The following is a 273,275-nucleotide window of genomic DNA, read 5'->3' as shown; positions in this document are numbered from 1 at the left end:
GCATGTTTTTGCTCCTTTTCACTGTACTGAAATATAAATACTTATGTTAAATTAAAAGTCATTTTGCCTTTTTTCACCAGTGAAAAAAGTGCAGCCATGGGTTCCCATACTTCCAAACATGCTTCCAAACATGCTTCCAGGGAAATAAGTACATTCTTAGTAAGTTTCAGTATTGAGGCCACAACTAGTCATTTCCATCACTTCATCGTTCTTTTACCATACCTGCCCTTGGAGAAGTCCATGCTCTCTAACTGGACAATTACATTCTGACAGTGATTATGAAAGGCCTCTTGGTTGTTAAGACAGCCCCAAAAAAGAATAAGTTCCCTTCAACTGCCAAATTTCCCTCTTAACTAGTTTCTTTAACAACTTGCAATCTCTACCCCCTCTAAACATAAAATTTCTTATTATGTGCACTTATTATTATTATTAATAATAATAATAACAGGATTCTAAATTTAGACACCACCTAGTCAGGGCATCTTATTTTTAAGACTTGCTCAAAGTCACAGTTTGTTGAGCAACAGTGCTGTGCCTAGAATACAGGTCTTCTGACTTAGATTAAGCTCTTTTCGTTGGCCATACTCCGAATTTCAACACCAACAAGCAAACCCTTTCTTTCCTGCAAATAGTCCACCCTAGATTGTGAACCAGCTTTGCTGATTGCCATGACCAGTTGTCACCACTGCTGCTAGATGCAATTGTGTTGAAATAACACAGATACCAACCTGATTCTGATTTATTTTCTTAAACTTTAGCTGATTGTTCTCTTTAAAAACTCCAGAGAGGCAAAAGTCATCATGTTACACAAAATGCTCCTAAACTCTAGAAATTCAAAGTCAAGAACCAATCATGTGAGCCTTACTATACTGGAAAGGACAGCAATTCCCAAAAGATAAAGTCTATTACTTACGATCCAGATGTAGCTGTCTGCGTGGGGGAATTTTGAGAACAACCATGGTGTAGAGGGATCGAAGCTAACACTCCCCTGGTTCAGAAGCTGGGCCAAAAAGCTTACAGAGTCCTTCCTTCCATAGGATTAGTGTAAAGTAAGGAGCTAATGTAAAGATTACTGCCATTCCTTGACATATTCATTAGGTGATTTTTGAAGGAACAACAATGAACATCATCACCTGGAATAAGATAAAATGCCTCATTTTATTAACAACTCAGGCCTCAGTGGGGCTTTCAGTCCTTTCACAGTATGTTTAAGTAAAAAATGGTAAAAAGTAGGGTTTTTGGATTGTAATTTTAAAATATAGATATCGAAGGGTAGAAATCAGCTGGAAACCGATCCCCACATCTAATAAATATAGTCATCTCTACCACTTTGCCTCTACAAGGGAGATGTTTTAATGAATCCAAATAATGGAAATAGAAAGATTGTTCAGTATCCTAAGACCACCTGAAAACAGCCCAGTGGGATTATTATTTTTGGGGAAGCTTCACAAATAGAAGTTTATTGTTGAATCCTGTTTCCATGACTCCAAGCAGTTGCTTATGTTTTGAATAGCCGTGTATGCTTCTAACTTTCTAACTCTTCTTTTAAAATACAGAACAGCTGCTGGTCTGCTCATATGGTATGCATAAGAAGCCCACAAGGGACAAAACCTTCCATTAATATGTCGAATTATTTTTAACAGACTTATATTTCTATCCTGAATCATCATCTCAGAAAGATGGCACATTTCCATCCTCCCAGCTGGGGGGAGCACCTGCAAAATACAAACCCAAACTGTGACACATCTGGTACCAAAAAACCAATCTTGTTTCATCTGGCCAGCAGACTAAAATATCAAGATCGTTGAACAGAAACAAGGCAAAAAGTTAACTGCCTCTTATATGTAGTCAACACAGATGTCTAGTTAAGCTGTTTATATTGTAAGCGCATGTGTACTTTAACGGAGCACAGACCCCTTTAATAAGCCAGAGTTGGAATACAAACGCAAGAGAATTTTAAAGACCTGAATGCAGTAATTCAGTTCTTTTTTATCCTCCCATAGAAATGAAATTAGTTTCTGCAGAATCACAGCATTATTTTTAAAGAGATGCATATAACACAAATAAATAATTTTGTTGAGTTTCCTTAGTATCTTCAAATTATTTCCTTTAAAAACTGTATTCCACATTTTTGTATTTTAATATTTAGATTACATTTCTTTAAGTGGTAAATTACTTGCCTGTGACTTAAACCAGGTGTCCTAGTGTGTGTTGCCCCAAAAGCAGACCCTGACACAAGAATTGAGTGTGGATAGTTTGAGGGGTTAACTCAGAAAGAACAGGCAAGGAAGTGGGGGGGGCGGGGAATGAGTCAGGGAGAGGAGAGATGCAAACAAATGAGTGAGTTAATGAGTAGATCACTTCTATGGGCAACTGGTAGGCATTTCCTCTAGGGAGCCTCTGAGAAATCTTGTGGAACTCACCTCAAAAGCATCCCACCAGAAGCTGCCTAAACCGGGCCATTTATCTACAACTTCCAACTCTGTTGTGAGGGTTGCCCCCAAGGACACTAACACCACACCCATTTATAACTGCCTGCAGAAGAGGGTGCTCCCTAGCACTGGAGAAAGCCCTCAGGCAGATGGGAAGAGAGACAGAGGCTTGATATAGGATGCTTTCAGTGAGCTAGAAATTTCTACTGCCGCCCCAGTAAACTCAGGTGCTGCAGGGAGTTAGGGGAGGCATGAAAATCGGCTGACCAAGGTCAGCGCATTGTGTGATGAGTCTGACACCTGAAGAACGTGTACCTGGCCTGATGGCTTCAAATCACATGAACTTCTTCCTTGACTTTTTCCTGTTGGTTCTCCATCTTTTTTTCCTTTCTTAACCTTTCTCTTCTTCTAGTCTAGTTTTCTTCTCCTCCAAGTATCACTTACCTCACAAATTAAGCAACAACCATACCCAAAATGCAATTAGATGCAAAGACACATAAGATGTCATGTAAAATAGTATTATATAGTTAACACCATGAACCTGTGTGATTTCAGAGCACATCACAAGTCCAGTTACAGAATACTGTATAAAACTAGTTGCCCTTCAAAGGTCAATTTTCAGAGAAGCTAATGAAATTGTATCTCAAGACCCTTCCCCCCCAAAAAAAGAAAAAGAAAAAAAAGAAACCCTTCCCATGCACCAGTCTCTTCCAAGGTCCTAAAGGGACCCTAGCAATGTGTTCACATGGTCATATTTTTGTAAAATTTGCAAAAGTAATATACTTTAGCTGACTTGATTAGGACTGCTCTTTCTGCTTAATGCCTCCCCCCTTTCATCACATCATATTTCTCTTCGTGTTGGATGGCATTGGAGTGGTCACAAGCATTTTTGGGAATCCAGCCTGAGAAAATTAAGTTAGGAGGGTATATTTAGTTTGAGTTTGGTGAGATATAGCTAAACAATTCATAGTCACTTCTGTATATGGTTAATTTCAGTTCCTGTCTGGTTCTAGAAATATTCCTACAACCCTCTGTGTTGACAACGTGTACAAAGGTTCAAGGCAAGGATACTACCACAACACAATGTGTCCCACAGCATTCAGTACCAGAGTAAGTAGTAGAAGAAAAATAAGTTTTGATAGACTGGCAGAGGGCCAAAATGGATACAGATTAGAAAGTTATTCCAGCAGCCCAAGAAAAGATGTGTTCACTTGAATCAAGTGTTAGTGGAGAACATGAAGAGAAGTGAACACATTCAATCCACATAGGAGACAAAATAAAGAATTCAATGATGGCTTGGATATGACAGTGACAGAGAAGGACATGTCAGGAATGAGCCTAGGTTTCTGGCTCCCATAATCTGATAGGCAGGCAATTGTTTTCAAGCAAAGATTCAGAAATCTATACTTCTTTCATTTTGGGGCTCTATCATCTTCAGAAGGTTTCCAAGGCCCTGTGCTCATCTACATCAAAAGATGGATCAATGACAGATGGAAAGTGAGAACTTTTTATGGGGCAGGCCTGGAAGTGGCTTCCATCACCATGCTCACCTTCCTCTGGAAGGCTGGGAAATAGAGTCTAGCTGTGTGTCCAGGAAGATAAGAAAATGGGTTTGGACACTAGCTAGCAGTTTTTGCCTAAATGAGGAAGCTAGCAAATGAGTATATTCTTTAGGAATGGAAGTGTTCCACTGGAGCAGAGAATAATTTTCTTTTCTTTTTCTTCCTCCTCCTCCTCCTCCTCCTCCTCCTCCTCCTCCTCCTCTTCCTCTTCTTTCTTCTTCTTCTTCTTTTTCTTCTTCTTCTTCTTCTTCTTCTTCTTCTTCTTCTTCTTCTTCTTCTTCTTCTTCTTCTTTCTCCTCCTCCTCCTCCTCCTCCTCCTCCTCCTCCTCCTTGGAGAGAAAGAGTGTGTGTGCTAGTGGGGCGGGGGTGCACAGAGAGATAGGGAGAGACAGAATCTCCATGTTTAGTGTAGAACCCAATGCAGTGCTCAATCCCATGATCCTGAGATCATGACCTGAGCCAAAATAAGAGTCAGATGCTGAGTCAACTGAGCCACTCAAGCACCAGAATAATTTTCTGTCAGATTTATATTTTAGCTCTAATTCTTCAGTTAGAGCTTCACTTATTTTTCTCTGTATTCCTTCTCTCTTTTTTGTTTCTTCATTTCTTTTTTTTTACTTTTAACAGCTTTACTGATATAATTCACTGATCATACAAGTCATCTGTTTAAAGTATACAATTCAATGGCTTTTAGTATATTCACAGATATGTGCAACCATCATCACAGTCAATTTTACATTTTCACCTGCTCAAATAGAAACCTTACATCCTTTCCCTATTATCTTCCTATCTTCTACTTTACCCCAACCCCCAGCTCTAAATGATCACTAAGCTACTTTATATCTCTATGAATTTCCCTATTCTGGACAGTTAATATGAATGGAATTATATAATTTTTCAAGATTCATCCATGTTGTAGCATTTGTCAGTTTTCCATTCTTTTTATGTCCAAATAATATTCCGTCCTGTGCCTACACCTCATTTTGTTTATCCATTCTTCAGTTGATGAACTTTCCGCTTGTTTCCACTTTTTGATTATTATGTATAATGCCACTATAAGCATTTGTGTACAGTTTTTGTGTACAAAACTGACATGTTTTCAAAACTGACATGTGTCAGTTTGTGTTCAAAACTGACATGTACAAAACAGACATGTTTTCATGTCTCCTGGATGTAGTGTCTCCGTTAACCCTTTTAGTACTCCTATGACCTGTTGTTCCCCCTTTTTTTCCGAGAGACAGAAAGAGACAGCATGAGCAGGGGAAGGGGCAGAGGTATAGGAAGAGAGAATATCCCAAGCAGACTCATGCTAGTGCAGGAATCGAGCCACAACTCTAAGATCATTACCTGAACAAAACCAAGAGTCAGACTAGACTGAGACACTTAGGCATCCCTGTTATCCCCTTTTGCACAAGTGGAAACAGAATTGCAAAGTAGGTTACTTGTCATGTGATCTGTACAAAGCAGAGCCAGGCCATAAATTCAGGCAGGCTGACTTGAATTTGCCATGCTACTTCTCTCTAGATCAGTTCTTCTCAGACGGGTTTCTAAGCTTTCCTTTTAAGGAATCTAAGAAATTGTACAAAAGTAATGACTACCGTTTAAATATGCCCACCCCCCAGCCATTTATCTGTCATCTCACTAAATGCTACACATATTTCCTAAAGTGTATCCAGAAAACATAATTCTTAAAAATGTAATAGCTGCATGAAATTACCACCACTTGCATATTTTACATCATTTTAAGTCACATTTTTCTTGCTTTGCCCCAAATTACACTTATCTTTTTTTTTTCTTCAAATTTTTATTTAAATTCTACCTAGTTAACATATAGTGTAATACTGGTTTTAGGAGTAGAATTTAGTGATTCACATTTATCTTTCTAATACACGGTGTAAGCAGACGTTTGGAATGGCAAAGACCATTCCCAGACTACCTATTAACTAATCCTCTTAGATACCCTCTCACCTTAAATTTTCTTTGGAATAAATCAGTATTACATGTTAGTACCTTCCTTCCCATACTTACTCTAGGTTAAAACTATATTCTTTGAGATCAAGGTTTTTTTGTGTGTGACTTTAACATTAGCTTCACATGCCCTTACATAAGCCCAGCAATTGCTTTGACCCATTTTAACCTCTTTTGAGTGTCATCTGCAAGGTGTACTGTCCTTGACAATGAAAGAGACCTCCCTTTTGTCCGTCTAGGCAATCTTTAGCATGAAGCTAAATGCCTTTCAGGTGGAAGAGTTGACCAGATGAAGGAGACAAAGGAAGCTCTTGCTCCTGAGTGACTTTGATTCCTCTTTCTCTTAGAATGGTACATTTCTATACAAGATGATGGACATTTGGACATTTTGATAGGTGCAGTGTGCTTTGAACTGTTGTGTCTAATAATTCTTTCGTCTTGGTTTTTCCTAGCAGAGGATGCTGATATGCATATTGTTTGCTTTTCATTTAATGTGGTGAAGCCAGGGATCCCTGGGTGGCGCAGCGGTTTAGCGCCTGTCTTTGGCCCAGGGCGTGATCCTGGAGACCCCGCATCGAATCCCCCATCGGGCTCCCAGTGCATGGAGCCTGCTTCTCCCTCTGCCTGTGTCTCTGCCCCTCTCTCTCTCTCTGTAATTATCATAAATTTAAAAAAATGTGGTGAAGCCTTCCTTCTTGTTTTCCCTCCACCTTGCTCTTTAAAATGCATGTCACTGGGATCCCTGGGTGGCGCAGCGGTTTGGCGCCTGCCTTTGGCCCAGGGCGCGATCCTGGAGACCCTGGATCTAATCCCACGTCGGGCTCCCGGTGCATGGAGCCTGCTTCTCCCTCTGCCTGTGTCTCTGCCTCTCTCTCTCTCTCTGTGACTATCATAAATAAAGGAAAAAAATAAAATAAAATAAAATGCATATCACTAACCCAGGTGGGAAGGCAGGCATTAAGTGCAGGAAACTTTTCCTTAACCTCCCCCTCAAAATTCTACGTCCCTTTTCTTTTTCTTTTTACATCCCTTTTCTTTAGTGTACTTCTTTTGTTCAGGGATAAGTAGAATCCTTAAGTAGTTCCACATTTCCATTTATTTACTTTTAATGAGGGCAAGTCACCTTTTCAATACCTTTTTTATTCATTCAATGAATATGTAAATATCCACAATTGTTTCAGCCTGGTTGTTTACTTCTTATCCAAGGATGACAGAAAGAAAGAACACTATTCCTTTACTCTTTAAGAAAAAGGTAAAAAAGGGATCCCTGGGTGGCGCAGCGGTTTGGCGCCTGCCTTTGACCCAGGACGCGATCCTGGAGACCCGGGATCCCACGTCAGGCTCCCGGTGCATGGAGCCTGTTTCTCCCTCTGCCTGTGTCTCTGCCTCTCTCTCTCTCTGTGACTATCATAAATAAATAAAAATTAAAAAAAAAAAGAAAGAAAAAGGTAAAAAAAAAAAACACCTGAGTTTTAAACTTATAAAAAATGTTTATGCACAAATATTATTACTTTAGTGTTATTTCTAAAAAACAAATGAAAAGCATTTAAATGCACAATAATGGGGGAATGGTTAAGTTAAAACTATGGCATATCTATATGGTAGAATATTATTCAGTGATTAAAATGTTTATCAAGAGAAGTATATAGAGTGGGGGATGTTTATGATATAGTGTAAAGTGGAAAATATAGGAGATACTATTGCAATCACAAATATAAGTTTTGGAAGAAAAAAGCATGCCCAATTCTAACAGTAGTTATTTCTGGGACAAGGTTGAAAGAACATTGTGTTCTTCTCTCTATACTTTTCTGTATCTGCAACCTATTACCTTTTTTATAATGAGTTTCATGTCAGATTAAGAAGTTCTTTTTTAAAAATTCAAAGCAAACTCAGGAAGCCATAGGAGACTTGGAAAAATGCTAGATAATAACAGACAGACATTAAACTAAAACTAGAGGCTGAGGCCAAAATCTGGGAGTGGGTTACTAGAATCATCCATATGAGTGCTTGTTCAGTAGTATTTTGATATAAAGTCCACCAGTCCCATTAACTGAGAACTTTAACATCTTAGTGTCCTATATGGAGCCCATGGGATAGGTCCATCAATGTTGACCTGCTAAGACAAAGCCAAAAAACAGAACTCAGGCCAGAGAATCAGGCCTGGATAGATGAGGTGGTATAACAAAGCCAAACTTTCTGGAAATAGAGTACCAGGGGAAAAGTCCAGACTTTGACTAACACAATGGCAGAGGCAAGAGGTGCCAGACATCAAATAAGTAGATGGAAGAGGCAAAAGCTGCTGGAGCAGTTTGGATTCAAACATTTAAAGTGAGATTCAGAAACAAGGATTCAGGTGTTGAGCAGTTCACATTAATCTCCTAAAATGAGATTTAGGTTGGTACCTCAGGTGAAAATCTAAGACATGCCTTTAAACATCTTCAAGGCAGAGCTTAGTGTCAGCAAATCTGTGTTAGCCTTTTCCAAGAAAGGCATTTTTTTTAATGCCTAGATGATTTAAATAGTAATGATGAGAGTTAGCACTAAGTGCCTATTATACGCCATACACTGCGGCCTCCTGCTATGCTAGACATTTGATGTGCTTTACAATATTACCTCATTTTATGATATGGGCATTTACATCCCACTTGAAAGAGGAGGAGACTGAACCTCAGAGAAGTGAGAAACAGAGGTCACACAAGTAAAAAGTGATAGAGCAAGGTCTATAACTCAGGTCAATTTGACTCCAAGGCCTGATTACTGATCAATGGCTAATTCTGTGTGACCGTTCATATTTTCTGTGCTTCTTTTTAAAAAAATTTGTTAGTAAAACCAAAAACCCTCTCTACGAGGTATGAGAGTAGCAGACACCATGGATAAGCAAATTGCATCAAGTTCTTTGGTACCTGTTAAAGGAATATTACTAATAAAATTATTATATATTTGAAGGTTATTAAGGGAATAGATCTTACAAGTTCCCACCATAAGAGAAAAAATTCTGTAACTGTGTATGGTGACAGATGCTAACTACACTTCTTATGATCATTTTGTAATATATACAAGCATCAAATCATGATGCTATCCACCTAAAACCAATATAATGCTATATGTCAATTATACCTCAATAAAAATGTACTATTTATGAGAGTTAATTTGGGAAATAAAGAATTCTTAGTACCATTAAAATCACACCATGGGTCAGTAGATGACTCTTCCACATCTGTAGCCAAGGTAAATAGGGAAGAAATGAAAAGTTCCTTTCATTTTCATTTAAAAGGGATGTCTAAGGTAGCTGTAAAAATTAATCTAGATTCACTAAGGATCTAAATGGAGTAAGTAAGGCATTAAACAATTAAGATTTCTAATTAAAATGGAAAATACAACACGTACAGCTCTTTTGTGAATTTTTCTTTTAAAAAAAAAAGATTTTTATTTCTTTATTTGAGAGAGAGCACAGAGGGAGAAGGAGACTCCCTGCCGAGCAAAGAGGATCCTAAGATCATGACTTTAGCCAAAGGCAGTCACTTAATTGACTGAGCCACCCAGGTGCTCCTTGTGTGATTCTTTGGATCACTGAGCTCTACCCCCTATAGACCAAGTATCTAAAGGACACTGTTAAATATATAAGCGTTAAAAAAAAATATTTATACTGCAGTAAACATTTCTGTGGGCTGAAAAAAATCAATTGCACAAAGTTGAACAATGGATAAAAAGAGGAAATACTCCTTTGTTTGCTTCTTAGAGATTAATGTAGAGCTGTTGAATATCAGTTGCAACTTAATAATGTCCTCAGGTGCTTTTTTTTTTTTTTTAATTACTCAAGATTTGACATGTTTTCTTCTGTTGAGTGAAAGCTCATTCAATTAGCTGTACAAAAAGCTACAGACACACCTGGGCTTCTTTACTTAACAGAAGTAACTGTTCACACATCAATGGCATTCTCTCCATCACTCTTTCTAAATCTAGCAGGCCATTCCAAAAGTCACCATGTAGCTTCAGCAAACATCATCCACTTCCTATTCAAAAAAAAAAAAAAAAGTGCTTTCAACAGTAATCCCTTTCCCAAGAGATGTTTCAAACATTCTGTGATGAAATTATGCAAAGAAAATAGGAAATAAGTGATTATGTGAATGTCACAAAATAGCAATGGGGAAGTCTCACAGCAGCCCTTGATCACGTTGGAAAAAGGTGAAAATTTTAAACATCTGCTCAAAGACCCAAATAAATTTCTGTTTTTTTTGTTTTGTTTTGTTTTGTTTTGTTTTTTAAGTGCCAATCTGAAGATTTCATTTTGAAGTTATAGCATTGATATCAAGATAATCCTTTTTATTCTATGAATGTACTTAGAAGAGGGTAGGGCAAGTTTTGATGTCAAATAAATCGAAGTAGAGGATAAATAAAAACCAAGAAATGAAGAATGATGTAATACAAAGCTATTTAGCTCTGCCAGCTGCTTCTGTAACAAACAAGGGATCCCAGCAAGTCAAATGCATGCCCTATTGTATTCCCAATAGCTTCAGTAACAAGCTATTTGGTGTGGAAGCAAATTTAGGCCCCAGCTCTTGACAGTTTTATAGCCCTTGGTCAAAGTTTTCAACAGGGTTTGGGGCAGGCGTGACTAGGCAGCTAGATTACACATACTGACTTACCACTTGCAGATACACAATATTTACTTTTCAGGGTGAGCCAGTACACCAGCTGACTAATTAGGCCGCAGATTCTTTGCACTTCATGAAAGCTAAGCAAAGACTGAATATAAAAGCCACAGAAATACATGTAGACTGGACTTTTCTTTAATGTGTCCTCATATAATCTCCATAAAAAAGAATGTCAATGACCAGTAGTCTTCTACATTAGAGCCACTTAGGTGTAAAAAAACACAGAGGGTATCTCTCAAGTGGAAAGTTTAGTTCTGTGGTTTATGGACACCTACATTCAGGGTAAATAGGACCAAACTTCAGAAACAAAGGCAAAGTTTTACATGAAATCTGAATTTCTGGGGTGCCTGGGTGGCTCTGCCAGTTGAGCATTCAACTCTTGGTTTCCATTCAGGTCATGATCTCATGAGTTATGGAATCCAGACCCACATTGGGCTCCATGCTCAGCGAGAAATCGGCTTGAAGATTTCCTCCCTCTGCTCCTCCCCCTACTCTCTGTCTCTCTCAAATAAATAAACGAACCTTTAAAAATATATATATGAATTCCTCTAACCTCCCTGTCATTCAGCCTGTAACTCAATTCTTCCACAGTCAACTGTATAATTTTCAAATCAGTATTTCCTTCAATGAATCCTTTCTTCTAGCCAAAGTGATCTTCTTATGGTACCATGAACATGTGGTATGTATTCCTACCTCTCTGCCTCTAATTAAGCCATTGCCCCCCACTTAGAATGTTATCATTCCTCCTCCCTCTCTCCTAGATCCCACACCTCCATCTACCAACTCAGATGCCAGTGTCCTCTATGATGATTTCTTGGCCAGTGATTTCTCTCTCCTCTGACCTCCCTTAGCATTAACTGTTTATTTATCTATTTAATACTCATACCAGTGCATGACCATCCTCATATAATTATATAATTTTTTATTTATGTGTGTTTTGCCCTCCCAAACAATTTTCTAGTCACCTGTAGGCTGCTTCTACTTGAGTGGCTGCCATCCTGCAAATTCAACAAACTTACTACCAAGGCCTATAGTCTTCTTATTCTTCTATTACCAGCACCTTTATTTTTACATTTCAGCTAGATTCAAAACCTTAGACTCACTTTTGAGTTTCCTTCCTCTTCTATACTTCCCATGTTAAACCAGGGCCTGTAAATTCTAGCATTGCTATATCTCTTATAACCAACCACTTGTCTTTCCCATTTCCAATGCCAACACCCTTGCCTTTATTTCCTCACCTGGACTGTTTAAAAAGATTTCCACTGTCTTCTCTGTCTCCAGTTTCTCCATCTTCAATCCAATTCAAACACCTCAATCAGATTAATCTTCCTACATGCAGCTCTGAATCACATTACTATTCTGAGAGAATACCTTCAATGGCACCTTTACCAAATAAAGTATAAATTCCTCAGTCTGGCATGAACTAGGCATAGTGTCAAGGATGCTGTGGTGTGCCATCCACATTCCCCTTCAGTACCAAAGCATTCATTTCCCTAGATGCTAGCAGTGCTGGCTTCTGACAGGTCATAATTTAATTCTTCCCCAGAAATTGCCATTGACCAAAAGGAACTATTTGGCCCAAGGTTTGTTTCTCCCCAAAGTCAGACCATGTTTAATAACTGATTACTAAGGGAATACAAAGGCCCAACTTCCTTGTCTCGATTCAGGACAATTTTGTATAGTTATGCTTCTACATGCCATGAGGGCCCTGTTGGAACTTCATTTCAACTCAACTTGTTCCTCTACCTTTCCCTAACTGCTTCACAAGCGTTGACCCTACAAGCATTTCCCAATAAACTTCCTGCACTGGAATCTTTATTTCAGAATTTATGTTCAAGGAACCCAACCTAAGACACCTAGCCATCTCTCTTTTATATCTTTCACACCTGTCTTTTCTATATCCTACATTACAGTCAAACTGAGTGATCTGCCATTCCTTCAATCACCAATACCTAATACCTAACACATCACCACTTATTCATCCAAAAAATATCTACTAAATATCTAAAATATTTCAGATTCTATAAGAGGTATTGACTGATGTTAAGAGATATAGGCAAGTAAACAAGCCATTAGAATCAGTGTGAACAGTGATTTCCCAGCTGAGACCACAGAAACAGCAAGAAAGAAGAATGTGATAGATAGGAAACAGTATACACAAGGTCTGAGAGATAAAAAAAAAATAAAAAAAAAAAAAAAAAAAAAAACCTCACCTGGTGAGTCAGTGAACTGCAAGTGCACTTCAAAATGGCTGAAGCTTAGGGAGCTTGAGTGGTGGTGACAAGAGAAGAGGCAAGAGAGGTCAGCCAGACCAGGACAAAAAAAGCAAGTAGCCTTATTTAAGAACCTGGATACCATCCTTATGGCAAATAGAAGCTATTAAAGGGCTTCAAGGGTAAAAAAAAATCACAATGACCATATTTGTGCCTTAGAAAGATGTATCTGGCAACACTGTACAGAAAGAATTAGCTGGGGGAGAAATTAAACGTAGATGCTACATCAGTCATCCGAGCAAAAGATGATGGTGAGCTGACCCAAGGAGGTGGCAGTGGAGATGGAGAGCCCTGGGCAGATTCAGGAAATATTAATAAATTACAATATAAAGGGTATGATGGTTAATCATATAGAGAGTAATAGGGAGGAATCAAGAATTTACCATGTTTCTGACTTAAATGGCTGGATGTACATTATCCACTGAGATAGGAAACACTGAAGGAAGCAGAAGTGGGGATAAAGATGGTGAGCTCAGAACTACCCATGCTAGACATAAGGTATTTGACTAAAAGTTGGATATGTGGGTGTGCATAGCAGATATATAGGTCTGACCTTTAAGAGAGAAATCTGGCTAGAGGCACAGGCCTGGTATCGTGAGCATCTCTGTCGTTATAGAGGTGAGACTGAAAAGAGCAATTGGAATAGCAGGAGAAAATCCAGTAAAATATGGTGTCACAGAAGCCAAGAGAACCCTTCAAGATGAAGCAAGTGGTCAAAGGCATCAAATATTAGTCACACCAAATAAAATAAAGACCAAAAACAGTGTCCACTGATTAGAAACATCTCTGTGCCTTTTGCTCAAACTATTCCAACAACCAAAGAGCATAGAAATGTTTTCCATTTTTTGAGGATCAGCTCGAATTGCCTCACATTTGCATAGTGATTTACTGAACTTCATCACATGTTACCTCATTTATTGACTAAGATTTTAAGAGTTAAAACTATCTTTTATGTATCTTGACTTCTTCCTCATTAAAATGTGGTTGCTGTAGGTTCAGGAAAGGAGTCAAACTTGCAGAGAAATTTTCATTGCAGAGAACCTATGGATGGGATGAGCTGGTCCATGGGTCGGAACCATTGCTTGTCCCTATTGGGAAAATGGAACAGTGAAGCCCTTGTCCATGTAGGACGAGTCATGAAGATATGCCCTTGAATGTTAGAAAGGAAGATGAGACAGTCTTCACCCTTATACTCAAACTTAGTGAACGAAATGATGATGACAAAGCCATCCTACGTTCTCACTGTGATGTTAACCTCTTGGACCATTTTAAAGCTAGATCTGGAGGAAAACGCCCACATCTAGACCCCGACTGACACTCACCCCAGAGAGAGGCCACCAGTAACCACTGATAAGCAGGCATTCATCCTCTGACTGTTTTTTATGGAGTGTAAACATCTAAAAACAGAAAGCTTATTTGAATAGGTACAACTGCCAACTTCACTTACCCCTTCATATTTAATGAGCCTATTTTGTTTTATGGGTGCTTCAAAATTGCTGACAGAGAAGAGCAGCTATGAATGGAAAACATGAAGCAACTTGCTGAGCCCTCATTGTGAGCTGGATGGCTTGCCTCATCGTGCCCTCACAGACCAACATTTCCATGATTCCCTTAATTCTCTTCAAATGAAAAGAGAAGAATTCTTACTCTCCTCCACAGTGTTAACATGAAAGAGTATTTTTTTTACATGAAAGAGTATTTCAAGGCAGCCTGAGGGAGATGCAGGCACCAACATAGTAACAGTTCAAGTAGTAATAAGTGGTACATTTTTTGGAGACATTCAGCCCAGACTTCCAAAGTTCGCTGCACAGCTACAGGGCCAGGCATCAATCTGCCCTTCCCCTATGGCTACCTAAGCAACAGTCCTCTTAGGTTCTCAAGAGGCCCTGGCATTTAGAACATTAGCAAATATTGACTCAACGCCCAGAAGAGTAGCTTGAAAATGGGGGGGTCCTTGATGGTGGTGACACTCAACAACTGTAACAAATAGTCCTTTAAGCCACAGATTTTTATAAATGGAGAGAAGACAGAGTAGTAAAGATGAAAGTTAAAGATTAAAAATTTCCAGCAGCTTCTATATGGAATATGTTACCTAAAGAAACCGGCTCAGGCAGACAGCCTGTCCTTTGCTGTCCTGCCCACTACAACCTTGTGGTGTACTCAATAAACTTCTACCTCTTAAAAAGAAAAAAAAAGAAAGAAAGAAAGAAAGAAAAGGAAAGAAAGAAAGAAAGAAAGAAGGAAAGAAAGAAAGAAAGAAGAAAGAAAGAAGAAGAAGAAAAGAAAGGAAAGAAAGAAAGAAAGAAAGAAAGAAAGAAAGAAAGAAAGAAAGAAGAAGAAGAAAAAGAAAAAAAGAAACTTCAGCACAGTAAGAGGCTAGTAAATGCCTATTAACATTAAGCACTGATGGGACGCCTGGGTGGCTCAGTGGTTGAGCGTCTGCCTTCGGCCCAGGGCGTGATCCCAGAATCCTGGGTTAAAGTCCCACATCAGGCTTCCTGCATGGAGCTTGCTTCTCCCTCTGCCTGTGTCTCTGCCTCTGTCTCTCTCTCTCTCTCATGAATAAATAAATAAAATCTTAAAAGAAAAAAAAGCACCGAAGGATTTAGGTGATACTCTCTTAACGTCATCATTTTGTCATTTAGCACTGCTTCCATATTAATATTCATACAATATCTTATACTGTGGTTTCCACTGACAAACCTGAGTAGGTTAAAAACAGATGATATACTCTACCTTGGCCCATCTTATAAGTGTCCAAGGATGTAAAGCATAATTAAAATGATGTGTAAGGAGAGCACTTCAGACAAGAGGAAGAGTATTACAGACCTGAAGCTTAGGAAGGAAATTGTGGAAGTAGTCCACAGCCTGCATTTAACATGGCTGAAAAAAAATTTTTAAACAAGCCAAGACATGAGAAAGTGCTTTACCAAGGTCAAATAGTTCTAAATACCTTCTCATAATTAGTTTTACTGTCTGTATGTTCCTGCTGTTTTAATACCTGCAATATTAGATTCCTTTCACAATATAATAGTATGCTATTTTTTTAATCTTAGTGACTGACCACACACACACACACACACACACACACACACACACACACACAGGCCACAGCTTCTGAAACTCTTTCATGAAGATCATTTAAACATAGAAAATGATTTAGGTAGCAAAGAACATTCTCCAAATACTAACTATATATTAAATTCAGAAGAAGGATATTTGTAATAGGTGAGAAAATTCTCTCCTGTAACTAGTAATAATAACAACAACAGCAACAGGTAAGATTTTTAGATGCATTGATTTAATAATAATAACAAATAGAATTTTTTAAGATTTTATTTATTTATTCATGAGAGACAGAAAGAGAGAGGCAGAGAGAGAAGCAGGCTCCATGCAGGGAGCCTGATGTGGTTCTCGATCTCAGGACTCCAGGATCATGCCCTGGGCTGAAGGCAAGCGCTAAACTGCTAAGCCACCCAGGCTGCCCACCCCCTTTTTTTAAAAAAAAAAGTAGAATTTTTTAGATGCAGTAACATATCTAAACTTGACAACAGTCTTATAAAGTAGGACTATTATGATCCCCATTCTAGAAGTGAAGAAGCCAGGGATGGAAGAGTTTAAGTCATTTTCACAATTGTTCACAAGTCCTATAGCTAATAACTAAGAAAGCAAGAATTTCTAAGCCTAAACCGTCAGGGTCCAGAGCCTCCCCTCTTAACCAATATGCAACTGACTAGGTTTAATATACACAATCATAAACATAAATATACACATGCATGAAACTGATTTGCAAATGATTGCCCAGAGCTTAAAAAAAGTTTCATTCTATATACAAAATTTAGATTTTTTTAAAGATTTTTATTTATTAATTTGATAGAGAGAGAAAATGAGCAGGGAGGAGAGGCAGCGAGAGAGGGAGAAGCAGACTCCCCACTAAGAAAGGATCTCAGCATGGGGCTCCATCCCAGGACCCTAAGATCAGGACCTTAGCTAAAGGCAGATGTTTAACAGACTGAGCTACTCAGGTGGCCCTAAGTTTTTCTTCTTTTTATAGTGTGTCTTGGAACTGTTGATCTAAAACAGTAGAATAATTCAACACTTACAATTCTGATGCTGCCTTTTCCACATTTCATCAGATAACTTTTATAACAAATTAATGTAAGATGCATCCAGTTTAAGAACTGGAAGCTATTCACTTATTTTAACATTTTTCAAGAACTTTAATTTTTTCTCTAGAAGATTGCTCTTTTTTTAAATAAAGATTTTATGTATTTATTCATAAGAAACACAGAAAGAGAGAGAGAGAGAGAGGCAGAGACACGGGCAGAGGGAGAAGCAGGCTCCGTGCAGGAAGCCCGATGTGGGACTCGATCCCAGGACTCTAGGATCACACTCTGGGCCAAAGGCAGACACTCAACCGCTGAGCCACCCAGGCATCCCAAAGATTGCTCTTTTTGATGAAACATTTATCATCTGTACTTTTTGGTCTTCACTCATCACTTTTTCTGGTTGGTTCTCATAACTTATCAGTAGAAATTATACTTGGTTTGGGAACAACCCAGGACGATTATAAATGGGGTATTTTCCTTTAAGGGTAAATGAAAAATTCCAAAAATTATGACACATTTTACCAGTGGGGAATTAACTATAACTTCAGGTGAGCACTTTTTGAAATAGAATCTGATTTTTTTAATAGTCAAGATAAGCAATGGCTTCTTATATTTTTAAGCTGTTCAGAATTTTCTAAACTGTCAAATTATAAATCACTGTCATAAATTACAAATTAAATTCACTATCAACTTACAAAATAATGTAATCAAGTAATTATAATTGAGTAGAACTTAAGTGACTGCAAATGAACTAAATAATCAGCAACCATCCCAAACAAGTATCCATATTATTTACAACCAGAAATAAAAGGATTATTTATTGACTAAATGTGAAAGATCAACCTTTTCTTAGCTCTTCCTTTCCAAGTAGCATATGGACCCCAACAGTTTTTCACTTATCTTCCAAATAAGATAAAGTAAAAATTTTATTTGAAAAGGATGAAAACTAAGCATACCTATGATGAACAGGATCTCATGATACTGATAATATATACCTAAAAATGCAAAAACAGTCCAAAATAATTTTATCCATTTTTTTATTTTATCATTTTTACTCTGTGCTGTCTTGACTACATTTTTACGGAGAAAGATATACCAAAGTAATTTAATTAAAGGGGTTAAAGATTTATGTACTGAAAATAACAGAACATCAATGGAGGACATCAAACAAGACACAACCAAATGGAAAGACATCCTGTGTTCATGAATTAGAAAACTTAATGTTGTTGAAATATGTATACTACCCAAAGTGAGCTACAGATTCAATGCAATCCCTATCAAAGTCTATAAGGAATAGGAAAAAACAATTCTACAATTCATATGGAACCATAAAAGACCACAAATAGCCAAATAAATCCTGAGAAAGGAGAACAAAGCTGGAAACATTGCATTTTCTGATTATATTTCTTCAAAATATATTATGAAGCTACAGTAGTCAAAACACAATGGATGGCTATATAGACCAAAAAACAGAATAGAGCCCAGACATAAATTCACACACATATAGCCAACTGATCTTTGACAAGGGTGCCAAGAATACACAATGTGAAAAGGATAGTCTCTTCAACAAATGGTATTAAGAAAACTGGATATCCATATGCAAACTGGACCATATCAGCTTAAACATAAGACCTAAAACTATAAAACTCCCCAAAGGAAACATAAAGGAATAGCTTCATGGCATTGGTATTGGCAATTATCTCATGAATATAACACCAAAAGTATAGGCAACAAAAACAAAAATAAACAAGTAAGACTCAAAAAATAAAAAATATTTAAAAATTTTTTAATCAAAAATAGAACTACCATATGATTCAGCAATGCCACTTCTGAGTTTACATCCAAAAAAATTAAAATTAGGATCTCAAAGAGGTATTAGCACTCCCATATTTATTGCAGCACTATTCGCAATAGCTAAGAAGTAGAAACAACCTCTTTATTTGCCATTGACAAATAAATGGATTATTTTAAATGTTGTATACAATAGAATAGTATTCAGTCTTAAGAAAAAAAAAGAAATTCTGTAATATTTGACAATATAGATGGACCTTGAGGATATGGTGCTAAGCGATATAAGCCAAACACAAAAAGACAAATACTACATGATTCTACTTATATGAGATATATAAATGAGTCAAATTCATGAAATCAAAGCCAGGAATGATGGTTACCAGGGGGTAGGGAAAGGGAGAATAGGTTATTAATCAGCAAACATAAAATTTCAGTTAAGTAAGATGAATAAGCTCTAGATATCTGCTGTACAATATCGTGTCTATATTCAACAATGATGTACACTTAAAATTTATTAAGTATATACATCTCTTGTTAAGTGTCCTGGGCACAATGCAATTTTTTTTTTAAAAAGAAAACATACCTCAGTTTTAAATTTTGAGGTCTAATAATTTGTAGGATGCTTACTATAACATATAGATAAATATTTTTGACATGTAGGTCTGATCAGCTCTCTTCATAAAGCATCATCCTACCCCCAAAACATTTCAATGACTTCCCACTGTTTTTAGAATTAAAGACCAAAATCATCTATAACATGGCCTTTGAGCCTCTGAATGATCTGGCCCCTGCTGCCCATCCTTGTGTTGTCCCCCCTTCACCGCTGTTACCCCTCCTCACTCTACTCCCACTGCACTAGCCCCCTCTCTGTCCCTCCTGTCACAGTATTCTGGCACTGACCCTAAGGAACTGCTCACTCCACTCTCGAACAACCTTCTCTTCTTCCTTTAGGCCTTTTCCCATCTCACAAATATGTCAAACCCACCTATTTTATGCTCCAATAGTTCCATATCCTCCCTTTTGTTTTTTAGCATTTATTACTGACACCATTTTAAGTATATTTGTGTGATTATGTGATTACTGCCTGTCTCCACCACCCCCTGCAACCCTGCCCAGACTCTATACTGCATGAAAGTGGGAACTTTATGTCTGGCTTTACTCACCATGGTTCACCACTGAGTAACAGTACACCTGGAAAAGAGTAGGTGAACTATGAAACAAATATTATTTTGCCTCAACAAAATAAATAGATTTGAATTTACTCTCGCCTCTTGTGACATAGAACTTTGCAGTCTTCCTTTTTAGTAACTCCCATATTGAGCAAGTTTCCATACAGGCAGCAGCTTTTTTGCCACAGAGATCTCAACACAGGAATCCAAAGGAGGGCATGGAATGCTACCTGTATCAATGACCTCCAGTTCTCCTGAGAGGATTTAAAATTACCAACAGATTGGAAGAACCAAAGTGTACCAGAGAAAGACCTGTTAACTGCATTAGGAGTTTATCCTTCTACAGTTATTCTGCCTTGTGAGTTAATCCCTTTCAGATAATATAAGGATTTCGGACTATCTAACAATATTGTGATTTATTTTTTTATTTTATTTTATTATTATTATTATTATTTTGCCTCTCTAAAAAGAGGCAAATTTTTTGTGGCTTGGAATATTTTTTGTCTGTTTATTTTTTAGCTTAGCAGAACTTAACTTCAAACTATCATTTTAAGTTAGAGAAGTTAAATGCACAAAAGGAGTGTACCTGATACATCAATCCCATGAGTATCTCTTCATGGAATAATGGCATCATAAGAGTGAAATGGGCCTAAGATCCTAACACATCCCCTTTCATGCTTGCAACTCCGAGTCATTCCATGCCTCTCACTGGTGTGTTCCCTGGAGCCAGGGCAATCTGTTCCACATAGTGTAAGGGGATTTGGAGCAGAATTTCATGAAATTTCTGTGATGAAAGAGCAAAGAAAGTTGTGTCTCTCCACAAAGATCTAGAGAAGTAGGAAGGGGTGGTACAGAAAATGGAGGACATGTGGGAATAGGAGTTGGGGAATGAATAACGGGAAAAGGAAGAACTAGAGAAAATAGTGAAAATGAAAAAACAATAAAAACCCAATTCTGGAAACATGCACAAATTGAGATAGCCCAGGATATGAGTCAGATGAGGCTTGCAAAAAAAAAAAAAAAAAAGAAAGAAAGAAAAAGAAAAAGAAAGACAACCAAAACCAAAGAAAAATAAGAAAAATTAGAATGGCTTTGCTGTTTTTGTTAGTTATTGTTCTCTTACAAACAGAAGCTTATAGTTACTAATCAAGGCAAAAATTAGAGTTGCTATACTGTATGTCTGGGGCTAAGTTTTTTGAGGTACAGTAGTATAAGGATATATGCAAATCAGATAAAAAGATTCCAGAAGCAAAATAGAGCATACCTTACATTTGTTTTCAAAGAAACCACATTGGGCAACTAAGTATATTCCTTCCACAATATTTAATTTTCCCTTCTCTTCACCAGCTTCCTCACAGTGTGTTTACCCACACACCTTGATGTTAGTGGCACATAAATCAAAACTTTCATAAAAGTCAGAAATAAAAAATATATGAGCACAGGAGGTTCCTGATATTGGCAAGACTCCAACCCACATATAGTCCTGGGCCTGCTCCACTAACATTTAGAAACCAGTTTGTTCTTGGTTCAGTAATGGGGAGGGTGCTACTAGCCTCAGTTTATATGTACTCATGTACTCCCTGTAAGGAGCAAGACATCTCCAACAGATTACTTCAGAATGGTCATATGAGATACTGCGGCAAGGTGTATAAAGTCTTCCACCAATTTGCAACCAGGCAGTGATTGAAGTATCAGAATATTTGGAAAATCTGGCTCAATATATCTGTGACCAACAGCAGTGTAAGGAAAGCATGTATCATTGCATGGGTGTGACATCTGTAGTAGGAAAACCATCTCTTAGCACAAGAAACTTGTATACTATACAGGACACTCTGCACCTGAGAAAGACCTAATGCTCATCAACAATAAAGCAAATAAAAGTTAACTCCAAAAAATAAATTAAAACTCTTTGATAGGGACAAGCTCCAGATCATATAGACTCATCTTAGCCGAAAAAAATGTCAAAAAGGAGGCACAGTAACTCCCTTTCTGCCAAAGACTAACTCCCTGGGAGGGGCTCCCAGAGCAGTCTTCAAGTCTGTTGACTTGTTTTTTCAAGCCCTTAATGTAACTTGCAGCTACGTTGGTTTGTTTTGTTGTTGTGACATGGTCTCCATAGATGTGCATTGAAATTGTGCCCAGCTGCACTGAAGCCAAGAACCATGCAATCTGGAGGTTGTGCAAGCAAGATTACAAGGCTCCAAGGTATCCAGTGCCTGGGCTGCTCATCTCTTCCGCTTACCTCGAAGCTTGGCTTGTCCAGCTGGGGCAATGAACGCTGCATTGGGACCAGATTCAAATGCTTTAAGATAGTGACTACATTTGCAGAGAAGAAATAGAGCCTTATCTTGACATAAGGGCTTTATTTGCATGTCTAGGGAATGGTCAGTAACCACCAGGACCTGTTTAAGTGCCTGATTATTTTTAGTTACCCCTTTTATTTCTGTATGTAGCCCAGTTTGGCCATTTGTACTCCTCTCAGGAGTCTATTACACTCATGTTTTTCTTCATCTCCTGTCCCTCTCAAGAAATAACTTGATCAGGGATGCCTGGGTGGCTCAGTGGTTGAGCATCTGTCTTTGGCTCAGGTCATGATCCTGGGGTCCTGGGATCAAGCCCCACATCAGGATCCCCGAGGGGAGCCTGCTTCTCCCTCTACCTATGTTTCTGCCTCTCTCTCTCTCTCTGTGTGTGTCTCTCGTGAATAAATAAATAAAATCTTGGGGGAAAAAAAGAAAAGAAATAACTTGATCAGTTCATTCACATGAGACTTAGTAAATAAAAAATACAGGACATCCAGTTAAATTTGAATTTTGGATAAACCACAAATACTTTTCTAGTATAATTATATCCTGTACAACATTTGGAACCTACTTATACTAAAATTATACTTACACCAAAATTATCCATTGTTTATTTGAAATTCAAATTTAACTGGTTGTCCTGTTTTTTTTTTTTAATCTACCACCTCTATGCTAAAGAGTAAGTGACTTGTGATATCTTTACTTCTCTGAAGGTTATTGACTTAATATTAACTTTGGGTCAAAGTCCCAGAGCTTAAACCAGTTAATAATTAGGATATTTTTAGCAACAAACTAGAAGAAAGATATAAGACATATGGTAAGCAATCACTTATTATGCCTAGCCATGAAGAGTTGTCTTTTTTGAAACTGGAAAAGATCATAATTCAGAGACAGAAAGCATAGCTTGATTCTTAAGGCTACTTAAGGCTATTTGATTTAGTTCAAATCAGACAATATGATTATTTACGTTAATTGGTGCTCTACTCTTCTATGATTTCAAAGCTATAAGCCTCTCCCCCAAAATATCTATTCCTATGGGATATAGGAATAGAATATAGGAATATTCCTATTCCTTGTGTAGCTAGAGATACAAGTGGTGTTCATTGGGTATTCTAGGCCTCAGTTCACACTCCATCCACAAAAACTTTTTACATGTCATGTCTATTGACAAAACCAAGTATGAAATATATACTCAAGTCCTCAGGAAACCTATAATTAGGGTCAGGAAAAAAAGATGACTTGTGAAAAGAATGGTAATCAGAGCAAATAGGGAGGAGAAAGGAGTAAAAGAAAAAGGCAAATTAACTTGATCTAAAAAAATGTAAATAAGGAGTGAAGAGGACACCTGAGCCCACCCAATTACCTAGACTAGGTGGTTGCCTGGTGGTGTGAGTTAAGGATCTCTAAGAAGAACCCTAGAGATGAGCTCATTTAACATCTACTCTGACTTCCTTCGGGAATGCCCTACTGTGTATTACAAAGGCTGGTAAACTAAAAACTGCTTTCTGCTTTTTTCCATGACTTCCTTGTAACTAGAGTTCTGGGTAAAAGGTTGACTCCATCATCAGATTCACTTTCAGAACATGAATGGAAACTTAGTGAAACAAGAGAGAGACTGGACATGAAGCATCATTCTGCTCCTGCAGATGGAGTGTTAACTCCCCAGTGAAGCAGAAATGGCTTTCGACCACAGCGTCTCCATTTGATGGGCAGCATCCAGATCAAGGCAAGCACAGCGGTTCCTTTGATGGCTCAGTTGTGGTACGGCTTTGGGATTCATTTCTGGAAGCCCATCAGCCTAGAGTCTGTTTCTTCAGCCCGCAGACCAGTTCTGTAGAACACTGAATACCCTGTCATTAACACATTTCAGTTTAAACTAGCTAGAGTGGGATCTGTTCTCTGCAACTGAACACTAACTGATACAAGCTGCTGCTCCAAAAATATCTTTTTCACTAGCCTAACGGTTCTCAACTGGTGATAATTCTGTCCCCTGCCTAGAGGATACATGGCAATGTTTGGAGACATTTTGGTTATAACAACTAGAAGGCATAGATACTATTGGCACCCAGTGGTTAGAGGTCAGAGATGCTGCTAAACATCCAGCAATGCACAGGGCAGACACCTGCAACAAAGACCTATCTAGTCCAAAATGTCACTAATGCTGAGATTGAGAAACCCTTCCCTAGCTCAGAATCCCATTTGAAAATCTGTCATTAAAAAGACAATATCTGGGGCTCCTGGGTGGTTCAGTCAGTCAAGCATCTGACTCTTGGTTTTCACTCAGATCATGATCTCATGGTCCTGGGATGGAGCCCCACGTTGGGTTCTTAGCTTAGGAAGAATCTCCTTGAGAGAGAATCTCTCTCCCTCTCCTTGTACCCCTCCCCCTGCTTATGCTCTCTCTCTCTCTGTCTCTAAAATAAATAAATAAAATCTTTTTTAAAGGCAACGTTTGCAATGTTTAAAAAGTACCTTTTTCACAGTTCAAATAGCCCTCAAAAAATTATAAGTAAACTTTTACTCTCATACAACATAGTATTAAAAACAATATTCTCTTTATTCTATTATTTTCACATTTTAATATTTCTGAAAGTATGTCATACCCTAAAATTAAGCTGTCCTTTTAATGTGGTGGTATTTTTTCTTGTTCTTTTTTCTTTTAATAAAAAAGCTGTTAACAAATCTATGGTATATGTCAGAACTTAACATGTTACTTCTATTGACAAAGCCATGTATGAAATATACATGAATATTCTTAGTTACTCCAAATTTAGCACATATTCAGAAGCAAAATGTATCGTATAAATACATTTTCTTTACCTTGTAAACATCTCATTCTCCTACAAAGTCTAGCTCCCATATTGAATGAAGAGGTGCTCAGTAAAGATTGGCTAAAGTGAATTAAATCCACTCCCTAAAAGTGCTACTGACTGAAAATACATGGAGAAAAGATATAAGACCCTTTAAAAAGGAGAGCAACACTTCAAGAGCAAATAGTAAGGAAAGACAAAGGAATTAGCTCATTCCAACTAGTTCCTTCCTCCACTAGTGAGAAGAGTTCTACACTGGTCCAAATAAATGTTGCTTCTGAAATTTGCTACCACGGCCAGCCTAACATCCCTACTATTTCTTTGCTAACTTTTCAAAGTCAAAATTGACACAATAAATTCTACTGTATCCCCAATTGCCTCAAGACACAGAGTATAGACTTGGAAAGCCAGATATTGGATAAGATCCGGAAGCCATGCCATTACATCCAAAGGGTGTGTTTAGGTGACATGTACTGATATTGTAGAGGGATTAGTTTCAAGTAGTAGAGTCTGAAAACCTCATCTATCTTTTTAGAAACAATCACTCTCATCATTCCAGCAGAGTCAGTTTTTCCTTGCTTTACATTTATTTATTCAGAGACTTCTAAATATATGCCGGTCTGTTGAAACAGCCTCTGGGCCCAAGTACAATAAAAACATTAATTAAAATACATGGTTAGAAACACCCAGCAGTGAGCCTGGAACAGCATCAAATGAGCTCTGCCATTTACGTGTCAGTCATAGAAGATAAAGCCACCTCAAGGTGACCTGTACCAACCGCCACCACCCTCCTTCCTGCTTCCCTATAGATACCTGACCAGCTGATGTTGAAGTGGGTGCTCTTTGCCGATAGATGGCCACATCCAATTATTGCATTTCTCTACTAACCCCTGATTTGGCACAGTCTCTACCAGCTTCTCCTTTCATTCTGCAATGAGGCTAATGAGAAATTCACAGAATTCTCAAATTTGGCAGAGATCTGGGCATGGGAACCTTACATAACTGTTGGGCTTTGGCAGGACAGGACCTGAAGAGCTGAGTGCCCTCTTCAGAAATGCACCCCGCATTTTGTGGGCAGTGGAACTCTCTCCCTGAGACCTTCAGTCCATCCTTGGTTGTGACTGTGAGCACTCCTGAATGAAGAAGCAGCAGCCGAAATAACACAGAATACACAATATAAGAGTCAAAAGGACTACCATGCGGGGGTAGCATGGATTTCAGACAGTCTATACTATCAAATTTGGGGAGGACCCATCTACAAAATGGGTTCTAAACCTTCACTCCTATGTGACATAGAAGATTCCCTAAATTCTAAATTTGTTTACACAGCTATTAGGCATGAAAGTTTTGAATCTAACACAGGCCTATTAAGAAGATCTTGCTAAAATAAGTCAACCAGAGAAAGACAATTATCATATGGTTTCACTCATATGTGGAATATAAGAAACAGCACAGAGGATTATAGGAGAGGGGAGGGAAAACTGAATGGGAAGTCATGGGAGAGGTAGACAAACCATGAGAAACTCTGAACTATAGGAAACGAATTGAGAGTTGCTCCAGGGGAGGGGGGTGATGGGGTAATTGAGTAGTGGGCATTAAGGAGGGCAGGTGATGTATGAGCACTGGGTGTTATATGCAACTGATGAATTATTGAACTTTATATCTGAAACTAATGATGTACTATATGTTGGCTAATTGAATTTATTTTTTTTATTTTTTTAAAGATATTTATTTATTTATTTATTTATTTATTTATTTATTTATTTATTTATTTATTTATGAGAGACACAGAGAGAGAGAGGCAGAGACACAGACAGAGGGAGAAGCAGGCTCCATGAGGGGAGCCCGACATGGGACTCGATTCCAGGTCTCCAGGATCACACCCTGGGCCGAAGGCAGCGCTAAACTGCTGAGCACGGGCGGCCCCGGTGGCGCAGCGGTTTAGCGCCGCCTGCAGCCCAGGGTGTGATCCTGGAGACTCGGGATCTAGTCCCACATCAGGCTCTCTGCATGGAGCCTGCTTCTCCCTCTGCCTATGTCTCTGCCGCTCTCTCTCTCTCTCTGTGTCTCTCATGAATAAATAAAATCTTTTTTAAAAAATGTAAAAAAATAAAATAAAATAAACTGCTGAGCACCCGGGCTGCCCGGATAATTGAATTTAAATTAAAAAAAGATCTTGCTTCTGTATGCAGACATGTTCTGTCAAGGGTACATATCCAGTGAGGGATGCCATGAATGGGCAATACAACTTTCTTTAAAACTTCTACCCTTTTCTCAAAGGTTTGCAAGTAAAATAAAAGCAAAAGATCTTGGCTTACTTCTTTTATGTATGATTTCAAAAGAAATTTGAAAGAAAACAATAGAAGGTCAATGCTAGGTAGGAATAGTATTTTAAAAGTGACAAGAACGTATTTGTTGTTCCACTGTATTCTGTATTATTCATTTCTCTTTTTTTTTCTTTAATGACAAACGTGTCCATATCTTTTTACAAAGAGGTTACCACCAAAGAAGATAAAAATGCCTTTTATCATGCATCTGGTCCAAATTATATCTCTGGAACCCCTTTTTCAATTAGCCATGGTGTTTTTCACAATTTTGCAATTTCATCATGTACCGCCTGCTACTATATTCTGAAGTGCCAGGCTGGTACCTAAAAGGAAAAATAACATTTTCCTTCACTTTTAACCCACATTCTGACTTCTCATGCTGAATTCAATCCCTAGCTAATTAGTTCAAGAGCAAGCAACTTTAACCAAGATTTGGTATTACTTTCCTGTTTCTGAGAGCTGGGCTTTCCCCGAATGTAGCTCTCTTGTTACCCTTTGCATTTTAAATAAGCCATTTTGGAGCATGGCTCTTGTTTTTTTCTTTAATATATGCGCCCCTTGGGGCTGCACTGAAGCTTGTAATGGCTCTCTGCCGGCAGTCAGGGCAACAGAATGTCTACAAGATCCGGCTTTGTCCTACAGTTGGCATCCATTGTGCAGCCCCAGCTGAATAAGGAGATTGCAAGTCAATTTTCTCACAAATTCAGAGTCCCTGGTATCCTAACATAGAGTCCTGAGTCTCCCTTAGGTTCCTCCATTTTGTTTGTTTTAAATATGCAGTAACATTTCCCTTTATTGTCAGTTCCTGGAGTAAAGTATTCCACAGAAGTCAATTTTCCAAGTAACTGAAGACTTGTTAATGTAAAGGTTTGGTGCAAACTCTTTTTAAGACGTTAAGTAGTTCTCTTGGGTCTCAAACAAGTTATGCTAAATGTACTTGACTTTTTCCTGATGATAGAGGGTCATCTTTAACTATCCGTTATAAAACAATAACAGATACATAGAATTATTTGCCCCTATATTAAATAGGCCACTATGTTTTCTTGGTTACTTTGGCAAATTTTTATGTTTTTATTTCTATGTCTTTCCATACATCATCAAACTTTCAGTGTTCACTTTGCACTGATGTTCACAGTCAGCCCCTAGAAGCAGACTTTGGGTTTATTGCTTCCAGCTTGCAGATGACTGGAAACCCAAACAACTTTGTTGACACAACATCTATGTTAAAAGTAAATTAGTTCTGGATGGTATTCTGAATCCTAGCCCTCTCATATAAATGCGTAAGCATCAGTGTATGAATGTGTAGCATCTATTTTGGTTGCTCAAAGTCCTTGAGGTCTTCATCAGCTCTTCATCTATATCTCACAGCAGAGAGATTACTTGTCCTTGGGTATTGCAAAGCCAAGCTCAGCGGTCAGCAATCAATTTGTTCACTCTCAAGAGTTCTTTTTCCCTCCTATTCTTGTCTTCTCTTTGTCTCTCTGATTTCTGCTTTGGGCCATGTCAGTAAGTATTAAATTATCCAGTATAAGGAAAGAAATCATAAAGGACAAAACATTTTAAGCCATACAAATTGAACTCTGATTATTTTTTTGTGGAGGGTAGCAGAAGTTATGGGGGTTGGTGGGAGAAAAATGAAAGTACATCGAAAAGAAAGATTTTTACTTTTTAAATTTGCCTCTCAGCAAAATGGAAACAAAAAAGTTGGCTATACTCACAAAGGCACCTAACACTCATATGTGGCCATCTCCCCCATTTATAAAACCCCAACTTTTTTTACTAAATTCCCAACAGCTGTTTGAAATGCCTGTCCAAGATGACCCACGCAAAGCTGACTTGGAATGTAAAAAGAGCCCACACCAAAAAAAAAAAAAAAAAAAAAAGATAAAAGCTATTATTCAACACCATGCTATGTGATGCTGGCACTGGTTGGGGATAGGGTGACCAACTCATCCTGGTTTGCCAAGGACTATCCTGGTTTTGAAACCCAAAATCCCATTTCTAGAGAACCTTCTCAGTCTGAAGCAAATTGGGACATTTGGTCACCCTAGTAGGGGATGATCCCTCAAAACTTTCTCATGCTTTTCCCTCAGTGGTCAGTTTTACTTTTAGAGCAAATTTTTTTATTTTTATGTCTAGCATTTCCAACAATTCAAAAATTCCTTCTCCTTCTCTCCTTCTGCCCAATCCAGATAATACTTTCTTTTTTTATTTTATTAAGACTTTATTTAAAAAGAGATAGCAAGGGGAGGGGCAGAGGGAGAGGAAGAGAATCCCAAGCAGACTCTGTGCTGAGCAAGGAGCCCTACATGGGGCTTGATCCCATGGCTCCACAATCACAACCTGAGTCCAAACCTAGAGTCGGACACTTAACCAACTGAGCTACCCAGGTGTCCCATGGATAATTCTTTCTTAGTGACATTTCTACCATCAATCTCTTCTTATTGCCACCAATTTGGACTTTATCCCCTGATCCTGGGCTACTGCAAAACTTCCATGAAGTCTCCCAATCTTTACTCCAGTGTGTATGACCCTCTCAGATTAATTTTTTCAAAGTTCTGTTTTGCACAAGGTTCAGTTGAAGTCCTTTCTCCTCTCTGGCAGGAGGGTAAGCATGACCAAGGTGGGAGAAAGGAATATCAGGAAGTGTCAGCTGCTCAGCACTGGTAGTAGTGTTGTGGATCCAATTTAGGCTGTCACCTTCCAGAAGCTGCTAAGGAACAAAATTAGGCCACGCTGCAAAGGGAAGAGACAGGCAAAACACAGAAGTCAATAATCCCGAAAAGGTGGTGTGCATCAAGCCAAGAAAGCCTAGCCACAGACACAAAACCCCAGTGTCCATGTGGATATCCAAAAGCTAGGGTGTGCTTGTAGCACACCAGGAGCAAAAGGGTCATGCAGAACACATCCCTAGGAGAACAGACTTTGCCCCACAGTTCAAGGCAGGACAGGCTACATGAGAAATAAAGGGGGATTTCAGTAGCAGGAACTGCCTGTCCTGGACTTTCTGCAATTATCAGGTTCTAATTTGGAAAGTGGCTAATGTTTTAATGTATGCATCCCTTAAATGCAAAGATGACATCTTATTATTCTCTGTATTCCCCACACGTAGTGCAATATTTAGTCAATAAATATTTGATTTAAATAATAATAAAATGCTCTCCAATGTTCTAAAGCCATATGCATAGGAAACATGAGAAGGTTGCAGAGTCTCCACTTCTTTTCAGGAAGTCTGGAAATCATCTGCCTGGTTGGAGTTTAAGATGCACTAATCAGCAAGTTCAGAGTGGACACAAATCCTCCCTTTTCTCTTTTTAAAGCTTCAGAGCAAAGCATCAACTCTCCTACTTCCTTTTTTATCTTGATTTAAAACCTAAGCACAAGAAAAAAAATAACACAGTAAAACCTTTCACCAAGACTACAAAAATAACCCCATCCCAAAATATCCTCATCTTTTCATGCTATAGTGTTCGTTAGTACTTGAAATTCAAACAGAGGGAATGAAAAGTTGATCTAGTTCAGTTTCTCAACTTGAGAGAGTTTTCAGCATACATCTGAAACACTTCTCAAGCAAATGTTGTGGTGTGTTCATGCTGAGAATCCCTTTAAAATAGTCAAGTCATAAAAAGACGTTTCTGAGAATATATTTTTCATCCAAAAGCATTTTGGACAAAAAAGATCCAATTTAAGATAAAGAACTATTGTGTTAACTTTATAAATGTAATCACCTTTCTTTTTTCACTGATTTATGAAGTCCCTTGAATAAACAGGGGGAAAAAAGTGATAGTTAAGATTTATAAATAATGTACTATTAGAAATGCCTCAAATGAAAGCCTTGTTCTAAGTGCCAAAGTAAATACCTGCCAACTATAAACGGGGGCTACTGTATTTTGTGTTCTGTCAAAAAAGAAGTCAGGTGTAATTTTGGACAGTTGCTGGAGAAAATTTTAAAAAGAAGTTTTCAAAATTAATCTCTGATAAGAATCTGCATGACTTATGTATGTTGGAAATATTATTCACCTAAAGAAGGTGACTGCCCTAAACTTCCTAAATTGTCTAAGCCATGATTTCTCAATCTTAGCACTCTTGACATTTTGGAAGATAATTCCAAATTCTCCAATTGGAAAAGTAAAAGTCGAAGTTGAAAAGACATGAGTTAAATCCTAGTGGCATTGGTCTTATATATGTGACTTTGGTTCCATTTACTCCGTTGTACTCTATAGAATGAGTTAAAAAATCCTACCTCAAAGGACGATTAACATAATCATGTAATATAAAGAACATATATTAAGAAAAACAAACTAGGTCTCTTGAACTGTCTCTCCAAGAAAAATGGAATTCTAACCACAAGTGTAGTATCTACCCAAATTAACTTTTCTCTTTGAAATAAGAAAGAAAAAAAATCTCAAATCAGTGTAGACCTAAAGTATCAACAAAGTCCCACATCAACAATAATGCAAAACAAAACAAAACAAAATAATAAAGGGGTTAATATCCAAAATATCTAAAGAATTTATATAACCAAATATCCCAAAATATAAATAATGCAATTAAAAATGGGCAGAAGACATGAACAGACATTTCTCCAAAGAAGAGATAGATTGCTCAACATCACTTATCATGAGGGAAATGCAAATCAAAACCAAAATGAGATTTCACCTCACACCTGTCAGAATAGCTAAAATCAGAAAGCCAGAAACAAGTGTTGGCAAAGATGTATAAGAAAAGGAACCCTCGTGCACTGTTGGTGGGAGGTAAACTGGTGCAGCCACTGTGGAAGACAGTATAGAGGTTCCTCAAAAAATTAAAAATAGAATTACTGTATAATCTAGTAATTATACTATTGAGTATTTCCCCAAAGAAAATGAAAACACTAATTTGAAATGCTACATGCACCTCCATGTTGACTGCAGCATTATTTACAATAGCCAAATTATGGAAGCAACCAAGTGTCCATCAATAGATGAATGGATAAAAAGGAGGACATATAGAGGAGATACACACACACACACACACACACACACACACACACTGGAAAAAAAATACATATGGGGTATATGGAATTTATACAGAAAGAATATATATATATTCTATACATATATATGGAATATAGAGAGAGGAGATATATATATAAGCTTATATATTCCATCCGTTATATTATATATATTCCATATGCATATATATATATATATATATATATTACTCAGCCATAATAAAATGAAATCTTGCCATTTACAACAAGGATGGATCTAGAGAGTATAACACTAAGTGAAATAAGTTAGAGAAAGACCAATACCGTATGATCTCACTCATATGTGGAATTTAAGAAACAAGACAAATGAACAAAGGGAAGAAAAGAGACAAACTAAAAAAAAAAGAGAGATTCTTAACTATAGAGAACTATGGAGAGAGTAACCAGAGGGGAGGTGGGTGAGGAAATGGTGAAGGGAATTAAGAGTACACTTATCTGGGCAGCCCTGGTGGCTCAGTGGTTTGGCACTGCCTTCAGCCCAGGGCCTGATCCTGGAGACCCAGGATCGAGTACTGCATCGGGCTCCCTCCGTGGAGCCTGCTTCTCCCTCTGTCTATGTCTCTGCCTCTTTCTATGTGTCTCTCATGAATAAATAAATAAAATCTTAAAAACAAAAACAAAACAAACAAAAAAAAAGAATACGCTTATCTTGATGAGCACTGAGTAATGTATAGAATTGTTGAATCGCTATATTAAAAGAAAAAGATCAACTTCCTGTCCCCAAAATTAATCAATACAAAAAGAGGACAGAAATTTGGGATTAAGTTGACACAATATTAATAGAATACAATCAATTCAAAGTCAATTAGTGAATTTAGCAGTCTTTTATGAAAACTCTAAGGTATAAAGAAAAAATAATGTCTAAATCATAATGTCATCTCTTCTTTTTTTATAAAGTATTTAAAAGCTTATCTGTAGAATTCTTTAATAATGTCTTTAAAACACTTCTAAAAATCTATGTTAATGCTGTTTTTATTTTTTTTTTTAAGGTTTATTTATTTTGGAGAGAGAGCATGTGAGTGAGGATGGGGTGGGGCTGCCAGGGAGGCACAGAGAGAAGGAGAGAATCTGAAGCAGACTGCCTGCTGAGTGTGGAGCCTGGCACAGGGCTCAGTCTCATCACCCTGAGATCATGATCTGAGCTGAAACCAAGAGCTGGACACTCAATCAACTAAGCTACCCAGGCACCTCAGTGCCATTTACTTTAAAAAAAAAAAAAAAGATTGATTAAGTTAAATACATTTAGTTAAAATTATCTTCCAACCTTGTCTATCCCTGCACTTGCTGCTTATCCCTCTCTCTCTGCTCCTCCACCCCATACTCTCTTGCTTTCTCTCTCTCTAAAATGATAAATAAATCAATCTTTAAAAAGAGAGAGGCACCTGGGTGGCTTGGTCAGTTAAGTGTCTGTCTTCAGCTCAAGTCATAATCCCAGAGTTTCAGGATGGAGCCCCACCTCAGGCTCCCTGCTCAGCAGGGTGTCCGCTTCTCCCTCTGCTTCTCTCCCACCTCCCGCCCCCTTTGCTCGTATTCATTCTCTCATTTGCTCACTCTCTCTCAAATCAATAAATAAATAGAATCAAAAATTAAGCATCCAACTCTTGATTTCAGCTCAGGTCATAATCTCTGGGTGGTGGGATCAGACTGAGATGGGATCAGCACTGAGTCTGCTTGTCCCTCCCTCTGCTCCTCCCCCAACCCCCACTCACACACTCTCTTTCTCTCTCAAATAAACAAATAAATAAAATCTTTTTTAAAAAGCCAAAATAAAGGGGCACCTGGGTGGTTCAGTTGTTGAGCGTCTGCCTTTGGTTCAGGTCATGATCTCGGGGTCCTGGGATCGAGTCCTGCAGCAGGCTCCCCACAGGTAGCCTGCTTCTCCCTCTGCCTATGTCTCTGCCTCTCTCTGTGTGTGTCTCTCATGAATAAATAAATAAAATCTTTTTTAAAAAAAAACAAAATAAATAATACCTAAAAATATTAAATCAAGAAATAGCAGTATCTGGATAGTATTTTGATATTAGAAATAAATACAGAATTAAAATGCTTAAGATTTTAAAAGTAGTTATTGGAAGAAGGCAAGGGCAGCCCAATTGACAAGAGACAATGAAGACTGGAAAAATTAAGAGAATAATGGGTTTTCACTAAAGCTCTTAGTATTATCTGACTTTTCAAACAGTGTGTTCAATTTATTTTGATTAAAAAGAGGACGCTTGGGGGGAATCCCTGGGTGGCTCAGCGGTTTAGCATGACCTTTGGTCCAGGGCCTGTTCCTGGAGACCGGAGATTGAGTCCTGCATCGGGCTTCCTGCATGGAGCCTGATTCTCCCTCTGCCTATGTCTCTGCCTCTCTCTCTCTCTCTCTCTCTCTCTCTGTCTCTCAGGAATAAATAAAATCTTAAAAAAAAAAAAAAAAAAAAAGAGGACGCTTGGGCAACCCCAGTGGCTTAGCGGTTTAGTGCCACCTTCAGCCCAGGGTGTGATCCTGGAGACCTGGGATCGAGTCCCACATCAGGCTCCCTGCGTGGAGCCTGCTTCTCCCTCTCTGCCTGTCTCTCTCTCTCTCTCTCTCTCTCTCTCTCTCTCTCTCTCTCTCTGTCTCTCATGAATAAATAAATAAAATCTTTTTTTTTTTAAATAAAATCTTTTAAAAAAGAAAAAGAGGACACTTAGTTTTTTACAAAAGGAAGAATGGAGAGAGAAAAGAATCAAGTTATTCCCTTTAAAATAGATTTCTATACATGCTGTAGTATTAAAAAAATTATAAAAGTATTCTTAAAATGCAACCATACATAATTCTAGAGACTACACCTCAAGAAGAAAGCAACTTTTCAGTTTGTAAAAACTTCACCCTTAGAGTTTAAATATTCAGTATTTACTAGGTGATGATTAGTAAGAAAGAACCCTGCCTAGAGGTGTTAGTTCCAATTACTTCCTCACACCCTATCCCATGTGCTTCATAAGAGTTTGGCTCCCATGCTTTCAAAGGTACTGAGGACCTAGGAAACATCTCCTACTGCTTGGGCAATTCTCACATTCCCATATACATAATAAATAGCCCAAACTTTAATTACAGATACATAAGGGTTTGGATAAATCTATTTAATTGATGGAGCTAGGAAGATGGAAATTAGTATCTGATTCATAGGGCCACAAGAAGAAAAATCTACCATTCATAAAATAACATCATTGTAAGCATTCCCAAGAAAAAGCATGCTGCTCACCACCAAATAATCCAGGAGGAAAACAAACCCTTTATTACGTAACTCTTATTTTACCTTTCATAATCTTTGAGTAATTAACGTGGAAAAGATTTGTTTTCTGGGCCACTCCACAGACAAATAGTTTCCCAGCAAAAAGAGACAAGCAAATAGGCCTAAGCATGTGATGGACTTGGAAAACAATGAATCTTAACAAATTTGCAGTTGAATTATTGAACTGCTACTGCCGAGTTAAACAGAAAGGATTCCAGAACATAAATGAAGTTTTGTTACCTTTGCTTCCTTGCTAATTTTGTTTGTTGCAGCTGCTTGTTGCCCTGAGCACCAAAAGTTATGACACTGCAATTCACAATGAATATTTTTATTTGGAAAATAAGGTTTTACTTACATAGTTGAGGTTCATCAATCACATGAACTGAGAGTGGGAGGTTTGCACACACACCACAGATTTATTTGCTAAACTACTGATCTTGTTTATTTTTAGATGAAGTACAAAATGGTGCTTCTTCAGTTTAGAGGATCTTTTTACTGACTCATTTGACAAATATTTGTTGAGTATCTACTATGAGCTATGTGCTACTATGTACTATGTATGCACTCTAGGCTCTGTGCTAGGTGCTAAAATATACAGCAATGCAAAACAGAGCATTTACAGTCTAGTAGGTTAAACAATTAGGCAATTAAATAAAAAATTATAATAGGATGATTTAAGTGCTTGGAACATGTATGACACATTCAACGTATCTTCGGACACAGGGGTAGGGAAGACTTAGGGAAGTTTCCTAAAGGAAGTTACATTGAGGAATGACTGGATGTTATCCACACAGGATACAGATGGGACAAAGAATCTGAGAAGGCCAGAAGCCAAAAGGAGCAATGAGGAGGCCACCACAATCATGGAGAAGGAGATGACAGTGACCTGGACTTTGCTGATGGCAGAGCTTTAGAGAAAACAAGATGGATCTGAGAGCTATTAAGGAGTTGGAACTGCTCGGATTTCATGATTTATTAGGGATGAGAGATGAGGAAGAACAAGGAATGAGCCCAGGTCCAGGTTCTGGCTTGGACAAGTGGGTGTCACTCACTGAGATAAAGGCTCACAGGAAAGGCAGGTTGAGGAAGGAGAGAATGAATTCAGCTTAGAAGATGTTGACTTTGGGGTACCTGTGGGAAGAAAAGCAAGAAAGAAGCTTGATGAAGAACAGAAAGGAGAGAAGGGTAAAGTACAAGATGCCACAAAGAGGTCAATTCAACAAATATTTATTGAGTACCTACTATGTACCAGGTATGTGCTACTGGGTAATGAGGATAGAGCAGTGAAAAACAAAGAGACCCAGGCACTATCATCAAAAAGAGAAAAAGTGGCCATGGGATTCAGGATTGCAGAGCACTATGTGCCTTTTGCAGCCGCAGTTTCATGGAGAGAGGACGTGAGAAGTATATGTGACAATGAAGACAGTCAAGAATAAAGAACAGCAACCAGAGGAAACAGGGAGCTGAGGATGAGGGGCTATTTTGTTGGTTTTGTTTCCTTGGTTTTTAATTATATGAGAGACTTGAACGTGCTCATACACAAAAAGAATGTGCCATGGAGAAGAGGTTAGAAGTACAGAAAAACAGGGGGTGGGGGTATGGAGGAGATTGGTGTTGATGAGGATGGTCCCTGAGGGAAAAATAGGAAATGGGATAAGGAAGTATGTAGCTCACTTGCAAATATTATCCATATTATCTTCTGTCCTGTCTTTGCCTTATTCCAACCCTGAAGGATGCATCCAACTGTACAAAGACTTCCCCACCTTGCCACTAGAAACACTATAACTAAGAGCCTTTAATTCCTATAACAGTGGAATTTGGAAATAATTGGCAGGGATCTTATACCTTAAAGCCATGCCTTAATAACACTTTCAGGGTGTTATTAATCACAGAACTTCTTTCTCACCCTCAGCAATCCCTAGACTATAGGATGACCAGATCGCTTTTCTTTCCCTTTCTACCTAGCCTCTCTTGGAACAGGAAGAGTTCTGCTGTTTCCCCCACATTCCCAGGGCACTAGTACAGAGTGGGGCAAGAAGGTGAGAGAGAGTCCTGTCTTAAATCCCAGGTATAGGGGCACCTGGGTACAGGGTACAGGTAAGGATGGCTTAGTGGTTGAGCATCTGCCTTCAGCTCAGGTCTGAGGTCCCGGGGTCCTGGGATTGAGTCCTGCATCCAGCTCCAGTGCCTGCTTATCCCTCTGCCTATATCTCTGCCTCTCTCTGTGTGTCTCTCATGAATAAATAAATAAAATCTAAAAATAAAACAAAATAAATCCCAGGTATACACACACACACACACACACACACACACACACACACACACCCCTGTGCCTACGTCTGCAACCTATTGTATTTCTCATCTTATTTTGAGAAAGGTAAGTTTGCTTGGTTCCTTCACTGTTGCTATTCTGCAATTTAAAACCATTCCCTCTGCCAGTCCCCTCAAAAGCAGCTCCCTTCGGGCCTCCAGTATCTAGCTTAGAACTGGACTAAATTTACCTCACTCCTATTTGACCTACATCCACCTTTCCTCTAACTTCCCCATCCCTAGCTTTTGCTTTCCTGGATTCCCAACATGCTTTAAGTTCATGTGTAGTACTCCAATGGGATTCGAAGGCTGATAAGGAAGTTTGCAAGGCCCTGATTCTAAAGTCAAAACATAAGGGGGCCTGGGTGGCTTAGTTAGTTAAACATCTGACTCTTTATCTCAGCTCAGGTCTTGGTCTCAGGGTTCTGAGTTCAAGCCCTGCACTGGGCTCCATGACAAATGTGGAGCCTACTTTTTTAAAAAAATAATAAAATAAGTCTCAATCATTTCCTTTTTGCTAGCCTAAAATCTGGACTATTGCATCCTATCATGTTGGTTGTGAGCTTAGACTTGATTAATTCTTGACTGATAGAAAGAACATTAAATCAATCACAGCTCAGGTGTCCACTTGCCATTTATTAATTTGAGGGGTTTTGGTAAATTGCTTCAGTTCTCTGAGTCTTACTCTTTTTTTTAAGATTTTTGTTTATTTATTTGAAAGAGAGCATGCAAATGGGAAAGAGCAGAAGGAGAGGCATAGAGAGAACCCCAAGCAGATTCCATGCCCAACACAGAGCCCATCACCAAGCTTGATCTCACAACCCTGAGATCATAACCTGTGCCAAAACCAAGAGTCAGACACTCAACCAACTGAGCCACCAGGCACCCCTGAGTCTTACTTTTCTTATCTGCAAAATATGGTTGATTATAGCCAGCATTTCTGTGTTTACAATGTTCTAAACACTTTATGAATAACGCTATGTAATCCTCACAACAACCTCATAACACAGATTCTATATTGTTAACAAATTAATACTTGATAAGTGAAGTTTAAGCCAGATAGCCCTATTCCAGGGCCTTCCCCTTTAATCATTGTGCTCTACAGAGCTAATAATACCTTCCCCTCTCACTTTCAGGGCTATAGAGAAGAGCATGAAATATGAAATAGTATACAAGAAAAGAAAACATTTGGTAAACTGCTATTTAATGGGTGCAGGGTTCCAGTGTTGCAAAATGAGAAAAGTTGTAGAGCTGGACAGTGGTGACAACTGCACAAAAATTTGAATACTGGACTCTACACCTAAAACTGGTTAGATGAAAATTTTTTTGTTATGTGCATTTATCACATTTAATTCTCTTTAATTTCTAAAAAAGAAAACACTTGGTAGATTATAAAGTGCCAAACATATGCAAACTATTAAAAATGTTCTTAATTTTTTACAATTTATGAATCAGCAGTTTCCCCAGAAGAGGATTTTATGTGACTTACTTTTTACTCCTTCTCTGAACATCTAGAATAAATGATGGAAAAGAGAAGCCTAGTATAAACTGGCAGTATCTGGACTTTAGCAGCCTCAATGGTAGAACAGAAATCAGAAGGAGAAAGTGAGTCCAGCTTGGTTTTTACATGACAATCTGACAACTTCCAAGCCTGACTGCAAATACATTCTCTGGCCACCCTCTACATTGTCCAACAAAGAATATAATACACTTTCAAGAGTTAGACTCATCTTCCAAAGGGAAGGATCAAAGCTTAGGCCAAAGCCAAGGGGGAAATTACCTGGTTTATGCTTTAGAAATATCACTTTGGCTGCTAGATGAAGAATAGATTTGCATTCAAGAATGGAAACCAGGAGTGCAAATGGAAGCTGTCCATATCAGTGTAAACTCTGGTTTAGAATCTACTCATTCACATCCATTCCTCTTCAGGCTGAAACTGAGAGCTCCGCCATGGATTGCCAGCATCATGTGTGAGTGATTCCCAACCGTATGCACATTTCCTACCCTTGCCTCCACTGTGATGGGTCATTATGTCATTTATGATATTTATGCCATTGTAGTCCCTGTATGTCTTCGCTTTCTTCTAAAAATATTTTTTCTTAGTAAAAAGGACATATTCATTATAGAAAATTCAGAAAATAGAAAACTCAAGTGTTCTTGGCTAAGTAACTCCAAATTAGCTAAATTGGCCCAATAACTCCAAAAAATTGGTTTCAGATTCTCTCCAGAGAATTAAAAAAAGTGAAGTTCATTCTTATTTTGTGGGTGAATTAAGTTCTAAATTTTTCCTTGAAGATTTATTATCTGGCACTCTGGTTGCATTCTTCCTTTAAAACAATATCATGAAGAGCTATTTGGTTTCCAGATCAGCCCACAAAATCCTACTTAATGTATAAGGGAACTGAACTATGGCATGGGTAAAACTATGACGCCAAGCCACCAAACTCTAGTCTCCTCCAAGGAGGCAGAGACTTTGCCAGCCATTTCTGAGCCACCAGCACTAGCGCATATTAGACATGAAGCAGTGGTGATTTCTAACTTTGACCTTACAAAGAGAGAGTAATTGGCTTTGTGGGCCTCTCCTCCTTTAAGCATCACTAAGATCACCTAAAGTTTCAATAGTGGGAAGGAATATGAAATCCCACCTGGTTCAAAAAGGGGACAGAATTCTTTAGTATGTAAAGGTCACTGGTAGATTGAATGCTCACACTGGAGACCTGCTTGCTAGAACGTGTTGAAGGACATTATCTCCTATTTTATTGGTGATACATGCAGTATCACATGCAGTCAAGAGCTAGTCATATTTGTCAGATGACTGTCTTCTATTTGTTAACCAAAAATCATTATTGGAAAGGAACACCAAAGTATGTCTGCAGGCAACAAATCACCTAACCCCAGTAAACTTTCTCCTTCCTGTACCTACAGCCATAGACACAAAAGGACTAGACAATAGCACATATATAAAGCAATATGATTTAATAGAAGAATAATTTTAGTAACTCTGCAATGGATTGACTTCTTAAAAGCTTGGAGCTTATTTGCTACTGTATTTCCCCTTTTTAAAAATTTGTCCAACAAATATTTGCCTATAGTTTCTATGTGCCAAGTGCTGAGCTATGTTCTAGGTATACAACTGTAATCCTAGCCCCTCAGGGAGTTTCAAATGAGCAAAATCAGGGGAAGACTGGCAGGGAGCAAGTACAAATCAAATAAAAATATATTCCCAGTCTTTAATAGATGCTGTAGTAGGAAATAACAGGAGGGACCTTTTGAAAGAGGAAGGAGTGAAAAGTATTACAGATAAAGTAAGTTACCTGTGTGGATACTCAAGGAACGGAGAGAAAAGCAATGTGGCTGAACAAGTGAGCAAAGGGGCAACTGGCACGAAACAAGGTTACAGGTTGGCAGGGCCAGATAATGCAAGACTTTGTAGGAGTCTGGATCCCATTCTAATTACAAGAGAAGCCACTGAAGGGCAAAGCCAAGGAAGAAATGACCTGGTTTGTGTTTAGGAATATCACTTTGGCTGCTGCTGAAGGACAGAAGGTTTGCATTCAAGAGTAGAAACCAAGAGTTCAAAAGGAAGCTGTTGCCTGTAGAGGAACCAAGTTTTCTTGGGGGAAAAAAAAAAGTCATAAATGATAGAAACATTCTGTCAAAATATGTCCAGGAACTGGAGGGCAAGGGGCTTCTTCATAACTTATTATCATCTGACATTATATCATATGTTTATTCATTTATATAATTGGTTTGTCTGTTCAGTGTCTGTCTCTCCCATTAGAAATTAAGCTTGATGAGGGAAGTTTGCCTTGTTCACTCTCGTATCCCCAGTGCATAGAAAGGTGTCTGCCACAACGGTTCTCAGTAAATATTTGCTAAATGAATGAATGAACCATGTATTTAATCTTTTTAGGAAGCAAAGGATTTTTCTATAAAATCATCATCCTCTTTCTTATACACTTTGCAAGCCTGGATCTTTATACATCAACTGAAATGAACTTGAAGGAAGTTTAAAGGAAGTTTTTCTTTAACTAAGTCAAAGGAAGTTTATTGTAATAAATGAAAGGACCTTATGAAATATGAATCTCAAGAATACAAAGACCTTGAATATGCTTATCATATATTTTAACAAATAAATTAATGAAAGCAGAGCTCAGAACACTTGTCTGTGGTTTCCGGAATTGTGCTCTTTTAACAGATGACAAAAAAACTTTGCATTTTAAGATGGTATTTTAGCTGTTCATCAAAGTATTTAAACTGGGCAGCCCGGGTGGTTCAGTGGTTTAGCCCCGGCTTCGGCCCAGGGTGTGATCCTGGAGACCCGGGATCGAGTCCCATGTCAGGCTTTCTGCATGGAGCCTGCTTCTCCCTCTGCCTGTGTCTCTGCCTCTCTCTCTCTCTCTCTCTCTCTCTCTCTCTGTGTGTCTCTCATGAATAAATAAAATCTTTTTTTTTAAAAAAAGTATTTAAACTCATCCAACTTGACAGCTATCAAAGCAAGCTGGTAGGCATGAGTTGTGAAAGAAAAAGACTTCCACCCATTTCAGGAGAAAAAAAAAAAAAAAGGTCTGCAATGAAACTGGCAAAGTGATCCACCCATTCATCCATAGCAAAGCTTTCTGTTTTGGGCTCAGAAACTCAGGCTTCAGCTTATTACTGGATGTGAAGTTCAGCAAGTTAGCAAATTTCTGAACCCCTTAACTCAAAATTGCTTCTTGAAGCAAGCTCTACAAGGCTGTTAGTTTTCTATTGCTGCTGTAACAAATTACCATAGACTCAGTGGGTTTAACAATAGAAATTTATTCTTTCAGTTCTGGAAGCCAAAAGTTCAGAATCAAGGCATCAGCAAGATTTGGTTCCTTCTCGTTGTTCTGAAGGAGAATGTATTCATGCCTCCTTCCTAGCCTCTGATGACCTGATACTGTAGGAACCTCCTTGGGCCCTGTCAAGTGCACCAGCTCTGTACTTCATTGCTTCCTTTTCCTTTCTCTGTCCAAATTAGCCTGGAAAAGCCTTCTCCAAACTTTAGCTCTTCTCTAGATCCTGAGTTTCCAAGTTGCAACCCAAATCTAAACTCTAGATGTTGATCTCTTGTCTAACCAGTTGATTTTTAATGCTTGATGCTAAACTGTACACCCACTGGGATGAGCCCACTATAGCAGCTTGAGGTGAAAGACCTGATCTCTTTCCTGGACCATCAACCCTCAAACTCCATCTTTTTCTTTGATGTGTAATTGCAATAGATTGTTTCAAATTCAACAGATGCTTGTGCATTGTCCAGAACCCCTTCCTTTACACAGTCCCTGGCGATCTGATGTGGAAGAAACAGCCAACCTTGGCTGACAGCTTGGGCGACATTACAAGGCACATGAGGCAGGAAGAAGAACTGCCAAAATTTCATTTCTGTTTTTGCTGGTCTCTACTGTGGTTTCCAATGAAAAAAAAAAAAACGGTTTTAAGAAGGTAAAGTTGGCAGAGCCACACTGTGTCAATGGGCTACTTTCAGCTTTGAGGAGCAAAGGCTTTTTTTCTTTTTCTTGGGGTACAGTCCTCTGAAAGGTTGGAATTCATTTCTGGCATAGGATTTCACTAGAATCAATTGTGCATGTTTAAAATTGTGCTTTTAATGTTATTTTAAGTACCTATTTTATAATTTCAATAAACTACTCTCAAGCATGATGTAATGCTGATTAATGACACTTCTCTGGTACACCAAGAGCTCTCAGTTCTGCCTTATGCCTCAGTGCTCACCTGAGGCATCCCATTAATCATTGTTATGCCACAATCTGTCCTATAATATTGCTTAATTACCATTTCTGTTACTTATTCATCTGCTCTATTAATCCCCACAGAACATATTCATCAAACCCTGGGGCTTTGAAGCTACAGTGTTCCTGGTCTTGCCAGAATCTACCTCTAGAAGCAGCTTATCCATAAAAGATGTAAGAATCTCAAGTCTTGATATTCAAGAAAAACTTACCTTAACACACATTGTATACACAAGGGAATTTTGTCTCTCTTTCTTTGCAGACTTAACTCACCTTTCAAGGTTCAGCTAAATCCCTGCGTCCTTCATGAATTCCTCATTAGATACAGTTCTTATTGCCAATATCACAATCTACATCACTCAATTTTGTTCTTTATTCTGTTATTTGTTTCTTTTTAAGATTTTTTTTATTTATTCGTGAGAGACACAGAGAGAAAGAGGCAGAGACACAGACAGAGGGAGAAGCAGGCTCCCTGCAGGGAGCCTGATGCATTACTTAATCCCAGGACCCCAGGATGATGACCTGAGCCAAAGAAAGACACTTAACACTGAACCACCCAGGGATCCCTGTTCTTTATGGTTTTATATGTGAATATTAATTCAGCTAAACAGTATATTTCCTTGGGACAGTCTTCGTGTTTAACACTTCTTAGGAGTAGTGAAGAATAAGAATTATAAGTACAATAATAGTATCTATTGACTATTATGTACCAGGTACTGGGCTCAAAGTTTTATGTAGATTATTTCAATTAATTATATCAACAGTCTTTGATGGAAGTACTCTTATTGTCATCTTCACAGAAGAAAAAAATGCCCATGTTCACACAGCTAGTAAAAACAGATGTAGAAACCCATGTAATCTGATTTGAAAATCCAAGTGCTAAACCACTAGGCAACAGTGTTCTCATCACCTTTACAGTGCCTGGAAATGTACTAGGCAAACTATTTAAAATTTACCTGTTTAATTAGTTAATGGTTTAACTTGGATGAAAAACCCTGTTCTTCAGAATGGAAACAAGAAGAAGAAATGCTGGTCCAGATTAGAATAAGGACAAGAGAAAGGAAAAATCTAAATATAAAATATTTAAAAAATGATTGGCAGGTATTTGAAGTGGGAGAAATATATTCAAGAGATCAACTGTACAGAATTCTACATTGTACAGGAAATATTTCCATATAAAAATTTAAATAAAGTTTTGAAATTTAATAGGGGAATAGTGAAGCCATAATGTAGTTTCAAGATATCAAACTTGGTTCTAGAAGACATAATAGTGACTAGACCAGTGGACTAGAATCTAAATGTTTCTAATCATTTTTTCAGTGATACATACCCCAATTTTCTCACCTTTTTCCCTCATGCAACCATATTTGTGATTTTTCCTAATGGGGAACTAAAGGCCGAAATGCAGGTATCTGTTCTCTGCTACTAAAAACTATGCAGTAAGATGAACCAAAATAGAAATGGATCATCAGAAATCACCTTTTGCATCTCAGAATATTTGAAATGTAGATATATCATCATCAACTCATAGAAAATTATTGGATACATATTTTAAGTTTCTGAGCCTGTTAGGCAAGGTGTCTTACCTGTAAGTAAGCAAAGCAAATTACTTACAGGCTAACCTCTGGGACACTTCAGTTTCACCACAAAATCTCATATCCCGTTTTTGTGCATAAGCATGCATATATAATATAGGGAATAATTTTCATGAAAGTCTTTATTGTGGAAACTTTGGGAAATAGAAATTAGGATATGCTTATCTATATCATTTTAATTTTTATAATGACCATGCGTACATTTTTACAAAATGGTTGAGATGAATTAAAACTTAAAATTGGTGGATATCCATAACAATTGAGGCTTCATCAGCCACATATGCCTTATTGTGAAGACTGAAAGAGTAAATTTTGTGAAGAGTGATGAGAAGACGAGAAGAAGACTTCAGGTGCTGGGAGTGAGTTGAAGGTAGGAATACCACTCAAAATGAGAAAGGACCCACAATACTGAATCCAAGAACACCAACAGTTAGCTTTGCCTACTTCATATTATTATATAAATCTAGAAACTGACATCGTCAGGAAAAATTAAGTTAGCATATTCAAACTCCAATTCAGATTCCAATACTCTTTATAAAATCATAGAACTTGAAAAATTAGAAATGGTAAAGCCAAAGAGCATACTCTAGGTGAATACTAGAGAAAAACTTTATCATCTCCTTTCTCAATTCAACACATTTCCACCCATGTGGTATATGATGGCTGTTTGCACATGCTCACAGAAGAGAGACTAATTATTCACATAATCACTCAGTGTTTTGATTTGAAATTGCTTCTTCTGTAAGTGATTTTTTTTCTTAGCTAAATATTGTCTTCAGAACTGAATTAGATCTCAAGAAAGAGTAAATTTTCCTAGGATTCCTCACGCTGACTGCCAGAATGCTGGTCAACATAAGAGGCACTAAGTAAATACCACTTCTCCTTCACACCTTGGGAAAAGAGTTTACAACCCCTACAGGGATAAGAATGAGAAAAAGAAAATCAAGTGGGAAAATTCAATTCTACAAATCATTGCTACAGTCCTAACAAAAGCAAAGCATTGTGCTGCAGCACCACCCTACAGTTGTACATGAAATACTTTCCAGACATCAACGTATAGAGGTCTTCAGAACATCTTTATGAGGCAAACACCATTAGCAAATGCTATGCAGATTCACAATAAGTAGCATAAGACAATCAATGGAAAATTTATCCTGAATATTTAGGAATTCATGGAAAACTGAGGCCTCCTACCTCTCAGATTCATATTCTATCCACTTCAGAAAGCCTTCTCTAATTTCAATTCTTATCACAAAATCAATCCCAACAATCATTTATTCCTAGTGACTCCTGACACTAGAGGAATTCGAGAACTCCTGAAAAAACTTCCAAACATTTGCCTCTTGTACATAAAGACTCATTCAGAAGATTGGCTCTAAACGCAAGGAGACTTTGCTGATAACACCGTCTACTTTGTTTAAATTATTATTCAATGCTTCCATTTTCTATAAACTTTATTTGAACCTTCTGTAATTATTGTTCTGTAATTATTGTAGTTACAAAACAGCCTTGCATTAGCTAACTTGTGCCACCTAAAGGCTATAGTGAGAACCTCTTTGAACATGAAAAATAAAATGAAATACAAAATAAATGAAATAAATAAATAATATTCATCTAGAGCTCTACAAAATGAATTCAACAAATCGTTCTGTGGAAATAAAAATATAAAACAGATAACAAGAACTTGGGAAGATTTTGGTATTATATCAAATTAAAATACACAAAAGGGGTGCCTGGGTGACTCTGTCAGTTAAGCCTCTGCTTTCAGCTCTGGTCATGATTTTGAGCCTCAGATCAAGCCTTTCATTAGGCTCCCCACTCAACAGAGAGTCTGCTCCTCTCTCTGACCCCCGCCTCATTCTCTCTCTGCTTCTCTCTCAAATAAATAAATAAAATCTTTAAAAATTTTTTTAAAATTTAAAAAAAAATAAATAAAATTTAAAAAGTTTTTAAATTAAAGGGTTGAACATGATTTCAAAAGAAACTTGACAGCATAATTTTTTAATTATATAAAATGAAAAACTGATATGTATATTTATATGAAATTCAAGAAAATGGATAGTGGTTTTTTGTGGGGTTTTTTTTTAAGTTTTTATTTACTTACTCATGAGAGACAGAGAAAGAGAAGCAGAGACACAAGCATAGGGAGAAGTAGGGACCCCAATCCAAGGACCCCAGGATCACAACTTGAGCCGAAGGCAGACACTCAACCACTGAGCCACCCAGGCATCCCAAGAAAATGGATAGTTTTAAAGAAGGGTTGATGAACTAAAAGAAAAGTGGATTTAATTCAGAAGATTCCATAGTCTTTTCCCCATTTTCCACTATTCTCTCTCTTCTCTGGACATACACTGGTATACATTTTCCAGGCTCCCTTACAATTGGGTTTTGGCCAGGTAATTGAGTTCTAGTCCAAGAATTGTTAGTTAAAATATAGGGACCACTTCATGTCTAACCCATATAAGTCTCACATGGGTGGCATCCTCCAAACTCTCCCCTCTTCTGCAGCTTGATGTGGATGTGTGCAACCACCTTGAGAGGAACTGGATGTCTGAATTACTACTTGGAAAAGATCCACCTATTTACCAGAAATACTCATTTGGGATTTTTAAACGAGTAAAAAAAACTTATTTCATGTTTTAGACATTATCTATCATTGGACTTGATACATCAATGAGCTATAAAGAGTACAAGATCTTTTCATTTAAATTGATCAAAGGTAGATACATGCTCTTTCTTTCTTGGATCCTTCAAAAAATAGCAAATCAAAAATCATTTGAAATACATGACTTTCTAAATATTGTGCTTTTAACTTAAAAGATAATGTCAAACTTTGGTTGTTACCTCAAGAAAAAAAGAAAGAAAACAGAATACCATAAGCCATGAGCTCTGATAAACAGGATGACATAATCAGAGCTAAAAGGAAGGTACAGCCAGCTTCCAAAAGTAACTTTGAAGTGGCGCAGTGTCTAATACATTGTCTTGTACAGGACCAATGCTCAATTTCTTGAATGAAACAATGAGTGAATACATAAATGAATGGACCACAAATATAATAATTTATAAAGCAGAATATGAAAAAGAGGATTTATTGCCTATCCCATACAATAGTTAGATTTAATTAATTCATAACCAGATTGTCACCAGCAATGTCTTTGGTGCAAGAGAAAAATTCTGAACATAATATGTACTCTACTGACTTGTTGGTTCACCAGGAAATGGGATATTTGGGGCATTTATTCAAACTTAACTTAGGCTTCTACCATGAGCCAGGATCTGTGTTCTACATCCAAGATGTGCATGTCCTCTGTCTCCAACCTGGTACCTTATTTAGGACCTGAAGATTTTCCATGTAACCTCAGCAGGCTCCCAGCCTCCTGGGAGCTTTTTCACTATTGTCAGCAACATTCATACAGAAGGACTAGCACAATAATCACAAGAATGGTCTCTAGGGTAAAATGCCTGAATAAGAACCTGCCTCTGAAATTTTTAGTCTTAGAATTTAGGAAAGTTACTTAAGTTCTCCTCCTTTACAAATGTAAGTAATAACAATACCCACTCTTCCAGTTGCTGTGAGGATTCATTAAGAAACTCTCAAATTTAGCACCCTGCTTAACACATAATAAGTTAATTCTCCATCAATTTTAGATATTGTCACTAATCCTCCTTATGGGTATAAAGTTTTAAGATGGATAGTAACAGCAGAAAGAACATCAGACAGCAAGTCGAATTGCTAGATTGTACTTTCAGGTCTACTGCTAAGTAGATATTTTAGTGTGAGTGTGTCATTTAATGTCTCTGAGTCTCAATTTCTTATCTGTCAAATGAGAGCAATCGTTAGATGATTTGCATTCTTTTCTTCCTGTTCTTTGATTCCATGTCTTATATCTTATTCAAGTCTCTGTAACCTAATGCTCAATACTTTGTTCGGTACATAAAATGCAGACAGACAATTCCATAACCTCCTTCTGACACCTACTCCAATTATTTTAAGTCATGAGAGTTCAATCCTACCACCTTTGCCATATGGTAGAGTGTATAACAGAAAAGCAGGTGGAGCCAAATAGGACTCAGATGCCCTATCAAACACCCTCAGGGCAGATGTTATGGCCAAGAGTGTGGGATCCATAGGCACATCTGCAGAGAGCATCAGTAACTCACAGGGGCTGCTGTATTTATCTCCTAGCAAAGTACCTCAGAGATAAATAGCAGAATTCTAAGCAGAGAAGGCACTTGAGAAATATCTGTTGCTGTATTTATCTATGTAAAACACTCATTTCCTAATTCTTTTTTTTTTCATTTCCTAATTCTAAAGGACCGAATTTGAAGAGATTTTTAAAAATCTGTTTCTTGCTTCAAGTAAAGAATTACATATTTTTATTCCCTAGGGCCAACACATAATAGATTCTTAATATACGTATGTTTGATAAATGAATCGTCCTGGATCTTCTGGTTCTATATTCAAGAATCCAGGCCACTGAAATCTGGTAAATTAGTGTTTATAATTTCCCCTAATGAAGCATATGGTATATCATTATTAAAATGGCCCCTGAGGAATCACTTCTCCCTGTGCTTATGTTTCTTTTGCAGTGTGATGTTGCTCCTTCTTCAGTAATGACCTGGGGCTTTTTCTCCATTCCTTTGAATCTAAGCTGGCCTGGTGACTCGCTTTGACCTTTAGAATGTGACAGAAGTGATACTATGAAAGTTCCGAAGCTTAGATCTCAAGGATCCTTATAACTTCCACCTGTGTTTTCTTAGGGCTCAGCCACCATGGAAGAAAGCTTGGGTTCAAATATTGATGAGAGATCATGTGGATAAAGAGGTCTATTTTCCAACTATCCCTGCTGAGATCCCAAACATGACCATGAAACCATCTTGACTCCTCAGCTCCAGGAGACCCAGCAGATGAACCTCATGAGCTCCATGAGGAAGTCTGGCCAAGAATAGAAGAGGAACTTCCCAGCCAACCCACAGAATCATGAGAAACAGTATATATCTTCCTTGACTTATAACAGAGTTACTCCTAATAAAAACCTATTGTAAGTTGAAAGTATCATAAGTAAAAAATGCATTTAACACACCTAACCTAAAAAACATCCTAGCTTAGCCTAGCCTGCCTAAAACACGTTCAGAACACTTACATTAATTTACAATTGAACAAACTCATGTAAGACAAAGTCTATTTTGGGGGATCCCTGGGTGGCTCAGCGGTTTAGAGCCTACCTTCAGTCCAAGGGGTGATCCTTGAGTCCCGGGATCAAGTCCCACATCGGGCTCCCTGATGGAGCCTGCTTCTCCCTCTGCCTGTGTCTCTGCCTCTTTCTCTCTCTGTGTGTCTCTCATGAATACATAAATAAAATCTTTTAAAAAAAGACAAAGTCTATTTTATAATAAAGTGCTGAATATCTCATGTAATTTATCTAATACTAGACTGAAAATGAAAAACAGAATGGTTGTATGAGTACAGAAAGGTTGTAAGTATTGGACATTTACCCTCATGATCACATTGCTGACAGAGAGCTGTGGCTGGCTGTTGGTGCCCAGCGTCACAAAAATATCATACCACATATCATTAGCTTAGAAAAAAATCAAAATTCAAAGTATGGTTTCTACTGAATGCACATTGCTATCACACCATCTGATTTTTATTTATTTATTCATGAGAGACACACAGAGAGAAAGGCAGAAACATAAGCAGAGGGAGAAGCAGGCTCCCTGTGGGGACCCCAATGTGGGACTCTAGGACCCCAGGATCACACCCTGAGCTGAAGGCAGATGATCAACCCCTGAGCCACTCAAGCATCCCTAAAGTAAAAAGAACCTTAAATCATAAGGGGACCATCTGTAAATTGTCATTATTTTAAAACACTTGAGTTTTTGAGTGGTTTGTTCCACAGCAATAGATCGTTGATGCAAAATTATTTCTTGATCAGAATCAGAATAGTCACACAATAAGAAGTTTAATGAAAATAAGATTTTTTTAAAAGATTTTATTTATTTATTCTTGAGAGATACAGAGACACAAGCAGAGGGAGAAGCAGGCCCCAAGCTGGGAGCCCGACGCGGGACTCCATCCCAGGTCTCCAGGATCACACCCCAGGCCAAAGGCAGCACTAAACCACTAAGCCACCAGGGCTGCCCTGAAAATAAGATTATATCAGCAGTTCTGTCAAAGGAGAAAAGGGAAAGAAGAGTGAGAAAAAATTTAAATACTATATAATAAATGATAAAATGCCAGATTTTGTCCATATACGATTATGCAAGAAATGTATAGGGATAAAATACCTAAGTCTATTCACTGGTGTGAGGCCTGCAGAAAACAAACAGTAGATGTTTTAGGATTATTCATTAGTTAGCAATCATTGCATTAGTGATCTGTTTCTGCATAACAAATCACCCAAAAATCTTAGCAGTTAAAAAAACAACAAGTACTTATTATTCTTGCAGTTTCTGTGGTTCATGTATATGGGAGAAGCTTGGTGGGTAGTTGTGACTCAGTGTCTCCTGAGGTTGCAGTGGAGGTGTTGGCTAAGACTATAGTCATCCACAGGCTTGATTAGGGCTGGAGAAGTCACTTCCAAGGTCTGTCACCCACATGGCTGGCTTGTTGGTTCCTCTTCATTTGGGCCTCTTCTTGTAGTTCCTAGTATGTCTTCATGCCATGGCAAATGACTTCCTCCAGAACCAAGGATCCAAGAAACCAAGGCAGAAGCTGAAATATCTTTTATGGCCTAGCCTCAGAAGTTACACATCACCATATTCTCTATGCATACACAGAGCAGCTCTGAGTTATATAGGGGAAAACTATACAAGGGCAAGGATTATTGTGGGTCCTCTTGGAAGCTATCTTCCATATCCCTATTGCCAAGAAAACTGAGAGCACATACTAAACATACATATGCAACAGGATTTTTAAAAATAACATTAGAATGTAAAACCAAAACCATAAAGAGGCAAGAAGAAAGCTGATTCCACCCAGGCCTTCAGGTAAGATATTTATTGCAAGTCCATAATCCCTTAACAGAAATTTTTGGGGCTAGATATGTTTCAGAATTCCAAATTTTTTGTATTTTAGGAAGGTAAGGAGATAAGGAGGCACACATGCCAAATATTACACAATACCCCCTGGAACAACTTAGAATTAACTACATTGTTATTTATGCAGCAAAATGTATGCATTTTCAAACTAAGTGGGATAAAAACATGCAATATAGTCTCACATCCATTTAGGTCAGATTTTGACACTAATTTTTTTTAAAGTCTGGGTCTTTAGAGCTTTTTGGAATTCAGAATTACTGGTAAAGGTGAACCTTCAGAAGCTCACAGGATCAGAAACTGTGGCTATGGGTTCCCCCAGATTGTGTGCATCTGTTCCCATTTGCAGGCCTTGTTTCCTCACCAACACCCCAATACTGCTAATCAAATTTGTCCCACAAATTCAGATTCTTAAAGATGTCCCATTCGTATTTGAGGTCTCCTAATGACCTATTTTTCTGCTTTGGAATTCTATTCAGGTGCTAGTCCTTCAAACTTACCCAGCCTCTGTTTTCAGGTATACAGCTACCACTTTAGCACTGATAGCTTGGAGCAACTACACACAGCTTAAGAACTTAAGAAGTAGGATAGTTACCAGACTTGAACCATAGATTTAGCTGTTTCCTAGGAATCAAGACAAAAAAAAATCACACAAGTTAGTTATTAGAGAGAAACCATTATTTTCCTTATAAACCTTATTTTCAAATTCAGAGGGTACTTTGGCAGTATCTGTCTTAGAGCTAAATGCAAATACACTTTAATGATTAATTCCACTTCTAGGATTCTTTTGGCATACATGAACAAAGACATAAGTAGTAGGATTTTTAACTATAGCATTGGTTGAAATAGTGAAAATGCAAACAACCTATTTGTTAAAAGGTGGTGTTTGAAAACAAACAAAAGCTAAGGCATAGTCTAGGAGTTTGCAATCTATGGACCCTGAACTGAATGTGGTCTCAGCCTGTTTTTATACTGCCTACAATCTAAGAATGGTTTTCACAATTTTAGAGGATTGAAGATGACAAAGAAAAGAAAGAGAAGGAAGAGAAGGAAGAGAAGAAAATGAAACTGAGACCTCATAAGACTCAGAAAGGCTAAAATATTTTATCTAGCCCTTTGCAGGAAAAGTTTATATAACCAAATTATAGAAGACTTAGACCATGAAGATAATGAGAAAATAAGGATGGCAATGGTTGGAGTCAAGCAGTGAAACTGACAAATTTGTCCTATTCCTATCATCCCTCAGGCCTCAGTGTCAATATCCAAGAGGACTTGAAACACCAAAGCTCCCAATGCCCCTTCAAAACTTCATGAGGCATTTTAAAAATGAGCCCATTTAGGCTTAAATGCCCTAAAAGACATAGGGTAATGGAGTATATTAAAAAATATATATATATATACATACAGACACATACAGACTGAAAGTAAAGGGATGGGAAAATATTTACTATCCAAATGAAAATAGAAAAAAGACTGGAGCAGCAATACTTAAATCAAACAAAATAGTCTTTAAAACAAGGACCATAACAAGAGATAAAGAAGAGCATTACATAATGATAAAGGGATCAATCCAACAAAAAGATGTAACAATTGTAAATATCTATGCACACAACATTGAAGCACCTAAATACATAAAGCAAATATTAATATACATATAAATGGTAATACAATAATAGCAGGGAACTTTAATTCCTCACTTACATCAATGGATAGATCATCCAGATAGAAAATCAATAAGGAAATAGTGTTTTTGAATGACACATAAGACCAGATAAATAGGGGATCCTTGGGTGGCTCAGCGGTTTAGTGCCTGCCTTGGGCTCAGGGCGTGAACCTGTAGTCCCAGGATAAAGTCCCACATCGAGCTCTCTGCATGAAGCCTGCTTCTCCCTCTGCCAGTGTCTCTGCCTCTCTCTCTCTCTCTCTCCCTCTCTCTGTGTGTCATAAATAAATAAATAAATAAATAATTAATTAATTAATTTTTTTTTTAAACCAGATGAACATAAAACATATATACAGGACATTCTATTCAGAAACAACAGAATATACACATTCTTTTCAAGTGCATATGGAATATACTCCAAAATAGATCATGTTAGGGCACAATAAATTAAAGAAGACAGAAATTATACCATGCATATTTTCCAACCATAATGGTATAAAAATAAAAATCAATCACAAGAAATAAACAAACAAAAACAAACAAACAAACATGGAGGTTAAACTGATACTGAACAACCAATGAGTCAACAAAGAAATCTTAAAAATTAAAAATATATGGAGATAGGGATGCCTGGGTAGCTGAGTGGTTGAGCATCTGCCTTTGGCTCAGGTTATGACCTTGGGTCCTGTGATCAAGTCCCATATTGAGCTCCCCGTGAGGAGCCTGCTTCTCCCTCTGTCTATGTCTCTGCCTCTCTCTCTCTCTGTCTCTCATGAAAAAATAAATTTTAAAAAATAATAAAAATATATGGAGATAAATGAAAATGAAAACACAACAGTCCAAAATTTCTAGAATGCAGCAAAACTAGTTCTAAAGGGCAGCCCCAGTGGCCCAGTGGTTTAGCACCACCTTCAGTCCAGAGTGTGATCCTGGAGACCCTGTATCGAGTCCGGCGTCGGGCTCCCTGCATGGAGCCTGCTTCTCCCTCTGCCTGTGTCTCTGCCTCTCTCTCCTCTCTATGTCTGTCATGAACAAATAAATAAAATCTTTAAAAAAAAAAAAAAAGAAAAGAAAAGAAAAGAAAAAACAGTCCTAAGAAGGACATATATTGATACAGGCCCACAAAAAAAAAAAAAAAAAAAAAACCTCCAAAAAATCTAAACTTACACTTAGAGGACCTGGAAAAAGAAAAGAACAACAACAACAAAATGTCCAAAGTAAGCAGTAGAAGGAAGGAAGGAAATAATAAAGATCAGAGAAAAAGTAAATGACATAGTCAAAAAAAAAAATACATCAATAAAACCAAGAGCTAGTTCTTTGAAAAAATAAACAAAATTAATAAATCCTTAGCCAACCTCATCAAGAAAAAGAGAAAGATCCAAATAAATAAAATGAGAAACAAAAGAGAACAACTGACTCCACAAAAATATAAAGGATTATAAGAGATATCATGAAAAATTATATGCCAACAAATTCGACAACCTAGAAGAAATGGATAAATTCCAAGAAAACATACAATCTTCTAAAACAGAATTAGAAAGAAATAGAAAATCCAAACAGACCAATTACTAGTACAAAATTGGCTTGGTAATCAAAAAACTACCAAAAAATAAGTCTAGGACCAAAATGGCCTTACAGGTAAATTCTACTAAACATTTAAAGAAGAGTTAATGCCTATTCTCCCCAACTATTCCAAAAAATAGAAGAGAAAAGAAAGCTTCCAAATATATTCTGAGACCAGCATCATCCTGATACCAAAACCAGACAAAGTCACAACAAGAATGAAAGAAAAGAAAAAAGAAAGAAAGAAAAGAAAGAAAGAAAAAGAAAGAAAGAAAGAAAGAAAGAAAAGAAAGAAAACTACAGGCCAATATCTCTGATGAACATATATGCAAAAATCCTCAACAAAACATAAGCAAACCACATTCAGCAGGACATCAAAAGGATTATTCACCACAAACAAATGGGATTTATTTGGGGGATGTATGGTTGGTTCAATATTTGCAATCAGTAAATGTGATATACCACATCAACAAAACAAGGAATAAAAATCATATGATCACCTCACCAGATGAAGAAAAACCATCTGACAAAATTTAACATCCATTCATAAAAACTCTCAACAAAGTGTGTTTAGAGGGAACATACCTCAATACAATAAAGGTAATATATGAAAAACCCACAGCTAACATCATACTCAATGGTGAAAAAGTAAAAGCTTTTCCTCTAAGATCAGGAACAAGACAAGGATGTCCATTCTCACTACTTTTATTCAAATAGTATTAGAAGTCCTAGCCACAGCAATCAATAAGAAAAAAAAATAAGAGGTATCCATATTGATAAGGAAGAAATTAAATTGTCACTATTTGCAGATTATATACTATACATAGAAAACTCAAAAGATGCCACCTAAAAACTAATGGAAGTAATAAATGAATTCAGTACATTTGCAGGATACAAATTAATACTCAGAAACCAGTAGCGTTTCTATATACTAATAATTAAGTAGCAGAAAGAGAAGTTAAGACAATCTCATTTACAATAGTACATAAAAAAATAACTAGGAATAAACTTATCCAAGGAGGTGAAAGACCTGACTCTGAAAACTGTAACACTGATGAAAGACATTTAAGACTACACAAACAGAAAGATTCCATGCTTATGGGTTAGAAAAGAGAGTCTTTTCAGCAAATGGTGCTAGAAAAACTAAAGAACTACATGCAAAAGAATAAAACTGGACCATTCTCTAACACCATAGATCAAAATAATCTCAAAATAGATTAAAATCTTAAATGTGAGGACTGAAACCATAAAAATCCTAGAAGAGAGCACAAAGGGTAACTTCTCTGACATTGGCTATAGGACACTTTTCCAGATATGTCTCCTGAGGCAAGTGAAACAAAAGCAAAAATAACTATTGGGACCATATCAAAATAAAAAGCTTTGACACAGGGATGCCTGGTGGTTCAGTGGTTGGGTATCTGCCTTCCACCCAGGGTGTGATCCTGGGATCCAGGATAGAGTCCCACATCAGGTTCCCTGCATGGAGCTTGCTTCTCTGCCTGCCTGTGTCTCTGCCTCTCTCTCTCTCTCTCTCTGTGTGTGTGTGTGTGTGTGTGTGTGTGTCTCATGAATAAATAAACAAAATCTTAAAGAAAAAAAAAAAAAGCTTTCACACAGGAAAGGAAACCATCAACAAAATTAAAAGGGCAACCTACTGAATGAGAAAAGATATTTGCAAATGATCTATCTGATAAAGGGTTAATATCCAAAATATTTAAAGAACTTATAAACTCAACACCCCCAAAAATAATAATAACAACCCAGGTAAAAAATGAGCAGAGGACCTGAATGGATATTTTTCCAAAGAAGACATACAGATGGGCAATAGACACATGAAAAGATGCTCCACATCACTACTTATCAAGGAAATGCAAATCAAAAACACAATGAGAGGGATGCCTGGGTGGCTCAACAGTTGAGCGCCTGACCAGGGCGTGATCTGGAATCCCGAGATTGAGTCCCACATCGGGCTGCCTACATGGAGCCTGCTTCTCTCTCTCTGCCTGTGTCTCTGCCTCTCTTTCTCTTTCTCTCTGTGTCTTTCATGAATAAATAAATAAAATCTTTTAAAAAACACACACACACAATGAGATATTACCTTAAACTAATTAGAATGGGAATCCCTGGGTGGCTCAGCGGTTAAGTGCCTGCCTTCTGTTCAGGGGTGATCCTGGAGACCCGGGATCAAGTCCCACATCAGGCACCCTGCAATGGAGCCTGCTTCTCTCTCTCTCTCTCTCTGTATCTCTCATGAATAAATAAATAAAATCTTTTTAAAAAATGGTTCATGTTTAGAAAAACTAATCAGAATGGCTAAAATAAAAAAGACAAGAAATAATAAGTGTGGACAAGGACATGGAGAAAAAGGAATCCTTGTGCACTGTTGGTGAAAATATAAACTGGTGCAGCCACTGTGGAAAACAGTATGGAGTTTCCTCAAAAAACCAAAAACAGAAACACCATATGATCCAATAATTCCACTACTGGGTATTTACCCAAAGAAAATGAAAACACCAACTCAGGAAGGAAGACATATGCATTTCTATGTTCACTACGACATTATTTACAATAGCCAAGATATGAAAGCAACCCAGTGCTCATCCATAGATAAATGGAGAAATATGTGGTACACACACACACACACGCACACAGAAATATTAGGCAGCCATTAAAAAAGGATGAGGTTTTTGCCATTTGCAAGAACATGGATGGATCTACAGAATATTATGCTAAGTGAAATAAGTCAATCATAGAAAGACAAAAACAATATGATTTCACTCATATGTGGAAGTTAAGAAATAAAACAAATGAACAAAGAAAAAAAGAGGCAAACCAAAAAACAGACTCCTAACTACAAACTAATGGTTACCATTAGGTGGTAGGAGGATAGGTGAAACAGTTAAAGGGGTTAAGAGTACACTTATCTTGATGGGCACTAAATAATATATAGAATTGTTGAATCATTGTACTGTACACCTGAAACTAGCACTATATGTTAACTACACCGGAATGAAAAGTTTTAAATCTTTTAAGAGAAAATCAATAAAATGGCTAACTACATTGATCACTATTACCAGCAAGTAGTGATCTATTTCTCTCAACTGATCAATGTTGCTATTACAAAATCATAGCTTCACAGGATGAGAGAGTCCAAAAATTCACTTAAGACTTCATCTGATACGGGATGCCTGGGTGGCTCAGTGGTTGAGTGTCTGCTTTCAGCTCAGGGTGTGATCCTGGAGTCCTGGGATCGAGTCCCACATTGGGCTCCCTGCATGGAGCCTGCTTCTCCCTCTGCCTGTGTCTTTGCCTCCCTCCCTCTCTCTCTCTCTCTCTGTGTGTGTGTGTGTGTGTGTGTGTGTGTGTCTCGTAAATAAATGAATAAAATCTTAAAAAAAAAAAGATGTCATCTAATACATGGATCATCTCCACAACTTCCCTAACAAGTCACTATACAGCATGTGCAGTCATGAAGACCATTCCAGCACAGAGCCACATTAAATGTTGGAGTGGTGCATAGAAATATATACACCAGGTATAATCAGCGACTGGTCATTTTTTTTCACAGTTTAGTTTATTGAATGACAAATAACATAGCAGGCTCTAAACACCTGAAGTGAAAATAGAGGATACTAAAGGAAGTTTTGTCAAAAGGTAATGAAAGGCCTAGTTCTAAAACCAGAGGACTTACGCAAGTGTTGGATGATCAAGTTATGGACATCTGGAGCCAGCAGGTGCAACTTGGATGTTTTAGTATCTGTTAGAGGGAATTATTACATAAGATCCTTTTTCTTCAGAGAGTATAGTTATCGTTTTAGATTGAACACGATGGTTGATTCGGAAAATGAGACAGATCATTCCCTGGCTCCAATAGAAAAGAAACATCTCCAAAACCAAGACTTCCTTTGGTGTTTTACTGTAGGAAGATCATTGTACTCAGAGATGGTTCTACTCTCTCTTTCCTCTCTGTAGGACACTTCTGTGACCTAGGGCAAGTTGCAAAACCTCTCAGCCTCCGTTGCTTTACTCAGAAAGTATAAATGTAACCTTACCTGCCCAAAAGTAGACTGAACTTGGTCGCTTCATTAGGATCTGACTGGTGACAAGACCTATGATCCTGGACTGAATTCAAAAGTCAGTAGGACCTATAATCCTGAATTGAATCCAAAAGTTATTATGTTTTTTGCTTTGTTGCCACAAGACAGGATCTATTTATATTCTTTTCTTGTCCTACTAGTTCTGTAACACTCTAAGCTAGGCAACAGATATGAGTTAGGCTGACTATCCATGTCTTCTCCACTCAAGCAATCGTGAATTCTAATAGTAACCACTCTGACCAAGAGTAGAAGATTGAGTAAAATGAGTGATAGTGGGAAAATCCTAAATTGTGTTCTTTCTACACAACAAGAAAACCAAGGATGACATTTTCTTATCCATGAATAGCACCTTGCCTATAAACAGTGCTTTACAACTGACAAAGTCCAGGCAAAGCCAACAGCTGTACATCTACTTTCATATGTGGAGACCAGATATAGCTCTAGAACCCAGAGCTCCCAACACTGAGGAGAGTTCTCTGTCCATCATTTTCACCTGCAGGTCTCAATTAACTGATTCTGGGAATAAGAACATAAAGACTTTCAGGTGAAAAAAAAAAAAAACTAGAAAACTGTCCTGGCTCTTCTTGTGCTGAAAAGAATATAAAACTTGGAGGAAGACAGACCCAGTATTGAATCCTGGCTTCCCCACTCTCAGTCACCTTAAATACTACTAATTCTCTGTCTCCATTTTACCTATAAAATGAGGAGTATAATACCTCCCTCATGTGGTAGTTAGTAGAATTAAATAAGATGATACGTGTAAAGTGTAGACACATAGCAGACTCTCAATCAATGCTAAATCCCTTAACAATTTCAGCATTTAAGAAATTATTTTGATCTTAAATCCTTCCTGCTACATTTTACATTTTATTTCTTTTGACACTGTAAAAAATATGTGTATATATATATATATACATATATATGTTATCAGAACCCCAATGTACTGTAAATTTTAGACTGTGAAAGGAGGAAAATCTAGTGTAAATCCTACCTCAAGTTAGTGATCTCGATCATTAGCTTACTGTAGACAGAAAACTCACAGAAAAGCATCTCTCAAGTGCCACAATTATAGGAGCCTCAAAGTATCACAGCAAACGTCTCACCTGATTATCATGAGTACACAAGGAAAGAATCCCATTGCTACAGCTGAAAAGAGATTACACTCTGAATAACCTAGTGACAAAGAGAAATGACCAGAATCATTTGGTTAAATAGCAAAATAATGTATTTTTATTTCTTTTTGTATTTATAGCAGGAGAAAATGGTAGTGTGATTCTAACACAGGCAAAAATGCTACCATTTGCATTATGTATGGCGTTGTTTTAACTCTGAAACAGGGGTAATTGATTCATCTGCCCAGATTTCCCATGATAGTGGCAGTTTAAAAAAAAAAGAAAAAGGAAAAAAACAACTGGACTTTACTCTCACAAAATATTTTTCTTAAAAGCCTCACAAAAGGTCCTAGGGGTTTTCAAAGACCAGGTTTGACTATTTAAAAGCAAAATGATTTTGCAAAGGCCAAGTCTGATTTGTTAACATGACCACAGCCAAATGCAAGCCCCACCAATCTTGCAAGAGTTAAAACTACAGCACAGCAACATACTTAAGCAAATGGCAAAGCTATGGTAAATCTACTTACATTGGGAAAATAGTGACAGTTCATATTTGAAGGAGTTCAGAGTCAAGTTTTATCCCTGGAGACTCATTAAGCACATAGTGTACTAACCACAGTGTACCCTTCAGGGATAAATTCAGAACTCTTGGCATATGAGATGTTAGAGCTGGAGCAACTCTGAACTTCTTTTACAAAGGCATGAAAAACATGAGAAGCATGTCTCTGAACCTGAGCCATCTCATAAGGCTGCCATGCCCTCCTGTTTTGGCAAGAAATTGAAAAACACTTAACCTTCAAGTGGTTACCTGTCCTCATCATGTGATTCTAATCTATAATATTCTCAAGTTAGAAAATTAAAGCTTAAATTTGAGAAAATGGGATTAATCACCATATAGGTGAGGAAGACTAAATCTAGGGTCACATGGCAATTATTTTTCATTAATTTTATTTCTCCTTCCTCACCTACCAATAGACTTCAGTGGGTACTATTTGTCAGACAATTGATTGCACAGTGTGCTTTGAAAGGAAATAATGTGTTTAAGGAACAGAAGATATAAGACAACAATGCTTGCTGGAAAAATACAATGAAAAGAAAAATGTAAGAGAGCAATCCAAAGAAACTGAAAAACTAGCATAGAGTGATGAAATCGCATAGTGATGAACTCCATAAAGCAGGATCAGAGCAAGCACATAAGGAAAAAAGAAAAAATAGGAGAGGAAAGGAGAAAGGAAGAAGTAGACATAAGAAAAAAGAATGAAGAAAAAAGTAGAGGGCATAGTAAAACAGGGTTAGAGGAAATGAGGATGAGCACTCAGAAGGCAAGAGGAACATACTTGTGACCATCTCAAGGAGCCTGTAGGTACTGGGGTAAAGTGATTTTGGAAAATATTTGTCTCTGAGATGTTTTACATTTGCATTATTTGGTCCTATATTAATTTCAGAGGATAAGGCATTTTTAACTGTTTGCCCTAGGAAATATAAGTCAGACCGTTTAAACTTTCAACATGTCATCGTGCCTCAGAACTTTTCCCCCAATGAGTACATGAGAAAATAGACAAAATCCACATAATGATACTATCATGGAAAAATATAGTAAGCAATAAGGTGTCTTGTGAGAGCGAATGTGCATGAAGGGACACAGAAACACCTAAGATCCCCCTTACAGAAATAAAAGGAATTTCAAATAGAGCACAGTCTGAGTGTCATGTAAGCTTAATATCTTGGCCTTACGCACCATAGGAACAAAACTAGATTCATATCTGAGTAACTAAAAACTTTACAGCGTTATTCTTTCAATCATACTATGGTGTAAAGCAATCTCAGTCATAGAAATTTTAAAGAAATAAACTCAAGAGACTACAGTCTGCAATATGAACAGATAAAAACATATTACAACTTCTCATGATGTCTTCTCAGCGCAAATATTGAAATCAGTATTTTTCTTATTTAACTTCTAAAATGCTTTGGTAGGCAGAATTTTGGCCTCCTTGATTATTTGCCCCCTCGTATTACTCCTGTGGCTAGATTACATTGCATGGTAAAAGGATGTTGCAGATGTAATCAAGATCATTAATCACCTGACCTTATCAAAAGTAAGGAAATTATTCTGGATTATTCGGGTAGACCCAATGTAATCACATGAGCCCTTACAAGGATACAAGGAAGTCAGAGAGATGTAGTGGAAGAGGGAGTCAAAGCATGAGAAGGACTTAATGTTCTGCCTTGAAGCTCTTAGAGGGGCCATGCACAAGGCATGAAAAAGAACTGGGCTCTGCCCACAACCTGAATAAGCTTGTTTTAAAATGTAGGTTTTATTGTCATTTAGATATGGTGAGGCCAAGTGATCAGGAGACCTTTGCCATTAAAAAGATAGTTTATTATTCACAGTTGCCAAGAGGAATAGGCACATCATACCCAAGGCCACAGAGGAAAATACTAAGGTCAAATGGAGGGGGGTGGGGAACGTAGGCAATTGTCTTTATTGTAGTTTCTAGGAAGGAATGAGCAAAGTAGGGGTAGGCAGGTTAGGATTGGCTAGTTTGAATAATTTCAATAGGCTCTGAGGAGCTGTCCTAATTGCCCAGTACCTGGACCTCTGATTATCAGAGCAGGGGAATACTGACCCTGAGTATGACAGTCCAATGGAGAAGCTGATGACCAAGGGCCGCTACTCCCTGGACGTGTGGAGCTAGAAGCCACCCGGCCCCACCTCACTCGGCCCCTCGGGCCCCACAGACTTGCCTCCCCGTGTAATCATTTTCTGGATTGGTTAATATGCATGTGAAAGGCACACTTGCTGGTAAATTACTTACCATCTCTAGAAATTAACTAACCCTAAGAGAGACAGTCTCTCCAGGGTCTGCAAGGTTTTAGATGTCAAAGTTTCAGAAATAAAAGGCATAATTAATGCAGGTTAGACATGGAAGCCTTCCCAATAGCTTCCAGAAAGGAGTGCAGCCCTACAAACACCTTGATTTTAGCTCTTCCAGAGCCTAAGTGGTGAATCCAGCCATGCCATGCCAGACTTCTGTTCTATACCTATGAGATAACAAATGGATATTGTTTTAAGCTGTTACATTTGTGGCAATTTGTTACAGCAGCAAGAGAAAACTAATACATACCCCAAATCCTCCTTGGTGGCATGGTTCTAATTAATTCTTTGGGCATATTATATTCTGCAGAACCTTCCACCACTTTCACAATTACAGTCATGTGGAAAAGGGCTAATTAGACAAGCTGTGTTCAATGACTATTTTTGGCAGATTTCCATCGAGCTAAATATAATGTGAAATTTTTAATGTTATCCACCATTAGAGCATGGAGGAAAATTAAATCAAGATGTGCTTAGGAAATTAGTTTGAGTTTGTGGAACTCAAGTTCTTAAAACTTTAAAGCATTTGGCTGTGTGAGATATAAGTACTAACAACTGTAACACATACTATTCATCCCTAATCAGCAAATGATTAACTGTATTAACAAATATATTTGGCCACAACTTCAGATCAAGATGTTGAAAATTCATGCTTTGAGCCACTCATTCTCCACTCCAAATAAGCAATGAAAGATTAAAATGTAAAAGGTAGAAATCTTTAAAAAATGTAGCCAAGCTTAAAAAGAGACAAACATCTCTGTGGTTCAGTAACTGAACTTTCATTCATTCATTTAACAAGCTTTAATTCAGCACCTATTATGTAATACACATCCAATTTAAGTCACAGCACTCCTTCCTGAACAAAACAAAGTCCCTGCTCTTATGGAACTTACATCCCAAAAGAACAATCTCCTAACAGAAACACAAAGCAACAAACCAGGTGCATGCTGCAGGCAAAGGCAGCCAGGAGCTTATATTTTTAAGATGATGTAGACTAAAAGTGTCCTACCTGAAGCAGAAGACCAGAGCCAGTCTCACTGCTTGAAATAACAGCCTGGCATGGAAAGGAGGCTGGAAAGAGCTGTACCCGAGAGCCGGCTGGGGCTACAACTTACATAAAGCTATGTGCCCATCTTCTTAAGACAAAGCAGATAGCTTTGCAGTCCGGATATGGGTTGAGCTGCCACTGGCTAAGCAAGTGGATCTGTGCTATCCTCAAATCACCAGTGAGTTGTCCCTACCACCTGATTCTGAACAGAGGACAACAGAAGCTATGAGCAGACAATTGCAACAAAGCAGAGGAGTGAGAAAAAAAAAAAAAAAAGACAGGGAAAAAATACTTGCCCTTAAGACAGATCTACGAATCAAAAGTTTAATAACACATGAGGTAAACTCAGAAGCTACAAAATGAAAATTACAAAGGAATTTTAACATGACTTTAGGATACTCAAAGAGATAAAATAATAATACTCTTATGGGAAAAAAATCAATAAATTATAAAATAAAACAAGCAGAAATGAAATGAGAACAGATCTTTTTTAAAAAACAGAAGTCCAAAAAAAAAAAAAAAAAAAAAAAAAAACAGAAGTCCTGGAAATAAAAATTAGAGTTTAACTTTTAGCAACTTAAATAAGTGAGCTAGATAGTCGTGAGGGAATTAATAAAATGAAAGTGTACTGGGAAATTTATGCAGAACCTATGAAAGTGAGATAAAGAAGTAAAAACATAATTATGAAAAAGTATTTAAAAAGTATAGAGACTCAATTGAGAGTCTCCAGCATATGTCTAATGGGAGAGCCACAAAAAGAAGGTTGAGGACATGGCTTAAACTTTTCCAAATTAAAAGAAATACAGCAGTCTTCAGATTAAACATGCTCACCAAGTGCTATACGGGATAAGTGGCTATATTTGGCCTGGAATTGTTCCAATGCAATAAAGATGCTAGAGTAAAAAATCCACCCTTAGAATGCACCACTTATTAAAAATCTTTAAAGTCTAAACATAAGAATTTATATGCCAACTGAAAAGTTTCCGTAGCAGCTCTGAAACTCAGAGGAAGACACACGTAAGTAAATTTAGAATTTCTAGTTAAAACTATTGTAAAATTATATCAAACAATATTAAATTTATTATGTCTTCCTAAATTGCCTCCTCAATTTCTGTGGATTAATAAAGTTGAAATAATCCAGAAAAAATGGAGGAAAAAATAAAGCTGGGGGTAGGGGCAATGCAATACAAAATTACTTGTACCACCTGAAAGAAGGGCAAAGTTGTATTAACTTTAGACTTCAGTAAATAAATTATTGTAATGTAGAGGTCAGTAACTAAATGAACAAAATTGAAGCATATAATGACCAAGATAAGAAAGGAAAAAATTATTTTTGGGGGGGAAAAATTATTTTTAAAAAATATACTTAGTCATCTGGAGAGAAGCAAAGAAAGAAAGATATTGGGTGTGTCAAATTTAAAAAATAAATAAATAAAATGATAGAATTAAATAAAATACATCAGTAGTTACATTTAATGCAAACAGACTAAATGTTCCAGTTTGAAAAACAAGGATTTTCAATCTGGATTTTAAATCCTTATCTTTGATATTGAAGGTGTGCCTGGGTGGCTCAGTCAGTTAGATGTCCAACTCTTGATTTTGGCTCACGTCATGATTTCAGGGTCATGAGATCAAGCCTCCCATCAGGTTCCACGCTCAGCAGAGAGTCTGCTGGAGATTCTCTCTTTCTCTCCCGCTGCTCCTCCCCACTTCTTGTTCTCTCTCTCTCTAAATAAATAAAATGTTAAAAATAATAAAAAACAAAAGAACATTGAAAAGTTGAAAGGATGGAAACAATGCAAATAATAACCAAAGTAAAATTAGTGTGTGTATATATATATATATATATATATATATATATATATATATATATATTAATATAACACAAAATCAACTTCAAGGGAAAAGGTACTAAATATAAAGAGATTTCATAATGATAAAAATTTCAATTCACCAGGAAAACATAATTTTAGAATTATATGCACCTGATAATGTGACTATAAAATATGTAAACCAAAAGCTAAACTTCAAGGACAAATAAAAAATCCACACAATTATGTTAAAAGATCTCAGGAAACAATAAAACAAACCCCCCAAAAATAGGGAGAAAATACTTGAACAACACAAGTAAGAAAGTGATCTAATAGGCATACATAAAACACTGGCTCTAACACCTGAAGAATGCACAGTTACCAAATACATGGAAACATTTACAAAAAATTGACAATATACTGGGTCATAAAGCAAGACTCAACAAATTTCAAAGGATTGAAATCATACAGATGTTTCCTGACCAGTATATAATGTGGGAAGATGACTTCCAAAATCTCCATTTGTTTCTTTGAGAAATTATAAAATGAGTCAAATGGGTCAGAAATAAATAACAAGGGATGCCTGGGTGGCTCAGCAGCTGAGCATCTACCTTTGGCTCAAGGTGTAATCCCGGGGTCCAGGGATCAAGTCCTGCATCGGGCTCCCTGCAAGGAGCCTGCTTCTCCTTCTGCCTGTGTCTCTGCCTCTCTCTCTCTCTCTCTCTCTCTCTCTCTCGGTCTCTATGAGTAAATAAATAAAATCTTTTTAAAAACCTGATTATTAGAAATTTAAGATGCAGCTATGACAGTATTCAGAAGGAAATATATAAACTAAATATACTAGAAAATAATGACTGAAAATTAATAAGCTAGGTATTTATCTCAAGAAATTAGACAAAAAGAAGAAAACAAAATTAAAGAGAGTAGAAGGAAAGATAATAGAGGACAGCTAATGAAGAAGAACCAAAAAAGCTAAAAGTTTCTCCTTTGAAAAGACTAATAAAATTGGCAAAACTCTGATGAAATGAATCAGGAAAAAAAGAACAAATAACAAATATCAGAAATTTTAAAAAAAACAATACCAATACTGATTGTGCACACACAAACAATAAAAGCATATTATTGACAACTTTTGCCAATAAACTTGAAATTTGAAATGAAGAAGAAAAAAAATCATAGAAAAATCCAGCATATCAAACTGGCATCAAAAGCAATGGGGTGGGGGGAGCAATAGAGGGCCACTTGGGTGGCTCAGTCCATTAAGCATTCAACTCTTGGTTTCAACTCAGTTCATGATCTGAAGATCAGGCTCCACAATCAGCAAGGAGTCTGCCTGGGATTCTCTCTATCTCCCTCTCCCTTTGTCCCTGCTCCTGCTCACACACAATAGCTCTCTCTATATATTTCATAAATAAATAAATAAATAAATCTTCTTAAAAAGTTTTAAAAAGCAATAGAAAACTCTGAAGTCCTATAACCATTAAAGAAATTAAATTAGAAATTTAAAGAAACCTGCCACAAAGAAAACTCTAGGCCTAGATGACTTTACTCTTAAGTTCTCACAAACTTGCAAAGCATTAACAATTTCCATTGTATATAAACTCTTCCAGAGAATAGAAAAATAAGAAATATTGCCAGTTTATTTAATGTGGCTCACGTAATTTTGATAACAAAACTTGATATAAGAAAAGATTACTACCAGAAAAAATGCTGTGTCAATATTGGTTCAACAACCGTAATAAATGTCTATTATACTAATGCAAGATATTAATAATAGGGAAAACTATGGGTGAGTAGGGAGGGTATATAACTCTACTTTTTGCTCAATTCCTCTAAAAATCAAATATATTAATTAAAAATTTTTAACTAAGAAAAAAGATATTATAGACCAAACTCACTTATGAGTATAGAGATGCAAAAATTCTAATAGAATATTAGCGAACCTAATCTAGCAACATAGAAAAATAATAATAGATCATGATTTTGGCATCAAAACTATCATGGTTGGTTTAATATTCAAAAATTAAGTAATGTCGGACACCTAGGCGGCTCAGTCTTCTGTCTTCAGGTCGGGTCATGATCCCAGGGTCCTGGGATGAAGCCTTGCATCAGGCTCCCTGCTCAGTGGGGAGTCTGCTTCTCCCTCTCCCAGTAACCATGCTTGTGCTCTCTCTGTCTCTGTCAAATAAATAAAATCTTTAAAAAACAAATACATAAACAAAAATTAAGTAATATAATTCACCATGTTAAGAAGACCGGCTATTACTGTTTCTAATCAACATCGTAGAGGAGGGCACATTCATAAAGAAATTATAAAAATTAAAAATAAGAAACTAAAGTAGAGAAAAAAACTGTCATTATTTACAGATGGTAATAATTTTATACAAAATCCAAATAAACTTATAATTTATTTTTTAAACTTATAATTTAGAACAAGCAAGTTAGCAAAGTCACTGAATACTAATGTCTAAAACCTCTATTTCTTTTCTATACCAACAACAAATAGAAAATTTAAGTTTGGGATCCCTGGGTGGCTCAGTGGTTTAGAGCCTGCCTTCAGCCCAGGGCATGATCCTGGAGTCCCGGGATCGAGTCCCACATCGGGCTCCCTGCATGGAGCCTGCTTCTCTCTCTGCTTGTGTCTCTGCCTCTCTCTCTCTCTCTCTCTCTCTCTCTCTCTCTGTGTGTCTCTCATGAATAAATAAAATCTTTAAAAAAAAAGATATCATTCGCAATAATATTAAACATTACCAATTACTTAGGGATAAATCTCATGAAAGATTTCCAACAACTTTATAAAGAAAATCCTAAAACTTTGTTCAGAGACATTGAAGGCAACCTAAGTAATGGTTCCTTGAATACTCAAGGAACACTCAGTAGTAAAAATATGGAACTTCTCCCCACTGCAATCATGCAATCTTAATAAAATCATGTTTTTATGGAACTTAACATGCAATCTTAATAAAATCATGTTTTTATGGAACTTAACATGCAATCTTAATAAAAATATGCAATCTTAATAAAATCACAAGTTTTTATGGAACTTAACAAACTACTTTCAAAATTTATTTATTTATTTATTTTTTTTTTTCAAAATTTATATTGACACACAAAAGGCCAAATGCAATCAAGGCACTTTATTAGTTTCCTAGGGACACTGTATATAACAAAGTACCACAAACTGGATGGTTTAAAACAGCAAATTTATTGTCTTATAGTTCAGGTGACTAGAATTCCAAAATCAAGGTGTTAACAAAAGTTGATGCTTCCTTTGAAACCTATTCAGAGAAGTCTTCCTTACCTTTTCTCTTTCAGTGGTTTCCTGACAATCTTCGGCTTTCCTTGGCTTGCAGCTGCACAACTCTATCTCTGCCTTCATGGTCACATAGCATTCTCCCTGTGTCTCTATCTTTATATGGCCATCATCTTATAAGAACATCAGTCATATTAGAATGAGAGCTCACTGGGACGCCTGGGTGACTCAGCGGTTGAGTGTCTGCCTTTGGCTCAGGGTGTGCTCCCAGAGTCCAATCAAGTCCTGCATTAGGCTCCTTGCAGGCAGGGAGTCTGCTTCTCTCTCTGCCTATGTTTCTGCCTCTGTGTGTGTGTGTGTCTCTCACACAGAAATAAATTTATTTACTTATAAATAAATAAAATCTTAAAAAAAAAAAAGAATGAGGGCTCACCCTATTCCAGTATGACCTCATCTTAACTAACTACCACTGCAATCACTGTATTTCCAAATAAAGTCACATTCTGAGGTTTAGAAATGTCAACATATCTTTTGTGGGGAAGACACAATTCAGTTCATAATAGCACTTTTGAAGAGAAAAAACCGAAAGGAAAATTTGTTCTATTATATAACCAGACATATTTCAAAGCTATAGTAATCAGGACAGTATGGTATTACCACAGGGACAGAAAAGTAAAAGAAAGAGCAGGAGAGCTGAAAAACATCATAGAAATAGGTTTGTGTGACACTTGAACCAAGACAGACATGGCAAAGGAGAGCAATGAGGATGGAATGGACTTTCTAAAAGAAGATACTGGGCCATTCTGAAAAAAATGAAATTGGACCCCTCTTTTATATCTCACACAAACTCAAATCCAGTGAATTTTAGAATATATTGGTTGATTTCTTCTTGACCCTGGACCAGGGAAGGATTTTCTAAAGAGGCACTAAAAGTACTCATAATGGAAAAATCACTGATAAATTAAAATTAAGACCTACTTACAAACAACTGTAGAGAAAGAATAGAAATTCAACTCTAAGAGTAGGAAAATATATTTGCCATCCATATAACTAATAAAGAACTAGTACCCAGAATATAAGAAACTGCTACAAATAACAAGGAAAGAGAAACGTACACAGGAGTAAAAATGGTGGAAAGATTTAAACTTCACAAAAGAGGAAATTCCAATGACCAATATCAAATTTTAAAATATTCCGAGTCGGGATCCCTGGGTGGCGCAGCGGTTTAGCACCTGCCTTTGGCCCAGGGCCTGATCCTGGAGACCCGGGATCGAGTCCCACGTCGGGCTCCCGGTGCATGGAGCCTGCTTCTCCCTCTGCCTGTGTCTCTGTCTCTCTCTCTCTCTCTGTGTGACTATCATAAATTTAAAATAAATAAATAAATAAATAAATAAATAAATAAATAAATAAATAAATAAAATATTCCGTGCAATAAATAAACATTTATTCAAAGAAGACATCCAAATGCGGACACCTAGGTAGCTCAGCAGTTTGGCGCCTGCCCTTGGCCCAGGACATGATCCTAGACACCTGGGATCAAGTCCCACATCGGGCTCCCTGCGTGGAGCCTGGTTCTTTCTCTGCCTATGTCTCTGCTACTCTCTCTGTGACTCTCATGAATAAATAAATAAAATCTTAAAAAAAAAAAAGACATCCAGATGGCCAACAAACACATGAAAAAATGCTCAGTATCATTCATCATCAGGGTAATACAAATCAAAACCACAATGGGATCTTACCTCACACCTGTAAGAATGTCCAAAATCAAAAACATAAGAAAGAGCAAGTGTTAATAAGGTCGTAGAGAAAAGGGAATTTTTGTGCACTGTTGACAGGAATGCAAACTAGTGTAGTCATGGTGGAGGACAGTACAAATGTTCCTCAAAAAATTAAAAGTAGGACTATCCTAGGATCCAGGAATCATACTGCTGGATGTTTACCCAAAGAATGCAAAAACACTAATTCAGAAGGACATAAGCACCCCCATGTTTATTTATTGCAGCATTATTTACAATAACTAAATTATGGAAGCAGCCTAAGTGTTCATTGGTAGATGAATGAGTGAAGATGTGGTATACACATACATGGAATATTATTCAGTCATGAAAGAGAAAGAAGTCTTGCCATTTGCAATAACATGGATGGAGCTAGAGAGTATAATGCTAAGCAAAATAAGTCAGCCAGAGAAAGACAAAAATCATATGATTTCACTTTTCTGTGGAATTTAAGAAACAAAACAAATGGGGGTACCTTGCTGGCTCAGTCAGTATACTAAGCAACTCTTGATCTCAGGGTTGTGAGTTCAAGGCCCAAATTGGGTATAGAGATTACTTAAAAATAAAATCTTAAAAAAAAAAGACACAAAACAAATGAACAGAGAGCAGTGGGGAGAGGAAGACAAACCAAAAAATAGACTCTTAACTGTACTAAACAAACTGACGGTTGCCAGAGGGGAATGTGTGGGGGGATGGGTGAAATAGGTGAATGGATTAAGGAGCGCACTTGTTATGATGAGCACAGAATGTTGATTGGAAGTGTTGAATCACTAAATTACACAACTGAAACTAATATACCAAAAAAAAAAAAAAAAAAACAAAGAAAAGGAAAAAAAGAAACTAATATAACACTGTATGTTAACTGCACTGGAATTAAATTTAAAATTTTAAGGGGCAGCCCCAGTGGCTCAGCAGTTCAGTGCCGCATTCAGCCCTGGGAGTGATCCTGGAGACCCAAGATCGAGTCCCACGTCAGGCTCCCTGCATGGAGCCTGCTTCTCCCTCTGCCTGTGTCTCTGCCTCTCTCTCTCTGTCTCTCATGAATAAATAAATAAAATCTTTAAAAAATTTTTAATAAAACATTCTGTGTCAGGGCACCTGGGTGGCTCAATCAGTTAAGCATCCAGCTTTTGATTTTGGCTCAGGTCATAATCTCAGGGTGTTCTGAGATCCAGCCCTGCATCAGGCTCCATGTGGAGTCTGCTTAATATTCTCTCCTCCCTCTGCCCCTTCCTCCGACCTCACACGCTCTCTCACTCAAATAAATAAATAAATGAATAAATAAATAAGTAATTAAGTGTTCAATGTCACTATTTGTCAGGGAAATGCATTTTAAGACCATGATGAAATACTACTACTCATACATCAGATGAGAAAAAAATATAAAATTTTGGCAATATTAGGAGTTAACCAAAATATGGAACATCAGGAACTTTCATAATATGAATGATATAAATTGGTACAAAATCTTCGAAAGTATGTTATATCATCTTTTCAAGTTGAAGACATACATATCCTATGACTCTGCAATTCTACTCCCAAATCTTTATGCTAGGGATATATGTTTAGGTATACCACAATACATGAACAAGAATGTTCATAGAATCATTGTTTATCACTACCAAAAATTGTAAACAATTCAAAAATCCATCAACAACAGAATGGATAAATAAATTTTGGTCTTAATCAGCAGTGAGAATGAATAATCCATAGCTACAAACAACAGTTTGAATAATTCCTAAAATAATGTCTTTTGTCTCCTAAAATAATTCCTAATATTTTGCAAGTCATACAAAGAATACAATTCTACATAAAGGTCAAGAACAGAGAAAAACAAATTACATTGTTAAGAGGTATATACCCAAGTATAAGATTATGTAGAAAAATAAAGAAATACTTCTATAATAGTTGGGACAGTGATGATCTCTGGAGGAAGGAAAAGAGCTTGGGATTGAGAAGAGGATAATTGGAAATACATACACAGGAGGCTTTCTGTGTATCAGTAACATTCTGTATCTTGACCTGGATGGTGGTTATAAGTTACAGCCTGTAAAGTGATTACACTGTATAAATATTTGTTAAACTATCCATATAAGCATTATGTACTTTTTTATATCTTATATTTCACAAGATTAAAAATTTTAAATTTTAATTTAACTTTTAATTTTTTATTTTGATTATAAAAATATTTAAAATTTTTAAATTCCACATGGTCTGGAGGAGAAAAAATAAGTCAAATACTGAGTCAAGTCCCTTAGAATGTAGGAGTTAAGCAAGGAGAGAGATCCCTCCAAGAGCTATAAATAGATGCATCACTGAAGATTTTTTTATGCAGGGAATTAAAAATTTCAGAGCTAGGCTTCAGGAAGTTTAAATTAGCAGCAGGATGGAAAACAACCAGAGGCAAGGAAGAGGTGGGAAAGGGGGAATAGCAGTAGGAGAAATGAGTGAAGGAAGTCAGAACATACAAATTTCCAATTATAAAATAAATAAATAATGAGAGATGGTATTTACAGCATGGTGACTTCAAATAATAATACTATATTACATAACTGAAAGTTGCTAAGAGTAGATATTTTTTAAAAGGCAGTATTTTTACTTTTAATACCTTATAATGGAGTCCAGTCATTAATAGAATTAATTCCCCAAACAAAGAATACAGCAGCAATTTAAAGGGGGAAAATGCCAGGTTTCCAAGGTAACAATAAACCTTGGTGGGCATTTCCTCAAATGGTTTCCATATGTGCAAGGATCACCACCTACCTGTAGATGGCAGAAGTCAGGGATGATTTTTTTTTTCATCAGGGACTTCTCAGTAAGGACTTAAAAAGGTTTTATTACATAGGAGCTCATGTTAGACAACGTGTTCTTGCTTTGGTTTTGTTTTTACTGTGCTCCATGATGTGTCATTCGTTTTGCTCTCAGAATTATAGTCATTTGCAGTCAATGAGTGTGTCTGTGAGAAAGTGTAAACCTTAAGGAAAAGGCAAAATGCTTGAGGTGGACAGTGTAGGAAACATGAGAGGGAATCAGTTGTAGACTGCATTCCAAATATCCCAAAATACCAAAAAGGGTGAAAATAGGAAAGTTATCCAATCCATCCTCATCATTATGTTTGGAGGGAAAAAGTGAGGCCTAGAGAAATGGCTTGATGAAAAGCAAAGTTTGGAATACAGGACTATCAACCCATAGTCCAGTGTTCTTTATGCCTTACCATATTGCCATGTAAAAGTTTTCTGGAGCCCAATTCCTTCTTTGCAAGTTATGTAGTGTGCACATAAGAATGGAATCCTAGCATGAACAGTAAAATAAGCAGTTCCCATACTTTCAGATGGATGTTAGGTGTCCTTGATTATCCTTATTCTGGTCTTTGCCAAATTCTCTGGTCTAGGAGAGAAAAAAAGTCACATGATATTTCTTTTTTAAATTCTTAAAATAAGGGATGCCTGGGTGGCTCAGAGGTTTAGTGCCTGCCTTCTGCCCAGGGCATGATCCTAGAGTCCTGGGATCGAGTCCCACATCGGGCTCCCTGCATGGAGCCTGCTTCTCCCTCTGCCTGTGTCTCTGCCTCTCTCTCCCTCTGTGTCTCTCATGAATAAATAAATAAAATATTTTTAAAAAATTCTTAAAATAAATTATATGTTCTATATGGATAAATTTAGAATAAAAAGTTATCCAATAGTATATGATTTTATATTAAACTGGTACTTTAAAAAATATTTTCAGTAGCTTCCTAATTTCTTTTTTTTTTTTTTGCTTCCTAGTTTCTAAATTTAATCAAGAGCTCATTTAGAGTGAGATAAATTAATCTGAGGAACTTCCCCAAAAATGTGCTTCTTTAATCACAAAATTTATTAAAATATTGAAAATTTCTAAATCTCTTATTAATATCAAATCATATTATTAAGCTGTTCTGGAAATAAAAATAAGTTTAAGTATAGATTGAAGACAAGAATAAAAGGGTAGAGAAACCCTTCATTAATCTTCTACTACATTTTAATCATGCCAGAGAATAGTAAAATGTTGTTATATGTAAAATAGCCAAATGAAGCTAACCAATTTATACAAAAATGAGAAAGCCATGGAAAATGTCTTTCTATAAAACTATAGTACTAGTTTTTAAATGATCAGTTTCTGTTTTTAATTTTCTTCTAATTTTCAGAACAGCAATCTGAATATATACTCTAGGAAAAATTATAATTAGATAAGGCTCATTTTCTTAAAGTTATCCATGTTAGATCTGAATGTGAGGAGTTGTCAAAAATAATCTCAAAGCAGCTGTTTCCAATTATGCTTATTTTGACAACTGAAAATAAGTAAACAAACCAAAAATAGCTTAATATTTTGACCAATGTAGCTCCTTAATACTAAATAAAATAATTATGCTTTATATTGGTATAAAATTTAAGAAGCACATTTTTTTTTTTTAAATTTATGATAGTCACAGAGAGAGAGAGAGAGAGAGGCAGAGACACAGGCAGAGGGAGAAGCAGGCTCCATGCACCGGGAGCCCGACGTGGGATTCGCTCCCGGGTCTCCAGGATCGCGCCCTGGGCCGAAGGCAGGCGCTAAACCACTGCGCCACCCAGGGATCCCTAAGAAGCACACTTTAATGTTTAAACAGGAATGAATAAAATAAATAAATAAATAAATAAACAGGAATGAATTATTTTTTTTAAGTTATGCAAAATTAATCCTTATACAAATTTGAGTAGATGATGTACAAAGTATATTTTGATAAACAAAAATTCCAAATCCTCATCAGTAAAGGAGATATTCAAATCCACTCAAGCATTCATAAAAGTTTCCATCATATTTGAGATTTGAGGGAAGAGTCAAATATAATGTCAATACAAATAATAATATAAATATGACTTGGATCTCCTAAATATTCTCCATTCTGCTAAAAGAAAATTTCTACCTACCTTCATTCTTTAAAAAAAAAACAAAAACAAAAAAGAAAAAAAATAAAAACAACAACAAAAAACTTTATAAGTATTTTAACTGTTTAGAAGAAAATTTTTTTCATATATAGAAACGAGGTATAAATAATATAAATGAGGCAGAAAGAGGAAAAAGAGAAGAAATGTGAACAAGATTTGTCAAGCATACAAAAGTCTGAGAATAATACAGTGAAAACAACACAGGAATCTGGGTTTTTCTCATCTAAAGTGCTATGAAATATTGGGGGCACCATTTAATCTTCGCATTTTTTTGGTCAAAATAAGGACGCATTCCTCCTTCATTACAAATCTGTTTTGTCCTTCAAAGCTTGCATTAAGACTTTCTCATGGTAGACAACTCAAAGGAGTTAAGTGATTAAGTGTCTGCCTTTAGATCAGGGCGTTATCCCAGAGTCCCAGGATGGAGTCCCACATCGGATTCTCCTCAGGGAGCCTGCTTCTCCCTCTGCCTATGTCTCTGCCTCTCTCTCTCTCTGTGTGTATCTCTCATGAATAAATAAATAAAATTTTTTTAAAAAGACCTTTTTATGGAAGTAAGAGGGACTTTTCTCCATAGAAAACAAGTAAGGGGATCCCTGGGTGGCGCAGCGGTTTAGCGCCTGCCTTTGGCCCAGGGCGCGATCCTGGAGACCCGGGATCGAGTCCCACGTCGGGCTCCCGGTGCATGGAGCCTGCTTGTCCCTCTGCCTGTGTCTCTGCCCCGCCCCCCTCTCTCTCTATCATAAATAAAAAATTAAAAAAAAAAAAAGTAAGGATTCCAAGGCAACTTTGACCACATGCATGAGGGCCTATAAAACCCTAGAAGGACTGCTTGCTCCCAGATACCTGTCCAATTATCCTGACATCATCTGATATTTCCACTAATTTGTTATATTAGCAGTTTCTTTGGGGATAAGGAATTAATTCTAAAAGATTCCTATTGTAAAAGTGTAAAATGTTATATTGATGCTAATATTTTTCCAACCAGCTATCTACCTGTATGTGGCTGTGAGCAAGTGTGTATACGGGAAGCAGACCCAATTATTTGAGGTCAATGGATATCCCATCCTTCCTGTGGATGGTAATGATGAGGAAAAGATCCAGAGCATGGGGTTTTGCCAAAAGGCAAATTTGTGAGGGCTCTGAGGGTGGGGGTCCTTAAAGTTATGTGGAAACAACCATGTTGTACCAGACACTTGGGGATAATAGGAGAACCAAAAAACTACATTTTCCTATTTCACCATTTGATCTCCCAAATAGTTTCCATTGCCAGAAGTATTCACAGTATAATAGCATGTTGAACGTGCCAGAAGAAAGCAACAGGTTATAGTACTGTAAGATTTATGCCTTTCCACATTTGGTAAAATGGGCTGTTTCTTCATATATCTAGGCCTTGCTTTCTGCCTCTGAATATTAGTCCTGCTTACCCAAATTCCTTATCTGTCTAATCCTGCAGCAAGCCAGGCATAAAATACAGGACCAGTCAGGACCATTCTACCTGACTATTAAGCAATTCAGGCTAGAGGGCAGGAGGAAGCAGGGATTAGCCATTCTTGTATATTTCTAAAACAAAAATGCCATGACTTCCCTTATTGGAAATGTCAAGCCATCCCATGGACTAACATTAGGATCAAAACCAGATGATTATCCTGCTTTTCCCAAGAAAAAATTACACTCTATTTAATTTAAAAACCAGAATCTAATTTTTATCTTGAAAAAAAAAAAAACAGCTCTTTAAAGTAAATATTTCCCTCAAAAGAAAACCACCTAATTTGCTTGGGTAGGGGGGAGGAAAGGAATAAAAAAGGAAAAGAGAAATAAGTTGGGGTTTGTGTGAAGGATAAGTAATTTGAACTCTGGACACGGACATGGATCTTTACCATTAGTAATTGTTCTGCTATTCCGGGGGAGAGCAGAGATGAAGCTAGGGTTGAAAACAATTCAGGATTGACCAGAGATGAAAGCACTAATTCCAGTGCGGGTGGGGGATAGGATTCAAAATACTGGAAAGCTTTGTTTTCCTCACCCTGTGTCTTGGAACCGCCAGATCAGAAGTTGGCAACTCTATATTAAACATCATAACAGCTGGGATGAGGAAACTCTTCAGAGAAGGGCCACCCCAAAAGTCAGGAATGAAAAAATGCTAGAGGAATAAACACAACAAAATCCCTCAGGAAAATATATCTGACCACTGGGTGGGTATCAGCCTTGTGTCATATTTGGTGTGCACTGGAATTTTCTTCCTTTAAAATGAAGACTACTTTTCCCTCGAAAAAGTTGCCTGTTTTTTAGGTAATCACCCATCTTTCACAGAGAACCTCAATTCTAAGTATATATTGCTCATAAGGCTTTTTTTTTTTAGGAGAAACAAAAGCCCAATCCCTTAATCTAGAGTTTAAAAACACTACCTATAAGAGTCACTAAACAAGAAAAAAAGGAAACGTTGAACAATTTCTCCTTTTGGGAGCAACAGGTTGGTTTTCTACAACGTCACTGACCCTGAAGAGCATATAAGACTATAGTAGAAGCACAACAGTTATCCTACCTTCATTCTGCATCGCTTTTCTACCTCTCAGTCTACTTAAACTCCTTTCCCTTGTTCCTCAGCATCTAAAATTCTGTCACGGTTCCCCCAAAAATGATAACCTTCTTTTTTTTAACCACAGAAAAGCTATTTCTACATAAGAGAAATTTTGCGCTAAACATGGCCCTAAATGTTCATACCTTTGGCCTTCATGTTATTAATTGATCCTCTTCCCACCCTTTCATGATTTTTTTTTGCCCATCATGTGGTATGAAAATTGAGAACACTTAAAAACTACAAGGTGAGGTCCTAACTCATGAGCAGACAGTCAGAAGACCCTGGAAAATAATATTGAAACATGATCAAAGTCAAGGGCAGAAAGAGTATCCAAATAGGCAACAAATGATTCAGTTCCTTAACTGAGCTTTTTAACATTAAAGAGAAAAACAAAAGATTTCATAATATAATTTGTGCTATTCCCTCATTGAACAATGGATTCTCTAAGTATACGTAAGAGAAAATACTAGAATGTATTGACTTTAGGTTGCAGCATGAGTAGATGTATTTTCTTCTCTATACTAAGGAAGAAATAGATTTCAAGTGCAATACATGACATTTGTGTTAGATTTTTTTTTCTAACTGACTTTAGGGGAATAAGTTACTGGAATATAGCCCCAAAAGACCTCCTCTGGAAACTTTGAAGAATCTAAGCTAGTTATTGGACAGGGCCTCCTGGAAAAACTAGGTGAGAGCTTCTTTAAGCCAGGGACAGGCTGCATAGAGTAATATATTTGAACACTGGCTTGGCAGTCAAGCATATTCTGGGTGTGAATTCTGCTTCTACCAGTCACCATATTGGTGATCTCAGGCAAGTTGCTTAGCCTCTAAAAGCCCCAGTTTCTGGACTATAAAAATGAAGGTAATGCCAATCTCTTCAACAGGGTTGTTGTAAGAATTAAATGAAGCAATGTAAGTACTGGCATATGAAAGGCAAATAATGATAATAAGAGGAGGGCAGCCTGGGTGGCTCAGTGGTTTAGCGCCACCTTCCTCCCAGGGCATGATCCTAGAGATCTGGGATAGAGTCCCACGTCAAGCTCCCTTGCATGGAGCCTGCTTCTCGCTCTGTGTCTCTGCCTCCCCCCCCACCCCCTCGTGTGTGTGTGTCTCTCTCATAAGTAAGTAAATAAATAAAATCGTTTTAAAAATGATAATAAGATAATAATAGCTAAATAATCTAGTGATTACCAAATGCCAGACACTCTTACCCACTATGAAACCTATTACTGCTATACTACTGCTATGACTACTACTACCATACATTATTTATCAGTATATCCCCAGTACCTAGCACAATGCCCACCATGTTGTCATTCAGTAAATACTTCTTGAATTAAATTAAGTTTCTCAGCATTTCTTAGACTCAGATAGGCAAGAAATGAACAATCCAGTTAACTAAGAATTGTATCCATATTCACATATTTATCAAAAAGCATGACTATCATGTTTCATTGAATTTACTTGTTTTTTTATTTTTATTTTTTTATGATAGTCACAGAGAGTGAAAGAGAGAGAGGCAGAGACATAGGCAGAGGGAGAAGCAGGCTCCATGCACCGGGAGCCCGATGTGGGATTCGATCCCGGGTCTCCAGGATCGCGCCCTGGGCCAAAGGCAGGCACCAAACCGCTGCGCCACCCAGGGATCCCTACTTGTTTTTTTAAAATTTGAATAAACTGTATGGAAATTTGGGTAGCATAGACTCTAATATTCATGAATGTCTGCAGAAAATAAAACTATAGACCAATTTTGCTTGTAAATACCCTCAGTCATGAGTGAGCTTAAAGATAAGACATGTAGCATTTTGTCATTTCATTGAGAAGCAGATTTGAACCACACAAAATAGGAAATCAATATATGAGGACCAGTCCTAGAGATGTGCTTGGTATGTGCCCCAGGAGAGGGCACACTGAGAAGGAAGCTTTGCCCTTTGCTAGATCCATTATCATAATAGTAACTCTCATAAAGCTGTGGAGGAAAAGGCTTTTTTGTGGAATAATAGGCCCCCCAAATCAGCCAATGCACAGAATTATAGTAGTATTCATGAATTTGGGAATTCTAAAAGGACTTGGGACAAATTCCTAGTAGATGTCAAGGATATACCATACAGAATGTGATAACTGTGATAACTGTGATTAAAATCAGACCACCTAAAAGCAATTCATTTGGAAGACCAAATAAATTCTCAGAAATTCAACCAAAAATGCTGGTGCAAAGTTTCAAAATCCAGTTCATCTTTATCTTATCATTTTTCTAAGTGTGATATGTTCATGACTCCCTGTTTAATTACCTTCAGAAACTTTTTGAAAAACCTTTAGAATAGGGACTCCTGGGTTGCTCAGCGGTTGAGCATCTGCCATTGGCTCAGGGTGTGATCCCAGTTTAGGGATCCAGTTCCACATCAAGATCCTTGTGAGGAGCCTGCTTCTCCCTCTGCCTATGTCTCTGCCTCTCTCTGTGTCTCTCATGAATAAATAAATAAAATCTTAAAAAAAAAAAACCTTTAGAACATTTTCACATTTTCTAAAATAGTACAAGCAATGAAATGCCAAGCCTACCATAATAAAATATACATACATAAAATATGAAATTGCTTTGCATTATAACATTAACCATATTACAGAGTAAATATTATGTTCTTTTAACATCTAAGAGTAAACTAATGGCTCAGAAACAACATGTGTGATCTGACTAAATTAGTGTTACTATGGAAACTTGATATTTTCAATTTCCCAACCCTTAAGGTCAATTTCAACACTGCAATATGCTGTTTTCCATTTTGCTGCTATAGTTAGTTATAGTACAATAGAAAAGCATGCTGCAAATCAGAGTTATTAAAGACTCTAAACTAAAACTGAGAAATAAAAGTAAGAAAAACTATATTCTTCTCTTAAAAAGTTCAGTCATATGTCATCTATGGTTCATTCCATAACCCAAGTCCTCATCTGGCTTGTCTTTATTTTTCCCAACAGTTTGCTGGCAGATTCACAAACTCAAAATAAATAGAATTTTTCCACTATCTAATTCTGAATTTGGCAGGGAAACTCAATGATGAATCTATTCCTACCTCAAAAAATGTTTTCTTTTATACATTTCACTCACTCATACTCACTCAAGACTGTAGATTAGAGAAATAACAACTTTAGTGTGTATGTGTCTGTGTGTCTGTGTGTCTGTGTGTCTGTGTGTTGGGATTGGGAAGGGGATTCTATCATATATGTCTCAAGAATAAATCAAAATACAAATCCAATCCTGGGCAGCCCGGGTTGCTCAGCGGGTTAGCACCGCCTTTGGCCCAGGGTGTGATCCTGGAGTCCCACATCGAACTCCTTACATGGAGCCTGCGTCTCCCTCTGCCTGTGTCTCTGCCTCTCTCTCCCTCTGTGTCTCTCATGAATAAATAAATAAAATCTTTTTTTAAAAAATACAAATTCAATCCTAATATCTGAAATTTCAAATAGGAATAATCAATTTTTTCATCAGTTCCCTTCTTGGATTCCTTCTAGGCATATGAGGAGAAATCTCTTAGACTATCACTATGAAGAGGATATTTCCGTGTATCCTAAAGGAGTAAAGTCCCCTCACAATAGTGGGTGGTGCTGCAGCCTCATGACTTCATTTACCCCCCAGCTTGGTTCTTTAAAACAAATACTTCACAGCCTACACAGGCTTCTCACCTTCTAACTTGCATAGAACTTACAGTAGTAAAATAATTTAAACAATAATTTTTATTATTTCCTTCACCATACACTGGTAAGTGAAGGGTTATTGCTATCTAAAAAGCTTTCCTTACTCATTTTTTCTTACTTTTTCAAGTTAAACTTAGTCCCAGTTATTCTCTACCTACCAAGTCTACCTTCTATTACAAACCTTTTCAAAAGAGTCTTAAAAGCTCATTCATTTTAATTTGGAAATAATGCCAGGGAAGTGACACAACTTGAACCACCCTGTTTGTTTCATGTAGGTGCCTAGAAACAACTTATAATTTCTATTTGGAAAGAGACAAACCTGGGTTATACATGAACTTTTACTGTGGAATCTGTTAGCTTTACTTTTTCAAGCATCACCTTCAGTTTATGTGAGGAAATCTGTCCCCAGGGCATTATTTTAAGGAGATTTGTGGATTTATACTGCCTAATGCCTCCAAATTAATTTTACCAAAGTAATTTTGATCATTTCAGTACCTGACTCAAAAATCCTCAATGATCCTCTTTCTTTCTTCATTGCCCACGGGCTAAAGTTCTAAAAGGCTTTCAACAATCTGGCAGCAATTAGTGCCTGGGACCTCACTTCCTACCCTCCCTACACAGACTCTGTCTTCCAACCAGGGCAAGGAGCTTACAATTTGTGTCCAGTGGGTTATGATGTGTGCTATGGACCAGGGAAAGCTATGTATTGTATTCTAGCCTCTTTTTCCAATGAGAGTTTTACTGAAGTTATCCTATTCTTTCTCCACAGTTCCACATTGGTTATGTTGTAAGTGGACCCCTTAGATCATAACTGTGAAGAACGGTATCCATACCTGATGGAGAGGAAAGAACAACACCCAGAATTCCTGGACTTGGAGCTTGAATCAGACTTTGGATTGTCTACCTTTAGACAAAGGTTGTAACTGCATGTAACAAGTAGGGAGGAAGATATGTATGGATGCTGAGTAGCCAGAGAAAGACTATAGAGGACTCTTGTGGGTACCTCCCAAACATATCACCCACTCCTTTCTGTAGAGCAACCATGCTGTTTAAATGGCAGCAAACCATACCTCCCGCTATAGGTGGATCCTAATTTGTCTATACCAACATTGGCATAACCCAAACCTATGTCATTCAGTAGCTGTTATTCTCCTGGCCACTGTGATCGGCCTGCAGATGTTGCAATCAGAGCAAATCTGAGAACTTTTTACAATTGCTAAAAGAAGCAACTCTTCTCCTGGTTATGAACAAGGAATCATATAGTCTAGATGTGGTAATCAGTCACTAAGATGGCCTCCAATGATTCCTGCCTCCTGATACTCACATTTTTGTATAATACCCCTCTTACTGTGTCCCAGAGTTGGTCTGTATGAACAATAGAATAGGGAAGAAGTGATGGTGTGTCACTTCTGAGATGATATTACAACATCCTGGATTGACTTTCCTCCTTTTCTCTTTCCTTATCTCTTTCCTTCTCTCTCATCACTTGTTCTGGGAGAAGCCAATTGCTACTTCATAAGAAACCCATAGATAAGCCCATGTGATAAGAAAGTGAAACCTCCAACTAAAAGCCATATGAGTGAACTTGGAAGTAAATTTCCCAGCCCCAGTGAAGCCTCAGATGACCACAGCCTGGCTAACATCTTGATTGCTGCCTTCTGAATGAATAAATAAATAAATCTAAAAAAAAAAAATTGTAACCTCCTTGAAAGTAGGAACCATTTTTATATACTTTTAATTCCTATGGTACATACCATAGAAGGCACTTGTTAAATATTAACTGTTTGATTGACTTCATCAGTCAGGATTCTTGATGCAAAAGTTGGCTTGGAATCAGATCTTCATTCTGGCAGGTCAGATGCCAAGATACCTACAGTAGAAAAAGGAATAATCAGAAGAAAGGAGGAGGCTGCCATTTTGCTGGCCTATATTTTCTCCATTTCATCCCTTGCACACAATAATGAAGGATTTTAAAGATGCTACTTGATTCCTAACAACATCATCTCATAAAACTTTCTGCATGTTTGAAAAGGATGGCAAGCTGTCCAGGTAAGCCATGGTTATTACATACATTTTTGAACATATGTAATGTCCGTTCTAAACAGTCTGAATTCAGAGTACAACTTCCAACCCTTAACAACATTCTGGGCAGCTCCCGCAGTTTTGAAATGACTATGTTAAAAAAAATCTAGTCCTGGGACGCCTGGGTGGCTCAGCAGTGAAGCGTCTGCCTTCAGTCAAGGGCATGATCCTGGAGACCCGGGATCGAGTCCCACATCAGGCTCCCTGCATGGAGCCTGCTTCTCTCTCTCTCTGCCTGTGTCTCTGCCTCTCTCTCTCTCTCTCTCTCTCTCTCTCTCTCTCTCTCTGTCTCTCATGAATAAATAAAATCTTTAAAAAGAAAAAAGAGGGGATCCCTGGGTGGCGCAGCGGTTTGGCGCCTGCCTTTGGCCCAGGGCGCGATCCTGGAGACCCGGGATCGAATCCCACATCGGGCTCCCGGTGCATGGAGCCTGCTTCTCCCTCTGCCTGTGTCTCTGCCTGTCTCTCTCTCTCTCTGTGACTATAATACATAAATAATAAATAAAATAAAAAAATAAAAAAAAATAAAAAAAAAAGAAAAAAGAAATCTAGTCCAATTTAAAACTTCACTTGCAGCTCCTCCCTTTCTGTAGGTCAGACATTTGTGACTAGGACCCGAAATGGGAAAGGGGACTAGTCTTCCCCTCCACTTCTCTGCCCTTTTCTCTAGAGTGATGGGCTTAAAGTTTGGAGCGTGTAGTAGAAGCAGAGATAGAAAGGGACAAGTGTCTATTTCAGTGCTGCATTGTGGCCTTCTCTTAGCTGATGCTGCTTATTGGCCTCTGGGCGGCAGAGTCCTGGGATCAAGTCCCATATCGGGCTCCCCACAGGGAGCCTACTTCTCCCTCTGCCTGTGTCTCTGCCTCTCTCCTTCTCTCTCTCTGTCTCTCATGAATAAATAAGTAAAATCTTTAAAAAAAAATAATAGGGGAAGGAGTGGAAGTATATGGGAACTGTTACTTTCTGCATCTCTGCAAATGGTCCTCAGGGCACCTTCAAAGGGGAAAACACAGTACTTTCTACTAAGCCAAAGACACGACTCTAATAACATGTCCATCTCCCCTCATCTAGTGAAAAAGTGGATAGGACATGAGGACTGGTTCGGTCTCAGATGATGATGGGCAGGAGGTAGGGAGGAGGTTTCTGGGGGGAAACAGTTTGTCTGACTCATCATCACATACTGCAGGTGATATTTCTGGTCCCCAATATTTAGAATATAGTGTACTTTATCCTTAGCTTTGCTCCCACTTGCCAATTGCCTACTCAACACTCTGAAACCCATAACAAATAAAGGGAACTTAAGTCTGTTGGAAAAAAAGACAAGATTCTTGCCTCTCCTTGTCAGCATGAGCTAACACAATACTATTACGGTAGTCTTAATTCTCCATATTTTCTCACCTGCAACATGAGAATACTATTTACTTGATTAATCAGTTTCATATACACAACACAAGCTAAAAACATAAGATCATGTTAATTTTATTCAATATTTATCTTGTGTCTCTGGAAGAGCATTCAGTGAAAAAAATATGCCAGTTTCTTAGCACTGATTTACAATCCCAGCTTGTCATGTATTATGTATAAGGTTTTAGGACTCTTGTAAGACTTCAATGTGATCATGCATGAGGAGGTCTTGGCATAGAGCAAGTACTAAATTAATATTATCCATCATTATTATTATCATCTCTGTGACCTTAAACAAGTCATTTAAGCTCTCTTGAGTCTTCATTTCCTCATTTTTAATTGAGGATAATAATGGAGTTTTGAAGATTCTATAAAATCATGTTATCTGGAAGCAATTGTAAATTTCTTTGTAAATGTTAGATATTGTCTATGAAACAAGAACATTGGACCTTTAAAGTATTTTCCTCTTCTAAAATGCTATGCAAGGATGCCTGAGTGGCTCAGCGGTTGAGCATCTGCCTTCAGCTCAGGGCATGATCCCAGAGTCCTGGAATCTAGTCCCATATTGGGCTCCCCGCAGGGAGCCTGTTCCTCCCTCTGTCTGTGTCTCTGCCTCTCTCTGTGTGTCTCTCATGAATAAATAAATAATTTTTAAAAATAAATTAGATAAAATGCTATGCATTTATTATTTGGTATTATGAAGAAGAAAAGAAAAATGTTCACTTTGCAATTGAGTGTGTTGCAACAAAAGCTGTCTCATTCTATCCATGAACTCACAATTTCCACAGAGTGTAAGAGACTGCTCTTCTCTTCTATTATTCTTTCAATTTTTATCTGTTCCCCAAAATATTTCACTTCTTCAATGTATACATTTCAAGCACCTTCACATAACTTAAAATGGAAAGGAAATTACTTAAGAGGCAGTGGAAAAGTACCAAAGGATCGGCCAATAAAACTTAGTCATAGGGGTGACTTATTCCAATTTCTAACATCTAAGACACTGGTGGGAAATTTTCTTTCTCCCATCCTGCTTTCAAATATGAACATTAATGCCATCACAGAGATATTAACTCTACTTTAGAAATTCCAAATCTTACCATATTCCTTGACTGCTGAATACAGCATAAAGTATATTCAAAAACTAAAGTTTTTTTAATTTACATTCTTTGGCCAATCTGTCAAAAATATCTGGACTGCTCAGCCAACTGAAATTTGTAAATCTAAGTGCAATCTTTAAGTAAGAAATTGAAACAAACTCTACTATGTCTGCCTTTAAGGAATAAAATAGTAGTTAACGTATTTGGGCTACTTAAGACATTCAGGTTCACAATTATTTCTAATCATTAAGCTTTAAAATGGGAGGTTTTCTTGACAACAGAATCAATATCAAGTTTGAAAGTTGGAGCTTCACTGAAAATTTGCAAGTGGCTCTATCTATCAATCAAGCAAAATAAATCTTCTGGACATATTTACATGGCTCTTATTAATTTGAGAAGGGTCATTACACACACTTTTTATTTAATGCATGAGATTCCTTGGGAGGAGAGAAGCAGAGCAGATAAAGAAAATGTGGTTCAGGGATGCCTGGGTGACTGAGTGATTCCGTGTCAGCCTTTGGCTCAGGGCGTGTTCCTGGGGTTCTGGGATCAAGTCCCACATCAAGCTCCCTAAGAGGAGCCTGCTTCTCCCTCTGCCTGTTTCTCTGCCTTCTCTGTGTCTCTCATGAGTAAATAAATAAACTATATAGATATGGTTCAGTGAAGTTCAGTGACTTACTCAAGATCATAGAAACTGGTAAAACAGAAAGGAAAACATGGGTCCTCCTGATTCCCAGCCCAGGGACCCTCCCACCACAACAGGCTGTTTTAAAAAACCCATGGAGTTGGGGCAGCCCGGGTGGCTCAGCGGTGTAGTGCCGTTTTTGGCCCGGGGAGTGATCCTGGGGACCCGGGATAGAGTCCCGGGTCAGGCTCCCTGCATGGAGCCTGCTTCTCCCTGTGCATGTGTCTCTGCCTCTCTCTCTCTCTCTCTCTCTCTTTCTCTCTCTCTCTCTCTGTGTCTCTCATGAATAAATAAATAAAATCTTAAGAAAAAAACCATGGAGTTCTTTGATATCCCAAGAGAAACATCTTACCTATCACCCTGCCATTTATAAATTAAAATCGTGTCAGTTAAAATCACTCAAGATCATGTCTAGCATGGAAAAATGCTTACAACAGTTTTCATTTGCTCATTCAGTCATTTGAAAACTATTTGTTGAGGATACACAATGTGTCCAGCATTGTGCTGGCACTTGGAATGCAGTTGTGAATAAACTAGACGTGATTCCTACAGTTTAGTCATGGAGATAGATACTACTCACATAATCACATAGGAAATATATCACTAAGAACTAGAAGTAAGTCCAGGATGAGTACAACATGCTTTGAAAGTGTTTAACAGAAAGACCTAGCCTCATCTGAAGCATCAGAGGTGGCTGGGATAGGAGAAATGGGTGGGGAAAAAAGGAGCATCCTAGACCATGGAAGGACACACAAGTCCAAGTGGATCGCATCTACAGAAGCCTTGAGGCAAGAAGGAAAATCGAACATAGTTTATGACAGCAATTTTATTTAAGCAAAGGGAGGAAAGTCTAGCAGGAAATGCACCAAATCATCTGTGATATTTTCTTTTGGAGAGGAATTGGCAAAGTTCATTTTCTTATTTATGCTTTGTTGAAATGTTCCAAATTTTCTACAATGAAAAATACAAGTTTTGTGATCTTAGGTGAAACTCAGCCTAAAGAGGTGGGAAAGAGCTGACTAGAAAATCTATCCCAAAAGGTCCCTGAGTGAGAAGGGAAAACAGAACTCTCCCAGTCACTCCAGGCCAGAAATCCAGGAGCTGAAGTGTGAAGCTGAAAGTAAACAGCACAAGAATATAATTAGCACTTTGGTGATTTAAGAGGTCCCCAAATACTCAAAATGTATAAAGCTGTGAATGAAAAGGAACAAATGTGTATTGAGCCCTCTTATGTGCCAAGCACTATCCTACACTCTTTATGGCATTTCCTGAGAACTGTAGTGTACAGATAACAATGTTTTATTTCTACAATTTACCCACTGATTGTGTTCCTTTCTCTCACACTAAATCCTATGAGATGTGTATTATAATCCCATTTTACAAATAAAAATGGAAGTGAGATTTAAAGAGAGGTTAAGTAATTTGCTCAAAGCCAGACATCTATTAGGTAGGATAGTTAGAATCTAAAGAAAAAGTCCTGTTTGACTCCAAAGGAGTCCCTAGGACTCCTGTCACCTGTGTAAATGTGATGGAGATTGTTTAGATTAAGATTTTCCCATAAGAATTGGGGAAAGGAGGATTCCTGGGTGGCTCAGTGGTGAGCGTTTGCCTTTGGCTCAGGGCATGATCCTGGAATCTGGGATTGACTCCCACATCAGCCTCCCTGCATGGAACCTGCTTCTTCTCCCATTGCCTATGTCTTTGCCTCTCTCTGTGGGTCTCTAATGAGTAAATAAATGAAATCTTCAAAAAGAAAAAATTGGGGGGAGTGAGAAGAATAATTAAATTTTTATTGGGAAAGTGAAGCAAATTAAGTCATGAACAATTAAACTAAGCTATGTTTCTAAGGCCAAAACCAAATTAAAAGAGGCCTGTGTCTCTGCCTCTCTCTCTATGTCTCTCATGAATAAATAAATAAATCGTAAAAAAAAAAAAAAAAAAGAATTGGGGAAAGGTATGATTATGGTTGTTTTGTTGCTAGCCAAAGATGACAGGATTGTGCTGGCAGGATGATAAAGCTTATTGTTTCTAAACACATAGTGCCAGGGTCTGCTCTAAATACATTAGGAATCTTGTCTAATTTAATTCTCATAACAAGCATATGAGATAGGTATTATTATCCCTAATTTGCAGATAAGAAAACTGAGTCCCAGTGAGGTTAAAAAAAAAAAAACAGTTTGCCTAATATCACACAGAGCTGTCACTCGAAGCAGGTAAGGTGGATCTAGAATCTGTAGGCTTAACCATTAAACTACACTTCCTTCCTAAATTCTCTCTCTTTTTTTTAATACTTTATTTGAGAGAGAGCATGAGAACATGCTTGCAAATAGAGGAAGGGGCCAAAGGGGAGGGAGAGAGAACCTCAAGCAGACTAGGCACTGAGCATGGTGCCCCAGGCAGGGCTGACCGGCCGATCTCTTGACCTTGAGATCCTGACTTCAGTGAAACCAAGAGTTAGAAGCTTAAATGACTGAGCCACCCAGATGTCCCTCCTTACTAAATTCTTAACTGAGGGATGCCTGGGTGGCTCAGTGGTTGAATATCTGCCTTCTACTTGGGGTGTGATCCCGGGATCCAGTATCTGAGTCCTGCATAGGGCTCCCTGCATGGAGCCTGCTTCTCCCTCTGCCTATGTCTCTCCCTCTCTCTATCTCTCATGAATAAATAAATAAAATCTTTGGAAAAAAACAATTCTTAACTGACTCTTCGTTCCCTCTACATGTGAGTGATCTATTTTCACAACTTCCATCCATTGGCTGGTGAAAGACAAGTCCCTTTAGAGGCTTGAAGCAGGTAGAAAACCACTCTGACACTGGCTGCCCTTTGTCTAAAAAGTCTGAGACGTAGCCTGGGGGAAAGTGCTCGTGATTCTCAGAATGAAAACCGAACAATAATGTTGAGGCTCTCACTGCCCAAAAGCAGCTCGCTTTGTAAAAACAAAGTGTCCATCCTAGTGGTTCTCTAACTGTAGCATATATCAGAATCAGAGAACTTGGGGGAAAAAATGCAGATTGCCAGGCCATCCCTCACAGGTTCTGACACAGAAGGTCCAGGGTGGGGCCCAAGAATCTGCATTCTGACAAGTTCCCAGGTGATGCTGATGTTGCTGATGGGAAGACTGAGGATCCTTAGCACAGCCTCACAGAAGGCAAGACTCACAGGACTATCAGCACCCTGCATCTAAGCCCTAAAACTGAGAGTTCCTTTCATCCTGGCCACCCATTGCCTTCAATAACCTGATTCCTGAGTAAGTGAATGAAGAAGGAACAATACCTCTCAAAACTGCAACGAACCAGGACCGGAAGTGTTTGCTGAAAAAAACTGATTTTTAGGTGGTGGAGTTTCCATTTTTTTTTTGTTTTATTTTGTTCTATGGTTTGGTTTGGTTTGTAAGGGTTTTTGATTACTATGTCATTCAGGTAATTATCTTTAATCTGAAAGTAAAAACAAGACACACTCAAGGTTTAAAATATTAAGATTATATTAATCCTCCAACCTGTTTGTTCACCTACAAATGTACAAAATAAAAATTCCATTTTACTTTTTGAGTTACAAAGTCCCAAACCCAAAATGGTGACTTAAGTAACAACCGAGCGCCCTCTGGTGGGAATGAAATTCTACATTGTCCAAAGGCTGCAGGAGTGTTTCCTTTGCTAAATAATAACAGATTTTCATTACTATTTGAACCCTTTGAAATTGGTGAATGCGTTGTGTATTGAGGATACATATAAAGAAATAGATTGACCAGAGGAGATTTTGAAGAGAACCATTGTGAAAACAGAAGGAAGCTAAATTTTAGATAACATTGATTTAAATCAAATCTGTTACTCCTCAAATTTTTACCCACTAGGTTTAGCTCCACTGATGATTCTTGTATAAATCAATTACTATGATGATGACAGAAAATATTTGTATTGACATTACAGGTTCCAAAGTACCAGAATAACATGCTAATATGCATAACTGGGATTCTAGTAAACTCTTAAAATTATCCCAAGTTATAAATATTCTACTGGTCTCACTTGAAAATGCCTATGACTGAATATAAAAAATAGTGAAAGGGAATAAAGGGAAAAGGAGAAAAAATGAGTGGGAAATATCAGAAAGGGAGACAGAACATGAGAGACTCATAACTCTGGGAAACGAACTGGGGGGGTAGAAGGGGAGGTGGACGGGGGGTGGGGGTGACTGGGTGACAGGCACTGAGGGGGCACTTGATGAGATGAGCACTGGGTGTTATTCTATATGTTCGCAAATTGAACACCAATAAAAAATAAATTTATATTTAAAAAAACAAAACAAAAAGCCTCTGACTTTTATTGAAGTTATCAGCCTTGTTTCCATTTATCTGACATTTTATAAAGCTATCTTTTGTATTTTGTAAAGTGTCCTGACCCACTGCATGGACCTCTCTAAATTCACAGCACATACCTATAGGTTCAGAGCTAGGCATAAGGGATTTAGCTCAGGACATCTTTAAAATATTAATCGAGTTCAGGAGGTAATCTCTAGATTTTGAACAGATGCTAATAACCACCAGCTGGATTTTTATAACATGACATCGATGATTTCTTACCAATCCTTTAGTCCATCAGAAGAGCCAGTAAAAATTTTGCATGAATTGTATTTTTGAACGTAGTAACTGAATTAGACTTATATTTTGCATTTCCCTTCTTTTAGAGTTCTAATAATAGCAGCTACTGTTTATTGAATGCAAACTATGTGCTATTATTCACAACCTTATTGCATTAATATTCTCACTATTTTCATTTTCCAGATCAGGAAATTCAGACTTACGGTGGTTAGAACACTTACTCAAATGTACACAGCTAATAAAGAGCACAGCAGAAATTTAAAACCAAGAATTCTTAACTACAGTCTTAACCAGTATGGCACACTACCTCCTTCCCTTTTAAAAAAAATCTCTTTGCCTGTAACAAAGGAAAAAACAAGTAGGGACACAAGTAGTTTTTCTCTTTAAAGGTGCCCCTAGTACTTTAAACACACATAATCTTTTTAATCTGTTTCTCTGTTAGGCTCCTTCATTTCTGTGACTCAGCATCATCTTCTCAATCCCTTATAATCCAACCATTTATAACCTTTGACCTGAGCCTCACTCTCAAATGCAATGAGTTACTCAATCCTTTTCACTGCTGGTCTCCTCCTCTCCAGAAGCAGCACCCTGACTGTTCTAATCTGGCTTCAATCTCACTGTCTCTATTTTGTCTCATGTAATTCCTGAGATCATTCTCCCCAAAGCATAGCTCTGCTAGCATCTTGCCCAAGCCCAATGCCCATTATGCACAGAACCTGAAAGCTGTTCATGACCTGGCTCCAAACCACCACTCCAACCACATCCCCATTATCAGGGTTTTTAACAAACTTTTTACTCTAGTCACAAACAAGAAGTGTCCATTGTTCTCAAACAATACCCTGAAAGTGCCTTGTCTTTGCTTGGACATTTCCCTCCCATCATATCCCTAAATGCAAATGTTACCATTTCTTCAAGGCCTAAATAAAACACCACCTTCTTTATGATTCCATCTTTCCTGATTCTGCAAACTGGAAATTATTTTTTTTCAAACTAGAAATTATTTCTGCTTCTCTGAGGTTTATTTCTACTTCCTCTGAGCCATTTGTTATTTCTGGCCTTGTGTTACAGGACAAATCCTTGTGGGTGGTTGATAAGTATCTCAAACTTTGCACAACCAAAATCGACATCATCATCTCTCCCATTCTAAACTTTTCAGAAACCTGGGAGTCATCCTAAATCCTCTTCCCTCATCCTCAACCCTACAGTAAATCAGGGCCAGATTTTGTACTCCCCAAACATCTCTTGCATTTCTTGCATTTGCTCCCACTGAGTACTCTTATAATGCCACCTCATCGATCATGGAACCGTAGCAATTAGTGTCTACTCTGTTCTTGTATCTGGTCTTACTTATTTCCTTAAATTCATCCTCCACATCATCATACAAGACATCTCTTGGAAATTCAAAACTCCACATGACTCCCCTGCTTAACTCCATCTATAGTTCTCCACTGCCCACAGAGCACAGTCCAAGATCCACAGCAGAGAAGCTTCCATCCCGTATTCTATATCCTACAACTTTCCACCTTCACTTTCAGTGAGTAACAGCAAATTGATTCTAATTCCCTGAAGACACTGGTATTTTACACTTCTCTGCCTTTGTTCTGCCTGGATTGGCCTTCCCTTCAGCACTCCTTTTGCAGGGCTTCTGTGTTGCATTACTCTTGCCAGCAATAGCCCCAGCCACCCTCAGTCCCTCTTCTGTACCTAATGAAGTCGTACCAGTTGTTTTGGTTCAAAATTCAAATTTCATCTTTCCTAGAAGATTCTCTGGACTTCTTCAGTAGTCTGTGCACATGGCTTCTATTACCACATCTTGCCATGGATTAAAAAAATCATCCAGGGGATCCCTGGGTGGCGCAGCGGTTTGGCGCCTGCCTTTGGCCCAGGGCGCGATCCTGGAGACCCGGGATCGAATCCCACGTCAGGCTCCCGGTGCATGGAGCCTGCTTCTCCCTCTACCTGTGTCTCTTCCTCTCTCTCTCTCTCTGTGACTATCATAAATAAATAAAAATTTTTAAAAAATCATCCAGTTATATGTTTGTCCCTCCCATTACCAGGCTTGAGGGCAAAGACTATGACTTATTTATCTTTGTGGCTCTGACTTCTAGCCAGTGCCTCACACATTCAATAAATGTTGGTTAAATTTAAATGCTATTTCAATTATGAAATGTTGGTTATATTCATGCTATTTCACTTGCAGGACTGTGACTTACTAGAGAGGAGGAATTCTGGCTTACAGTACATATCTTTATATTCTCATAGTCATTGTACACAAAGCTGACCGAGTATCAGAATATCCTGGAGAGCTTCTTTTTAAATCCAAGTTACTTGGAATTGAGCATTTTATAAAGGTGATATATCACATCATGGAGGGGAGGTACAATAGCAACCATTTCCCCAAAAGTGCTAATTTTCATAACATATATAATGATATAATGTAATTAATAGTTTGATAATTTGATTGTGATAGAGAGCTAATGCTGAGTGAGTAAATAAAATGTGTATGTGACACAGAATCACTTAGCTGGAATGGGTGGCTACTCTCTTGGCATGTCCAATATTCATTTACTTAAGTATACATTCACTCTTATGTTAACTTTGGTATTTGTGCGGTGTGCTGTAAACAACAAAAGTACCAGGTCAAGGCCAAAGAGTAAAAAGGAAAATGAGGCTCTGGAGTGAGTGGAATGTAAAGAAAATGAAGTTTGTTTTGTCAGTTTTAGTATAATTTATTATTTTTAGCATCTAATAACTAAATGCATTTATATTCAAAATTCCTTTATTATTGAAATCCCTGCAGCAAAAATAACTTGGTTATTGCCCATCTAAAACTCTAACTCCTAATTTCCTTTTTCTACTGAAACAATTGTTTTGATAACATACTTTAGTGAAAAGTATCTTAGGAATGATGCTATTGAGTTATAGCAGAATAGGTTGTATTTTTAAAAATGGCATTGGAATAACTAGCTGACCAAATGGAGCTTAGACTAGAGGAGAATAAAATCATTAAAAAACATGAACCTGAATTCATCTTTTTTTCCCCAATTCTGACTTTCTTCACACCTCTCTAGGAGAGGCACAATTGCTCACATCTCTCTAAAACAAGCATACTATATCATACGTAACGCTTTCCATACCCTCTCCCCAATATCCAGTGTGTCACCTAATCTCATCAATTCTACCTCCTAAGCATCTCGTGAATCTGTCCACTCTTTTCCAACGAACTCCCAACACCCCAGTTTATTTTTTTATGATTTTTATTTATTTATTTATTCAGAGAGAGAGAGAGAGAGAGAGGCAGAGACACAGGCAGAGGGAGAAGCAGGCTCCACACAGGGAGCCTGATGTGGGACTCGATCCTGTGTCTCCAGGATCACACCCTGGGCTGCAGGCGGCGCTAAACCGCTGTGCTAACGGGGGCTGCTCCCAACACCTCAGTTTAGAACTCCATCATCTTATGACTCCTAACTCTGGGAAATGAACAAGGGATAGTGGAAGGGGAGGTGGATGGGGTAGTGGAAGGGGAGGTGGATGGGGGGGGTTGGGGTGACTGGGTGACCGGCACTGAGGGGGGCACTTGACGGGATGAGCACTGGGTGATATGCTGTATGTTGGCAAATTGAACTCCAATTAAAAAAATAATTAAAAATAAAAAAGACCTCCATCATCTATCTCATAACCGAATTTCTGTAGTAGCCTCCTAAGGAGTCCATTTCCCTAAATCCTTGTGCTTTTCCAATGCGTTCTTATAAACCAAATATCAGCCAGAAGAAATATAGGTGGAAAAACATATCAAATAAACATACAAGCATGAACAAAATGATCAAGACAGAAGTCTTTAAGATACTAAAAATAGCTCTTCTGGCTGAAATCCCCTCTTCTCACAGATATTCAAACTTCCATGAAGTTCCTATTGTCAGTCCTTTCTGTTTTTCCTCTTGCTAGGATATCTTTTTAAAAATACTGGAAAAATGAATTTGCATCATCCTGTATCCTTTCTAATCTGTTTTTTATGATATGCAGAAATTTCTGCACTAAGTCTCACAAATAATTTCTTTCAAAGAATTATCTGCATCTACTTTAAAACTCAAAAACACAGTATTTATTATTTTCTTTCTTGTAGCAACCTTTTTTTGGAGACTGTACAAATACTACACTCAGGTTATTTCTTGAGTGCGTGAGAATGGTAAGATAGCAGAAAATATTGGAAAAGAAGAATAAGTATCTCAAAATGTTATCTCACTATATTTCTATGCCTCCTTGCAAATTCCTCAAGAGAAGACAGTCTTCCATATTATCTGAATTCCCCCATAACACATTACTCATGAATTTATATTAGGCCAAGTCTTTACGGCCATGTTCCCCTATTCTTTATAACTAAGTAAAATAACAAATATGAAAACAGCATGGAACCTATATACCCAACAAGCTCAATAAAAATCATTGTTGAAGATGAACCCTAATACTCTGAGTACCGTATCTGAATTTACTTCTTTATCAAAAGGGGTAACAATTTGAATGTACATATGATATGGAGAACGAAGGTAAAAGGAAATGTAGATAAAATTAAATTTCCTTAGAAACTGCAGCCCATTGACAAACACTGTGACAGGCAGAATATGACATTCCTCCAGGAACCCCAAATCTTAGTGTTAATGCTTTGCTAGAGGGAAAAACAACGTTATCTTGACAAGAGCTCCTTGGCCTCTAGTATCCTGTGAGTTTTCTCTGGCATATGAAAGTCCCTTTGGAAACTTTGTCTTCACTTCCCCCAATTCCAAAGTATATAATCAGTTGCTCCTCCCCAATCCCAGGGCAGCTCTTTCTGCTCACCGGTCTTGTCCCTATGCTATAATAAAACGACATTTTTTGCACTGAAAATGTCTCAAGAATTCTCTCTTGGCTGTCAGCTCCAAACCCCAATACTTCCACATCACATAGAATTTAATTCATACAAATATATCTTCCTAACAATTAAAGTAATCAAACTTTACAAAAGACAAAGACTCAAACTAAAATTTACCATAAGAAAATATTGGGGGGGTGGGGGGACGCCTGGGTGGCTCAGTGGTTGAGCATCTGTCTTAGGCTCAGGGCATGATCCCAGGGATCGAGTCCCACATCAGGCTCCCTGCATGGAACCTGCTTCTCCCTTTGCCTATGTCTCTGCCTCTCTCTCTGTGTCTTTCATGAGTAAATAAATAAAATCTTTAAAAAAAAAATGGGGGGGAGTGAGAAGAAGAATTAAATTTTTATTGGGAAAGTGAAGCAAATTAAGTCATGAACAATTAAACTAAGCTATGTTTCTAAGGCCAAAACCAAATTAAAAGAGGCCTAATGAGAACTAGGTTGCAGCCTAAAAGAAATCTCAAATGCCCTCTTTACCCTGGCATTGATGTAGGGAACGGTTGGGATTTGGAGCTGATGGCCAAGAAAGCATTCTTGAGACATCTTTGGTGCAAAGAGCTGGTTTTATTAAAGCATGGGGACAGGACCTGTGGGCAGGAAGAGCTACACTAGGGTCATAAGGAGTGGCCTATTATATACTTTAAAGTTGGGAGGGGGTTAGGGACAGTAAAAGTCTCTCAGGAATTTTGGAAGCAAGTTTTCCAGGACCTTGAGGGTGCTAGTTATTGTTAGGAATACTATTAGCTATTGTTGGGTTATTATCGTCTAATAAAACCTTAATCATGAAACACTTCTGAGGTACATTGGTGGTCATATGCATAGGGGATGACTGCCAACATACATCTTGGAGGGTAGAGATAAAGGAATTTTCCAAGGATATTTTGATACGTTAAAGTAGACTCACAGGATCCTGAGGGTCAGCTAAGATTGCTTTTTGTGCTCAGCAAAGTATTAACATCCAGAAAACTGAGTTCCTAGAAGAATGTCACTCTGCCTGTTTCAAGGACTTGTCAGTGGGCTGTAGGCAGTAAGGAATTTTAATGTTTTTCTTTTGCCATTGTTTCCCACATCAGTACTGCCTTGCTAGGAGTCCATGGGAGTCTATATTTTAAAGGGCAAAAATGTGCAGGCATTTGCAACAGAAATTGCTGTTTTCTTACATAATAGTATATGTTCCATAAATGTTTAGTGGAAATGAGAATGATGCATATTGCAAGCAGGAAAAAAAGACATAAAGATTGTTAAAAGGAAGAGAATATGCAAATGCAGGTGTCCAAATGGAATTTTTATGAACTTGTTAATTTTTGAAAGTTTTGTGAAAGACTGAAAAAGACAAACTATTAAAGCTAATATTACTGCTCAGCTTCAAAGCCTCCTCCTCTTTTAGAAGACTGATCCCTGTGTACAACCACAAAAGAAGTTTTATTTTAAATGAAAATATTTCAAGAAAGTGTAAACATTTCAAAAACCCTGAACATCATCTCTTTAAAACAGAACAAAGCCATGAAAAGGTAAAAGCTTTTAATGAGGGTTGACAATGATAATGGAAAGCTACCTTTCATGCAATAGTCTGTTCATTGGTGATAGCTCAGGCCTGTCTGCTAAGCCACCTATTTCATAACCAAAACAGAGTAAGTGGATTTTAATACAAAACCTTAAGTGATTCCACAACATTCTAAATTTCCACCAATACCATCATCTTATACAATGACCCAAAACTCAAATGTATGGATTGCTTCTCTCCAGAGGAAACTTTTATGTTAGTTGTCAAAGAAAGAAGGAGAAAATTGGTTAAAGGATGGTTTTATGTTCTTCCTGAGCAAGTAATAGTCAGCCAATTCCAAAATCAAATCAAAGACATAATTACCCTGTTAAAAAAAAAACAGAACAAATTTAAGAAGAGAAAATGTTAATATGGTCTGAAATTCCCAGTAGCATAATCAACCAAAAACAAGTCCAAAAATTTCCTCCAAATTTTAATCCACGTTAATTACAAATGACAAATATATTTAATATAAACCATAATAGTCTGAACTAATTTGACTGAGCATGCAGTGCAGCATTGGCAAGGTCAGGCTTTTGTGTTCAATTAACTGTTCATTTAAGCTGACTTTAAAGAAACTGTTTTGTGAGAAGGAACAATGATCCCACTATCCTAAGAACAACTAACTGACATGAAAAGTTAAATAATCTAATTCAGGTTGCACTTCATTAGACTCCTAAGGACACACAACTCATGCAAAAGTCTACTTGTAAATTGATTCTATTCATCACAATTCTGTAACACTTTCTCTGAGCCAATTTGCACAATGAATTGAAGGTATCAGGAGTGTGGCCAGTACAGGAAAATCCATCTACTAGGGAAAATGACCATGACTAGTGGTGGTAGAAGAAACAAACAACCACAATGGTGATAGGAGGTGTCTTGACACATAGGGCGATACCCATAGACCGAGGGCCTGAATACCAAACCCCAGCTGTTATAAGGTATGAAAAAATTAAGGGCGATCCCCTCATTGAAGCAGATCTCTTTCTGATTCTCTTTTATTGGAATGGAAGAAAATTTCAGTAACCTAAGAAACAAAGATAGGCTGAAGGGGTTTTCACTATTCCTAATTCTTGTCCAAATATGTAGGAGCAAGTATTCTCCATGCATTCATTACCTAACGTGCTCCTACCCTCTCCCTGCAGGTGAGAGTTTTCAGTTTTTCAAATAACTCAGAACCTCGAAACAGCTCAGGTCACTTGGTTCCTGGGGAAGATTTTTTTTTTTTAAGATTTTATTTATTTATTCATGAGACACACAGACACACACACAGAATCAGAGACACAGGCAGAGGGAGAAGCAGGCTCCATGCAGGGAGCCTGAAGTGGGACTCGATCTCAGGTCTCCAGGATGAGGCCCTGGGCTGAAGGTGGTGCTAAACGGCTGAGCCATCCAGGCTGCCTCCTGGGGAAGATATAGAAGAGATGCCTGCTATCTATATCAGCAAGGCTGGATGCCCATTCCAGAGGAGGGAACTATTCTAAACCGTTACTGCTTTCCTCAGAGCAGAATATAAGAAGTCAGTCATGGAATCTGCCAGTCACAGATTTCTTAATGAATATATAGTAATGAGGAAGAGGTGTTTTCTTGAGCTTTTCCTCTACCTACTTATTTCAGTCCTGAAGTCTGCAAATTAAACTTATAAAAGAGATTAACAGGAGAAAAGACATACAAATCTTATCAATGTTAATATTTTTACATGCATAGCAGCTTCATAAAAAAGAAGCAGAAGCCGAAGGAAGTAGATTCAGGGGTTGTACATTTTAAGAAAGGGCAATCAATTGTAAAAAATAATAATAATAATAAAATAAAAATAAAGCCACCAGACAAAGTAACAGAGGTTTGGATTTCTTGAGGTGATACTCTGTGGGAAAATGAGAAGGAAATACATGATGGAAACTAATGGATGACTTATTTTAGTAAGGTATATTTATGCAGACTCATCTTAATGCCAACCCTCCATCTCTGGATAATGGTCACGCTCCTCATCCTGGTACAGTAGATGGCATGAATCTATTTTAGGGGAAATTTTACAAAAGGAAAGGGAATGTTATGCTCTGCTTTAAGGCAGATAAGAAGAGGGCAGAGAGGGACGCCTGAGTGGCTCAGCGGTTGAACGCCTGCCTTTGGATTCCCGGGTTCAAGTCCCACATCGGGCTCCTCGCATGGAGCCTGCTTCTCCCTTTGCCTGTGTCTCTGCCTGCCTCTGTGTGTGTCTCTCATATAAATAAATAAATAAATAAATAAATAAATAAATAAATAAATAAAATCTTTAAAGAAGAAGAATAATTCAAGTAGACTTTTTAACCAATCACTAAGGGCTGAGTGTGGACTAAAACCCTTTGGGAACTGCAGACACAGGAATTCACAACATCTCACAGGCTCTCCTTGGATTTCACTGAGTACTCATAAAAAAGACTAGGGTACAAGCAAGACTCCCGAGAAAGGTGCACGCCTGGGGCAGATACACAGTAGCCACTGTGGAGAAAGCAAAAGCCCTATCTAGGATATCTAGGATCCTATCGAGGATTCCTATCTCTCCATGGTAATCAAAGCTTTATGCAGTATGGAAATGTGACAAATGCTGTTACTCCTAAGGCACTGCGGAAAACCACTGCATGTGGAGGAAAGAACAGAACATAACTCTTTATCCCTGGCCCAGAATTACAGCTGGGAGAGGGGCAGGTGCACTAAGAATCCAGGGATACAGTACTTTCCTTAAACCAAGGGTTAGTCAGAACAGCAGAGAATAGCATGCCCCTCACCTCCCACCTCCAGGGTAACAAGCTTCTAACAGGTAATTGTGGTCTACTGCTAGGAGAGAGACCAGAGCATGCTCTCAGAAGAGCAGTACAAAGGGAAGCAAGGAGCAGAGGGCACACTCAGAGGAGTTCTAAAGAAAATTTAATGAAGAGACTATTTGTAGAGGGTAAAGCTGATTCTGGAATGAACAATGAAGAATGGTGAAAGCACTGAGTGATGACCAATAGTAGGAAATTCTGAAGACTTAGAGTGGCAAGAAGAAACAGAATAATTGGAGTGATGGCTAGAGCCAAACAAGCAGGACAACCTGGCAAATGATGTAGTGATAGGTGGTTGTAGTCACTGCTACAGCATACGGAATTATGGTTTTATACTTTTAGTTTCTCTTAAACCTTACCCTCTGAACTCCTGCTGGTGTCTCTCATTGGTTAACCCAACCAAAAAAAAAAAAGAGTCATGGAGGTGGATGTATTAACAATACATCATTCCCAAAAGGGGACAGAGAAGAGCCAAGGGTATGGGTGGAGTGGTGTAAATGGAAAATACCCAGCATAATACAACCTAGCTTGGCTGTTGCATCAATGCTGGCTCCATCTCCATAGCCTTGGCAGCCTCTCCCTCCTCAGGACTCAGACCTGGGCCTTCTCTTTTCTCTCTACCATGTTTCTAAGTGATTAAAGCATTTCTGTGGCTTACGATATCACTGGTATGCTGATTACTCTTATATTTACACTAGTCCTTTCCTTTGTGCTCAGATCCAACTGTCTTGACAGCTACTCTCAGGTGCCTCAGACACTGCATTTCTGATCCATCTAAACCTTTTAGTAGTCTTAATTTACACCTCCCAGTATCCAATTCATCAACAAGTTCAATTAATCCCAACACTAAAATATATTACAAATCTCTCCATCCTTTCTCCTTGTCACCCTTGCCACCACATTACTCCATTTCTATACCTCTCTGTTATCCTCCTCCAATCCGTTCTAGACTCAGCTTCCAGACAGATCATCTTAAAATATAGACTATGTCATGCCACTTCCCAGTTTAAACTTTCCAGTGTATCCCTCTCTTACTTCATCTCCACCACACTCCTACTTACTACTCTCTAGCCACACCAGCTTTTCCAAGTCCTCACAGAAGTCAAATTCTCTCCCAACTCAGGGACAATCTACCCCCACAACTCACAGCTCTCACCTGCCCCCATGTTTCAGAACCTGTCTCTTTTTCATCATTCAGGGCAGCTTACATGTCTCGGCAGAGAGTTTTTCCCTGACTACCTTATTTTCTTCCATCCCATTCTTCTCTGTCTTCTCACCTGGTTTATTTCCTTCTTACTACTAATCACACTCTAATTTTTCTTTTTATTTCTTTTGTTGTGTTTTTGTCATTCTCTCATACTAGACTTCAAGCTCCATAAAGAAGGGATTACTATGTCCATGACTGTATTGACACACCTATATCCCCTGAGCCTAGTGTGGTGCCTGGCATAAAGCAGGTATTCCATGGGCCAGAGACTATGCTAAGTTACATAAAAATAAGAGTGTACTTAAATCTGCCTAACTACCCTAAGAGGTAGATTTTTTTTTTATCCTTTTCACTTTATAAGTAAGGAAACTGAGATGTAGAAAGGGTAAGCAGCTTATCAAGTCACATGTTTAGGAGGTGGCAGGTGAGATTTGAACCTAGACAATCTGATGCCAGAGCCAGCACTTTTAACCACTATACAATACCTACTCCCACACTCATTTCCATGGATGGAAATTAATGACTGTATAAATTAATTAATAAAGTGGAAAGATAGACATAGACCATACCCACAGGTCAGTGTGGGGAAGTCAGAAGCTAGTATTGAAGTCTTCCAGTAGTAAGATCTGAAAACTGATTGTGCCAGACTGACACACTGGAGAGAATATGTACCAAGAACACAGAATCATCCATACAAAGACACAGAGGCAGGAGAGAAGGTTGTATGTTAAAGGGGAACAAGTAGCTCAGTTTCCTTGAAGTATAAAATGAGAGGAAGGAAGAAAATACATTGTAAGTAAAAATAGATGAAGCTATTAAATAGGGACAGTTTATAGTCAACACAAAACACAGATTAGAAAGTGACTGAAGAAAATTAATCAGGGGATCCTTGGGTGGCTCAGCGGTTTAGTGCCTGCCTTTGGCCCAGGGAGTGATCCTGGAGTCCCAGGATCGAGTCCCACATCGGGCTCCTGCATGGAGCCTGCTTCTCCCTCTGCCTGTGTCTCTGCCTCTCTCTCTCTGTGTCTATCATGAATAAATAAATAAAATCTTAAAAAAAAATAAAGTATAGACCATGTTCTGGAATAATGCACCAAATTTATAAAAAAAAAAAAAGAAAATTAATCAGAATGGAGACACAATTAGGTTTGTAATTTAGAAAGATCCCTCTAGCTACACTCCTTCAAGAGAAAAAAAACTTCATGGACCCCCTTGGTGTCCACTGATATTTTGTGTACAAATATGTAAGAAGACACAAAGTCCTTTATCTTGTGCCTCTTATACAGTCATAAAGCTAAAATAATTGTATATACTTTTAAGTCAAACTACAAACCAAATTAAATTTTATTAACAGTAATTTAATGCAGTGATGTTTTACTTAAATAAAATTGCTACTCAGAGCTGGCAGTGGTATTAAATATTTTGATGCACATTCATCAGAGTTTAAAAAAGAGAAAAGAAGATCTGAAAAATATTGCTGGTAGATTTATTTATTTATCCTCATTGAACTTTTGTTTTAATGGGTCTCAAAATTCTGTGACAGATTTTTGGTCATGTTGTTTCCATTAAAAAGTACTGATTTTGGGGATCCCAGATGCTTGGAGCCAGGGGGTCTTGGCCTTGAGAAGTCTATCTCTGCTAGTCTAGAATATGCATATGAAAGCTTTGTCAGTCATTCTTACCTAGTCCTTCCTTAGATGTTATCTATTCTAAAGGAATCATTAAGTCTTTGTCCCTTACAAGAGGGAAATACACTATTTGCAGGTATAAGGTGGAGGTGCAGGTCCTAGCAAGAATGGAAGCAGGGAAAGGAGCAAAAACCATATTTTTATATAGTCCTTCAGTTTCCCTATCTCACAACCACAAGTTTTAAGCATTTTATATTTCTGTTCCTGTGTTAATCTTAAAATGCTTTATGTAGAGACTGCTTTTAGGCAAACAGGGTAAGCAATGGAATGTAGAAAGGGCCCAGAGCAACCCCCAGCTGAATATAGACAGGCCAATGGGGCAACCCACCCAAAATATCCCTAGGCCCTAAGTAACCAATGGGCTACTTACAACCAGGCAGTTACCAAAAAAGTGAAAATTCCATATATTGTCACACCTTTTCACCTTCCCCCTTTAAAAACGGACCCTACCCACTGCCTCCTTCCACAGGCTTTTCTTTGTTGTTCTGCTGGCCACCCCATTGCAGTGTATTCAGTAAACTTCTATCTCCTATGTTCTGCCTTGTGTGAATCTTTTTACTGCCCATGTCACCGGCTTCCACCCAATCATTGCCCCACAACTGGGGGGCCCCCACCCAATCAAGAGAGACACCAAACTTAATATAAACAGCCTGGATCATCTTAAGACTATTTCAAAACAAATTTCAATACCCACATTTGCCTTTACATTTATGAAATAATTACTACCATATCAATTATTTTGGGTGGGTGTGAGGAAACAGGGGGACTTAAATATTGTTTTCCAGTATTTCCAGCTGGACGAAAGCTTAACAGATCCATGGAGCTCTACAGGAAAGAGGGTTGTTCAGTATTTCAAATGGAGGAAACTAGATGAAAAATTAAGAAAAGGGTGGTGAAAGCTGAATCTGCCGTCTATTGAGCGCTGACAATGTTGCCAGGTATTGTGATAAACATCTTACATCCTCTGTCGTATTTGATCTTAACAAAAACCTTAGGAGATTTATATTAGTATCCATTTTTATAAATGAGGAAACAGGCTTAAGAGAGAGAGAGAGAGAGGGTCAAACAACTAGGAAGTGGCAGAGTTAAAACTGGGACCACTCAAGACCAAATTTATGTTCCGAACTATTAGGCAAATCAACACCACCTGTATGAAATGACTAACTAGTACTTAAGTGCTTTACCAAAAGAAGGTTTAGTATTCTTATTTTATAAATCCAAAGTCATGCTTGTATTATGGCAAGCAGATTATGATAAATTCGTCATTAGGACAGGTTTCAATAGATTGGTCTGGAAAACACTGGTACCAGGGAGTTAAGCCAACTGTAGAGAAAGAGGTAAAAAAACTTCTTTAACACTAAGTATCCGGCAGCCCCAGTGGCTCAGCAGTTTAGCGCTGCGTTCAGCCCAGGGCCTGATCCTGGAGTCCTGGGATTGAGTCCCACGTCGGGCGCCCTGCATGGAGCCTGCTTCTCCCTCTGCCTCTCTCTCTCTCTCTCTCTCATGAATAAGTAAAATCTTAAAACACACACACACAATAAATATCCCTAGCCGTGTTGGTAGTAATCCTTTCTATTGACATGGAAATTCCAAATCAGTGCTAACAGCTCCTGGAAACTAAGGTGCCAGGGAGCTACTCTACCACTAAAACATTCATCTGTTTCAAATTCAAATCCTTAGTTCTTAAAACCACGTTGGATTTTGTGGTTTGGATTTCTCAGAGGAAGGAGATTATGACTTAAAAGAGAACTATGACCCTCATAATAATAATAAAAAAATTATCATTGGTTCATACAAGGAACTATATAAAGATGTTCTAAGACAGGATTAAGAGGGATGGGAGAGATTTCTTTACCCCCGGAAAATGTATCAAATTCCAAAAACTGTTTTTCTTCATCTTCCAAAACATTTCTTTTAAATAGTAGTTGGCATTTTTCATTTAATAAGAGTTGGTTTAAAGAACAGTAATATTTGGTCAAAAGGGGCAGAGAGATGAATTGCCAAATATTAACAAATGGAAATGAAGATGAATAACAAATGAGGTCAAAGATAACCTAAAATGATGATATAGGTCAATAAGAAATGAAATTCACTTACTAGAAACAAATTTACATAAACCTTCACAAGAATATTTGTGTGAAACTTATAAAATAAAAAACAGGGCAGAGGAGAGGGAGACCTCTTTCCATGGTCCACTACACAAATTCTCCTCTAATTCTCAGTTCACAGAAGCCACATAATAATGCGTTGTCTGATGGCTTCTATTATTACTGTTTACATTCTTCTAGGACTCCTTCATACTACGATAGCACACACACAAAAGGCATTAACTTTCCAATTGCCTTTCCCTGGCGGATGCTCAAATAGGAAAGATCGGTTGTCACGATTTGCGTTCAAATAGGCTTGACCCTCTCTAGGCTCCGTAGCAAGCGACTTGGGTACCGCGGCCACGGGTTCCCTCGCCCCCAGCACCGCGGAAACGAAACTGCAGCAGGCCCCGCCCCGCGCCTGCGGAGCGAGCCAATCGGGGTGCAGCCCGCGGTGGTCGCGTGCCGGGTGTCATGGCGGCCTGCAGGCGTTGCTGCTCGTGCCTCCGGCTTCGGCCGCTCCGCGAGGGCCCCGTCCGTCTGCCAGGGCGGGGTCGGGCGCTCACCCAGTTGCAGGTGCGAGCACTATGGAGTGGCACGGGGTTCCGAGCTGTGGCCGTGGACTTAGGCAGCAGGTAAGGAGCAGTTTGCGTTCTCTGTCATTTCCAAGGCGTCCTGCCCCGGCAGCCCGAGGGGCAGTCATCCACCAGGCTAGGAATCCGGCAGCGCAGGTCTCTTGCCCTTCTTTATCCCCAGCCTAAATGCCAGATGTCCCGTTCTGGGTTTGAGTCTGTCTCCCGGTCCCTCCCCCTTCCCGCGCCGTCTCAGCCTCGTGTCCTTTGCTTCTGTGTCCTCCCTTTCACCCTGTTCCGGCTTCCTTGATTCGGCTGCGTCTGTCCAGCCCGACTTTCATCCCCTTGATTTGCCCGCACTCCTGGAAGTGGGCAACATTCCACTTCGGGAGGAGTGGACGGGGGATGCTTAGGTCATCCAATCCGTTTAATTGCCCAAATGCAGGGCCAGTATGACCCTAGGTAGTAGGAAGGGAAGGAAAACGTAGGTTTATTGGACGCTAGGAATGTGACACATACTATAAACCTGCACTAAAGGTGCTTTTACCCCATTTCATACTTAAAAAGGGGTAACGTGCTCAGAGTCACCTACTTTGAGACTAAGTGGATTTTGTATTTCTTTCCAAACCCATACTTTTTCCATGGGTCCGGTTGCCATAATTCACATCTAAAATTACTTTTTAAAAAATTTTTAAAAGATTTTTATTTATTCATGAGAGACAGACAGAGGCAGAGGGAGAAGCAGGCTCCATGCAGGGAGCCCGACGTGGGACTGGATCCCGGGTCCCCAGGATCAGGCCCTGGGCTGAAAGCGGCGCTAAACCTCTGAGCCACCCGGGCTGCCCTAAAATTACTTTTTAAAAACGGATCATTTTTTGAGTGAATCATTTGCTAATGCTTTATATATCTACATTTTTTTTAAATGTACTTTAAAATTTTTGACCCTACTTTGTACGAAAAGCTGAAAAAAATCTGCCATTGATTAAGGGTTTTCCTTTCTAACTTACTGAATGGGGATCCCTGGGTGGCGCAGCGGTTTGGCGCCTGCCTTTGGCCCAGGGCGCGATCCTGGAGACCCGGGATCGGGTCCCACGTCGGGCTCCCCGTGCATGGAGCCTGCTTCTCCCTCTGCCTGTGTCTCTGCCTCTCTCTCTCTATCTCTGTGGCTATCATAAATAAATAAAAAATTAACTTACTGAATGACTGATCCTGAACAAGTTGCTTAACTTTTTTGTCGCAAAATGAGAAGACTGGTCTACGTTAAGGGTTAGATTTTTCAGTAAGGGGACAGATAGTAAATACTTAAAGCTTTGTGGGCTACATACTGTCTGTTACATACGTGTGTGTTTACAAAACCTTTAGAAATATATAATAAAAATTATCTGAAAGGCTGTACAGAAGAAGCAGGCTATATAGTTTGTTGATCCCTAGACTAGATCTCTAAGGCACTTTCCACCTCTGGCATTCTTTGATTCTGATTTTTTGAGGGAGAGAATCTCTTCCATTTTTCAATGACTTAATAGTCTTTGAAGAAATACCTCAGAACCTGCTGTGCGCTAAATGGACTCTTTTAAGGGTCGCAAAGCAACAGTATTAGCCCCTGCCTTCCAAATTTTCCATAAATAATCTACTTTAAATATTTCATTTATAGTCAACCTGGATCTCTTGTACTTAGTTCTTGAACCTGTGTGTAACAACCAGATTCATGAATATCATACCAGCTGGGTAAATCAATTCTTTCATCTTTGTATTAAGTTTGTTTTTTGTAGCATTTATTGAATTTGACTATATACCATTCATTTTTATATTTGTTACCATGTGTATTATATTGTAGATATATATTGTAAATATGCTTTAGATTATAATTATTGTGTTTTTCAAATGCTGTACTTAATATTCAGAGGTATCTCTGAGGCAGCTGTTTAATTTTCATTTCAACAAGCTTTTATTGAGCATCTACTATGTACAGGTACAGTAGATACAGAGTCTGAGAGCGAGTAAGATAAACACAGGTACAGTACTGGGAAAATCACTGTAGCAGAGGTGTGAATGGGGTACCAAAGGAGCACAAAGGCATATTTACCCCACCCTGAAGCTTGCCATCAAAGGTGAATCTTGAAGGGGGAGGAGGAGAAATTAGCAGGGAGAAAGTGGTAAGTGCAATTACAGGGAGGTAAGAGTGCATTTTGAGTAGCTACAAATAACTCACTATTGATGAAGCAAAAGGTGAAATGTGAGGTTAGCATAAAAGGTAAAACCAAATGACAGGCAGAGGCTGAATCATAAAGATATTTGTCTTTTTAGTTTGGTATTACAGAATTTTTCTTGGTAGGAGTTGGAGGAAGGTGGTTTGTTACATTCCACATTATTGTGCAGATGTTTCTAAAAATGTTTTGTTTTTAAACATCTCTCCCTAGAGTTCTACCACCTGTGGCAGCCAGCTCTGCTCTTCCTCAGCTACCTTTTCCCATCCTTCTACCCACCAATAGAAATTACTGCTCATCCTAATCCTTTTTATTTGTTTTCTTTTTTTAAAAAAATGATTTTATTTATTCATTCGTGAGAGACACAGAGAGAGAGGCAGAGGCACAGGCAGGGGGAGAAGCAGGCTCCATGAGGGAGCCCAATGGAGGACTAGATCCCAGAACTCCAGGATCACGCCCCTGGGCCGAAGGCAGGTGCCAAACTGCTGAGCCACTCAGGCATCCCCTTATTTGTTGTTTTCAAGTTTTTTTTTTTTAAGTTATTCATTCACATTAGGTAAACATTCACATGGTTAAACATTTTTAAAAGCTCAAAAACCTAAAATACTACAGAGTAAATTAATAAAGAGATAAAATCAACCATGATGTATAAAAGTAATAACAAATTAGCACCAAAAACACAAGTATAAGTGCATGAACAGGAAAAAATTACATAGGTCAGTTAATATCAGGTGAGATCATGAGATACACTGAAAAGAAACCACCTGCTACTTTGTGTAATATAAATTGCACACACCTGGAAGAAAAAGAGTGCAGACTCGGGCAATCACCAAGACAGGACTGTAGGATTGTCTGGTGGATAGCCTAAGATCTCTAATGGAGACACTGAGTAGACTCAAGAGAGGGAACAAAGAAGGCAGGAGGATGTGGTGTTTGAATAAACATATAAATGGAAGCGTACATGTATGAGAATAGCTGGGGGTATTGCAGACTTGTTTTTCTCACTGATTCAGTCAGTTCCCATTGTAAATAGGTTAGCTTTAGAAGCTTAACAGTGTTTCCTCAGCTCCATTTCTCTGCCTGCTAATATAATTTGGAAGGGCTGGTTCTTAACAGGGGAGTGCGTGATCTACTCCTTGCCTCAGGCTTTGTAAGTATGGGTGCTCTTTTTGGTATATTGCTAGTCCCTACATAGGTGGGGCCACGTGACTGGTGTTCACCAGTGGAACTTAATAAAAAGTGATAGATGTCATCTGCAGACTGAAGAATTATTTTATTTCAGTGATGCTTATCATTATTCAGAGAACACCCATGTTCTTAACCTTTGTTCTCTACTGCCTTCTCTTGATCCTCTGTGCAAATTATAACTTCATTAAAGAATAAAAACTTACTATCGCTGAGGATATGCAAAAGAATATGCCACTGAAAGTAATCCCAAAAATTCTGGGGCAAGATCCCCATTAATGGAAAAAACTAGAACTTTCACAGGTCCTTTTCTCTGTGTTGGACTCACTTCAATTTATTTAGAGATGATCTCCTTCCTTTCATAGGGATCATTCAGAAATTACATTATTAGATGGAATGCCACTTCCTGGAAGGTCTTGAGAAGTACTGGTAACATATTCTGGATTAAACAAAATTTCAAGACCCCAGATTTACTTTTACACATAAAACATTAATATTGATTTTAGCTGTAGTTTGCTTGAGGCTACAGAGTGTGACTGGCTCTGAGCATCTCATTCCCTCCACTTACTATGCCATCTCCTTATCTCTGCACCTTACTCCATCTGTCAACGGTAAACCCATTTTATTGTAGGCTGTCATCACAACATCTGTGGTGAATGGTAATAGAAACCCAACTAGAATTTCTCAAATATTTCTTGTGGTTAAAAAAAATTCTCAAAAATTTTCAAAGTTAGAACTGAAAGTACAAGTGAACATGCCTCTTTTTTTTGGCTTTCAAATTTAACAAAATGAGTCTGTTGAATAGATAAATAGGCTTTTCATGAACTCAGGTTTCTGACAAAAGTGTTTAATGGGTAGAAATACTGAGTTCTCTCCTTATCCTTTTTGCATGTGAAGGATGGGGGGGCAGGGCATTTGTGTGTGTGTGTGTGTGTGTATGTATTCAGCACTGGACCATGATAAAATGTTTCTGAAGCAGCCTTCATGAGACAGAACATCTTCCTCAGTATCTTCAGAAGGCAGAATTGGTTTGGCTTCACAATACACTTACGAATATTGGTTTCTTTGACAAGTGATACTGATCTGTTTCAAGACTTCAGTAACCTCTTTTTATACTCTGCAGAAGCTGGGGAATAAAACTGATAATACTGCCTATTTACTATCTATAAAGACAGCTTTATTAATATATAATTTACATACCATACAATTTACCCATTTAGAATGTACAATTCAATGGTTGTCAATTATATGTCATATGTCAATTATATGACATTTGGTCTTTTGTTACTGCTTTCTTTAAGTTAATTATGTTTCCAAGTTATATCCATGTTGTAACACATAGCAATACTTCATTTTTTAAAAAGGTTTATTTATTTATTTTTAGAGAGAGAGAGCTCCAGAGTGGGGGAAGGGGCAGAGGAAGAGAATCTTTCAAGTAGACTCCTTGCTGAGTGAGAAGCCTGATTTGGAGAGTGGGGGGTTCCATCCTATGACGCATGAATTCACAACCTAAGCCAAAACCAAGAGTCAGACACCCAACTGACTGAGCCATCCAGGGACCTCAATACTTCATTTTTTTAAAAAAATTATTTATTTTAAAATATTTTATTTATTCATGAGACACACACAGAGCGGGGCGGGGGAGGGGGCAGGCAGAGACACAGGCAGAGGGAGAAGCAGGCTCCATGCAGGGAGCCCAACTTGGGACTTGGGACTCCAGGATCACACCCTGGGCTGAAGGTGGCACTAAATTGCTGAGCCACCCAGGCTGTCCAATACTTTGTTTTTTAAATGGCTGAATAATATTCCATTGTATGCAAGGAGACCACATTTTGCTTATTCATTTATTGGTGGACATATATTTGGATTGTTTCCATTTTGGGACCATTATGAATAATGCAGTGGCTATGAATGTTTCTATGCAAATTTTTGCATGGACATACGAGTTTTCATTTCTTTTGGGTCTTTACCTTGGAGTAGAATTGCTGGATCCTATGGCACTTATGTGTTTAACCTCTTGAAGAATTGCTAGATTCTTTCCCAAAGAAGATGTACCATTGTACCTTTCCATAAATAGTATATGAGGGTTCTAGTTTCTCTATATCCTCACCAACATTTGTTATTGATCTATTTGACTATAATCATCCTAGTAGATATAAAGTATGTCTCATTGTGGTTATGAATGCACTTCTCTGGTGGTTAATGATATTGAGCATATTTTGATATACTTAACTATTTAGTAGATTTTCTTTGGATAGACTTCAAATCCTTTGCCAATTTTAAATTAGATTGTTGGTCTTCTTATTGAGTCGTAAGTATTCTTTCCATATTCTAGATACAGGTCCCTTATCAGATATATGATTTGCAAATTTTTTTTATTCTGTGGGTTTTCTTTCACTTTCTTGGTACCCTTTGAAACATGAAAGTTTTTAATTTTGATAAAGTACAATTTGTTTTTTCTTTTGTCGCTTGTGGTTTTGATGTCATATATAACAAGACATTGTCTAACTCAAGTTTATGAAGATTTACTCCTATGTGTTTTCCTATGAATTTTATAGTTTTAAGCTCTTACATTTAGTTCTATACTACGTTTTGAGTTGATTTTTTATTTATAGTATGTGGAAGGGGGTCCAACTTTATTAATTTGTCAGTATATGGGTATCTAGTTGTCTTAGCACCTCTGGTTGAAAAGGCTATTCTCCCACTCCCTCCCCCCGCCACTTGTCTTGACACCATTATTGAACATGAAGGTCTTTGTAGGCAATATTTAGGAATTTATATTTTGTCCTGAAAGCATGGAGGGATACTTTAAAGGATTTTAAGTAGAGAAAGGATCTCATTTGTGTGTTAAAAGGCTACTTTTATCAAGAAGGCAAGGATGGACAGACTAAACAAAGGTTGTAAATGGAACAATTTAACATTTACAAACACAGCTTCTTCACCCCCAGAGTACTTTATCTCTCATTCAGATTGCTCCTATGCCTTAGTGTCTATATTTTTCCTTAGGCAGCTCTTAAATTCCCCTAGTACTTTTATTTTATTTATTTTTTTAAGATTTATTTATTTATTTATGAGAGATACACAAAGAGGCAGAGACATAGGTAGAGGGAGTATAAGCAGGCTTCATGCAGGGAGCCTGATGTGGGACTGGATCCTGGATTCCGGGATCATGCCCTGAGCCAAAGGCAGACACCCAACTGCCGAGCCACCCAGGATCCCCCCCTAGTACTTTTAATAGTGATTGTGAACTCTATCCCCCCCCCTTTTTTTTTTGCTAGGTTGGGGCCTCTGCGGCTTAGTTCTTCTATTAGAATAGTAGATTATTTTATATTAAGCTGAGATTTATATTGATGACCTAAGTCCTTTTGTCTTGAATTTTTATTTTTAAACAGAAAATTAGAAATATCCTCTGGAAAACTGGCCAGATTTGCAGATGGCTCCGCTGTAGTACAGGTAAAAAGTCTAGATTTCTACATTTTTATCTTAAAAATGGTTGTGGAGACTGATACTATTTTTACATCATGTAACTTCTCAGAATGACCTTTAAGATCTGTTTCAAATTTGGAGTTCTGTTTTACTTTTAATAAATTCTGTAATGCTTTTCTAGAGAATATGATTTTACTATTTTAATTGTGATAAGTGAGAAATTTTTCTTTGTATATAGCCTAAATTTCTCCGTAAGAAGTAGAAAAATATGATTGGATGTGACTGAGCTATCAATAAGCCTTTTCTTTTGTTTTTTTTTTTTAAAGATTTTATTTATTTATTCATGAGACGGGGGCGGGGGGGGGGGGTGGGAGTGTGGGGGGAGGGCAGAGATTAGGCAGAAGGAGAAGCAGGCTCCATGCAGGGACCTGGTGTGGGACTCGATCCCAGGACTTCAGGATCAATGCCCTGAACTGAAAGTAGATGCTTAACCACCCAGGTGTCCCTCAATAAGCCTTTTCTTGATCTTGTAGAAGGGATCAAGTTTGGACTAGTTGTGATTAACTATTTTCATTACGTTGTGTCATGGAATAATCGTTCTCTTTCCTTGTATTTAACTAGAGCAAGGATTGATTCAGTCACTGCTTAGACATTAATGTCTGATTTTTAAGGAATTTACCAGTGTTGTTTATGTTTAAGTCAGGTGACACTGCCGTGATGGTCACAGCCGTCAGCAAAACAAAACCTTCACCTTCCCAGTTCATGCCTTTGGTGGTAAGTATCTGCTGATTTATCTGAACAGTAATATGGCATAAATCTAGAATTTGTCATATTTCTGTCTGATGTCTAAGGAGTGCACAGTGTAAACTTTGCATAATAAAGAATATTATTCCTTTGTTGTTTGATGCTGAGTCATTAAAGGAATCTAGACTGATTGCTTCATAACCAGTTCTCATATTAGTAGCAAGCATGCTTTAGAATCTCCAAGTTGATAAGAACAATGAAGTACATGAAGACTTTGATGTTGAGTAGCAATCAGTTCATTGCTTTCATAGGTTTCCCTTCAGAATGAGTCTGCAAGTACATGTTTGGTGAAGAGTAAGGAGTGCTGTAGGAGTTTGTGGCTTCTTTGTGTTATGAAAAGGGGACTGTTTATTTAACAGTTGATACAAAAAAGGGGATGTTTGATGTGACCTGAATAACCCAATGTGGGAAGTAATGAGGCTTTGTAGTTCACTGCTAAGTGGAAGACTTCTTAAAAATCAATTTACTGAAATATTTCTATCAATTTTCCCTTCCCATAGAGATACAAAATGCTAAAAGTAAATAAAATATTCTCCATTCTTAATCTGGACCATGTTGTTAGCAGCCTCAGGAGAATTAGTATCTGTATAGTGTCATTCTTGGGAAATAGCTTGTTGCCATAAAAAGGAGTCCAATGAACTTTTGTTTTTTCATTACTACTTTAGGTTGACTACAGACAGAAGGCTGCTGCAGCAGGTAGAATTCCCACAAACTATCTCAGAAGAGAGGTTGGATCCTCTGACAAAGAAGTTCTTACAAGTCGAGTAATAGGTAAGATGCTAAGGTAGAGGCAGTAACTCTCTTATGCCTGTGTTAGCATTTCTTCTATCTATATTCGACAGTTCTCTTAAGTTTTCTTCCATTACAGGAACACTGCCTGAGGTTGTTTATTTTCTGTATCCCCTCAGATATGGGCTCCATGAAAGAAAAAGCTGTTTATTCACTGCTGAATCCAGGGTATTTGGAATACTACCCGGCACAAAATAGGCGTTTAATAAATATATGTAGCTGAAATGAATGAATCTTTATTGAGCATATAAATTCTGTGGCTTATGCCTCTACAAGCTGTCCCTAGTATTTTTCATTTTCATATTCAGCATAGTAATTCTTAAAAGCATTATATTCATCAACTACTGAAATCTGTAATCTTTCAAATCTTTGACATCCTTAAATATTGTGGGATCATTTGAGTTTATGGCTTTTCTATACAGAAATTGTTAGTCTGTGTATACTTCAGACACAGAATACCAAGGTCTGCTGCGGGCCTTAAGTCTCTTCTGCTTATATATGAACCAGAATGAAAAGTTGCTACCCAATTTTAGACTTGTGTGTTCCTGCCCTGCTAGTTTTATTATTAGGGCATGGTATATATTAATTATATTAATTGAAGCATTGACATTTATCTGTGACCCTTTCAGTAAATCAGTCCAAGGGGATTTTTTTTAACATATTGATATGTTAATTCATTAATAACAGCTATGTTATTTTTCAGCCTGGTCTCAACCTGCCAGTATTATAAATGCTTACAATGGTGTCTTTTTTTTTCTTTTGGCAGATCGTTCAATTAGACCTCTCTTTCCAGCTGGCTACTTTTATGATACACAGGTAGATTCTGCTTTAGGTTTATTTGTTTCCAGATCAGTCAAAAATTACTTAATGAATTTCTCTCATACTACTTAGGCTAACTAACCACTGGAACACAAAATAAGAATTTTTGGTAATGCTGCTCTTTTACATTAAGTTTTCTAAAAAACTTCAGTAATTTTAAAAATTAATATTTATTCAATGTCAATTTGAGTTGATACCTGGATTGTGAGCTAGGAGTTAGCCAACCTAGGGGTGTGGGGGAAGCATTCTGAGCAGATAGAATGAGAAGCACAAAAGCTCTGAGGCAGGAAACTGATGAGTTTGAAAGTTTAGAGTGATTGAGAAGGGTGGGAACAGATCTGGCTGGGACTATTATGTTAGTGTCAGAGGCTAGGACAATCAATACAACTAATTTTTGTTACCAATTTCATTGGGTCCTTTAAACTTCTATTAATATTTTGTGAATAGAATTCTCTTTCAGAATAATGAACCATATGCTTTAGTGAACTTTTATTTCTTTGATAAAAATATGCTTTGCAAATGTACCTATGCAATGATGTCATTGCCTCAAGTAGTCTTTTTCTTTTTTTAAGAAGTTGTTTTCTTAAGTATATGACATAGGCATATTATTGCAGTATAAAGGAATTTATCAGTTTGTTTTGTATATGCTTATAAACAGAAAAACAGTATTTTTATGTAATAGAAATAGCTAACATTTACTGAATATTTTCAACATGTCCAGTATTATAAATGCTTTAAAAATATTTCCTATAACTTTCAGAAAACCTTTTTAGAAGATTCTGATATTTTTCCCTTTTAAAGATGAGGAAACTTTTGAGGCTTAAGTAAATTGCTGTAGTCAGGCATCTAGTTAAATGACAGCCAGAAATATGACTTCAAAGTTCATGCTTTTTATTTTTAGAGATTTAATTAATTAACTTATGAGAGACAGAGAGAGAGACAGAGACACAAGGAGCCTGATGTGGGACTTGATCCCGAATTCTGGAATCATGCCCTGAGCCCAAGGCAGATGCCCAATCGCTGAGCCACCCAGGTGTCCCATAGCTCATGCTTTTAACCACAAATAGTGCTCCTTTATTTTAGCCCAGAATGTTAACCAAAATGATAATCCTCCTAAATCAAGTACATTTTTATTCTTAGTGCTCTAAATTTTCTCCCTTTTACCAGGTACTTTGTAATCTATTAGCAGTAGATGGAGTTAATGAACCTGATGTTTTAGCAATTAATGGTGGTAAGTATAAAAATCAAGATTAACATTATCACTGTTTAAAGAATGATACCTTTTTGTTTCAGCCCTTATTTTTTTTTTTTTCTTTTTTTTTAAGCTTCTGTAGCTCTCTCATTATCAGATATTCCTTGGAATGGACCTATTGGTAAGTTAAGATTTGAAAACCATATATATATATTTTTTGTTTGTTTAAGATTTTATTTATTTATTCATGAGAGACAGAGAGAGAGAGGCAGAGACATAGGCAGAGGGAGAAGTAGGCTCCATGTGGAACTAGATCCCAGGACTCCAGGATCACGCCCTGACCCAAAGGCAGACGCTCAACTGCTGAGCCACCCAGGTGTCCCTGAAAAACATATTTTTTTCTTGAAAAAGATGGAATCATGCAATATAAAAATGATTCATTGATTAAATAAGTTTTGAATATCCTAAATATCAGATACCAAGCTAAGAATTGAAAGAAGAAAGGAAGTCTAGGAATAGTTCTTGCTTTCAGTGTAAGTAGGGGAAACAATCAAATAATTATTTATAAACAATATTATAAAGGTATAGTGAAAACACTAAAAAAAAAGCAATAGAGAAGAGTGGGTTTAGTCAGGTGTCAAGGAGGGCTTCTCAGAGTACTCAACATTAAAGGTGAACCTTAGGAGGATCAAATGGTAAGCATTTGCCTTGGAAAAGGATGTCTAGTCAAGGAGAAGAACATGAGTGTAATCACTGAGGGATAGAAAAAATGATGTATTTGAGCAACTCAGAATGTTCCTTGCGGCTGTTGGGTAGGGTGGTATAGGACGTTCTGTGGGCCTTAAATACCATGGGAGAAATAGGATTTTATTGTAGTCACAATTGAAGGTAGAGATTGAAGCTATCACTGGAATAGTGTCTTGAGAACTGAGACTTTTTTTTTTTTTTTTGAAAACGGAGACTTTTTATTACACAACTCTTTTGATATATTTTAGGGGCAGTGCGAATAGGAATGATTGATGGAGAGTGTGTTGTTAACCCAACTCGGAAAGAAATGTCTTCCAGTACTTTAAATTTAGTGGTTGCTGGGGCACCTAAAAGTCAAATTGGTAAGTAGTTTAAGTATTACATTTGTTCGGGATTTTACTGTAAGTTCTAGCTTCTTAATAATGCATTTATAGTCTTCTGTGTATGTGTGTTTTGTCACTTAGCCATAAAGATTTTTGTTCTGTTTTATTACTGCCCTATTTTGGTGGTGCTCTTGCTCCATATCAAACAAAACCTAAAATTATAGAATGTGATAAAGCTTCAATTAAAATATACAAGAAATCTTTATTTACCAAGGTAGTTTTGGTAATTAATTTTAGACTAATAAGCTAGTCTAAAAATTGAATTTCTAAATCTGGTAGTAAACTTCAGTATTTTTAGTACTTTTTTGTACAATTAATGTGTGAAACACTTCATTTCCAGCTTCTTTTGGAATAGTGGTCAGTAATGGAGATAGAATCAGGTACTATATGGTAGATAAAACACATATAATAGGGGTTGTATGTTATCTACATATTGGTTAGGGAGTGTGTTGCTAAAGTAAATAACAAGGGAGTCCAGGACAGAGTAGCTCCATGATATCTTTTTTTTTTTTTTTTTAAGATTTTATTTATTAGAGAGCACACAGACTTAGACACACACACACATATGTGTATGCACCAGTGAGGGGAGGGCAGAAGGAATCTCAGGCAGATTGCATGCTGACTGTGGAGTCCGTCCCAGGGCTCAATCTCATGACCCTGAAATCATGACTTGAGCTGAAATCATGGGTTGGACACTTAACTGACTGAGCCATTTAGGTGCCCCTGGCTCCACAATATCTTAAGAATTCTAGATGATTCCTTCCAGTTTTCTGCTCTGCTGTCCTCAAGGTGTGCCCTTCATCTTCATGCTTATGAACCTGCTATTCAAGCTCTGGCCAACTAACCTGATGTATAGACAAAAGGAAGAAAAAGGTATACATACACCAGCTGAATAAGTCACTCTCCCTTTCAAGGAGCTTCCCTAGAGCTCCCACATACCAGTTTTCACTAACATCACACTAGGCAGAACCATTAATGCATGACTGCATTCTTGACTACAGGGGAAGCAAGATTCTAGCTCCAAAAGGTGAGATTCTTACTGTGGGGAACTATCACAGTGTAGAGAGAAAGAGAAGATTTGGGGAAGATTCCAAAGATATGGGGAAGCTATGAATAACAGATAACCCCTACATATTTGAGCATCCCAGAAAGTGCCTTGAGCAAAGTATAGGTTTACTTGGTCTGCATATGAATTTTTTTGTTTAAAGTTACAGTATTCATTACTTTCACTAAGTAAATTGGTTTGGCTACTTAATAGGGCATTGTGAAGATTAGTCAGGATTTGTAAAATGCCTAGCATAATGCCTAGTACATGGTAGGCATACTGTTAATACCTGCTGTTATCATTAAGACACAGAAATAAACTTGCTTCTTAATGGCCATAAGTATATAGCCTCTACCTGCCTTAGACTTTGAACCCCTCTAATTTTATGTAGATGTTGGAGGAATAAACTGAGGATTTTTGTTGCATCTGTGGCATGCTGTAAAAACTAATAGGCAACTTCTAGCTTGCTCTTCTTACCTCTTGCTCTCTAGATGGACGAATTAGACTCTAGAGACTGCACAAGGCATCAGAAGGTTGTTTTGAGTAACTAGGAGAAGGTTGAGAGTGATTCAGAGGCAACCGATAGAGACTGGTTTCAGAGATTACCAGCTCCTTTTTTATGTCTTCATGAAGATATTCAGCTAGTTCTCTGCTTTCATAACAGTGCACCAAATATACATTTGACTTCATGTCCATTTGTTAAAGTTATTGGGCCCAAGTCCCATACCATCATCATGGAACTTCTGGGATACAAAAATACAGAAAAGTAATTGCTGCCATTCCATTGTTAAAATATTTAGTAATATAAATCTTTAAAGTATGACCTTATAGGGCAAGAATAATTTTTTTCTTTGTGCTCTTGGCTGCTAGATAACTTCAGCAGCCATCATTCTGCACATTCTGCTTGCTTTTAACTGGTACACTAAATAATCACTCATCTTTCTATGTATGCTAGGATAAAATTTAGGAAAAAGTATACCAGTAACAATTTTTAAGATAAATTTGTATCTAGAATTCATAGTTTTCAACTAATCTCAAAACTCTCTAATCAACTACTGAAATGGTTAACAGTTTAGACCAATCATTTAGACAACCTTTTTTAGTGTAAGTTTTTAGTCTGTAACACAGCGCTGTCCAGTAGAACCCTGCTATGAAGTAAATGTTTTATATCTGAATATGTGGCTACTGAGTACTTGAAATGTGGTGAGAGTAGCTTAGGAACTGAATTTTTAATTTTACATAATTTTAATTTATTTAAATGCAAGTAACCATATGGAGCTAGTAATTGCCATATTGGACAGCACAGGTCTATAGACACAAAACTATAAGGAATTTTCTTAAATATTTTTTTTAAAAATGAATTGTTTTGAAGAAGGGAAAGCAACAAAGTCTGAGGAATATTAAATTTTTTTTTACCATATTATTTCTTCCTTATTCTCTTTTAAGTCAACTTACTGAGGTATAATTTACATATGTCAAAGGCATTTTTAAAAATCTTCAGTTAAGTTTAATTCTGCAAAAAGAATGTCATGGGAATACTAATGAGAATAATATAACCATCTCAGTAACGTTGTGTCAGAAAGCTGCTTTACACCTCAAGTGAAATATTGAAACCTTATTGTGCCTTATCCTCCCCATTTGTAATATAATCATTTTAATATTCCTCTACATTTAGGACCACAACAGGCCTTATTATAATTCTTGCTTTTGCTTCAGTCATCAAACATAATTTAGAAAACTCAAGAGGAGAAGGAAAGTATATTGTATTGACCTCCATTTTTGCTTAATATTAAGGTACTTTTCCTTCCTGATATTCCATGGTTTCTTTCTTTCTTGTTTCTGTTCAAAGAACTTCCTTTAGCCATTCTTTGATAGTAGGTCTGCCACTGTTATCCTTCATCTGAGGAGAATTCCTTCTTCCTAAATTCCTTCATTCCTAAATATTCATTCCTTCATTCCCTAAACATTTTCACTAGGTATAGGATTTTGGGTTGGCAGTTCTTTTCTTTCAGCACCTAAAAAATATTTTGCCACTCCCTTCTGGCCTCTATGGTTTCTAATGATAAATCTTATTTTAGTTGCTTTGCCCATATAGGTAAGGTGTTTTTTTTCTCTGGTTGGTTTCAAGATTTTTTTTTCTTTGGTTTTCAGAAATTTAATTAGGATATGTGTTTCTTTGGGTTACCCTATATAGGATTTACTCAGCTTTTTGAATCTGTACATTTATGTCTCTGCCAAATTTGGGGAGTTTTCAGCTATTATTTTTCCAGTACTTTTCAGCCTGCCATCTTTATCCTCTCTTTCTGGAACTCAGATGACATAAATGTTAGATCTTTTGTTTTAGTTTCACAGGTTGGCTTTAACTGTTGGAATTCCAACACACTATACAATACAAAAAGCACATAAGATTTTTTTTTTCAATCTAGATTATACCTAGAAGCTTTACATATGATGATTTAGATAATCTTAATGACAACACTATGTGATTAAACAGATTACACAATCTTTGTGCAAATTGAGGAGTGCCAGAAATGACACATGAGTAATCAGGAGTCTATCAGCCTGACAGAAACTAAAGCCAAAACTGAAGACAGATTTTATTGGATATCATGCTAGAAGTGCTTCTTGGAACTCTCCTGCTTTACATAGGATTGTTTTTACTATTACAAAACCGTAAAAGCAGCCTTTTAATAATAGCTATGCTTCTCTAGTTGGCTTACTTGAGACAGTATCACTGCAAAAGATTTCCCCCGACCTGTGCAAGCATTTGACAATGTGAAAATGACAGAATTAAGAAGGAGGACACATCAAATAATTGTTAAACAGAAAACATTTGTTGGATTCCTACTGTGCTGTTATTTTAAAAATTTCAATTTAAATACATATTAAAAATAAATGCAGCTTTATGCTTTAAAGGTGGAATTTTATGATACGTGAATTATAAGGATGCAGTTTATTTTGTTTCATTATTTAATGAGAAATCCCTTATTAAATTAATTATTAAGGGATTAAGTAAATCCCTTAATAAATTCAAGAAACTTATAAACCTAATTTCAAATATTAAGGTTTCTTTATTCATTTATTGCTGTTTACGTTTTAGAAGTATGTTGATTCTAAGTAAAGAAATTAAAAAGGTAGATATACCATTAATAAGTAAAACTAAAAAAAAATAATAAGAAGTAAAACTGATCTGTAGTATTTATGTCATGATGCTTAAAAATGCTATACTGGTAAAAGGTTCAATGGCAATCTTTTTTTTCTCCCCTTTAAATAGTGATGATGGAAGCCTCTGCGGAGAACATTTTACAACAGGACTTTTGCCATGCTATTAAAGTAGGGGTAAAATATACCCAACAAATAATTCAGGGCATCCAGCAGTTGGTAAAAGAAATTGGTGTTACCAAGAGGACACCTCAGAAGTTATTTACCCCTTCACCAGAGATTGTGGAACACATTCATAAGTAAGAATATCTATACAAAAGAAAATTTGAAGTTGTTACCAATTTAATTTCCTCTCTGAAAAAAAGCTTACCATGGAAGCATAGTCTGTGCATTACTTCTTATAGGACACCTTTTTCTATGTTAAAAGTGAGCACCATAATAAATATGAGCCTAATGCTTTAAAAAGGATAAAGTCAGTTCCCACTTCAAGGGCCCAAGTTTGAATCTCAAATGAAAGAGGGAGTGAGTTTGTTGGTTAAGATTCAGATAATCTGCCTATCTCTCTATGCCAAAGAAGGATAAAAGAACAAAGTATATTTGAATATCTAAGGAAATTGTTGAGGTTCTTGAAATCAAGTATAACCACCTCTATATACTCAGTACTTACAATAGTGCCAGTACATAGGCATGCACTCAGTAAATATGAATGAAATCACCAGAAAAATACTTCATTTTATTTCAAATAAATTGAAAAAGTTAGTATTTCCCTTCATATTAGTCTTAAATCTATCAGAGACTAGAGATATGAACTGTCCCTAACAAAGCAGTTGCCTGCAGTAACAGCCAAAATGGATAGAATAGAAAAATGAAGTTAAAAAAGAATGGGGAGAGAAAGTTTGTGTGTAAAAAAAAAAAAAAAAAAATCTAAGGTGAAATAAATTGAACAATTAAGAAAGGAGGGCATATATAGTAAGTACCATGTGTAAGTGATTTCCCTGACAGATGGGGAAAAAGAAATTTGTGTGGTATATTGTGATTAGCTGTGTTAGAGAACAATAAGTACATATTTTTAATTCTTTATGAAGTGCCTATTAAATATTTTAGCTTACTATTAAATATTGCAGTTTTATTTATAATAGTATTATTAGACTGTTAATATTATTATGCTGACATTTATTTTGTGCTTAAAATAGACTCACGATGGAAAGACTCTATGCAGTTTTTACTGATTATGAACATGATAAAGTAGGTATACCTGAATTTTGTCATATAATTGTTCTGGGAATTCTTTTTTGTCATAATTCACATGATTTATGAATTTTTATTAAAAATCTCTAAACAGAAAGCTAAATAGAAGCCTATATTTGCTTCTCCGTTCTTCTTTTGTTGACTAATGCAAGTTTTAGAGAAGTGTGTAAATATATTTGAATGAATTAAACAGGTAATATTTCTTGTAAATCAATAACCAGCTCTAATCTTTTAAAGAATACTACCAGAGGGGATCCCTGGGTGGCGCACCGGTTTGGCGCCTGCCTTTGGCCCAGGGCGCGATCCTGGAGACCCGGGATCGAGTCCCACGTCGGGCTCCCAGTGCATGGAGCCTGCTTCTCACTCTGCCTGTGTCTCTGCCTCTCTCTCTCTCTGTGTGTGACTATCATAAAAAATAAAAAAATAAAAAAAATAAAAAAAATAAAATAAAGAATACTACCAGAGAAATCTGAGTACTGTTACAATGTGTTAATTGACTAATAATATAAAAACAGAAATGTTAAATATTGCCATGTATACTGAACCTCAGCTCTCTTTTAGATTTCTAGAGATGAAGCTATTAACAAGATAAGGTTAGATACAGAGGAACAACTCAAAGGTAAACTTTGTTTTATTAATTTAAAAAAATATTTAAAGGGAAAAATAGATTTTTAACATTTGTAAAACAATGTTTTACATTGTAAATAATTTGTAAAACTGATTTTAACAGTTGTTAAGACCTCAGAGAATCAGTTATTTTCATTATTCCTTAGTTTTATCTTTGGCAAACTTGTGATAATGATGCATCCCAAGGTTACTGTTAAATTAACTTCTGTGACGGGCACCTCAGTGGCTCATTCAGTTAAGTATCCAACTCTTGATTTTACCTGAGGTCATGATCTTAGGGTTATGAAGCTCCAAGTTTGCTTAAGATTCTCTCCCTATCCCTCCATCTCTCCCCTGCACTCATGTGCACACATGTGCGCTCACACTCTCAAAAATAAATAAAATCTTTAATCTGAATGTGTTCAGCACTACATCTGATAGAGAGTGAGCACCAGGAAATGCTGGCACCAGTCTTTTCTGGATCAGGTTCTTATAATCTACAGTGGAAACTTTGTATCATGTCATTTGAAAATCTGAAAAATAATCTTTAAAATTCTCAAAATCTTAATCTGTGAAATTTTAATACTGAAAATATCTGGTTTGTGGTAATTAAATAGGTTAGTCATTTGCTTTTGTGTCTGTCACATACCAACTGTTCAAAAATTGTTGACTGATGGTGTTATTAATATGTGGATTTGTAAAATTTAGATTTTAGAGAATTTTGCTCTCTAGAAATTATTATGTGACTATCAATGACCATGTACTAAACATGACATTCAATTCTTGTTAATTCTGCTGGTGGGTAAATAACCTCTCTCCTATCTTAAGATACCAGGATCACGACCTGAGCCAAAGGTAGATGCTCAACCACTGAGCCACTTAGGCATCTCTCTGGCAATTTACTTTGTAAAAGCCTGTTTTTTCTTCTTTAGAATGGTGATAATAATATACTTCATAAATTGTTAGATTAAAGGCATTTAAAACATGGTATAGTACATGGGTCATGAAAGAATTTGATAAATGTTAACTAAATAGGCAAACAGTAGGAATTTGTAATGTATAAAAAAATTATTTCTCTATTTGCAGACTATGATAAAAGTTCCTAAGGTAAAACATTGAAGGTGATTATTCTTAATCTTAAAAGGGTCATTCAGACCTTTTCATAATACAGCTGGATTTGTTAGTCTCTCTACAATAGAGAGCTAATTACAAAGCATTATTGTTCTGGTAAAAAGCAAATTAAGTTCTCAGTAAAAATACATTTGAGGTATAATACTGTGTCCCTCCTACTTGAGAACATTTGATTTATCTATTTTGTTTGCTAGAGGACGAAATGTTCAGCATCAATTTCCCTGGTTTACTCCCACAGTTAACTGATTTGATACTGTGAATTGAAATCCTTATTTTCCAAAAAGAGAAAACCTTTGTTTGGTTTCTTTCTTTCTATAGAAAAATTTCCAGAGGCTGATACATATGAAATAATAGAATCCTTCAATGTTGTTGCAAAGGAGGTTTTTAGAAGTATTATTTTGAATGAATACAAAAGGTAAATATATCCTTTTTTGATGGAATTAAAGTATGTCTCTCTGTAAGTTGCCTTGAAAGTGGCAACTTAATAAATAAATAAATAAAATAAAATAAAGTGGCAACTTGCTCAAAGGAAGGAACTGTTTTTTTCAAGTGAACATTAAAGAATTATAAATCAGTGTTGAAGAGTGTGTGGATGTGTTTGACTTATTCTCTGTGGGACTTATGTGTAGAGCAGTGCTTCACAACCCTGAATGCAGGTCAGAATTGCCTGCAGAACTTTTTTAACTGTACAAGTGTATGGGTCACAAGCTGAGACTTGATACAGTGGGATTAGGGTGGGACTCTGGGTACCTGAATTATTTTTAAAAGTTCTTAAAGTTCCATGGGTGATATGATACACAACTGGGCTTGAGAACTTCTTGGTAGGAATAAGAGATCATAGGTGATATTTCTGGTTTTGAATACTGCTTTACATCTTTCCTTTGTTACTATAGGTGCGATGGTCGAGATTTGACTTCACTTAGGAATATAAATTGTGAGGTAGATTTGTTTAAAACTCTTCATGGATCAGCATTATTTCAGAGGGGACAAACACAGGTAATATATGTAAAAAGCTATAATTATTTGCTGATTACAGATTACTTAATTAGATCTAAAAGAAGTTATATAGGCACTCTAGATTTTTATCATGGCATGTAGTAATACCTGATTTTTAAAAAATATTTTTAACAGCTTATTTGAGGTATAATTGCCATCCAAGAAACTGCACATATTTAAAGTGTATGTTTAATAGGTTTTCACATGTATACAACTGGGAAACTGTCACCAAAGTCAAAATAATGAACATACCAATCACCCCCAAAAGTTTCCTCCTGCCTCTCTATCATCCTTTCTTCCTACTCCCCTCCCCTTCCTTTGGCAATTGTTGATTTGCTTTTGTCACCACTATACATTGGTTTGCATTTTCTAGAATTACTTGGTATCTTTATCAAGTTTTTCTTTTAATCTTGATGCACAAAATTGAGTCACTCATACTCTTCAGTTTATAACATATTGTCATTTTTTATCTATTCAGGGCCTTCATCTGTTTTCTCTATTCAGCCTATACCTCAGTCCTGTTCTTTTCCCTTACATAGGATCCTTGTATTTAACATATATGCGTATCCATTATTTTGTGTATGGTATTTGCTGTATCCCTCCTCCTTTTTCTTATTATTAGTTACTACTTTAATTTTGCCTATCAAATTGGTACAAAGTGGTTTGTCCTTGCCTTTTTGTTTGTATTTCCCTGTGAGGCTGAGTGTCTCTTTATATAATAGCCAATCAGTGTGGCTCCAGGACGCCCTCCAGCACACTCTTGTCACATAGATAGTGTACTTGAACTTGAGCAGTATGGTGGCCCTGGTTCAGGTTTGCTGTTTTGTGAATTATCTGGTTATAGCCTTTCTTCTTCCTATTTTTAAGCAATTTATGTGTTTTCAATATTAATCCTTTTCAGTAACCAGAATTTGAATATATTATCTTCCTCCTTATTGTAAGCCTTTTAACTTTGCTGTGGTAACCTACTCTTCGTCTAGAATGAACCTGAAATCTTTAGTTTTGAAATAGTTAATCCTTCCCTTTTTTATTTTGTGATTTTGTTTTGTCTTATTTAAGAAATCTTTCCTTTTCCCAAAGTCACAAAATTATGCACCTAGGTTTTCTATTAACTTTCTAGTTGTAGCTGTCAAATTTAAACCATTAGTCTATTTTGGAAGTGAGGTGGAAACTTCCAGAGTGAGCGAATTTTACAACACATTCACTAATAATTCATTTTTCCTGTTGACTTATAATGTTGATTTATGATATTCAGTTTATAAATACATTTTTGAATGATATTCTCTTCCTTGTTCTGTGAATTTCTTGGGCCAGTATCACAGTGTTTTAGCTATTATGGTTTGGGTGGTATGTATTAATATATGAGAAGCAAATCTTCCCTTTTTATTCTCCCCTTCCCCTCAAAATTGTCTTAGCTATTCTGGTACATTTGTTCCTTCATTTGAATTTTAGTATTATATTAAGTTTTGGGGGAAAAAATCTTTCTTGAGTTTAGATTGCTGTTGCACTGAATTTATAAATTAGTTTGAGAGAGAAATTATATTTTTACAATATAATTACATACAATCTTTTCAGTAAATAGTCTCACTCTTGATTCAGGTTTTCTTTTATGCTTTTTAATAAATTTTAAAAATAACTCCATTAAGATATCCTGCATACTTCTGTTAGCTATTCTGACAGTCTCAGCCTTTTAAGAGTGTTTATTCCATTAATGTTCTATTTAATTACTAATGTGATTGTATTTAGCATTTTATTATTTATTTTTGTTTGCCCCATGAAAGACACACACAGAGAGAGGCAGGGACACAGGCAGAGGGAGAAGCAGGCTCCGTGCAGGAGGCCCAACATGGGACTACATCCCGGGTCTCCAGGATCAAGGTGGCACTAAACTGCTGAGCCACTGGGGCTGCATGTTTTTTTATTTTTTTCTATTTTGCCTTCTTTTTGGATTAACCAAATATTTTTTTTAATTCAATTGTAATATGTCTATTTTTTAGCTATACCTTTGCATTATTTTTTTAGTGGTTAGTATAGAGAATACAGTATATATCTCCTTAACTTTTCATTTTAGAGTTAATTCTGTACTACTTCACACATTATGCTTTAGTTGTTTTAGAAGTTACATCTACATATGATAAACTCCACAAGGCAATGTTAAAACTTGTATATTAAACAATTACTCATTTTCAGAAATTAAGAGGGAAAATATCTTCTTTATTGACCTACGTTATTTAAAATTTCTTTTTTCTTTTTTTGTATTTATAATTTCTGATACTTTGTATTTCTTCCTGAAGATCCATGTTTCCATATAGCATTTTTCCCTTTCATCTGACAAGACTCTTTTACTATTGTCCTGTGGACCTTCTGACAACAATTTCTTGTATTTCATTTACCTAAAGAAGTCTTTATTCTGCCGTTATATACGAAGAATGTTTTTTGCAAGATTTAGATTCTGGACTGATGCTTTTTTCTTTTAGCACTATTAAAAAAATGTTCTTCTGTTGTTTTTCCCCCCGTAATAAAAGGTCAGGATGCATTCAAATCATTGTTCTCTGTATACTATTTATTGTCTTCATCTGGGTGCTTTCCAGATTTTCTTTGTGTCTTGGTTTTCAACAATATAACTGAAAAGTGTAGTTTTCTTTGTGTTTATCATGCTAAGGGTTTTCTGAGCTTAAACCTGTACATTTGTGCCTTTTGTCAAACTAGGGATTTCAGCCATAATTTTTTTTCATATTTATTTATTTATTCATGAGATACATAGGCAGAGGTAGAAGCAGGCTCCTTACAGGAAGCCCAGTGTGGGACTCGATCCCAGATCCTGGGATCACGCTCTGAGCCAAAGGCAGATGCTTAACTGCTGAGCCCACCCAGGTGTCCCATAATTTGAAATCCCAAGATTTCAGCCATAATTTCTTCAAATATTTTTTCTACCTTATTCTCTCTTAATCTTTCCTTATGGGATTTTAAGTATATATGTTAGTCTTTTTGAAATTGTCCCCACAGGTCCCTGAGGATATGTCCTCCCTACCCTATACCCTTCTTCTTTGTTCTTTAGATTTGGCAATTTCTATTAATCCATCTCCATGTCCATGGATTCTTGGCATCTTCTTTCCATCATAAGATAATGTGTCTTTCAGTTTTAGAAGTTCCATTTGTTTTTCTTTATATTGTTGAGTATAAGAGCTACAGAAAATCCTTGTCTGTTAATCCAATATCTGAATTAGCTCGGGGCATTGTCCTCATTATCTTTTCTCTTAAGAATGGTTACCATTTCCTATTTTTCTGTAGGTTGTATCCTGGATGTTGTGAATGATGCATTGTAGAGTTTAGATTATACTATGTCCTTCCAAAGAAGATTGGATTTTTTTTAAGTAGGCAGTTTTATTGCCTGGACCTTTACTTATTTTCTTTAAATTTTATTTTATTTAAATTCAATGACTTAACATGTAGTGTATTATTAGTTTCAGAGGTAGAGTTCAGTAATTCATCAGTTGGATGTAACACCTAGTGCTCATTACATTATATGCCCTCCTTTATGCTCATCACCTAATAAACAGCAACCCTGTTTGTTCCCTATAGTTAAAAGTCTCTTATGGTTTGTCTCCCTCTGGTTTCGTCTTACTTTATTTTACCCTCCCTGGCTGGACCTTTATTGAGGCTTCCTTTATAGTCAAGTTTTACAAATATACCTTTCTCTTCCTGTCCTCCCCCAGCACTTCTAGTACAGTGCTTTACATACATAGTCTGTGATGTTAGACCTTTGGATTATTGAGATTTACACATAACTTTCATATTTATAGAATGAATGTTTACTGTATTAAGTAGCATGGCAAGCTTTGGTATAGAATTTACTTATCACATTTCTTTAATAGCTAATTGGGTTCTTGAAATATTTCTAGTTTTCCTCTTCATTGTTAGTAAACTAAAGCCTGAGATTTTTTTTTCTTCTAATTTTAGGTGTTTTGTACTGTTACATTTGATTCATTAGAATCCAGTATAAAGTCTGACCGAATTGTAACAGCCATAAAGTAAGTTATGTTTTTTAGTAAGTTATAAAGTATGTTGGTATGTCCTAAAACATGGTTGATATGTTTTAAAGTAAGTTATGAAGTTTCGGGATCCCTGGGTGGCGCAGCAGTTTAGCGCCTGCCTTTGGCCCAGGGCACGATCCTGGAGACCCGGGATCGAGTCCCACGTCGGGCTTCTGGTGCATGGAGCCTGCTTCTCCCTCTGCCTGTGTCTCTACCTCTCTCTCTCTCTCTCTCTGTGTATGTGTGACTATCATAAAAAAAAATAAAGTTATGAAGTTCCAATATACAATTGAAGCTCATGTACTATATTTTTAAACATATTATCTCTGTATTTTTGTTTATATAATAATGATTTTTAAGGTATTTTTAACATGGTTATATTCAGTTTAGTCTCTGTCTCTAGAACCATTCCTCAGGACAGATATGGATAGGTTGTTCTATAATAAATGAGAGCAAATAAATACACAAGAGTCGCAGTTGCTGAAAAGAATCTGGAGGATGTTAATAAGTTAAAAAAATAGTGAATTTGTATTCAGAAATACTTGGTTCTCCTCCTCTGTTCCTAGAAAGCCAGCAGTAAAATCTTACTGATGGATTGCAGATGATGAGAATCTATGTTACAGTCCTCACCAGCACCAGGCATCAGAATCCTGGTACTCACAGCCACAGTTCTTTTCTTTGCTCAGTGCCTAATAGGGTTGCTTCCGTTTCCCTTGGTAAGGGTCTCAGAAGACACAAGTCTCAGCCTCCCTCTTCCTACTGCCTCACTAATGAAGATAACCCCCAGCATCTTCAGGATAGCGCCACTAATTGTTTTTCACATATCTGATAAAATTGACAATGCAACTGTGTGTATAAGGCAAGATTATTAATGTAATCATAATTCTTTTGGAGGGAGCTCTTATACTTTCTCTTTTAAATTCCCATCTGAGCCCAAACTTGGTTGCCCTTCCTTTGCTCACTTTGACTCCTTTCTCTTCAAAGAGGCAATACAGTTTCATAAGAGCACTGAGGTTGGCCAGAGCACCTCTTTATGTTCTAGTCTTAGGTCTGCAACCTATGTAAATAAAAGGGCACATGCCAGTCATGCTGGCCTTTGGTTTCTTCATCTTGTAAAATACAGGTGCCGGGCTAATGATCTGTATCCTCTCTAGCCCCCAAAATCTGTTATTCCTATAGTCTTCAGGAATCAGGTGTTCGATTTCTCTTCCCAAGACTGTGGTTTATGGTTATGCAGATTTGGCCCTAACCTAGGATTTTTCAATCCTCTGCACAGAGAACTGCCTTTTGTAATTACACCCACCCAAAGGGGACACTAATTGTGCTAAGACCCTGTATATACCTCATTTAAATATAAATCTGGTTTCCTGCTTCCAGGAATTGTGTTTCCTCTCATACTTATTTTCTCCGTTGTTCTGGGTATAATCATAACATTTTTCATTTCAAAATGAAAAAAATGTTCCCTGTCTGATCTCCCGGTTGCTTTCCCCTATATCACTTCAGTTACTGATCTTCACTTCACATATTGACTGGGAGAAAGATCCTAATTCTGAGATTTAACTAATGTGTTTATAATTTAAGATTCAGTAGTTACTGATGCTTAAAAGTAAATGTCTACAGTCTTACTATACAAATAGAATACTTGTATCTATATGATGTTTTTAATTTTATGCTTTTTGTTCGTAGTGGAATAAAAGATAAAAATTTCATGCTGCACTATGAGGTAAGGTGAATTTTATCCCCAATATTTTATTATGAAAAATTTCCAGGCTATAGCAAATCCGAAAGAACTTAAGAGTGAATACCTATATACCCACTCACTACCTAGGTTCTACTATTAACATTTTATTATGCTGGTCTTACATATCTGTTAAGGTAGATTTGGGCATTGTTCTTTTATTGCATGCAGAAGAGAATTTAGAGATAAGTTACAGTTTTTAATCAATAACTTGATGTTCTGAATCATACATAAAAGTAGACAGTTTTATTTTAGTCAAAAAAGTTGTCCCCATTCACGTGTCAACAAAAGTGGGGCTTTTCAAATACTTCAAATGACAAATCACCTCCTCCCTTTAGTTCTTAAATGTTCATGTTTTTACTCATTTGGATTGACTTGATTTATAGCTAAATCCTAAGGGACTAGATATGACATAAACACTTTAATTTTAGTATTTGGAGCATATATGCTGGGAGACTAGTTGTAAAAGTAGCAAGTCACTTCACTTTTGAGTGACCATTGGTGGCTGTCCAGAATGCCAACATCTCAGTTTTGTTGAACCTGCTATACTTAATTAAGAACATCTCATGTAGACAGTAATTACTAGAGAATATCCAGAAACCTGGAGATTTTCACAGGTTTTGAGTCCCTTATATCCTGTTGTGGATATAATCAGATGCTACAGAAGGCAGAGAGGAATTACAATGGAGTAAAGCATATACTTTGTCCTGAGCTGCATAGCACATGGCAGTCTTTAAAAAGGGCAGCTGTGAAAAATGCAGCTCTAGCTTATTACAGGGAACAGAAATGAAGGAGGGGTAGTAAAAGGATATGGGCTGTATTGCTATATCATTTCATTGTTTAAAAACATTTTATTGTAAAGTAAAACACATATACTGAAATGATATAAAACAAAGGATGGCATAATGACTTTTTATAAGGCAGAGACCCTTGATAACCACCACCCAAATCAGAATAGAAATGTTCCTAGTCATCTCTGAAGCTCCTCCATGCTTTTCATCCTAGCCTCAACACTCTACTTTCCCTGAAAGTAAATACTATCTTAAATTTTATAGTAATTAACTTCCTTGCTTTTCTAGTATACATCCCTAGACACTAAGTCTTATCCATTTTTTAAAAATTTGACATTTCTGTAAATCTTTTAATCTATAGGTTTCACCTCCAATATGTTTTCTTTTCAGTCTGTCTGTTAAACTCCCAGAGCCATTTGACTGTAGAGTTCCCTGCAATCTGGATGTTGCTGATTACATACTCATGATGGAATCCAACAAGTTTCTGTCTTTATAACTCCTGAAAATTGACTGCTAGATCCAGAGGCTTGATCAGAATTCACGTACCATTACTCCTTTTAAAAAATATTTTGTTGGGAGATCATTGGGTGGCTCAGTGATTTAGTGCCTGCCTTCAGCCCAGGGTGTGATCCTGGAGTGCCGGGATCAAGTCCCACATCAGGAACGAGTCCCACATCAGGCTCCCTGCATGGAGCCTGCTTCTCTCTCTGCCTATGTCTGTCTGTCTGTCTGTCTCTCTCTCTCTCTGTGTGTCTCTCATGAATAAATAAATAAAATATTTAAAATAAATAATTTTGTTAAAGAAACTAGACTTCTAAATTTTATGGGGCATTTCCCAATATTTTAAATGATTGCAAATAATCATATTCCTTTGAGACACTATATTGCTCAAATAAAATAGTTTGCAACCTCTGACTAAAAACCCTTACTGGAAAAGATCTGTTTTCTCAATGCACATTTCTTTTTATTTTTTTTATTTTTATTTTTATTTTTATTGCACATTTCTTTTTAAATCTGTATATATTTTTCTTATAAAAATACAGTCTTTTATCATCATTAATAATTTAAACACTATAGAAATTATGTTATAGATCCCCATAACCATTTACTTCCCACTCTGGTTCACATACACACTAGAAATAGCTACTTTTAGTAATTTGGTGTATATTTCAGATAGCCAGACATTTTCTGTGTATACAAATGAACTTTAAAAAAAAGTGGGATTCTATTTTGTAACTTCTCTTATTATTTTGGTACTATATCTTAGATATCTTTCCTTGTCAGTTGTTTATGTATCTGTTTTTGTTTTTAAGTTTCCTCCTTATGCCACTAATGAAATTGGCAAAGTCACTGGTGTGAATAGAAGAGAACTTGGACATGGTGAGTATAAATTTATAGACTTACATGGTATTCTTACAAAGACTCAGTACATTTATGTTTATTATTTTTTATTCTAACTTAGGTGCTCTTGCTGAGAAAGCTTTGTATCCTGTTATCCCCAAGGATTTTCCTTTCACCATAAGAGTAACATCTGAAGTCCTAGAGTCAAATGGTAAAATAAAGTTTTCCTCTACTCAAGAAGACCAGAATTCCATTATATTCTTAACTTTTTATAACTAATGTTATATTATGCTTATTATCACAGTGCCCAAGTCCATGATATGTGCTAGTTAATCATATATTGTATAAATCTCTGTTCTTAACTAATGAGGTTTTCTGAGCCCAATATAACAAGTATTTCTCTTCATGTATCTGTTATAACAGATCCAGTTGGGGTTATTTATTTATTTTTAGAAACAAACCATAGAGCAAGGCCAGCTTAGAGAGAGAAAGGGACAAAAGAGAGTGATCCATTAGGCAGGGGACAACTATCATGTATCACAGACATAAGTAGATAGCACAGGGAGAGAGGCTGAGCTAAAAGATCATACTAAGTACTCGAGTACTTAAAATTAAGTACCCGAGTCAAGGCAAGGTATGGCCATTAGAGACAGAAAGCTCACAGAGATCTCAAAGATGTAGCAGACGTCGATCAGGTAATCATAGGTATTGAAAAAGAACAATACAAAAACCATCTGAATTTAAACTAGAGATTTTCTGTTCTCTACCTGGTATGACTAGGCTGTAACTTAGGGTCCATGAGAGAGCCAGAATCTGTATCTTAAACTGCCTTCTGATTAAGCAACAAAAGAGGCATGGTGGTTTTGCTGGGAGGTTTCTTAGAATCTATAACACTGCTGTCCAATAGAACTTTATGTGATGATGAAGTTCTCTCTGTGCTATGCAGTTAAGGGACTGAATTTATTTCAATTAATTTAAATTTAGTAGCTACATGTACATAATGAATGTAATGAGTGTCGTACTGGACTGTGTAGTCCTGTAGTTTGTGGTTTAGCAGAGCTTGTCTTAATTGCTTTTAAAAAAAGAAAGAAGGAAAGAATACTAAATATTTATAAGGAAATAATAGTAACAATTGTCTACATTAAAAAAAGTCAGTATATTATTAAAGCAGGTATTTTTGCTTCTATAGGATCATCTTCAATGGCATCTGCATGTGGTGGAAGTTTAGCATTAATGGATGCAGGTAAAAGAATTATGTCTCAAAACTAATGTTTTAACTGTATGATTTTTTTTTTAAAGATTTTTATTTATTTATTCATAGAGACAGAGAGAGAGAGAGAGAGAGAGAGAGGCAGAGACACAGGCAGAGGGAGAAGCAGGCTCCATGCAGGGAGCCCGACGTGGGTCTCGATCCTGGGCCTCCAGGATCACACCCCAGGCTGCAGGCGGCGCTAAACCGCTGCGCCACTGGGGCTGCCCACTGTATTTGATTAATATAAAATATAAGATCTCTTTAAAATTGGATTTTGGTTAGACTTGGAGAAGTCAGATTACAAATTACCAAACCAGTTCAGACCAAGATAGTTAAAAACAAAGTACAGCTTCAACTGTACAGAGTATCTTTTTTTTTTTTTTTTGTACAGAGTATCTACTAGAATTCTTATCTGTAGCAAAAAGGCAGAACTATTAACTTGCTTGGTGATCCAGTGAGCTTTCTCGCCTTCCAAAAGGTAAAGAGCTCTGCAGTTGATTCTAAACCAACGAAGTTTGGATCAGCAAGCAGAAGTATTTAGGACTCATAAAGGAAAGTAACCATGTAATCTTCCAGTCAATGTATGCAAGCCATGAGAAGAACAATACCACCCATAGAAATGGTACATAGAATTTTAGGAAGAGCATAAGAGGTTCAGTATAATCTCTAGGTTTAAAACACCAAAAGGGAAAAAGAGTCAACATAAGAGGTTCTGAAAATAATTTCTGTATCTCACCAATGATGCTGTCCAAGAAGAAAGAAAAAAAGAACCTAAAGATACTCGAGAGGCTTTGTAAGGAGCTCCCTCTAAATTCACACATTTGTAACGCAGAAAACAGGTCATAGGTAAAAGCACCATATGTATGATATGGATGAAGAATTTGATTGAAGATAATTAGCTTTATAGAGACAGCTACATTTTATCTGGTTCTAAAGGTTGATTAAGATCTGGGCCTGTATTTAATGTGAAAGGAACAACATGTGCAAAGTTACGAAGCAGTATTGTGTGTTTCTGAAATGTATTTGAAAAAATTAAGTAATGAATTGGGTCCAGACTTTAAAGGTCATTGTTGGGATGCCTGGGTGGCTCAGCGGTTGAGTACCTGCCTTCGGCCCAGGGTGTAATCCTGGAGTTCTGGGATCAAGTCCCACATCGGACTCCCTGCATGGAGCCTGCTTCTTCCTCTGCCTCTCTCTCTGTCTCTCTTATGAATAAAAAAAATAAATAAATAAAGGCCATTGTTATGCTAAGAATTTTGAACTTGAAGGTAGTATTTTGCAACTCAATATTCTATGAACTGGATATTGTTCCTGCTGGATATTGATTATTGTATACCATGAAAAAAAATTCTCTTCTAAATTACATTTGAGCAGGGTTAGGCAGATTTATGTAATGTGAGTTAAATAAACTTTAATACACTGATGTGAATTCTCAATCTCTAGGAACAGGATATGTACTATTTCCCAAACTTTTTTTTTTTAAGAGTTTCATTTATTCATTCATGAGAGACGTAGAGAGAAAGAGACATAAAGGGAGGCAGGGAGCCCAATTTGGGGCTCATTTCCAGGGGCCCGAGATCACACCCTGAACTGCTGAGCCACTCAGGCATCCCTCTCAAACATTTTTGACCATAGAACATGTATAAAAATTTCTTTGAAAGCAGATAATGGGGAATTCAGGAGAATATGATGTAGAGGGATGGCTGACTTGAATCCGATTTTTTTTTTCTTTTTGGTAGTTTTTCCCAGCTTAGGTGATAGACCTAGAAGGATGAAGTGGGAGGAAATGGAAACTTGGGGGAGAGAATAAAATTGGGGAAACCAGATAGGAAGAATGTTGTCAGAGCAAGAAATAATGTGGACTTGGACCAAAGGAGTAGCAATGGATGTTTCAGTATTTAGGGGAAAGGTCAACTTTCTAAAAAAATTTAAAGGATAAACTGTCAGATCTTTGTGACTTTATAAGAAATGAGGAAAGAAGTATTGATTCTGGCATGAGTATCTTAGTTTTACATTCAACCAAGATAAGAAAGGCAAAACAGAAGGGATTTATTGGATGTGATTACATTTTGAATATATGTGCATATATAAGGTGTTTGGGGGACATTTAGCTAAAAATACCTAATAGGCAGATTGGCTATACAAATCTAGGGCTTAGCAAACACAAATAGAAGAGAAAGATTTTTAGGTCATCAACATTATTGGTTATGGTTAAAAATAATGGTGATAGTGAGATTGCTTAGAGAATATGAAATGAGATCCCCTGCCACACTCCTTTTTAACTGTAAGTTCCAAGTGATAAAAACTTAAATGTTTTGTAAAAAACTGAAACATGGAAGATTCTACCAAAATCTTAAATAGGAAAAAAATTTTTTTTTCTTTTAAAGATTTTATTTATTTCTTCATGAAAGACAGAAAGAGAGGCAGAGACAAGGTAGAGGGAGAATCAGGCTCCATGTAGGAAGCCCCATGTGGGACTCGATCCTGAAACTCCAGGATCACACCCTGAGCCAAAGGCAGATGCTCAACCGCTAGGCCACCCAGGTGTCCCAGAAAAACACTTCTAAGCAAAATCCAGGAACCATGATTGGATATAAGTTAAAATTCTGTACAGGAAAATAAATCACAATAAACAAAGTCAACTGACTAGGAAATAATATATTTCCTTTAATAATCTATATTTATATTTAACAATGATATACTGCCCATATTGAAAGAGCTTTTATGAATCATTAAGAAAAAGACTAACTAAAGAAAAAAGAAAAGAAAAAAGAAAAAGACTAACAACCAAGTAGGAAAATGGTTGAAGGTCATGAACAAGCAATTCACAGATAAAGAAATAGAAGGGGCACCTAGGTGGCTCAGTTGGTTAAGCATCCAACTCGATCGTAGCTTGGGTTGTGAGTCTAAGCCCTGAACTGGACTTCACATTTGGCTTAGACCCTACTTAAATAAACAAATGAACAAATGGTTTACCAACATTAAAAATAGTTTAACCTCATTCATAAAAAATAATAAGCTACCATTTTTACCCTCTACATGAGCAAAGGTCCAAAGATTTGATAGGAATTAACAAAGTAGAACAGCAGGCACCCTCAAATACTGCTGTTAAAAAAATAAGATGCTATATTGTAAAGGCAGTTTGCAGATTTATAATAAATGTAAACCCACACACCCTGACTCAGTAACCTCACTTCTGTCCTGTGGTTTATAAATCCATGCAGGGAGTACTAAGCAGCCATTCAAAAGAATAAGGTGGAACTTTGTTGCATTATGTGTCAATATCTAAGGTATGTCAGTAAGTGAAAAAAAGCAAGGTGCAGAATAGTGGTGCATTCACTATGCTTCCATAAGTAAAGAAAATAAAAGATTACACTTTGATTCATATTTGGGCACAGAAATTTTCTGGGAGGATACTCTAAAACACCCTGCTGGTGGCTTTCATGGAAAGGTGAACTGAGGGGTTCAGGCTGGAAGGATTTACCGGATAACATGGTTACTTTTCAAAACAAGAAGATAAACATACCAAAAGCAAAAGACAAATGGATTCCATTAAGAGTTAAGTTTGCTATTTTTATAGAAGTTTTTGTGAGAACAGTGATTACCTGTTTACAATTGTTTTAAGAGGCTTTTATCATATGCTTAACAAGAAATGAGGTAGTCAGATGACCTTTCCAGCTTAGTTCTGACTGTCAAATTTAAAACACCATCTACTTACATTAAAATAAATATCAGAATGATAAATATGTGTTAGGCTGATGTACACATTACATACAAGCTCTTTTTCTCAATTATAGGAGTTCCAATTTCATCTGCTGTCGCAGGTGTGGCAATAGGATTGGTCACCAAAAGCAATCCCGATAAGGGTGAAATAGAAGATTATCGTTTGCTGACAGATATTCTGGCAAGTATATCCATGTCTTCAAATATTCAATGGTGAAGATGATACATATTTTATAAGCATTGTACATATTTTATAAGCATTGTATGCCTAGAATAATAATAGTACTTGGAAATAGAGGTCCTTGTTCTTTCTTTCCTCCTCTGCATATTAATATGCTTTGGATTTTATAGGATATGAGTATAAAATATATATATATGTTACAGTATAAATATCCATAATAGCTCACTTTAGGGTGATTATAAATGAAATAGCATTTTATCGGGTACCAACATGATCTTAAAGTGAGTTTTCTTTTTTCTTAAAGATTTTATTTATTCATGAGAGAAACAGAGAGAGAGGGAGAGGCAGGCTCCCTGTGGGGAGCTTGATGCAGGACTCCATTCCAGGACCTGGGGATCACACCCTGAGCTGAAGGCAAATGCTCAACCACTGAGCCACCCAGGGGTCCTCAAGTGATTTTTCTGATGAAACAGTTCTAACTTTATTAAAAAGACTCAAATTAGAAGCAGTAGTGGGATCCCTGGGTGGCGCAGCGGTTTGGCGCCTGCCTTTGGCTCAGGGCGCGATCCTGGAGACCCGGGATCGAATCCCACATCGGGCTCCCAGTGCATGGAGCCTGCTTCTCCCTCTGCCTGTGTCTCTGCCTCTCTCTCTCTCTCTCTCTCTCTCTCTCTCTCTCTCTCTGTGACTCTCGTAAATAAATAAAAAAAAAAAAAAAAAAAAAGAAGCAGTAGTAATGTAGTAGATACTTTGTATTTAGTCTTAGAGGCCATGGTTTACTTCTACAGCTGTTTTTAAAAATTCCTGTATAGTGACTGGGTAAATTTTGTTTTTGTTTAAGACTATATCATAATTTCTTAAATTCCTTCAGGGAATTGAAGATTATAATGGTGACATGGATTTCAAAATAGCTGGCACCAGTAAGGGAATAACTGCACTACAGGTATTTTAAAACCTATTTTGTTTCACTTTTATAATATTTAAATAATGTCATAAATTAATTTTTTTTTTTTTTTTTTTTTTTTTTTTTTTTTTTTTTTTTTGCTTTTCTACATTAGGCTGATATTAAGTTACCTGGAATACCAATAAAAATTGTAATGGAGGCCATTCAACAAGCCTCAGGTAAGCTAAGCCAGTGTGCCTGATTCTCTTTCCATCATTGTGTTATTTGCTAATGGCAACTATAATTCCCATTAGGCATACTATTAAAAATGGGCTTTTTATGATTTTTAATAATAAAATGTGATCTCTGATCACATTTATTTTCTACACAGTTAACCTTTGAACAATGTGTGTTCAAACTGCACAGGTCCACATTATATGTGGATTTTTTTTTAGAGTTGACAGCAAAAGCATTTATTTACAACAGCAAAGCATTTGTTTACTACTCCCCATCCCACCAGAGCAACTGAAGGCAGATGGCACAGATGTTATGCCCTCTGCACTCTGAGTATCCTGAGAGGCCTGCTGAGACCATCAGCAGCCCCTGGGGGGTGACCATGACTGAGCAGGGCTGTAGTCTGCTGAGAGAGTGGTCCTGTTGAACATCCACAGAAGTCTGGGCTGAAGTGAAAGCACATGTCCAGAGGGCAGGGACAGCACTGAGTGGGAAGTCCTTGCACTAAGTCCTCTGTGCCTCTGGGGTTAGGGAGGGACCTACTCCACACCATGGCACCTTGACCTTGAGGCCTCCTGGAGACCAGCATGATCACATGTAGCCGTAGGTGACAGTGTATGGCCATGGGCCAGTGGTACATGTCCAGGCAGATGCAGATGTACTGTGCCTTCATGCAACTCTTGTTGCACACAGGCCACTCAGGGGTTGCCACTGCTGAGCCTAACCCACCAGGCTGTGGAACTCTGCCATCCCAGATCCAGCCCCATATCCCAGCTAGGCTGTCTAGCATGCCTATGCACAAATATTTTTCAAAAAATATACATAAAGCACTGTAAGTATGTTTACTGTTCCTTATGGTTTTCTTAAGTTTCTTTTTTCTAGTTTACTTTATTGTAAGACTACAGCATATAATAGATCTACAAAATGGGTTACTAAACTGTTTTTTTTTTTTTTTTTAAGATTTTATTTATTCATGAGAGACAGAGGGAGAGAGAGAGGCACAGACACAGGCAGTTGGAGAAGCAGGCTCCATGCAGGGAGCCCTATGCGGGACTCGATCCCGGGTCTCCAGGATGACGCCCTGGGCTGAAGGCGGCGCTAAACCGCTGAGCCACCTGGGCTGCCTGTACTTAACTGTTTCTAGTCAACAGTAGGCTATTAGTAGTTAAGTTTTGGGGGATCAAAAGTTGTACATGAATTTTCAAAGCCGGGGTGGACATCCCTAATCTCTAGTTGTTCAAGGATCAACTATAGTTAGAATTTTTATTATGTTTTTATTTTTCATAGTGGCAAAGAGGGAGATACTACAGATTATGAACAAAACTATTTCAAAACCTCGAGCATCTAGAAAAGAAAATGGACCTGTTGTGGGTAATGTATTAAAATTATTTATTCCATGACAAGGTAAACATTAATATATAAAGATATATAATTAAATTTTCTTTAACTCCATACACAAAACAAAAATATTTTAACTTGTTTCTATAGTTTAAATACTTTAAATTTGGAGAGATATTTTTAGACATTAGAACTTTCAGAAAGTTTAGTTAAGTAACTATTTTTCTATTTCCCATGAAGTATTTTTACATGTGTCTAAGCGAAAAAAAGTTTCTCTGATCAAGATAATGTTTTAAGTTTATATATGGTATTGCATTATTTATAATTTTGTCCGTACTGCATTTCAGAAACTATTCAGGTTCCATTATCAAAACGGGCAAAATTTGTTGGACCGGGTGGATATCATTTAAAAAAGCTCCAGGCTGAAACAGGTAAGAGCTGTATGAAGTTTGGGGATTGTGTTTTATTATTTTTATTTTTATTTTTCTTAGGGAGGGAGAAGGGAAGAAGAGGAGAGAGAATCTTAAGCAGGCTTCATGCCCAGCCCAGCATGGAGCCCACCTTGAGGGCTCCATCTCAATCCTGAAATCATGACCTGAGTTGAAATCAATAGTAAGGCACTTACCTGACTCAGCCACCCAGGAGCCCCAAGCTTGAGGGTTTTAATGGCAGGCCATCTAGGTTGCCATTTCAGCTCTATTGTGTTGCTCCAAAAATATGTTTGAGAAATTAATAAGAGAAAAGAATGTAACACTGGCTTGTCTTTACTGTAGGTTTTTCTGTATGCCTCTTAATAAATCAGCATTCTTAACTATACTCAAAGAAGATGACCTAGAATTAATCAATTTCTTTGCAACATTTTAAAATTGAAGATGTAGAAAAATGTTTAGTTTTTCACTTTAAAGGATTTTGCTGTCATTTTCTATTCTGCTATTTTTCACTTATTTAGACTCTTGTATTTAAAGAGTATGTATAGAAATAGTATGCATTGTTTTTTCTGGAGGCAGTATTTGAGTTACCTAGTACTTACCAGCTTTGAGGTTATTGAAGGAAGATGAGAAGCAGAGTTGCCTTACCTAGCTCTTTAGATTGAGAAACCAACATGATTTTGTCCCTCATCCATCTGTGCACCACTCTAAAGAGTAACAAAAAGAAGAAAAGGTGAGGAAAAGGTTCTAGTAGAGTTTCTACTCATAATTAAGAAATCAAAACTAAACCTTCCAAAATGAGAACTTATATATGCTTTCTCTTAAACTGTGAGCTCCAAGAGCACAAAGACAATGACTCACTGTTGTTTCCCTAGGACCTAGTGCAATGTCAGATACATAGCAGGTGTGCAGTGTGTATTGGTGAATGAATCTCTTCATTCCTAAAGCAGTGACTAAATATAATACAACCCTGTCTAGCTACTTAACAGGTCAAGCCCCTGCTCTCACATCTACTTCTAAGACTACATTGGAGTGAGCAAGTTAACTTTAATATGTTAAATTATCTTTTTAAAAGGAGTAACTGTTAGTCAGGTGGATGAAGAAACATTTTCTGTATTTGCACCAACACCCAGTGCTATGCACGAAGCAAGAGACTTCATTACTGAACTGTGCAAAGATGATGTAAGTATAGATCTTATAATAGTTACTTTTCCCCACATTTTGTTGTTTATTCACTTATGGCTTATTTTGCACTTACAGCAAGAGCAGCAACTAGAATTTGGAGCAGTGTATACCGCCACAATAACTGAAATCAGGTAATATCAACTAAGGCTATGCTGATTTTTTTTTTAATTTTATTTATTTATTCATGAGAGACACAGAGGGAGAGAGAGGATGAGACACAGGCAGAGGGAGAAGCAGGCTCCATGCATGGAGCCCAATTCGGAACTCGATCCCAGACCCCCAGGATCGTGAACTGAGCTGAACGCAGATGCTTAACCACTGAGCCACCCAAGTGCCCCTGGAATAAGGTTTAATATCACAGGTGAAAAACTAAGAAACGGTGGCTTATTTTAGTAGACTAGTGAAAAGAAGGAAGACAAATTTTTTAATGAAATAAGTATGCTATTTTATCCAACCCCCTTCCTTAAATCATTGCTTAATAGGTTTATGATTAATCTACACTACTTTAAAATATTTAATGTTGCTTCTCTGTCTCCTCCCAGCACATGCTCTCTTGCTAGCTCTCTCTCAAATAAATAAATAAAATCTTTTTTAAAAGGTGGGGAGGTGCCTGGGTGGCTCAGTTGGTTGAGTAGACTGCCTTTGGCTCAGGTCGTGATCCCAGAATCCTGGGATCAAGCTCTCTACTCAGCAGAAGAGTCTTCTCCCACTTCCTCCCCTGCTCATGCTCTCTTTCTGTCTTCTCTTTCACTCACTCTCAAATAAATAAATAAAATATTTTTAAAAAATAAATACAGGGTGTGTGTGTGTGTGTGTGTGTGTATTCAGTTGAAAAATAAGAATCTCTTTTAGATAATCCTACTTATGATTTTGTGTATGTTTACTTTGCTCTCCAATGAGTACATAATCAGTTTGATTAGCAGTAGATACACAGATACATTTGTTTTAACCAGGCTTATTTCCTTTTCAGAGACACTGGAGTAATGGTTAAACTATATCCAAATATGACTGCAGTACTACTACATAACACACAACTTGATCAACGAAAGGTAAAAAAAAAAAAAAAATTACTTGATAATTTTTAAAACTGCCTTAAAATAATCATAGCGAAATTACCTGGGTTGGTAAGGATTGTCCACTTTGTCCACTACTAGCCTAAATATAGAAAACTAAAAATGACAGGGATGTTGCTGACAAAAATGTTTTTATAGTTTAACACATTTATGTTCGTCCTTGTATGATGGAATAGAAACACTCTTGAGTATTACATCTAGAGTTAACGTATAATGGTTACTTTTTAAAAATACCTAGCTCTACCCCTGTCTTTCCAGTTTTCTTGGCCAAGCATGGCAAAATAAAACTAAAAATATGAAACTATGCAAGAAAACTGTGGGGGTAAAGGGATAATAGGAGTGTTTGGTTTACCAAATATTGAAATATAAAGCTATACAGAATAAAACAGTGTATTACTGACCTAGAATTAGACAAGTTATACAAAAAAAAATTAGAGACCAGAAATCATCCAGTTATATATATATATATATATGAGAATATAATACATACCAAAGTTGCATTTTCAGTCTGAAGAAATAGATTATTCATCAATACATTGTACTGGAATAGCTGGTTTTCATAAAGCAGGATGCCTACCCTACTTTATTATTTATTTGAAGTTTTTTTATTTATTTATTCATGAGAGAAACACAGAGAGAGAGAGAGAGAGAGAGGCAGAAACATAGGCAGAGGGAGAAGCAGGATCCTCCTAGGGAGCCTGATGTGGGACTCAGCCCCGGGACCCTGGGATCACGACCAGAGCCAAAGGCAGATGCTCAACAACTGAGCCAGCCAGGCACTCCAAGTTTTCTTTTCTTCTCTTTTCTTCTCTTTTCTCTTTTCTTTTCTTTCTTCTTTCTTTCTTATCTTTCTTATCCTTCCTTCCTTTCTTTCTTTTCTTTTTCTTTCTTTCTTTCTTTCTTTCTTTCTTTCTTTCTTTCTTTCTTTTCTTTCTTTTCTTTCTTTTCTTTTTTTTCTTTCTTTTCTTTCTCTGAAGATTTATTTATTTATTCAGTCAGAGAGAGCAAGAGAGAGGCAGAGACACAGGCAGAGGGAGAAGCAGGCTCCATGCAGGGAGCCCGATGTGGGACTCGATCTCGGGTCTCCAGGATCACACCCTGGGCTGCAGGTGGCACCAAACCGCTGTGCCACCAGGGCTGCCCTCAAATTTCTATTTATTTTAAAAAGACTTATTTTAGAGAAAGAGAGTGTGAACACAGGAGGGGGGAGCGGTGGAGACAGAAAGGATGTCAAACAGACTCCCTGCTGAGTGTGGAGCCCCATGTGGTACTTGATCTCAAAACCCCGAGATCATTACCTGAGCTGAAATCAGAGTCAAATGCTTAACTGATTGAGCTACCCAGGTGTCCCTGACATTTTTTTAAAAAGTATATGGCAAAATTATAAGGTTGAAAGACAAGTAGCAACTTAAGGGAAAGAAATGTATATAACGTATAAGAGAGGCTCCACATGCAAGGGGCTTGTATGGATCAGTAAGAAAGGTCAATATCAAAGCAATTTTTCTTACTAAAGATTTATTTATTTTTAAATTTTAGAGAAAGAATGTGCATGAGCAGGGGGAGGGAGGTAGAAAGGGAGAGAATCTCCAGCAGACTCCACGCTACGTGCAGAGTACAACACAGGGCTTGATCATGGCCTGACTGAAATCAAGAGTTATATACTTAACTGACAGAGTCTCCGAGGCACCTCAACAGCATTGTTTTTAATGCAAATAAAACTAAGTTAAAATTTTCAACTTTCAGATACTTAAAATTTTCTAATGTGGGTAAGAATATGGAAAATAGACATTCTCCTATACTTGAGATACTGTTGATAGGAAGGTAAATTGGGACAAACTTTTTAGAGAGTGTTTGGTAAATTGTATGAGTACCTTTGGCCCTAGAAGTTCAACATTAGGACTTTGTTCTTAGAGGATAATTTGAGTAAATGAATACAAAATCACTGCAACACTACAGTTTCCTACAGAAAGGTTGAAAAAATAGAACACTGAACACCCATATATACCTTACATCTAAATTCAGTAATTATTAACATTTGCAATACTGGAATTTAAGGGGCTCCTGGGTGGCTCAGTCAGGTAAGCATCTGCCTTCAGCTCAGGTCATGATCTCAGTTCCTACGAACGAGCCCCTTTTGGGGCTCTCGGCTCAGCAGGGAGTCTTCTTCCTCTTCTTCTGTGTCCTCTCTCACTTGCTTTTTCTCTCCTAATAAATAAAATCTTATGATGAACACTCAACTCTACTGTTTGATTTATTGATATAAAAGGATGTCCTCAAAAAAAAAAAAGGATGTCCTCAACATATTATTGAATGAAAAATGAACATATTCTAAAACAACAAGCTCTGTAAGGTCCATTTTAACAAACGCAGTACACACTAAGTAGGATACTTGTTAGAGTATAAGCCGTAGTTATCTAAAAAGTAGAGAGGTTTTGGAAGATTGTTGCTATCATCTGAATACTTACATAAGTCTTGGTAATCAACAGATTTTATAATCAGATGTTCCCACTTAAAAAAAAAAAAGGTGAGCAGCCCGGGGGGCTCAGCGGTTTAGCACCACCTTCAGCCCACGGCGTGATCCTGGAGACCTGGGATCGAGTCCCATGTCGGGCTTCCTGCATGGAGCCTGCTTCTCCCTCTGCCTGTGTCTCTGCTTCTCTCTCTCTCTCTCTCTCTGTGTGTGTCTCTCATGAATAAATAAATACATTTTTTTTTTTTAAAGTGTACTACTATGGATATTAAGAAATTATGCCCAGCAACTAATAAATGAGTATGTTCTCTTTCAGATTAAACATCCCACTGCCCTAGGATTAGAAGTTGGCCAAGAAATTCAGGTACTTGTATTCAACTTTTTAAAGCTGTAAATTGTATTCGAAGTTTCAAAATTTTTTTTCCAGAAAGCTAAAAGAATCAAATCAACACTTGTGATTTATATTATTTATGTTCTGTACCTTTTTAACTTTAGGTTTGCTCTTAAATAGACTAAGGATTTAAGATGTAATTCTTTCCCTTAGGGAGCTTATAGTTTAGTTAGAACAGTGGTCCCCTTTAGAGCTTTTAAAAATACATGAGGTCAGTGATACCTATGCAGTGTTTTACAGGACAGGAAAACTCTGAAAATTTAACTCGGTTGAAGGCCTTGAATGTCATATTTGAGACTTTAATTGCTTCCTTACAACTAAAAATTTTTGAGTTTGATGAAAGTTATCACGTTTGACCTTGTGGATAAAGGAAGTCATTATCAGTCTGATGTAGTTTGGTTTTTGTTTGTCCATGCCACATTTTGTTCCAGCTATACCTATTACCCACGACCTGAGTAACCAAGGCTTCTAGTTTATTCCCAATTTGTAATCCCATTGTTCAAGTAGCCCCGAGGGAAAAATAAGAACTAAGACGTATTATCTGTATAAAATTGTGTTTTTACATCAGAAGGGACTGTAACATTGTCACATTCCTAAAGTCAAGCCAAATAAACTCAACTGTGATAGTCCTTTGAGGAATAGTGTGAATGACATGACCATATCCTATATAGTTTATAGCATCATTAGCCTCAGAAAGCTCTTGCTTAGAATCACTCACCATGGCTTTCACTGTTTCACTCTTCTTCCAATATAGGGACCTGGCCTAGAGAAAATAAGGCACAGTTAAGTCTAACAGATTTTAATAGGGCAAATAATTGCTTGTCTTTTTAATAATGGCTATTGAACCAAATTATATTAGCATATACCTCTATTTAGCACTAAGCTATGCTTTTAGCAAAGTAGAAACATTAATCATTGTCTTTTTTGTATCAGGTAAATTTAAAAATCTTCTAATTTGGATGTCAATCACAATACTGTAACTTTAAAAGTAAATTGACTTCTATAATACAGGTGAAATACTTTGGACGTGATCCGGCTGATGGAAGAATGAGGCTTTCTCGTAAAGTCCTGCAGTCTCCAGCTACAACTGTTGTCAAAACTCTAAATGACAGAAGCAGTATTGTAATGGGAGAATCTATTTCACAATCATCTAATTCCACCCAGTGATTTTTTTTTTTTAAGGAGAATTCTAGAGTGATATCCTGTAGAGCAAAATTTCAGCAGTGTCTTCTAATGTGTAGATTTATACATAGTATAAATATATTCTAATGATTTGTATGAAATTGTTCATTTTATGTGGTCTATTTTTTATTTCAAGAGTTACCTATATTCTCTTATTTTTATTTACATTATAAATCAATAAATATTATTAAAACTAAACCATTTATATATCTAAAAAGATTGCCCTTTAGTGCCTATAATTCTGAAATCGCTTAAAACCTTAGAAAAAATAGATCACATTTGCTACTGCAATGGATCTGTTCCTACCTATCTTCTTTTTCTTCTTTGTATATTGTGACAGTTTAGTTATCTAATGGCTCACCTCTGTACAAGAGCTGTATTTGCCTACTTATGTTAAAGTAGGCTCCATGCCCAGTGTAGAGCCCAGTGCAGGGCTCGAACTCATGAGTCCAAGATGAAGGGTTGGACACTTAATCGACTGAGCCACCCAGACACCCCAGAACTTATGTTTTAAACGGGAGGCAAGTGAGAATTAAAGATTTTTGTCACTATTAGAGAAAAATCAAATGTACAAAGCATATAGTTTATATTTAATGTCATTTTATTATTTTTTTAAAGATTTTATTTGACAGAGAGAAAGCGCACAAGCAGGGGGTGTGTCAGGGAGAGGGAGAGGCAGAAGCAGGCTCCCTGTGGAGCAGGGAGCCCCATGCTAGGCTGGATCCCAGGACCTTGGGATCATGACCTGAGCCGAAGGCAGACGCTTAACCAACTGAGCCACCCAGGCACCCCGAGTTTACTATTTTCTTTTTCCAAGGGACCCAGTTACTACTAGGAGAAAAATGAGGCTAGTTCTTAAATTCTAGAGACCATGGTTCCACAAAGTGACAATAAAGTCTACTAACCACCAAAAAGATTCCATTTCCACTTAAACCAAGATCTTATTCTTTAGATCTGAAACTTTTATTTTTGTCTTCATTCACATCTTGGTAGTTTTTCCTGCTCTCCATGAAGTACTTCCAAAAGTGCAATTAAATGCTAAAAACACTAAAATGACTAAAACTCAAGTGCCCATCTCTATTAGTGCAATGTGGGTACTTACAAGAATTTTTTCTTCATATTTTGTTACTGACACTCCCCTGTCCATAAATTATGGCTTTTTGGGTTTTTAAAAACTTTTTGCTTATTCATGAGAGACCAGAGAGAGAGGCAGAGACACGGGCAGAGGGAGAAGCAGGCTAGATGCAGGGAGCCCGTTGTGGGACTCGATCCTGGGTCTCCAGGGTCACACCCTGAGCTGAAGGCAGCGCTAAACCATTGAGCCACCCAGGCTGCCCAATTACGGTTTCTATACATTTTTTCTTTTCTTACAGAATATCTTCTAGATCTAAAGATAATACTATAAATATCAGTATCTTTCTTAGTTCAGTTCTGCCAAGCATAATATTCATTAGTTCATCACTTATACATCAGTAAACAAAACATCAAGTTCCATTGCTCACATTCTAGTGGATGGAAACTAACGAGGTTGGTTTTTTTTTTTTTTTTTTTTTTTTTTTTTTTTTTTTTTAAGATTTATTCACAAGAGAGAGGGCAGAGATACAGGCAGAGGGAGGAGAAGAAGCAGGCTCCATGCAGGGACTCTGATGTGGGATTCGATCCCTGGACTCCAGGATCACGCCCTGAGCCGAAAGGCTGTCGCTCAACTACTGAGCCAGCCAGGCATCCTGTAAACTAACCGTTAAGAAGTATATAGCATGTCAGGTGGTAGTAGGTTTTTTAAAGAAAAACAACTGAGTAAATGGATAAAGTGATCCACAAAAGGTACTAATTTAGGTAAAATGGTCCAGAATAGCCTAAGCAGGTGATATTTGAACAAACACCTCAATGAAATGGAGGAAGATATGCAACTACTCGGGAAGGAGAATTCCAAATGAAGGCATGGACAACTTCATATTCATTTGGTATTGTAGGTTTAGAATATGGAAAAATTTTATAAATCAATTTAACAGTCTTTTACTCCTTAATCCTTTGCCTTTTCTTCCCTAGAATTAGCAAATTTTATTAAAATACAAGAGAAGGCTAGTGCAAGGTGATATTTTCAAAGCACATAATCAGTAAGAGTATGCCTGATTACTTGCAAAAAAGTAGACAATGAGATCATGTTAAAGTTCAGCAGGCCTTTTTATAAAATTCTAGGCTAATGGGAGCGGAGACCAGGGTGGTAGGCAGTAGAAATGGAAAAGTGAGAATATATCTTGGTATCAAGTGACAGAAACCAACATAAGCTAAAGCGACGGGGGACGTGCGGCGGGGAGGGGAATTTATCACAGGGCCATGAATTTATTTTACAGAAGCCAAGTCACACTTCCTGTGCATCATTATGAACTAAAGGTGGTTCTCTCTATATACTTTGCTTTGGAGTTTCCTGGCCTCTCATTTGTATTTTGTACACAATAGCTTATTTTTATATACAAATATTAAGGTGATGTATCCTATAGATTGATTTGCAGATGCTTACCATACTTGCCTCCCAGGAATAAATCAACCTTGATCACAGTATATGATTCTTTTAATGTACTGCCGAATTTGGTTTGGTAATATTTTATTGAGGACTTTTGCATCTATATTCATCAGGGTTATTGGCCTGGACTGTAATTTTCTTCTCTGGGATGTTCTTGTCTGAGAAGGATAAGTATTACATCTTTGAATGTTTGGTAGAATTCACCAGTAAAGCCATTTGGTGAATAAGACTTTTGTTTATTGGGAGGTTTTTGATTATTCACTCAGTCTCCTTGTGAGCAACTAGTTTATTCTGATTTTCTATTTCCTTAAGATTCAGTCTTGGAAAATTGTACATTTCTAGGAATTTTTCCATTTCTTCCATATTGTCCAGTTTGTTGGCATATAATTGTTTGTATTGGTCTGTTCTGATCTTTTGTATTTCTATAGTATCAGTTGTAATTTCTCTTTCATTTTTTATTTTATTTGAGCCCTGGGATGAGTAGGTCTATGCATGGGTCTTTAAGAGTGGATTTTCCATTCCCTAAAGCCTTATGGTTGTAAGTCTTGTTAGTTTTCAAGGCCAGGGGCTTTGGGGGCTCATCTCTCTGATGCATTTCCCAAGGGCTGGAGTGCCTGGTATGGAGCACAAACCCCTCATTCCTTGGGGACAAAACCCTGTATTACAAGATCCCTCCCAATTTTTGGTCTCTGTGCCTGATGGGGGCAGGGGAGAGGTTCTTGAAAGACCATGTATTTAATGCCTCTCCTACCCATCTCAGTGTGGCCCTTTTATTCTATGTTGTAGAGGTGCCATTCAGCTAGCTTTCAGGTTCTTTTCAGAGAGAATTGTTTCATATGTAGCTTGTTGTGTTCATGGGAGGAGGTGAGTTTAGGATCCTTATATGTTGCCATCTTGAACTTCCTCCTGATAAACTGTCTTAATACAATATTGACAATAGCTATTAGGATCAAGTAGATCTGTAGGAATGCAAAGATGGTAAGAAATAAGAACATAATTCATTATAAAGATTACAAGAGAAAAACTATTATCACCAGATCAGAAGAGGCCATTTATAATTCCCAAGAGAGTTTAAAATACTAGGAAATATCCTTAACTCCATAAGTGGTATCTATCAGAAATTAAGAACTTGTATACAATACTGGGGACATTGCCATTAAAGTCAGGAAAGAAATAAGAATCACCACTGTTACTCTCATCAGTGTTCTCGGGTCCTAACTAACATAATAAGATTAAAAAGAGGTTGAGGAGAAGAACAAAAACATGCAGGTGATCTTCTAAAAAACACTTTCAACGTTACAAAATAATTGGTTAGAACTAATAAGTGAGCAATAACCATACAGGTATGCCAAAATAAATAGGTATCTTCTCCAGGAGTCAAAAGTTGCCATCGTGTACTCATTTCCACTCTTACTTTTTCCAGACTTCCAAGAGCTATCTTAGCAGTAAGTCTTCTGTTCCAAAGGTATCCCAAATCAATGAAATCTTTACCAATCTTAACCTCCAGCCCCCTTGATTAAGGACACTCAAAGTCCAATCCCAAGTGTACCTCTCTGGCTCCTTAGTGTAGTATATGCTAGATTATTATTTCAGTTCCTTCAGTGTATAATCTTTTTCCTCCCTAGGCCCAGCAGTCCCTAGGTGGGTTATGCTGAGATTTAGCCATAACTACCATAGCCTCTCAGCTAGGATAAAATATGAGAACAACTAAGTCTTTCTACAAGGGGAGAGAGTTGTTATCTCTTGTAGGAAGTATGAGCCACTTCTGCAATCCCTGAGAGTCCAGGGGTATCTGCAGAACCGGTAACCCCCATCCCATACTTCAAGCTTCAAGATTACCCAGTCAGGACACTAACTGCATAGCAAATCCCACCCCCCACCACCAACAAGCTGAGCATTCAAATATCTTTAGAGCTCTGTAACTCTGACAAATCCCATGTCTGTTCTTCCACTGCAGGAAATAAGGGCCTTTTTGTGAAGACCAAAGAGGACTCCTAACTCCCAAACTTAGCTTTAACTGTGTATTAAGTGCCCTCAACTCAATATCCCTCTGCAAGCCAGTAGTACAACTTAATTGGTCAGCTCTGCTATCTTTGTAGGCATTGTTTTCCCCATATTTTTCAAATGCCTGAATCACTGCATAGACCATAGCATTCCCTCTTATGGCATGTCTTCCTAGGTCACTACTAGTCAAATCAGTAGTTAAGTGACTACCTTGTGCCAAAGACTGAGTAAACTATTCCCCAAGCCCCATCTTACTGCCTGATTTCTTAGACCACTCCCGTATCACCTGTTAGTTCTGGCCTTCAAAGACACATATGACAAGAAAAATACTGGAGGAAACACCTTGTTAAGGATAAAACAGGCTCAGGAATTGACAGGGAGAGCTTATAGACCATAGCACAAGTTTGACCTCTGTAAAAGAGGGAAGGTAAGGAAATACTGGGTGGAAAGAGCTTCAGACTATAATGTAGCTCCAAGAAAGTCTCATCCAGCCTGCTAAGAAGTTCCCCATGCCAAAGTTGCCCGCTAAAGGAGTTCTGCCTGCATAGTAAAGGGCAAGTATAGTACCTGTGCTGAGCTCAGTTACTGGCTGGGAGCAGCTTGAGATCTTTATGGTCTCAGCTCAAATGCAATGGTGGATCCAAAAGGGTGGCAACTGGCTATCAGTCAAGTATGTTCCCCAGACTAGGTCTCTTGAAGGCAATCTAAATGGTGCACGGATATGGCCACCACATCAAGCAAACACCAAAACAAATAATAAACTATACCAATTAAAACTGTCACACTACAGTTGACCAACTAAAACAAAACAGAGTAGTGTTCAGACTCAAATCCACACACATGTATGGATATTGACAAGTGGCTCTCCATTTGGAGGAGAAATATTACTTATTTTTTAAAGATTTTATTTACTCATGAGAGACACAGAGAGAGAGAGGCAGAGACACAGGCAGAGGGAGAAGCAGGCTCCATGCAGGAAGCCCGACATGGGACTCCATCCCAGGTCTCCAGGATCATGCCCTGGGCCGAAGGCAGCGCTAAACCGCTGAGCCACCTGGGCTGCCCCGGAGGAAACTTTAAATGGGCATCCTACTTCACATATACAAAAAATTCCAAGGGGACTACAAAACTAAGCATTAAAAAAAAAAAAAAACATAAAAACATGTTAGAATACCTTTGTCAAAAATGAAAAATTAATCACACAGAATATAATTTTTTTTAAGTACAGAGCCGAAAAGGCAAACAAAAGAGACAACAGCAGATGAGATTTTAACAAATGTCATTTGCATGGCAAGCAGCTGGTAAAGCAGTAGTGGACCTTAGCAGGTAACAGGAAGTTACAACCTAAATGGCCACAGAGGTGATCAGAGAAGAGAACTAATTATCTCCACAACGAATCAGAAAGGATCACGAATCAGAAAGGATCACGGCTGAGAATCTGAGGACAGGGTCAAAGTCTATACAAAGAGGGGCTACATACCTTTGTCCCCTTCGCAAACCCACATAACCAAAGAACTACCTCCTCCCTCCACACATGCTCATGCTCATATAAACCCTTTGGACACTGTTGCCCCCACCACCTCAGGAAACATTTATTTTATGAAATAAGAAAGACTTGGAGACACTAGGTACAGTAGTGGGAGACTGGGACAGCAGTGTTAAAAGGAGTGATTAAGTGAAAGCTTAAATACTAACCAAATGGACCTCTTGCCTTCTTCCTCTGCCTTTACTCTCTCCGGGTATGAGATACCTGAGGAACTACACTTACCCAGAGAAAAGACTTCTAAAAACATTTGGTAAGGTAAATGGGAGGGGCTATGGTTGAAAAAGAAAATCACCCCCAGGGAAAATCACTCCAACAGTCCATAGCCTCACTCTTGAGAGCCAGGGTTTGGGTAGAGGCCAAACCATGAAGTGCTTTGCATACCATCCTAAAGAACCTTACTTTACAAGAAACCAGAAACTTGAAAGATACAAAAACAATTTAATATCAGATTGGTTTCACAAATATTCAGTAGTGTGTCAACACCTGATTACTTAGAAATAGAGATACCAATCTGGAGCTTTCAAAGATGTAATTTCATCTCAGTTGATTTGATAGGGTAGTTATTAAATTACCTGTTAGGGAGAATGTCCAATTGAGTAGTAAACTTCTAGATGAAACTTCAATCTTTCAACAGTTATTGAGTATTTGCTATATTCCATACCCTCTTGCTAGGCCCTAGAGATAAAATGATGAGAAAAAAACATAGTTCTCTGAACTCACAGAAATTTGTCATCTAGATGTGGAGACAGTTATTAATCAGAAATCATAGAAATAAACCCAAAGCTATAAAGATGACAAATGCTAAATGGAAGGATGCATGGTGCTGTGTGTAGCAAAAGATTAAGTGGATACTCTGGTTGTCTTCCTACATCCGTTTTACCCATATCCTATGGTATAATATCCATGGATTTGGGTGGAATTAACCCTAAGCTCCAATGACAGGCCCCCTGATTTACCTCAGCCATTCAGTGCTTGACATTCCCCAAACCTCAGATCTTTAGGTTCACAATGCAACTGGGAATACGTGAAGAAAAAACAAATGCTTTTTTGCTGCGAATGAAGAACTGGAAACTTAGGAGCTCTTGGCCACTATCTTAAGATACAAAAGGAGCCAGCGATTGGATGGCTGGGTAGCTCAGTGGTTGAGTGTCTACCTTTGGCTCAAGTCGTGATCCCAGGGTCCTGGGATCAAGTCCCACATCTGACTCCCACGCGGAGCTTGCCTCTCCCTCCCTCTATGTCTCTGCCTCTTTCTCTGTGTCTTTCATGAATAAATAAGTAAAAATCTTTAAAAGCAAAACAAAACAAAAAACCAAGAGGAGCCAGCCTCCGTATGAATTTGAGACCAAAATACAGAATTGAAAGGCAGAAGGAAGTCGAGTTCTCACGGATACTGTTGAGCCAATCAAACCTAGATGAGGTTCCCCTTTATCTCTAGATTTTCCTTCTTATGAGCCAATAAATTCTCTTATCATTTAAACCACTTTGAGTGTTTTGGTACTTGTAACATTCCAAGGAGATACTATTATCTGGTCAGGAGAGTCAGAAGAGTCCCTTATGAAAGTGATTAACTGTGGCAACATCTGAAGAATAAAGCAAGAGTTGCCATAATATGACTGGGAAGGAACAACATTCAGACAATAAAGTGCCAATTTTAACTTAGATCAAGTAAAACAGGTTGAAAATATCCATGGCATTATTAATGTAGATATCTTAAGTTAGTTTATAAAGAGCTCTATGATGAGAGCAAGGGATGGTGATGGAAACCCAAATGGGTTCAATTGAGGAATAAGTGGGAGGTGAAGAAATGAAGGGAGTATAAACAACTTCAACACTAAATAGTCTGGTTGTAAAAGGGAAAAGAAATAGGAATGTGGCTAAGATACAGGCTATCAGTTTTGATGGATTATTGTAATGGAGAAGATTTAATCACCTTAAGGGAAAAAATTAAAAACTTAAAATTAAAAAACTTCATAAAGGGGATCCCTGGGTGGCGCAGCGGTTTGGCGCCTGCCTTTGGCCCAGGGCCTGATCCCCGGGATCGAATCCCACGTCGGGCTCCTGGTGCATGGAGCCTGCTTCTCCCTCTGCCTATGTCTCTACCTCTCTCTCTCTCTCTCTCTCTCTCTCTGTGACTATCATAAAATAAATAAATAAATAAATAAAATAAAAAATAAAAAACTTCATAAAAACATCTAACAGAATGGGAAGGGTGAAAACAGAAAATTTGACATTTCAAGGGCGTTAGTGAAATGGATAACCGAGTTTACCCTATAGAGATTAACATTTTTTTAAACCCTCAAGAATTAAAAAAATGTAACATGTCTTCTTCCAGGAACACTGGAAATGATGGCAGATTATTTGGGCTATCACAGCTGGAAGAGAGGGTGCAATTCTGGCATCTAGTGGGTAAACATAAGGGATGCTGCTAAACATCCTGTAATGCACAGAACAACCTCACAACAAAGAATTATCCAGCCCAAAATGTTAGTAATGCTAACGCTGAAAATCCCTACTCTAGGAATTCAACATCAAGTATACTGTAACACATGAAATAATTTTGATAAATTGTTTGAGGTTGGAAACTACTGGAAATGACACATATATACATAAATAGGAGGTGGTTTATTTTTTTATTTATTTTATTTTTATAAATTTATTTTTTATTGGTGTTCAATTTGCCAACATATAGAATAACACCCAGTACTCATCCCGTCAAGTGCCCACCTCAGTGCCCGGCACCCAGTCACCCCCACACCCCGTCCACCTCCCCTTCCACCCCCCCTAGTTCGTTTCCGAGTTATGAGTCTCTCATGTTCTGTCTCCCTTTCTGATATTTCCCACTCATTTTTTAGGAGACGGTTTAAATAAACTAGGGTACATCTGTACAACAATATGTATAGTATTACATTATTTAGGTTTAAAGATACTGGTTTCCTTATTATCCCTCCCACTATAGTCTCATGGCATTTCTGTTTCCTCATGCTCTCTTCCCTTTGGGGAAATGCCTCCCTCAGAGGCCTTCCTCAGTAACACCACTGCCTTTCCCAAGCTCACTAACCTTTTGCTACCCTTATTTTTCTGGTATTAATATTTATCAGTATCTGGCTTGTATTTTTTGCCTTCCTATATACTATAGTGCAAGCTCCATGAGAAGAGGGACTTTTCCTATTTATTCACCCTATAGTATCTAACACCTAGTTTATGGTCAACAAATACTCAAATGAGTAAATGCAGGAAATAACTTATTTCACAGTTTTGTCCAGAGTTAGTTCTATTTGTAGGACATTAACCTCAACACATATAAAGTGATTTCTGTATAGTCTTTAATCCTTTAATATATACATGTACATCTATCTATCTATCTGTCTATCGTGTAAGTTCTTTTAGGGCAGTAACATATTCTATGACTTTGTTCACCCTGTCCCCTCAGCCTTGGATGGCTTCCCAAGCCAAAGTGTAAACTCCTACTTAGGGATCCTCTAACATCTAGTTCAAAACTTAATCTGTTAAGTTTTCTCTGACCCAAGACGGAAATGTTATTTTCTCAAATATGGGCTCAAATGCATTTTGTCCACATCAATCACAGTTAGTAATGGGCTCTATTATTACATCTAACTACTTAAGTACATTTTCTGAGGTCCTCTTTAGATTTAAAAAACACATGGCGATGTATCCAGATTTTGAAATTATAATTTTTTATCAGGCGCCTGTTCTGTGTAAGACGTTTCACGTGTTTAGCGCATCGCCCAAAGTGTCCACAGATAAGATCTGGTCAAAACAAAAGCACGTTTTGACAAAACCACTGATAAGACTACAACCCCCAAGATGCGCTGCACGGTCAACCCGTGCAGCGCTTCTGCGTTTCACCTTTCAGACTAATGGGTTGCCGGTAAAGCACTGACGGCAGAAGCAGCTGAGAAAGTCTTTAAAAGCGAGTAAAAGGAGCCTATCCAGAGCGAACCGGGACTGGACTGCCCTGCACGAATGGCATGCACCGGGCAAGGTTGGACAATTAGAGTGATGTCTGATGACGTGAACACCCAGGGAATTCCCCCTTCGCTAATTCAGCGCAGACATCCCGAGAGAGAGCGCAAGAAACGTTCGCAAGAGCAACTCAAAAATATCAAAAACAATGCTCTTAGATGTGTTAGGAAGGCAGGTCCCCTCTGCTTCCCTAAGAGTCTCTGGAGACTTATTTTCCGAGTTACAAACACGGGAAGAGCACAGCACTTTCGTGAAGTGGAAAGTAGGCTTTTCAATGGCCAGCTACCAGATGCCTAACAGTGAGTGATGGGCTTTGGCGGGAAATAGGAACTTGTCAACACACTTCTGCACCGCGTCATACTCGCCTGGAGATCCACAGGACACTTCCTGAGGAGACGTTGGACTCTACGAGGCTCCGCAGCCAGCTGTATGGGCTTCGGGTCCCCGTGCTTAAAGGGCTCGAAGTTCTCACATGTTCACAGAAAAAAAGTTAAATTACTTTTCTCCCACAGGCTGACAGGTTTAGCTTCCCTGAAGCAGTGCGAGCACATTTCCTTCCTTTCTGCTCAGGGTTAGTCCCAAGCGTACCTCCCAGGTATGCTTTACTTTTTCCTCACAGCTGGATCCCACGGCTCGTCACACCCCAGGCGCAGCCCGCAACCGCCCAAAGAAAGCTCCGAGACTCCGCTCTCGCCGCCGGCTAGGAAGAGTCTCGCGGCAGCAGAGGGGAAAGGAACTCGCGAGAACCGACCGCCCGTCCGAGATCCCGCGCCAGCAGGCGGGACCGAGAGAAGAGGAAGTCGCACTTAGACCCTCCCACTTTTGGGCCAGTACCCCGCCTCGCGAGAACACTGAGCGCTGCCGGCTCGGGAAGCGCGTGCGGAAAGCAGAAGTGCCGCGCGTTGGGCTCGTCGGCCGCCGTAGCCCCTGCTAGGACAGCCCGTGCGAGCCTGCTGGAGGAGGAAGAGAAAGGCAGAGAGAATCGGGTTACAAGATGGCGGATCTGTAGTAGTTACCGCGGCGGCGGCGGCGGCGGGCGAGCGAGCTCTGGGGGGCAAAGGGAGGGGAGGGTGGGTGTGTGCGGGGGCGAAGTGAGAGGTAACCGGGACTCCGGGCGGAGAGGTCTCGGTGACTCTTGTTGCCCCTTCCCGCGACTGAACCTTGGGAGCCATGGTGAACTCGGGCCTCTCCGGAGCCGCCGCCGCCGCCGCCGCCACCGCCGCAACCGTCTCTCAAGAGTGAGGGGCGCGGACGAGGTGAGCGAGGAGGCGGCGGCTGGGGCGGCGGGGACAGCAGCCACCATGTCGGATACGCGGCGGCGAGTGAAGGTCTATACCCTCAACGAAGACCGTCAGTGGGACGACCGAGGCACCGGGCATGTCTCCTCCACTTATGTGGAGGAGCTCAAGGGGATGTCGCTGCTGGTTCGGGCTGAGTCCGACGGTAAGGTTATTGGAACATAGGATAGGGGACAGTCGGTGCCTCCGTTTGGGCATCGCCCCGCTGGTTTAGGCCCTGGGCCGGGTACTGTTACTACCACATCTGGGACAGCGCAGTGGTTTTGTGCCTGCACTTCTGTACGGTAAAAACAAACTACTTTGTCCGGGTTTTCCCTCAGTCAGACGTTGATTCTGTTCCCCCGCCTCCTGTCCCTCTTCAGGATTTGACCCCTTCCTCTCCAGTCTCGCCTCCGAAGAGGGGAGAGTGAGAAGGGAGGAAGTAATGAGAGACGGAGTAGTTCTCTTCTCGTTCTAGGGAGCTGACCCTCCCCCTCCCTTTATTTTTGTTTTCTTATCTATTATACATCTGTTTCAAAAAAACTCAGTGAAACTATACTTTCTGAGTGGCTTTTTAAATTTTTTTTTTTAAACCCATTTTTACTCAGGAGCCCGTGAGTTTGCCCTAGTGGACAGGTGCTGGGGAAAACCAAAAGACACCTTTTCCTGCGGTTATTGCAGACCGTTGCCACGATACATGCACGCACGAGCATATCTGTAGTCTGGATTCCTCCCAGGCCGCCTCCCAGGCTACTTTACAACCTAAACAAGTTAGGACGCCAGAGCAGATTGTAAACTTGTGTCCGTTAATTTATTGTGTGAGTCCTGTGTGAAGTGTTTTTAGATTTAAAAGTGTAGCGCATAATTAAAACCTTTATCGCTGTAATCTGAACGCCTCGATTTGAGCAATTATGTGCAGATAATAGAAAGGTAACAATCCCAGATTTATTCTTGTATTTTGTACTTTTGCGCTTTCCCTTTAAAATAGTTACGGACATTTATTTCTATATGAAATGTCCTTTGTTCTGTTAAGGAGAAAAGGATAAATGAAGTCCTGTAATTTGTGTAACTAAGTACTTAGATTCCTGTTGTGGTCCTTTGTAATTTGTTTTATTTGTTAAACTGGAAATGAAATAAAATAACTTTGTTTAAAAGAGTTTGGCTTCAAGTAGTCTTTTAGACCTTAAAATTTTCATCTCAATAAAATTTTAATGAACATCTAGTCTCCTTATATTTTGGGTCTGAATGTTGATATTAGGTGGATTTTTTTCATTTAAGGGCATATGAGGATAAGATGGTGTGTTCTAAATTAAATATGAAGCCCAGATCTGGAGAGAAAAATGTGAATCAGGAAACATTTGATTACTTCACATGTCTAGCTAAGGGAAGAGAACACAAGTTTGTTTTTTAAATTCATATTCTGATATTTTATTCAAAATTTTACACAGTCAAACTTACAAATTTTTTTTTTTAATCTTTCAGGATCACTACTCTTGGAGTCAAAGATAAATCCAAACACTGCATATCAGAAACAACAGGCAAGTAGTTGTTTATCTTTAATTTGAAAGATTTCATCTGTGGTCAAGGAAGTGTTAATCTGACAAAGATGGGAAAGCTTTCCTGACAAGAAAAAACATGTTTGGTAAACAGTTACACATTATCTGTATTTCCCTGTAGGTGAAAAGTTTCAAACTGAAAAGTGAAAGTTTTTGTACTGGCAGTCATTTATTATCTTTGAATTGAGCCACTGTTATTTTATGTTAGAATACAGTGTATTCATTAATCTTATTTAACTACAGATAGTCAGGTATCTTTTATGCCCTGTACACTAAACCTTTTATTCTCAATCACGTTTAAAGGAAATGACGTAAAAGAAAATTCAAAGAGATACTCTTTAAAGCAAGGAAAGCCTATTTGTGGTGTGAAATTTGATCCTTTGACTCAAGCAAAGGTAGAGTTTTTGAAGTAGAAGCATTTGAATCCTGTTCTTTAATTGTTGTATATTTTTAATATAATCAGTGGATACTTTATAAAAGTGCATCATGTAACGTTTTCTGTTAATATTTACCGTCTTTTGCGGGGGGGGGAGGGGGACAATACCTGTGTTGTGTTTTAGTGTCCCCAGTTATTTAATCTGGAAATGGCAGCAGTGATTCAACCTCTTCTTTTGTGAATGTTTTCATTTTTATTATGAAAGATTTCAAAATTGAAAAGTGCGGAAAATACAGTGTGTGTCTGTGTAACACCACCAAATTTAACAATGTTAACTTTATACCATATTTGTTTCAAATCTTTGTAATGTTGAACATTGTGGATGGAGTTAAACCCTTCTTTGTGCCTGTCTCATTCTGTCCATTCTCCATCCTTCCTGTAGGTAACTACAATTCTGAAGTTGATGTATTATTTCTGTGTGTGCTTATATACCTTTTCTGCTATGTATGTATCCATAAATAATATGTAGTCTTTTGTATGTTTTTAAACTTTGCACGGTTGATCTCTTGCTCTTACATGTACTCTGAACTTTCATTTTCCACTCAACAGTTAATTTGAAGATTTGTTGATGTTAACAATGTAGATTTAGTTTATTTTTTTAACTGTATAGTATTCTTCTGGTTGATACCACCTATTGTTAGACACTTGAATTATTTCCAGGTGTGTATGTGTGTGTATTATGTAAAGTGAATATGGCAGAGATTTTTGAAGGAAAAGATAAGTTATTTTAGGATTGTATTTACATCATCAATACCTACATTCTTCAAGATCAATGAAAATTTGAATGCCCAGAAATAAATAACTTCAAATTGGAGGAATGAAATTATGTCCATTGCTCAGCTCGTTATTAGTAAAAGTCTTACTGTTAAACAATTTGTTTTGTGTATGCAATACATTTTTAATCACTTCTTTGAAATATTTAAATTTTCAATACTCAGTTAATAGTTTTTTTCCCTCTGCGTAGAAAATATTGCATGTCTTTGATGGAGAATCAAACATTTGCCCTGTATTGACCACTTGAAAAATGTTTCCTATATCTTAAACATTTAAGTAAATTTAATTTCTAAGTCAGCCAAGCAGATGGTTTTTTTCTCTTCGCATGGAATTTTACCAGGTAGCCACTTTTGTTTTATTTTTTGTTGGCCTCCTTTTTTGTGAGGAAAGAAATACTGTTTTATAGTCTTTATCTTCCCCTGCACAAATATAAAATACTCAGGAACTGTGTTCTTAAATGTGACTCCCTACAATTTAATCATAATATGGATTCTTCTCAGATTGTATATAAGATACTTTAACTATTGTTACTATTGGAAAGATCATATAATGGTGTAGGTTTGTGTATAAAACAGCCCTCCAACCTTAGTCTAAAAAAATACATGGTGGTTCATTAGAAACTTTGGAACATGTCTTTCTGTATATCACTCTGCTAGAAAACAAACATACTGAAGAAAAAAGTACTTATTTTTGAAATTTTATACTATTGGGAGAATGTTTCCTGTAATTAATGATGTTTCAATAATATACTATCAGGATTTTTATAGGCAGAGAAAGAAGCAGGCTCCATGCAAGGAGCCCGATGTGGGACTTATCCTGAGACTCCAGGATCACACCCTGGGCCGAAGGGGAGGTACTCAACCACTGAGCTATTGAGACGTCCCTGTTTTCTTTATTTTTGTTTGAATTGAATGCACTTTTCTAGTAGAACCAGAGAGCAATTTGAGGATTACGTTAAACTTAGTTTCTTTTTAGAGATACTTTTTTCTTTTTTTTTTTTTTTGCCAAAATCTTGTTCAGTTTGCACTTTTTACCAGATTATACAGATTGAGATTTCCAAACACATTGATATTTTTGTGTTCATTAGTTATCTTTTTAAAATATCATTAAGTTACTCAAATTAGTCCAGAAAATAATTCATTCCCAAAGTTTATATGAAATATATTGATCATTGGCAGGTTTTTAATCTTAAAAAGACTTGAGTGAATGAGATGCTCATAGTTTATAGGATATTTTGCTACAAAATACATTGAATAAATTCAAAGCAGACTAAACATTGTTTCTTAATACTATAGTTCTAAAATGAGCCAAGTCCTGAATTATGGGCTCAGAATAGGTTAGATTGAGTTGAGTTGAATGTCAAAGGACTCCATATCAAAAGATCATCGATTTACAGCACTCTTGCTTCAGGACTATGGGCAGTACTGAAGTTGCTAATGGGAAGAAGATATACTTAAAAGGAGCCAATAACTTGTTAAGTGTTTAAACACACTGGAAACAAAATGATTATACAGTGGAACATGAAATAGTGGCTGATACATGTCAAAATTTTAAGTTACTTAGAATCATTCCTACTGATCTAGACCACCAAAAGCAGAGTCATAGGGATGTATACCCTTTATATTTAATATAATTTTAATATAATTTGTATTAATTGGGTTTAGGAGAGAAGTATAAGGAAGTTTTATTGGGAGACATCCATAGTTTTATTGGGAGACAAGACATAACAAATGAAACAATTATATAACTAATAAAATAGCTGGTAAAGTGTTTTAACTCAGTCATTATTGAAAGACCATGAATGTATTTCACAGATGAGGCAGTTAAGGCACAAAAGGTCAGGTTTCTTGACTGAGATAATACAGGAGGTATGTGCCAACACAAAATACATAAAAAGCAATTTTATTCCACAGACTTGGACAGTAGAAAATTAAGGAAGAGATTGATTTGAGTTAGAATCATTAAGAAAAATTTCATTCTCCTTAGTGGTGTCTGTTGAAGGAATGGTGATAGGGAAGGAAATAGTACACCTGACATAAAAGTTACTAAGCCTCTTTGCAACAGAGGTGGAGGTTTCTTATTTGTGAGCTTGGTTTACTAAACAAGAGGGAGCTATTCTAGATTCTCGAGTAGTGGCCTAAAGTGATGAAAGTGATACTGTGTTTAGGAAGCAAGTGTGGCAATGTCATGAATAATCAATTGGAGGCGGAGAGGGAAATAAGAGCTTTAGGTTAACAAGACCTTTTACTATAATTCAGATGCAGAAAAATGTAAGTCTGTAAGTAATAAATGGAATTGTAAAGAAGAAATAGATTTTCATTATATTAACAAGAAAGTGCTGGCAGATTTGCTAAATGATTAAATATGAAAGAGAAGGAATCAAGGGTCACTAGTAGTGTTTTGAGTCTTGGGGCCATGAAAATGATGGTTCTCTCCAGAAAGTGAGAAGTTGAGAGGAAAACAAGTTTACATTTACATTTGGCTAGCAGCTTATTCATTTCAAAAAACAAACAAACCCTCTTTCTTTATTTTGAATAGATAATATATTCATTTCTGTAAAAATTCACAAAGTATTTAGTGAAGTCTCTCCCACTCTGGATTCCATTCTTAGTTTCCCTTACTAGAGGCCACCAGTATTACCAGTTTCTTGAATATCTTCCTGGAGGTTTTATGCATGTTTAAACAAACAGGTATGCAATTACATATATGTTTTCCCTTTTATTGGTATTAATGGTAGCATTCTGTATACTCTTCTGTACCTCCCCCCCGCCCCCCAGCTTAGGCTCTGAAATGATAATAAAATAAATGAAAAGGTCTTGTAGTGAACATCTAGGACTAGAGAGAATAAGACTTACTTGGTGTAGAAGATTCTAATTTGAGAATCATTAACTTCTATTTTTAGCTGTAAGAGTGGACCTCTTTCAAAAGAATAGATGGAATTAGAGAAAAGAACAGAGAACAGAGCATAAGACAGCCTTGTTGAATTGTCCACATTTATTCATTCATCCAGTAATACTTCAGTGCTGCTTATGGGTTGTTCACTATCTCTGGTTTAGATTTTTTTACCCCCTCCCCTTTAGATTTTTAAAGTCCATTTGAAAGCTTTCGAAAATTTTCAGCAGAGGAATGACATCCAAACTAGTAACATCAGTGTATAGAATTGGAGAGAAGCAATAACTGGGAGAGTAGTTGAGAGATCACAACATAATCCAAGCAAGATATAATGTTGAATAAGTTTAAGGTCAGTGGAGATGGAAAGAGGTGGATGGATTTCAGATACATATGGAAGATAGAATTGACAGAACGTGCTGCAGGGTTAGGTATTTGGTAATCAGGAAGAAGATCTAGTCAAGAGGAAGAATAAGCATTTGGAAAGAGGAGAGAGTTAGGAAAACATGTTGACTTGAAACCAAGGGAGAACAACTTTGGTAAGGAAAGGGGGTTCAGTCAATAAATGGTTGTTCATATCCTGGAAGGGAAAGATTGAGACTATTCTAGGTTTTAGCCAGAAGAACATAACGCCAAGATCAAGATTGAGGTGAAAATGGTCATATTGAATCTCTTTATCTCCAGTAAAATTGGGGACCTGGGGTTTTACAAAACTTAGTCATTGTGGGCAACAGTCTAATGTAATTAGTATAGAAGAAGGAGATTCGCTATAATTTTGAATGCTGAGTTAAAATAATAGCATGAGTTTGATATTCTTGTGCCAGCTTTGTGCTCTCTTACCTAGAAGCTTTTATTGTGATCCTTGGAATAAGCAGTTGTAAGAAGTACTTCTTACAGTTATTTTTTGACTGAAATAGTAGGTTTCCAAAGAGAGGAAGAAGAAAAGATGAGACTTGTCACCCATTTTGAGTACATTTCATAGAGTTGGAAGGTGCCTGCTCTGATGGTTTCCTATCCTCTTAGCCAACGAGAGATATACTTACGTGATGTTTTCAAATTTGACATATCGAAAGAATTATTTGAGACCCTTGTGAAAAATAAGGATTTGGGGTCTTCACTGCAGACCTTTACCCAGGGGAGAAGCATGGGGATCTGTATATTTAACCATCACCCAAGGTCAGTCCTCCTTACGTTGAAGAATGGTTCTGAATATAAATCCCGTTTACTTTGGGGTTTTGACTGGCTTGGGGAGAAGACGTTACGTTAAGAATAGGAAGAAACAGTCAAGAAAATGTTGGTGAAGAAGGGGACTCAGTTACCTAAAGTCAGACTTGGAACCAAGTTGGAAAAGGCCTTGAATGCCTGCATAAAAGATTCTGGATTTCATCCTGTTGTATTAGTGCTCCAAAATGGAATGTATGGTATAAAGCATTGAAATTTGAGAAGAAACCTGCTTGTACATTTAAATCAGAAGAAAAAATTGGCTTTTGCCCATACTTAATAAGCAAATAAATGATCAGAAGTGTAAAAAAAAAAATAGACATGGTATTCTAAGAGTAACACTTCCATAAAAAGTGTTTCCTAACTACTGTGAATTACTTTAGCCCGCATGTGCAACTAACTATTTATAGATGTTTTCCAATGTAAACTGACCTGTAACCTTAACAAAATGAACATGTGCCTTACAAAGGGCTAAAAACAGTAATGTAAGTGCAAATGAACATGATAATGGTAAAACTGACATTTATTCTAGTTTAATCTGTTAGACAAGTGATAATGCACAGTGATAAAATACAACTCATGAAGTTTCCCCTCCCCCCAAATTCAAATTATTAAAAGGGATTAAGTATGGATTGGAAATTAAAATTTTAGAATACCTGGTGGCAAATTTTCCTTCCGAGAAGCACAGCCAGGCAGAAGGGAGAACAACCGCTTTCCGGCTGTTCTTCTTACCTGATTACACAGCAAGTAAGTATTTATCTGAGGCCTGGGTTAATTGACGGATATTTTTCACTTACAGATTAGAGCTACCAGAGTATTGAAGTGTTTTCATTTTGAAGACTTTGTTAATCTGAGGCTCGCTTTTAATATTATATATAGATATATTTTTTTAATTTTATTTATTGATGAGAGACCGAGAGAGAGGAGCAGAGACCTAGGCAGAGGGAGAATTAGGCTCCATGCAGAGACCCTGATGCGGAACTTGATCCCAGGACCCCAGGATCATGCCCCGAGCCAAAGACAGGTGCTCAACTTGGGCCACCCAGGTGTCCCTAGCATTATATATTTTTTCATATCAAGTCATAATAGAAGTATTTGATGAATAATTGTTAATTATAAGGTATTTTGTAGATTATATACTTAGTATTAGGATATAAATTCATGTATATTTTCTTTTTTCTTAAATGCATATTTTCTGAAAATCAAAGTTTTAACCATATTAACCTTTCATTATTACATATCCTTTAAAAGTTGGCGATTTTATTTGAGTGTTGCATAATGATTTTTGTGTTTAAACTTGTCTATGTTTTAACTTAAACCCAAACTTTAGTTTTTAGTAGAGAGGTGACAACTTCCTAAAAGCTTAACTAACTTTTTGTAGGGATACTATTAATGACATTTGTAGAAAAATACTAAACCTAGGGTTCTTAATTTTTCTACAAATTGGGCTGCTGAAATAAGTGCTGTTTGTAGTACTTAGAGCTAGAGTATCTTCATGTCATCATTGTTTTGAATTCCTTCATATTCTGAAGGCTTTTCCAGATTTAGAGGAGAGAGTCAGTAGAGGATTAAAATGTCTACGTTACAGTTTGGCCAGGAATGGCTTCATTTTCCATTCAGTGTTATGTTGGTAACATAAGCCAGTGCCTGCTAACCTGTTTTAATATTTTTTGTTTTAGAAAATTATTATCATTTTAGTACCCAAACTGTTCCACTGCCTGTATATTACTAAGTTTTGAAGGATAACAAAATACAATAACCTGATGTCAATTGACTACACATTAATTGCACTCATCAGAGGGCTTTTGTCATTGCTATGCTGTTTTTTGTCCTCTTGATTTCTATTTATACTTCGTAGTTATTTCTTTTCTAGCTTTTTCTTGTGTGATGATGTAAAAATCTTTATTTTTAAACAGGATACATTAATTGTTTGGTCGGAAGCTGAGAACTATGATCTGGCTCTGAGTTTTCAGGAAAAAGCTGGCTGCGATGAGATCTGGGAAAAAATTTGTCAGGTAAGGTTTTTTAAATAATATGTTTGCATTCTTGATTTTTTTTTTACATGAAAGATACATATTCGAGTGTGGAGAAATAATGTGTTTATTACTTTATTTTTGATAGCAAATGTTCATAATAAAAGGTCAAGTTGTTTTTTTTTTTTTTTTAAGTGTAAATATGTTCTAAGTCTAGAGGTTTTTCTTTAATAGTTGGTCACCTGTTTGCTTGATGTTTATGAATAGTGTGTGCCAGGCACTAATATCAAAAGTGCTCATGACTTAGAGTATAGCAAAATATAAGATAAGTGGTAACTCTCAGGTAACTGGAACTTTTTTAAGATTTATTTATTTTTAGAGAGAGAGCACACACACACAGGTGGGAAGGGGCAGAGGGAAAGAGAATCTCAAGCCAATTCCTTGCAGAGCCCAACATGGGGCTCGATCTTAGGACTCGAGACCATCAGTGGAGCTGAAACCAAGAATCAGATAGGTGCTCAACCCACTGTGCTACTCAACTGCTCCTGGAACTTTTTTTAATAATGTTTTTATTTTAGAGGTTCAGATTTACAGAAAATATGAGCAGAAAATGCAGAGGAAGTTCCTATAGACTTCCCTCCCTAACACCACTTTATCTGGTTTCTCCTGTTAGTAGGTTTTTTTTGTTTTTGTTTTTGTTTTTTTATTTATGATTGTCACAGAGAGAGACAGAGAGGCAGAGAGAGAAGCAGGCTCCATGCACCGGGAGCCCGACGTGGGATTCGATCCCGGGTCTCCAGGATCGCGCCCTGGGCCAAAGGCAGGCGCCAAACCGCTGCGCCACCCAGGGATCCCTTTTTTTTTTTTTTTTTTCTGTTAGTAGTTTCTTATGTTAGTAGGATACACTTGTCACAATTAAAGAGCTAATATTCATATATTATTATTACTATTCATTATTATTACTTATACATTATTATTAGCTAAAGGCCATACTTTATTCAGATATCCTCAGTTTGTTGTTTATTTAAAGCAAGCACATGAATGAGCAGGGGAGAGACAGAGGCAGAGGGACAAGGAGAGAGAGACTCCTAAGTGGGCTCAATGCCCAGCACAGAGTGCAATGTGGGGCTCAGTCTCACAACCCTGAGATCATGACCTGAGCCAAAATCAAGAGTCGGATGCTTAACCAATTGAGCCACCCAGGGGGCCCCAGATTTTGTTTAAAATAAACCTAGTGTCTTTTTTCTGTTCCAGGATTCCATTCAAGATACTATATTATATTTAGTAGTTACATCTTTTTAGGCACAGTCTGTGACACTGGTAACTGGAATTTTAAATTAATCATAATATTTTAACTATTGTTTTCTGTAAGTGGGATCACTGTCTTTAGCAGTTGCCTAGTATATTCTGTTCTAGTGTTTGACTTTTGTCATTCTCACCTTTTTTTTTTTAAGATTTTATTTATTTATGATAGAGTGAGCATGAGCAGATTGAGGGGCAGAGGGAAATGCTGACTCCCCACTGAACAAGGAGCCCGATAGGGCGCTGGATCCCCAGATTCCGGGAGAGGGACCTGAGCTGACGGCAGACACTTAACCGACTGGGCCACCTTAGGCGCCCCTGTCGTTTTCACTTTTATCAGCTTTACTCTGTAGTGATTCTGATCACTGAAGGTTTTGTAGTTTTAATGCATCTCACCATAGTATTTTTTCCCTTAGTCCTCCTAGTAACAGTACCACACAGTGCAATAAAGTAGCCCAGTAGCCCAAGGAAATATAATGTGAACCTCCCCATTCTATGTAAACCTTATTTATTTAACGCATGGCTCTAGGTCACAAAACTGAACTGGAAGTAGATGATTTCTTTCCACCTTGTATATTACTATGTATGTATCATGTATTACTGGAGCATTATTAGTGTACACTATTAAATAGAATTTCCATTGATGAACAGGTGAAAACACTGGTAAATATTAGTTTATTTTAATTTGTAAAATATACATAAAACTATAATCCATATTGTTTTGTTATTTTGCCTTCATGTTTTGCCTGTTTTTAAACCTATGGGTGGTGATGATGAAAAGGTCCTAATATTTACTCTTTTTTTTTTTTTTCTTGTATGCCCTCCACAGATTGGGATTAAATTTTATGTTTGCAGAGTTTTCTGTAAAGTGAGTTGTAAGATATATAAATGACCTCTATTGCAGACTTAGACACATGCAGGCCACAGATATTTGCTGCTCTGTTCTTAATTCAGTAAACTTGAATCACGCATGCATTCATCCACAAGATAGGGGGTAAAACTGGTCCATGAAAATAATGAAAGCATACCGAAGGATAAAAATCTTTAAAAGTAAAAGAGGGAAAGATTACTTTTTTGTAGTGTTTAATGGCTGTTCAGAATATTAATAGTATATAAAGACTAACCTTTTTTATTACAAGTTCCTGAAAAGTGATATTTTATTTTGTATTCTTCCTCCAGTATGCCAGCATGGCAACTGGAACATGTTGTGTGTGGACTTAGTACATACTTAAAGAATGAATAAGACAGAAGATAAACATCTTACTTTAGAACTAGGATGTTAAATAATATTTCCACTAGAACATCCGTGGTGGATGATATTTTTCAGTGATCAACATATTATGTTATACCTATTCCCATTTCTTCCCACTCCACACATCAACATGTACTGTTTAATATTAGTTCCTGAATATACGTATATTCCTGAAGACTTTGTACATTTGTCCTAGAAAAAAATTTTTTTTTAAGATTTTATTTATTTATTCGTGAGAGGCAGAGACACAGGCAGAGGGAGAAGCAGGCTCCCTGCAGGGATGCAGGAATCCATCCCAGGATCACAACCTGAACCAAAGGCAGATGCTCCATCAGTGAGCCACCCCTGTCCTAGAAAGTTTTGCTGAAATTTGTTTCTTAGTATTTTCACTCATGCAGTCTAGGAGGTCCCACAATCATTGTCAGGTAGAAGGACAGAACTCCACAAAGCTGTTATATTTATTGTTAACAGTTTATTAAGATGAAATGATACAGATTAAAATTAGCAGTGAGAAAAGACACATAGGAGAGACCAAGGCATGAGCTTCCAGTTTTCTTTCTCAGGATTCTTAAACAGATAGCACTTACTTCCAGCAGTGTTGTGTGGCAACCTTCACATAGTATTGCTGACCAGAGCAGCTTATCCAACCTTTGTGTCCAGTATTTTCATCAGTTGTTGGTCCTATAAGTAGACTGACTGCCCTGTGGCTGACTTTAGTTTCCAGCACCTCCACAGGCTGAGCTGATACTGTGTGGCCCAAGCCCTCCACAATAAACCACCTAGTTACCCACACATAGAATATCTGGCATAGCCCAAGGCTCCCAGGTAAACAGAAAACACTCATACTAGACAGGATATTGAAAGTACTTAGAGGTTACCTCTCAGGAGCTAGGTAAGGGCCAGATCTTTCTTTAGACAAGACTAATCCTTGACTGCAAAGGCCACTCCTTGCCCCATTGCCAAGTCTCTCACAACAAAATGAATATATTTGTCTAAGCATCTATAGCATAGTATTCATATTGACAGAGCATTTATCAATATGAATATGTGTAATATTTGGAGGAGCCATTCTGGGGTAGGGATATTTAAAGAAACAAGTAATCTGTCTGATAAAGTCATGATTTACGTTCTACATTTTCTACTGATTACTCATTTTCCTTCTTGATCTATTTGTACCTTACGATAACTTATACAGAAGTGTTTAGCATAGAAATTAACTGACAGTTAACAAAATCGTTTTCTTCTTGCCATTTGCTGTCAGCATTGTTGTTGAGGAGACTTAATTTCTCAGTACATTTGATCATCAGCATTAATATTGGGCTTGTGTACCTAAGGTAGTTGGTAGAACAATAATGCTAGTTTTATACTATATTGCAGTATGGTAGTGAACGTATCCTGAAGTCAGTCTGGCACATTACTAGAATCATTAACTTCATCATTAACAATTGTTTCAGTTCATCATTATATTGTATGATAAAATTTATGTTTTCCAGAAGTGTTGTAACTCATCTGGTTTATTTATAGGCCTCCATTCAACCTTGTCAAGTCCCAAGAATAGGTGATCTTGGAAAAACATAAGGCTTTTATCTTTCCAGGTGTCTAATACAGTTGAGCTAAGAGAATATCATCTCTTGCTCTGATCCTTTCTTGAGGCACTGTTAATATTGGATTTCTCTTGTTGTACCTATTTATTCATTCCTTTGCCCTTTGTTACTATTTCTTCCCATTTGTCACTGATTTTTACTCACACTTTTCCACCTTTGGAAGGGGTGTTAGATTTGGCCACTCTCCTGGTCCAGGAAGTTTTAATTTTTACTAAACAACTGAGTACTGTATTTTTAAAAACATTTATTTATTTATTTCAGAGAGAGATTATACATGAGTTGTAGGGGTGGGTGGTGGGCAGAGGAAGAGGGAGAAGCAGACTCCCTGCTTAGCAGGGAACCTGAAATGGGGCTCAATGCCAGGACCCAGAGATAATGACCTGAGCCGAAAGCAAATGCTTAACCAACTGAGCCCCCCCAAGTGCCCTATATATTTTTTTAATCTGTGCATGTCGCTAAACATACATTTAGTTTATAGCTCCTCACAACTGATACTCCACAGAACCATACATTATGTTTTACTTTATGTTTCTGAGAAGTCATTGCTGACCTTTGAAAAACAGTTTTAATTTCAACAAAAATATTACTCAGTTACTTCTTAACTCCTTATAATGAGAAAGTAGAACCCCCCTGAAAAATTTGACAGCCCAGAGAATAATACATTTTTTAAGGGGAATGGTAAATAATAGAGCAGAAAGAACAATTGGAGAGGAAGAAGTTAGAGCTGATTTCTGTATATATAGCTTTTAGAAAGCATAAAGTCAAAAGTACATATGGAAGTTTTAACCTCAGAAAATGAGAGGGTAAGGATATTTTCTTTGAAAGAGATTAAGGAAATGAGTGAAAATAAGTTGTGAGATGGAGAAGGATGTTGGAGTATTTTGAATACTAGTGGTCTCCTTCTTTCAAAGGAAAGATTCTCTTTCCTGAGATTTAAAGGAGAAAGTAATAGTGTTTGATACTTAAAAAGGGAGAAGAATTAAAACAACAGCTGTAAAGAAGTAAGCTAAGAGTGTGGAAAAGAAATTATTGTTGAGCACCCTACTGACAGTGTAAATTTTTTGTGAACGTGCTCAGCATAGTTAGTTGACTGACTTTAAGAATGTTAAGGTTAGATTGTGTTACAGTAACAAAATCCTATAACCTCAGTGGCCTCTCATAACAAAAATTTGTTTTTCCTTAATGCTATTTGACCAGTGAGAGGTACAATTGGACAGGAAGGGGCTGTGCTTATCAGAGCCACTCAGGGACCCAGTTGATAGAGAATTTATTTTAATATTTCCAAAATCATTGCAATGTGAGAAAGAAAGATGGCAATTGGCGCACTGGCTTTTAAAAGTTCTTCCCAGAAGTTACATATGACAGTTTTGCTCACATTTCATTGGCCAGAACAAATCATAGAGCTACGAATAACTTTGTGGATGTAAAAACTCGTGCCACAAAAGGGAGAGAACCCGAAATACTTGATGAACAGCACTGTTGACATCCAGATAGTCACTTGGGTTTATGTGGGATTGACAGATCATATCAGTGAGAGTTAAATTTAGGAGAGTCCAGGAAGCTTGTAAGGGTTATACTGGATAACACAGAAATAAACATATTATCACCAGTGAATGCTTGTATAGCTGTGCTTTTATTCTGAGACATATGCAAACTATATTCATTTAGAGTGTAAGTTAAAGATTTTATTTTTAAGTAATCTCTATGCAACCTGGGGCTTGAACTCACAACCCTAAGAGTTACATCCTCCACAGACTGAGCCTGCCAGGCACCCCTCTGATTTCTTCTTCTTTCTTTATAACCTATGATTCTCCTTCCTCTTCCTTCCCCACATCATACTCTACTCCTGTTTCTCTGGTTACTATCAGACTCTTCTGGCTTTAAGTGTTAATCCTAATACCTAATTTCTGTCCTATTCTCTTTCCTGAGTAGTAGGTCTACAGATTTAATTGCAAGCTGGGTATTCAGACACCTTAAACTTATTAAAACTGAGCTTGTACTAACGATTCCTCTCTAGAATGTACCAGTTTTTATTAAAGGAGCCATAATCTTCCTAATGACATATTTAAAACTGTAGGGTAATTCATGGTTCCTCCTCTCTTTTCTACCTGTCCCTTATTTACCCCACCATCACTATCCAAATTCAGTTGTTCATATAGACTTTGGAATAACACCTTAATTTATCTATATTCTCAAATTTATTCCATACATCTGATGCCAGGTTGACTTTATAAAGGATAATGCTGCACATTCACTTCCCTGAACTCAAGTGTTCTAGCTTGACTTTCCATAATCTGGCTTTAATCTACATTTCCAGTTTTGCAGACACATTTCCATCTGTCTGCCTCTACTATTCTCTTTGCAGACTTTTATCCCCATCTGAATCTTACCCATCTTTGAAAGTCCAAATGCCACTGCTTTTTTTTTTTATAATTTCTTCCTTACAGTCTCACCCCCGTATTCCTGAAGAGCTGGGAGGAATGTCCCTTCCTCTAGAATTTCCATGGTATTTTCTCTCTCTCTCTCTCTCTTTTTTTTTTTTTTTAAAGAATTTGAGTATTTTTTCTTTTTCTTTTTTTTATTTTTTTATTTTTTTTTTTATTGAGTTCAATTTGACAACATATAGTCTAACACCCAGTGCTCATCCCATCCAGTCCATGGTATGTTATCTGAACTGCTCTTATAACTCTGTTACTTGTCCTTTCTCTTATGTTTATTTGTCTGTCTCCCTAAACTCAGCTACTCTGTTGAGGACTCAGAAGTAAAAGAAGTACTCTCATGCTGTAGGAGAAAAAGTATCTTATATGCACTAGTGTATCTCTCTACTTTCTCTAAGCTCTTAGGACTTTTTTCACATGTTGTTTTGGTGGATTTGGAATTATGTGGAACTTTTTTATCTCAGGATATTGGAAGTTTTGAGGGGAAGAGGATAATTACACTCTCGTGTTGGGAATTAGAAAAAAATTTATAAAGTTTTTATATTAAATAATCACTATAGAAATCATTATAGAAAACTTGTCATAAAAAAAATAAATAAATAAATAAAAATTAAAAAAAAAAGAAAACTTGTCATAAGTTACCCATGCTTTTCTTGAGCTGTCAACATGAATCATAAAACAGTTTTGTATTTATTATGTTTTCTAGGTATTGTAACTTGGAGGCTTTATCACAGATGTTAAATGAAAGCCAATTTTTAAAAGAATATTCTTTGTTTTTTTAGAGCAGTTTTAGGCTCATAGCAAAAGTAAGTATTTTTCCCAAAGTGAATTTCAAAAGTAATTTAAGGAAATCTCCCTCTTGAATATGCAAGGAGTTGGGTTTCAGTTTCATTTAAACTTGAGTGTTTGGGGCGCTTGGGTGGCTCAGTTGGGTAGGCGTCTGACTCTTGATTTCAGCTCAGGTCATAATCTCAGGTTTGTGAGATTAAGCTCTGCATGGAGCTCCTTGCTGGGTATTGAGCCTGCTTAAGATTCCTTCTCTCTCAGGACTGATTGAGCGTCGTCTGCCTTCGGTCCCGTACATGATCCTGGAGTCCCGGGATTGGGTCCCACATCGGGCTCCCTGCATGGAGCCTGCTTCTCCTTCTGCCTATGTCTCTCTATCTCTCTGTCTCTCATGAATAAATAAATAAATCTTAAAAAAAAAATTCCTTCTCTCTCTCCCTCTCTCATAAAAAAGTGTGTGTGTGTGTGTAAAAATAAATACATATATATTAAAAAAATTAGTAGTTTTTTTTCTTGGTTTAATCTGATGGTGCATTAAGAGTCATACAGAGTGATTTGGGGGACCCACAGAAGAGTTAAACTGCAAAATTCAAAATTAGGAATACAGAAGTTACTAAACAACTATGTAGTTTCTATATAACATCACATAAATCAGTGTAACAGTTTAAATGTTCAGGTTGTCAAGAATCAGAGTTAACTTCAAGTTTTAAGTTGTGAAATTTAGAGGTGAAATTGAGACTCCAATAATTTAAACTGGATGTGTTTTCTCCCTCTAGACTTCACTTCTAATTAACAATTGACTGTGTGGCTAGTATTGTTTCTTTGCAAGATATATTTTTACTTAAATTCAGTGGTCAGTGATTTGATTTCCAAAACTTTGAATTCTTTTGTATTTTAAGGTAACCAGCTATACTTGGATGTTTTTAGGTTCAAGGTAAGGATCCATCTGTGGAAGTCACACAGGACCTCATTGATGAATCAGAAGAAGAACGATTTGAAGAAATACCTGAAACCAGTCATCTGATTGACCTACCCACATGTGAACTCAATAAACTTGAAGAGATTGCTGACTTAGTTACCTCAGTTCTCTCCTCACCTATCCGTAGGGAAAAGCTGGCTCTGGCCTTGGAAAATGAAGGCTATATTAAAAAACTACTGCAGCTGTTCCAAGCTTGTGAGAATCTAGAAAACACTGAAGGCTTACACCATTTGTATGAAATTATTAGAGGAATATTATTCCTAAATAAGGCAACTCTGTTTGAAGTAATGTTTTCTGACGAGTGTATCATGGATGTTGTGGGATGCCTTGAATATGACCCTGCTTTGGCTCAGCCAAAAAGGCATAGAGAATTTTTGACCAAAACTGCAAAGTTTAAGGAAGTTATACCAATAACAGACTCTGAACTAAGGCAAAAAATACATCAGACTTACAGGGTACAGTACATTCAGGACATCATTTTGCCTACGCCATCTGTTTTTGAAGAGAATTTTCTTTCTACTCTAACGTCTTTTATTTTCTTCAACAAAGTGGAGATAGTCAGCATGTTGCAGGTAAGTGAACAAAGGTGTTCTTATATTTTTTTTTCCAGTTATTTACCTCCTATAATAGTTTATGCTGGTGTTCATTCCTTTTTGAAAGATTTCTTTTGTTTATCTTAAATATACTGTCAAGCACAGAAAACAGGACTTTATCTCATGGGTATTTGAAGGAGAATCCTTTCTTTTTTTTTTTTTTTTTTTGGAGAATCCTTTCTTAATGCAACTTTTACATTTTTAAGTGTTCTCTGATGGAGCTTTTTTTTAAATTTCATTTTTGCATGCATTAAAAAATTATATATCATACAAAATTGATCATTTTAACCATTTTAAGTATATAATTCATAACATTAAGTGCATTCACAGTGTTATGCAGCCATCACCACTATCCATTTCCAGAACTTTTTCATCATCCTGAACAAAAGCACCTATTTTAAGACTATCATTTAGTTCATTTTATGAACCCTAATTATCATTGGAGGTATATATAAGTGTGTGCGTGTGCTTAAAGCTTCCCAAATAATTAGATGTGCATCCAGGACTGAGAAACAATCATTAATTTTTAGGAAATGATAATTAGATTATTTACTGTGTGAAGTTGGTTTTATTCTGTCTCCTTGAGTTGTAAAATAGAGGTTTATACTGTGTTTATTGTGTTAATCCTTTATACCCTAACAGTGTAGTAAAGATGATTTTGAAGATTTTGATTTACTGTAACTACCTATATATAACTATATATATATGTAACTGCCTATATAACTGCCTTTGTTATGTCCATATCACTCATTAAGTTTTTTGAGCAGCTTCTGTATACATCATGTAGTGGTTCTCAGGGTTTCTGAAACCGTTTTCAGAGAGATCTGTGAAGTTTTTCCTTTTCCAGCTTCTTGTCACTGTGAGGCCATATATCCTTCATATACTCAACCAGAACAACGTATCACAACAGATTGGACGTCAAAGAAGATAATGGAATATAGCTTTCTTCTATTAAGTCAAACATTATAGAGATTTGCAAAAATGTAAAAGCCGAATTTATAGTTTTTTTCTAAATGTATAAAATTTTCTCATAAAATATTTACATAGATTTATAATAGCTTAGTTTTAAAACTAATTAATATTTTAAAATGTTTGTTTTTATTATAAATATTGATAAACATAATCCACATAATAAAAGCTCTTTGGAGTCCTCCATAATTTTTAAGAGTTCAAAGGGGGCCTGAGACCAAAAAGTTGAGAATCTTTTTCTTAGTGTTTAGCTATGTGATTTATTTTATGATGGCCTGATATCTGTAGCTTCTTAAGTGAGTATTAACCTGCTGTTGTATGAGTTACATAAGCAAGCAAAAATGTAAGAATTCTATCTGGACCAAAATGAGTTAGTCAAAGGTACATAACTCCTAGCCTGAATTAGGTTAATTGAGAAATTAAAAGAAAGCACTTACTATGGTCTCCGGCTCCTGGTATGTACTCTAATACACGATGAGATTCTCTTAAGCTTGTTTGGGGCATAAGAGTTTGGTTAACCTGAACTTTCTTTTTTTTTTTTTTTTTTTTTTTTAAGATTTTATTTATTTATTAATGAGAGATACAGAGAGAGAGAGAGGCAGAGGCAGAGGCAGAGGGAGAAGCAGGCTCCTTACAGGGAGCCTGATGTGGGACTCGATCCCGGGACTCCAGGATCACACACCCTGGGTTGAAGGGAAGCACTCAACCCCTGAGCCACCCAGGCGTCCCAACCCTGAATTTTCTAACTACAAATCAAAATCCCATGTGCCCAGAATTAAGAAATCTACTTAAGTATGTTTTAAAAATTAATTTTCTAAAAGCCAATAAAGTGAGTTATTTTGCGTAGACAGCTACAGATAAGATCTTTTTCAGAACAAAATTTCACTTCCTTCACTAGAAATGGTGGAGGACAGGTATCTCAAATTTAACATATAACATATATTTCCACTATTCCATAAATGAGAGTTGAGCTAAAAACCCATTAAAATCAGAAGTTTAGTTCTTTTTTGACTTATTTTGTGGATTTCAGCCCTAAAGAAAGACATTTCTAACCTTCATCCCAGTTATTAATATATTAAATATTCCAATGCCTTTAAGAAAACAACTGTTGACAATAATATAATGCTTCATTTTGTTTTAGAGGTTTTTGGACTTCATCTAGGATTTAACATATTAAATTTTACTAGATTTGGCCTATTCTAGTTTGTGTCTATGTTTTACTTTGGATTCATAACTTTAAACTACTTAGAAATTTGTCCTGTGGTTTATTATACATGGTAGGAATGACAAAAACCTGATTGTGTAGGAGACCTAGATTCTAAATCCATCTTTGTTACTAGCCAGCCTCAGGAAAGTTCACTCTTTGGGCATTAGTCTCTTGAAATTTAGAATTGGACTAGGCAATGTATGTAATCTTTTAAAGCCTAGTCTAATTCTAAATTTCTGCATTTACATGACTCTAATAATGGTGAATGGGTTCTGGGTTTGGGATGGTTTTTGTTGTTGTTTTTAAAGTCAGCTCTGCATCGGACATGGGTCTCAAACTCCACTCTAAGATCAAGAGTTGCATGCTCTACTGACTGAGTGAGCCAGGCACCCCTGGGTTTTTGGATTTTGAGTGTGTCCTGTTTTTACATTACTACAAGGAAAAGTTTGACTGAGACTTTTTAAAAGGAGTCCCCTTTTCCCCCCATAAAGTTTTTTGCATAATTCAGAGAAGCAGCCATACACAATTTGTCTTAAAATAATTGTTTTATTAAAAATAAAGGATTTTAAAACTAAATGAAAAAGCAATCTAAATTTATCTAAAAATACTAGTTTAATTACTTGGATAACCAGCTATTTGGAGGGAAACATTACAACTATATGATAGGCTTTAAGTTGTCAATTAAATTTTTTTTTTAAGATTTTTATTTAGAATGCTTACAAGCAGGGCTGGGTGTAGGAAGAGCAGAGGGAGAGGGAGAAGCAGATTCCCCACTGAGCAGGGAGCCTGACCCAGGGCTCAGTCCCAGGACCTCAAGACCACAATCTGAGTCAAAGGCAAAAATGCTTCACCAACTGAAGCCACCCAGGCACCCCAATTAACTGGTTTTTTTTAATGTACACTGGAACAGAATGCTTTTATAGAATGTTATCAAGAATAAGGTAGGAAATCAGAAAAAAATATATGTGTATAGTAGGAATTAGGAAATATTCTCATAGCAGGGTATATAATCCTTGAAATTGCCTCCCTAATACATTATGCAGTTCTAGCTGTCAGCACAACAAATAATCATGGAAGAAATTGCATTTATCAAAGAATTGGAATTGTTTTCCTACGAAAGTATTCTCAAAAAAGTTAAAAATCTTTAGACAAGAAAGGGAGTTTAATCTGGGAGAGATGGAAGAAGAAAAAAAATTATAAAAGGTTTAAGTGGAGGTAAATGCATATTCACCAAAACCTAAAATATTGAGATGAAAAGTACTTTGAGAAATGATTATAAGATTGTATATGCAGGGGATCCCTGGGTGGCTCAGCGGTTTAGCCGCCTGCCTTTGGCCCAGGACATGATCTTGGAGTCCCACATCGGGCTCCCTGCATGGAGCCTACTTCTCCCTCTGCCTGTGTCTCTGCCTCTCTCTCTGTGTCTCTCATGAATAAATGAATAAAATCTTTAAAAAGCAAAAAAAAAAAAAAAAAAAAAAAAAAAAAAAAAAAAAAATTATATATGCAGTTGAACTCTCTCAGAAACAGATGGTTCAGGCCATGGCGTATAAGGGCCAGAAGTCAACAAAACAACAACAACAAAAAAAGACCATTCTGAGTCAGACTAATGAACGGAGTTGGCTCTCAGTGGTTGAGTAACACTGATGAATGATTATTGGGAGAGTATGTTATGTCATCTGTGATTCTAGTGATTTTTACTCCTTTATATATAACGAGTTTATCTCTTTTAGACTTTAGACACACTAGTTTATATTAAAAATAAGATTATACAGTATGTACTATATTTTTGTCCTTGTAAATAGTGCTTAGAGAAACTAACACACATCTGCCCTTTAATACCTCAGAGTCATCAGTGTGAAAAGCAGTTATTGTAGTGTTTTATCATTTAGTTGTATCCTTGGAAACTACAAGAAAATGTAAGCCTGTACCCCAAATGGCCCTAGATAATTTTATTTCGTGAGTTCTTGTGTTTTAAAGAGCTTTGCAGGGACACCTGGATGGCTTAGCAGTTGAGCATCTGCCTTCCGCTCAGGTTGTGATCCCGTGGTCCTGGGATCGAGTCCCGCATCAGGCTCCTCGCAGGGAGCTTGCTTTTCCCTCTGCTCTGCCTCTCTCTCTCTCTCTCTCATGAATAAATAAATCTTAAAAAAAAAAAAAAAGCTTTGCAGTCTTACCGCTGCCAGAATTCAGTCTCCTTTTACTGCTGTTCCTATGCCATATATTTGTGATTCTCATTTTTCTAATCTGTGGCAGACTGACCATGAGATCTTCAAACTTGCTTGAATTACATTTAAATTAAAAGTAAATAAATAGACCCTGAGCAGGAGTTGCAGAGCGTCTCAGTTAAAATACATGAGTTTTCATGCATGACTTCTAGACTATAACTGGTTATTTTTGTTTTCCAAAGAGTTCTTTATATCTCAAGTTTCTGATTAAATAAGGCAAATGCATGTATAACTAACATTAAATGGTGTAGTCAGGATTTGAAAATTATAACATGAATATACCCTGGAATTTTTAGGTTGCATGATGAAACTATTAGATTTTCAACTATTTTTATTATAATTTGTGTAAATTATACAAATGTGTGTAAGTATATACTCTTGTTAGACTGTTTCATAGTAATTATTTCTTCCCATGTAGGAAGATGAGAAGTTTTTATCTGAAGTTTTTGCACAATTAACAGATGAAGCTACAGATGATGATAAACGGCGTGAATTGGTAAGTTATTTATTCTTGAAATTCAGACCTTTAAAGAGCACTTACTGTAGGGATACACAGCTTTTAACATTGAATTTGTTAAGAATTTTTTATAAATATGAGATGAAATTTACGTATTTATGCTATATGATTATTCTCAAAGTTTCTCAAACTTCCTGTATATTTACAAATTTTTAAAAGTATTTTGATGTGTTTCCCACCCCTGCCCCCAACTACCCCCAAATGAGGGGGATTTGTGTGTGTCACAAATCCTGAAATTAGATGTGAGGTTTATGTTTGGACAGAACTACAAATTCATACGTTTTTATGGTTATAGGTACATTATAAAACAGATTTTTTTTTTTTTTTTTTTTAGAAAAAGTAAGGACAGTGCTTCTTGAATAAATGAATAAGTAATTTGGTTCTTGGAAATGTTTTTTTTCTTTTGAATGTGTGTATATTTTCTGAAGAATAAGCCATGCTTTGGAGGAAGAATATAGTAATGCTGTTTATCAACAGTTTGTCTTTTTTTTTTTTTTTTTTGTCATTTTTTTTTTAAACATTATAATCAGATCCTGGGTTTAAAAAAGTAATGAAAGACTGCTGACTTAAAGTCAGCCAAGTCATCATGGTGTAATTAATAGTCTACTCAGTTTTCTCATTTAAAAAATTAGTTCTTTAAACTGGGGATTGTCTAATGTCCTTTCCAATTCTTAAATATGGGACTGTACTTTTGAGAGCTTCCTGAGAACCCAGCCAGCATTTGTTATATAGCATATTTCTGTGAAAATACCTTCTCTAATTCAAAATACATGCCTTACGTGACATTCTTACAGCTAAATCATAAGAGCACTATTGATGCGTCTTCTCCCCCTGGGACTGCACATATAACATGTGTACCATACTGTCTTTGGAGAGGTCGTTGTTTGAAAATGATACAAAGCTGACTTATTGGGATGCTAGTTTTTCATGTGTCCTTTAACGTAGGCGTTAAGAGCCGGGTATGCCCTGGAAAATCAAGATCCTTGAGAAGGAGGCGGGACTCTGGGAGGCAGCACGTTAAAGGTGCCCCAAGTTTGCTCTTACACGTGTCAACTTCTCACTATACTTTCTGATATTACAGGTTAATTTTTTCAAGGAATTTTGTGCATTTTCTCAGACATTGCAGCCTCAAAACAGGGATGCATTTTTCAAAACTTTGGCAAAGTTGGGAATTCTTCCTGCCCTTGAAATTGTAATGGTAATTATACAGTTTCTTTTCATGTTTGAAGTTGTGAATTTATAGTTTTATATTATGTATGTGAAAATATTTATTATAGTAATGCATATTGAGTTATTAAGTTGTGATTCATTTGATAGTGAATTATTACAAGTGTGTTTTCAGTCTTAATATTTTTATTAACTGAAATTTGTAATATTAATACGTAAGCACTTGCATATAATATGCCTTCAAGTGAATAAAAATCCACATGCTTTTTCAAGATTATTGTATCTTCTGTAACAATATTATGTTTCATAGAAACTATTAAAATATCTTTCCTTTTTAGACCAGTGAGTACAGTGAGGACAGCCTGGACAAAGGCAGCTCACCTGCAATGTGGGTTAGGGTGGTGGTCCTCATACATTTGCTTATATGATTTTTATCCATTGGTATTATATGAAAAATTAAAACTAAGAAATTTAAAAAATATTTATTAATTCATTGAAAAATAATAAAACATGTTGACATAAATAATATAACTTCTGTGAAAAAATAATTTAGAAGCAAAAAAATAATTTAGTGAGAAGATTGGTGGTGTTTCACATTTTTTTTTTTTTTAAGATTTTATTTATTTATTCATGAGAGACAGAGAGAGGGAGAGACACAGGCAGAGGGAGAAGCAGGCTCCACGCAGGGAGCCCGATGCAGGACTCAATCCCGGGACTCCAGCATCACGCCCTGGGCCAAAGGCAGGCGCCTAACCGCTGAACCACCCAGGTGTCCCTAGTTTCACCTTTTTTTTTTTTTTGCCAATCCCTTCAACATTTGGTGTAATAGAAGACAGCTAGATTCTCATAGCAACTTCTACATTTAGTTTGTTGTGATATCACATGTCTTGTAGCCTCTGGAAAACCCCATTATACTTTTGATACACTGAGAGTGAAAAGGGCCAATGAGGCCCTAGTATTATTTATTTATTTATTTTTAATTTTTTATTTATTTATGATAGGCACACAGTGAGAGAGAGAGAGAGGCAGAGACACAGGCAGAGGGAGAAGCAGGCTCCATGCACCGGGAGCCCGACGTGGGATTCGATCCCGGGTCTCCAGGATCGCGCCCTGGGCCAAAGGCAGGCGCCAAACCGCTGCGCCACCCAGGGATCCCAGTATTATTTATTATTATGAAGCAAAAGAAAAGGGTGTCGGACACCTCCTCAAAATTCCATGGACCACACCTTGAGAATTGCTGAGTTAGGGAATGTTTTCAGAATCACTTGGAGATTTTATGATTTATGAGTCATGTATCTTTTATCTATTAAAGAGAGAGAAGCATTCAAGATCACCACTTTAGAAAACTAAGCTGTGAACAAAGAGTGAAAATATCCAGAGTGCTTTCAAAAGCATCCTCTGTTAGGAGAGTCATAAGGAAGACAATCAGTTATTAAGAAGTAACTGGCAAATCCAGGACCAAAGACAGATTCTGGAAAATTTTGAAGTCTTTAACTAGATAACATCATTCATATCTTGCATATATGTAAATTAAAAAATTTTTACAACATTTGTAAAGTATAATAGTATAATCCTGTGCTGATTCTTACATTTAAATTCTCTGAATCTTTATCTTTGTTTTGATAAAACTGGCAGAAACTAATCATTGAGCTGCTTAAAAGCTTTTTAATATTCATAAAAGAAAAGGAAGAAAAGATTTCAGTACAATGTCTAAATCCAAAAAGTTGATGTGCATAGATTTGGGAAAGGGAACACAGCACAATTTTTGTTAACAGTCTCTAACCTAATTTTCCTTTTACTAGGGCATGGATGATTTGCAAGTCAGATCAGCAGCTACAGATATATTTTCTTATCTAGTAGAGTTTAGTCCATCCATGGTCCGAGAATTTGTAATGCAAGAAGCCCAGCAGAGTGATGATGTAAGTAATAATGCTCTGATTCTATATGAATTACCTGTAATGTTTGCATACTATTGAAAAAAGGTATAACTACAATCTTAATCTTGAATGAAGCAAAATAGGTTTCTGACCATTGTGACTTCAGCAAGCCCAGAATATGTGGCATTTGATTTATTTATTGTAAAAAAAAGTATTCAAACTTGTATTGAGATAGATTATAATAGAATCAAATTTTTCAAAGAAGTTCAAGTGCTAATGATATGTAATTTCAAGCCTGTAAGTCAGGCACTTCTAGTATGACTAACAAGTTGCTTTCACTTGTTCAAATTTGTATTTTTTTTCCCAGTGTGAATAGATGTTTAAGAATGAGACCAATGTGTTTTCTCACTACAGAAATACTTAAAACTTTACCCTTATACTGTTTTAAAAACAAAATGAAGAGAGGCGGGAGGCAGGGGGCTAAAAAATAAGAAAAAAGAGAGAAAAGAAAACAAAAACAAAATGAATATATAGCTGGAATTTAAAATATCCCTTTATCAAATATATTTTAGTGTTATATAGAAAATAAATGTATGTTCCTACTTAAAGAAGATTTTGATTTCTGTTGTTAATTTGATCCTTCTTATGAGTTACTATTGAATTAAACCACAGTTGTTTTATATGTTTTGTGTTTAATCTCTTAATGTTTTCTTAGATTTTTGCATTTTTTGTTAGGTTTTTTTTTTTTTTTTAATTTTTTTTTATTATTATTTATTTATGATAGTCATACAGAGAGAGGCAGAGACAAGGCAGAGACACAGGCAGAGGGAGAAGCAGGCTCCATGCACCGGGAGCCCGATGTGGGATTCGATCCCGGGTCTCCAGGATCGCGCCCTGGGCCAAAGGCAGGCGCCAAACCGCTGCGCCACCCAGGGATCCCAGGTTTTGTTTTTTTTAAGCAATTTTATTTCAGAATCAGTTTGAGCTAATGCTATAGTTTTAGGCAATAGAAAAGAAGTAGAAGAAATCTTATGTTAAGTATATTTCAGGGTAGCCCGGGTGGCTCAGTGGTTTAGAGCCACCTTCAGCCCAAGACGTGATCCTGGAGACCTGGGATCAAATCCCACGTCAGGCACCCTGCATGGGGCCTGCTTCTCCTTCTGCTTGTGTCTCTGGCTCTCTCACTCTCTCTCTCTCTGTGTTCTCATGAATAAATAAATAAAATCTAAAAAATAAAAATAAAAAATAAAATTTTAAAAAAAAGTATATTTTAAGTATTTTTTAAAAACCCCAAATAATGCTAAATCTGACTTGAAAGAAATAAATATCTAGTTTATTAATCAGTTTATAATCTCTCTATTGGTGTGTATATCTTTGTGTCATCCTTTACAGAAGGTAACTTCGAATTTAACACTCTTCGTTGCTGCATTCTCAGTGATGTGTGTGATTAAGGGCATTCATTATTATATCTTTTCAGACCGTGAAAATAGTAAGCTGCTAACTTTTAGAATTAACTCTGAAAGTTTTTATTTCTATTTTCATTAAAAATATTTTCTTGTTCATTTAATTGACAGATAAGACTTAGAGAATCCCTTACTGATTTTTAACAATGAAAAGTCCCTTTCTCAGTTTTTCTTTTTTCTTATAATCATAGTCTTCAGTCTTTCATTTCCCCCAAGTTTTCTGAGATTTAGCAGTTTAACATTTAAAATTTTTGTTGCCTCAAAATAAATGAGTTAGCCCACAATTTTTTTTTTCTTTCTTCAAAATTAAGTTATTCTACATGGTAAATTCTATGTTGAGTTCCTGGTAACCTTTAGAAAGAAAAAACTTTCCTGTGTATTTATTTGGTAGGCAGTTGACATTTTGATCCCCTTTTAAATAAAGTAAATTCACAGCATTCAAACTTTCCAGTATTATGGAGCAGATTTGGTTTTAAGAACTTGGATTACATATTAAAATACGTGTTGAGCAAGAGGAATTATTAACATATTTTACTATAGTTATTTCTATCCAAGCTAGAAGGATAGATCTAGTCATAATTGTCTTTTTGTTATGCCACTGATTTCACTTATTTTTATGCTAGTGTCCTTTGAAACATTTAGTAAAGCCTACTGTGAAATGTGACTGGATAAGTAATGCAGCTATTACTGAACCACTTATTTTGGCAGGTATTTTCACTGTATTTCTCACTTGAGATTGAACTCATTTTAATTATTTAAGAATATAATAATAGCATTGGAGTTATTTTTTTAAGAGTCCTTATTTTGTAAAGTTTTATACTAAATACTTAATAAATTATATATGTTAAAGTTACTTTTAAATAATAATGAAGATGAAATTTGCAATAATAAAGTTTAAAAAAGGCATAAGCTAATCTCTATGGGTTAACTGTTTGATAGTTTGCTTTGAACATGTTTCTTAAAATTGCATCCATTTTTGACTTCTTATTCTGAAGTGATTTTAAATTTACAGAAAAGTTAAAATAATAGTACAAAGAACTCCCATATATACTTCACCCGGATTCCCCAGTTGTTAATATTTTATCTCAAATTTGCTTTATCATACTCTCTGCTTATATTTGTATGTACACATTTATACACAGACATAATTATTTTTGTTCTCAGTCATTGAAGAATAAGGTATAGAAATAATGACACGGTGCCTTTTAACCTGTATCTACTTTAGTGTTTTCTGTTATAATTATCAATATCAGGAAGTTAGTATTTTTACAGTCCTAATATCTAACTGTAGTCCTAACTCAAATTTTGTCAGTTGTCCCAGTAATGTTCTTTTTAACCAAGACAAAACTGAAAACTTTCAGGTCCAGTATCCAACAATCTGGATTTATTTCATGGTTCCTCATGATTTGATTTAGGTTGTTATTTCTTTGTGTCAGGAGTGGTATAGAAGTAATGTTTCATTCATTGCATCACATCAAGAAATTCCCTCAACTTTAAAAAATGAGCTTAAAGGGTTTTTTGTTTAGATTGTTTTGCTATTTCACAGACTTTAAGGAGTTGGACCGTTAAATTCTATAGAATTTGAAGAGCTGTGTTTGCTTTCTTCTGACATGGCAGATGGATTAAAAGAAGTATTATATTTGTAGCCTTCATTCATGTTGCTATGAAACAAATTTCATGTGCATTTTTAAAAATAATTCTTATATTTACATATAAAAAACAAAAATGTTTCCACAGCATCCATCAGTTTTTAATCTACTTCAGAATAATGTTCCTGCTCCTGACATTCTTTCTTTTTCCTCTTATTTACTATATTCATGGAATCTAAGATATGTGGATGCTAATATTTTCTTGATCTTACAGGAAAGCGTTAGTGGAAAATATTCATTTGACTTTGTCATGTTTGTGACTTGTCTGATAATGACTGTGTAATGCCATAGATTGTAAAATGTATCTCAATATCAAGAAGTTAAAAGTTTTAAGAAATCTTAGAAACAATGGAATAAAGTATGTTCTTTATCTTTCCCAGTCAGAAAATAGAGTTGCCAGATGATAACCTGGATAATCTCTGAATTCCATGTGTAGGAACCCAGAACTTCCCCTCTGTTGGCTAATTATTTTTTGCGGTATTGCAACATTTTTAAACCCACAGAAATAAACTTTTAAAAACCAGTATGTGCTTCTAAGAATAGTATGAGATTGGAGTGTGATGAAACTAATGGTAATGGGAGTATCATTTCTCTAAAACTTTGATTTAGAAATAACTAAAACCTTGAAAAGTCTCTTGGAAACTTTGGTTAAATCAGATTTCATGGGCCTATATGGTCTCTGTTACAATTACTCAACCCTGCCATCATAATGTGAATTGTCCGTAGATGGTGTAACTATGTTCCAGTAAATTTTTCACCTTAAAGTTTTATTTACAAAGTAGGCAGCCAGCAAAGTAGCCTTGTAGTTTGCCAACCCCTGACTTAGACCCCTTTCTCAGAACATTGCAGGTGTTTAGAGGCTCACTCTGAATTGAAGGTTTTAATTGCAGAAGCTGCTATGGCAGTGTAAAAAGTTAAAAGAGAGACCATAGAAATAAGCAGGCTTCAATAGGAAGGAAATCATTGGGCCCTCTTAATTAAGACTGTAAATTTAAAGGGAGATGAAGGTGTGTGTGTGTGTGTGTGAGTGTTCTCTAGAATAGATTTTGGTGCTCCAGCATTGACACATATTAACTGGAGTTACTCTATAATGGTTTATTTGCACATCAAGTCATCATTTGGCTTTTGAAGGAATATTCCAGTAGTTTTTCTCACATCTTCGTTATTTAGCTGCACTTGCTTGAGCATGAGTTTTTTTTCTAGCCTGAGTAATGCCATTGTTGGAGAACCAGTTTAAGGAAAATTAGATTTGTATGTGTAGTATTTTAATGCCAGTAAAGAACTCTAGTAGACAGAAATAAGTCAAATTTTGAAAGAGGTTCAACTTACAGTGATTCCATTCCCTTTGTTCTGCTATTGGAGAAATAGGCATGGGAGAGTTAATGAGGATACTTAGTGTGTATTTAAGATGACTGTACTGGAGTTAGAGAGTCTAGGTCCTTCGGTTCAGCTAGGTTCAGCTATTCCTTCTAGGAATAGCTTGCTCTTTTGTGTTAATTAAGAGATGAAACGTGCCGTACAGATATAATGTTGATAATACATTGCTCATTGATGTATGTTCAGTCATTTGTTACATTGTTTTTGGAGCTATTTGTTCATTGTTTCTGAAAAATAGTATTACTTTTGAGCATATGTAGTCATGCATTGTAGTAGATTAATTTTAATTGTTTACTGAGGAAGATGTACCTTTGGAATAACACTGTCTTGTTGTTCCATACTGCTTTGTGGGGTAGAATCTCTAAATCTGTGGTTAATTCTAGTATTTTATTTTATTTTATTTTATTTTATTTTATTATTTTATTTTATTTTATTTTTTTACACAGAAAATTCTATTATTTTAGAAGTTGATTTTTACTTAATTTGACAGAATTCAGAAAAATAATAATAATAATAATAGAACCTAACATATATCCTAGGGCTTATCTCATTTTTCCACATCTTTCATTGTCTTTCACTGGCCGATGCCTACTGTATTACCAACTGTAGTTTCATATTTTGTCCAGTTTTCTGTTGTTGTTGTTCTGGGTAAAAACTAAACCTAGTTCCTGTGACTCCATCTTATCCAAAAGCAGAAGTCTGTGTGTAGTTTCAGAGCAGATTTTAGTGCAGAAGTCTAACTCTTATTACAGAATTAGAAAGTTTGTGGATTCATCTCTCTTTTGTGTTTTCTTTAGTAAATTATTTTTGTTTCATTAACGTACTACTTAAGAGCTATAAAAATAAACCCATCTGACACAAGAATTTGGAAGCCATCTTTTTTTTTTTTTTTTTTTTTGAAGATTTTTATTTATTTACTCATGAGAGATAGAGAGAGAGCGAGAGAGAGAGAGGCTGAGACACAGGCAGAGGGAGAAACAGGCTCCATGCAGGAAGCCTGATGCGGGACTCGATCCCGGGTCTTCAGGATAACGCCCTGGGCTGAAGGAAGCGCTAAACCTCTGAGCCAGACTTTTATATCATTGCATGTGGAAGTTAGTATTTTGATTATGAGAAATTCTCATATTTTGCCCTTTTTCTCCCCTTGCATCTTTTTTCTGATTATCCTGGTTTTTTTTCCCCCCTTTTCTTTAACAATGAAACTATAATAATAAACTTGAAGAGTGCTGTTTAGTTTCTATGATGATGGAAAAGTTTATTCTGTTACCATTCAACAAGGTAACCCCTTGCTACCTATGGCTACCAAGCACTTAAAATTTAGGTAGTGTGACTAAGGAATTACTGGCTTTAATTTTAAACTGCCTTTTGTGTGGCAAGTAGATACCATATTGAACAGCACAAGATTAGAATATTTGCTACCTATATAGTCTAGAATTGAATCTTTTCTCTTACAACCATTCTAAGCAAAGGATGACTTGATCAGGTCTCTGTTTTAGAAGGGTAGTTCTAATAGCATCATGATGGAGAGATAACTGGAGAAGGAAGGCCTGACCTGTGACAAAAGAAAGGAAGAGGAGAAAAAGGAATTAATGTATTACTTAAGAATGGGTTTGGCCTCATATATCAGAAGAATCAGGAATGGCATCACTAAGAAAGACTAGGAAATACCAGGTCTCATCCCCACAACAGAAATTGATTTAACAACTAGTAACAGACACGAATACCTCCACCCAGCTTCTAGAGTCCAGATTAGAGATTATAGTACTTGAGTGGAGCACAGAAATGAGAAATGATGCATTGAAAGGGTAGGAGCAATTTCACTTTACCTTTGTCACTTCTCCCCAAGTCAGCATAGCACACCACTGAGAGAGATCCTCTGGGCCCACAGATTCTCTCATGGGGAAAGGGAGTATAAAGTGAGAGTGTGATATCCCTAGCCTTTCAGAACATTACCCATGAGGGCCATTTCTTTCTTGTGCTATCCAGAACAGTGAGGGAATCACCTTGCAATAGCTAAGAAGAAAGAAAAGGAGCAGGGACTCTCAGCACCACCACACACATTTCAATAACTGGCCCATGTACTCTGGTAATGAACCCCATCAGCTGACCCAGCCAAAAACTCTGACTAGGCTGACTTGTGAAGAATTTTCCTTGCCAAAGCCAGTCTTTAAAGACCGAAAGAGCTAATTGCTTCTTTAGATGGGCAGACAGCAGTGCAAGATTACAAAGATCAGGAAAAACTTGATACCACCATAAGCTATCATAGCTGACCCTAAAATAATGGAAAACTGTGAACTACCTGACGATCCAAAATAATTGTCCTAAAGAAGCTCAGTGAGCCGCAAGAGAACACACATAACTAAACGAAATCAGAAAAATAGTACATGAACAAAATGAGAAGTTCAACAGAGACACAAACTATTAAAAAATAATCAAAATCTAGAGCTAAAGAATACATTGACTAAACTGGAAAGAAAGAAAAAAAGCAATAAACAACTTTAGCAGCAGATTCAATCAAGTAGAAATAAAAATAGAAAACTCAAAGACCAGCCATTTGAAAATATCCAGTCAGAGAACTAAAAGAAAAAAAGAATGAAAAATAGTGGAGAAGAGCTTTCATGTATTATGAGATATCATAAAGAAAACAGTATACACATTATAGGAACCTCATACCTCGAAGGAGAAGAGAAAGAAAGGGGGAAGAAATTTATTTAAAGAAATAATGGCTAAAAAAAAAAAGAAAAAAGAAAAAAAAAAGAAATAATGGCTAATAGCATCAAATCAGGGGAAAGAAATGGTCGTCCAAGCACATGAAATTTATATGTCTTCATATAGGCTATCCAAAGAGATCTTCACTAAGACACATTACAATAAAACTATCAAAAGTCAAAAACAGAGAATTTTTAGAGCAGCAAAACAAAAAACTAAAAAAACCTCATCATATATAAGGAAACTCCCATAAGTTTTAGCAAATTTCTCAGCAAAATCCTTACAGGCCAGAAGAAAGTGAGATGATAAATCCAAAGTGTTAAAAATGCCAACTGAGAATGTTTTACCTGGCATCACTAGACTGGTCTTAGAAGACATGCTAAAGGGAATTCTTAAAGTTAAATGAAAGAACACTAAACAGCTCCAAGAAAACATGTAAATAGAAATGGTGTAAATCTCACTGGTGGGGCAGCCCCAGTGGCGCAGCGGTTTGGCGCCGCCTGCAGCCCAGGGCGTGATCCGAGACCTTGGATCGAGTCCCACGTGGGGCTCTCTGCGTGGAGCCTGCTTCTCCCTCTGCCTGTGTCTCTGCCTCTCTCTCTGTGTATGTCTCTATGAATAAATAAATAAAATCTTAAAAAAAAAAAATCTCACTGGTGAAGGTAAATATGTAGACGGATACAGAATGATATAATACTCTATTCATGGTGTATAAATCACTTTTAACCCTAATACAAAAGGTAAAAGACAAATATTAATAACTATAATTACAAAAATTAATAGATACACAATATAAAAAGAAATCTGACATCAACAGTATGTAGGTTGGGAGTAAAAGTGTAGAGTTTGTTTGCAATTGGTGATGAGATGTTAATATTCAAAATATGTAAGGAATTCCTGCAGCCCAGTAGCAAAAAATATAACCCAATTTGAAAATGGGCAAAGGGACTAAACAGACATTTCTCCAAAGTACACATACATCTATTAGGATGGCAAGTATTGGAACTTCAGGAGAAGATGGTGGTCTGTACAGGAGCTAAAGTTCCTCATAATTTTCTCTTGTTGGAAGAACTTGAGGGATGAAAGGTGTAGTAAGCAATGGTACTGTCATTTATACATAAACCTAGAGTACTCAAAATAGAGTTCAGGCTTACAAGATGAAAGCATGGAGAGAAGAGTCAGATGCTGTGGAAGCATGTGTGTTTCTGAAAAGTGAAAAATCTCAAGAAGAAAAAACAAATGGCATGCTTTATCCATCTTGCTTATTGAAAGCTTCAGGTGAAGTCATCTGAAGTAGCAGGTACAATGAATATTGTCACAAATGGTGTTAAGTTTTGAAGTGGTGAGGGTGCTGACTAGTAGTATCAAACATAGTTCAATATTGTTTTGATGCCTGTATTTATAATTAAAAAATGTGGAGGAAATCATGGATTTCTGTTAAAAGCCATTCCTATGTGTGTTACATGTAACAGACATTGTAAATATTTACAGTCTTTGTTTGACAAACCAGTGCATTTAAGTGCAGCCAACAGAAAGGAAATAGGTTTATGGATATATGATTTTGAGATGAAGGTTAGTCTTAAAATGTAAATAAAATGTGGAACCTGTCCTCAAAAAAAAAAAAAAAAAGGATGGCTAATATAAAAAAATAATGATAACAAGTCATGATAAGGATGTGGAGAAAAGAAGAGCCCTTGTACATTGATGATGCGGATATACTGGTGCAGCTATCATGGAAAACAGTATGGAAGTTCCTCTAAAAATTAAAATAGACTACTATATGACCCAGCAATCTTCTGTCTATAAATCCAAAAGATCTTAAAGAGAAATTTCTTCCTTGTTCATTACAGCATTATTCACAATAGTCAAGACATCTAAGCCACCTCAATGTCCATCTGCAGATGAATTGATAAAATTTGTCACATATATACAGTAGAACATTATTCAGCATTGTAATAGGAAATCCTGTTCACTTGAATGAACCTAGAGGACATTTTGCTAAGTGAAATTAGCTAGACACAGAAGGAATAATACGTGATAATTCTTAAATGAGGAATATAAAATAGACTCCTAGAATAAGAATAATGGTGCTTGCTAGGGGATGTGGAGTGGGGGAAATGGGGAAGACATTAGTTAAAGGGTATATAGTTTTAGTTATACAGGATAAGTAAGTTCCAGAGATCTACTATACAGTATCATAGTACCTAAGAATATTATATACTTAGAATTTTGCTAACAGAGTAGATACTATGTTAAATGTTTTTATCACACACAAAAAAGAGAAACCAACTTAGAATAGTTCTACCTAATAAAAGTTTTATTAATGTCACAATAAGTCATGAGCAGCTCCATGATACCCTCAGATAGCAGCTCATGATGCCAAAAGACTTTCATCTCTTGAATCAGTCATCCTCATTTTCTGGTTTTAATGTCTGTTACCGTGAGGTTGAAAGATTTCTATTCCACCTCCAGGAATAAGAAAGGCAGAAAGCAAAATAAGAGAGCAGATAGCTTTTGTGTTTCATTTTAAAGCACTTTCCTGAAGGTTCTACTTAGCGGTTTCTACTTGGATTTCTTTGGCCAAAAGGAAGTTACCCTTAGCTATGAAGGATTGGGAAACAATGTTTTTACGAAGTACATTACCTCTGAACAAAATTTGGGCTCTGCTAGCAAAGCAAAGAAAATAGAGACTAGGTTGGCATCTTGTAGTATCAACCATAGTCCACTCTAGCTACCTAACTTTCATACATATTTTTCTTTCCTCACCCACCCTTCCCTCAAGGGAGACAAATCAAGTTTCTGTTCACTTTTGTATCCAGTACCACGTACAGAATATTTGAGTATTAGGTAGTCCTCTTCAAGTCCAGATAAGCCTCCCCAGTGTTTCAGTGACCTATAAACAGATAGTTTATCTGCCCCCAACATCACAACTAAAGTGCTTTTATTTGGTAAAAGAGAGCATACAGATAGCAGTCGTTCATTCACAACTGTGATTCACTGGTTCATCAGATATTTGTTGAATAGCAATGGTGTGGACTCCTTGTCCTGGGAAGTCTCTAAAGAATCCCCCTTGCCTATTTTTTTCCAAAGCCTTTCTTCCCTCAAGACATTATCACTGTGTCTACATCTGAGATGGGCAATAGAAGATGCCTTTCCTTCAAGGACCTATATAATCTTCACAGCCTACTTTCTGTTGGTGTGAGTTCTGTGGCCCAGTGGTGGTCTTAGAGATTGGACAGTCATGGAAGTGTTGCTTATTTTAAAACTTTCTTGACAGTTAAGCTTCCTCAACTATGTAGTAGGCTTCCAAACTATTTGCTTGTTATGGATTTTAAAGATTTTATCCAAGTCTAATCTCTTTTTTAAAAAGTCTTATTTATTAGAATGCGCGCTGCACGAGTGGCAGGAAAGGCAGAGGAAGAGGGAGAGAATCTTAAGCTAACTCCCCACTGAGGGCGGAGCCCAACTCCGGACTCAGTCTTACAACCCTGAGATCATAACCTGAGCCAAAACCAAGAGTCAGATGTTCAACCGATCGAGCCATCCAGGCACCCCATGTCCAGGCATAATTAATTCAGTTTATCTACTAACCTCTGTGCCCTTCCTGTCTGAAGCTTGAGTATCTTAAAATGTTCTAGAGAAGAGTATCTAATGCATATACCTCTCTCTGGCAGGGAAGTCTTACAGGCCTTTGAGAAAGGCAGTTCTTATTTCCTGAAAAGGCTATAGCTCTCTTTAGCAGTCATTTTCACTATGAAATACATAAATCAACATTTTTCACTTCCACGTGTTACTAAATTATGGGACTCAAAGTTTGGCATTGATACTGATGGAAGCAGGATTTATGAGAAGCTGCATGTAAGAGAGAAAACAGGAATAAATAGTTTGAAGAATGTATATTGAAATGACATTTCAGTGTTATGAGCTATACCTACGTATTTCTTGCCACTGTGGTTTTATTTAGATATAACCTACATTCATTATTTATGATTTTTTGTGCCTACTTTAAATGCATAAACTTATGAAAGAAGATTATATATAATTTAGCGAATTATCTAAGGCCCTAATTAACTGGTAGAATATAAGTAGTACACATTGACATAAATTTAAAGTAAGTAAATGCCCTAGCATTGTCCTGAAGAAAGTTCATTGGATGACACCTTTTTGTAGTATCTTAGTATTTACATGACTTGTGCTTTGCTGATCCCACTAGAATAAGAAAGAGCAAGGGGATCCCTGGGTGGCGCAGTGGTTTAGCACCTGCCTTTGGCCCAGGGCACGATCCTGGAGACCCGGGATCGAATCCCACGTCGGGCTCCCGGTGCATGGAGCCTGCTTCTCCCTCAGCCTGTGTCTCTGCCTCTCTCTCTCTCTCTGTGACTATCATAAATAAATTAAAAAAAAAAAATAAGAAAGAGCAGCAGATTAATGTGGAATCTCCCTTTTTCCTTGTAACTGAAATGAGGCTTGGTTCTGGATTTATTAATTCTGTGATTTTTATTTCATAATTCCTCTTTGAAGAGATTTTATTCTGTTTTTTTTTATATTTTATTTTATTTTATTTTTTATTTTTTTTTTATTTATTTATGATAGGGACACAGTGAGAGAGAGAGAGAGAGAGAGAGAGAGAGGCAGAGACACAGGCAGAGGGAGAAGCAGGCTCCATGCGCCGGGAGCCCGACGTGGGACTCGATCCTGGGTCTCCAGGATCGCGCCCTGGGCCAAAGGCAGGCGCCAAACCGCTGCGCCACCCAGGGATCCCTTTATTCTGTTTCTAATGCCATGACAGAATTGATTCATTAGTGTTCAAATTTTGAAACATGGTAGGGGTTAGGGTTCTAATTTTAAGTTAAGTGACTGTGACATGCTTTTGTTGGTTCTCTTCATGGAACACAGACAACTTTGCAGGGAAATACTTGTGGAAACCACAGTATGTTAAATTTAAGAGGGGCTAGCACAACAAAAGTAACAAAAAGTACTTTATCCTGGGGTTGCCTGAGTAACTCAGTCGGTTAAGCATATGCCTTTCAGCTCAGATCATGGTCCAAGGATCATGGTCTCAGGGTCCTGGAATGGAGCCTTAAGTCCTTGTCCCTGCTAAGCAGGGGGTCTGCTTTTGCCTCTGCCCCTCCTCCCTGCTCACGTGCATGCTTGCTCTCTCTCAAATAAATAAAATCTTTTTTTAAAAAGTGCTTTATACTGGGATCCCTGGGTGGCGCAGCGGTTTGGCGCCTGCCTTTGGCCCAGGGCGCGATCCTGGAGACCCGGGATCGAATCCCACGTCGGGCTCCCGGTGCATGGAGCCTGCTTCTCCCTCTGCCTGTGTCTCTGCCTCTCTCTCTCTCTCTCTCTCTATCATGAATAAATAAATAAAATCTTAAAAAAAAAAAAAAGAAGCTGATTGTTTTTAAAAAAAAAAAAAAAGTGCTTTATACTGAAGATTTATTGTTTTACAAAATTCTCCCAACTTAAGAAATTTATCTTCATCCCATGCAGTTCCTTCATTTCATTTCCTTCAGTTACTATCTTTCTTCCCCCAATAATAAGTATATTCTCAAATCAATTGAGTTGATGTCAAAACTTTTTTCTTTGATATGAACACTTTGTACTATAATTTTCAAGATTTCTTAAAAATACAGGAAGAGGCAAATACTGTATCTGCAAGCTACTTTGTAGTTTCATAATTAAGATCCCAAAACATGCAATTAATGCAGATCTCTATGGCATTAGATTATTATGTAACACAGTGTGCACCCACTTGCCTCCTGTGGAGAGTTGTATACTGGGTTTTCCTCACTGTTTGGTAGAAAGGATTTTCTCTTTTGAAACTGATATAATCTGTTTTAGGGTCACATGATGTATGATCTTCCTGTTCAGGTGGCTTCTAAATTCCAATCTGAGGCTGAAATTTAGAACAATAATCTTTTAGAATCTCTAATGAAGGGATCCCTGGGTGGCGCAGCGGTTTGGCGCCTGCCTTTGGCCCAGGGCGCGATCCTGGAGACCCGGGATCGAATCCCATATCAGGCTCCCGGTGCATGGAGCCTGCTTCTCCCTCCGCCTGTGTCTCTGCCTCTCTCTCTCTCTGTGACTATCATAAATAAATAAAAAATTAAAAAAAAAAAAAAAAAAAAAGAATCTCTAATGAACAAGAATCACCGATGATAAATGATTTTGTTTTCTACTTCCAAATGTTGATGTTGCCATAAGCTGTAGTGTGCTCTGTTTTTTTTTTTAGTGAGCTTTTTTCACTCTTATAAACTCTTTCAAGTTTATAGAACTTTGAAAAATACTGGGAATATAAAAGTTTAAACAAGTTCATTAAAAAAAAAAAAAAACAAGTTATTTTTTGGTTCTGGTTTTATTCTTTCAGCTGGTATATTTGTCTTCTATCCAAACCAGATCTAATGGAAATACATTTTCTTTCAGGATATCCTTCTCATTAATGTAGTAATTGAGCAAATGATCTGTGATACTGATCCTGAGCTAGGAGGTGCTGTTCAGTTAATGGGACTTCTTCGTACTCTAATTGATCCAGAAAACATGCTGGCTACAACTAATGTAAGAAATTATTCTGAGATAAAAATGTTTTGGTCTAGTCAGTTTAGGTAATTTAATGTATAATAAATTATGTATAATATATAAATTAATGTAAATATAAAATCTTAAAATGTGTACAATTTTGGAAAATAATATTTACGTATTTGTACACTTGGGATCCAAATAGCTGTGGTGTTCCTGCAGCAGTTTATTTGTGGTAAAATGCAAATTGTGATCTGCGAAAATCTTAGTAAAATGTTAGCATTTCTATTAATGGCCCTTGGCCTCATTCTGTTAACTTCTTAAAAATGAATGCACAACAGGGTACGTATGTGTAACACTGCTGAACTGTAAACAGTAAAAATGCCTAAGATAGTAAATTTTATGTTATGTATTCTTTAATCATAATGAAAGAATTAATATGTACTGAATGATGTCAACTACATGGTAGGAGAAGTCATTCAGAAAAGACTTATGGAAATATTCCAAAATATTAATAGTTGTCTCAAAGTGCTGGGATATTTTTTCTTTATAAAATTACTTTATATTTAGAAAAGAATGTATATATTGTGTTTAAATCATTACTTGTTTATGAGACCATTGTATAAAAAATAGTGGCCAAAAATCAAAAGACACTGTTTTCCAAGTTTCCAAATAATAAATTTTTGAAATTTAGAAAATAGATCTAAATTCTGTACTGTTCAAATGGCTTGATAAATCACTTTGGTGTTTTTCCCAATTTGGATATGCTATGAATGTAGTTTGAAATTTGTATATGGTATGGATAAGGAGTTTGAAATTTTAAGCAGTTAAGTTGGTCCTATATTACATTGCTTGACAGAGCCTTTGCATCTCAGATCACAAGCATGTTAGAAAAAAATTCTTCTGAATAATTTTCCTCAGAAATATTTTTTATAATCTTTTTCTTGCTTTCATTTTAATTTAGTTATATGAAATAGATTTGATTTTTCAGTTCTGCAGAAATACAATTAAGGTGAATATAACTAGTTTTTTGGTGCTTTCATGGTATCTTAAAGTATCTGTTATTTGTATATGACTTGCATTAACTCTTAAAGATATTAATTAAAAAGCAATATTTTAAAAAATTCTGTGTGTTTCAGAAAACTGAAAAAAGTGAATTTCTAAATTTCTTCTACAACCATTGTATGCATGTTCTCACAGCACCACTTTTGACCAATACTTCAGAAGACAAGTGTGAAAAGGGTAGGTAGGGTATCTTATCTGCTTATGATTTCCATTTTTAAAGAGTGAAATAAGTAGTATAACTATAACAGACTGTCTACTCAGTGCTTTATATGACAGAAAAATTACTACTGAAAAATTTAAACTGCAGTATAAAATCACGATATCCATTGTTTCAGAAGGTCTGTGTTAGAGAATGATACAGAAAATGTGGAAAAAGTATTACATCTTGAGGAAGAGAGATATAAACACTTTAACAAAAGGAGATTATCTAGAGTGGGCAAGAGTAAACAGTGTATTACCCTACATTAGAAAATCCAAGGGAACAGTCATTTTGGAGAATAATTTGTCAATAAAGTACAAGCTCTCTAGTTTCACAACATAAGGATCAAAAGTTGATGAGGTTAATCAAAAAAGTCGGTTAAAGCAGCAAAAAATTAAAATAACTAAACACTCTAAATGCTGACTCATTTACTAATATTTTGTATAGGGGTAAGGCTTTTTTTAATACTTTTTATTGTATTTCTATGTCCTCTTTCAGGCATAAACTACACACATAATTCATCAGCTATAACTTCTGGTTTTAAAGACTTCTAGACTGTATTAAACTTAGCCCATAGATACTACATTTTTATATTTCATCAGTCTGTGGTATTTAAATTATGTAATCATACTGCCAAAAATAATTAGTGTAAACAAAGGACATTTTGATATGCATACAATGTAACTGGTAAAATGAGAAATGAGGGGGCATATTCTCTTGAGAGTGTTAGCTAATTGGTAAGTCATTTTAAAGAGGAAGTCAGTTAAAGAGAATGTTTACTAAACTAAGTTGTGAAATGAGCATACCTTACATAATACCATCAATTCAATTTCTGAGTGTATATCCTAGGGAACATTTATGTATAATGCATGAACAGTTACAAGCATGTGTAAGAAAATGGAGAATGTGTTATAGTCATACAGTGGAATTCTATATAGCAGTTAAAATAACAATTTTGATGCCATCTAACTAGTTCTCAAAAATACAAAATTGGGTAAAACATGTTCCAGAACGTTTTCATGCAGAATAGCTTCATTTGTATAAATTAAAATAAATGCATTTTTAATCTTTATTTAAAAATAAGACATTTCCAGCTTATAGAAATATTTAGAAAATTGTAGGACAGAAACCCATATATATCCTGTTGGCTTTATCAAAACAAACTTACCCTATTTTTTTCAAATTATTTTGAAAAGAAAATAAATTACAGACACTGTTAGAGTTTCCTATGCACACCTTCACATTCTCACTTTACCCCATCGCTCAAGGAATGCTGAATTTGAAGTTTATCACACCATGTGTGTTTATATTATTATGACCTGTAATGCATTGTTTCTCATGTTTTTAAAACTTGATATGAATTCATTTCTGTTGTACACATTATTTTACCTTTTTTTTCTTTTACTCAGTGTATTTTTGAAATCTATCCATATTGATACCTAGAGTTCTTACTTATTTTTAACTTTTGCATAATATGGTCTCTTGTGTGTTGTAATTAGCCATTCGGTTTCTAATGTACATTTGTTTCTAGTTTGCTATTACACATAATGCGATAGACATTTGTATTTTTCCCTATGCCATTGTGCTCTAAGATTGTATGCCTAAAATTCAGAACTTAAAATATCCTACTTACTTTCAAAGTATAAATGATAATTGTTAACATGTATCATTCTGGAGTTTAAGAAATTCCTATATGGAGAGAAACATGCCCTAATTGTTGGAGGATGACTAAGAAGTAAAAGAAAATGTGTCAGTCTTATCTCTGGTTGTAACTTCACTTTTTTATCAGAATATTTATTGTTTTTTAACAGTTTCTCATCTGCACTCAGTTCTGTAAAAGATTGCAGATACAGGTATAATATTTGAAGCAACTATTTTTTTAAATTGAAGTATAGTTGACACATGATGCTGCATTACTTTCAGTGGACAGCACGATAGTTTAACAAGTCTATACATTAAGATATGCTCACCACAACTATAGCTACCATCTATCACCAAATGATACTACTACAGTACCATTGATTATATTCCCTGTGCTGTACCTTTTATCTCTGTGACATACATTCCATAATTGGAATCCTCTATCTCCCTTCACCCGTTTTGCCTGTCCCCTCACCCTCTTCACAATTAATTCTTCTTAGTGGTTATTCAGGTAAAATGAGATGGTCAAAAACATGCTTTGTATGTTGTGACTAGGAAAATATGGAATAATTACTGAAGTAACTGACTTTAACTTTTTTTGTTAGATAATATAGTTGGATCTAACAAAAACAGCACGATTTGCCCTGGTAAGTATAAATTCCTATTTTAAGAGTTAATACAGATAGTAAGCTTTTTTTGCTCAGAATATAATGCATTTATTTATACAAGGCTAAGAAAGGCATATATTTTTTAAAAAATCCAAAAAAAAAAATTACCTTTTTTCTTTATTGTAAAGAAGAACATTCCACTTTCTCTAACATAAAAGATGGAAAACTGGTTGGAATTTTGTTTTTTTCCTCCAAATTTAGAATTCTTTTTTTTTTTTTTTAATTTTTATTTATTTATGATAGTCACAGAGAGAGAGAGAGAGAGAGAGAGAGGCAGAGACACAGGCGGAGGGAGAAGCAGGCTCCATGCACCGGGAGCCCGACGTGGGATTCGATCCTGGGTCTCCAGGATCACGCCCTGGGCCAAAGGCAGGCGCCAAACCGCTGCGCCACCCAGGGATCCCTCCTCCAAATTTAGAAATTATTTTCTGATATCTTTTTGAAAAGACATCTGAAAGTTGAGTTCATTATTTATGAATCTGAGTGTAAGCACTGTTGCTTCTACTTGGAGCACACATACCCAGGTATCACGTTGAAAGTATGGAAAATATGCTGTGTCCACCTAGCATCCTATCTTTCTCTACTAGGCTTATCAGTGGTCTAGGAGAGCCAGTTTCAGTTGAGGAGACCATTTAGAAATTGGATTAGTTAGAGATACAATGATTAATTTGAGAAAGTAAAAACAAGACATTTGATTAACACTGAAGGTGACTGTTATAAAATCTTTTGTAATTAAATTGAGGAATTAAGAGTTTCTTTTTTTATTGGTGAGGGACTCTTTCAAATATTGGCTGTGGTGTTAGCGTTTATAGATTGGTCTGAAGCAAGTAAAAGTCTTTACTTGCATTTGATGTAGGAAAGATCTTCATAAATACCAGAACTATATTTTGTATTTTTAATGGCTATTCTGTTCTCAATAGAATGCTCATTTATTCCCGATACCTTCAGAGTTCCACAAAATATGTGTTAATCTTCTTGAAAAATAAAATAGTTGGATTAGATTTATTCTGTAAGGCTGTGATTCTAAAATTTCCTTGCAGTTTAATATTTCTTTCCTAAAACATTTATGATAGGTGTCAGTAATTATTGACATAAGTCCTTGGACCATTCAGTTTTGATGTTTATGAACCAATTTGAAATCATTTCATTAATGCATACATACACCAAGGCCTCTTGAGGGAGAAAAAGGTAGTGTATTTCAATGGGCCTCTCATAGATATCACGATTTAATGTTAGAAAGATTATTGTTAAAAAATCTTGTGTAATATTTTTCAGGTGATATTCAAATAGCCAAAATATCCTTTCCTTAAAGATATCTTTAAAGAAAGCATGTTAATTTTTCTTGGGGGAAATTTTGCTGCACCATGATAGGCAGAAAGCCTGAGGTATTTATTATTCTTTACTGTGAACCCTTTAATAGATTCATTAATATCAATAATGAAAGCATATATTAAAGAAACATTACTAAGAAGATATCAATGCAATGAGGGTTTTCTTATCATGTTTGTAGATTTTTATTTAGGCATTCTTTTTTTCCTTTTACCACCAATAAATACTTTATACAGAGCCTTAGAAAGTATCAGTTTGATCAATAAAACAATAGTATTTGAGAATCTGCTAATGAAAAAGTAAAAATCTGTAGCTTCTTTAATTTATATAAAAATGAAGAAATGCAGTTTAGCTTTTGCTCTAAAATATGGGACATAAACTTTATTCTCTTTAGGTGAATTGCAATATTTATTTTATTTTCATGTGATGACTTTCTTTGTAGATAATTATCAAACAGCACAGCTGCTTGCCTTAATTTTAGAACTACTCACATTTTGTGTGGAACATCACACATATCACATAAAAAACTATATTATGAACAAGGACTTGCTAAGAAGAGTCTTGGTCTTGATGAATTCAAAGCACACTTTCCTGGCCTTGTGTAAGTAACAATTTAAAAGAACATTCTTGTAAGATATTTTAAGGAACAATATTTTTAATAAAGATAAAACCTGAAACTACCCATATGAATTTTTTTTTTTAGCCGTATATATGCTGTCATGAGAAGTACTAATCTTTTGTTTTCTTTTATTTAAAGGACAAGAGGAATAGGTCATGGTGCTTCCCTACTCACATATTACTCACATTTAGATTGAATTAGATTAACTGTTGTGATAAAATACCATGTACGATGACGACATTTCACTAATAGAACAAGTCCTGCTGTCTTTCACATCTGTTTCATCAAACTATCATAGTGACTTTTTAAATTTGAGATATGGGCCTTGAAATGTTTTTGTATAACTCGGGTTATTTATTGAATTTATAAAATAGCTTATGAGTAGTCCCCCTCAGTATACCACTGGGACCAATAATCTCCAAACTTAAATGCTTCAGTATTGATTTTTGGCAAACTGTTAATTTTCCTTTCCTCTTGATAACTTTACCTGCAAATAGAGATAAAGTGACCTCCTTCACCCTCCAAATAAAAAAAGTTTTGTGTGTTTTTTCTGAGTATAAAAGTTACAGTCAAAATTGAAACATTTAATGTATAGTGAAAAGGTATTTTGCTACTCCACATAACACTGTAGTGAATAGTATATAAGTCTTTTAAGTACTGGTTTCTTTATTTCCATAGTACAGATTCCCAATAATGATAATGCCAGGACAAGATGTTTATATAGTTTAAATGTATCCTTTTAAATTTGAATTTCATATACAGCCTCCAGATTACTTTCCCAAAAGATTGAAGCCCTTGACACTCTTGCAGCACTCACTGATTCCTAAAATGTTATGAAGAGGATGATGGAAAATGTGGTATTTCATTTGTGTTTTTTTTTTTTTTTTTTTTTTTTTTTTTTTTTTCTTTAATTAACTTTTATTGGTGTTTAATTTACCAACATACAGAAAAACACCCAGTGCTCATCCCGTCAAGTGTCCACCTCAGTGCCCGTCACCCATTCCCCTCCAACACCCGCCCTCCTCCCCTTCCACCACCCCTAGTTCGTTTCCCCGAGTTAGGAGTCTTTATGTTCTGTCTCCCTTCCTGATATTTCCCAACTTCATTTTCCTTGGCAACATATTTTCATGTTTTAGTGCTTTTGAATTTTATCTGTTGTGAATTGCCTATTATCTTTTTCTTAGAGCTTTCATATTAGAGATATTAATTGTCTTTTGTCTTTTGCATTTGCCTTTATAGTATTTTTTCATATAACAGTTTTAAGATTCTCTGTGATGAAAAAATAGATCTCTTTTTTCCCTTTATGAGTTTTAGGGGTTTTGTTTTGCTTAGGAACATCTGTGTCCTAATATTACACAAATAAAATATTCTCCTCAATTTACTTCTAATATTTTTGTTATTTCACTTTTAACTTCCATATATAATATGTTTGAAGTTTGTTTTTGTATATGGTTTGGAGGGCTCACTTTGTTTTCTTCCAGATGGATAGCAAGTCATGCCAATCCCCTTATTAAATAAACTATGTTTTTCTTACTGAATTAAAATTTCTCTTTCATTATGCAGTAAATTGCCATATACATCTTGTGTCTTATTTCTTAACTATTATTTCTGAATCTGTTATTTTATAGATGAGTTAAATAGGAAAGTTTATTCTTAGGCCATTATGGCATCTCTTTTGTAAAGTTTAATACATGCTAACTCCCTACTCACTTTTTCTTTTCATAATTTTCTTGGTTCTTAGACATTGATTCTACCATAATAACTTAAAAATAATTTTATCTGGTTATTTATGATAAGATTATGTTAGGTTTTATATTAATTTTGGAAGGATTGATGTTCTCATGATAGGTGTTCCTATCTGACTTTCTGTAAATAATCCTTTTGGATAACTGCAAAGTAGTCCTATATCAAATCTCCATTATTTAAATGTTTACATTGCTTCAAGATCCATCATTATAAGTAGTGCAGTTCTAACTATATCCTATCATTTATCAGCAGTATATGAGAGTGCCTGTTTGCTCACATCTTTACTAATACTTACTTGTCTTTTTAATTTTAAATAACTATTTCTTGTCCTACAAAAAGAGGCGATGTTATAAGTCTAGCACTTCTCTTCACACTAGTTTTTGTTTTTTGGGGTTTTTTTTTCTTCACACTTCTTTAGTGTTACAGTTATCATATGTTTATACCTTATGTGACCTATTTCAGTTTTATTCTCAGATAATATTTAGGATCTCTTTTGACAGGCACATCTTCTTTTAATGACTTCCATCTGTGAATAGTGGGTTGAAATGAGAGATTTTTTTCAGTATTTAAAATATGAAAAGCCATGTTATACTGCTTACTTGTTACTCTATTGTTCTTTTACAAATACAGTCTGACTTGCCACAGTACATGTTTACCAAAGGCAAAACAACTCATAAGCAATTGGTAAACAAGGGTTAAAACATATAGGGTTAAAATGTATATATTATAATGTATAGGTAGTGTCAGTTCACAGATGATTTTTCCAAAGCAAAGAGAACTGAATTAGTGGGAATGAAACTATAGCCTTCATCAGAAGAGTAAAAGACCTTCAGCTCTCCTTGTTAAGCTGGCAGCAGCAAGCCCTTTGGCTTTATTTTCAGAAAATCAAAAGAAGTACCTACCTCCAAAGCTCCCTCTTGCAGAGAGATGAGGCAGTCTTGGGCAGGTTGCACCACTCTTGTGCCCACCTTCATGACAGACAGCCCTGCACTGATTCTGAGCTGCCATCACTACATCGTCTGCATGTCTACCAGCACTGCTCTGAGTACTGCCAGCATTGGCATTCGATGGTTTCTGTGGGGTTTTTTAAATCTCTAAACCATGGAGCTACCTACCAAGTATTGGGTTTTTTGCTAGCTCTAGCTACATGAGTTATACATATTTGAGTAGTCTTTCCTTAACTCTGTTTTTCCTCAAAACCCAATTATTTTTAGTGCACAGCTTTACTTTTTATTTTAGAAGAATATATATATCGCTTTATGTAAAAATGGCTGTATAATAATTGTTATTAATGAGATTATCAACTTGTTCCCTGTATTTTTAATTAGGTGCTCTTCGTTTTATGAGGCGGATAATTGGCCTTAAAGATGAATTTTATAATCGTTACATCACAAAGGGAAATCTTTTTGAGCCAGTTATAAATGCTCTTCTGGATAATGGAACTCGGTACAATCTGTTGAATTCAGCTGTTATTGAGTTATTTGAATTTATAAGAGTGGTAAGTTTATGTTAAAGGATTCTTAGTGAAATAAAATTATATGTTTAGCAATGTTAATATTTTAAACTATGAAATTCAGCATAGTGTTTTAATCCATGTTTATTCTATATTATTCCTAGTTCCATTTTTATTGGCCAAGTGTTTCAGAATTATATTTGGCATATGTGGACATTTGGCCAAGCATGCCATTCATGAGATCTCTGTAATCTATTGTAGGGGTAGCAATAAATAGAAAGGTTGAAAATAATTACTTTGGTAAACTTTGATAGAAGATGCATAAAAGGTAGCTATTATCATGGAATTTTAAGTTGAAGAGACCAGGAAGTTAGGTGGACCACTCCTTATTTTATAGATAGGGGCTTCACGTACTCGAAGTGATCAAATTGTTTATTCAAGAGCATCAGTTTGGTTATAAGTGCACAGTCAGAGCTTGAACATAGGTCACAGCTCAGTTTTGAGCAACTGAACATCTGTCATAAAAAGATCTGGACAGAACTCTATGTGAACAATAAGGATAAGACAAGTAACTGTAGAACCAGTAGAGTAATTTTACCCTCTCCCATATACTGAAATCATTCCACCATGGACAATGCCCCACATGGTTAGAATTGGTTAGAATTTGTAAAAAGAAAGTCAAAGCTAGAAATTCATTCTCTAGGTTTGGCTCTTAGAAATCAGATTTCTGCTCATAACATGCTGTTCTCATAAAGATTATTTGGCCTACTGGATTACTTTTCTAATAGTAGTCATTTGCCAAGAGTGTGGTTTTCAAAAGGATAAAGAGAGTAGAAGCCTTAGAAAAGACTTTACCCTGGGACACCTGGGTGGTTCAGTGGTTGAGTGTCTGCCTTCGGCCCAGGGTGTGATCCTGGAAACCCAGGATCAAGGATCAAGTCCCACATCAGGTTCCCTATGAGGAGCCTGCTTCTCCCTCTGCCTGTGTCTCTGCCTCTCTCTCTCTCTCTCTCTCTCTCATGAATAAATAAAATAAAATCATTAAAAATAAAAAAAATTTAAAAAAAGAAAAGACTTTACCCTTAGAAAAGAAAGAACATAGTAAACCAGCTTACTAAGTATCTGAACCCTGGTTCACAGTGCACTGTTTTAATGAACCAGAGAGTGACTTGTATGATTTTTTCCTTAAAATTTTTGGTGAGGTAGTACTGATAAAATGAATTAGTTGTAGAGTTCACAACCCCGTCCCTATTCCTATGATTGAATTTGTTTTTCAGAAAATTATTTTGGGTGGTTGATAAAATGTACATTGAATCCCAAAACTTAACTCATCTTTTTAAAGATGTATGTATTTATTTGAGAGAGAGAGTGCAAGTGAGGGGAGGGGCAGAGGGAGAGAATCTCATGCAGACTCCCTGCTGAGCATGGAGCCCCACATGGGTCTCAATCCCAGGACCCCAGGATCATGACCTGAACCAAAACTGAGTCAGGTGCTTAAACCTGAGCCACCCAGGTGCCCCAAAACTTTATTCATCTTTTTGTTCAGTATATAGCACCGGCCATTTACCTGGCTTCCTAATGTTTCTTCTTTGCATATTATTTAATTGAGATTTCCAGGGGAACTAAAGACAAAATCCTTAAAAGAAGCAGATTGTGGTGTATTTTTTAAAGAACTAACATGTATATTTCTTATTAATACTAAATTTCTGAATCACAACTTTAGTTATTATTAGTACTGATCCTACTTCACACCCAGCACTTGGAATGGTTCATTTAGAATTTAAAAGAATTTAGAAGTTATGACTGTCCGTTTATTTCACAAAAATTATACCGTTGGAAGACTGCAGAAATAGGTGGAATTCAAGTTAATAGTTTATCAGATCTTTATATGTAATATAGTCAGAGGAGTCAATGTTTATTATTTATGTAGGGCTTATCCCATTTTTTTTTCTCTTAACATCATTACTTTTCCCATTTTGATACCAGTTAAGCAAGGAGCCATTAAGTAGCACCTAAAATTTATTGAAAATGTAATTTCAGCACCTGCCTTCGAACTAGTTGTGTGCTCTTCATCAGGTCATCCAACCTTTCAGATCTTCAATTTTCCTTTTCTGTAAATTGGGGGTAATAAAACCCATTTCATAGAATTTTTAGAGGAGGATCAAGTGAAAGTATATATTAAAGTGCTTTTTAAATTGTAAAGTGCTATGTAAATGCAAAAAATAAACAGAAGATGTAAAATAAATCTGTTTACTTTCAAATGTTTTATAGTCCCCCAAAAGGGCTTCTTTTTTATTCCAATTTTTCTCTGGAGGCCTGGCTCATGTGTACAGAAACTAGGACATTTATTTTTGTGATGTGATTTTGAAAAACCTTTTTTGATCAGCTTTGGAACTATAAAAAAGTTTTTCTCCTAACAGTCATTGACTTATATTTGAATTGTAAATTTTGTCCTTATACAGGAAGATATCAAGTCTCTTACTGCACATATAGTTGAAAACTTTTATAAAGCACTTGAATCAATTGAATATGTTCAGACATTCAAAGGATTGAAGACTAAATATGAGCAAGAAAAAGACAGACAAAATCAAAAACTGAACAGGTACTGTTTAAATATATTGCATTTATAGTCTATAAAATTACATCTGAAAGCATCTTCTGTTTGGATCTGACATGTGAAATTTATCCAGGAGTATTCTTTCTGTCATTAGATAGTACGGGATTGCGTAGAAGGGTAGGATATTCTCCCCACCCAGAATCTTTTATATGAAAAATGACTGCTCTGTATAATAACTCAAGATAAATTTTTAATTTGCAATATCCTTAAATATTTTGGAGTGTTCTCTGGTTATATCTTGTATCACAATTGAGGTAATGATGTAAATTATATGAAGTTAAAATTACTTTAGCTCCTCTTAGTGTTCTATATATTTATTCTCAAATTTAATGTGGTCACAAACTTTAAATCATTACTCAGTGTTTGTGATATGTTTCTTACAGTGTACCATCTATATTACGTAGTAACAGATTTCGCAGAGATGCAAAAGCCTTGGAAGAGGATGAAGAAATGTGGTTTAATGAAGATGAAGAGGAGGAAGGAAAAGCAGTTGTGGCACCAGTAGAAAAATCTAAGCCAGAAGATGATTTTCCAGATACTTATGAAAAATTTATGGAGACAAAAAAAGGTATTAAAATTTTGAATTTTTGGGATCCCTGGGTGGCGCAGCGGTTTGGCGCCTGCCTTTGGCCCAGGGCGCGATCCTGGAGACCCGGATCGAATCCCACATCGGGCTCCCGGTGCATGGAGCCTGCTTCTCCTTCCGCCTGTGTCTCTGCCTCTCTCTCTCTCTCTGTGACTATCATAAATAAATAAATAAATAAATAAATAAATAAATAAATAAATAAATAAATAAATAAATAAGTAAGTAAGTAAGTAAGTAAGTAAGTAAATAAGTAAAATAAATAAATAAATAAATAAATAAATAAATAAATAAATAAATAAATAAATATAGAATTTTGAATTTTTAAATAATTTATCACTTAAGTACAGAAATTATCAGTTGCTTGTGAAAGTCTGGTCATAGTATATAGCATGAAAATGAATTTTATAATGAATCAACCTTTTAAAATATCCACATCTTTTTCTAAATCTGGGAGTTATTTTCATGTGTAAACTGTTTTTCTTGAAACTTGCCATTTTGTGACGCTTATTTGCTATTTATTTTTAAAGATTTTTAAAATTTATTCATAAGAGACAGAGAGGCAAAGACCTAGGCAGAGGAAGAAGCAGGCTTCCTGTGGGGAGCCTGATAACAGGACTCGATTCCAGGACTCTGGGATCCACGACCTGAACCAGAGTCAGACACTCAACGACTGAGCCACCCAAGTGCCCCTTCATTTGCTGTTTAGAATTACATTGTCTACTTATACATTGCTTTCTATAAACAATCTTGATTTATTTCTGTACTGAAATCTCCAGTAATAATAGAGACCATATAGATCCATAGAAACTTTCCAGAGTGCTCTGCCTTTTATAACTGAGGAAACTAAGCTCAAAGAAGTAACTTTGCTATTTGAGGTTTTTAAATCATTATAAAAATTTCATAAAGATAGACTATCAAGAGAAGTAGAATTTCCCATCTTTCAAATGTGTTGCACTTGTCTATAAAACAGATCTGGGCAGCCCGGGTGGCTCAGTGGTTTAGCACCGACTTCAGCCCAGGGCGTGATCCTGGAGACCCAGGATCAAGTCCTATGTCAGGCTCCCTGCAGGGAGCCTGCTTCTCTCTCTGCCTGTGTTTCTGCCCCCCCCCCCCCCCCCCCGGTGTTTCTCATGAATAATTAAATCTTAAAAAACCTGAAATCCTACCTTTTAAAAGAATTAATCACTTTAACTCTGTAGCTTAAAAAATCACCATTATTTGAGTACTGTCCTACATCATAAAAATGTTTACTACAAATTTACATTTTGAGAGGCAAAAGCATTTTTCCTACTTACTACATTTTTCCTGCAACTGTTATTCCCAGCCTCATTCATTATGTACTCGCTTCTTAATGTCTGAAATTCTATTGACCTCAGCATGGTGTGAAGATGTCCTAAGGTATAAGTAACTTGGTAGCTTAATTCTTCTACCTTTATTCATTATAGGCACTGCCCTGACTACCATAGAAAGGGGCAGCAAGGCCATACTTGAAGCTTTGAATCCACTTTAGAATCATACAAAAAAAGGAGCAACCAGGAGTGAAAGGATAGTAGACGCCTAAGTCATAAGAGAGACAGTTAAAGGAATCTGGAATATTCAGGAAATAAGAGACTGATAGACATGATCATATCATTGTCTTTAGGCATTTGAAATACTGACTTGTGGGAGGGGTTAACAGGTTTTTCACATGGATTTACGGATTTTAGAAGTATAGGGTCAGTGCAGTGAAGAGAAGGTGCAAAGAAACAATGAAAGGCAGAGTCAAACAGGTAATGAATCCTTGTTGTGTCCTAGATACAACACTGTAGAATTCTAGCGTAGGATGGCTAATTCTGGTATATGATTCTTTTTTTTTTTTTTTTTTTTTTTTTTTTTTTTTTTTTTTGGTATATGATTCTTAAGGTCCTTTCAAATCCTGAGATTTCTAAGATTAAAGACTAATTACTGTACACATCATGCTCCATGGCTCTTACAAAACAAAGGCAATGTTTTATAAGTTTTTAAGCTATTGTTCTTTTCAGATGCTTTGCTTATTTAGGAATATTTACTGAAAAAGATTAAAAATTTTACTTTCGCTTTAGCAAAAGAAAGTGAAGACAAGGAAAACCTTCCTAAAAGGACATCATCTAGTGGCTTCAAATTTACATTCTCCCACTCTGCCAGTACTGCTAATGGAACAAATAGTACAAACAGTAAGTCTGTAGTGGCTCAGACACCACCAACAAGTTCTAATGGATCCTCCTCCAAAACTACAAACTTGGCTACATCAGTAACAGCCACCAAGGTATGTGAAATTATTCTATACACAAACTTTGTTTTTTCCATCTTTAAAACTGTTTCATATTTACTGAAGAAAATTTGAATTAAAAAATTAATTTATATGCAATTGATAAATTACTGAACACCACATCTGAAACTAATGATGTACTTACATGTTGGCTGTTGAATTTAAATACAAAATAAATTTCAAAGAAGAAAAGCTGTACACATTGTCATCACAGAATAGTGACTGCTAAACATTTGGTTGATTTCTTTAGGTATATGGGTTTACCTGACATGCAGTGAGGTTTTTCTAGAAACATAGTTTTGTGTCCTGCTTTTATTTATTTGTTAAAAGAATTTTTCTACATTTTTTTCTTTTTGTTAAAAGAATTTTTCTTTCAAAACACTGTTGATGACTACAGAATTTCATTTTATTTAGGCATATCATAACACTTGTAAGCAACCCACCTAGTAATATTTTGGAGCACATAAGTTGATTCTGACGTTTCTTTCATTGATGAGACTACTGGTGTGTTGCATTTTATTTTCTTGAATCAATGAGTAGAAGAATGTTTACATATTGTCATATACCTCTAGAAGTTTCTACCAGTTTACATTACCATAAGCATTGTATGAGTGCTTGGCTCATTGCAGCTTTGCCAGTGTTACTACAATTCTTTTTTAATCTTAGCCCATTAGGTAGCAGAAACAGTATAGATTTCATCCCCAATTGTGTGTCCTTTGTTAGTAGCAAGTTTGAATATTATTAGTCTTTTGAATTTGCTCTTCTGCAAGTTGTCTTTTCATAGTCTTGCCTTTTAAAAATTGGATTACATGCTGCTTAATATGAATGAATCTTTATAAGGATATTAGCCGTTTTTGTCATTTGCATAGCAAATGTATTTCCCATTGGTTACTTTTTTTTATATAAACAAGTTTAAATTTTATATGAAACATTTTTCATTCATTTAAATTGTTATGGTATGTAACCATCCTCATCTCCAAAAAAGAGTGGCTTAAAAAGGCATAAATATAAGACAACTGTTAACATAAGGGTAGGAGGACAAGAGGATGGAAATGCCATAGTAGTAGAAAACCTAATCTGAAGAGATGCTTCTAGGTTTGAATACAAAATACAATTTGAGTTTATTTTACAAAAATGTAGTCTTTATTCAGTATTGTATTGTGGTAGGTGCTTGACTAAAGATCACAGGAGTAGCATTTTCAGTGAGATGCTACTGCTTTTGAAACATTTTATTTTTTAAAAGATTTTATTTATTTATTCATGAGAAATAGAGAGGCAGAGACACAGACAGAGGGAGAAGCAGGCTCCATCCTGGGAGCCCTAAGCGGGACTACGATCCCAAGTCTCCAGGATCACACCCTGGGCTGAAGGCAGCGCTAAGCCACTGAGCCACCCAGGCTGCCCAAAACATTTTATATTTTTTAACTAGAAATTTTAAAATTAAATTTCACTTCTTGATAGGATAGTTTGGTGTAATATTTGTGGCACTATATTAATATTTGCTGTGAAGTTAAATTTTTCAGGTAAATCTTGGTTCTGCCTTTTTCTAGGCTATATGACCTTGAATAAGTTATTAAATATCTCAGGAGCTTAATATTTCTTCATTTTAAACAAGGATAAAATAGCACCAACTCAATAGGCTTTAAAAATATTAAATTATTCAATAAATGTAAAAAGCTTAGAACACTACTTGCACCTTCTCAATATATATACTAGCTTTTCTTTCTTTGTTTTTTAAGAATTTATTTGAGAGGGATGCCCGAGTGGCTCAGCAGTTGAGCATCTGCCTTCAGCTCAGGGCATGATCCCCGGAGTTTCGGGATCGAGTCTCACGTTGGCCTCCATGTGAGGAGCCTGCTTCTCCCTCTGCCAATGTCTCTGCCTTCTCTCAGTGTCTTTATGAATAAATAAATAAAATCTTAAAAAAAAAAAAAAAGAATTTATTTGAGAGAGAAAGACAGAGATACTGAGAGAGATAGAGCACAAGCAGGGAGGAGAGGGAGAAGCAGGCTCCCCGCTGAGCAGGGAGCCCACATGGGACTGGAGAACTGGATCCCAGGACCCAGGATCATGACCTGAGCTGAAGGCAGACACTAAACCAGCTGAGCCACCCAGGTGCCATGCTTTGCTTTTTTTAATCCGAGTGATACATGCACTTACTTTGAAAAATCAAAATAGTGTTAAAATGTTGAGAAAAATCAGTCCTCTTTTTCCTCTCCAGAGATTGCTCTAGAACTCTTCTTGTACCTGTTTCTTCTATTTCTAAATAATCTGTTAATAATTCATATTGTTTTATCAAGTTTAAACCTAATTTGTTAAATTCTTGATATGGTAAAGAGTTTAGCATGTGAACACTCCTTAGCACATCCTCTCTCTTATTTCTCCCTTATATCAAAAATTTTGGTTAAAATAATATTTGATAATTTTATAGCTATAATGACAGTGTAAATATTCTTTACTCATGAATTTTTTTCCTGGTCTTTTTTTTTTCCTGGTCTTTTTTTCTGTACTGTATTTTTCTTGGTAACTTTTCTCTTTGAATAAATAATTACCATCATTTTTTTTTCATTTGTTGCAATAGTTAGGTGTCTGTCACTAATTCTTTTAGTATCTTTCAGGTTAGTTTCTATATTCTCTGGAAGTCTCCTGTCTGGTTCTGGCCTAGATCGCTTGCTCTCTAGACTTTGATCTAGCTCTTGTCTTAAGGCTTGCCTAGGCCATTATCCTAATACTTCTTTTGCCTCTCTCTTTCTTGTATTGTTTCCTGGGCCTTATGTCTCTGTTCTCTTCTAGATTTTCCCTCTCCTTTTGGTGGAGCAAATCCTGTAATAATTGTTTTCTGAGAAAATCCCATTAGAGATAAAATTTTAGCCCCTGCATGTATGAAAATGTATTGATTCTGTCCTACCTGACAATTTAACTGAATATAGAACCAAATTGGAAATAATTTTCTTCTAAAAATTTGAAGTTATTGCTGCCAAGAAATCCAGAGACATTCTTTCTGATCGTTTGCATGTCATTTTTTATTTTCTTCTTGAAAGTAGCTAAATAGTCGTGACCTTCAGTTGAGAAGCATTTTATGCTATTTCACTGTAACTTACTATTAGAATGTTGGGTCTTCTGTATTGATTTTACAATTGTCATAATTTTTCTAATATTATTTTTTAAATCTTATTCTATCTCCTGGGTTATTTCTTAGAGTTTTTTTTTTTTTAAGATTTTATTTATTTATTCATGAGAGACATGGGACAGGGTGGAGAGAGAGAGGCAGAGACACAGGCACAGGGAAAAGCAGGCTCCATGCAGGGAGCCTGACATGGGTCGATCCCGGGACTCCAGGATACGGCCTGGGCGGAAGGCAGGCGCTTAACCGCTGAGCCACCCAGGGATCCCCATATTTCTTAGAGTTCTTATTTCATTATCCTTCCAGATAATTTTTTACTTATGATTGAGCAAAATCAAGTACTAACACAAATTTTTCACTCTTTTTGACACTAATAGCAGATTGCTGAATATATTTGTTCTACACCTTTTGGGGGGAGAAGGAGAGAACAGTGATTGTTCTTGGAAAATAAATGGCTCATCACACTAGATTATGACAAAAGTTTGAAGTTCACTATCTTTTGATTACCACAATTGAATTGATTGGTTCTTAAAATTAAAGAGATGAAGTGTGAACCTGTCCATTTTCCTTTGTAAGGCATTCTAATAAAGTTCTACTATGCTTTTAAAAATTGCATTCTTTGAAAACTTGATAGTTCTCAAGGCTGGTAAGACATTAGCTACTAATGAAATTACAAAGATTTTTTTTTTTTTTTTTAACTTGTAGAGCTGTAAAACATGCACATTTTCCTTGAAGACGACTACTTACCCCCCCCCCAAAGAAAGAAAAATATTTTAAAAATCAGAATCAGAAACGATTAGTGGGTCCTAAAACCAACAGTTCTTTTGCCACAGATTAACAGAAGAGAATACTGCATCTTGCGTTTTCTCTTAACAAACTTAACCTGGGTGAACTTTCCATGTTAGGACATAAGAGAACTCTCTCCATAGAATTCCAGAGTATGATATACTTTAATTTATAACTTACTCTTGATGCATTTTAACGTTGTTTCCAGCTTTTTGCAGCTAAAACAATTGTATGTGACTTTCTCCACAAAATATTTTATATACATGTTTATTTCTGTATAGAATATGCTTTTAGTTTTGATTAGTTATCACATTTACTCAGTAAAATGGAAATACATCGAGAGTTCTTAACATGGTATATATATATGGCTGATACCAAAAGCTTACTTAATACTTTAGGACATATTAGAGGTAGTCCCACCAAAGTTGGGAACAAGATAGGACACCACTGTAACCATTGTTCAGGGGTACTTGCCAATGCAGTTAGGTGAGATAAAGAAATTAAAGCTATAATAATTAGGAGATATAAAATAACTACTTTTGCTGATGATTTTTAAAATTTTTATTAATCATGTTTATGGAAGATCTATATATTTTGAGTAGAAGATAATTTTTGAATTCTCTCCTTAAATTTTTAAACATGATGAATCATGATAATAGTTTCCTAACTTATAATTTGTTAATTCATTGGTTTATTTGGTTCAGAAAAACTGTCATTGTTTCTTCATAGGTAATGTTATTTGTTTTCATCCCTTCTTTCATATTGGAAACTTTTCTCAAGGGTATTTGGCATAAGTGGTACAATTGCAATCTGATAGTTATTTTAAAACAAGTATGTTTATGTTTTTATATTAAGTCTGGAGTCTGTCAAATTCTTTAAAAGATGTATCTCTGGATTATAGACCTTCTAATATTTCATGTTTTATATTGCTATTTTCAATAAAAATGATTGTTTTAACGTATAGGAGTTTGTTTATGATATAGATGGATAATAGAGATGAAATTAAATTGTGTAGCTGAGTGTTTCAGATATATTTATTAATTTTAACAAATGTTTGTACATTGTGATATGTAATCTATAATCCTAAACACGATCAAAACATTCCTTTATAACTTGTTATCTTTGTGAATATTAGATTGTGCCCTTTTAGAAAGTAATTACATCTTCTATCTTCTCTCATCTAACTTGTTTGGCTTAGAAAACCAATGAAAAAGAATGATTTTAGTAATAGTAGCTAGTAGCAATTATTGAACACTCTATCTACATACCAAGCACTGTGCCAAATGCTTTTTAAGTTTTATTTTCAGTTTAATTTTCAAAGTAGTTCAGTGAGGTCTGACTACTATTATTATACCAATTTTGCAGATAAGGAAAATGTGGCATAGAGATTCTAAATCAGTAGCCCATAGTCCTGCATCTAAAGTGTGGCGTTGGAATTTGAAGTCAGGCAGACCACAATCAATATATTCTTATCAATTGAGACAATACTGCCTCTTATCAAACTTAAGACTTGAGAAAGCAGGATTCTCACATATGTAAATATGGTATAAATAAGTTTAACTCCCAGACTTTCTGATAATGGTTTCTAGCTGCTCGTTGGCCTTTGTTGACTAATATTACAGTGGTTCAGTTATATCTTGGCAAAGTGTTATGGCTAGATGTCTGAGTTCTTTAAATATGAAGCTACTTAGCTTTGAAATATGAGTTATTTCGGTTGTATTTGTTTATTACTTTGTCTAAAGGGTTTGAACTAAATTCATTGTTTACAGTAGCCCTTGTAACCTGTGGGACATATGTATAAACTTGATGGGATGGATTCTAAATGAGTGCAAACCTGAGGACATTTAATTTCCTGGGTAGTGTCCAGAGCTTTAATAGGAATTTTAGGGGTCCAAACATCTGAATTACCTCATTACTTTCCTTTTGGTTACAGAGAGGTAGCTCTAAATTTTTTAGTTATTAGTTTTAGGAATCATGTCATGTGTTTATCATCAAAAGCATTATGAAAACAGTGGTATGCACTGAGTGATGAAATACACACCTGAAGTACAGAGACAAAAGGTGGGCTTCCTGTCACTGGCTGACTACTCACTCCTGTTTAAACGTAGAGAAATGAATGAGTCCATTTTCACAATCTTAGCTCCCAGTGTCATGATGATTTGTGAGTCCTGCTATGCAGAGATACATGTTTCCACAGTGAAAGTTCGCTGAATTGGGAGGTGTTGTTAAAAATCTAAGAGCTAAATAGAAAAGTTGGGGGTAACCTAGAGTGCCACCAATGTACCAGGTGTTCGTAATTTTCAAGCTGTTCCTTTATCAAATTCAAATATATCTGTTTGAGATATATATGATTAAATAGTTTAGAAAAGTTATTTGTGATGTCTTTAAAAGTGATTATACTAAGTAAGTTTTTTTCCCCTTAAGTTACATATGTTAAGAATTTTTTTTATTCTTCAATAGGGAAGTTTGGTTGGTTTAGTGGATTATCCAGATGATGAAGAGGAAGATGAAGAAGAAGAAACATCTCCCAGGAAAAGACCTCGTCTTGGCTCATAAAATACTTAGTGGGGACCCTCAACGTGTGGTCTTACTAAAATGCTGCAACTGTTCGATGAGCTGAAAATCTGAATCAGAAAGCTTTCTCACTTGAACTTATAAATATATGAGGAGTAGCAAAAAATACTCAGTATATCAGCTAGGAGAGTTTAGTTCTGTAAAAAACCAGGCTTCCCAGGAACTTGATTGCTTGCTAGTAATTAAGGGTTTTGCCTTTCAGGCTGTCAAAAAAAAATAAAATAAAATAAGGTTAGTAACCAGAACCTGGGAGATAGCTTCTCAGTGAGGAAACTCTCAGGTTTGGGGATGGCTTGGGGGAGGGACATGGTTGATAAAATAATATTAAATGCAGGGTTGCTCCAGGGGGTATCCGATCTAGAAACAATTACAAAACTTTAGTTACAAACCCAATAACATTACTTGTATAATGGTGCTGGCCATGTTGTTCTTTTAATCAGTTGCCTCTTTTTAAAAAAATTTTTATGAAACCAAATTCAACTATCATAAAAGTGAAGTTATGCTGTTGGGACCATTTTTTTTGAAGATTTAACAGAAATTCAGCCTTATAGGTAGTTGGAAGGAAGTACACTCTGTGTTACAGTACATGTTGAGTTTTCTACACCAGGAATTTTCAGTATGTATTTTGATGAAAACAAACTGGATTCAAAATGGACAGTTCTTCTTAATAGAACTTTACAGCACTTTTAGAGATAACTGATGCCAAGAATCAGTACAGTAGTATTTCATAATGACTTTTCTCCAGAAACTTGGGAGTGGATTGAACAGAATGTTTCCAAATGTCTCCCCGTAGTACATACAATCTTTTGTGCAAGATAATTTGAAGTCACTTTCTGCTTTGTTCATAAAGTTGTCTCTCTCCAGAGCTGCGAGTAAGTTTTAAAGTATAATATATAAAGACTCACATACAAAGACTAGTGCTGAATTAAGTGGCATTTAATATCTAGAGGCCATTTGGATCCAAGAAGTTATTACTTCAGTATCAAAGTCAGTATGCAGCACATGAAGTTTTCCATAAAACAAACAAGGGTGTAATATGAAAGCTGCTTTTTTAAAAGAGTAAAAGCACATTCCATGTACGTAAATGAATTTAAAATAAGTTGAGGCAAACAGTTAAAGAGGTTTTATTTTTAGAACAGCAAGTTACCTGTAAATATTTTAATGTTAGTTTGCTCATCTATGATCTGAGATCATGCTGAAGTGAGGAAATACGTCCCCCAAACAACAACTTAATGCATTGGGAAAAAAACTAAAAACAGTAATTCTGGCTACAATCTTCAGATCACCCTTGTAATGTGTTATGGGTCCATTTTTCCTGGAATAGCTTAACCTGAAGCAGTTTCCCCTGTTTTGGAGATTTTGTAGTTAATTTTAATTTTGGCTATTGTTTGGAAAAGATGGGCTGTCTGTGTAGATATGAAGTATAGTTTTTCCATAAAACAGATGTTTATTTTGTATTAAAAATACCACTGTACTTGTTTTACACCATTTGTATACATGTGGTGATATTAATGCTGAACTGTAAAATTCAGGAATTAAAATGTGACCCTGTAATTCTATGATTGTTGCTTTTGTTTGGTTTATTGTAAATATAAGTTAATTCCATTTTGAGATATGTCCATTTTATAATATCTTTTAAAAGCCAATAAATTATCCATAGATATTTATTATAAACCACTTAGTCCTACACCAATCTGAAAAAATTCTAAACAAACCGCGGTTGACTGCACTTTAAGTATCACTGATTCTACTTACAGAAGGTATGCCTTGGGCAAATGAAGTCCCAGCACCAAAACATCACAGCAATGGGGCTAGTCTCATCTCTTTTATTAAAGGTACATATAATGATAAAGACCTTCCACTTTATAAGGCAAGGGACTCAGGATAATTTAAGATCAGTAAAGTTGCCATCTGAATACATTTTTTTTTAAGCAAGTTCTATAAAGCCCCTTTCATTCTTCTTAGCTCTTAATAAATTTCCTCTTGTCATCTAAGAAGCCCAGGCCTAAAGCATTTCCCTATTGACTCTTGACTCTTCCTGATTAAGTAATTTTAAAGTTCCAGTAAGAAGTAATATGTTTATACTTCATGAAGAGTTTAATTTTCGTTTCTAAAGAATTGCCATGAGTCAAACATTTAAATCATCATCTTAATAACCTTTCTTCTTGCAAAAAATGTGAATGTTTTGTTGACTTACAGGATAACCGTTTTCATGGTACATATGCTCACCCACAATGATATGAAAACAGGGCTTAAAATATCCCTTGAAAGAATAACTATTAAAGTTTCCACATGTTAGCTGCTGTCTTAATGACTATCCTCAGGCAGATCAGGATTTTTATATCTTTATCTTCACTCGGTGAAGCAAGCCAGAGCCCACATTTGTATGCCTGAGGTTCTCTTAAAATTATATCTGTAAACATGTATCCAGTATAAAAACTATTTTTAATAAAAAGTTACGTGAAACAGATTTCTGTGTTTTAATCACTAGTTCTTCCTCTTGTCCATCTAAGTGATGAAAATCTAACAAATGTAATGCTGGTTTTTCTCTGCAGGTTGAAGACTGGAGCTAAATAAACTTTGGTTTCCCTTTTTAAAAGTTTATAACTGTAGATTTAAAGAGATAAAATGGAACTATAAATTAAACTGAAGGAGCAATCTGTAACTAGAAATGGGAGTGTTTGTTGGATGACACAGGAAGTTTTCTGAAAGAAGGGTTTATCCTACTATTCTGACTCTCAAGCCAACTACCACAGAAAACCATCCAGGACCACTTCGCATAAAAATGACCGACACCCGCAGCTTCATTTCCCTCTGAAGGCTCAGTCGATTATTCCCTTTACCTTTTTTAATGGTAGGTTTTCTCAAAAGAGTACCTGAGTATTTTTGACATCCATTTTCCAAGTCCTGTTTGCTCCTGCACGAGATTAGTCTTTTAATTGGATTTCCTTACAGTTGGTACCCTCACGACTCGAACTCCCCCAGTTTCCGTACAGCAGCCACACATTTTTTTTTTTAACTGAACATTGTGATGATGACTTCCCTGCTTTCAAACTTTTCAGTGACTTCCCATTACCATTATAAAATTTGAAATCTTCACATTTCCTACAAGGCCCTTAAATCAATACCCCACCTATCTCTAATTCCATATGCCAGCCTTCCCCCTCATTCTACATACACTCACCCTCCTGCCAATTCCTCACTAGCTGCTTCATTCTTTCCTGCACCACGACCTGGTGTTCCTTCCCATTGCTCCCAGCAACTGGCTTTCCAATCAGCTTAAACATTGCTTTCTCAGGAGGCTTGGCCAGCCCTCCTGATATTACTGCACTTTTCCCTTCTTACACTTTGCTCTTTGGGCCTTCCTCACTAGCCCCATGAAGGCAGGGAAACTGATGACCTAGTTGACTACTGCATCCTTGGCACAGTGCTGAGAACAAATAGGTAACCAAGTTTGAATGAATAAATGCACTATCGGCTTTCTATACCCCTTCTCAGCCCAAGTAGCTGCCTTCTCCACCACCCTTTACCTCCAAAATTTAATAAAGTAGTAATAATAAGCTTATATTTGCATTTATAAACACAAGTATTTGAAACTAACAAGCTCGGTTTAAGGATTAAATAATTTATTTTTAAGAAAATTTGAACTGTTTTGCTAAGTTGTTTTTAAAATTACTTATTAATAACTTCTTCTTTAAGTTTCTCTGCAAGCAATCTCCTCTTTAGTAACGTTTGCTTCTCCTCTGCTGTCATTTCTGGTTTCTCTGTCATTTCCTTAAAACAAAACAAAACAAAACAACAGAAAAGAAAAAAAAATTGGCTATAGTATAAGATGGGTTCATTTGTCTAAAATTCCCAACATACTGCCTCAAAGAGCATTTTCAGTAAATAAAAATTTAAAAAGCCACATGTGGACTGGGTTCCCTAAATCTCTTCTTTGCAAAAATCCTTTTAGGGAAGAAAGCCTCTTGGAGGTGGTGATGAGGGTACTGTTGCTGCTTTGTGGATAAAATATTGCAAAAGGCTTAGGTAAAATAGGCTGCTGACCCATAAGCACCCAGAGCAGGGCAAGTAAAGAAAGAAGTGTAAATGAAACCGCTATCATTTCAACCTCACAAAATCATATCACAATGATCTCATGGCCTAGCAAAAACTGAACAGGTGCTACACCAGCAGTGAGGTTAATATGACTGGATCTACAAGCAACATTCATTATCAAGGCTGTCTTGCACACAATCTGATTTTGACAATTCCAACTCTAGATTTGCAAAGCTTTACACACTACAGCTAGTCATACCTCTACCTCCCCAGCAGGCTTTCCTTTCTGCTCCGAGTTTTGTATCTGCTTAGTCTTCATATCCTTTCTCATGGACATCAACTTATCTCTCTTCTGCTTGAGATAGCGCTCTCGTTGTCGGAGCTCTTCTGTTCCAAGTGTTGATAAATTCTGGGTCAAAAAAGAGAAGGACTATTTAAATTCAAGTCCAAGATACTAACAAAATCCAAGTGTATGGCTGTTCACATTGTTCCTATTACTTTGTCATTCTCTTCATAGTTCTTAAAAAGTAATTTTTTTACTTACTGCTATTGGTCCTTCAATGCTTGCATGTTCTAGGCCAGGGATCTTCAGGCCTTTTTGTGGGAAGGAGGAAGTTTCAGACAGCATTTCCGGCTTTCTTGCCAAAGGTTGTACTGACTGATTAGCAAAATGCATTTTAACTTCTGGCAGTAATTAGATAGAGACCAATTAGAATGTTATAAAAAAAATATTGAGTACCAGCCTAGGCTCACCAAAATGCTTAGTGTTTTCTTCTCCCACCCCACCCGCCCCCCACACTTTTACTCAACACACACTGATTCAGTGCCTAGATTGTTTCAAGCCCTGGGTGAGAATAAACATGGTCCTTGTCTTCAAGGAGCTTGAACTACTCTTACTCATGAGTAAGGACATTTCAATAAATCCCAAGCTCCTGCTGTTTGGTACTACAGCTACAAGAAGTATAATACTTGTCTAAAGATTAGAACCACAATAGAATGTAATACAAGGTTCCCACATACGCTAAATAAACAGTACACAAAAATCCCTTACTAGCAATGTAACTCGTTGCCAAACTTGCTTACAGAAGAAACTAAGTGACCCTGTGTTTTCAGAACAATGAAGTTAAAGCTTCAATTATTGTACTAGATAATAATACCAATATCAACTTTTTGTTTGTAATTCATACTGAAGATAACTTTAACAAACCTACCAATACTGTAAGAAAATGTAAAGATTTTAAAGTTAAGTAGAACTTAGAAGCAGACACAACAAAGCACTCAATATTTTCCAGTGATTTGGTGACTGTGCTAAGATTAAGAAACCAGATAAACATGCTAGATGCTTTTCTGAGCCTTTTTTATAAGACAAAGTGATTTTTTTTTTAAGATGAAACATTTCATCTGAAACATTTTCAGGGTAAGGACATGAACTATGAAAGCAGATTGAGACAAGAAAAAAACTCAGATAAAAATGATAGCAAGAACTCAAAGGATGGGTGAACATGATATATATACATGTCTCAAAATGTTTAAAAATCTTGACAGCACAGTAAACTTGGAAATAAAATTCTGCATGAGCAAAAAACTTGCCAAGGACCACTGCTTTAGCATGGGGTGAGTGGACTGATGGCAGTGCTAGGGAGTTTGGAAGAACAGCCCTTAAGCCTCTTGGACAGTAAGGAGAGTCTCCATAAGAGATGAGGCTGGAGCTAACCTCCAACCAACAAGACAGGGAGTTACAGAATTAACTTAGAAATAAAGATGCTCAAGCAAGTTGGTCATTGCGAACCAATGTTGAACTCTTGTTCAACATGCCACTCTTGCTGATGGTGACTTTACACAAAGGCTTAACCCTCAGATATGGAAGCACACAGTGAAGAAGGGGTAATTTGTTTCATTTCTGAGGAGGGAGATCCCAGGCACATAAGCATTTATATTCAATTCATGTACTTGTTCTGGATAATTCTTGCCTTGAGTTTGTTAGTTATGAACAGCTTGTATATTCTAACTCAGACCTAGGAAAGTACTTGAAACCAAAATACTTAGCTTCTCTGATTTCTAGGAATAGACAATCAGAAAACTAGGAAGCTTAAAGAAAGATCATCTTATCTCTGGCAACTCTTTGCATCAATCTGAGAACAGATGCCATCCATTTCTAGCAGGAACCAAGGAAACACATGAAAAAATGAAATTAACTCTTTTTTTAATTCTTCCCCAAATTAGGTTTTCAAAATGGACTTCCATCACTGCATGAAATGATTTTCAGGAATATCAGATATACTCATTTTTAAAAATAGTTTTTGGAAACTAAAGTCATTACTTTAGAAATTATCTGCCATTTATTCAGAGCCACATAAGTCCATACTTGAGTTATATGTGGTTTGAGATTAAGTTTTCTATAACTTCTCTTAATAGATAAGGAACTAGACAAAGCAGATGTATTCCAATTATGTGAGACACAAGACTGAAACAGTGTGGACTTAGGTCTGCATAAACAGAAAGTTAAACTTGGGCCAGGAAATTTAAAAAGAGCTCAGACAAATCTAAAGCAGGTGCTTTCGCAAACATAATTCAAATGAAGTTATTCTACCTAGAATCTGATTATGAGAAAAGAAAAATGGTTAAATTTGCTAGGAAGAAAGAAGAAAGGTAATTTCATAAACCTGCTTCTGTTTCATATGCCCCATTGTTTTATTAACTAAGAGTATAGTTCCTTAAAATAAATGGGTAAATATCAAACCCATCTTATCTCAATTATAAAAGTTCTTATATACTAAAGTGTAAAAGAACACAAGATTTGGAGGCAGAAGACCAAAGTAGGTTAGAGTTTTACCACTTAACAGCTCAGTGGTTTTGGACAAGTCACTCAACTTCCTTAAATTTCTTCTAAAACAAAAATAAGACAACAGAAAAATAAGGATCATAATTTCTATCTCAGTTGTGTGACTTTTTTTTTTTTTAAAGAAAAGGACATTTATTTAAAGCCAAAGAAATACATGAGAAAATGAACTGAATTCATGATCGTGACTCAATTTGTTTCAGAATTTCTTGTTTTCTTATAGAGAAAATCAGAATATATTGAAAATGGATTTGCCATTTCTTGAACAAATTCACCCATTAACATTTTCCACAAGGATTCCCATCACTTTTAGTTTCAATATTTCCTGACTAAACGTCTCAATAAACTGGCTAATTCTTGTTTCCTAGTTATGCTTTAATTCACTAGGAAAATAACTCGATATTACCTTTCTAAGTTCAGCTTCTCACAAATACTATATAATTGTGATCAAGGAAGAGAACACAAATGCAATGTGAACATATCTTGGATGCTGCAGCCATGGCACAAAGGCTGGTGGAATTTTACTCACTGCTCTGGTACCAGGCTTCACTTAGAAATCTGGGGACTACACCCTCTCTGTCAGCTGAGTGTTTCCTACCTACAACCTCCATAGAGAAATTAAAAAAGAATTTTAAATACCCATGGGCATTCAACTCTCCCACCCAGGGGTTTTGAAAGTTAAGTATGTATGAGAAAGTAACATATTCTTTATAATGTTTATATATTCACATTGTTAGAGAAAGTTCAGTACACTTCAACCTTACCTGAGGGTGGGTGTGCAAAATGTTCACCATCCCCCTGGGAATTCTTCATTTTTGCAGTTTCATTAGCGTGCACTGGAGGTTCTTCTGTTTTAGCCTCTGATAACTTCAGGAATCCATAATACAATTTAAAAACAATTTTAGATTAATTTTGACTAATATACTACTTAGGGGACCCAAAGATGTTACTTTTAAAAATACGGTCTACTAAATAGATAATGAACAAGAGATTTTCCCAAGTTTTAAAGATGTTGCCAGCATTTTATAACTTTTATTTTTTGAGGCAGATATACATTCTCATTTTAAATCATGCAGTGCTAAGAGTAACTAGCTAGTATGCTTAGGACTTTGGACTTCCCAAGAAGTTAAGTTCAAACCCAGGCTTCAGGCAGCCCAGGTGGCTCAGCGGTTTAGCGCCGCCTTTGGCCCAGGGTGTGATCTTGGAGACCCGGGTTCGAGTCCCACATCGAGCTCCTTGCATGGAGCCTGCTTCTCCCTCTGCCTGTGTCTCTGCCTCTCTCTCTCTGTGTCTCTCATGAATAAATAAATTAAATGTTAAAAAAAAAAAAAACCCACGCTTCACCCTTACTGCTCATGTGACCTTGAAAAAGACACCAAAAATACTCTAAAATCTACTGAATTAGTTAGGTGCTTTTCCACTTAGAATAATCTATATATTACCATGGTATGCCCAAAGAAGCCACAAATGGGTTTATTTCCACTTCTAAAATAAGCTCGAACATTTATTTTTTTTTTTTTTTTTTTTTTTTTTTTTTTTTTTAAATTTTTTTGAACATTTTTTTAGGAGACCATTTTTTTTTTTAAATTTTTATTTATTTATGATAGTCACAGAGAGAGAGAGAGAGGCAGAGACACAGGCAGAGGGAGAAGCAGGCTCCATGCACTGGGAGCCTGATGTGGGATTCGATCCCGGGTCTCCAGGATCGCGCCCTGGGCCAAAGGCAGGCGCCAAACCGCTGCGCCACCCAGGGATCCCCAAGCTCGAACATTTAAACCAAATAAATCATTTAAATCTTAGAAAGAACTGATAAATCATTTTTCTTAAAAACAGAGCAAAATCTCATCATGTGTAGATTATTAGGTACCTCATGTCATAAGCCCCTATATGCTGGGTAATAGACTCAGGAAGATTCGTTATCATAATGTCAGCTCTACTTTTGTGTGTTTCAAGTTTTTTATAATACAATGTTTTTTTGTTTTTTTGTTTTTTTAATACAATGTTTTTTAAAAAAAAGTCTAAAAAATCCATACATGTACCCCTAAAACATATTCAAGAAGCCAAATACAGGGGATCCCTGGGTGGCTCAGCAGTTTAGCGCCTGCCTTTGGCCCAGGGTGTGATCCTGGGGTTGTGGGATCAAGTCCCACATCAGGCTCCTTGCATAGAGCCTGCTTCTCCCTCAGTCTGTATCTCTGCCTCTCTCTCTCTCTCTCATGAATAAATAAATAAAATCTTAAAAAAAAAAAAAAAAAAAGAAGCCAAATACAGTTTGCCTCTAAACCAGAGAGTTAATACTAATGTCTCCTGATAGCAGTTTGGAACTTATTTCTGTTCTATACTCTTACATTAAAAAATATTAATATCTATGAATTGCACCTCCCTTTACTAAAAGGAGATTTGCTTAAAGATAGATAAATCACCCCTTAATCCTAAAACATCTCTGTTTCTTCTGCTCTTCATTGGGTACCTTGCAGTAAAATAAAGCTTTTCAAAGATAGCGCATGATGCAAGCATGTATGATAGTGATTGAAGGAAAAAACAAAAGTGACTTTCAAGTGACTGAGAGACAGTTGCTATGCAGTTTCTCTTCCCTGTAAAGAGATTTGGGGAAACGTAGAAAGAGAGGCAGCTAGAGGAGAGGAGAGGAAAATTAGCTTCCTTCACCTCAGCCAGATACACGTTTAATTTATCCTTAGAAAAGACTAAGCACTTTATGGAAATAGTTCCTAATGGAAGAACAGTATGTCAGGAAACCTCATAACCGAATCACTCTGCTTCAGGCCAATAATATCAAAGTCTACAGGGGGCCTCAGGAATGACTGCAGCTGCTGTTTCAAAACAGTAAAGCAATCAAAGAGAGGGAGAAGTAAAATATTATTCTTAATGGACTCTTATTCATAAAATTAAGGGGAAATTCTTATAAGGAATCCCTCAAAATAGGAATATTAGTTTTTTGTAGTTAATCTCAGTGTTCATTTGGGTATTTAAAAGTAGTTTGCTGAGTGGGTTATAAAGTGAATATGCCTAGAATTGCCAAGAGAATATGATACTCTGAGGAACCGTGTAGTTCCACATAAGCAGCAAAACCTAGGTGTAAACTTAAGAAATAACAGCAATGAGGGGCACCTGGCTGCTCAGTCAGTGGAATATGTGACTGGTGGTCTTGGGGTCATGAGTTTGAGCCCCATCTTGGGCGAGTTTACTTCAAAAAGAAAAAAAAATGAAGTGCTTCTGTTATATTAATATGCTTAATGTGGGCACCTGCTTTTTTCTCTTCCTTTCTTCCTCCTGGTCATATTCCTCTTTTGATTTTCTGAAATATACAAAAATAAGGTAGAAAAGTAAATTTTCTTTTTTGGTCAAAGAACAAATATTCAACAAGCAACATGCTAAACTAAGTTCACAATATGTGCAAGGAATCTTGGAAACCTAAGATGGAAATAATCAGGCTTTTCTTAAAGCAGCTTAGAATCAACTGAGAAAAACAGACATAAGCATATACAGCATAACATAATAACAAAACCCACAGGTTTACCCATTTCTTCTGGATATGTGAATGCCCCTTTTACCGAACAAAGACCTACACATTTGAAATCTTAAACCTAAACTTGAATGGCAAATCTGATCTCTCACTTTCAAGTAATAAGATCCATCTCTCCCCTCATTTTACTTTTTCCAGTGGCACCAGGACTATCACAAAGTTCTTCTGATATCATTATGCCAAAGCCCTGACAGTTCTTGTAAACTGCTCGCTGGAGGCCTCTGATTTAGGAAAATAGCCAAGTCAACTCTCATCCATAACTAATAACTAGCTCTACTACTTTAAAGAGTACATACATTCCCCTCAAAAGCCCTTAGAAAATAAAATCTAAAAGTATAATATTGATCAATTTTCAGACCACCAATCAACCAACAGAAGCAACCAGTTCAAGTCAAAATGACCAGTCCCCTAAACCCATTAACAATATCCTTAACTCTTCAAACATATAAACTCAAAGCATTCTGTGTTGTCTCAGGCTCCCATCTGACCCTGCTGTGGAAAATAGGATCTGGCCAGAAGAGGTTGGGGTCACCAGCACACCTGCCTTCCTCCCCAAACCACTCAAATCCCCTGGGATTAATAAGCATTGAGCTCCTCCCATAGTTCCCCACTAGACCTATCGTCCTAATCACCATCCTACCTTGTCCTCCCTTCAGGTTTGGAATTGAGGAGAAGGTAGATAGGGGTGAAACTACAGGATGCTAGAAGATGGCCATGTGTATGGTTAGAGCTGAAGAGAAAGGAAAGGCTCCCAGAGAACAAGGTCCCATTCTGCAGGTGACACAGTGGCTGCAAGTATCCTTCTGCCCTAAGGCGATACATTTTAAACTAGGTGCTGCAATTGCTGCTCCCTTCCAAAACTCTCAGAGGGGTCAAGAGACAACAGGCCCAAGGGAAAAAGAAATGTTCCTTTAGTGGCCTGCACACTTCATGCCAGGCATTTGGCTGAGAATCATGTAACTGGGGTGAGGAAGAGACCAGCAAGACAGTCATCTGGGATAGGCACTTCCCACTGTCCACTTTTCCCTTGCAGGTTACCTGCTACCCAGTCAGATAGTTATTTCATCTGTGGAGTATGAATGTCCACCCTCCTAATGTTGGACAACTGGAATGAGTCACCTCTAATACCAAGGTCCAGAAGCCATGAAGTATCTTGCTCACTCAGGCCACTACACGTACCCTTTCTAGGCATCAGGCTGGGTCTACAGCAGCCTGTTCCCACTGGTGGCTGGTCTCCTGTTCTCATGATAGGAGGGGAAGAAGCCCCTCCCACTTAGACTGATAGGGTATGAGGCATCTAAAAATCATTTTTTCTGTCCATTAAAAATGTTATACTTAGTTATAAACAAATTCAGTGATAAATCATTTTATGGTTTTCAGTAGAGAACTGTTATTTTTTTACTAGTTCATAATATTTTGGGGGAGAAAATATATATGCAGATCACATCACAACATTACTAATCATCCACTCAAAAAAATAATTAAAGAAGGATACCTAAGAACTTCCCTCAGGATTTTCATCTCTTCCTGTTCAAGGTCATTGACCATATCAGAACCATCTGTTAAGCAGTCAGGTAATACACCTGTTCAAAATCAAAGACCACACAGAAGAATATGAACTCAACTGAAAACATTTATTGCTCACTATTCTAACTCATCAAGAAGTACAAATCGGTTTATTAATACCTTTCACTTAAAAATGTGAAGCTATTATCTTTGAATTATCTAATTAAAGCTATTAACTTTTATAATTACGGTCTTTTCTTACTTTTTCTTGTTTTACAGAATCAGCCCCACCAAAAACTCCAGTTTTACCTAGAAATTCTCTTCATAATGATATGTATTCCGTGTTAAAAATAACAATATAGCAATTAAGATTAGTTAATATAAACTATCACCTCCACTAATCATATACCGTCTGAGGATATACCAATGAAATCATTAAGCTCCTAATAATGAAAGCATGCTCTAGAAGTATCCTTTAAGTGTGAAAAGAGTTTACAAGACAAAATATAAAATACTTGGGCAGCCCCAGTGGCCCAGCAGTTTAGTACCGCCTTCAGCCTGGGGTGCGATCCTGGAGACCCGGGATCAAATCCCACGTGAGGCTCCCTGCACAGAGCCTGCTTCTCATTCTCTCTCTCTCTCTCTGTCATGAATAAATAAAATCTTAAAAAAAATAAAATACTTTGTTAATTGAAACAGCATGTTAATACTCTACTATAGCAAATGCTACTGAAAAGGGCCCTGCTTACTATATGGGAAAAAGCACAGTGCTAAGCCCTCAGGGGGAATATAAAGATGAATAAAATAATCTTTGCCCCCCCCCCAAAAAAAAAAGCAATCTTTGCCCCCAGAGCTCCTTTCCAGATATAGGGCCAATAACAACTTCAGTCCAAGGCAAATAATAATTTGTGGCAAGTAATATTACGTATTGGTTGAATTTACTTTATTACCTATATCTTCCTAAGAAGCAGGTAGACTGGTAATCAGTGTTCTATTCATATCTATAATTAGTATATTCCCACAACATCAGCAGCATGTCTCTTAATTTTTACCTTCCATTTCTTTATCCACAGATGACTATGGGATTTTGGATCTGCTCTAAATTAAAGTAGCTTTATTATTCTAATCCCCTTGATGTTTAAATACATTTTTAATTAAACTTTTTATTTTGAGATAATTGCAGATTCACATGCAGCTGTAAGAAATAACACAGAGAGATGCTATGCATGCACCCTTTTTTTAAAGATTTTATATGTTTATTCATGAGAGAGACAGAGAGAGAGAGAGAGAGAGAGAGAGAGGGGCAGAGACACAGGCAGAGGGAGAAGCAGGCTCCATGCAGGGAGCCTGATGTGGGACTGGATCCCAGGACTCCAGGATCATACCCTGGGCCAAAGGCCTGGCGCTAACCGCTGAGTCACCCAGGGATTCCCTATCCATGCACCCTGTATCCAATTTTCCCCCAATGTAACATCTTGGAAAGTAAAGGATAGTATCACAGCCAGAAAACTGACAGCTGTAAAACTAATCAATCTCAAGAGCATTTTTGCACTTTTTCCAGTTGAAAGATATAAAATTAGTATTCTCTGATAGTATTTCTAAGGAAAATTAAAAGAACTAAGGAACAAATAATGCAACAGTATAAAATACTTCAAAACCATCAAAATAATGCTCTGATTTGCATTCCCCCTGAAATTCTTTGATAAAATACAAGCAAGAATCCAGAGAGCCTTCGAAGTTTTCTTACTACAAAGACAATTTTCAAATGGTCCGCAGTTTGAGTGCAATCAACACTGCTCTAAAGTCCTAATCCCTGGATTTAAATTAAGCAACATTTTTAAATGCAAGTATTAAAAACACTATGGCAGAAACTAAGTATTAGTTTGTATTTAAATGTAAGCCAATAGTCCCACCCTATGGTTTGACACCAGCACTATTCCACATCATTGCCTCATCCTCCCTTGTTAATATAAACCAGATTTGTTTAATTATCAGGCAGCCAAGTACTTAGAGGGTGAGCCCTATCCCATCATAGGAAAGTGACTCATGATAATGGTCTCATTTCCCTTGCCAGAGGGTTTAAGAAAAGCATGTGACCCCAATCCTGACCAATAGGACCTGACAGGGAAATTCCTGGGGGGTTTCCATGCAGGTTTTCTCCTGCTAACAAAAAGAGATGTACAGGAAGAAACACCCTTTTTCTTCATGAGATGTTGTTGAGTCTCATCCAATGCAGCTAGAGTGCAATCAGGAGAGAGGATCCTGAGAACAGCAGAGTATAAAGACGGAAAGTGTCACGTTCTTGATGATATTGCTGAGCCACTAACTTAATCAAAGCGAACTATCTTCCTTCCCTCCTTCCTCTGGACTTCTTGTTTTGTGAGATGATCATTTCTTACTGCTTAGGACATTCTCATTGAGGCTTCCTGCTAATGGCAGCCTGAGGCATCCAGCTGAAACAACTATATATACTTGTTCCCTTTATATTAAAATCTAATTGAGTTTCCAGCTAAATTCCATCCTGAAAACTACAGAGTGCCAATATCAAGTCTACTAGCTCTTTTATCAAAACTGATCCCCCCATAACAATTTCAACAACATAAAATAACTATTCAAAGTCTCCATCCCATAGGTCAAAATAAAGCATAATTTCAGGAAACATTCAGAGAAAAGGCTTTTATAAAGTAAACCATGGTAGAAAGACAGACTGTTTTCCAAGCTTATTTACACCAAAGCAACAGCAGTGTCATGCATCACTCAGGGTTAGGGTGATGCTATCTCCTACCTTCACCTGCTGTGAAAAGCATCCTAGGATTTTACAAGATAGTTATTGGCTCTAAGAGACAGTCTCCACTCACATCATATTAATAAAAGGAGAATCCACAAGGACTCTACAACACTCCAATGTTTGCCCTGCAACAATAGACGCTCATGTTGGATGTCCCAGACCCTTAAAAGCAAACAGTACAACTGAATATAGTTCTCACATCCTCAAGAAACAATTTTTAAAAAGGTCTTGCCACCAAGCCACTAAAGATTATATAGGCATGGTCAAGAATATCAGTCCAGTCTATTGAGCAAAGGAACACATAGGAATTAAAGTATACTAGAGCTAGAAATCTGAAAGGAGGTAAGAATCTGGATTGAATCTGGATTGAAAAGGAGATAGTACAATAAGAAGTATGGTTAGAGGGATTCCTGGGTGGCGCAGCGGTTTGGCGCCTGCCTTTGGCCTGGGGCAAGATCCTGGAGACCCGGGATCGAATTCCACATCGGGCTCCCTGCATGGAGCCTGCTTCTCCCTCTGCCTGTGTCTCTGCCTCTCTCTCTCTCTCTCTCTCTCTCTCTCTCTCTCTCTCTCTGTGTGTGTGTGTGTGTGTGTGACTATCATGAATAAATAAATAAAAATCTTAAAAAAAAAAAAAGAAGTATGGTTAGAAACTCAGATGTGTTGAGTCAATCTGTTAAATGTAATTCAAATACACAAGAAGGGAACAAAAGCAGGAAGAACTAGGGATAGAATGAGATTAGACAAAGGAGTCAGGGAATAGATATAACTAGAGAGGGTTACTAGGGCCTGGAGTTCTGTTTTCCTTTCTACCTGATGGTAGTGCAATACCTGCCCATTGCCCTAGTTTGGTTCCAGGACCAGCAGCATCACCTGGGAACTTGTTAAAAAGGCAGAGCATTCAGTCCCACCCCAGACCTACTGAATCAGAAGTGGGAAGCAACAATATGTGTTTCAACAACCCTCCAACTACTCCCAAAGCCACTGTCTCCTACCAAGGTCCTAACAATAATAAGCCAGAAGGAAAAGACTAGTCACCTTCTCTCAACAGTAACTAAAACTGTGACCATTCAAAAATACTGAATTTCATAAACAAAATGGCTAGAAGAAAAATCAAGCTCTCTGAGCCCTAAAACATCATTAAATCAAATTCTGGTCCACTTTCTTTGAGGTGGCAAACACAAACTTATTGGGAAGTTTACATTCTTGAATCTTTTCACTCAGCAAGTTTGAAATACATTTACACAGAGCAGCTATATTTAAGACCATAATAAAATCAGAATTGACAAAACTGAAAAAAAAAAGCATTTAGCATTTTACCATTTCTCTCTTGAATTATTCGAATGGCTTGCAGCTGCATTTCAATGTTTTTCTGGACCATCATTGCTTTAAAGATAGTAAAATCTTCTGCTGCCAACACAGGTTGCAAAATGGCCTATGGAAAGAAGTCTGAAAGTTAGATGAAGATTCAAGTTTGCTTCAAATTATTTCCCACACATTTAAATCATTTCTATGGTGAATCATTTCTATTAATTCAAGAATGCCATATTATTATTTATGGTCAGATGACTCAAAAGGAAAAGTTTAAGATTCTAAAAGCCTTTAATATAAGGTTCTCAAGAGGCTGACTCTCCTAATACCCAGAACCCCAAGAAGCTAAGGCTGACAATGGTGATGTATTTTCCAAATGAACCAGAGCTGAGTAACTGAAAAACAACATAGAAATTGGGCTTACTTTTTTAAAAACACCACTTTAGTATCTGGATTCATTTTGCAGCCAAAATAATTATATTTTTTATTCTATTACTTGAAATTTACTGTTACTAATAAATCGGTAACTAAAAAGTTATCCCTTAATAAAAGTACAAAGTAAAATAAAAGTAAATGCAAAAAAATGAAGTCGGAAAATAAGTGTCATGAGATACTAGTAATGTGAGAACACAAATGTGCTAGATAGAAAGTTTCATGTAAGAGGTAAATCAGAAATTATGATGTGAAATCATCTTCTGGATGAAACAAAAATGTGACACATTAGGGAAAGAATGAAGGGGTCTACCCTAGAGTACCAAATTAACACTTCCTTCACTATAGGGAGCTATTGCTGTATTAAAGAGAAAACCAATTCCCAAGCTGATCAATAATAAGTAAAATAAGATTTGCAATGTGTAAAAACCCAGAAAACACTCAAATTCTATGCACCTGACTAAAATCTTATTTCAAGTTTTACGTAATATTCATGTAAAAGCTGAACACACATGCAGAGGCAACCAAGTGTGTGCTATTGTTCACCAGGCAGGCAGCAACAATAATGTCAGACACCTCAACAAAAGCTCTATCAAAGAGCTCTAAGCAAAGAGGAAGGAGCCCTTCCCCCCAGAAACCAGCTCATATCCTAGACAACTGCAGTATATAGTAAAGCAAAACAAAACCTAAAAGCAGCTCTCTGTGACATTTATGAGGAGTCAACTGTAGAAAAAAATGATGGAAAGTTTCTTCCCCTTAAATTCACATACACTGTTCAAAAGACCCACAGCAGGGCAGAGCAGACAGGCTTGATTCAAAGCTGTAACCTAAAGCTCAGTATTGAAAACATTTGTGGACAGTCTCTGTGATAGGTTAGTGATGTCTGCCAAGACACCCTTCTAGGATTATGCCCCCATGCAACTTTGTTCTGGGGCTTCCTAGACTTCTTATCAGTGATATTAAGGTCTTTATCCTTCACACTAATAAACACTTGAAGGACAATGCTATTAATAGCAATGTATCAAGTAGAGCTTCTAACAGCAAGTCAGAGTTTGAGTTGATACATAAGTGTGTACCTTGACACATTTAAGAAATGCATATTCCTAAACCATGCCCTAGATATGATGAATCTAAATTTCTAGAGGATGGGTGCTGTGGTCACTTCCTCAGTACCATATACCTAAAGGATGGATCCCCACGTATCTCCACAGATAATTCTTAGAACATAAAGCTCGAGAACAATTGATACACTAGAAGAAAATGAGCCCATGATATCAAAATCCATTTCCAGCTTAACCATGTACCAAGTGTTTGATTCTGAGTATGTCATTTAGTTCTCTAAACTTCAGCTTTCTTCATCTGAAAATTGGTACTATAATAATAATAATAGTAATAAGTAATAATAAAGCAATAGTAATACAGTATTTTGTTGAATCTAAGACTCCACATAAGTAAAATAAGCCTGTACTTCATGTACCAATTACAACATGTTATACATTGTAAAATACATTCTCATTTCAGAGGTATTACAATATGAAACATTTGCATTTTGAAAGAAATATAATAATAACTTTCTGTCTGGGTGTTGAAATTAAATAAGGTGAGAAAGCACTTTTTTAATAGAAAAGTACCTATAAAAGTAATTGTTCTGGTCCTGTAGAAGCTGCTAAAATATCAAAATGGTACACCAAACCTAACAACTTTATAGCAATGGGGTTCTTCTGGTTCAATGAAATGGATAAGCGCTTCTGATAAAGGCAGTTAGAGGAACTAAATATAAGAGTTACTTTAAAAAAAAATGGCAAGTACCTTAAAAACAACAACAATCTTAAGTATTCATTAAGTTAACTGAAATGTCAAACTACTATGACAGAAGACTATGAAGTAAGGTAAATGTGATAGTGTCTATGTTTGAGAAAAGCACATTAACAAATAAAATGAACACTGAGTACTTAGGACTCTGACTTACGTGAGTTTACAAGACATTCAAATATATTCACACTTAGCCTAAAGTTACCCTATTATTATCTCTGCTTAGAGTTCATCATACCATAGTTTTGAAAAGTACAAGTGATTTCATGCACTTATAGTCCTCCATTAACAGACGTAACTACCAGGAGAAACAGATGAATTCATGATTATAGCTGGAGATTTCAATACCATCTATCAGCAGCAGACAGATCCAGCAGGCAGAAAATCAGAAAGGTCATTAGTTGAACTGAACAGCACCTTCAGTCAAGTGGATCAAATTGACATTTCTCCAAAAACAGAAAAATACAAATTTTTCTCAAGCACACATGAAAAATTCACCCAAATAGACTATATTCTGGGCCATGAAACATATCTTAATGAATTTAAAAGAATAGGAATCATACGAAGTATTCTCTCACACCAAAATGGAATTAAACTAGAAATCAATAGCAGAAAGATTGCTGAAAAAACCTAAAATGCTTGGAGATTAAACACACTTCTAAAGAACATGTGGGTAAAAAAATTACAGTTGACCCTTGAACAACGTGGGGCTAAGGGGCACTGACCCCTATGCAGTCAAATATCGGCATATGACTCTGACTACCCCAAACCTAACTACTAATAGCCTGATGATGACCAAGAAGCCTTATCAATTACATAAACAGTGCACTAACACATATTGCATATGTTATATGTATTATATACTGCATTCTTACAATAAGCTACAGAAGAGAAAATGTTACTATGAAAAAGACGGGCATAAAAAAAAAAAGAAAGAAAAAGAAAGAAAGAAAAGGACAGGCAGCCCCAGTGGCCCAGCGGTTTAGCGCCGCCTTCAGCCCAAGGCGTGATCCTGGAGACCCGGGATCGAGTCCCACATCAGGCTTCCTGCATGGGGCCTGCTTCTCCCTCTGCCTGTGTCTCTGCCTCTCTCTCTCTCTCTCTCTCTCTCTGTCTCTCATGAATAAATAAAATAAAATCTTTTAAAAAAGAAAGAAAATCATAAGGAAACTAAAAGACAACCTCCTGAATGGGAAACGATATTTACTTTTTTTTTTTTTTTGGAGAAGATATTTACAAATGATATATCCAATAAAGGGATAGTATCCAAAATATATAAAGAACTTGCACAACACCAAAAAAACCCAATCATCCAATTAAAAATGGTTAGAAGATATGAACAAACATTTCTCCAAAGACATACAGATGGCCAACAGATCTATGAAAAGATGCTCAACATCACTCATCATGAGGAAAATGCATATGAAAACCATAATGATATATCACCTCATACCTGTCAGCATGGCTAAAATTTTTAAAAAATGAAACAAGTGTTGGTGAGGATGTAGAGAAAAAAGGTGGATTGGGAATGCAAGCTGGTGCAGCCACCGTGGAAAATATTATGGAGTTTCCTCAAAAAAATTAAAAATAGAAATATTATAGGACCCAGTAATCTTACTCTGGGTATTTACTCAAAAAATACAGAAACACTAATTCAAAAAGATGTATGTACCCCTATGTTGACTGCAGCATTATTTACAATAGCCAAATTATGGAAGCAGCTCAAGTATGCACTGATAGATGAATGGATAAAGAAGAGGCAGTATATACATACAATGGAATATTCATCCATTAAAAAGAATGAAATCTTGCCACTTACAGCAACATGGTTGGATCTAGAGAATATAATGCTAAGCGAAATAAGACAGTCAGAGAAGGACAAATACCATATGATCTCACTCATGTGTGGAATTTAAGAAGCGACAAAGAAAAAAAAAGACAAACTAAAAAACAAAAAAAATTTTTTAAAGATTTTACTTATTTGAGAGAGAGAGTGCACGAGAGAGAGAGAGAGAGAGAGAGAGAGAGAGCGCGCACATGTGCACCCGAGCCATGGGGAGGGGCAGAGGGAAAAGCCGACTCCTCACTGAGCAGGGAGCCTGAGGCAGGACTCGATCCCAGAACCCTGGGATCATGACTTGAGCTGAAGGCAGACACCTAACCAACTGAGCCACCCAGGTACCCCCAAAAACAGGCTCTTATTACAGAGAATAAACTAATGGTTACCAGAGGGAAGGTGGGTGGGAGAGGATGAAATAGGTGAAGGGGATTAAGAGTACACTTATCATGATGAGCACTGAATAACGTATATAATTGTTGAATCACTATATTGTACACCTGGAACTAATATAACACTGTATGTTAACTATACTGGAATTAAAATTAAAAAGAAAATCATAAGGAAAAGAAAATACATTTACAGCACTGTTCTATATTTATAAAAAGAAAGAAAAAAACCTGTGTATTAGTGGATCCACACAGGTCAAACCTGTGTTTTTCAAAGGTTAACTGTAGTCTTAAGAGAAGTTTCTTTTTTTTTTTTTAACTTTTTATTTTATTTATTTATGATAGGCACACAGTGAGAGAGAGAGAGAGAGAGAGGAAGAGACACAGGCAGAGGGAGAAGCAGGCTCCATGCACCGGGAGCCCGACGTGGGATTCGATCCCGGGTCTCCAGGATCGCGCCCTGGGCCAAAGGCAGGCGCCAAACCACTGCGCCACCCAGGGATCCCGAGAAGTTTCTTTTTTTAAGAGAATTTTGTTTTAAGATTTTATTTATTTATTCATGAGAGAGAGAGAGAGAGAGAGAGAGAGAGAGAGAGGCAGAGACACAGGCAGAGGGAGAAGCAAGCTCCATGCAGGGAGCCTGATGTGGGACTTGATCCTAGGACTCCAGGATCATGCCCTGGGCCAAAGGCAGGCGCTAAACCCCTGAGCCACCCAGGGATCCCCATTAAGAGAATTTTTTAAAACATTTCTAACTAAATGAATATACAACTTATTGAAATTTGTAGTGTGTAGCAAAAGTAGTGCTCAGGGGAAATTTATAACATTAAATGCATATATATATTTTTTTAATATAATTTATTATTTTCATAAACATTCTTTTTTTAAAAAAGATTTTATTTATTTAATCATGAGAGATGCAGAGAGAGAGAGGCAGAAACAGGCAAAGGGAGAAGCAGGCTCCACACAGGGAGTCTGATGTGGGACTCGATCCCAGGACTCTGGAATCATGCCTCCCAGTCAAAGGCAGATGCTCAACCACTGAGCCACCCAGGCGTCCCAAATGCATATATTTAAAAAGAAAAAATATCTAACATTAATAATCTAAGCTTTCGCCGCAGGAACTACAAAAATAATAATAAATTAAATCCAAGGTAAGTATAGGGGAGAAAAACAGTAGAAATTAGAGAAGAAATCAATTAAATTTAAAATTAAAAAGTCAACAAAATTAAAAGTTGATTCTTCAAAAATAGCAACCTCTAGCCAGGTTAACAATGAAAAAAAGAGAGAAAAAACATAAATTGCTATTATCAGGAATGAAAGATGGTACATCACTACAGAACCCAAGGACATTAAAAGTATAATAAAGAAATATTATTAACTCTGTGTCCATAAATTGTATAACCTAGACAAAATGGACCAATAACTTGAAAAACACAATCTGCCAAACTCACGCAAGAAGAAAGAGACAATGTGAATAAGGTGATAAATAGATAGGAATATTCTGTCTATATCTACATCTATTAAGAGAGGGAATCTGGAGCACTTGGGTAGCACATTCAGTTAAACGTCTGCCTTTGGCTCAGTTCATGATCTCAAGGTTCCTGCATGGGCTCCCTGCTCAGCAGGAAGCCTGCTTCTCCCTCACCCTCTGCCACTCCCTCTTACTTGTGCATTCTCTCTCTCTCTCTCTCTCTCTCTCTCAAATAAATAAATAAAATATTTTTAAAAAAAAGGAATCAATAATTAATAACCTTCTGAAACAGCACCAGGCCTAGCTAGGTCCACTCGTAAATTCTACCAAATATTTAATGAAGAAATTATACAATTCTCTACCAAAAAAAAAAAAAGATAAAACTTACAGATTCATATTATTTCTCAAAAGAATAATGATTAAATATTTACTTGCAGAAGTTAAATAGCATAACCTAGAGAACTGATGTAAAAGCCTTTATACTGATTCAAATTATCAAGGAGAAAAAAAAGTATGACTTTGAAGTCCATTATCTCTTCTATATATAACTTAAGTGTCCATGCTATTGTTTCACCAACTCTCCCTGTATGATTCAGATTAGGATTTACATGTATTTGAACATGCATATGAAAATCTGCCCTTAGATAAGAATCCTCAGAAAACAACAACAACAAAAAAAAACCTATACCAATTCTTCACAATCTCTTTTAGAAAATAGAAGCAAGAGGGAATACTCAACTTATTTTATGTGGCCAGCATTACACTTACACCAAAATTAGACAAAAACACTATAAGAAAGAACAATATCTCTCATGAACAGAGATGCAAAAATACCCAACAAAGTATTAGCAAACTGAACTCAACAATGTATAAAAAGAGCTATGCACCATGACCAAGTAAATTTATTCTAGTTATGCAAGGTTGGTTCAACATCCAAAATTAATTAATGGAATCCATCACATCAAGAAGCTAAAAAAGAAAAATCATATGATAATTTCAATAGATGCAGAAAAAGTACTTGACAATATCTAACATCCATTCATGATAAAAACACTCAGCAAGGGCAGCCCCGGTGGCGCAGCGGTTTGGTGCTGCCTGCAGCCTGGGGTATGATCCTGGAGACCCGGGATCGAGTCCCACATCGGGCTCCCTGCATGGAGCCTGCTTCTCCCTCTGCCTGTGTCTCTGCCTCTCTCTCTGTGTTTATGAATAAATAAATAAAATCTTAAAAAAAAAAAAAAAAAAGAATCACATGCTTTAAAAAAAAAAAAAAAACACTCAGCAAATGAGGAATAGGGAGAAATTTCCTTAATCCAATAAAGAACATCTATAAAAAACAGACAGCTAACATTATATATAATGGTGAGAAACTAGATGCTTTCCCACTAAGATCAGAAACAAGTCCCCTCCCACCACTCCCATTCCACATTATACTGGTTAATGCATTAAGAAAAGGTACAAAGGAAGGAAGAAATATAACAGTTTTTGTCACAGATGACAGAAATGTCTGTAGACAATCCCAAAGAATCAGTTTTAAAGAAACTCCTGGAACCAATAAGTAATTATAGCAGGAGTGCAGGATACAAGGTTTCCTATATACTGGCAATGAAATGGGAATATGAAATAAAAAAACATAATAGGATTTACATTAGCTCCACAGTAAAAGAAGTACTTAGGAATAAGCCTAACAAAATACACAGAAGATTTATATAAGAAAACTAAAAAACTCTGATGAAAGAAATGAAAGGTAATGTAAATTAATGGAGAGATATTCCATGTTTATAGATAAAAATACTCAGCATTGTTAACATGTCAATTCTTCCTAACTTGATCTGTGGATTTATGCAACCTGAACAGAATACAGCAAGTTATTTTGTAGACAACAACAAAGTGATATTAAAATTTACATGAAAAGTCAAGTCCCAGAATAACCATACAATACTGAAAAAGAACGAAGTCAGAGGTACTCATACTACCTGACTTCAAGACTTACTATGAACTACAATAATCAAGACACTATAGTACTGGTGAAAGAGTTGACGAATAGATTAAAATAGATTAATGGAACAGAAAGAACCTGAAAATAGACCAACACAAACATAGTCAACAGATTTTTGAACAAAGAAACAAAGGCAACCCAATGTAGAAAAGATACTCTTTCCAGCAAATTGTGCGACAAGAATTGGATATCTACATGAAAAAAAAAATCTAAATACTGACTTTACACCTTTCACAGAAATTAACTCAAAATGGAACACAGACTTAAAATGTAAAAAACAAAACCATAAAACTTCTAGAAGGTAGCATAGAGAAAGTCTCGCTAACCTTGGGTTTGGCAATGACTTCTGTAGATAGAACACCAAAAGCATAATCCATGAAAGAAAACTGATAAACCATGGGCTTCATTAAAATAACAAAAACATCTGCTCTGTGAAAGACACTGTTAGGGAAGGAAAAAAGTCACAGAAGAAAATTTGGTGAAATATTTGCAAAAATCATATCTGATAAAGGAGACTTGTATCAAAAATTGTATACAAAGAACTCTTACAACTACTACACAAAGAACTCAAAGAAAACAACTCAATTTTAAAATGGGCAAAAATAAACCACTACACACCTATTAGAAAGGTTAAAATGCAAAAAAACTGAATACCAAGTGCTTCCAAAGATGTGGAGCAACAGGAACTCCTAGTCATTGCTGGTGAAAATTCAAAATGGTACAACTACTTTAGAAGAGAATTTGGCAATTTCTTATAAAGCTAAACTTAATCTTACTATGTGATCTAGCAATCTTGCTCCTAGGTATTTATTTGCCCAAATGAGTTGAAAACTTTATGTACACACAAAAGCCTAACTATGAATATTTGTACTACCCTTTTCATAATTACCAAACACTGGAAGACACCAAAATATCCTTCAAAATGTAAACTGATAAACTGTGATTCATCCATATAATAGAATGTTACTCACCAACAAAAAGAAATGAACTCTCAAACAACAAAAAAAAACATGAAAAAAACCTTAAATTCATATTGATTAGTGAAAGAAGCCAGTCTGAAAAGGCATATAGTATATGATCCCAATTATATGACATTCTGAAAAATGCAAAACTAGAGAGCCAGTAAAATGCAGTGGTTGCCAGGGGCAAGGATGGAAAGGATAAACATGCAGGGAACAAGGGGATTTTTAAAACAATAAAACTATTTTGTAAGATATTATATTATAATGATGAATATATGACATTATGTATTTGGCAAAATTCATAGAACTGTAGAAGACAGAGTAAACCGTAATGTTAACTGTGGACATTAGTTAATAATTAATGTATCAATGCTGACTCATCAATTTTAACAAATATACCACATAATGAAAATGTCAATAATAAGGGACACTGTACTATCTGCTCAATTTTCTATAAACCTAAAATTGCTTTAAAAAATAAGCCTACTGAGGCACCTGTGGGGCTCAGTCGGTTCAGTGCCAACTATTGATTTTGGCTCAGGTCATGATCTCAGTGAGTGAGATCCAGCTCAGTGTGGAGCTCCACATCAGGCTCTGGCTCAGCACAGAGTATGCTTGAGATTCCCTCTCCCTAACCAAGCGTGCTGTCTCACATTTTCTCTTGCTCTCTCTCATAAATAAATAAAATCTCTTAAAAAATAAAAAATAAAGCCTACTAAATTTTTAAAAATCTTACTAATACACAAAATATTGTTAATTATCCTGTGGTATTTTTAGAAAATGAAAGTTACACCACATATGCAATCTTTTCAATGATATAAATCATTGGAAAAATAACATAATTTTGCCTAATTACTATCATAATTTAAATGTTTCTTAAAGTGTTAATTTTTATAGTATAAAAGTCAAAACAGGGATATCTAGGTGGCTCAGTGGTTGAGCATCTGCCTTGGGCTCAGGAGTGATCCTGGGATCCGGGATCTAGTCCCGCATTGGGCTCCCTGCAAGGAGCCTGCTTCTCCCTCTGCCTATGTGTCTCTGCCTCTCTCTCTGTGTCTTTCATGAATAAATAAAATCTTTTTAAAAAATGAAATAAAAGGCAAAACAAATCAAATAAAAGCAAAAGTAAAAAATACTGTTTGTCTCTTGCTATATAAAAGCCTTTTGCAGGGTGGTGTAGCGGTTTGGCGCCTGCCTTTGGCCCAGGGCGTGATCCTGGAGACCCGGAATCGAATCCCACGTCGGGCTCCTGGTGCATGGAGCCTGCTTCTCCCTCTGCCTATGTCTCTGCCTCTCTCTCTCTCTCTCTCTCTCTCTCTCTCTCTGTGTGACTATCATAAATAAATAAAAAAAAATTTTTTTAAAGTCTTTTGCAATACAGTATATAGAAATCAATGATGAATTTTATCCTTAACAAAAAATCATAAGGAAGTCACAATGAAAGAAGTCACCTTTGCCTACTTCAGTTGGAAAACACCACAAAATTACAAAATTCAACTTAAGATGACTGAAATAATAAATATCTCAGTAGCTATTATAGTATCATATTTTCTAAACAGTTAATTCATGAGCATGTTTTAAGAAATCACATATTCAACAGAAAAACATGACCTTAAGGGTTTTTTGTTCTTGTTGTCTTACACTAGAGTTCTTCATCTGATGCACTCCTTGCTACTCCTGCTGATTTCAATAAACAGAGTATGGGAGGGGCAGTGGTATAGGTATAATGACACCAAGCCAGGTGAAAATAATTTTAAGTGGGCTTTAGCAGTATAATTCATTGGGAGCTGGTTTAAACAATCAAAACCAAACCAAGCAAACCAAGACAAAATAAAAATTATCCCTTCAATAACCCAAGGCAAGCAACTGGTCCTTGGGTAATTCTCAGGCACCCTTTACTGGCATAATGGAATCAGCATCCTGATCTTTACGTATAAAGAGTAGATTACTGCTGCAAAGCATTAAGTAAAATAGCTTTAAGCTGTTTTTCTGGTAATGGTAAAGGCCTTGTGCTGATTCAGTCATACTGCTATTCAGTATATGATGCTAAGTATTTGCTCCAGAAGAGAAGACAGCTAACTAGTCCACATGGGGATTGAACCAATGACCCTGGCCTAATTAGCACACTGCTAATCAACCACCAAAATAGCTAGTATTAATTAGGAGGTGCTTCCATTTATAGACCACCTTAAAAATGTCAGGTGTTGTGCTAAATGCTTTATGAACATTATCTCTCAAATTCTGCAAAAACCGTTCAAAGTAAATACTGTCCAGATTTTACAGATTATGGAAACTGAGAATCAGTATGGATAAGAAAGGAAAACAGCACAACAATCTTACAGCTAGTAAATGAAAGATCTAGGACTCATATCTGGGTCTGTCTGTATCAAAAGGCCTGCCTCCTTATACACGGTAAGAACGTATTACCAATCAACTCCAAGTAAATCAAAAGGTGCTGTACAACAGAACAAGAGAAAAAATGTGTTACTTTTGATCTGAAAACAGTATTTTAAAATTCTGAATGTCTTCATTCAATTTAAAGTTATCCTAATAATGAAAACAAAAGATGGATGTGTCTTCTATTAGCATGAACATATTTATTCACAGAGTAATTCAGGCCCACTCACAATGACTTAATTAAGAGGCTGACAAATATTAACCAAAGTAGAAAATACCCTGAAAAACAAGGAGAATAAAAACAAATATCAACATCTTAAAAGAAACCTAAATACTAGTTAATAATTTTCAAACTGTTTCTGCTCACCTAAAAAGAAGAAAATAATGCCTGTTGTTATTCCTTAAATGAAACTTATGGTACATAGAGAACAAAAGCTATTGGTGAACTATAAAACAACTTTAGCTTTACAGAATTATTAATTAATCAAATAAGATGTTTATTTATATTAGTTGGGGCATACCAATAATATTTAAATATATTTTTCAAAATGTCATGTTAGGTTAAGGATGTTCTATCTCTAGAATTAAGGATGATCATTAAATAAGAAAAACTTGCATAACCAAGAACATAGCTAGAAGTGCTGGATTAAACAGTAGTTAAAGCTAAAACAACTTGTTGAGAAGAAGGCTATTTGGGTAGAAGTAACATATCCCTATCCTGGAGCTCTCAGCAAGGGCCCACGGTTGGTATCTTGCACTACTACTCACTTAGTGGTGGACTTTGCACTAGTCAATATATCTGTGCATTTTTTTTCATTTCTAAGTGAAAATAGTGCCAAATTCTTAAGGGGCGACAGGAAGATTAAATGAGATAATACATGTCAAGTGCCTAAAACATAACTAACATTAGCCCTCACTAAATATTAGTTATAAATACACATAATATCTAATTCAAACCAGCACTGAGGAACTAATAAAACAATAAAAGTAGTTCCAGGGGTGGCTCAGTCAGTTAAGCACCAGACTCTTGATTTTGGCTCAGGTCAGGATCTCAGGGTTGTGAAATTGAGCCCCGTGTCCAGCTCTGTGCTCAGTGTGTGGAGTCCACTTGGGGATTCTCTTTCCCTCGCCCTCTGCCCCTCCCCCTGCATTCTCTCTCTCTCTCTCTCTCTCTCCCTCTCTCTAAATAAATAAATAGATCTTTAAAAAAATAAAAAAAATTTTTTTAAGTAATTCCAAGGGAAGGAAGCTGCAGGAACTGTGTACTATGGAACTGCTAAGACTAAAAGAGAGGCAACTGAAAAAATGTCAGAGCTGTATATAAATAAAACAGTAGTTTGGTCAAACCTTGCAATCTATTACAGTTTTGGATTCAGAAGGCTCCTTTTTAACTGTGTTTGTTCATTAATGCCTCAAATTACTTTTCTTTATTTAAAGCAGAGAGGGCAGAGGGAAAGGGAGAGAGAGAACCCCAAGTAGGCTCCAGGCCCAACAGGGAGTCCCACAGAGGGCTCAATCCCATGACCCTGAGATGATAACTGAGCCCAGATCAAAAGAGTCAGATGCTTAACCAACTGAGTCATCCAGGCACCTCACAAATGATCATTTCTTGAGGTAATTATAAAAAAGAACCTACATGTGATAATTAGACACTCTTACAATGTCTAAAATAGTATACTTTGGGCAGCCCGGGTGGCTCAGCGGTTTAGCGCCGCCTTCAGCTCAGGGTGTGATCCTGGAGACCCAGGATCGTGTCCCACGTCAGGCTTCCTGCATGGAGCCTGCTTCTCCCTCTGCCTGTGTCTGTGCCTCTCTCTCTCTGTGTCTCATGAATCAATAAATAAAATCTTTTAAAAAATAAAATAAAATAGTATACTTCGACAACAAATATAGCAAATTTAAGTGAAACCCTGGGCATTTTTGTTAAAACTATTTAGCAGAATGACACAAAAGCGGAACCTGTGATGTACGGGTCTTTGCAAGAGGAGAAGTACATGCTTCTTGAAATTGATCTTCATTAATTCCAATTTCTTTGAGGTAACTTTCCAATAGCTTTTCAACCTAAAAAGAGAAATAAATGTTTAACTTTTATAATTTACATAGAAAAATTCCAAATGAGTTTTCATATTAAGTGTTGTTGAGAAAAGGATAATCAAATGCTTGCTTGTAATTACTAATCTATACAAAATTATATTATATGGCAATGACAATATCTTCATCAAAAATAACAATGAAAAATTAAAATGTTTGCAGAGAATCAAGTGAAATTTTATTAATGTACTTGAAATAACTGGAGTCAGGTTTATGACGTTCAATGTGGCACAACTCTTCTGCTACTCAGAGGCATTTTTTAAAAATCACAAGACAACCCTGGCAAACCAATAATTAATACTTCTCTAGATGCATCTGCAGAAGAAGAATAAAATTTAAAAATTAGATGCAAGATCCCTTAAAATAGTTGTCCTAAATCCATTACTTAGATTCTAGTGCAAAAAGAGATAAGAAATATAAAAGAATGACATGTCTCAGAGAAGCCTTAGGCCTGATGGACCTGGTAGTACTATTAGGGTAGACTGGATTTTTTTTTTTAAGAATTTATTTATTTATTTGAGTGAGAGAGATAAAGAAAGCACCAGCAGGGGGAAGGAGAGAGAGAAGGAAAAGAGAGGGAGAGGAGAAGGGGCAAAGGGAGAAGCAGACTCAACACTGAGCAGGGAGCTGGATGTGGGGCCCCATCCCAGGACGAGCATGACCTGAGCTGCAGGCAGACACTTAACTGAATGAACCACCCAGGCACCCCTTTTTCATTTTTTTTAAGGAGGTTCTACTCCCAACACAGGGCTTGAACTCACAACCCCAAGATGAGTCACATGCTCTATGATAGAGCCATTCAGGAGTGCCAAGAATGGAATTTTTTTAATTAGAGAATTTTAAAATGGAAAAATTCCATGTTTTTAATTTAGAAAAGCTAAAATTAATATTATTTTAATTACCTTTAAAAATCAGTAGAAAAAAATACTCACTAGTTCTTTGTATTCCTGATGAATCTCTGTATAGGTCAATTTGCTTTCTTCTTCATCATCAAAAACTAAATTTAAAAGAAATATATTACTGAATACTGTAAAAAAAATCATTTAATTAATGCAAATATAAAAGCCCACTCCTTACATCTTACACTACAACTCATCAATATTACATCTTATCACCAAACATAACACATGCAGTGCTTTAAACTCCTGTACATTTTCTCAAGTGTTCCTAGAGTTGTTTTTTTTTTTTTTGCCTCTACCCAGTCCTCTTCTCCCAACTATTCTTCAAGACATTGCAAATAGCACATTCTCCAAGATCTGCCACCCACTCTCAAATCCTTCCTCTGAACTCTTAAAATAGTACCACATGCCTCTCTTTATTATAACACCTGCCATTTTAGATTTAAATTCCATTTACCTGCCTGTCTTCCCCACTAAATCATAAACTTCTCAACCACAAGGATTTTATTTCATTCATCTTTCTATGCCCAGGTTCTGGCCCACAGATACTCAATAAATGTTTACTGAAATCAATGCTAATATCACAGATTGTACAAAACTAATCTTTAAAGAAGAGTACACTGTCACTGAAGTATTCGCACTGTTATTTCAAATGACACTGGGATGCTACTTCCACTTCTACTGGCATCTGCTCTATATAACGTTGGGCACACACACAATAGAGCAGCAACTTAAACTGTTTCCAGTTCATTCTAAAACCAAATTACTACATTACATGTCTATAAGGCTGAGGATTGCTTCCCTATAAAATTATTCCATCAGATGTATCATTCCTGAGATGCAACCACTTTTGACTTTTGGGGATAAAAGACAGCAATGCCTCATTTTTTTTTTTTTCCATTTTAGCAGTTAGTCTCAGAGGGGTAAACAGAATCAAAAAGTGACATAGTTCTTTTTCCTCCTAAAGGAGGTCAGAATTCCACATTCCATCGATCTTGCACTTTCAAATTCTTAAAAAAAAGATCACAAATAAAAAAAATTATTTTGAACTTCCTTAGAAATTACACATAAAGACAATCCTTAAATAACTATCTGGATTTTGATTATGCCATAATTTTGCTTATGGTAATGAAAAGATTCAACGGTCAAACTAAAGTCTATCTTTACCAGATTCATGCATGGCATCTTAGGGTTGAAAACGATTCTTAGGGATCCCTGGGTGGCGCAGCGGTTTAGCGCCTGCCTTTGGCCCAGGGCGCGATCCTGGAGACCCGGGATCGAATCCCACATCGGGCTCCCGGTGCATGGAGCCTGCTTCTCCCTCTGCCTGTGTCTCTGCCTCTCTCTCTCTCTATGTGACTATCATAAATAAATAAAAATTAAAAAAAAAAAAAAAAAAAAAAAAAGAAAACGATTCTTAAAAGGTCATCCCGGATAACTAACCGTTTGATGGTTGAATTCCCCTCTATCACATCTCCATTAGGTTGCTGTCAAATCCACTTAAACGCTGCGAGCGCCTGGGGAACTCAACTCCTTAGCTTCCGAGGTAGGCTAACTTAACCGGGATACATTCTGCTATGGAGCACGCCCTTCACAGAAATTTGGCTGCGGGGCGGGGGGGGGGGGGGGGGGGCACTTGGATGGCTCAGCAGTTGAGCAACCGCCTTTGGCTCAGCTCTTGATCCCAGGGTCCTGGGATCGAGTCCCGCATCGGGTTCCACGCAGGGAGCCTGCTTCCCCCTCTGCCTCTCTCTCTCTCTCTCTCTCTCTCTCTTCTCTCTCTCTCTTTCATATAAATTAATTAAAATCTTTTAAAAAGAAAAAAAAATAAATTTGTGGGGAGCTTGTACCCACCGATCCTAGCTCTATCCCACTGAACATTACAAAAGCAAGTCTAAACCCTCCAGCGTAAGGCAGACGTTCAAACCACTGATGGGTATCACTACCCTGAAAGTCCTGCCCGGCTCCACAACCATGATACCGGTTGGCCATTCGTTCCTACGACATGGCTTCTGGCTCCTTTTCTGTACGTGGGCTCCAATCTGTCTCCGAGAACTGAAAGCGCTCACAGGGAATGTTAGGACACTTTTGTACATCTCCCTTGTTCTAACATCCATCCGAGGGTCCGAGCGCTCGGGAAAGGCGAACAGGCCACTGGGCCGCCAGCTCTGGGCCTGCTGGAGTCCAGCAAGCCTTCGCTTTGCGGTGAAGCGTCTGGATCAGAAGCGCACAGGCGGCCTGGCCTCTCTCCTCCCCAGGCGCTGGGAGCCCGCGGACGCCCAACCAAGCGGCGCACCCGCTCCAGGAAGAATCACGCAGCAGAATGTGAGACACCCAGCCCAGGCCTGAAACGGAATGATTTTCGGATGTGTCGCTGGGCCGAGGGAAAGGGTCCCGTTGGGAAGACGCGGGCGCAGCGACAGCAATACCTCCTGCAAACCAGCTCGAAACCTGGCCGACCCGGGCAAAGGCCTGAGAGGTGGGAGCTGGTGTGGTCCCCACCTTCCCGCCCATCGCTGGTGAGAGAGAAGCCAGAAAGAACTGTCGGCTCGGGATCCGGCTTTTTTACCTTCGCATTTCTGCTCCACAAAGTCCAAGATGGGGATGGACCAGTCCGGGCCTCGCAGGAAGCCAGCGATGCTCTCCACCACCCATTCCACCTCATCCTCTTCCGCAGCCATCCCGCTCCGCGGGGCGCCGCGCAGCCCTAGGCCCGACCCCCGGAGCCTGCCCCAGGCCCTTCGGCCGCAGGGGGCCGAGACAGAACGGGCGGAGAAGGAGTGGTCCCCGCGGTCGCCCTGCTACCTGGACCGAACCCACAAGCCAGTTAACGTAAAATGGTCGCTATGGCAACAGGCGCAGCCGCCCGACAGCCTCCCGGAAGTGAGCCGGCGGCCTCAGAGAGGGGGGAGCTTTTGAAGAACGTTTCCGATTGGCTGGAACGGGACAGTGTCGGATCAGAAGATAGCCTTCCGCCCATTGGTCCGGAGTTGCTAGGGCTGAGAGGGAACGTGCAGCCATTGGCTGGAGGCCTTAGCGGGGCTGGACTGTGTCTCTGCTGAGGAGCGCGTGGGAGCCGAGGCCCAGACTCCGCGTCCCTAACCCGGTGAGCGTGTTAGAGGCCTCGGTTCAGCCTGTGTCCCCAGCACCTTGAAGATGCCAACCACTTGCAAACCCGCTGTCCTGGAAACCTTCGTAACGAAGGGGTTGTTCGAAAATACAAAGGCCGAGCCATGGAGCTCTGTAAGACTTGCTGATGGGCCTTCTCTACATCTCCCAGCTCTGGGTGGGTCTTTTTCACCTTTCTTGCGTAGATGGGAAAAAAAAAAAAACAAAACTAGAGTTAGGAGATATTCGAGGGCAAAAATCGGACTTTATATTCATCCAAATAGATGTTTACATAACCAAATCTTACGTCTGATGACACCAACTCGAATTTTTAAATTAAGGGTCCCCTGTGGAATGGGTCATGAGAGGTCATTGCCAAGGTGCTGGGTGCACCCAGGTCTCTCCAAACAGCCTTATATGTTGTTACAGTTGTTTTCAGGATCTAATTGAGTGTATTGATCGATTCATGAATCAGGCAGCAACCCATATGGCAAGCAGAGGAGAGGTCCTAGGGAAAGGTTTTTAAAGGTTTTTTGCTTTTTGTTTTTTGTTTTTTTTTTTTTAAGGTTTTAAAGGTTTTTAGAGGAGTGGGAAAAGAAGTTATCAGCGAAGAATCCATTGCTTCTAAGGGGGACGGAAAGAGTGTATCAATAAGTGTCCTAAAGCTAGCCAAGAAATTCCCATGTTGACTGATGAGAGGTCACATTGCTGGGGAGCCGAAATGACACGTTAGGTTTTAAGTCTTGGTTTACTGGTTCTGGGCCTTAACCTAAGTGACACCATTTCGAGCCTGTGGTTTTCTTTTTAGCAATATATTTATATAAGTGAGATCATATTATATGAATAGTCACAGAACTTTTTTTCACTCTGAAGTCACTTTTCATGTGAAAATATAGAACTGCTTTCTTTGCAGCTGCATAGTATTCTATAAACTACCACTTAGTCTATTTTTACTTTGTGCATGTGTATAAAGACACAATATCTTAGTGGGTGCAGAAATGTGATCATTACTGTGCAGTGATTTTCTCCTTCCCTGATGTGGGTGTACTCTACCATTTTTTTCTTTACAAACTGCTGAAATAAACATCTTTGTGTCACTAAGAAGTGAAGTGTTGGTTTTATTGACTATTTTAGGGGGTAGATTCCAGCAGAATTGCTAAGTGAAAGTATATATGTCTGGATTTATTCGACTAATCTTCAACTGCTAGATTAAATTACTTCAATTTTTAAAACTCATAAGCGGTTCTGTGATGAACATATGTCACATATTTTTGAACCCAAGTCTCATTATTTCCTTTGAACAAATTCCCAAACGGAAAATTACTGAACTTATTTTTAAAATCTTTTTGAAAAATGTCTTTGTCAATGTACTAGGTTAAAAATAGAACATAGGGGGATCCCTGGGTAGCACAGGGGTTTAGCACCTGCCTTTGGCCCAGGGCATGATCCTAGGGACCCTGAATCAAGTCCCACATCGGGCTCCCTGCATGGAGCCTGCTTCTCCCTCCGCCTGTGTCTCAGCCTCTTTCTCTCTCTCTCTCTCTCTTATGAATAAATAAATAAAATCTTTATAAAAAATAAAAATTTGAAACTGAGCATTATTTGACATTGATTCCCCTTTGTGTTTGTTCCTGGGTTACCTTTCCCTCTCCTTCAACCATTTCTTATTGGGATGTTCTTTTTTATTATTGATTTATAAGTGCTTTTTACACTATTATAAGAATTTTCACCCTTGGACACACATTGCAGTGACATGTTTGTTATTTGTCTTTTAGTTTAGTTCATTGTGCATTTTGCTATGTGGAAGTTTTGTGTTTTCCATGTAGACTTTAAATGGGAGATTGTAAGTTAATTATTTTCGTTAGTGGATAGCTATGCTCTAAACACCACTTGCTGGAAATGGGTGTGATAAGGTGTTGTGGTTTTTTAATTACTGAGTAGAGGGAAAAGGAAAGGATATCATCATTCTTAGGCTAAACTACTGTGACACCAGAGGTGGATTTCTGTAGTTTATTTTTCTGTTTTTCTGTTTTTTAAACCAGCTTAAAATAGAATTCCCACTGTTGCCCTGCCAGTTTCCTCTTTTCATAAAGAAGTTGCTTTTATGGTTTCTAATGAGCTTAGAGGCCACAGTGTGCTCTTCAGCTGCCCTTGGCATTTCTTGGCATCAGAGTCTTCATCTTGATTCTTCCAAATGCTTTCCCATTTCTCAAGAAGCAAACAATAACTGGGATGCACAAGCTCTCCTTTTGTTTATTTTCTCAGCATTATTCCTGAATGTGGGCAGTGTGGATTTCCTGAGCTCTTGAATTTTTCTCATTTATTTCAAAACATTATTTCAACTTTCACCTCTAAACATAAGGCTTTTCTGTTTATTCACTACTTGTGATCCTTATAACCAACATGCTTCTACAGTTTTAACAAAACATATTCAACATGTTCACCATTAAATAACACAAACTCAAAAGAACAGGACACATACTCAGGGCAACACATGTGGGTGCACTAGTGTAAGAGTATGAAGACAATGTGGATGTGTGTTGTGCATTTTGTCATAGGTCACTTTTTTCAGTCAGGTAGTGTTTCCTGTTTCACAGTAGTACAAAACATAATTATCTCTTGATAAATCACAACTTCTTATTTTTCCAATTTTATTACTTTTTATCTAATGCATATAAATAGACTTTCATATTGCAGGTATGTGTTGTAACAAAAGAGACCGTACATAACACATATATGCATGAAAACATATATATATACACATTCTTCACATACACACAAGAATATATATATACACCCACACACACATAAACATACACACAACTACATTACTTTTACCATAGGGTTGGTAGGGGCTAAATTATAGAACAGATATAAAAAGCACTTGGGACCATGCTTAGTACTTAGTAAATGCTCAATACATATTAGCTATTACTGTTACATATAGTCTATTTTTTTATTTTTAAACAACTTGCAGTGTGGGGGTAAGACACCATTCTTTTTATTTGCCTTTCTCCTTTCATTGCCAAGTCATTTGTGTTCTTCACTACAGTTCTGCTAAAATCTGCTTCTTTCCATCTTCTGTATAGGAATTGAGGCTCTGCCTTACAAAAGGTTTATAAATCCAATCTTTTTTTAAAAAAAGTACTTACTTATTGAGAGAGAGCACCTGCAAGTGAAGAGAGGGGCAAAGAGAGAGGGAGCCCGACAGAGGGCTCGATCCCACAATCCCTAGACCGTGACCTGAGCTGAAACCAGGGGTCAGATGCTTGAATGATTGAGCCACCCAGGCGCCCATATAAAGTCCAGTCTTCACAAGATGACTGCATTCCTCCAGGTTTTTTAGGGACCACGTGAGTAAAAACTACTCACATTTGTGTAGTGCTTTGCAGTTTCCAAAGGGACTTTTTTTTTTTTTTTTTTTTTTAGTTTCCAAAGGGACTTACATCTGTTCGACTCAGTGCAATCTTGAAAGCTAAATAAAGAGGATATTAAGATTTTCCCTAACCTATAGGACTGCTAGGATTGCTTCAACAAAGAACCACAGACTAGGTGGCTTAAATGACAGAATTTTATTTTCTCACAGTTCTGGAGAATGGGAGTCTAAAATCAAGGTGTCAGCAGAGTTAGTTTCTTCTGCGGCCTCTCTCCTTGGCTCCTACATGCTGCCTTCTCATTGTGTCCACATGGTCTTCTCTCTTTACCATCTGTATCTAAATTTCCTCTTCTTATACGGACATCAGTTGAAGGGGAGTCAGAATATGATATCCTGAAATATGCCACTTTCAGAATATTGATTATTTTGAGCTGAAATGAAGGCAAATGAGAACTCTCTGCTCTCTCACCATCTGCATAAAAGGAGGGCATAAATTTCCCATGAGAAAAGACTTTTCCCAGGAGAGTACCAGGAAGAGGAGAGGTGAAGAGAGCATTCTTATCACTGCAGACGAAGAGTCAGTGCTGAGATGAGTTTGATGAGTTTGCATAAGCAGACTTTACTAAAATGACCCTTACCTTACATTAAAATATCTTTGACCCACACACATAATTCCTAGTCACTTTTGTACAATGAATGCACTCTAGAAGCCCAAACCCCCTTTGCCTACTCACTTCTCTACAATTTATCACCTTTTTTTTTTTTAAAGATTTTATTTATTTATTCATGAGACACACACACACACACACAGAGGCAGAGACACAGGCAGAGGGAGAAGCAGGCTCCATGCAGGGAGCCCGACGTGGGACTCGATCCTAGGACTCCAGGATCATGCCCTGGGTTGAAGGTGGTGCTAAACTGCTGAGCCACCGGGGCTGCCCAATTTATCGCCTTTTTTTCAAAAGTTCAAGAGCCCTCAAGTCTGTCTGTTCTTGGATTTTTTCCCCTCCTTTTCTGTGAAGCCCCCATGCACATACAATTTTATTAATACCTTTATTAAAGTTCTCTTTGTTATTCTTTTGTCAGTTCAATTCATAGGCCCCAGCTACAAAACCTAAAAGGGTAGAAGAAAAGGTTTTTCCTTCCCTCCATAGTCATACTGGATTAAGCACCCCCGCAATGACCTCATTTTAACTTAATTACCCCCATTTAAAGGCCCTATCTTCATATACAGTCAAATTCTTATGTAAGGGCCTAGGACTTCAACATATGAATTTGGAGAGAACATAATTCACCCCACAACAGATGGGAAAACAGATACTTTTTGAGGTCAAGTTTCTTGCCCAGGGTCGGAACAGAGTCAGGGCTTACACTTCCTTGTACTTGATACTTAAGCAAGAGGGTACCTTTTACCTTTCATTTTATAATAAATCAGAAAATTTTCCCTATCAATGAAAATATTTCTACACGATTCTTTTAAGTGTTATCTAGCATCTTAGCTCAGGCTGCTTTGACAGAATGCCAAAGACTGGGTGGGTTATAAACAACAGAAATTTATTTGTCACAGGTCCAGAGGCTGGGAAATCCAAAATTGAGGAGTCAGCAGATTTAGTGTGTTTGGAAGAGCACATTTCCTGGTTCATAGAGACCTGTCTTCTTGCTGTGCCCTCGCAGGTGGAAAGGGTAAGAGAGCTCTCTTGGGGTCCCTTTTATAAGAGTACTAATTCCATTCATGACGGTTCCACTCTCATAACCTAATCACCTACCAAAGGCCCACCTCCTAGTACCATCACATCAGGGGTTAGGATATCAACATATGAATTTTAGGGGTACACCAACAATTCAGTCTATAGTGCCTATTTTCCCATTGTGTAAACATAACACAATTTAAATAATCCCATATTGACCTACACTATTTCTTGCACTATTTAACAAAGAATTCTGTAGTGAGCATCCTTGTAACTAAGTCTTTGCGTCTAATCTTTATCATTTTATGAAGATGAATTTCTACAAGTAGAATTACTAAATCACACAGTATGCAGTTTTTAAAGATATTTGTACCATGAAGAGGTTTGCTTTTTTTTTTTTTTTTTAAGAGAAAGTATTGTGCATTCTGCAAAAAATCATGGCTAAATGCTAAGTAATCCTTAGGCTTTACATCCATGAGTCTACACATCTATACACGTACACAAATATATCTCAGATACTTTGGAAATCGCTAATTTAATCAAATTATGACCAGAGAAATTGTGAATTCTGGAGAAAGCAGACTCTTTAATCTCACAAATGTATCTCCAACTCCAACACAACACTTGGCACTAAGAGACCCACAGTGAATATTTGATGAATATGTGGATGTGTGATCTGAATAGGTGGTGCCTCATATTTGCCTAAAAATAATCCATTTCTTTTTTCTCCCCCTGGGAGTGAAAGTAAAGGTATGATTACTGGCAGAGCAGGATTGTTTTTTTGAAAATATTAACAAAACATGTTTGCATTCTAGATCAGATGGCTTAAAGTTATTATTAGCAATAGGCTTAAAAATACTGATGCAATAGAAATGTCATCTTCATATGTAATTTATAGAACATGTAAAACATCACTAGTGAACTACCTAATTGCTACTCCAAATGGTATGATTTCAGCTTTCAAGTAAAGACCGGGGAGAAAAGGTCACTGCTTTAATCCTGTAAATTGCTTTTATCTTGGCTATAGAAAGACTTTTTAGAAGTTCTAAATTATAGGTTCCTTACAAATACCTTTTCTTGATTATTTGGCCTATGTAACAGCAAAGGGATGGAGGAGATTTCCATGGGTTGGCAAATAAAGAATTCCCCACCATATCTTCAAATTCTCCAATGAATCCTTAGATTTTTATTGCATGTGCAAGTGTAGCATCACAGAATTTTCATTCTCTTTTCAGTGTCTTTGTTTTCTCTTCCTCATAATCTGTAAAATATCCAGCAGCTTGATTTAAAGTAACAGCAAAAACGGGGCACCTCGGTGGCTTGTTGTTTAAGCATCAGACTCTTGATCTCATCTCAGGTCTTGATTTTAGGTTCATCAAGCTCTGTGTTAGGCTGGATGCAGAGTCTACTTTAAAAAAATATTTTTAAATAAAATAGCAAAGAAATAACGAAAACACAATAACTTGTCAAATCATGGCAAAATACATTCATGTGGTATAAAATGGCATAGCTTAAAAACCTTTTTTTATGTGCCAACCGCTGTGCTCGACACTCAGAATAAAGAGCTCTGGATCTGGTGCGTTCTAAATTCCATGTGCATGACAGATTGCTTATTTTCATTTCATCTCTAAATGTTCAGGGTCTTTTTGTGGTATTCCTTTTTTTTAATTTCACATCCCTTTCTTTATTCATTATGGGGTTTGTTTCACTGTTATACTTGTATGTGTGTAAATAATTTTCCTATCTGTTTTCCCTTCTACTTTTTATTATCTACTAAGCTAATTCTTACATTTGTTTTCTATGTGTTTTCTCACCGATTTTTGTTTTATTTTCTTCTATTACTGACTTTGGGGAGGATGACTAATTTATAGAACATGCTTGTAGGTGCCTTATATCTGGTTTTTGTTCTCTTAAAACCACCTGTAGCTTAGATTAATGGCCTCTAAATTTTGTTGACCATATAGTCCATCAGTAAAAAATTTATATAGGTGTATATTTTGAATACTTCCTTTAATATGTAAATGCATGTAGCTCATTAGTAAACATACATTTAGTATATTTATATACATTTACCAATGAGCTACATATACATTTATGAATATACACAATTGTATAATATATAATTTAAAAAACAAAACTTGAGGGGAGCCTGGATGGCACAGTCAGTTAAGTGTCAGACTCTTGGTTCCAGCTCAGGTCATGATCTCAGGGTCCTAAGATCAAGCCACAAGTTGGACTTAATGCTGAGCATGAAGTCGGCTTGAGATACTCTCTCTCCCTCTCCCACTGCCTTTCCTGCTCATGCTATCTCTCTCTCTCTCTCTCAAAGAGATAAATAAAATCTTAGAAAAAAACAGAAAACAGAACTGGAAAAAAATTGAAATTAACAAAGGATGAGATAAAATTATATAGATTGAAATTCTAATACTTTTTCCCTGGGTATCAGTAGATCATCTTGTGCACCCACTATGGAGCCCCCTAGTTTGGGTTTGATAAACTTGATAGTTTGGTGAAGACCAAACTATCATTCCCAGGAATGCACTGAGCATTCTTCATTGCATTCCTCATTGCATTCCACTGCAATTCCTCATTGCAAGGAAGCCACTGAGCATGCTGTTTGCTCTAGTCACTTTTAGAATATTCTGGGAGAAACAGTAAAGACAATTTTGAGAGTCATATTTAGAGTCCAGCACATTGAAATCAAGACTCTCAAACAAAAAGAATAATAAGCTCTTCTTGCACCTTCAGAATAGGTAGAACCATCCTCTCTGGGAACAATGCTGATATAGAAGCCAGTAGAGAATTAGCTCAATAATGGAACATTTCTTAAGGATGGCAGGGAAACACTCTTTTACTTATTCGTTTTAAAATTTTATCTTTATTGCTTTTTCTGTTGGAAAAGTAATATATGTGCACTGAAAAAAATCTCAAACATAGAACTATACAATGAAGAAAATGAAAGTCTCCTACTTTTCCTAACACTTAAAGAAAGCCACTGTAATTGTATGGCCTCTAAATTTTATTGGCCTCCAGATTTTTTAAATGCACATATTAATACGTATTATTATTATTATTATTGTCTTCTTCAACCAAAATGAAGCCATTCCCATTTATACAACAGTTTTTGCTTCATTTTCCCAGAATATCTTTCAATATTAATAATACAAAGAGATTATTCTTCTACATGAATGCATAGTATTCCATAATATAGAGATATCTCTATGTTTTGTTTATGCTCATGTCCAATATTTTGCTCTTATAAACAATGCTATAGTAAACATTAGTGTACATGTATTTCTGCATTCTTGCCTGAATAATTTCATAAAAGAGAAGTGGAATTCCAGGTGTAAGGATATAAAACATTAAAATTTTCCTTTGGTACTACCAAATTGGGGACACTTGGGTGGCTCAGCAGTTTGGTACTACCAAATTGCCCTGCAAAAGGCAATACAAACTGACATTCCCACCAAAAGACTATGCATTTATTTTTCCACACCTTTTCAGCATTGAAAACTATTAGTATTTCAGTGATTTTTTTTGAATCTGAAAGCTAAAAAATATTTACTTGTTTTAATTTACCTGTGTTTTATTGTTAATGAAATAGTGGATTCTTTCATGTATTAACCAGCCATTTATATTTGTGAGAGCAATGATTCTTTGTTTTGTCTCTATTTTTAACTTTTCATTGTACAAATTTGCAAATTTATACAAAAGAAGCACCATGCTTCAACAGCTATTAACATTTTTACCAAACTCAGACACCATGTCATTTCATATAGGAGTACTTTTAAATAAAGAAGATGTCATTTAGTGCCCTTTAACTCAGGCACTCACCTAAAATTACTTGGCTAACCATAAAAAGTGTAACCTAAAGGAGTAATAGTCAACCTTAGGCGTCCTGCAGCACTGGAAACCAAGTTACTGATTCAGGCCGCCAGATGGCAGACCACGGGTAAAAAGAAAAAGAGGAAGAAATCTACACCTACCAAGACCCAGCTCCAGGATGACCCAGAGGTCTTAGAGAACTTGGTTTCTTACTAGTTTGGCAGGGAGGGCTGGGGGGACAGGGAAGATTAGTCAGAGGCATTGTTGTTTTAAACCATAGTAATGTACTTATCTGATAGTTAATGTTATTTTCAGACAAAATATCTTTTGTTTTCTTTTGTTTCCCTGTAGATGTTATTATCATTCTTAAGGCCGGCCAAAATAATGTCCTAATTTAAATTGCCCCAAACCTGTAAGTTAATTTGAAAAAATTCAAGATCTTTATATTTCTTTTTCTCATGAAAGAACATAATGCTTTCCTCACTTACTTAGGTCTCCGTTTGTATCCCTTAATAAGGATCTCAGCTTTCCTTATAAAGATCATGCATACCACTTATTAAGAGTTTTACTTGGGATGAGTTTATTTTCTGTATATTCTAACCAGATTTTGATGACATTACAGAAATATATTGATTTTTGCAGATTAAATGTTTAATTTCTGTTTTTATTAAAAATAACTATGGGTTAGTTCTTTCTAATATTCTTGCTGTGCAATTATGTAATCTGAAGATTGTCATAAAATTCTTGTATTTGCCTTTCCACTGTTTATTTCTCTTGCATCTATTTCATGGTTCATTATATTGGCTAAAAATGACATAAAACTATAAAAAAATTAATAGTAATGTTAAATAATATAGCTTTACTCTGTATAATTGAGTTATTTGGAAAAAAATACTCATGTTTAAGTTTTTATAATAATATGTTTTTATTAAGAATATAAATGGGTATCGAATTTCATCTAGTGGACTTCCAGCATCTACTGAGAAGATCATATGTTTTTTCTTACTTAATCAATTTATGTGGTTACTTTATTAATGTTTCCTTATATTGTCAGCTTTTTGTATCTAATATTCATAAGTAAGGTTTGTCTGTAAATTTGGGAGGAGAGTGTCATATCTTTATTGGATTATAGTGTTTGAGCTATGTTTAGCTCACAAAAGAATTGGATAATATCCAATAATTTTCTGTTTTATGTTCCAGAATAAATACATAATGATTTATTATTATTATTTTCCTAAGGCAGTTCTGTAAAGAACACTGTCTTTAAAATCTAAAAACAAAAATAAAGAAATACTTGTATTACAGTAGAGACGTTTTTACAGTTTGGAACCTTAAAGAGCTGTAATAAAGGTTATTTCCCCCACCCTAACGTGTTAAAGAAATGCCTGCCAAACCCATTATAAAAGATTATCTCTGTCTGGGTGTGCTTGCGGGTTATACTATTACATAAAGCAGACAAAATCCTTTATTTTTCTCAGCTGTTCTGCTCAATCATGGAAAGAATAAAATTATGCCTAGTGATTCAGCATCTGAAATGTTATACCAAGTCAAAATTTGCTGCCTATATAGTTTTCACAAGAAGCTATTGCATTTCTCAGGTTCTGGTAGATAATAATATTCCAAGGAAGGCTTTCTTGGTTGGGGATGGGAAGCTCTAAAGAATCTGAGCCTTGTTTTATCTAATTGTATAACTTGCCTCTGGAAGTAACTCATGGGTTGGATAATAAAATAAGTAGTTGTGGTAAACATTTAGATGAGTAATATTCTAGCATGATGAAAATATTCTCTTTTTATGTGTGCAGTGTATACTGTTGTGTCTGTTGTGGCTCTGTTGTGGCTCTGAGGACTTAAAATGTGGCTAAAGCCAATGAGAAACTGAATTTTTATTTAATTTTAATTAACTTAGGGTAGCCTGGGTGGCTCAGTGGTTTGGTGCCGCCTTCTGCCCACGGCGTGATCCTGGAGACCTGGGATTGAGTCCTGCATTGGGCTCCCTGCATGGAGCCTGCTTCTCCTTCTGCCTGTGTCTCTGCCTCTCTCTCTCTTTCTCTCTGTGTCTCTCATGAATGAATAAATAAAATCTTTTTAAAAACTTATTAAATTAATTTAAATTTAAGTAGCCACATGTGGCCAGTGGCTACCATATTGGACCACACACCTTCAAAGCATGAGGTTGAATCAGTATGGATACATTAAGAACACAAAATGTTTTTGGAATAAAACATTTCCTTATTTTGCATAAATACATTTCACTTACCAATATTTTGACAACTGATAAATATCAGTCTCTGCTCTCTTCTCCAAAATCATATATACTTGCATTTTAAAAAATTGATTTAATACTTTTCTCCTGTCTGAGACACGTTTTGCCATTCTGCAAAGTATCTGTTTTTTCATCTTACTGGCATTTTGCTATTGGTGCTTCTCTTTGTTCACATGCTTTTAGCTCTGCCGTGAGGTATCTTTGTAATTTTGCATTCAAACCCACTGAATTTTTGTTCATTTCTTTAAATAAAGCGATTTGGTTTGAGTGCTGACATGAACACAGATAAGACATATATAATGATGGATAATTATATCAATAAACTGGGCATGGGTTAAAAAAATGATCAAGAAGAGTTGGCAAAAAAAAATTAATGAGAACTTAAGAATAGAATTGGCACTTTAGTATGGAAATTGCAGCCATATCATTGAACTCCTTTTCAAAGATGAAGTCGTTTTACTGAATCCATTACTGTAATTACACTTTAAACTTGCTAAAAATGTGTGCCGGTACACACCAGTTTTACATGTAGTCTCCACATCCAGCGTCATTATTATCAAAATTTTAAGATTTGGTGGTTACATTACTGTAGCAGTACTGCATTGAGTTGCTTCTTGTATTTCTGTAGGAGCAATTTGAATGTATATTGGAAAAGTTTTATGGTTCCAAATGACCTAATAGGATCAAGGAATTATTTCAGTGAATTATCTTTTAATTAACAGATTGCAAAGTACTATTTTTAGAGAGATTGGAACAACCATGCATTTGAAGCTAAAGCTTCATCATTTAATAAATTAATTCATCATTCAAGTCATAATCTTCTGTCTTTGGGATTAATGGTAGCTACCTAAATGTAAAAAGCCAAAAGCTAATTTTAAGTGAAATTAGCCATGACTAGAATACAAATATTGAAAACGTTGAAATATTGGACTGCCTGAATACTTACATCTATCAAGATGCTGAGACTGAGGGTGGAGGCCACTTCTAAGAGGGGTAAGAGAGATAGCAAACTCTTCAGGAAGGAGCAGAAACGAGATGCTACACCTCACTCAGATCAGAAACTGAGATTAGTCTAGCATTTTAATAAAATATAATCTTATTCCCTTGGTCCTTACCAACTCACAAATTTAAGTTTGCAGTATTTCTTAGGTAAAGTTTTGCTAACAAAATAATAGTGTGAACAGAGGAAATAATAAAAGAACATGAGATGATTCTTTTTATCTGTTTTGGCACTGTTGTTTTAAAAAATGAATGTAAAAAAATGAATGTAATGTAAGATTATTTTTTATGATGGCTAACAATAGTAGCTATTTGTTTATTTTTTCATGTAAATTTCAGAATTATTTTGCTAAGTTCTTCCAGAAGTATTTTAATTGGGATTTTGCCTAATAACTTGAAGTATATTAATTAATTGGTAGGGTAAAATGATAGTATTAAAATATTAGTCTTCTTTTTTTTAAGACTATTTATTTATTTATTCATGAGAGACACAGAGAGACAGAGAGGCAGAGATACAGGCAGAGGGAGAAGCAGGCAGAGGGAGAAGCAGGCTCCATGCAGGGAGCCTGACATGGGACTCGATCCCAGGCCTCCAGGATCACACCCTGGGCCAAAGGCGGCGCTAAACCGTTGGGCCACCGGGGCTGCCCTAAAACATTAGTCTTCTAAAGTAGAATACCACTCTTCTGTACTTAATATCTCTCAAAAAATCTTCTGGTTTTTTTCATATTAGTGATATGTTTTACATTAAAAGTCATTAGCATATATTCTTGTCTGCTGCTATGGTAAATCAAGATTCCTTTTTCATTATATATTTCAAACAGTATTATTGGTACATATGAATGTTGTTTCAATTTTATATATTTACTCTATTTCCAAGCATTTTACTCAAACTTTTATTTTTTTTTAAGATTTTATTTATTTATTCATGAAAGACACACAGAGAGAGAGAGAGGCAGAGACACAGGCAGAGGGAAAAGCAGGCTCCATGCAGGGAGCCCGACGTGGGACTCAATCCCGGGTCTCCAGGATCAGACCCTGGGCTGACGGCGGTGCTAAACCACTGAGCCACCCGGGCTGCCCATACCCAAACTTTTAAAGTATTCTATATTTCTCTTCCCAAAATGGAAGTTTCTTTTGTTGTCTTTTTTTTTTTTTTTTTTTAAGATTTTATTCTTAAGTAATGTTTACACTCAGTGTGGGACTTTAACTCATGACCTGGAGATCAAGAGTTGCATGCTCAACTGACTGAGCCATCTGGGTACCCCCTCGTTGTCTATTTTCTTAATCAAAAGTAGCACCTACTGATTTAATACATGTCATGTTTATTAAAATTTGAGACTTACTCGGGTTGGGAGCACTGGCCTATCACATATAGACCGAAGGCTCTTGCCAGCAGATTTAGGATAACATAGGCAAATCACACTCCAGAATATCTACAACTAGATTTAGAAATAGCAATTTCTGGGGCGCCTGGGTGGCTCAGTTGATTAAGCATCTGACTCCTGATTTCAGCTCAGGTCTTAGGATCGGAGACAGAGCCCTATGTTGGGCTCCCCACTCAGCAGGGAATCTGCTTGTCTCCCTCTCCCTTTGCTCACTTTCTCTGTCTCTTTCAAATACATAAATAAACCTTTAAAAATAAAGATTTAAAAAAAGAAATAGCAATTTCTGCTTAGACATTCAGAAATGCATAAGGAAGATTTTGTCAGAAATAAAAATCACCCTATGAGTGTTCAGAATTTGTTTCCATAAACTTCTCAAGCTTTTGAAGATGTTACTGTTATGTTGATGGGTTTGCAATAAAATAGGCTTTTAATATTAATTGAATGAATGAATATATGTAGCACTTTGTATGCCCAGAGGATATAGGGATGAGCAAAAACAGAGCTTAAGGGAACATAAGACATTAAATAAAGGCTCACCCAGATTAATGCATCATCTGGTCCCAGAGTGGAGCATTTAAGCAGTCCAGAAATTGTGGCAGCCATGAGAACCCCTTAACCACCCACAGGATATCTAACCCTAATTAATACTTTGTTTTAGGGTTTTCCATCTGAAATCCCTGATCTGTGAAACAAAGGCCGGAAATAGATGAGACAGTCAGTCCTACTGGACACATTTGTCAAACAGATGAAGACCTAGGTAGGACAACCCCAAAACCACCACTCCAATTTCAGTTAGGTAATAGACTTTCTATTGCCTGGCTGACTTTGTCCCCCACTTGCAAATTATAAAATATTCTCAGTGAATTTTCAAGAAACTATCAGAGCCTGAGACCTCAGTCTGCATTATCTCTTAGCCGCAGGTCAACCTAGCTATTTATATTGCCCATTGGCTAAGGACTTTCACCGGCCCGTAGCCACTGTTCAGAGCATCCAGCCCATACACCAGGTATATCTCAAACGTAGCTTTAAAACAGGACTCGGGGGGCAACTGGGTGGTTCAATCAGTTAAGCATCTGCCTTTGGCTCAGGTCGTGATCCCAGAGTCCCAAGATTGAGCCCTGTCCCAGGCTCCCTGCTCTGTTGAGAGCCTGCTTCTCCCCTCCCCCTGCTCGTGCATTCTCTCTCTCTCTGTTTCTCTCTCTCAAATAAATAAAATATTGTAAAAAAGAAAAGAAAAAGAAATAGGACTCTGTTAAACTCCATGATCCATTGCTTTTGGGTGGAACTCCACGTGCCTTGGACTAAAGAAATGCATACAGTCTACCTGATAACATACATAACCAGTCCCATTAGTCCAGTCAGGAAAACAGAAACCAGTGTACATAGTTCAAACAGAGAGGGATTTAGTTCTGGAAAATGGTTACAAAGGTGCTGGGAGGGCTGGAAGAGAAGGGGAGAGAAAAGAAGGAATGTGAACCCAGAGATGAGCGAGCTGCCGCCACCCCTCAGGCTGCATTTGCTGCCAGGAGGTCGCCGTGTGCCAGGGTAGAGCCCCACCTCCCCAGAAGGGGCACCACGCGGCCAGTGCGGGCCTGCTGCCCAGACCCTTCTACCCCTGGTACCGGACTACGATGGCTTCCTCTTCTCTCCCACCAGTGACTTCCCTTGGCCGACCTGACTGGAAGCCAGTTGGTAAAGGATTTGAGGAATGGAGTTATAGGCTTCCAGCCCCTGCAATTATAAACTACAGAAGGGAGAGTGTGGCATTGTGCCAACAGAAAAAAACAACACCTGGCACAATAACATCATTTAGGTAGACGCTAATCGTTTTTAATCATTTATGTTTGGTGGAAAATTACTTTTGAACGGACTGGGTAAGTGTAAAGGACTAATCACTTTCCGATTATTTCCTGAGAAATCTTGCTGCTGAGGCTCATTAAGGTGGCAGTAGCACAAGACAGTTAGGGGGCCAAGGATGGTTGAGAAAGGGAAGAACGGACAGGACGGAACAGGTCCAGGGGCAGACATCTGGATAATTAATTTGAGAGGCCAGCATGCATTTTGAAAAAGACTCCATCTTTCCAATTAGAAAACATTCTGCCTCTAAAATTGAGGATTGAGTTAGAAGAACAACAAAAGCCTTTTCTTTTGTCTGAGTACCAAGAGCCAGTGGGTTTCATAAGAAGAAAAAAAAAATCTAGCTCGCTAATTATATGTAAAGTCTCCTTTTTAATAGAACAAAATGAGTCACCAAAAATACAAAAGCTACATAAATTAGCATCCTTCCATGTTTTTAGATGACTAAATGAAACAGCATAATAAAATTATGTCCCAAAATTAGCTTCCTTTCATATTCCACCAGGGCATATCCACTAGCACTTGTAAAAAGCTCATGTTACCATCAGTTGATACCTCATGTGGATTTTTTTAGACTTTACGTTTCCTCCAGCCTCCCTCAGATTCACAAAATGCTTCCTTAGAGTTCACTGGGATTTTGTGGCTTATCTGACTCAAAAACAAGTTAATTCCTATTTTGATAGTTGCATAAAAAACATTCAGTGAGCAGTGCTGAACAGGATGATATTCTGTGAGTAAGTATGTACAGATCATTTCAAAAATTGTTTTGAAAATTCTACTTTTTAGTACAGTACATTTAATGTTTAGAGTCTTGGGAACTGAAAACATTAGCCCTTAAAATGAATTTTGCTCCTTGTAAGAGTGTATAAATATGAGGATACACATCTTAAGTTAATGACCATATTTTGTGGGGTACCAATCTACAATGTTGTTCTAGAGACTACTTTTAGAATTGTGAAATGTTTTAGAATTATGAAAGTTGGGTTTCTAAAACTACTTTTTTTAAAGCTTCCACTTGCTGTCATCATGAAATACATACTATATAACCAATGAAAATTAATAGAAAAATAATAAAGTAAGTTTATATATATGTGCATTTAAATTTTTCACATGTGATAAAAGGAAGAATATTTCGGTCAGGTACTTTTCTTGAGTTCATGAACAATGCTCTCTCAGTTCCTATGGATCTGAAGTAGTCATCTAATACCTAACCTTCCTAGGAAAATACTGGAAAGGTGAAAGCAGGGGATCAAGTTATATTGGCTTGTGTAATTTAAACTTTCCCCTCTCTCCTCTTTGAGATAGTAGGGTGAACATTCAAGACACACTCCTCCTAGAGTTCTACATAGAGACCCAGAGGGGCCATTTCACAGACCACCTATACCCACTTCCATTCAGGCAGTTAGTACAGGTGTGGCTATGCTGTTTGTTCAAACAATAAAACATGTCCATTCACATTGTGGTTGGTTAGAATAATGGTCCCCAAAAGTGTCCACTCCCACCACCTCCAGAACTTGTGAAAGTGTTACTTAACATGACAAAAAGGACTTTGCAGATGTGATTAAGAATCTTGAAATAGGATTATTCTAGATTATCCGGTGAGCTCAATCTAATCACATGGATCTTTACAAGTGAACTTTTTTCCCATCTGAGATCAGAGAAAGGTGAGACTATGGAAGAGGGAGATGCAATGTTTTGCTTTGGAGGAAGAGGCTTTGAAGACGGAGGAAGAGGGCCACAAGTCAAGGAATGTGGGCAGCCTCCAAAAGTCGAAAAAAAGGGCAAGGAAACAGAGTCTCCCTTAGAGCCTCTGGAAAGGAATAGAGTTGTGTTGATGCCTTGATTTCAGGTCAGTGAGACATTAACCTGATTGCTGACCTACAAAACTATAAGATAACAAATTTGTGTGGTTTGAAGCCGCTAGATTTGTGGCAATTTTTTTATTGCAGCAATAGAAAACCTATTATGCATAAAGCCACTGCTCTAAACCCACTTCCTGCCTTGACCTTCCTGCTCTTCCCTTGGGACTCTCAGTCCAGGAACAAAAGGTGAAAACTCTGGCATAGTGGAGTTCCCTGGAGGCCTGTTCTGACACCACATCCAGCTTTTAGTTCTGACTGGGCTATGCCCAACCAAGCTTAATCAGTTGTGAAATATTTTGACCATAACTTTTAATACAGGGACCTATATCAGTTGACTTTCAAACTTTTTTGACCCTAACCCACTACCTACAGTAAGATATACATTTTTTTTTAATTTTTATTTATTTATGATAGTCACAGAGAGAGAGAGAGAGAGGCAGAAACATAGGCAGAGGGAGAAGCAGGCTCCATGCACCGGGAGCCTGATGTGGGATTCGATCCCGGGTCCCCAGGATTGCGCCCTGGGCCAAAGGCAAGTGCCAAACCACTGCGCCACCCAGGGATCCCGAGATACACATTTTAATGTCAACCTAGTACATACACAACTCCCCCACACACATATTACTCAAACCAATGTTTCATGAAACAGCGCATATCTTTACTACATGCATTGCACATGGTATTTTCAGTTCTATTCTCTTCCTCTTTTTCTTTCTTTCTTTTTCTTTTTTCTTTTTCTTTTTTTTTTTTTTTGAGAGAGAGAGAGAGAGAGTATCCTGGAGAGGCAAGGGAAGGGGGAGGGGGATATTCCTTTTTTTTTTTTTTTTAAGATTTTATTTATTTATTCATGAGAGACACAGAGAGAGAGGCAGAGACATAAGCAGAGGGAGAAGCAGGCTCCCTCTGGGGAGCCTGATGTGGGTCTTGATCCCAGGACCCTGAGATCATGACCTGAGTGAAAGGCAGCTTCTGAACAACTGAGCCACCCTGGTGCCCTGGGAGAGAATGTTAAGTAGGCTCCATGCTCAACTCAGAGTGCAAGGCAAGGCTCCATCTCAGGACTCTGAGATCAGGCCCTGAGGCACTGAGCTGAAATCAAGAGTGGGATACTTACCAACTGAGCCACCCACATGCCTCTATTCTCTATGGCTTTCTAATGTAAATTGCAACCCACTCAACTGATTTCATGATTCATTAGGTTGCAACCCTCAACTGACAAACACTGACCTAGATCATGATAATTCTATGTTCAAGATGTAGATTTTCTGCTGGAGAATGTATTCTGTTTTATTTGAAAATAAGCATAAATATTTGTTTAGAATTTAAATCATTCCTAAATGTGAACTTAATTTATTAAATGTCATTTATTAACGTAACAAAAACATATTTGTTTTCTCAAGGTGAACATCAAACCTGTGATAGTTTATTATTAAGCCTAATAAAGAGAGAAGGACCACAACAGGGAGGGGATACATTCTAGAAACATATATTTAGTGTTCTGCTTTTCTATTACTGTTTGTTCATTTCTGCTTTTAATTTTAATATTTCCCATTTTCTTGCTTTTATGATATTACCCACTTCCTTTTCTAGATTTTTTTAGGTTAATTTGTTG

At 36.8% G+C, this 273,275-nt stretch overlaps 3 protein-coding genes and 2 long non-coding RNA genes across 7 annotated transcripts; 2 read left to right on the top strand and 3 right to left on the bottom strand.

Moving 5' to 3' along the window:
* Positions 1–51,398: 51,398 nt before the first annotated feature.
* LOC121490430 lies at positions 51,399–65,142 on the bottom strand. Its single transcript, XR_005987670.1, has 3 exons — positions 61,359–65,142; positions 60,823–60,892; positions 51,399–53,020 (listed from the first exon to the last, which is right to left on the bottom strand). It is a non-coding gene; the product is annotated as an uncharacterized LOC121490430 (long non-coding RNA).
* Positions 65,143–67,248: 2,106 nt separating this feature from the next.
* LOC121491706 lies at positions 67,249–157,546 on the bottom strand. Its single transcript, XR_005988025.1, has 7 exons — positions 156,106–157,546; positions 148,996–149,040; positions 143,807–143,865; positions 84,562–84,677; positions 74,808–74,980; positions 68,607–68,743; positions 67,249–67,306 (listed from the first exon to the last, which is right to left on the bottom strand). It is a non-coding gene; the product is annotated as an uncharacterized LOC121491706 (long non-coding RNA).
* PNPT1 (polyribonucleotide nucleotidyltransferase 1) lies at positions 107,112–149,657 on the top strand. Its single transcript, XM_041756872.1, has 28 exons — positions 107,112–107,541; positions 114,260–114,320; positions 114,993–115,067; positions 115,763–115,868; positions 116,653–116,702; positions 117,873–117,936; positions 118,031–118,078; positions 118,893–119,006; positions 123,347–123,533; positions 124,428–124,479; positions 125,044–125,101; positions 126,538–126,634; positions 127,113–127,215; positions 131,176–131,246; positions 132,936–132,972; positions 135,092–135,158; positions 135,241–135,330; positions 136,309–136,362; positions 140,169–140,275; positions 141,147–141,218; positions 141,334–141,397; positions 142,680–142,763; positions 143,078–143,161; positions 144,234–144,340; positions 144,419–144,474; positions 145,314–145,392; positions 148,203–148,250; positions 149,289–149,657. Exons 1-28 carry the CDS (start codon positions 107,381–107,383, stop codon positions 149,442–149,444), a joined length of 2,352 nt encoding a protein of 783 aa, XP_041612806.1. The 5' UTR covers positions 107,112–107,380; the 3' UTR covers positions 149,445–149,657.
* A 2,939-nt stretch (positions 157,547–160,485) lies between the features above and the next one.
* PPP4R3B (protein phosphatase 4 regulatory subunit 3B) lies at positions 160,486–223,449 on the top strand. 3 transcript variants are annotated; one of them, XM_041756870.1, is made up of 16 exons: positions 160,486–160,963; positions 162,280–162,335; positions 169,590–169,688; positions 177,956–178,579; positions 183,423–183,500; positions 184,603–184,719; positions 186,491–186,607; positions 200,193–200,324; positions 201,425–201,527; positions 203,796–203,837; positions 205,630–205,788; positions 208,881–209,050; positions 211,468–211,607; positions 212,027–212,190; positions 214,290–214,492; positions 220,866–223,449. In XM_041756870.1, exons 1-16 carry the CDS (start codon positions 160,822–160,824, stop codon positions 220,959–220,961), a joined length of 2,442 nt encoding a protein of 813 aa, XP_041612804.1. In that variant the 5' UTR covers positions 160,486–160,821; the 3' UTR covers positions 220,962–223,449. The 3 variants fall into 3 exon arrangements, with proteins under 3 accessions (XP_041612804.1, XP_041612802.1, XP_041612805.1); XM_041756868.1 differs by having other exon boundaries at positions 212,006–212,190; XM_041756871.1 differs by lacking the exon at positions 220,866–223,449 and having other exon boundaries at positions 212,006–212,189; positions 214,288–214,439.
* Positions 223,450–224,588: 1,139 nt separating this feature from the next.
* On the bottom strand, positions 224,589–254,146 carry CFAP36 (cilia and flagella associated protein 36). The gene is made up of 10 exons (XM_041756873.1): positions 253,867–254,146; positions 251,331–251,395; positions 250,267–250,368; positions 237,015–237,129; positions 232,896–232,983; positions 231,121–231,172; positions 228,621–228,723; positions 225,562–225,701; positions 225,277–225,426; positions 224,589–224,753 (listed from the first exon to the last, which is right to left on the bottom strand). Exons 1-10 carry the CDS (start codon positions 253,976–253,978, stop codon positions 224,652–224,654), a joined length of 1,029 nt encoding a protein of 342 aa, XP_041612807.1. The 5' UTR covers positions 253,979–254,146; the 3' UTR covers positions 224,589–224,651.
* Positions 254,147–273,275: the final 19,129 nt, after the last annotated feature.

Source organism: Vulpes lagopus, chromosome 5, assembly GCF_018345385.1.
Source record: "Vulpes lagopus strain Blue_001 chromosome 5, ASM1834538v1, whole genome shotgun sequence".
In the NCBI taxonomy this organism is placed as follows: domain Eukaryota; kingdom Metazoa; phylum Chordata; class Mammalia; order Carnivora; family Canidae; genus Vulpes; species Vulpes lagopus.
The sequence above is the reverse complement of the archived record's forward strand: the minus strand, read 5'-3'. Positions and strand labels throughout refer to the sequence as shown.

Bases quoted from the DNA above. Each gene is read 5' to 3' on its own strand.
- PNPT1 (XM_041756872.1), top strand. From the start codon at position 107,381: ATGGCGGCCTGCAGGCGTTGCTGCTCGTGCCTCCGGCTTCGGCCGCTC. The intron at 135,159-135,240 runs GTGAGTATAAAT...ATTCTAACTTAG, and splicing joins TAGAAGAGAACTTGGACATG to GTGCTCTTGCTGAGAAAGCT. The intron at 145,393-148,202 runs GTAAAAAAAAAA...GTTCTCTTTCAG, and splicing joins CACAACTTGATCAACGAAAG to ATTAAACATCCCACTGCCCT.
- PPP4R3B (XM_041756868.1), top strand. From the start codon at position 160,822: ATGTCGGATACGCGGCGGCGAGTGAAGGTCTATACCCTCAACGAAGAC. The intron at 162,336-169,589 runs GCAAGTAGTTGT...ATTTTTAAACAG, and splicing joins CTGCATATCAGAAACAACAG to GATACATTAATTGTTTGGTC. The intron at 186,608-200,192 runs GTAAGTAATAAT...ATTTTCTTTCAG, and splicing joins AAGCCCAGCAGAGTGATGAT to GATATCCTTCTCATTAATGT.
- CFAP36 (XM_041756873.1), bottom strand. From the start codon at position 253,978: ATGGCTGCGGAAGAGGATGAGGTGGAATGGGTGGTGGAGAGCATCGCT. The intron at 251,396-253,866 runs GTAAAAAAGCCG...TTTTAAATTTAG, and splicing joins TGTGGAGCAGAAATGCGAAG to TTTTTGATGATGAAGAAGAA. The intron at 225,702-228,620 runs GTAAGGTTGAAG...AATTACTGCCAG, and splicing joins TTTTGCACACCCACCCTCAG to AAGTTAAAATGCATTTTGCT.